Here is a 288,358-nt window from a genome sequence, read left to right as displayed (position 1 = left end):
GGCAGCCGGGTGCTCTGCAGATCCCTGGCCGGGTCCACAGAGCCTCATTCGCTTTGCATTTGCAAATGAGAGTAACACCAGTGGATGCCACCAGGATACAGCGGCGGGAGCATCAATCCTACCGCACAGTGAACCCCTCGGCAGCTCCAGAACAAAGCCATCAGTCACTGTGAGTAAAATAGTACTGAAGGCAAAACAGTAAGGAAATAAGGCAAAAGAGAGTTAATGGCCAGGGAAGTGCTGCCCGTCTTCACTCAGCCCATAAAGCCGGGGCAAGGCAGCAGCCTGGGGAAGCCGACGGCAGCGCGGGTTGGAGCAGGACTAGGTGGCGATGTTATTTCATCCCCGGGCTCGCCTGGGCTTCTTTGCCATCCTCGTGGTAGCTACAGCAACCGCCTCACATCCTATTATCTTTGGGAACAGCAGGACCTGCATATTAAAGTGGCATATTTATTTTTATTGGATTTGTACATTTAATTAGCTGCCTTTGTACAGGGGCCACATCCTTGACCTATTTGCGGCACCTCAATAAACAAGCTCTGTGCAGCGGTTCCCCGGGGAACCTGCCTCTTGCAGGCGCACGGTGTTGGCAGGTTCACCGTTGCAGGGCTGTTTTGAGCTAAGAAAGATTTCTGGCCAATAACTCGGTCGTTTGCCAGCCGGTGCGAGCCCCCAGCTGAACGCGGGCTGTGGAGCAGGCTCCGGCTGTGCGCTTGGAGCCTGAGAGGCACCAGCTAATTCAGAAGAGCTGGCACATGAAAATGCACACCTCCTCCTGGCTGCATTGCTGCTGAGATTTCTAAATTCACAAGATGTGCGAGCAGAACTGGAGGAAAGTTATCAGCCCCGTAATCCCGACCCAGGCAGCAGCAGACCACGTGTAGCCCTGGTGGGACTGGTGACAGTGGGGTGGCCACTGAGCACTGCTGGGCAACATCATTTGGGGCTGCGGTGTCCGGTAAGGCTTGCGGCTCATATCATAGGATCATAGAATCATCGAACCATAGAATCATAGAACGGTTTAGGTTGGAAAAGACCTTGAAGGTCATCAAGTTCCAACCCCCCTGCCATAGACAGGGACACCTCCCACCAGACCAGGTTGCCCAAGGCCACGTCCAGCCTGGCCTTGAACACCTCCAGGGATGGGGCCTCAACAACCTCTCTGGGCAGCCTGTTCCAGTGCCGCACCACCCTCACAGTGAAAACCTTTTCTTCCTAATGTTTAATCTAACCCTGCCCTCTTCCAGTTTGAAGCCATTCCCCCTCATCCTATCACTACATGCCCGAGTAAAAAGTCCTTCCCCAGCTCTCCTGTAGGCCCCCTATCGGACACAGATGGAATACTCTACACTGCGATTAACTTCCATGTGGGCTCGTTAGTGGCTTTAAATGTCAGACCTGTGTATTCTTATAGGCTCTCTGCTTCATGCTATGTTTTGTGGATGAACAATAAGTTAAATTCCAGCGTGAACCATAACCTTCATGTCCTGTATATCAGGAATAATAAGTTTCAGTTCTCATGCCCAGTTTAAAGATATCCCTCAACTTAATTAAAATGAATTATTTTTCCTAAAGATGAGCTATCTGCTAGAGGAAGGAGGAGGGAAGAGAGGCTTGTGTGGTACCAGTCTTCAGGTTTCTGATAAAGGCTTTTTCCTGTCACGTGGCAGCTGAGGCTTATTTATGGAAACAATGAAGTTTTGAATCAAGCTCTTAAATCTTGAAGTCGTGTGTAAAATGTCTAATGAAATCTCTTTCATCTCCCTGCAGATAAAGGCAATGCTTGTTCTTGACAAAGCAGCCTTTTCTGCTCCCCAGAGTTGGGGAAGTTTTAATCTAAAGTTCAAGCAGGTGATGGGAGCAACACGGGCTTGGGACGGTGGGTGGCGTGGGCTATGAGACACGTGACAAAGAAACTGGGCAGCAATTTAACCTTCCTCTTCGGTAGTGGAGGGGTATAGAGGTGACTGGTCAGAAATGAGGTTAGCAGTCAACCCAACTTCCCCCATACCTGCACCCAGCATCTAAGCGCAGGAGGTGACCAGAAGACAGGGAGGGGGAAAGCATGCAAGTTCCTAGGCAAAGCTCCACTGGCATCAAGGGTATTTTTAAAGGCTGACTAACTGAGAGAGATCAAAAAAACAATTTCCACAGAGTCATTTGATGATCATTATGTGATGGCAATGTGGCAGGTCTGGAAATCCTGGCACCAAGTGCAACTCCTTTCCAAGATCCTGATGAACGGACACTGTGACTTCCTGGCGAAGCAGGAAACTGTTAGTGTCCCGTGGCGTCTCGATGGCCAGTGCTCTAATAAACTCTTTAATTGCTGCCTCAGCAGCAGCCAGCACTGACTCATGGGCTGGATGCTTCAGAGCCGATTTGGACTGCAGTCATTGCAAGCCTTTTCCAGCAATGCAGATGTGGGCAAGGATGATACCTGCTGGATTTGCTCCTTCCAGTCCAGGGGTTTGCTGTGGGGACACAACCAACGTGCCTGCAATCCCGGTGGGGCAAACCACCCGGGAAATTAGCTCAAGCATCACGTGGAAGATACTGAGCTCTCCCCGCTGCTCCATGCTCACATACCGGTGCATTAAGGCTTATGCTTTAGGAAGGAGGCAGCGTCCAAGCTGTTCACCAGATGTATTGAAGCTCTCAAGAATTTGTTTGCACTGAGCGCTATTGCTCCAGCCTGCAGAGGGATCAGGACCTTCGTATGTCTGCAGGTACTGACAGCGCTCAGCACTTTATCACATAAGGCTTGGAAAGGCAAGGAAAAATGAGACCAAAAATGGTTTTCATAGCTTGGGAAAAATTATTGGATTACTTAAAGGGTACAGCATAAGCCCTAGACACAACCCAGAGGTGCGACAGACACGGAAACAGCAGCCTGTGAGCGTAGGTTTGTTGTCTGAAATGATTGAGAGATGCTGCCCTGGGAGCACATTTGATCCAGTAGCCTTAAGCTAAACAGCCCTGTAGGCACCACGGCATCCTTAGTTTTGGAGATTTGTTGAAAGTAACGTATATAGTTGGATTAAGGGTAAATCCAAAGAAACAGGTGACAGAAACGTAGTGCATTAGCTCTTGCACTTGGTAGCACATACTTTGAGGTGTGCTTCATTCATCTCACTGTAGCTGGTGTAAATAACCTCAAGCTTCTTTCCAGGCTTCTTGTGGTTTAACCCCAGTCAGCCACCAGGACCACGCAGCCACTCACTCGCTCCCCCCCAGTTGGGATGGGGGAGAGAATCAGAAGAGTAAAAGTGAGAAAAAACTCATGGGTTAAGATAAAAACAGTTTAATAAGTAGAGCAAAAGCCGTGCGTGCAAGCAAAGCAAACCAAGGAATTCATTCACTGCTTCCCAGGCCACCTCCAGGAAAGCAGGGCTCCATCACGCGTAATGGTGACTTGGGAAGACGAATGCTGTTGCTCCAAACTTCCCCCCCTTCGTTCTTCTGCCCCAGCTTTATACACAGAGCATGATGTGATATGGTGTGGAACATCCCTTTGGTCAGCTGGGGTCAGTTGTCCTGGCTGTGTCGCCTCCCAACTTTTTGTGCACTCCCAGCCTGGATGGGATGGTGAGAGGAACAGAAAAGACCCTGACTGCTTAGCGACAACCAAAACCGTCAGTATTTTACCAAAACTATTCTGACCCTGAATCCAAAACATAGCCCCGCACCAGCTGCTAGCAAGAAAGTTACCTTCTTCCCAGCTGAAAGCATGACAAGGCTGTAGCTCACCCTTGGGAACATCTGCCCAGGAACACTGGAATTACTGCAGCTCCTCTCTCCATGAAATGTATCCATGCTCTCAGTCTGACACGATGGTCAGTTTTTCTTAAAACTTATCTTTCTTCTTTGTTTTTAAAATAAAAATTAACTTGCTGTTCATCTTTTATTCCCTTTTCATGCTCTGAGCAGTGAATAATTAGAGCTGCATCACACTGGAGAAATTACAACAATATAATATTTCTACAGTTAAATCTGCATAAATATAATATCTTTGAAAAATAACAAGCTGCTCTAAGGGAAATTAATTATCCCATTGGGACAGCCATTATTCTGAAACAAAAGCTCCCCATTTTCTTTGCTCGCTTTCATTTTGAGAATTTCTTTCATTTTAAGTACTGGCCACACATTCCAGCTCTTTTCTCTGCGTCTGGAACGTAAATAACCATATGTTTAAAGCAATGTAAAGTCTGTCTTGGAACCTTTTACAGATATCATGAGGATAGTAAGCAACTTTAAAATTAAGTCAAAGTGCATTTTGCAAATCTGTTTTGGTGGCTATATATCATTACTGTTCACCAAGCCAGTTCAGCCCATCGAGTCTCATGCTCCTCGGCTATTTTTTCATGAGTTGCTGCCGCTTCTTTGAGGAACGTGACTCCATTGATCATAATAAGCATTTATTATCAGGGCTATCGTCATATTCTCTACCCAGGCTCAAGCCATTGTATCTAAGCTGAGATTTCTTTTCGCAAAAGGGGACGGCACTGCTGTACATGGTGTAGTCCAGTATTTAACAAGCGCAGACAAGCCTTGGAAGTCAGGGTCTGGAGCGACTAGCAAGAGGCTTGGAGTACAGCAACGCATAACCTCTGTGGCTTAAGTCACAAGCTAACTTCCACAGTCATATGAAGGTACCGACGGACAAGCAGTGACATTGTGGAGCTGACTTGGTAGGAGGAAAATCAGCGCGTTGTGAGCAGCATGTGTTGTACACGGTGGTCTCCCACACGGCTGGGTGAGGGCTTCACAGCCTGCACTCCTATAAGCCAAACATTTTGCAGGATACAGACTGACTCACATCAACTGCTTGAGGATTTTGTCAGCTTAATATCCAGTGGGAAGCCAGCCTCGAGCCGAGCAAACTCCGTGGCAACTGGCCTAAAGAGTCCCAATTTTTCATGGTGTTGAAAAGCTGCGGTGTTGTATTTGCACTTTCCCGGGCAAGTCAGGAGGCGTTTCTGCTTCAGCAGCAGCAACTCCGGGACACCAAACTTTGTGCCATTCTGCATCCCTGGCCAGGACCACGCTACTGTATTTTAAAGCAGGGCAAGGGCTTCTGTGCATCTGCCATCTCTCAGCCAGCTCTCTTTTTTTTTTTGGTCACTACTTGACACCAGCATGAGGTGACCTCCTGGCTTTGTATCGTGAGAGCGAACACCGAGTCCCTGGGCTCAGCAGTCAGCTGTGCCGCTGTACGGTGGGGAAAGCATCACAGTCCTCCAACAGCCTTTCCCTGGCGGATAACGGCTCTCTAGGTGACCCTGTGAGTTACAGGTATCACTTACACTGCTTTTGCTTTAGTGCACCGATGTCGGGCTGCTGTTATTTTTAGAAAGACGCTTTCATTTTACAGATCACAAACTTTGGGTGGGATTTTTCTGTATTTTTCTACAATAGACTAGGGAAAATCAAAAAAGGCTTTGTCACTACGCAGGTAAGTTTCCAGCAGTACAAATGTGGAGACTCGGAGAAACCCCCTCTCACCAAAACCTATTATCAAGTCTCACGTGCAGTTGTAAGAGCTTTTGCAGTCAAGGTGACTTACAAGGATTCTTGCTGAATCCCTGACAGATACAAATACTTTGTTATCCTTGGCTTTTCTGCTGAACCTAATCAAAGATATTGTTTATTAAAAGCCTCTTGTCTCTGCAGTGGAGAACAAGGACAAGCTTCTCCACAGTGATTTAATACTTCCGATAGTTCAGTGTAAAGATTTATTATGGCCAGCTGAAAGTGCAAACACGCAATGCCCAAGTCATTACTTTTAACTTACCACTTCTTTAAAAAAAAGTATACGCAAGGCTAAAACCTTCTTTACAGTTCAGTGTGATCTCTTCTCAGCCAGGAGAACAAAACAAAGAATAAACCCTCCCCCTTCCCTTCCAACAGAAGAAGGACATTAAGATCGAGCCTTGCGTTTAAAGGAAGACTGCCATGCTCCTGCAACATAAGACTAGAAATTGGTCTAAAAAAAAATTAAATTATTCAGACTTAATGGTTTAAATTACAGTTTAAATTATGCAGTTATATCTGCGGTCTTCTCTGAGAGACTCTGTCAGAGGAGAAAAGACAGGTCTGCTTCATCTAGAGGGGCTCAGCCCTGCAGAGTGCACAGACAGCTCCGAACCTCTGCGCCACACCTGGGTTACAGCAAGAGCCCTCCGTGCCGCGTCACATCAGCTGAACTAATTAAAAGAGAGATGTACCTTTTTTTTTTCAAGTGATGAGCTTTTCTTTGTGAATCAATTTTATTAAGGTTTCAGGGACTGTATTGTAATAAATAAAGCACAAAGATAAACGAAGGAGCACAATTAATAAATGCAACAATTCAGCTTTTTGAGCTTTTAAACAGCTTATCTAATAGCATGAAATCTTTATTCACAGTGTTGAAACTCTTACTTTACAACAGTTGTAAGTCAATTAGGAAAATGGCTCTAACAGTTTAAAGAAGGTAAAGGCAATGTGTGCTTTTCCAGACTATATGTGCTCGGGGGAACAGAGCTCTGTCTTAGCAGGTCTACTAAGCACTAACGTCCAAATATCAAAGATGACCCACAAAGGAAAGCTGCTGCCTTTCTTCTCTGGGGACAGGTGATCCCAAATCTGGGAGACTGATGGGAGCCGAGAGCACCATCACCATCTTCCATGGCTACTTTTTCTCCAGCCTGTTAAATCCCACCAGTCAGACACTTAAACCAAAACCTTGTTATTCTTAATTATCTCACAAGTCTGAGTTATAACAGCTTCTTGCTATGTGAAAGGAGTTTTCTCGCTCTTTGGTATTTTGATATTTCTAACCAGGGTTTCTAGCTACTTTCTTCCGCACTGCTAAACCCACAAAATTTACAATTTTGAAAAAAAAAAAAAAAAAGTAACCACATAATCAAACATGTCTTGGCAGGTTAGGTCACAGGCTCTGCTGAGGTGCAAAGGCGGGACAGTGGTTGCGTGACCTGAGAGCCAAGGGCAGCCTGGCAGCAGCGGCGCAGCCGTCCCGGCTCCGGCTGCGCCGCTCCATTCCTGAGGATGTCTCTTGACTTCAAGTACCAAGTTCCCTCGCTTTGCTAGCGTTTAATTTGCACATAAGTCTTACAGTGAGATACTTCTAGCTTCGATTTCGTGTGCATGCCGATTGGTTTTAACACAATGTTTCCCCAACTAATTTTCACTAGCAAGCTGTATAGGGCTGCCTTCTGCTTCCTTCATTTCCAGCTGCTAACCCCCCACTCCAGGCCTCCTGCAGTAAGCCATAAAAATGAGAGCAATAACCCCAAAGCCCATGCTTTCTCTGCCCTCCTGCTGCTTCTTTTTTCATTTAACAACTGCCAGGTTTCCCTCAGGACACGTGCATTAATTTGCCCCACACTTTCTGCTCCCAGAGAGGCCACATCTTGTTGCGTATTGTAGCAGGGAAAAACAGAAAGACAGGTCTAAATTTTTGTGGTGGCCCGTGACACCTATGCAGGATGGGCTCTCAGAGGGACTTCATTAAAAAAAAAATGTCCAAATGCAGCAAATAACACCCTCACTCTCCCGAGGCGCATCGCTCCGACCATGTAGGTGAAGAGTGAAGCCACGTGATGGCTGAGCTGTCACCGACAGCTGATGAGCGATGCTCTGCCTGGTCTAAGAGGTTGTGTCTCCCTCCATCCTTCTCAAGGCTGAAATTTTATGTGAAAATGTAAAAGGAAAAAAGTTGTTGTCTTTGATTATGTTTTATCTTTTTGTCTGGAAAAGTTGAAAGCAGCTTGAGCTATGGACACCTTTCTCCCGTAATTCTACTGTGACCTTTTCACCATCCTCCCAGAAGTAACTGAAAAAAAAAAAAGAAAAAAAAAACCCAAAGCCAAATAAAAAAGTTATAAACAGATATTTTCTTTCTTCTACCTTCAGACAGCATTTTTTTCCCCTGGCAAAAGCACGGGCCTGCTTTACAGGCTTCAAATCCAACTGCAGAATCAGAACAAAATGGTCAAAGCTGTTGGCAGCAGACAGCTTTGGACAGAGCATCGGGGAGGTACAGTCTCAAACCAGTTTACATTTTTGAGAAATAAGTTTTTTACCTGTGGAAAAGGTCACACTTGAATTTTTATTTGGAGTTAATACTTCCCTGGAGAAGTGATAGATATCTGTTGAAACAGGAATTGAAGGGAGAATCTGAATATGAAAAGGAAAAATGAAAAAAACCACCCCAACCCTGAAAATAAAGTGGAAGGTTTGGACAAATATGAGTGCATTAAAATCTTCAGTACTGACGAAATTTTGAACACAAGCTTGCGGGAGATCTAAGGACACTTTCCAGGTGTTATTGCACTATATACTGGGTTTTTTGGCCAGATCTGGAAACTTTGATATATCTTGGAAAAGGAAAGCTTTTGAATGGTATTTCATTCTCCTGAAAAAATGAAAAAGCTGTATAATAAAAGCTTCATAAGATCACCTGCTTTTATAACAACACTTTTTTCTCACAGGCTGTATTTTCATATGCCGTGTAAAAGCATTCCAGTTCTGAGGTTTTCTCTGAACCCTCGGCTGCTTTTTTTTTATCACTAGCTGAATCGCAGGGTCGGTTTCCATCGAAGTGCAGATGAAGGACTTCCCTGGCTACATTTCAGAGGACCCCGCCACATGCCAGCAGCTAGGAAGGAGCATCCCACCCAAACCAGCCCATTACGCGTGTCCCAACAGAGGCCACCATAGCACCCACAAGTCAGTTCAGCCACCGTCCCCTCCATTAACAAAGACATTGTCACAAAACCCACTGAGCCATGAAATACAATGAAACCACCACCTCCTTTGCAAGAGACCTTATGTTTGGTATTTTTTGTGCTTTTAGCCTTTTAACATGTTTCTTCAGATAAGCCACATGCCATCGAGTTTAAAATAGCTCCGTGGCTGTAGCTCGGTGAGTGACACTGAAGCGACTGACAGCGCTGCTGCTGCCTAACTACAAAGTTCAGATTAGGGTGGTGGTTTATTTTTCCCCTCCTCCCTCCAGATTTTGAGCCTATTCTGGAGGTCATGGAAAAGACAGCCAAGTTGGCAGAAATGCAAACCCGACCCCAATTCCACATTTTCTAGAAGTTCACTGTCCCAAATCTGTATCATGCCTCTAAGCCAGACTCCAAGCTCTGGTGATGACACAGTCACTGATACAGATAATTTGGCTCCTAAATGTTTTCTTTGTGCTTTGAAAAAACATCTTTGAGCAGTTTCTTAAATGTCATTCCCTGTAGTACACAGAACAGGCAATAAACAATAAAATTATTCACCTTGAAGAAACCATCTGCTGTCTTTAAGGACATCAGCAGTTTTTTTTTTGTTGCTTTGAATGGTCCTCTGGGATGCTGTAAGTGTCATTAAAACACCGTGTTTCCCATCGTCTGCGTGCCAGAATCATTTTGCTTTAGAAACAAAAATGATGATGGGAAAAATAAGCAGAAATTTCGTTCTCTATTAGTTTCTATATTTCATTTATTTTGTAAAGGTCTTATATAATGCTTGATATTTAGAATTATTCTTTGAAGGCTGCACCAGAGCGATTTAGCCCTTGGACGTGCGATGCTCCGGGAGCAGCAGCCTGACCTGCTTGTAGGCTCTGCTGCACCTTGATGATCACTCTCTGCCATCTCAGCGTCTCGCTCTGCATGCGATTGCTCCGCGCCGAGAGAGCTGACCCGCGCGACGTGCTCTGCAGAGAAGCCTGTGATGCTGAACTCCAGCAAAGCAAGGTTACACTTAACCCAGGGACATCTGTCTCCATTTTTCTCCCGTTTTTCTCATGTACTCAATCATGGATGGAAAGGACGTTGCCATTTTCAATGAAAGTTCAACTCCCTTCCTCCTACCCCTCCTCCTGTGCCTGCAATATATATGCTGCCTGCTTTTCTCTGCTTTGTTCCTTTATAATGTTGACATGCCCGACAATGGCGGTATGTTCCTGTGCATGGGGAGATCCATCATGGCCTAAAGAGGACTTGTCTCTTGCTCCCCAGGACATCAGTGCTGCGCTCCTCAGGAAAAGGCAGGCAGAGCAGTTCCCACTCCCCTCTGCGACACCCAAATAATCACTGGCTTCTTCCTTGCCTGCCCCCACTCTCCTCATGGCCTTCCTCGAGTCTTTTAATGAGTGTAAACCAAAAAGTCCCTAAATGCCCCTAAAACTCCATCCCTACTTCATTGGAAGAACCTGAGGCTCAAGACAAAATTACAGAAATTATTGCAGGAACGTCCATCTCAAACCTAGCTCTCCCTGTCCAAGACATCAGTTTACGGGCAACGAAAGCCACGTGCATCTGCCCCGAAAACTCAGCTGCAACAGAAACCCCTCCCAGCACGGTCCTTGGCATGGGCAGGCTCCGAATGTGGAGGTACTGCTGGGCTGAGGGAGGGAGCTGAATAAAAGGTCAAAGAGGCTGTTTTAGTGAAAGAACGAAGGTTGAGAGCTGCATTCAGAATGCGCTGTGAAAAGTAATGCATTTTAAAAATAAAGTTCTATTGTTTTAAATGCTGTATTGTTTGGGACACGTTAGCTTCCTCCTAATGAAAGCCTGCAAGAGCAGATCTTCGATGCAATAGTCTGTGCCTTGCAGGGTTCAGAAACATTAGTTTCAAGGTTGTGAGGTTTATTTCTGGAGGTTAAATTTAGTATAAAAACTTTCCAAAACCTAGCTTAATGTAATGAAAAAGCAATCAAACATTAAGAAAGAGCCATCTGCATCAGAGACAACCCACCATTCTTAATCTAGCTAAAACCAAAGGCTGAGGTCTGTCAGCCTTCAAAAATAAAATTAATTCTATTTTAGCTCTACAGCCTTTAATTGTTCCTTTCACCAATTGATGAGTTATAGAAATATAAAGAAAAATTTCAAGCTAAACCAAAACTGCTTTGGAAATGAAATGAAATAAAAGCACAATAAAGCAGCTCAAGATTCTAGTGACATCAGTTTTGCTGTTGTGGTTTCTGATGTCAGAGCAACCTTTGATGGGATTATTTCTGCATGCCTCACGATCCATTCATTATTGTACCGGTTTTGTAGATTTCATGTTACAGTCAACAATAAAAAATACCCTTGGCAACTTCCATTACATCCTGCAGTTAATTTGCGTTCTTGCAAAGTGCTTATATTTACTATGAGTGATAATCATACATATGCATGAGACCTTAAGTGAGGGAGAATGCGCTTAGGAGCTAATACAGCGGGAGGTTTGCCTAGAAGAGATGTCAAAATCAGTTCACTTTTGTTATATACGAGTAATTTAATTTCCTCTACAGTGTTATTAGGGCAAGAATGAAGTAACATTCTTTGGCATAATTAAAGCAAATCCTGGCAAGACGAGAGGATAGCAAAGTCTTCCCATCTTGTCATGTCAAATTCTTACCTACTATTCAGTGCACACAGATGCATTCTTGGTGTTGAATTAAATTATCCAGTTGAGTTTATTAACTTGTTATGTCCCATGACCTTCAGCATATTTACTGTTGGATCTTTAAACTTTCTTTAATTTACTCTTTCACAACTGACCTCATTTTTGTGTCAGACCAGATATACCGGTGGCATTCAATCCTTTTTCAGTTCTCAATTTTCATCAGCGGCTCCTCTCGTTAAACCCTGAAACATGCTCTCCATTTTCAACGCTCCCTAGCAAATTATAAACCAAACAGCCAAGGAGTCCTGGGACTGGGAAGGAGATGTGGGAGGCCAGGTCTTTCCTTTCCCCACACTCCCTGATGTGGCAGAAAACGATGCTCGAAAGCATCGTGGGTTGCAGCCCCACGGGATACAGGCCCGGCAGCCAGGGAGACCAAAGCCACTGAGAGCGGCTTCTGCGAGCTGTGGAACAACCTTGCCGCTGGTACCTCTCAGGGGTAGGTTACTCAGATCAAATTTAACTGATTTAAAGCTATAATATCCTCCAAAGGAGCAACTGGAGCTTTTTCAACGCTACATGCTAATCACAGGGAAATCGGTTATTTGTAGGTTAGCCAGGCCCTGATGGGTAAGCCACTTGGTACTTTTTTGTTACTTCCAACCCTGCGGCCTCTGCAATGAAACTCAGAGCAAAACTCTTGTTGACTCAGGAGCTTTGTTGTTTTGTAAAAGAGTCTGAGTTTCCCAGCTCTGTAGTGCAGGTACTGACAGATATCCACCCAGCAGGATTCTCGGTGAGCAAGCCCTTGTAAACCCCACAGGCCCAAGTTCACTTGGTAGCAACCCACAATCATTTACAGCTCTGAATTTACCATGTTTGGCCCAAATGGGAGCTGGAGTTGACCAATGACCAGCTCATGGCTGAATCCAGAAAAGGAAATTTTGTATATGAACAGTGATTCATTCTGGGCATGAGAGACAGACGAGTGCTCATGTTCACTGCTCCGGCTTGCTCTCTAAGCAAACCCCTCGGTAGGAGAGGGTGCGAGTTCCCATGCTGCGTGACTGTGTGCTCCCCAGATTTCAAGCCAGCAAGAAATGAGGGAAAAAACAGCACTGAGGAAAATGAGAGATTCTCCATCTCCCAACACCTTTCTGAACTCTCCCTTAGCTTCTTTATAGTGGGAGAGCAGCATAGGTAGGGAACAAAATTTCTCCCTTGCTCTCTAGCTCAAGGAATACTGCTGTTCTCTACATGCCTCTGGGTCAGTCCAAAGGCATGGATGTACTTGTCCAGACAGACAATCTGATGCAAGAACTGCCTTTGATATTTATTTGGTACTTACCAAACTCTAGGAAAGTACTACTTGGTGTGATCCAGCACGGCAAAGGCACATCTAGCTCGTTACCCCTGCCTGAGACTCAGCTGTGCTCTTCTGCTACTGCCATCCCTCTCACCTCATCTGTAAAATAGGAATAAATACTATTTATATACCTGTGTAAAGTATTTGAGAGCATCATAGGAAAGGTACTTTGCACGTGGATATATTATTAGGTCTATTCACACAAAGAAAAGTAAAATGACAACACATCAGCAAATTGCAACAACTCATTTTAGCACTGTTTAGCCTGGGAAGGTTATTACGCACAGCTGCTCCAGAGAGAGAAAGCTTCAATGTTCTGCGCAGAGCATGCCTGAAGGAAGAATACTCCATACGTGAGGCTCAGGGAAGCCTCAGCTTACAAATCAGCTTATCTTGGCCATGCACAAGTTAGCCTTTTTTTTTTTTACATGGTATTTAAACACTCTTCAACTTGTGGATTCCTGAATATGTGTGATAAAAACAAGTCATTGTAGGATGAACCTCAGCTCCCTAAAGCTGCTGAACGGGAATGGAATGGATAGAAGCAAAAAAGAGGGGATATTTCCCAGGTGTATCAGGTGGAACCACAGATTTCTTGCAGATGCTGGATGTCTCGTTTATCATATTCTTCCATTCTTGACTTGTTTTTAATTGTTCTCTTGAAATGTTACTCCTACATATCTGAATTGTGTGGCTGTTTAATTGAGAAAGGTGGTAAATAACAGTCATTTCTAGAAGACAGTAATAAATAAATAGCAGCAAAAAATAAAATAAAATTTAACAGCAGCAAGGGGAGTTTTGTTAAAATTTCTTACGGTGACAAATCAATGACAAAGTCCTCCATATCCAAAAAAGGGTAAGTCATGAGAATTGGTAGTAGCCTGTTACCCTTTCTCGGACTTAATGGATGCTGCACCTTCAGGGATTAGACATTATCCAGGTGTTCAGGATCATTCAATCCTTTAGCCTTTCGGCAGAGTCTGTCTGCTGGCCCCTCTCTGCCAAGCACAGCAAAAGGTACCACTTACTTACGGAATACTGAACCAAGCCAGGGAGCTCATTCCACATTTACCAAAGGACAGTCACGAGATGCTTGGAGCCATCTGGGTCCATCAATAACAACTCAGTTTGAAACATACTACTTGGCAAGTTAAAAAAAAAAAAAAAGACAAATTCTACCCACTCTGCTGTGCCCTCCATCATTGCCAGCACTGCTGTGCCCTTACCATGCTCCACACATCCAAACTCAAACACAGCTCCATCAAATTGAAGGCCATATGTTTACAGCACAGCCAGATCTTCTTGGTGGACTTAATCAAGATGGGGAAAACACTGCACTGTGCTTTTATTACTTGCATAGAAGTCGGTGCAGTGATTCTGGGATTTTTAAGGCTAGAAGAGAATATAATAAACTCACCTGACCTCCTGAATCACACGAGATCACCCACAGGTGATCTCACAGGTGCTGCCTGGTGTTGGAGGAATGCAGAAAAGGCATTAATCTGTGATTTTACCCTGTTGTATACCGGTGCTGGTGAAACTGAAATGGGAACTCTTGAACTCTCTCTCTGCCAGATACGGGATAGAAAATTGCTTTCTGACTGGTCTACGCAAAGCTGCATTAAGCTAAGCTGTAGATGAAATTATTGTTATATTCATTGCAAGGGCTGCTATGACAACAGATGAATGCTGCAGGTAATTTGATTACATTTCTGTCAGCCCCTGTGCCTTTCAGAAGACAATGCAGAAGCCAGCAGTGTTTTCTTTGAATCTTGCAGGTGGCACAGAAAATGTTAAATTCTCCTTCAGAGGGCCTAACGAGAGCATTTCACTTGAGTCACGAAACATTATTTAAGTATCTTGAAGGATCACTCTTGTATTTTTCCCAGCATCTCCAATTCTGTGCATGTTCCCCCATCATCTCAGGAACTGTGTTGCACAGCGGCACTTTCCGACCCTCTTGGTGCTCGCTGGCAGTACACAAACCTATAGGCTGAGTCCTAACAAAAGCTGCCTCCACTCCCTGCCCGCCGCACCGGGAGAGAAGGAGATAAGAAACAAGTGGAAGTTGGAGTTGTTGGTCTAGCAGGAGAGAGCTGCAGTGTCCCCCTCCTGCACTTGTCTGTCTTGGCTCAGGTGTGGTTTGGAAACCAGTGCTCCCTTGATCGTAGTAATGGGAAAAAGCATTGGGGGATGGAGGCGAGAAAAGTTCCTTTTCCCCCGCGATCATCAACTCTGCAGAAGGGAGAGGAAAACAACTGCTTTAAGGACAAAGTATTGACTGGTATAACAGAGAAAAGTTAATAGATATTGACTCCCACTTGCTTTAAGTAGGTCACACAGCACAAGAACACGTTGCACATCCTTCTCTGAGGCATGGGGGTATGCAATTCTTGCCACAATGAGCAAAATTGTAAATGTTTTTAGATATGTGTCCCTTCCTCATACTGAGGGAAAATATTTTCGTATGCAAAAGTCCTAATTTCTGTGCAGCTGGATGAAAGCCTGTACTGATGGACAGCACTGACTTTGGTGGGCACTGTAAGAGCTCAGCATGACTTGAGAAGTGATCTCTGCCTCACCAAGGCTGGACCCAAGATCATTCAAATAATCTTATAATTTACATTAATTAAAGCAGGAACATAGCAGTTATCTATTGTTTATCTGAGGAAACTGTCTGAGGAGCAATCCTTCCATACCAGGGTATAAATTCAGTTGCCATGTAATTAAGTCATAGTAACATAAGCACCGAACAAATGTGCAACAAGATTCAGATAATACATTAAGGCGATAAGAAATACCCAGGCATTTAGCTGGCATTGAGGAAATTAGCCACACCAAATTAGATATCAATGAACACATTTACTACCGTGTCAGTTATTATTCTGAGTATAAATTGAAACTTAATCAATTATTTCTACAGAGTTCTAACATAAACTCATATTAGGAATTAAAAAAAAAAAGGTTATTTTACAATGTTAGGTCTGCTATGTGTTTTATGACACTGATGAAGAAGATATGATGTCACTGCCCTCTCCCCGCTACCTCCCTAGGCTGAAGAGAGAAAGGTGGAATAACAGCAAAGACATAGGGTAAGGTCAGCAGCAAAGACAGTTGATAAAGCACTGAAAGGACATCTTGGGAGACCTGGATGCTTTTTCTCATGTCCTGAATAGCTTTGTGCCTTGATTTCTTCTTTGGTATATGGAGGTTATGATAATTCCATTGTGAGAAGCTTTGAAACGTCTCTGATGAAAAGCTCCACCAAATGACAAGTTATTACTCACGTTCATCCATCAGATTTGGTGGAGCCCTGTGCAGCTAGCAAGGCGGCTTTGTAACACGGATCTCAGACAAGCTGCAAAAGAAACACCTCCAGATATTCTGCCTGAACAAAAGAAGCAAGTTCTGATCACCAGATCAACATGAACCTGCAGAAAACAGTTAAACGTGTGAACACCTAGAGCATCCAGTCAGCATGGGAGACACTGATGGTTCACAAATTCAAAATCATGCTGGATTCCTCTCAAAGGAGTAACAAAATATAGGGTGATCTGATGAACAGACAAATAAAGGTTGAACGGTAATTTATGAACTCAATAAAGGAGACACTTCTGAGCTAATATCTGACAAAACTCATAAGGCGAGAAGCAAAGCATGAAGAACAAGGAGTTATTGCACCTTTTACATATACGTTCCCCAGAGCTCCAAGAGGGAATAAAAATTGGGATGGTGGAGCCCCCAGTTTAGGAGACAAAGGAACTGTGCTATTTTCTAAAAGGCAGCATTAACCAAGGATCAATTAATGTGTGTATAAACATATAGACAGATGTATATATACACCTAAAGGGAGAAAGAGAAGATAGGTATGCGATAAATCTGTGAGAACAATACAAGTTTTGAATGAAGGCACTGGGAGTTATGCAGGTTGTTCCAAGTGAATTCCAATAAAACTTGCATGTCCACCACATTGTCCTTCTATTCTGAATACTTTAGAAGTAAATTGGGGTTCAATGGCACTATTTTTCATATCTCTCCACTGATAGAGCCAAGTTCTCTTGGCAAGACAAGTAAAAATGCACAGACCTAGCAAAGGAAAAGATATAATTAATGCATTTAGGAGCTGCTAAAATTGACCTAAAATAGCTTTATTTTATGTTTGCAATTTGAGACTTTAACAACCTTGGACTTTTAGAAGCTGCAGCGAGTTCTCTACATCTCACTGAAAGGCTTAGCTTTGTTCTCGGTGGTATTCAATTCCAATTCATCTTCTGATGAAATAAAATGGTTTCACTCTATTGTCAGCAAATCTATGATTGGCATAAGCTCTTCCTATTGTTATAGATAACGAGGTTGATTGTACTTCTGACTCCAACTATGTCTTTAAATCTCCATTCTCTGCTAGCTACCTTGCCCGCCTGGCTCAGGCCTTGAGCTATCAGCTCTCTCCATGGGGAACCACAACATTCTGCCACTTGCAGCCATGCACAGGCTGAAAGTCCTTGTAGATCAACGATGACCACGTCAGGGTCTGACCAGCCTCTTGTGATCTCCCCCCACCTCAAGAAACAGCAGCAATCGTTACAAGAAAGCCACATATCAGGTATTGCAGCAAAATCAACCCAGGGACTGCTGTTCTGGGGCTGTGGGAAATCTTCACCTGTCTTGGATGGGCTTGGTGAATGTCTTTCTGCATGACTCTACACCTCCACAAAAGCTTCTGATCCCTGACCTGAGTCAGGGATGACAGAGACAATAACACATTGTGTACTGATTGACTAGTAGTGATTCATAACCTAAAGGACAGGCCTGATAAAAAATGGACGAAGCAAGAAGTCTTGAGACATTGCCAAGGACAGCTCCTGATAACAAATAAGAGTATGCCTTGAAAAGCGGCTGAAACCAACCCTGCGGTCTGGACAAAGACCAAAGAAGAGCTGAGTCTGTGCAGGGACAAAAAGTTACTTGCGGTGATGAAGAGGAATCATCAGCCTTCATCATCACGACCCTCAGCGAACACCACCAGGAGACATTGCGCATGCGCAGTTGGGAGGAGTTTATGAAAATGGCTTCTTAGAGCTAATTTTAATACGAAGCGGGGACAGGTTATGCATATATATAGGCATATTGGGAAATCTTATGATTATGTAATTAAGTACTATATATATTTGAAAAGGCCACTGCATTGGGTGTGCACGATTGTGGTGGGGTGACCCCCCCATGCTGCCCAGCGCTGAATAAACATACCTACTTTACAGCCTTCTCGGTTGTGGAGTCTCTGGAGTCTCATTTCCGCAGGTCAGACCACCCTACCACAGCGCATTTTTCCTTCTTCAGAATTAAAGATCCCCACAGTAGTGGATGTGGCAAAAAAGGATATATAAGTGGTGTTAGAAAGGCTACAAGAGCCTTCAAGCTAACAGGTTATCCCATTATCTTTCAAGGGTGTACCCAAACCTGTTCCCCAAGGTCTGCCTGGAGGCTTTCCTTGTTACCTTCCTCTCAAAATATTTAAGGGAGAATTTCCTGCAAATTCTAGTAGTTGCCCTTGTTGTCCAGTATCTCCCTTCCGCCTGAGACAAGGAGAGGACTTTCTTAAGGGATGTGCTTCAGTATCAGTAAATTAGTTTCTGTCTGTGTTTCGGTCCTTTACAATTACACACAGGCATCTAAAAAACCGAGATTTTTCCATGTGCGTTTTTCCCCAAACACAATATGCTCCATTACCCGATGAATGTCTCCTAGCATCCCTATGAGATCAGGACCCATTTTCAGACAAGTTTGTCAAAAATGCAAAAAATGCCTTTTAACGTCCTACCAGCACCTGCCTCTCTGTGAGCTCTGCGGAGGCAGGCACAGCCTGTCCCTCTGCCATCCCACCCGACTGTCAGTTCTTACATGATTATTCAGAGTGCTTTTGTTCATCCTTCAGAGCTAGTTGTCTGGCATCCTCCAACTACCACTTTCTCTTAGGGTCTGTCTTTTTCTCTGATGAAAAAGAAACATTTTGGTATGTGCATCCAGCCTCACTGTTTGGACAGTTTAATGAATCAATAAGGAGCAGACTGGAGAAGGAGAGGGAGGTACACAGTCATTAGGATCTGTTATTAGCATTTTGCACAACACCACAAGCTTTTGTACATGAGCAATTAATACAGCAATAAATACCACAATAAGCTGGAGAAACCTCATTGAGGCCAGGAAGTGTAAACACTGCCTTCCACTTGAAATAATTGGCAGAAGCATTTAAGCACCTTCACGAAATAGCTGAAGCTCCTGCCGCAGATGCAGAAGTCCATTCCCAGCCATGACAGAGAAACCTTCCACCATCTTAAAAAGAAGTCACCCGAGGGAGTCGGAACAAATGCTAGCCTAATCACGTTTCCGGATCCATATGCTACCAGCCCACCTAGACGTAAATACTAGGTTTAGAGAAGGGTAAGCACAGAGTTTACTCCTGTGGATTTAGCCAGTATGCATAATACAGGGCGTCAATCGGCTTTATTTTGGCTGCATAAAGGAGGACAGGCAATACCCGATCTGCTGGTACACAATTAACTCATCTAGCATTCTTGAGCATACTTGAATGATGGGTTGAGTTTATACAACAAAAATGTTTTTCTGTAGTTTTGAGTTGTCGTTACAAACCCTAGTGCACAATTTACTGTACTGTAAGACCATGGCTGGAGATAAGTGTTGATAGAAACATGGGAATGCCCTGTATGGCCAGAGGCAGAGCCTCGCTCTGCAGGCTCTGTCTGACATGGGGTCAGATTCCTTGCACCCATTTACAACCTTTGCCCTCAGGTACAATTCTTCACCCACCCGTTTAAAACATCTCACAAAGTCGAGTTTCCCCAAGGAAAGCACAGACAGAAAGAGTCTTCTCCCACAACTTGCTTGTACGTGCTAGTTACCAGCAACTTTGCTAATACCCCATTGCTCATGCAAATTAATTCAGCTTAGAGAAACAAGTCTTGATGATTATAAAATGCTGCAATCACAGTATTGCTTCCGGCCAGCTGAGAGTAAATTCATCAAGCATTTGATATTTAAAGCTGCTGTGGTGATAAATGCTTGCCTTCATTATGACTGTACACCAAGACAGAGAGAAAATGGAGTGCAGAAAAATGACTGCATGATGGGAATCCCAACAGAAACCACCAGAGACAAAGGCGGAGATAAGAAATCTCTTTCACTATCAGCTGAATGTATCTGATATGCAGCAACTCATCCTCTCGTATTTAACGAGGAGCTATTAGAACAAAAGCAACAACAAATACCGGTTTTACTCAGACAGAAACAGAGCGGTGTTCTTGTTGACTGTATCTGATAAAAGTCTTATGCCAAGGTCAAGGACAGCTGTACGGTAGTAGGTGTCTCTTCTGCCCGGCAGTGCACACACAGCCAACTGTTATGATTATGGATGCTCGGTCTGTGTGTGCAGAGCATATAAAGGGGAGGATAAACTCCTCTGAGGTTTTGATAAGGACCCTGCTGCTGCTGTGCACCTTTCGCTCTGTATATGACATTACAGTAAAAATAAAAGGAAAATTAATTCAATGATAAATATCCGTGATTACACTGCATTAATTGTTTTCATGGTTTTATGTGGAGTCAACGTTTCGGTCAATGCTGTCCAATACAGAGGAAATAATTAATTCCATTGGTATTCAGAGTAACGGCATTAATCACAATGAACTCCTTTACTAATGAACGTGACAAGAGTAGTGTAAGTCAGGGAGAGTTAGTTGGAATTTTTCATTCAACTGGAGCTCTGCCCAGCCACCCCATGGCAAACCGACAGGTCCTGAGACCATGGCAAGTCCCTGGCTAGCGCCAAGAGCACCTGAACATCTGATGGCAAGGGGATTTCAAACACCCCAAGATGGTCAGAGTGAAAACACTGGGCAGACTGAAGCATCTTTTTTTTCCCAATTGCTCTCACAACTCACTTTGTCCTTACGACAGTCACAGGATATCTTACTGGCACGACACTGATAGCAGTAGAGTTGACCTGTGGCTGATTTGCTCTGCCAGAGTCTTTCTAACGGATAAGACAGTAAACATGTCCTTCTGCAATGTATGGATGTACAGCACCCCGTAACAGATCCCCTGTGTAATGCTTTATTACTGCCACCTGCACCATCTGTGGACAGAGAGAAAACGCTGGTCTGGACTTGGCTGGCATGTCAGAAAGACCTGGTCCCAGATGGAGGAAAAAAGATCTAGGGAAAAGAGGAAGCTGAAAATCCTTGGACATAAACCTCTTGGCAACCCATGCCTGGCAGAGCTCTATTGTCATTTATCCTAGGATAACATCTTATAAAAAGGAGCTGAATTCCCATCTACTGCTCTATAGGCAATTATAAAGCAGCTATCTATTTTTTCATTAAAATTAAATAATTGAATCTGTCCGGATTCATGTACTTTTTCCCCACGAGATATCCAGGAGAATTAAGTTTCAATTGACTTGCCAGACCTTGGTTATCATAGGAAGCTTTTCAAAAATTGGGACATTTGGCAATTTGAAATTCAAATAGGTTGCAGTCAATATGTTTACTATTGCCAGACCGGCATCTTTGTCCCCTGGGTGTTTAATGCTTCAATAAGTAATTGGTCCTTTCATCTTTTATATGCACAGAGTGAAGAGTTTATGGCTCATACAGTGAATTGTCAATACAAAGGATCTTTGCACCAGTCTTAAATAACCCAGCTCCCAGCTCCATTAAATCCCATTAAAAATTCTCCCTCCCTCCCCCACAACTTGTCTCTGAAGATTTTTTTCCCCTCCCCTGATTTTCAATGGCATCCTTAAAAGGTAGCTCTGCTTTACTCACCAAGCCTGGATACAGACAAAGACGGAGAGATGAACACGAGGAACAAGAATACATGTCCAACAAACTGAAAACACCAAGGATTTCCAGGAAAACAATTATTATGCACTTATCCATTAGGTCTGAAATTCGAAGTACTCAATGCACCTTTTTCCAGAGATTCAGATCTTTGGAGACAGGAATGCAACAACATCAGTTTTGTGCGAGTATTTTTTTCATACAAAGATATCTCCTGAAGCTAACTACTCAGACACATGGGTAGTGCTGTCTGTAAAGCTGAACTGAAATCAGATTTTCTGTTTTACATGAAACTGCCACTTCTTCATCTTCTCCTGCTTTAGGATTTTTAAATATATTTGCCACAAGTTAAAATACTTGAGATTTATTTTCAGACAACTGAAACATTGTTTTTCAAAGAAGAAAAAATCAGTTGTCGAAATTAGAATACTCTTTTGTACATTGTGCACTATATACACACACATACTGCATAAGTACAAATATTAAAAACAAGAAAAATTTTTTTTCAAAGAAAAACCTGTAGTATTACTTTCCAAGTAGCTCAGAATTGAAAGTTATGGCCTTGCTTCTTCAAAATAGAGGCATTTTCATAATCTGCTTTACTTTGAATGAGTCAGAATTTTACCAGAGGCAGTGTTTGTCTCAGGCCAGTTTCTGATCAGCTCTAGCGATGTGCTAGTGCAGGCAGGACACCAGGAGCAGCTGGTCTGGCTTATTGAGCCGTGACTCCATGTCATCACACTGGCAGCACACACGTGAACCAAGTTTATGTCGGCTTATGCAAGTTGCAGGACAGATGCTTCCTGCAGTGCTGACAGAGCTGCACTCACCCCTTTGCAAGGAAAACTGAGCTCACAAAATCTTTGCTCAAATCGAGACTCTAAGAAGCACAGCTAACCTGTATTTTCCTTTCTGAATATGGCACTGCATGCCAGTTTAGGATGCGGGGGAAGGCCAGTATCAAAACCTGCATCTGGGTTTTAGGACGTGAAAACTTATGGGATGAGCAGAGTTTGATTTCACTTTCTGTAATGATGAGAATAATTTCTTTGTTTTCTTCTTTGTTTGTTTTTTGTTTTTTTTTTTTTTTCTTCTTTAAATTCACCATCACAAAATGTTTTTATTTTCAGGCTAAGTTTTTCATTTAATTAGATCTAGAAAGGTTTGTAAAGTCTAGTTTCTTGAGGACTCCAACACAAAGGGCTGCAACGTGATTCTGATCAGCCAACGTGGCTTCTGAACCACAGAGATTTTTCCCAGACTGAGTGCACAAGGAATTATTGAGCCTTTTCAGGATGGATCTACACTGTTACTCTCATCCTAGCATCACCAGAGATGATGATACAGCACCGAGAATCTGCAGTATCGAACGAGCACCGTTTTCCTCAGGTCAGCTCTCCATACCTGCAGCATTATTTATCACTCACCCCGTGGCTCGGAGGCTAGACATTTATGCTGAGGTCTATAGACAGAGGAGAAAGCAGTGTGTAATCAAGGACAAATGCAGATAAACTGAATTTACCCACTTGTAATATGGGCAACTGAAAGCTTTCTCTTTCTATATATATACATCAGAGTCGAGGTGACACCGTCTATTTATTTCTTACTATGTTATAGGGATGAAGAAAGTCTTCACAGATTCAGATCAGAATACTCCACTGCTGCTAATTGTTCATTTTTATTGCATATGTCTTTATTGAATTTAATTAAACTTGGCTCACAAACTTTGCATGCACAATAATGAGTAATACTTAATAGTCCATTTCTCATTACTTTTCAGTCAAAGGATGCCTTAATACTCTGCGAAACATATTGCAAACGTTTTAAGATTTTTTACCCAGCAGTGAAACCGCCATGTCTCATGATGCCCTGTAGCAAATCTTCAGCAGAGCAAAGAGACCCCCCACTCACCTCAGACTAGACTACACAGATACCAAGTGCAAATGAAATGGCCCTCAACTAGGGATTACTCAAGAGGCTGTACTGATTTATATCACAATCTGGCAAACTACTTGCAAAAACAGATTTGTGTTCTGTGAATGGAGAAATAACTTGGCATTACTTTTCCTTATCAGAATGGCAGCATGTCCTCTTGGCAATGAGAGATCAGATGTGTCTACAAGTAACAACTATCTTATCCTTTAGTCTGTAAAGTCAGTCAAAATCACAGCCCAAGCCGATCGGGATGAAAAAAGCGCTTTCTCCAGTCAGTCATGTTTTCAGTCCATGTTTGCCCAGCCCTGAGAGGAATAACTAGAATACGAAACAACTTCCAAAGAAAGAGTCCTTCTATCAGCTAAAGTATTAAGACAAGATGTTTAGAAACTTTGCTAAATATTTTGTTTATCCATGGGAAAACCTATGGCATGTGGCTTCCCCTGGGATCTCTCTATGAAGATTCACATTTCTGGGAGAGGGGGCCTTAGTCCTCAAATACACAGGTGAGCGTGCTGTGGGGCTGCGGCCGCTGTTATGCTCTGCTTTCTGAGTAGTTATACCACGCTTATCAGCATGGTCTCCAGGTGCTCATGGCCAACAACTCACAGGAATGGATGAGTCGCAAGATTTTCATGCAAAAGAGGCTTCTAACAGCAACCTGTCCAAAGGACATTGCGTGCAACTATGAGCTACAAACAACAGGCAAAGGAAGACTCTTACACCTCCCTCCGGCAGGTGCCAAGGATGAATCCCATAGCTAAAGAAGAAAAGCTGACGTGGTATTGCTCTGAGAGCCAGGAACACAGAGCTAGCGCTAGGTTTTGACCACCTTTGCGGATCCTGGACAATTCACCGCTGTCAGGACTGAACTAGGCAATTCACGCAAAGGGCAGCGCAGAATTCAAGCCCTTGCGGAGCAGACTAGAGGCATATCTTAAGCATGGACGGTGTGCTGCGATCTCATCAACCGCAAAGGTCAAACATTTCTCCTCTGCAAAAGTCTTGCAGGGCAGAAGAGATACAGCTACTCCTCTCACAAGATTAAACAGAGTGAGGAGAAAGGGTAAACTCAGCTGAAGATGAGCTGCACCCTCAAGACACGCAAAGGAAACACGTGGAGAAGATGCTGGGGTTTTGCCCAGAGCTGGTCACAAAAAGCCCGTTCGCCTCAGACTTTTGATAGCGTCCTGGTAACATCTGCTGCTATTGCAATTCAGCATCAACCGAATGTGGCTCAGCATGAGAAATATCTTCTCCTAGGATAAGAAGAGGAAAAAGTAATTAACAGATAAGGGTCTTCCCAGTGGAGGCTGATTTGCTTTCTGATCCACAAAGCATTGCAGATTGAAAACTGGAACTAAACAATTCATAGAAAACTGAAACTGCTGGAGAAGTGGGTGCTTTTTTCCTTCTCAGATTAGGGAGCCCATGACCCTCATCTGCAATCAGGACTGCAAAATTCCCCAGTCCAGCATGCCTGTTAATCGCTCCCTTTGCTTCATTAAAAGGAGGGCAAAATGAAATTTCCTGCACTGAGTAGAAATGTGGAGAAGGCAATCACTGGGGGAACAAACATCTGATTGAATGCAAATGACAGATAAAAGAGCATCAAGATTATTTGAAAAGCACCAAACAATTGCTATGCCATTTCACTAATTAAACCCACCCTTCTGCTCTAAAATTGATGAATAACGACTGAACTTGACTCATAATCCCTTTGTCTTCTATTATTTACTCTTTTTTAACAGTGATTTATGGTAAGGTAGTACTTTCATTATTCTTGTTAATTACCTCTGTTCTCTACTTCAGCTTGTAAAATGTAATTGCCTGAAACATAAATCTAGTCTTGCCACCTATGTTCACACATCATTAATATTTTTTCTGGCCATTCTTATAAAATCTTTATAAAACATAATTATACATGTGCCATTAAGTGCTATGTTGTGTTGAAGATGCACTAAGCCTTTTCTGAGGACTACGCTAATCTGTATAGTAAACCTTCCTGTTTGTGTTAACGTGTTTGTGTCCCCTTAAGGAAAAAAAAAAAAACAAACAAAACCCCAAAACCCCACATTAATTGGTCAGTGAATATTGTAGGTTTTACTGCCACACCTCCTCGAGCGTGCAAGCCCCGCTAAGTGGCCGCTGACACTGTTGCAACGGGGAAGCAGAGGCACTTTAATGAACTCTCCCTCACTCCCCACCCCTGGAAACAATAATTTCACTGAACTGAACAATGATCACTAGGCATGAGGGCAGCAAACAAATGCAGCAGCTACTCACTCCAGTGATTATCAAGTTTCTTTCTGCGTGTAGATAATCCCCAAACAAATTATTTTCATCCTCTCTGCCCCTGATACTTCAAATCAAAAGCTCTGCGTATCACAGAGAACAGACATCTTCCAGCAGCCTTTTTTTTCCCATTGTAATTTTTTAGTATTGCTTGTGATTATGTGTAAGGAAAAATCTATTAGAAGGAGAGGAAATGCATTATCCCCAGCTGATTGTTGACATGATATTAGCTCAGTATTTGTCAGATTTCTGGTAATGAACAAGTTTATACGCAGCACTTCATCTCTCCAACAAAACACTTGGCTATATGAACAGCAGTAATATCCCAGCTGAGCCTAGTAAGAAACATGTTTATTATTTCTCAAAAAAAAATCTCATTCCTCCCTGATTCATCTACTACATTATTACCTAAGTATGCATTTGGAGGCACTAGATCAGCTAATGTAAGCCCTTCAGCCAACAAGTATTATCAAGTGTATTTCCATTAACTTCCATTCTCCACAATCGTAGAAAGGACAGCCTATAAAATATTGCAATTGCACTTACAATTGTTAATTACTGTAAATTCAGCATTTGAGATAAGAGCATTTCCTCTCTCCAGGTCTTCTACTTGATGTATCGTGGCTATTATGGCTTTTAGTTGGATTCGCAGTGGCGAGGTCCCATCTGTGGGGTTTCTCCTGCCTTGCACCAGCCTGCCAGATCCGACTCAGACCTTTCCGGCACTACAGCCCCGTCAGGACTTCAATGGCTCAGACGGCAGATCTGAGCGGCACGGGCCAGACGGGGAGTGAGCAGGGTGTAGTCTGGCAGATCAAATCAAGACTCATTCTCCATCTTTTCCTATTCTTTAGATGACTGCAAGGAAAGATATTTCCTGCCTGACCCCACCTATGGTTCATTGAGTAATGGCATTCTGGATAATGCATTTTGCCTAAGGAAAGCATTGTAACTTGGTTATTTTGGGGGAGAGTATGGAAATGGGATGAGAAAGCCTAGTCTTTAAATCAATTTTGTAAATCTATGCCAGATTGGGGTGGGCAGCATGAAAGAGTCAGGTCAGAGGGCAAATTCACCACCAAGTACAGTTCCCAGAATTAGACAGATTCATTCTTTTTTTTTTTTTTTTTTTCAATGAAAGGTTTATTTCTTAAAATCAAATCTATCTGCTGTAAGCCATAAAGATAAACCAAGTTCTAGGACCTAGCTTCCTTTCTTCTGAACGCAGATCTGTTACAGAAGTGTATATGCCTCCTGGAGATTTCTTTCTCAAGAAAGGTGGATAAATCCCACTCCCGTCCTAATTTAAACTGCTGAAAGTGGCTCCCCAGCCTGAACTAGTCATTCAATAGGGTCAACCACGAGGCATTCCATCCTGTCTTAAGCTAGTTGTGTAGGAAAAGTTGACTCACTTGCTTCTTGGCAACCTGTTTTTCTCCATTTAGACTTCTTCTAGACCACCCTCCCTCACGGCCAGGGAAGGTGCCATGTGCGAGGCTACCTCACCTCCTGCACGCTGCTGTGAGATGGGCACCAGCAGTACACGTACAAATGCTCGCCGTGGTCCAGTTCCATTTCTGGATGGGTGTTTACATCTGAGATGTCTGCCAACACGGTTACAGAAAGCTAAAAGACTGGCTCGGTAGTTATAGCCCTGCATTTGGGGACTGCTGCTCTGTGCACACTGTCCTGGTGCCTCCCACCTCCCGACCTCTTCGTCAACACCAAGTTGAATTACAGGTGTCCAACGCGAATGGTCAGCAAGGAAGGCAGTATCACCGGGGACTCCTCACAGTCAGACGCAGAATATATTTTCACATCAGGTGGGTCCCTCTGAAAGCGATTTAATTAAAACTTCTGACTTAATAAGCCTATCCTTAACTAGTAGCCAGAGTAATAAAAGCAGCATGGAACTTCTCTTTAATGAAACAAAGCATACCTAAAAAGTGAAAAGGAATGTGAAAAAAGCAGTTGTACTCTGAAACCTGCTTTTGCTGCTGTTGGTGCATCATTATAATGACTATCAGGCAACTGCTGTGTGTGTTCTAGTGAAGGGAGAAAGGCTGAACAAAGGAGCGCGTACTAGAATTAACGGAATCAACTTTAGAAGTTAAAAATAGAGGTATGACAGGAAAAACCTGAGATCTGGTATTGCTGAGGTATTCTTACAGACCAGAACACCTCGTCTATTTAGAGCTGATTACTGTAAGACGTGTAACCATTTATCAGGATAGCAACAAAATAGATCACCCAAAACCTCTGCTGTGTTTATCTTTGTGACTCTGTGAAGCAAAGTCCTAGAAATGGGGATCCCTAAGCATGGCAGATACAGAGGCCCCGATCACAAAGGTACACATCAGGCTCATCTTCAATTCTGGATGCATCACACACTACTAAACACCTTTTTTTCTTTTCTTAAAATTTTCCATTGTTTTGTAGTTTTTCCCAAGTTTTACAATCTACTGTTACAAACCTAACACAATTGTATCTCCTGCACAGCTGGGGGTTCCCGAAGCTAGTTTTCTAAAGAAAATGTATTTTCCATCCACTGCCTCCATAAGCCTCCCCACTGAGAAGAGTTTATGGTTAGCTACACTAAGGACATAATAAATGCAAAAGAAAAGGAGGTAAACTGAAGATTTAAAGAGCTGTATCAAATTTTATCACTGGAAAGTCTGGTAATGAACACGATCTTATTTTCTTCTGTTTAGCACATTTTGGAGTTCATTTTTCACAGAAGCCTCTGCATCCACCCAAGGGACTTTTTTATTTTATTTTTTTTTAAGTACCTAAATGGGTGAACTGGTCAGGCTCTAATTGTGTCTGAAAAGCTACAGTTGACACACACTGGAGACTTAATTATGTAGCGTGTGGCTCCATCTGTCAGCTGCAATATCTTTTGTTACCAAGAATTAGACTTCCATAGAAGATGACGTGACAGATTCAATTTGCTTTCACAACGATAACTGTTATGTGGGTATTTGAATGATGCTGGAAATTACCACATCATTTACATTCCTTGTGTAGACACTGAAGTGCTACTTACAGAAAGGTTTGTCCAAAATACAAAACTAAGGTTGAACACTTGGCAGCCAATACAAGGATAAAAACCAGGAAACAATTAATTAAAATATCATTAAATGGAAGATAGCCTTAAACAACACTGTGTGAGTAAAGATACAACCATTTACATGTAGAAAAATTCTGAAAAATTTGGTTTTGTATGAAGTTAATGGAAACAGCAGCTGCAGTAAAATTTGAGAACTTTTATGGCAAATCTGATAGCAAACTCTAAAGACCATAAAATCCCAGTTTGGGAGGGCAAGGGTATTAAGTTTTCCCTTAAACTAGAGATTTTCGAACTTTTTCAACTTGTTTACTGTAAAGTTTTTTCAAGGCTGATGCAGATTGTTGTAAAACTATCTCGATGTGATTACTATAAGCTTACCTTTCTTTTCTGCCTTTGTAGATAGCTCACAGGTCACATCTCTAGGTTCATCGGAGGTAAACAATTATATGGGTAAAGCCAGCTCATAGTTCCTTTGGCCTTGCTGCTACCCAGCCACTCATTAGCTGAGATAATCTGATCACTTATTAACATGGGTCCAGAGCCTCCAAGGGACACTGGTACCCGTGTATCACATGTTAGCGTGAAAGGAGGAACAAATGTTATTTTCAGAACTTACATGTGAACTGTAAGTTTTCCTCCAAGTTTTTGCAATCATCTTTTCTTAATTGTTCTTACATGTCTCTGTCCCATTTCAGTTTGTGAAGCCCACACAGACTGCAAGGGAAGCAAAGCAATTGATGGCAACATGCTGGCATATTTACAAAGAGCAAAAACAAAAGAGGGAAAAATATACTATGAGGGATTTTGCTATTTGCTCTAAAATGAAGAGACTTGTTAATTAGAAAATGCTTTCCACGACTGACTTAATTTGAAATGGGGGGGTGTGGAGGGGAAATCCCTCTCATTTGCTTCCAGGCTGTGACTTACTTCAAGCGATGAACAACAACGTTATTTTTAGCAAGCTATACGTTCATCATATAGCTATGCATCTGGAAGTCTAACCTGCCATTATGTCAGCATGCAATATACAGTTTTGAAAAACTCCCTACATTTGTCAGCTTTTGAATTCAATGGTTGTCCAATTATCTCTAAAATTGTTATAATCTTAGTTTTAGCCGAAAAGCTTTTATTGAAAATCTACTAGTAACATTCTGTAAACATTAGTCATAAACAACACTGCTAAATCATAAAAATATAACTGCTCATGATTAATCTGGAGATAGACTTACATTAACATATTCAGTTCTAAATGGTCTCTCATCCCAGCATCCGATAAGTACTGATAAATTGAATTAGCTTACTTAGTGTGAGGTTTACTGGGAGCTGGCTTGTAAACTTCCCCTGAATTTCTATTTTAGCATCTTGGCAAAAGCGTGAAAAATCCAACCCCAGACCAGAGTTTTTGAAAATGGCACCAGGCTGTGAGGATCTAACAAAATGCCATATCCATGCTCTTCTGAATGTGTCTCTAACGCTCATTTACATTCAGTGCCTATGCAGGTTTTACTTCCCAAAGCACAGAGCAACCTGAGGCCATGCAAACGATGATTTCTCCATAATTGCCCCCCCGTTGCACGCCTACAGGCTCTGCTCAGACTGAGCCTCTGTGCCTGTTTGCTGCATTTACCCGACCCTGCACACTCTGTGCATTTCAATTTGCAATGGGACCTACAGCCATGAAACACACAGGAGACACAAGCAGGGGACACTGATGTGCCAACACCACCAAAGCCTACAGAGATCGTCACCAGGGGTACATACAGAAGCAGGAAGACATGGCTACGTGGGGTTGCTCAGGAACGTAGTAGTGGCTGTGTTCCCCATCTATATTTTGGTGGATAAGACTATCAGAGAAAACCTACGTGCTCGTTAATGGCTCCTCCGTAGCAGAGCCGTAGCTGAAAGGCAGGCATATGCAAAGGATGGGAACGATGGCAATGTTATGGGCTGGCGACATCTGTAGCTCTGAGCCCAGCCGAGCGAAACCATGACCCTGCGGACTCCACCAACCACCTGTGGATGCATTTTACATACTAATTTGTATACTCTGCAAATCCATAAAATACACCTCTTCCTCTTTTACAATTAATTCATATCTACTTCCAGTTTGACACAAACTATAATTGGAGCCGAAGCCGAACAAGAACTAATACTGGTCAATGAGAATTCACTAAGCACTGATTTGAATATTGCTCTCATTTGCAGCCTAACTAGAGCTTGAGAGCTGCAGAAGGAATGAAGCAAATCTAATGAACATAAAACCAGGACAGCAGTGCTGCTGGCTCAGAAAGGAGCGGCTGAATTATACTGCTGGAGCAGCTTGAGCGGCTGCAGAGATCTGTTCTCCAGAGGCCCTGCCAGGGAGATGCCTGCAGGGTCAGGGCTTGGGGATGCCCCGGTGCCAGGCTGTTCCCAGTTCCCTCCCGGCAGCCCCGGCTGAGCCACGCATGAGCACCATTCCCCTTAGAGATCTGACAGAGCTACCCTGCAAAACTCATACCTGCCAACAGACTGCAACACCGGGATGGAGGTGCATTTATTTTATCCTAATATTTATCTTCTCAGATGCCTCCCCTTCGCCTTGCCAGAAGAACCATGTGTGACAACCTCGGCGTGTTCCCCCCTGCGTGGGGCTGGCGGGGACAGAGAGGTGGGAGATGCCCGGGGATCGCTATGGGCGCCCAGCGCTGCCAGTTCAGCAGAGGGCTTTGTTGAGCAACCACATGAGCACCTTTTTAACTTTCCCATATAAATAATGTTCCTCGTTTCCCAAATGCACAAATCAAGCAGAAAAAACCTCTGAACAGCTCAATTAAATCCCATCTAACTGACACCGTGGGAGGCTTTTGACCAATGCAGAAAGCTGAGATGTTTTACTTCAGTAAAATGAATAAATAGCTTCTCCAGCACGCCAGAAAAATGTAGAAAACACACAAACTTTAAACCACTGTTTGTTGTTAAATACTTGTAAAAGCCTTTTTTCCTTAGATTAATATCTCACGTTTATCTGCTCTATACGTTTTGGAGACATAGTGAAAATTGCTTATTTCTAATAAAACGTAGCAACTGTGCCCTGAGGAAAAATTACCGTGTTATGAAATATTTTTCCCCTCTACCGCAGCCAATTTAGTTTTCATTTAAAATTCAATAACTGCATCATACTCAGAATCTTCCACGACTGTCATAATGACTTTGAACAAAAAGTGTGCTGTAAACAAGGAAGATTAGAAAGACATTATCGAGGTAATTTCTCCCCAAGTTTCTTTCACACAGAGATGCAGAAAATGGATGCAACAGTTAGCGTGAATATGATTTAGAAAGAAATGGGAAAAAAGAAGCACTTTGTTCCACAAATACTTTGGTAATAAAACGCATTACTTCCCTGTTTTATTTGAGGTATCTTTCACCGCTTTGGTGGAAGGAAACACTTTGTTGTTGCCTCACTGAAATATTGATGTAAGCGAAGAAGACAAACAACATAATATTGGTAGGAAAAGGCTGCCTACTTGCTGTAACATTTTCTTTCCTTGCATCTCGGGAAGGAGCTCTGGTGGCGGTGCGGGCAGAGATCGGCTGAGCAGGAGCTGCCGGTCCACGCTCCCCCAGCCCCGCATCGCGGTGCTTTGGCAGCAGCAGTCACTTCAGAAGGAAGAGCAGAAAGAGACGAGTCTTTCCCTTTTCTCTTCGCCCCGTCTCTGAAGACAAATTCTGCTCCTAGGACAGAGAAGGGGAAGGAATTTCAAAAAGCGCCTCTCTCACCTGCCTGTGGCTTTGCTCCTCGCTGAGCGCATGGCCAGGCGTCTCCCCTGGTAAAGCCCAGAGCCTCCATCTTGCAGAAGGCAGCTGAATTCCTGCAGACGTATCCGATAAGCAAAGCTCTGCACATCCAGCTACATCACTCGGCGTCATTCCCTATGTAAAGCATCTTCGCACTTGCAAGAATCATTCCTATCGTTTTTATTTTAACTCAAAACAATCCCATGCGCTGGAAGGAAGCCAGCGCTTTGTGGTGCGCAGAAGGATGGGTGCTGTGACGCTAACTTGCCTTGCACAGGAGCTGTGATTAATGGAAAACAGTGAGGAATTAAACAATTTTGAGGCTCCTTTTAGAGAAAACAACAAACGTGGATGTTTTTCTTCAGAGACCAATTCAAGAATATTCCCTTTACCAAGATTTCTGGTATTTTTTCCATCTGGCCGTACTGCAAGGTCAATCTTTGCCTGGATACAAATTCCCACCTTCCCTGATCTCATGGACTCCACAGCTGCAAGGAAATCCTCTCCTTTTCCATGGAAACTAGGCAAAAAAGCCACCAGAAACTTCTGCAAACCTCAAAAATCCTCTGAAAATTTTTAGTCCGAGTAAGTTCCATTAGTCTGTAATTGAAATAAGGCTGAGGCCCTGACCCTGCAGTTGCTCCAGGTGCTCTGCCTCCCAGCTCCGGTGTCCCAAGACCTCGTCATTTCTAGTTGCTACTAGCTGACCTTCCAGGTCTTAAAAGGGTTTGAGTTTACCAGGAAGATGATAGCACCTACAATTGTGGGGAAGAAAAAAAAAAGTGGGAAAACCACGTTTTCAGGGAAGCTGAAAATCATATTATCATCACAAAACAGCAAAGTTTATTTTATTGTTCTCTGTTTTTCCCACCCCAACAAATAAGAAAAACCTAGATGTATTTCCTATGGAAACGCAACTTAACGTGAAGATTTCCACTCTTTTTCCTGTTTAACCTCTAGGGTTAAAGTAGTTCATTATCAGTCTTCTGTCAAGTCCCATTCCCCATCTCAGCATCCCTGGGGAGGGATGCAGCCCAGCGCATCCTGATCCAATTATTTCCTCAAGACTTTTCTCAGCACACCTCAGACACCTGCAGCTACTGCCACATGGAACCCCACTCTGCTCCCCTTTCTCCCCCTCTGCTTTTCACCTGCCCTTGAGGTCACCTACACCGTAACACACCTGCACAACAGAAATGCCCATGGGTGCTCCTGCTTTGCAGTGGCAGACAAAGAGGAGAGAAGCACCCTGCGGCAGTCAGCTGTTCTCAGAGAGCTGGTCAGTCAAAAAACCTGTATTTTCCCCACTTATATTATCCTCTCCCTGTGAGAACCGTTAAAATGAAACATCAGAGTGGCCATTACAGTCAAATTCTAGCAAAACCCCCTGTTCTTCCCTTCTCTCTCCAGGGCTGCACAACAAAGCAGACGTGAGCAGCTGCCTTCTCCCTGAAGGACTACTGAATGCTCTTATTTAACAGAAGCATGCAAACTCAATTAAAAATAAAAAATCTGGTTTCATTCTTCTCCTCTTGTCTACTCTAATCAATGTACTTTAAAATGTTCATAGTGATTTTCTAGGGTTGTGCCAGGTGGTTAAGCCAGAGTAAATCTCTGTATGCCTAACCCTGATCATATTTATGCCAGGCAGTCTTAATAGTGCTCTATAGACACAAGATCATGTTAACAACATTGACTTTCTGCCCCTCTTAATTAATCTGAAATAAACATTTATATCCCAGGAATTGATAGACTATCTACAAGGAGAGGTAGCAGGGCATGCCCTTTTTACAAAGCTATGGCATAGGTGTCAGCAAAGAGTACGGGAATCTTTGGAAAAATGGACTATGAATAGCAAAACAGAGCTTTCAAGAGATAAATCAAACTCTTGTAAGTGAGCAAGAAAGTACCGGTCTGTTCTCTGACACATACAGGGTAAGAACCAGTCTCTCGCCTCAGAGGACTGTCCTCAAGAAGCAAATCTACTACATGGATTTTCCACCTCTATGTGGAGGGATGATCTCTACCATTTACAAAGAATTAAGTGTTCAGGTTCAGTGCTGTGTCCAAATCATTGATCAATTTGGGCTTCACAAGACTTTTTAACATCTTACCATAGGAAATCAACAAAAAAAATCCCTTGCATCCAGGTACTTTTAGATTTGATACCACCCATCTGATGGAGGGGTAAAGCCCACAGCTTACTCTATTATTTTATTGTAGGTCACAGAGCTGATCTCTAACTGCAGATTCCAAAAGATACCCCTCTGTTGGAGTGAACAATTCAGAAGATTTACTAGATTTCCTTCTCACAAAGTACTGATTCATATGAAAAGAAAGGCTTCTTGAATTTTCTGGTTACTGGAACCCCAATGTGGAATGGGGACATAAGGATTGTGAAAATCTTGGTGATTCCATCCCACATGTGCAAAGATTTGGCACCTGTTAGATTCGTGCACTTGACTCCACTACTGTTCAGCATTTGTCACAAGTCAGCTGCCAGTCTCTGAAAAATCTAGAAAAAAACTCCTGCTATCTCCTAGAGAACAACAATGTGTCAGTCACCAGTAAAAAAAGCTTCAAATTCATGACAGCCTTTTGCTATTTCCACACGGGATCTGCTATTTGCTATAAACACTTGTTCCTAGTCCTCAGTTTTGGGAAAGGCAAGAAACAAAAGGATGGATTCTGCTTCGCCTTAATGTCATGCTGTTGTGCAAGAGGAAAACAATCGTGAAAGTACTTTCTTAAAACCTGGCCACACCACGCTGAATCAATAGGCAGGTGGTATTATGCGCTGAAAGGATGCTGTTCAGTCTGATTAATCAACCCCCCTTATGCTTGCCAAAGCCTAATTATTCTTTGATCTACATTAATGACTTCGGAAAGCATAGTACACCTGGTGGGAGTTCTCAATGGGGAGCATTTTAGACTAAAAGGAAAACTCCTCCCTGTGTCACAAAAAACTAATTTGCTTATATCAGTAGAATCAATTGTTTTATACAGAACTGTGGTGTCCCACAGGTGCTGTTGGTTGCAACAAAAGATAATGTATGCAGTTTTTACCAGTATCAAAAAGCTATTGTTTGACAAATAGCAAACTCCATCTCAGGGTGACTTTAAAAAACGCATCGCTATTGCGTACTATTGCTGTACGTAGCTTTTTATTGAACGCTCTGGCTGTAACTTACATGAGCACAGAGACACATATCTCAGTTTTCTGATTCTCAGTGAGATGAATGAGCTGCTCATATCCCAGTTTAAAATTCAGCAAGAGATTAATTTACAATCCAGATCCAGAAACATTCACATGGATAAGGATGACACAGCATCACAAAAGAAAAAATAATCTATGAATAAAGCAATTCACCTCAGCTTTACTTGATTAAAAAAATCCTATCATTAAAGCAAAGCAGACTGTTGAAAGCATAAGGTCCGTGCTTGTGCAATGGGAACTCATATCAGGAATTAACTACATCAAACGGTACTTTATGGTCATCTAATGGTGGAGACATCCAGGGCCAACAGAAACACATAGAAATATAATAGAATTATATATATATATAACAGAATCTACCTGGAAATGCATCAATTTATAACAGAAATTTTAAGATTGGTGTAACTTATGAATGGAGACGTGTGTGGGAGCATCAGAGAAAACAGTAGAACAAAGATTTAAAGAATGGCCTGCATTTGTAACAAAATCAACCTATGGTAAAATAATAATGTCCACAGGGATCTTTTTTTTGTCTCCTCCATGCTGTTGAGGATAATCTTGGGAAGAAGGTCTCCTTTGCTTTACAAGGAATATTTGCTCAAATCCCAAAGCCAGGAAGACTATTCCTGTCCATTCATCGACGAGACCACATTGACAAACCTCTAAATTTTGAGCAGCTGATACTGTTTACCCAAGGATTTAACAAAAGAAATGAGGAACAAAGATTTTCTATAAGAAAGAACTGCATCTAAATAGCTGTTTTCTACAGACACCTCAGAAGAAGTAAAGAAACCAACATTCTGGGGTTTCCCTTGGGTACATGAATATTTCAAAGCCCTGCAATAAATTAGTGCTGGAGTTTTGCAACGAAATGACAGACATGATTTGTGTTTGCCAGAGAATCTTGGAATGCATCGACTTCACAGCCATAGATGGAGAAGAGGAGCAAGTCTGTATGGTACCAATTGCCATTCAAACCAGAATATATCATCAAAGGGTTCCTGGTGTCCAGCTTCATGGTATTGGCTTCCCTCAGTGGTTATTAAGCTTCATATTTAGAAGATCCAGTGAGAGAAGACCTGATGACTTTTTTAAAAAAAAAAAACCAAACAAAACCCAAACCCCAAACTGCTCCGATTTAAGAATATCTGAAAAAAAAACTAGTGGTTTTTATCTAGACTTATTATATAAATAATATAAATTTATCCTGACCACCGGTTCAGATCCAAAGAGCTCAAATGAGCTTCTGGGAAGTAATTCTCCCTATGGATTCATTGATATTATTACATACTATCACATATAGCTTTGCTTAAACTACAAGTTTAAGCTAGAACTACCAAACAAAGAATGTCTTTACAGCTAAAGTCCCAGAAGCAGTATGATGGTTGTTTGGGTAACCATATACAAGGTCAAGTTCTCAGAGAGAACTCAAGCCATTACAAGGATTTAGTCAGAGCTGTTTCTTCCTACTCTTCATTAGGCCTTTGAATACTCATATGCATTGCACCTTTCATGCTTTCATGGTCCTTACTGACGGGCTGGATCCTGATACCAGGAACTTCTACGGTGAGGTTAGAAGAGCAACACTGAGTGTTTCAGATCAGGATTGGAAAAAAAACCACTTTTTCACATCTATTTACATGATCTCATTGTTTTTTTCTGGGCTCTCAGCCCATTTACCTCTGCATGCAACACCAAGAAGGGTGCCAAGTGCTAAACTGTGGGAGTTTGTAGGTGCTGTCACAAGAAGCAGTAGTAGAAGACTTGGCGGAATGCAACTGGAGAGTCTCCTGCTATCAACTGCTTCCAGAACTCCAAAGCAGGAGAGGACAAGTCTTAAGCACAAGACAGAAATGATTAAGCAGTTTGACGGAAAGATCAATGATGACACCACTTTGCTTCTTTCTTCACCATATTATGAGCACATAGTATTTTCTCTTGCAGCAGAATTCATTAGTTTAATGTGAAATGCTGTGGGAAGGGACAGCAATCATAGAGTTATAAGAAAGATTACCTGTTTGTCTCAGATAATGTTGCCTAGAGCTCTTTTTTGCTTATTATTATCATTATTTCTTTCTCCATTTCAATACAATTCCTGCCTACATTTCATTCTTTTTTCCCCAGAGGACTTTAGTTTAGGCCCTTTGAATTTTAATGCCCTGAGCATAACCTGTTCAACATATCTATGGGTCAGACTCCGTGGCTGTATGGGAGCGTGTGGCCATGGGAAAGCACAGCACCTGGAAGAGACGTATGATCTTGCTGGTTATAAACCAACCTTTTCCATTCATAGCAGCGAGGCATCCAAGCACCTCCGTATGCCTGTAGTGCACATAACAGCCGTGAATCTTGTCCTGCCAGCCCACTGATAACCTCACCCAATTCAAGGGACCAAAGCTTTAGCTGACATCAATCTATGAATGGGACTTCACTTATTTATACCAGCAGACGTTCTTGCCCCTTTATGTTTGCTTTGTACTATCATTTCCTTCTCATCAAGAAACAAACTCAATTATACTTTTCTCTGCTCCAGGCGTAACTAATCAGCAGGCAACTCCCTCAGTAAGCCCAGCCATTTCAACTACCTCCTCTCACATGCAGATATCTCAAAAAAGAAGTGTTACTTCTATACCCCTCAAGGGGTGCATGCACAGTCATTAATCTTTCTTTCATCTCACAGAATGCTAATAAAACAATCACCTCCCTATCCCTGGATTGGGTAGGTCCTAATTAACATGCTAATTGGGCAGATCTTCCCTAATGAGTCCCAAACCTCAGCAGTAATATGTTATTTAGATAGAAAAGAGTTATCTAAAAGATAGGTAGAATTAAAAAACTGGCAAGCACAGTTTGAATGGGCAAAATACTGAAATGGACCTTTCTGCTGTGAAAATTAAAATTCTCACCTGCCTATGGTACAGATCATATATTTGCAGATTTAGCACCTTGCAAGGTTCAGAGCAAGAGGCATTTTGAAGGTAATATACAGCTGTAATAAAGAATACTATTCAAGCGGAGAGAAACAACATATGAGTAACAATGAAGTTTTTAAATATATTATTAAACCTGTTTATTTTAATATCTCTCTAAACAAAGCTGGCTTTTATTATCTGACACAAAAATGTACAAGTTGTTTTGCAAACCCAGCAATGCCAGAAGCTCTGGCAGTTTGTATTCATGAGCAACTTCAAGATGGATAGTTCAAGTCTTAATGGAATTAGTCCACTGGGGCTAGTATTGTGTTTATGCAGTTAGAGGCTCAATATAATCAAATTTCTGTGCATTTGCTCTCTTCAGCAAATAGAACTCAATAATAATTTAAAACCCCCGTTAAGCTAAAATGAAAATATTGGCAGATGCCATAAAAGTCATTGTTCTAAAGTTTTCTTTCATGCCCACCTCATAGATAAAAACAGAGTTTTGTTAGTAAGAAATTATAAGTTTTGAATCTTATAAAACAAAACTTTTGATGTGTCTCTCTTGAAACTCCTGCTGTAAACACGTCCCTGCAAACATGGCCTTACCCTACTACTGCTGCACGCTTAGTTGATGAGCACATGAGAACATGTTGGATCCAAAAAGCAACATTCCGGTAAATATCACACGTAGAGCCAGTCAGTACTGCCTCACACCCCAAGGTTGCATTAGGGTGGACAAATTCAGTGTCAGGACTACATAGAAGCAGCTCACCCCAGTCTAGGCAACTGAGACAAACGTAAGCTTATAAAATCATAGAATTGTTTAGATTGGAAGAGACCAAAGAAATCATTGAGTCCAACCGTTAACCTAGCACTGCTAAGTTACCACTAAACCGTGTCCCTCAGCGCCACGTCTACGCGTCTTTTAAATATCTCCAGGGATGGTGACTCAACTGCGTCCCTGGGCAGCCTGTTCTAATGCTCAAAGACCCTTTCAGTGAAGAAATATTTTTCCTAATATCCACTCCAAACCTTCCCTGGCACAACTTGAGGCCGTTTCCCCTTGTCCTATTGCTTGTTACCTGGAAGAAGAGAATGACCCCCACCTTGCTACACCCTCCTTTCAGGTAGCTGTAGAGAGCGATAAGGTCTCCCCTCAGCCTCCTTTTCTCCCGACCAAACCACCCAGGTTCCCTCAGCCACTCCCCATAAGACTTGTGCTCCAGACCCCTCACCAGCTTTGCTGCTCTTTGGACACGCTCCAGCACCTCAATGTCTTTCTTGTAGTGAGGGGCCCAAAACTGAACACAGTATTCGAGGCGGGGTCTCACCAGTCCGCCAAGTGTGGGGAACAATCACTGCCTTAGTCCTGCTGGCCACATTATTTCTGATATAAGCTTTGGTCCCAAGCTGGACAGCCAGATGGTTTTTTCTTTGCTATACTTTTGGAGCACACAAAAGGAGACATACTGGTATGGGGACACCATAGTATCATTTTGTATAACATTCTGGACTTTATTTAATTCCATTAAAAAAGCCACGAAAAGGAGTAAAAGCATTTCACTGCAATATTTTGTTTGCTGATGCAGAATGATTTTTCATTAAAAGTTTTTTTTTTTTTCCAAAATGCCAAAAGTTAAAATAAAATGTTTTCATCCTGATTTCCGCTATTCTTTTCAGTATTAATTTTTATGACCCTTGTTCACAAACCCAACATTCTTCCCTCTTGCTCCTCACCCCTCATTTTGCAACAGCTGCAAATAAAAAAAAAAAAACAACAAAACAATCTCCACCTATTCATATGACTTTCCCAGCACATGAAAGAGGGAGAAACAATGCAATAGTTATTATTTATGGCTGTAATGGACCAAGAAAAAATGAGTACAGCTAAGCTTTGGACAGTTTGGACCTTTTCTTTTCATCTTTGTATAACCAGGCAAAGCTCCTCTCACTTCTGAAGGCCCATTTGATAAAGAATCTGCTGGCTTCCTGTCCTGGCAACCGCAACACAAACACCAGTTTCAGACATACTATCAAAAGTCCTGTTAGGGGCTCACAACGTACTCCACTAAAGTCAATGAAGCATTGATTTAAGCAAAGCCCCTTAGCTCCTTTGGTGCCACATTGCTGCTCTTGCCTTCGTATGAGGCAGTTTATAACATACATTTAGATAAAATACAGACCAAGAAGCATCAGTCTGAACAGACAAGATAGAGTCTAAGTAACATAAAATACAGTCTAAAAGAAAGCTAGCCTTTTTTATATATGCAGCGCTGAAGTGTACAGGATCACAAAGACATCACTTTCCATATACTTTCTTTTGAACAATGTCAGTTTTTTCTCAGGAGTTACTGACAGAAAACACCATTGCAAAGAAATTACAGTAGCGTGTATCGGGCTGACCTGTGTTTCCTGTTGGTATTGTGTTACATAGCATAATGAAGCTAGAAAGCCCTTGGATTGAAACTGCTGTATTACAGACCAGGCTTCTATTTCATAGCAAGTTCTTATGGAGCATCCTCATCTCTGCCTTACAAATGGGTAATGACTTTTGAGCACATGGAACTTCTTTATAACGCCATTAAAAAGCACCTGTTTGTGGTGTCCTCATTCACCAACAGGTAAAGGATGTGCCAGTGATGGGAATCCTGGCTGGTATTTACAAAAAAATGGGTCTCCTCCCTGGTTGAATTTCAGATGGACCTTGTAAAGCTAACTGATGCTCCACCCACACAACAGATATTGCATATTTTGGCATTTGACTGGACAGGAATAAGGGACAGCAAAGCTACCTTTGACGTAACTGGGAAGTTCCTGAAGTCCTGATTTCTCACAGGGTCCCATCTCTAGCATGGAGCTGAGGAAAGCCCACAAATACCTCCTTCTTCCAAACATTCCATGTACAGGGGGTGGGGGGGATTGGGGGGGAGGGCAAGAGAAGCAATGATCAAAGATTTGAAGCTGCCAGTTTGAGACAAGGCTCAATATTTTAGACACGAGTGTGATAAAACACATTTTGGGGGAGCTGAGACACCACTTAGCATCAGGATATTTGTGCAAGCATTTTATATTTATTCACAAGCAGCATACAAATGTAATGTGATAAGGCCAGCAGTGGGATACCTTCAGCAGGACAATGATTAGTGGTCATTAAACTCTGGAGAAAGATGGAGGATGACCTGGTTCTAATTACTGTAATTCTAAAGATAAAGAATGAAGAGTAATTAAAAAAAAAAAAAAGAAAATAAAATTAATTTCCAATTTTCAGCTGGAAAATGAAAAAACACCATGCGAACTCATTTTACTTGTTACACACTAATCCAGAAGAGACACAGTCCCTTGTAGGGAAATCAGGAGCTGGGAAGGATGTTACTGCTTTACCACTTTAATCAAAGGCAAAAACTATGAAAATAAACCCCAAAGCATAAACCCTCCAGAATGTGTGTAACCAACTCCTTTTCACGCCACATAGACAGAAGAAACTCTCAAATGTGATCATAACAATGAGACATCGGGGCCATTTCAAAGCACTGCCAGTCATTATGGGTTTCCTCCAAACCTCCCAAAGTTGAGGCGTTCAGTCCTTCCACCGATTTCAGATCAAGTCCAGCTAACACAGACAACTGGCACGCAACTAAGCCGTCAAAACCAAAAACTCAATCCAAAGAAATGCTCTATGATATGGGTCCATCAAACTCACTGGTGTATTAAATCAAAGAGACACAGCAGGAGTCTTGGATGAATGTAACTGTGGTCCTACTCCGGACGGAGTTTGATAGCAAGTCAGCTGAGGTCTTAACAATGGTCCATCATGCAGACCCTAACAGGCTTGGCTGGGTCTCACTAAAATACAGGCTTTTTCTTAATACATACCTGATTTAGGCTTACAAAACTTGCTTTAGTATTATATGACACAAAGTAAAGATGCTGGTGATTTTGCTTATTAGTGCAAGTGCTACTCCCCAAATGGAAACTTGCTGGAAGATCCCACCTATAAACAAAATCTGGGGCTTCTGTATACACACAGACAACAGACTGGGCAAACAGCGAACTCCGTAGTCCTTTACCCCTAAATATAAGGAAGAGAAACAAACCGGACCTGATCAAAGGCACATCAAAGCAGTCATCTCCTGTGAGGATGCAAAGGTTCTGCCCGAGACACCTGCAGCAGGAAGCAGCACCCAGGAGAGGAGCACCCACCCAGACCCAGAGCAGCACACCGCCTTTCTGTACTCCAGCTCCTCCAACACCCCTGTGCAAAACAGGGTTTACACAGGCAAATCATTCAGGTACTTTCCTCCTGGTGGCACCTCTGGGGTGTCGCGGCGTGTGCAGGCTCAGGCAGGGCATTGGGAGGATGACAAGGGTTGTTTTTTTTTTTTGAGCAGTGCTGAATACCTCGGTCCATACCTGTACCTGTGAGGGACAGCAGAAAAGAGAATATCCCCTTGGAAGGACAGCCAGGATAACACAACAGCTGGATGTTGCTGGCACCATGTGGGCTATTGTGAAAGAATCCAGCACAGTTTTTTTATACAGCTTTGCACCTGTATTTATTTATCTATAAATACCTATATCTACATAGATTTACTGTTTTTTCTTGCTTTATAACCCTCTTTATAGAGAGCGCTAATATTTCTGTGCGCCACAGCATGGCGCTGTGCTGTGGCAGTTGGTCTTGAAGGAAAGACTATCATGGAAAAAGGCACTCAGATGCAGGCTTAAAAGCAATGTAGCCAGAGACAAACAGCTTCAGGGTGAGGTATCTTAAGGGCTGTGATTTTCTGGCAGAAATACAGTTCCCTGAGCTGTATTCAGATCTTTTGCACACTCACATCATGGTTCAATGATATAATAGATCCAACTTAGACAAAAACTACTGCAGCTGTGAGAGACAAAGCACTGATCCAGTATAAATTTGCTCTGTTGATTCAGATTTGTTAAAAAAAAAATAAATGTTGACAGGTTAACTTTTCACTGGCAGGCTTTATGCTGGATCACGCACCATCTGTCTGCAGCACTGTAACATTTTCTGAGATCATCTTCAGCTACCAGAAAATAAACATATGCTCCTTATCTTATATTTTGACTAATTCACTGGAGATGCAATTGCGTGTTCATACCTGATTTGGTTCAAATCTGTGCTGCTGGACAGTCCTCTAAGTGCATGGATCTGGTATAAAGACCAGAGAAACACCTTCAGCTGTTGCTGGAACCCAGAATGTATTGTCCCAGGGGAAAAACTCTGGGCGAAGCAGAGGGAGCAAGTGAGTGCTCACGGTGGCATAAAAAGTCATTCTGTGTGATCTGGAGCCAAAATCACCGTGATCCCCTTAAGAATGGACCTGGCCTGAAACCCAAAGCTGTTGCTGGCTTTGCTAAGGTTGGACTAGTTATGTATATATACTTTAGTTAATAGGGACTGCGAAGTACTTGAAAGGCTTAAAAACGATCACCTAGCTCTTCTTGAAAACATACCTTTTTGCTCATTGTTTCAGAATTGCTTTTCTCCTTTTTGTCTTTTTTTTTTTTTTTGGTGTTTTTTAGAAGCCACTTTTAACAGAAAGAACTTTTAGCTGCCTGCAAAGAACAAAATCAAGCAAGGAAACTTTTGATTCATAACCTTTTCTAAACAGGAAAAAAGCGTGTAGAACATCCCCTGATGAGACCTGGGTCATGATCCCCCCTACAAGCCACCTCTGCTCAACTAAAGGTGAAATGGTTCCAGGTGAGCTCAAAAAGAGCTCAAAAGAGACAAGACTGTTGTGCCCAGCTGAGGGTCTAACCTTGGTCTTTTTGAGACGACCTGTTTATGGAAGTTGCTATGTGGAGTGTAATAGATCAGTGGATTTTGAAAAGGCACAGAAGGATGTGTGGGCTAAAAGCATTAAGGATATGTAAATGGAAATTTTCTTTCTAAAGAGTGAAATATGCAGATTTTGCTCATTGCTTCCACATAAACGAGTGACCAAATGAAGAGAAAACTGATCAAGAAAAATGTATGCATAATAAAAATGTGTACATGCTTCAGCTAAAATTCATTGCCTCCAAAGGTTCATCAAATAATTACTTAATCTTGAACAGCTGCATGCACAATAAAATTTGCTTTTGCACTAGATCTGAATAGAATTAATTTTTCTTGAGAATTGTAACATAACCAATACTCTCCAAATGTTCAGCAAGTGGCAACTCCAACTGAAAATGGCACTAAAGTACCTTGTATTTAAAAGGATCTACACAAACGAGATTGATTCTAAGCTGACATTTGCTGGTTTTAATCATGTACTTCATTGTATAGTAGCAAAAGCCTGAAGAAATAACAGAGTTACAAAAGTTTATTAATGAGGCAAATCCAATCCATGCCTTGCTCTGCTCAACAAACATGAGCAGCTTTATGTCATAGCTGAAATATTTCATTCCTGCTGTGAAGTGAGGAGAGGATATCTGGGCACTGTGTGGAAGATTTTAGACACTGTGCGCATTGCTATGCCAGAATTCCCTTTGCTTCCCAAAACCTCTGCAGGTAGGTCAAAGGGCTGGGGTCTCCGGCAGGGTTTGAGGGTATTGGTCCTCAGCGTGGGAGGAAAGGGAGAGCCTCAGAAACCTTTTTGGAGCAGAACTTTAAAAGAAAGATTCACTCTACCCTGTTCTATTGGTAAAGTCACTTCTGCGTTGACAGCAGGATTTGTTCCAATGCACTTAAAATATCTGTTCCCATCAAATTTCCTTGAATAATGTTTATTACTGGGTCACCTATCTTGAAATGGGAGCTGCAGGCAATGTACTGACCAGACTGAATTCCTGTCCTGGGTCACTAATGTCCTGTAATTTCTGTCCTTCACTAGCCTTCCCTGCAACACTGTTGCTGTAAGAAATTCCCCGACCACCAGTAAATTATACTCCCCCCTCCACTTCGTGCTTGTACAACCCGTACAGCGGGAGACTTTCTCTGTTGCACTGAAGTTAGCAGAAAGGCTCCCACTGACTTTGCTTCAGTGACAATTGGATCAGATGCTGGGTAGGTGTATCAAAAATTCACAAAGCGCCAGTTTGGAAGCTCTTAACAAATGTCACCGTTTACTCTAGTAAGAGGAGCTGCATGCCAAAGATTCAGCTCCCGCCGTGAACAAAGGGATGAGGGATGTTCTCGATTTACCACGGATAGCTATCCCTCGCAGCACCAGGCTGCCCGTTTCCATGCTCAGCTACGAAATAAAAGAAGATTTACAATAATCACAGGACCAAAGACTGCCTTTCCTCTCCCCAAAGCTGAATGAGCTTAAAACGCTTGGGTTGACAGATGACGACATCCATAGTCAGACAAGATGGGTAGCGGCCCATGTAGTTTTGTAATTAAGCTAGGTTTGCAAGGTTTTTGTTTTGGAGAAAAAAACAACAGGATCTCTTATAATTGGAAATAAAACTAAATGAATGCCACTGCCTTTATTCTAGCAGCTGAATTCCAGTAATGGTTAGCAATTGCCGTGTTTGTAATGTAAATATACTACTGTCGCTGTGCTGAAACAGATTTCTTCTTTTTCCCTACTCAAAGTAAAAAATTTGCTCCAGCTGCTGCTGATCAAGAATTTGGAGAACATTACCCAGACTATTAGTATTCTGCACACACCGCCAGGTGCGCAAGTAACTCAGTAGCATCTCTCCCTCAATCCACTTAATTGAATCTTGGCTTGATTGGGTTCAACAGACAATAAAAAAAAAATATTTTCCTGGTTTGAAAAGTTTTGACCTACCTCAGTGAGTAAAAGAGCGATAAAGGACATCTCCGCAAGAAAAATCGGATTTGCTTGTCTCATCTGAATCGGTGTTCAATTTTGTGAGCGCTCAGCTTTTCTTTTGCTTCCTTACTCATATTTCTGTTAGTGCTGCAAGACAAATGAGCCAGCAGATACCACAAAAGGTCAAAAGACAGATAGCAACAGAAATTTTAGCATAACTAGATTTTCTCATCCATTGCATGGCCCTGCAGTGTACAAATGGAATTTCTGCTCCAGTTAGGTTCTCAAATGGGACCGCTACACCCGCACTTAATGGGGGAGGCATCGCCGAAGAAGAGCTGACCTGTGTTGCACCATGGCTCCATCCAGCTGGGTGTCCTGCCTCCCCCAGTGGCCAGAGAGCACTTCTCTTCTGAAGGCTGCAGTGTTTCAGTCTAAAAATCAGTGTTATGATTTAACATCAGGTGAAGCACAAGAACCTCCAAAGACAGGGAGAGCAGCTGGTTTTCCCATTGAATTCAGCTGCAAGGGAACTAACTGTAAGGGAAACTAAGGAATTTAACAGCTGAGAAAACCTTCCCTGATGTGCAGAGCTGCCAGACCATTTTTATGGAAACCCCCTGTTTTATGGAAATGTTGCGACAGAGCCCTTTCTGTGCTTTCCAATTGTGCAAAGGGTTTCTACATATGCCAGAGGAAGCACAGAAATCGGCTACAACAGCGGCTGTGCCAGACAAATCCTCTCTCCAGCTGTGTCTTCAGCTTATTCCTCTCTTTCCCCAGCTGACACTTCCTAAACTCCCACCCTGGGGTGACCTACAGCATCGCTCCCAGTCCAACTCTCAGGAGACAGTCCTGTCTCCGTCACAGCTGCAGCAACACCAAGCCAGCTAACGGAGAAGCACAGAAGGCTGAGACGCGAAGCCCTGCGATCTTAGCAAAATCTGGGCTGTTTGACAAGCGTTGCTTAGAAGAGAGCAGAAGGTACAAGAGGACAGAGCAGAACTACACTGTCAGCATCCGCAGCGCTAACAACTTTGCAATTTCTGAGTGACCTTGCACGTATCGGTCGGGATGAAGGTACCTGGAGGCCCATGTGAAGGTTGGCTTTGGGCCAACGAGAGGATTCGCTGCTCGGCTTTGTGATCAGATCTGAACCTTCAGCCCTACCATCGTTGCATACTTTCCCACCTATCATCCTCCCCTTTTCTTGATTGCAAAAGGACTAGATTCCCAGCTGATGTAAATCAGCACTCCTCTAGTAAAATTTGGAGATCTGCAGTGTTCTGCACAACCAATCTCTCATTTAGAAGGGTCCAGAGACCTTATTATTTTGTAAAATATTAGGCATTACACAGCAGGGATGAATTTGACTAATTCTGACACAGCTGAATTCCCATTCATAAGCATCTGTATAATATTTCCAATTTCCTTGTTTACTGAAAACTAGTGTTTCCTAAATACTCACTGAGGGTACTTTTTTAATAGACATCAGCCTCAAATAATTGTGAATCCACTCAAATTCTATTTAACAAGCTCTTGAGTCAGGCCTGCCCTTCCCAATTGGTCTTCTGTTTTGAGCAAACTTCAGTGGAGGACAGGCCGACTTCTAGCATCCAGCTTTGCTGTGTTAACTGGCTTGTGCTAAAAAAAAAAAAAAAAAAAAGCTCAACCCCCCAAAAACCTAAAATACAAGTCAAGAATTAAGAGCTTTCAGCTGCATTCAGTTGTCAAACAGGCTCTGGAGTATTAACAGATGCAAACAGTATGTATTTTGGTGCAATTAATATAGAGAAGGAAGATTGATGATGCAGAGTTAAGCATTGGATTCTGAATTAAAACCTGTTTTTATGTGTTTGACTGAGGTGTGCTTTATTACGGCATGACACCCACCCGCACAGATAAAGTTCAGGGTCTGTCAGCATTTTCCAGTCTAAGTCAGGTGTGTTTTCCAGAGCAGGAAGGAGGTCTGGGCTGTAACTCAGCTGTAACCATTCTCGAGTCAGTAGTTTGGCAGACAAGGTCTCCTCTGAGGACAGTAGTGTTTGTTCTGCTAATTATTGTTCCAACTGGTTTGCCCTTTTTAAAATTAAAGGACAGTTTGAAAGGAAAAGTATACATGGGTCAAGTTTTCCATGATTTCAGGTAATTTCTTATGCCTTGAGATACCATGTTTTGTAACTGTAAATATAATGCTTCTATCAGCAACATTATTTCTGCCAATTTTAGAAATGAATATGGTAATTGGAAATTGTTAAAAATTGATAAACACATGTGAATGAAAAGGAACTGCTGTGAGGCAATTTAAAAGGAGAACAAAGAAAAAGCAGCAAAAGAGTTTGTTGGCACGTAACCAAAGTTTTCCTTAAAAAGTGTATGCGCGTACAAAAAGAGAAAATACTTAGAAGAAAGAAAGTTGGAAAATATTTGCACCAAGGGACATATATAAGGTTCATCCAGCCATCTCTTCTGGAGTCAGAAGAGAAGAGGTGAGTATTAATTTAGCAGTAGCAGGGAACTGGTTTTGGCTGCATCAGTAACGCATATGCTGAACTCAGAAGTTGTTCTGATGGAAGACCTCAGCTGGAATTATCAGCATCCTCAGAACAGGAGGCCTGATCCTTCAGGGAGTTTACCTGAGTGAAAGCTGTACAAAACCATCCAGAATAAGGAGCTGCTCAGCAGAGCGTCTTTACATATGACAACTTGTCCTCACAAACAGAAACTGCAGAAAAAAAAGCTGGCATCTCAAAATTTAGAGTATCTAAAGAGAATAATAAAATAATAAGCAATAAATAATTAAGATAAGTAATACAATCTGCTTAACTTGTGAGGTTAAACGGAGTATAAGCATTTAAAGAAAATTCAACTGATTGCTATGCATAGAGATCTTAAAAAAATAATAATCAAGTCTGTCCTAATTATGGATTCAGAATACTAGTGAGAAACTGGCTTTAAGCTTTGTCACAAATTTGATATGTACAAACAAAAGGAAGAAACAGAGGACACAACTAAAATGAAAACTGAACCATCACTGTCACCTGCAGTTATAAAAGTCAGGCCAGAGTCTGATTTTCCCTCAGAAGTAAATACTTACGGCATAGTACCTACGACACCTGGGAAACGGCTTGGATGAACCTGAACCACCAGCAAATAATGTTGTACATAATGAAACGCTGTAGGGTCCTTCTCTCGATGCTGATACTGTGTGGGTAGATCTATTTCACCATGACTCTCCTTAGGGGGCTCTGGTCTAAGGACCCAAAACTGTAAGCAGATAGATATTCCTTCCTTCTTAAAAGCTGGAGGTTTACAAATACTTGCGTTGATGTCTTTTTTCATCTCCTCTGGCTGTCACGAGGTCCTACAATATTTACAGCAACTATGCAATGTCTCAGTAATTTATCCAAGATTCAGCAACTTTCTCCATCTGCCACACTTTATGTATCCTTAAGGAGTCTCCTAAAGAAAAGACACTCTTGAATTTCTATGCTCAAAACCTCAGTGCTATCCCTGACTTAAATACCAAACAGACCCTTCGGATAAGGCACCGTTTGATGTCATACTTTCACTGATCAAACCACGTAGCTTAAAAGTATTTTTTTTTTTCCAATAGTTTTTTTTTTTTTTTGTGTAGTATTTGTGACATTCACTTCAAGCAGGATGCTATTTCAAGAGCCATAACACCGAGGGATTTTGCTGTGATTTCTAGCCTCATTCTAGTCTCAAAGGAGACTGCTTGTGAAAGGTGTTTCACATGGGGAATCATGCAGTGTTTCACAAATAAATATTAATGTATCATAGTAAGGAAGCTGAGAGGTTCAGATGGTCAACTAAAGCACAAACGCCTGCTTAGCAATTCACTGCTTTATCTACTTCACTTCAGGCACGCGAGTGAAACTTACTGGCAACTTTCTGGCTTAATTTTATGAAAAAAATAACTGTTTAGAGACCACATTTGTAACGAGGAAGTGCGTGGTATTGCTATTTTAGTCTTTCAAAGTTATGGAAAATCTTCTGGTTTTATATTTAAAAAGTAAATATAAATTACTTCTGTAAATAAGAATTAAATTTATACTAAGAGATGAAAAATAGACATGTCTTAGTTGACTCAAACTTCCTCTTACCCTCTTAATTTTGCTTGTTTGAAAAAATAAGAAAATTCTGATTTTTTTCATGACAATTTTAAGATCTGGAAAATTCTCAGAGGATGAGAAACACTTCAGACAAACTCATTTATGAGTAAACAAAATCAAACCAAGAATTTGGCTTTTAACATCAGGAATATGTATACTAAATTAGACTATGTGAAACACAAGAGAAACAAAACTGCTTGTTCCCCTTGTAAGGTTGTATTTATGCCACAAGTTACTTCGGATACTGATTCCATATGTGATTGCGCTCATCTAACAATATTTTCATTTTTTTAATTGAATTTGCTTAATCTATTTAGAAGAGAGATTTATTCAGAAAAGGCATTCCTCTTCCAAATTGAGAGCAACCACCCACAGAGCCAATTAAGACCAGCTAAATGGCTTGACATTCAAACTTTGCAACTTATCCTATGCTTTCTTGAGTATAAATGTAAATCTTGGTTCACCTCTTTCTCCTTCCCTTACTGTTGTCGCTTATCCAAGGCCATTGGAGGCAGATAATTCAATGAGTGGGGAGATAACATTTGCCTGAATAAAGACGCTGCTCGAGCCTGCTGCAGACGCACACCGAGAGCCCTCATCCCACCCCCTCTCCTACAAGCGTCCTATGCTGTCACAGCTCCTCCCTGAGATGCTGTCACATTACTAAGGCACAAGAAGTTGGAGCCATCTGCTTGCTTCAATTAATTACAGCTTGCTCCCGAGATTTCTGCTGGGACTCTCCCTTTTCAGGCATGTTGAAATGAGACCCGCAAGCATTAGGGGAATTGACTACATTGTCCCACCTTTTAAACAGGAATGAAAAGATTTGCCCTTCCTAAATAAGAAAAATGATATTATTTCAGGTCCCTCAGAAGTGACTGGCGATGTCTTTCTCTGCAAATGACTGTTTACGACAGACACAAATAAGGCTGGGAGAGGTTGAAGTGTCAAGAACAGTTGAATTTTCAGCTACTTGCTCTTTAATAAATAATGACAGGCTGCACTTGGAGTTCAGCAAAGAAACTCTATTGCCTTTCTCCTGCCAGGACATCTTTATGCATTATGGGATTGGACAGAGAGCTTCCTGACACAGCAAGGTTAGTGCAGCCATGCACTTAAAAAGACGACCCAGTGATATTCAGGGTCGACAACTGGTAAGTATTACAACTCTTAAAGCTCTTGCTTTGTGAGCTCCTCCATTTGCTGGTTTCCTGGAGACGTGTCTTATGGGGAAATCGGCAATGAACACGGCGACTTCTGCGTCTCGTTGTGAAAGGACTGATCATAACTCTGATAGTGATATTTTTCTAAGTACCTAAAGTGAACACGTGGCAATATAATTTGCCAATTAGAAACAAAACTGCTGGCTCACAGCCTAAGAAATACCATGTTATATCTGATTTATCCTCTCCTCCAACACATATACGACTAACTAAGGTCACAAGGCAAAAAGCCCCCTCACCATTATGCGAATGTTCAAGTAAGCATATGATGTTACAGTTGCTGTCACAAAAATATCGAGTCATCTCCCTGATTATTTCCAAATCATTGAAGTAAAATTTCCATCGTCTTCCAGTTCCTCCACAGTTCATCTGACCTAGGTCTGTGGTTGGATCCTGGAGTATCGCTAACTTGCCACCAGCCTTACGACCTATTCCAAGCACAGCTTGACATTGCAGCATAAAGAACCAACCTGAATTTTGCTGGATTATTCCCAAACTCACTAAAACCTCCTTTTCATGAGCTGCAATGTGATACTAAATAGTAAAGATTAGGCTAAATCTACCTGTTTCAGTGTTGCTTGGAGTCAGCCAGCCAACTGTTCCTCAGGGTTCCAGACAAACAGATACACCCTTCCCTCCCAGAAGAATTCAATGCACTTGGTTATCTTAGCATCTGCTAGCTCATCCCAGCTACAAAGAGAAATATAAAAGGAAAGTTAAGTTGGTAAAGTGTTTCAGATTTGTGTCTTGCTCTGGTTTCTAGTCCCTGCCACAGATGCAATGAATTCCTATGCTGTGCTCACAGCGAGCACCAGGGTTGCACGGTGAAAGGAGAGCAAAACTCATTATAAAGTAGCTCTACTGCTGGCAGGGAAAGCACCAGTGTATCTTTCGGTTTAGCCTGCATGGGATAAGAAACAAGCCGGGAAATCAGGGTAACTTGCTTCCTTCACACTGCCTTCAGAAGAGCTGCAGCATCCTCCACCAACACAGCCTTGGAGCTATTGCTCAGAAATGAAAACAAACTTAGAGTTAGGAAGCTCAGAAACTTCCAAGGAGGACTGATGTAGCTTAATAATTTCCACCTTTTGTTCAAAACATGCACAGATGTCTAAAATCTGAGCTTCATAAAAGTCACTGAACAAGCGCCATGTTAAGAGATCAACTTCAAATAAGGAACATATATCCAACTGTTAAAATGATGCAGCCCATAAATGCCAAGAAACAGTGACTGCTTATGAGAGCTGTATATCTGCTATTTCTTTCTTTCCTTCCTATCCTTTCTGGGTAAGGACAGACGCCTGATGATTCCTTCTTGTAAAAAAAAAGGAAAGGTGGAGGAAAAAAGATGTGAATGAAGAGTTTTAAATCAGAAATACAGGTTCTGAACTCATTTTGACAGAGAACTTGGGATCTGACAGTTCACAAGCTTGAAACCTGACTTTTCTCCCCCATTCCCAGCAGAAAATGAAGGAGATGGTAGGATGCAGAGCTAGCATGTTAAAGTCTCTTCTTAATCCATTCCTGCCAAGAAGCTGATTTTGGATGAACATGCTGACAGCTCTGTAAACCTTTCTAGATTAATCTCAGCTGGTGAAGGACATTTGCAAGGGCTAGATGGCTCAGATTACAACCTTGGGCTGGAACTCCTTTAAAGATTGTCAAATTCAGTAACCTGGTATGAACAATTCAATTACAGAATTATCACCAGTCAGTTTAACTATAAACTTCTTCACACCAAGTTCTTATATTCCCTTTTCTTCAATAAATCAAGGCATTTATTCTCCCTGTCATCCATCATCTACTTGTTATTTGCTTGGCTTAAATATTTTAGCAAGTGCTTTAAAAATGTTTGCTGTTTAAAAATTTAGGTGGTGAATAAGTGTGCCAGTTTCCTATTTCTTAAGCCCCACTGATGCCAGGGACCAGATATTAATGGAAAGACTTTTCTGCTGAGCTCTCACCACAAGAATTATACATTCACATTGTTGTCAGAGGGCTTAGCGCTGGATTGAATCAGTTCAGTGCTCTTAGCACATCATTCCTTTAAACATCTGTAAATGAATAAAGCATATTTGATGAAAATCTGTCACGCACTAATCATCTGCATATTTTTAAATTTTCATGAGAATTATGTTAAACTTTAATAATAATAAACCCCCCAACCTTACTTGCATGGAACACATGCAGGGAGTAAGGGGACATTTTTTGCACACCGATTAAGGAGTTTTAAATGTATGAACTATGCAGCAGAGCTTACATCACTGATGGCAAAGAAAAACATACATGGTCTACAAACTATTCACAGGATACGAAGAACATAAGATTAAGGAAGGACGATTAATAAAAAGTATGTACAGGGAAATGTACTCGATTTATTCAGATTACAAAGAGGGGAAAAAAAAAAAATTTTCTTCAGGGAGACCAGCCCACACCTCATTTAAAGTGCCATAAAAATCCCATATCCCTAAAGCTAGGTCCCATATGCCTACGGCTGGGTCCAACTGGACATTTGGTTAGTGCTGGGTTCAGCTGAAATAGAAATTTAAGAATTACATTTCAGGAAAAAGCAACTCCCATCATGGCTAAGGGATTATACTGGCCTTAGAATTGGGTTTGTTGCATTGTTTCTGCAATCTCTCTGGTTTTGTTTCCTGATAATTGTGGGTCCCTGAAAAATATCCTTTACTAGTTAGTAACAGCTGAATGATCCTGGTTCTGGGGGAGAAAAACCCCCCACCAAAACAAAAATAAAAACAAAACCCCTAATGCCCTAGAGATTTAATCAAGAGCATAAGGTGAATATTAGTGATTTCTCCCCCCTTTACCCAATCACAAAATTATTCGTGGACCCAAACAATGGGTCAAAACAGAACCTCAAACATCTTTGAAGTCTGTCAAACAGTGGGATGGTTTTCATGTTCTTCTTTTTGCTGAGATCAGTCAGAAAGACAAACAGCAGCCCACTAGCGCTAGACAACAATCCTTTGATGGAGCTACACAGCCTGCAAGAGCTTTGCACAGCATGTGCCTCTGCAAAGTACGTGTTGGCTACCTTCTGAATTCATGCTTCCACGTATGAAAAAACGTACTGAAAGGTTTGCTTCACTACACAGCAGACAATGAACAGTAATTTAAGAACCTGTCTGGTTAAACAAGACCTGTTAGAAATGAAAAATGACATTCCTGATACAAGGCAATTACTGTAGTTCCAGCCATCCAGTCAGGAGCAAGGTATAAGGGAATGCTTCCTGCATTTAATTTCCTAGAAAATCACAGGTATTAATTAACTTGACTTTTCAAAAAGGTGCCGCCTTTGACATTTGAACACGTGCAGATTTTACAGAGGTTTGTAACCATCTGGTTTTTGAAAACTTATTCTGGTCTCTGTGACCTGACTGAAGAGCCATGCAGTGCAGCATTTAACTGCTGAGAGAGAGAATAATTTTTTTTCTTCCTTCATCCAAGAAATTTAACAGCGGTAGTCAGGGAACAAACCCTGGTTCAGATAAGTCTGCTGACTTTTCAACAGCAGTAACAATTTCTGTGGACATTAGCCAGGGGAAGTAAATAAGGAGCAGATTAAGAAGTTGTGACCATGCTGATTTTCTGATTAGAAAATAAAGGAGGTGGGTTAGATGATTAGATTTAGGTGGATCTGCAAGATTAGGAAGCACTATGGAGAGTCCGTCTGTCCCTGTCCCCCCCCAAAACTTAACGCTTTCCAAAAGGGAAGCCTTTCCTAGAAGGACAGTAAGACTACTAGGCCTGGCTGAAGGGTCTGCTCTTCCAAGTATTTGGAAGAAAATGTCTTTTTACTGGCCTAAATTTTCTTCTGGTGAAAAAATCAAGTCTCCAATTTCTGTTCATGTTATATCCCAAGCCAAGTTTTCATCTAGCTATTGTAACATAAAAGCAGTTTGATCATTCCCCTAACGTCAAAGCAATATGTCTATCACATCTCTGTAGGCAACACATTCTCCCTGCAACCCATCTCTGAACATGAGCACAACTCTGCACACATACTGGCACATAAAACCTTCATCAGCTGCTACGTGGCTGCTTAAATATTTTTCTTTTCTGTAAGGAGGAAAATGTCTTCATCAGTCCTGCCCTGAGCATCCTTAGATGAGAAGGCAAATTTAAAGTTGGTGGTGGGGTAGCCTCCTTGATCTATCACTGGCATGAGGCCTCCACAGATGCACTGTGAGGTGCTACAGCTGCTGCCAGATGTTAGTATCAGCAGCCAGGTACCCAGCCACTGAAGCCCTTGCTGCACCGAACTGAATATCCCCCTGTCTCTCATTAGTGCTCCTCACAATTCTCATTTATGATCTTTCCACTGTACTTACAAGTGCCTCGCTGTTAATAAGCCCTGTCACTCCAGTTATTACGTTTCAGATAAATACGTTGCAGTAATTAATAGAGAGTAACAATTTGATTTCAAAGATACTGGCTTGCCCCAGTATGAAAAATGACTTGACTGTCACTGCAAGCTCAGCTAGTTCTCCATTAGCTTATACGTGCAGTTCACATGGGGAATCATACAGAAATCCCTCATCAGTAAAATCATATTCATTAGCCCTCAGTTTAGAAACGAATCTGGTAAACCAACTTTATCTGCTGTCTGTGGGGTGAAGAGACTTTTGATAACAGCTTTTTAATTAGATGAGACTCCTTAGCATCAGCACGCAGATAAGTGAAACTGCATGAATTACCTATACTTTGCAGAAATAGATCCTTTGATTTGGAATACAACAACAACAAAAAGATTTTAACATCAAAAGTATTTGGGACAGGACTGCTTATGAATAATAGCATCTGTATAAATTATAGCAGAAACAGCTGCAGCAGAGATGAATGCCTATAAAAATGAGCCTGCTAGAAGAAGTCTGTTCACATCAAAATCCAGAGAAATCCAGTGCCAAGTGACTATTAAAACTTCCAGCCAGTTCCTACTCAGATGGATAAGAGCTGCCTCACACTCACATTTGCTTATGGGACCTTGATTATAAAACATTTATCACATTTTCATCCCTTGTTAAATGATTTCTTCCAGGGGATTTCTTTATTGGCAAGCATATCTAGTGCTTCCGTATGCCAAGCAAGCAGGAAAAACTGCAGGAAAATGCAAAGACTGAATATTTCATACAGTCCCCGGTTGCAAGATTGCATGTTTCTGGGGCACTCTGCAAAAGATATGAGGTTTAAATAAAGCTATTTCCAAGAAAATAGCTGCTTAGTTTCCCCTTTGGGCCTGCTAGTCACATAACTTCTCGGGTGGGAAGCAAGCAAGAACCCGATCTCAGTGCTTCCCACAGCAGCACTGTAACTGGACTCCTGAGAAAACCCAGCTTCCTCGCATCAAGTTGTATTCACGCACTAGACTTGAGCCTTCTACAGCCTTCGCGGATGCAACACATTCTTTCTTTGCTGCTCTTTCTGTAGAGAGAAGAGAAAAAGCAAGCTACGGGCCAGCAAGATGACTGCAAAAGCACCTATGGGAATAGGACAGGATCTTACTTTTTGCCTCTGAGTTTTGACAGAAGACTGCTTTGAATGCTGCCTTTGAACTTCCTGTTTGCTAACACATGGAGACATGGCACAGTCTGGGCAGCCACTAAAAGAACCAGGAAATTGCTGCGTTTGTTGTGTGCTTTTGAAGATTTTGATAGGCACTCGCACTGAATCATGAATCTGATCTACATTTTCCTTCAGCAGTTACTGTGTGCACCCCAAGCTTCCCTCTAAATCTTCTCTCATCATCCCCACGCTGTATGTGCGGATACAACTGTTTCTGGTACTCAAGGTCAGAGCTCTCGTTTCCATATTGAACGATCAAGGGCAGCGTTTCCAGGTCACTCATTTTTCACTACCGTTGCCTCTGTCAGCCTCTCCTAGCTGAAGGTAACCTTAACTATGCATTACGTACCAGCGCTGGTGTTCTGAAAACAAACTATAACGCTCCCGCTGCAAAGCTCAGAAACTGTAATCTGGCACAAAGCCTGTGCCAACAGAGACTGAAATCTTCTGGGGTAAAGAGCTGACCACAAGGTCCCAAGGCCCAGCTCTGAGGTCTTTTAGAGGGATAGAGCTTGCACAGTGGAAACATAACAGCAAAAGCTAACCCACAGACCCTCTTTCTCTTCCTATCCGCATACCAAACATCTTGCACCACCTTTCCTAGCCTGGGAAGGTGTCCCCAGGGTCCTAGACCTGATAATTGCACTGATTTATCATCAGTTCGGTGTAAGAGAGATTAATGCGGTGTGAGGAAAATGCAGAGCCAGGCAGTTTCTAGAGGCTCCAGGAACTGCATGATTTCTAAGGTCCAGGTGAGGATGTGACTGGTTCAAATTTCTTTAACATGAGTTAGGAAGAAAAAGCATCCTCCTGATCTGACATGAGGCCGCCCTTGCGGGGGCTGTACCATTCTGCAATCAAGTGACTCATTTTTAATGCTAGGATGCTCGATAGGAAAATATCAGAGCTGTCTACAAGTTGTCCCCACTCCCAAGAAGGGAGCTGATAAGTGGGATACCTCAGTCTGATCCTCCACTTGCTGTTCCAGAGCTATAGCATGGAGACCTGCTGCAGGAAAAGACAAGCATGCCAAATTCCCAGGAGCTCTTCGCCTTCTCCCTGCAGGCACATGGGGACAAGGACCCAGTGCAATACTGCCTGGCTTTGGCAGAGCTCTCCTCCTGCTGAGGTTCAGTTAACAGACTTCATTAACATGCTTCTTCCATATGATACCGCTCACGGAGCACAGTTTTAAGTTTTCTCTAGAGGCAGGTAAAGCTGGCTGCCACATAGCTCTTCATGGAGGCTGTTCGTGTTGTAACCAAGTTCCTTTGAAAATTCTCTAATACTCCCCTGTCTGCTCAATACTGAATTTTATGGGAAAAGATCTTGCCTGGGTTTGAAATAATTGCAGGGAGAGAGGAGGTAACCAGAGGAGCACACACCTTTCTGAACAAAGACAGTTATTTTACCTACCACACAGCATCATTGTAATTTAAATGATGTCAAGTGTAGCTCTTAGGATCTCTCTGCTCCAAGCAATAAACTTCCAGACAGTTTTAATACCATTCAGTTGTCAAACAAAGTAGTAATTTACATAATAGTCTACTACTACGTCTGTGAAAGTCCCAACTCTTTCATAAGGCTCCTTGGGATAATGCTTCTGCCTCCAGGAATATTTACATTATTTTATTCAGTACAATGCAGCTCTGTGGATCCCAGCGGATTGAGCTGTCCCAAATGCATTATCCTTGAAACTATGGAAGTCTTTTGTGCTTCTTCGACAAGAGAAATTCCACCATCTGGTCTCAAAAGACTTGCAGAAGCTCTGTACTGGCTCCAGCACATGACCTAGCTCTTGCCCGCAGGCTTAGTCATGGAAAGGGTTTGCATGTAGTCTCCTGCTTCTCAGCAAGCCAGAGGTAATATGCAGAAAAGGGAATAATGCAATCCTGAATTTGATTCCTATTCTGCACACTAATGCTATTTTTTAATCCACTTCCCCTTATGCCTCCAAATGCACCAAGTTTTTTGCTTCAGGCAGTCAATAGGGAGGTTCAACAGCACTGACCACATCTGGTCCCAGCTGGTAGAGGGCAACCACACCCCAGACAGCTGGCTTTCATTACAATGTCAAGTAATCTGACTAACATCTGCATGCCAAACATCCATAAATTCTGCTCAGGCTTTTTTCTTTTCCAGCATAAGCTGAAGAAATATTTAAAAAAAAAAAAAAAAAAAAGGAGTGCCTGCAAAAGAGCAGAATTCTCTCCAGTGTCAGGAATCAGGGTTTGCACTCACTCTGTTAGTGCTATTTCAAGGTTCAAGGGCAGCGTAGGGCCAGGTGCCATGTACACACACTGTGTGAGCCCCTCTCTTGCACTGAACTAGTATGACTGGGAAAGGTTTGTAACAGATGATGTTAAACCTGAGGAACTCAGTTCCCCTTACCTCTTATTTAGTACTCCAGACTTTTTAGTTAAGCTGCATATACCTCAAATATAACCTAAGAATAAAAAAGGGGAATCGCTCATCCTGGAAGAAGGAAAAATTGAAACAAAGCTTGAAGACTGAAAAACACAGCAAAAAACCAAGGATATGCCTGGAAGTCTTTGTATTTTGATCATTTTTTAAAAATCTTGGCTGCAAGGTCTGAATTGTGAGAACAACCAGCCATTCATGGTGTTTCTCCTTTCACTTGAACATTACCATTAGAACAACCCCCTCCCCATCCCCCCAAAAAGCTACATTTCAACCAGCGAAAAATCATCTACCCCACTTATGAAACACTGTGTGCACAGGATCCGCCAAGAACAGCTCTATTGTAGAACTACAGCTTAGCTATCTCTCTGTTTACTTTGATGAAAATCTAATCCTCGTTCTTCTCTCAGTAGGGCTGTCTTGGCTCAGTCTCTCTGCTCTGATAACCTTGCTCTGAATCCAAGTAGCTGCAGCTCGCCACTTTCCAGTATGTATGTTGTTTTCTTAGGTGTATGCTGAGCATTTTAAGAAGTACTGCAGTCGTTAATGAACAGAATTTCAATCTGCTGTCATCTAGTCATGTAAATGGGGAGGGGGGTTTTCACTTCTGTACCATTAAAACCCCCACCTCATGCTTCATATTGGCTTCCAGGTATTATAATTACTGGTCTTACACTTAGAATATTATTTTACAGTATACTATGTCTTGCTCAAGTCAGTCTCCAGTTAAAGACACTGAAGCTAAAGTCCTCAGTCTGAAATTAAATGAAGCCATATTTCACTTTCTTCATTGTATAGCATCACATGCACAAGTGGGTAACCAACTTTAGGAGAAAGACATCTTAAAATGCTCAAAGGTTTTAAAAAAACAGGATAAATAAAGCCACGAAGACAAAAGAAAAGACATCATGTACAAGACCCAAGCAACCCTAAACACTATGAATACTAAAACGGCTCAGCCTCTGTCCCTTTAATTTAGCCCTTACTACCAGAATAGTGCTTCAAGTAGTACGAATATTTTTTTTCTCATTTGGATATTTCTGACAGGTTCCTTTTTATTTAGCACTGAGCAGACACAGATTAAGAGAGACCATCCTTGGAAATAAATTGAACTTGTGTCTTTCAGGTTATAAATCTCTTCTAAATCCCAGCATGAGCTCCCCATACAAGTGGCAAGAATCCTCATCTAAGTAAAACCATCTAACTTTGGATGAATTCTCTCTTTGCCAGGGAAACCGGAGTATTTATTTAACTATGATGCAACTTCTTTACTTTCCATCCCTTCCATTATACTTTCCTTGGAAAGTTGGGACATCACAATGGCACTCTTTGACTCCACTTTCATGGATATGCATATGTATATAAAAGAAGCAGCAGCAATTCACAGTTCAGTCTTAGTACATCCAAATGTCAGTGTTGGAATACACTCTAGAAAAAAAACTTCCTTACATATCTACAATACATACTGCAGTAATGTTCTTTTTTTTTCTTCTTCTTTTTGTCTCACTGTTTGTGGAGATGGCAAAGGTGAAATGGATGCAATTATTAAATAAAGATTGTGTTTTAGATATTTTGCAAGGTCACCTAAACCTTGCAATACCCGATGATTTGGTACAGACGGAAATAGATGAAACAACACGTAGTCATTTTTCAGAATGTTCAACTATGAATTGGTGATTAACCTTTGAAACACATGATGAAGAAAAGCGACTGATTCTCTATCTCATTGCCTTCAAATCAAACCTGCTCGTCCTTCTATAACACATACTATAGCCAAGACCGAGCTATTGTGTTCAGCACAGGACTATCTGTCTGAAATTCTTCATCCCATTCTTCATAACAGGAGAGACCACATAAGCATATAATCTCTTTGAGCTGAAACTCTGTCAACCGGGGTGTACATTTCTAGTACCTAAAAGCCAATATTTTAGTGTCCAACTCACACCCTTCTGGCACATTTTAGGAAACAAATCAAACATCATTCTTTAATACTGTGTGGAAGAATTACAGTTTGTTGGTATTGCCACATTCTAGGCCTCTAGAAACTGTGCACTTGTCTCTAATTCTGAAATTTTCTAATGCTTCTTGTCAAATTAGATACATATCAACTTCACCTAGGTAGGAATCACTCCAATTGGCAGGCAAAGAGAAGCTGCACTTACAAAATCCCAGAAGCTGACAATTAGGCATTGAATGGAATAGTGGGAACACCACCAAACACTGGCAAAAAGCACTATCCATCCTTTGTAAGTGAAGAAAATATTATTCCATGAATGGTAAATTGACAATATTCCTCATTATTTTTTTGCTCTCCTTGGTTTTCATGGAAATACCACAAAAAGTCCAGATTTGTAATGAAGTATTAGGACTTGTCCTTTATATAGTGAATTTTATAAGAGGGAAAAGTGACTTTGGTGTCAAAACAATTCTTCAAAGTTGATGAAAATGACAAATTGTCACCACCATCTCAATTATGTTTGTTTACCACTTTCAACTGCTGTCCGAAAACCAGTGAAAAGCACCTTTCAGGTCCTATAAACCTGGGTTTCCACTCTATCAAGCTGCTTTCGATCTAAGCCTCCAGTTTGCGAAACTCAGCTAGTTGAAAAGAAAGATTTATGCAGCTGTGTAATATGAAAATAAGGAGGGGATCAGGTTTCTGGAAAATATGTATTTTTTTCAAACCGGGAATGTGTAGTACATCTAGAAGTTACTTGTAATTACTCAGAATTAAGAGTAGGATGTAAACTGCTTGAATGAAGGCAGCGTTGGGAATGGAGAAATCTCTGAAAGCATATTCTATCATGACAAAGAAAACAGATCCATGAAGCCCCCCAAAAACAAAACCAGGTTTGAAACCAAACTTACTCAAAATTGAAAATACCCAGATGCTAAAGTCCCACTCTAAGTGAAAATCAACCAGCTAGCAGTACCTGGCTCCGAAGATCCAATCAATAATCTTCCCCAGCTATGTGTGGCTATCAGTTTGACTGCTGTAGTTACCGATGAGTACAGGCAGATGCCTTTTATTGTGCATCAGACACCAAAGAAAATTGGTAGCCATTTCTTTTAGTCCATGCCTCCTTCTGAAACAATTTATATAGGGGCTTTAAAACTGTGGCAAATGCATTAAAGGATAAAACTGCAGAATTTTTTACTGGATGACTAACCCTAGTATGTGGTCATTAAGAGTAGTAGCGAGTCTGTCCATAGGTGTACTGACACAGTACTCTGGGTTTTGCTATTGTTTATTTTGGGAAAAAAAAAAACACCAAAACAACAGATCTGGCAAGTACCCTTGACATAACTGCTGTGTTAAACTCAGCCTTCTGGGACAGAGGCCAGAGCAAAGAATCTGCTTTCTACTTGACCTTGAAGAAGTCACTTGACCTTTGAGTAATCATACTAGAAAACCAGGTTAACAGAAGAACTTTAATGAGAACTTGATGCTGTATCTGAACTGAGTTTTCATGAGTTCATGAATTATAAAAACCCTAGCAGCAGAGGGGATATCAAACTTATAACTCAACTTCAGTTAATGTTTCAGAGTCCTGTTCCAGCATACAGAGATCCAGTGGGAATCTGAACAACTTTTGTGAGTTCTTTTTGTTACATTTGAATATCAAATAATTCACTGATTTGCTTCACACCTCAGATAAGAAATCTCTAGGTCTAATTCTTCTTCACCTATCCCAGTGGGTAGTCTCATATGCAAACATCCTTATTACGGCTAGGTACCACCAGTGCATACCTGGTTAAAGAAATTACCGGACAGTTGAAAATGAGTCTGTCTGAAATTATGCTTAGCCTTGCTTGAAGCTTCCCCCAACTTTGCTGGATGCTTTAAAAAATACAGCCAACCTACAAAATATTAAATAAAAGCAGCCACTAAACAGCCTTCCCATACATTTTGTGGAAGATCTTAAAAAACATCCCACCCCCATTATCTTTCAGCAGCTGTTAGTGACTACAGCAGGTAGAAAATGCTTTTTCTGTCTGTAAAACTTGTACTATGTAATTTTGCTGTCCTAAAATGAAAGAGTGCATGCGCACGTGGAAACCAAACACAAAGTTCTTAGCTTATTCATATTCCTTCTTGTCTGGCTAACTGATACTGAAAGCAACTGTTTGATTTTTGTTCACATGCAACACAGCGGCATTGAGCCCTTTTACTTAAGAGCCAGGCAGGTACTAGAGCAACCCAGGACCCTGTCTGATAGCACCATCTTTATTTGGCTCTTCTATTTTAAGTGCTGCTGGTTGAAAAAAAAAGGCAGCCGTGTGTAGCAGATGGCCCGACGTGCTTCACTACACTCACGTCACATGCAATGCTGTGCATCGGCACAAAGCCTGCAGTTCCAGACCTCGCAAGCCCAGCACTGTCTCCTAAATTATTTATTTCTCAGATCAGGCTTAATAATGATGTAAGGAAGAATTTGGTTTTGTGATGAAGAGCGATTTAACAGATCTAACAGTATGTCTACAAGCTTTGCCGGGGCTATTCAGCAGAGAGGTGAACACTCAGCTGCTATGTTAATGGTTCTGGGTAGTTAGTCATCAGGCATTAACCAGCTGTCATGAATAATATCTCTGCAATCCACCAATTTCTAGACATGTAGCAAAGTAGTCTGTGCTATGGACAAAAATACTACCTTCTGGACCAGGTGATAGGAGCACCAGATGTTGCAGTTTACTTTGTTTTTATTTAGTTGAGAAACTGGCATTCTTGTTTGGATCAACCCTAATGAAACACCTGCTAGGTTTTAATTAAAATAAAATGGAATGCAGTTGCATGAACAGGTGGAAGGAGAAGATGATATACCATACAGCTCAAATCCCTCCATGTGTTCGGAGACTTTACAAAGTCTCAGCTATCACATCCATAAAACAGCCATGGAGTGTGTCAAGAACATTTTGATTGTGCACACGAGTCTGGTTAAAAAGACTTCTCCTTAGTCAGGGAACAGCAGAAAGATAATATTCAAGCAGCCTCACATTACACTCAGGTAATGACTGGTGTAATGGTCTCTCACTTGTGATGTACTACATGGTGATATTTTCCAGTTGTGAGAAGCTGGCCTGTTCAAACCATTCACAATAAAATGTTAGACATCAAAACAACAGCCAGACATCAAAATATGTGAAGCATATAATGAGCATGATCGTAAAAAAAAAAAAAAAAATAAAAAAATCCAGATTACAATTCCTATCCTGCGTTTTCTCCCCATCCTTTGTTGTGAAAAGCTGTCCCCATGAGGCACCAGGCTGTGCACCTCTAGCCAACTGCCAAAGAGAGAAAGATTAGCCGCTTCATTTCAGATTTTATTTAGGTGTAGAAGAGAGGTGGTGCTCTTCAATATACCTCCACCTCTTGAGCTTGGCACAAGGTTAATTGCCATCTGTATGTGGCAAGAAAATAGAAAGTAATGAATAGTCAGAGTCATGCTCCACACAAACCCAGCCCTGGCATAAGGGAGAAAGGAGGTAATTGTGAAACGTGCACAGTGAACAGCTAGTTCCAGTGCTATCCTTTATGGACGATTTAAGTTTTGAATGACATAAGTGAATTTAGTGGGCTAGAAAATCTGGCCCTTTGCCAAAGAACTCTTAATACTCATTGCTTTAAATTAGGTCTGTCCTTTAAGCATTGGCTTTTTATGTGCTTACTGTCAGTGAGCCTGTAAGTATTTATTCATTATTACTTTGGTGGGTACTTTCTTCGAAAACTGTACTTTTAGAAAAAAATTAAAAAAGAAAAATCCCATATGAAATCTGAAAGGCCCTCTAATTTCCCTGAGGAGAAACTCATGCCATGAACTTTTCCAGTTGCAAATAAACTACTGCAGAAGCCCTTGGCATGTATTAAGTTCATCAGTAGACAGAAACATCTAGCACATGGGCTATTTATCTTTAACAAACTTTTCAGTCTATCAGGTTGAAGCATTTCAGTATTCTAAAATACTTACACAAGAGAGGCTTTCTGTACATAAACGTCCACTATTTTCTGCACAATGCCTTTCTGATTTTTGCTTTCAAGATAATAAACATCCTCTAAGGACTAATGATTTGTAAAATTTTAGTTTGATATCAAAGAATAGGGGAAAGCACATAGCATGCTGCATTCAAAGGAGCTCTTCATTTCAAGTAACTCTGAGGACTGCAATTGTGTACAGTAAAAGGTAACAGATGGAGCTGGAAGATTGACCTGCTGGCTGTCTGCTAGTTCTGTTTGCTGTATACTTTGTACAGTGGGTTGATTACTGGTTATCTCCTGTAAAACAAAGATTTTTTCTGACATGCTTGACTCTATAATTTGGAAAACGTCTGCAGTTTGTGCTTTGATTTAGAAAATGAAACAGCAATGTTATTACAAAAGAGAACTCCATAGGAGAATGAGTAGAACTTGGGGAAAGTTTTGCTTTCTGAGGGATGCAATCCAGGGCACTGCTCCCAAGCAATGGGTCGTGAAGCCTAATGAAGCAACAAGCCCAACAGAAGCTGGTAATTGAAACGGTTTCAGAACTATAAAAAATGGTTTGGAGACAGCAGTGTGTTAGGAAGGAAGGATGACCTTGGTATGAGCCACATCCTTACCTAACTCAAAACCACATGCTGTGCTCTCCAATCTGAGGGCAAGGAAGTCGCCAGATCTAATTACTTATAACAGATAATTCAGCATGTTTAAAAGCACCTGTCTGCATGATTTCAGTCCATGAGATAATCTAGAAACAAAGCACTACAGAAGGTGGGTTCCTTCTGACCTCCCATATTGAGGTCTATTGCCATAACTTCCCTTGTGACAGCTTCGCCTCGTTTTGGTTTGAGCCATGATTTTTGGTTACATCTCCCATGACAAAGCAGGCTGCACTAGCAAAATGTCTCTTTGCATAGTTTAAAGCCATGTTTTCTTTCACTCTCACTCTGCAGTCTACATTTGTAAATCACATCTTCCCTGGCAGCTACAGTGATTGATTTTCTACTAGTTCAGATGCAAAAAGTAATGTTTGATCTGGAAAATCCATTTAACAAGTTGTTTTTTTTTTGGTGGTTTTTGTGTTTTTTTGTTTTGTTTTGTGTTTTTTTTTTTTTTTTTAAATCAGTTTATGCTGTCACAATATGAGTAATACACATTTTTACATGACATTATTTGAATATGAATCACCTCTCACATTAAACGAGAAGTTTCTCTCTCAAGAAACCTTAAAAAAAAAAAAAGTTGCACACTCTGATAGGATTTATGTTCCTAGACAAGTATCTTCAATGATCTGGGCCGGTGTTATCCAGATTCTTTAATGTCATGACCTGGCTGCATTTGCTATACTCATGCATGCTTTTTATAACCACTGTGTTAAAACTCTGCAGCGCTCTTCGTCCACTGGTGTCGCAGTCATTTACAACAGAGAGGAAAGAGCAGCAAGACTTTTGTTCCTTTGTGGTTATTGGCCATGACGATATTTGAAGCTATACATTCAAGAACAGAAAGAATCAGGTAAAATAATAGTAAGAAAAAAAGGACAGGGAAGTCCAGCAGATAATTGCCCTTTTTGTGATGTGTTATACCTGACACCAACTCCGCATTTCCATAAAGCTGAAAGGATGTGAAGCAACAAAAACATCCCACATTGCACAGAAACAGATCTTGTTCATATTAGACAAGAAGGCAGCCAAGGTATACAAAAATATGAGTGGGCAGAGGTAGGAGCAAAGAAAATTGAATAAATTGAATATTGGGTCTGAACTCACTTTTATGGCATTTAGCCTACCAAAGTTCTTGTGGCAACACCTATAAAGCAGAATGAAGATCAGATGCTTTTCAAAGCAGCCTGAATTCTGGATTTTGTTATGTACCATTAAAGTGCATAAACTATTTAATCACAAAGCTACCCACTGTTCTGGTCTGAAAAAAAAGAAAAGCAATTGCCATCTCCTATTATACAAACATTCAAGCTAATCCTGTATGGGGTCTCAATCAAAAACCACAAACGTATGCTTCAAAGAAAACCAGAGAAACTCCACAGTAGACAATTATACAGTAGTCTAGTGTAGACAGAAGCACTTTTAAACACAATTAATATACAATTTTTTTTCCCAGAAGCCTGGTAATCTGTATTGCACCAAACAAGATTTCTACATAACTGAAGAAGGATTTGGCATTTAAATGACAGTGAAAACATGAGACAAGTTGTGCTGTCAATGCCACAGATAAAAGGGTTGTGCATTCACACAAGTTGCACCTATCCGAGCTCTGGAGTAGATCACCATTGGTTGCTAATCCAGTTCCCTCTGCTCTCAGTATAAGAATAAACTAATCTGGAAGACCACTAAGCATGCTTTTCTTCTCTGAGGACCACAGATAAATCCATAATTGCATCACAAGTTTATATTTATATTATTTATAACATCTGCAAGAAGATGCCTCTGGCTTCTTTGCCATGTGAACTCTGTCAAGCCAGCAACTTTTCAAGTACCTTCTGAAAGAGACGAATTTCTTTGCTTGTACACTCATTGAAAGCAGCAAGGAACACTGTGGGTTCTTCTAACAAATCCTTTAGTATGAACCAGAGTGGATTACAATAAGAACAATCTATTTTCATGTTTTGCTGAAACAAGCCAAATTCTTTCAGCAAAAAAACTTAACTATGAAGACACTTGGCTCATGCACAGCTGGGTATGACCTCATGTTGATTAGTCATGTGGTCTGCACAAAAAGGCAGTGACATTTCAACGTAAGTAATTCTGTACACATTTCTCTTGGCTAGGGCTGGTAGGCTACGAACTCCTCTATCTCATTTTCATCACTCTTTCTCTGGTCCTAAGGAGCAGAAAACTATTTTTGTTTCTTAGGAATGAAAAGCAATCCTGTGGAACAAGACAGCAGCATCAAATAGAGTCATATAATCATAGAACAGTTTGGGTTAGAAGGGATCTTTGAAGGTCATCTAGTCCAACCCCTCTGCGATGACAGGAGACATCTTCAACTAGATCAGGTTGCTCAGAGCCCCGTCCAACCTGACCCTGAAAGTTTCCAGGGATGGGGCATCAACAACCTCACTGGGCAACCTGTGCCAGTGTTTCACCACCCTCGTAAAACATTTCTTCCTTGTATCTAGTCTAAATCTACCATCTTTTAATTTAAAGCCATTAACCCATGTCCTAGCACAACAGGCCCTATTAAAAAGTCTGACCCCATCTTTCTTATAGCCCCTTTAAGTACTGGAAATCTGCTATAAGGTCTCCCTGGAACACTCTCTTCTGCAGACTGAACAACCCCAACTCTCTCGGCCTGTCCTCACAGCAGAGGTGCTCCAGCCCTCTGATCATTTTTGTGGCCTCCTCTGGACTCGCTCCAACAGGTCCACGTTTCTCTTGTGCTGAGGACTCCAGTTGCATGAATAGGTGCAGGACAAGTCCTCAATGTGTTTGCAAGATGTTGTTTTCCTGATACTACAGTTTTTACATCTGCACATAAGAACTCAAGCCAGATACATTAAAAATAAAAAATTCTGTTTAATTATTTTTTTATTAGCTCCTGAATGCACATTGCTTCCATTCTGTAATTTGGTCTCTTGAGTATCTTAAACTTAAGGTCTTACTAGGTTAAAAAACAAAAGGCACATATAACCTACTGGCTCTTTGATGTTGAGAAAGACCCCACTTTTGGACTGTGATCTGAACACACAGTGTTTCTTTGTAGGCCAATTCTGGGATTTGGGGAAGCGTGAAGGGCTGCAATTGTTTCACGGGTCAGAGATGAAGTCCACCTAGTGAGACTGAAGTGGTTTAGGATACTTTGCTGGTAAAGATTTTATTCCCTTCTTTTCACTGCTTTAATAACAACAGTGAAATAAGCCCCCATTGTGCCTTGTCACTGACCTATTAGGCAAGTTTAATAAGCTTTCCTCTTAAATACTACATTGCACAGGGCCTTGAGACATCTTACCTTCTTTATAACCTGTCTCAGTCTGGGCTAACACTTTCATACTTTGTCCATGTTCCTCTTCCAGTCCCACTCTTCTCTTCCCAGAGATACAAACTTGGAAGCTGGAACTCAGGAGTGCAGGTAGCTCCTGCCTTCCCTAGTGAGCTCAGTGTGAGCTTTACTTACACACTGCTTCCCAATTGCATAAAAAAAAAAATAAAAAAATCTCTTGAACACTTGTAATTCCCAAACCTAACACTTCATTTTACGATATGGGAATAGATCGCCCTACTTTTTACATCCTAGTAATTGTCCGTTAATAAATCCTACTCCTGCTCAGTCTTATCCTTCAGTTAACCAGCAGCATTGCTGGCACCAGCAAGATTCAATTCAAAATTGTTCCCAAGAGGGCAATAAGAAGTAAGCAAGTTTTTGCCCTTGGCAGGCATCAATGATAATAGTAAGTCGTAAGGTGCTGACCTACATCCATCTCAGAAACACATGAACTAAAGAAAGTCTTCAATGCCAGCACTTCAATCTGCCTTTCAGCCCCAGTCTCTCCACATGTATCAAAGTATCATGGTTTTGGAGAGCTAGAGGTTTTTTTTTTTTTTTTTTTCCTAGCACTGTTAGGTTTGGGACCCAAGGAAACTGTGCTGTGTAAGTAAAAAAGCCAATGGTTTCTGGGCTAATCAGTCACTGACCGTAGTTGGTTGGGAAGAGAGCAGGGCAAAGGAAGATCGTACATCTGAGGAAATCATTACAAATCTGCACCAGGAATGAAGGGAGGTGTGAAAGGGGAAAGGGGCCCGTTGTTGGAAAACACACACACACATCCTCCAGCAGTATCTGAGTGCATTTAGAGCACAGGGGAATACAGTTCCCTGGATGGTGGATTCCTGGAGCTCTGAAGCTGTTCAAGAGCTGAGGGAATTAGGACAGTTATAGTTTTCAACAGAGTTTTTCTATAGCTGCCTTAACGGTGGTACAGATGCATACTGCCTGTAGGGGTTGGAACTAGATGATCTTTAAGGTCCCGTCCAACTCTAACCACTCTATGATTCTATGAATCTGTAGCCGTACTATCTGCTTATCTAATTCTCTTCATGTTTATCAGTCAAAAGTGTTGGAGGTCCAGTGGCCTCAAGCAAGAACTGCTTCAAAATTAATTGGGTTTTGTTCCCTTTGTACCATCAAACACAAGAGGGGTCATGCTTCAAGGCCTACATTTTAACATTTGCTTAAGCTAAACTATTCTTCGTCCTACAGAAGTTACAACAGAGACAAAAAAGAAACTTCACATTAAGCCATGGCTTGAAGTTTTTCACAAGCCCTCTCGTGGTGCTCACTGTCACCTGCACTTCAGAAGCATCAGGTCACTGCAGAGATGCAGAATACAAGTTCTGCCTGTGAAACAGATGCACAGGGAAAAACAGCATTTAATTTCATGTAAGCCAGTGCCTCTGCGCCTCTCCCATCTATATTGTGTAGAAAGCAAAAGATACAGAGGTGGCAGATTCATTGCAACTCCTCGCCGCCATTCTAAACATGAGTACCCTGCCCTCCAAAGCATGAGCTTGTCCTTTTTAAAAATAGTTATTTATCAGTTTACTTTGCTTATAACCCTCTTCTGTGTTTTTTGTCCTACCTCGGGCAAATGATCCCCTTGCCTTCATTCTGTTTCAGCAGCTTTCAAAAGACAACCTTAAAAGCAATACCAAGACCTCCACATTTGGGCTGGCTTCTTCAAATCTATTTAGACAAACTGATGCCAGGTTATGCGAGGACAAATGGATTTTCATTACAACACAACTTCTTTTTGGACTGTATTTATCCAAAGGACTCAGAATAATCCTGATTTAAACCAATGTGATTCCGTGAAAACATTTTTCCCTGAGCTGTCTCTATCCCATTCTCAGCACCTCACTAGAATTTTTATCTAAATTGTTGAGAGTCCAGAAGAGAAGCTACACATCGAGAGCCAGCTGGGAAAGTTGAGTTCTTTTTTTAAAGCTGAGAGATGATAATAAAGGAATAATATTTGCTTCATGGAAAAAACATTGGAGCAAGTGTTGCCCATTTGATCAGTATGCTCTCTAACTTTGTCTGCCTCTCACTTTAAAAGGCTAATAGAAATAATTTCTGTAGAGACCGCACACAATGGTAAGTGCAACAGAGTTGTGAACCTCTAGTGAATGTGATTATCAACCACTTTCAAAAGGCATGGAAATGAACTAACTCCTTCCAACTTGATCAGCAGATTGGGAACAATTCAAGCACTTTGACCCTACAAGCATTAGGTTTGTACATCCATGGCAAAAGGAAGGGTACATGTATTTATATTTCCTTTCATATGGTCTCCACAAGGAGCGCAGCTTGTTGTTTATATGCTTTGAAGCACCTCACAGAGAGGATTTTTGAAAAAGTTATAGAAAACCCAACTGCTTGACCAATTCATTTGTCCAGATGGCTGGTGCTAAATTAGCACTTTCTATTTCAAATAAGGGTATTTAAGGGAAAATGACAGAAATAACCTATGAAAAGGAATTTATCAAAGGTTCTTAAGAATATGATCACATTTGCCATAGAAATGCCTTATCCCGGGATAAAACACATGGTCAGAACTCCATCTCATAAACTGAACATGACAGGTATTGCCATCAGTGGAGTTGAGTGTATGGCTGTAGGTTCCCATGAGCTACCACTACACAGCTAGTCCAAGTATAGACATGCAGTGCAGCAGCAACATTTGGTTTAGATGTTTAGTTTAATTCACTCCACCTCCAAACAGATCTCGCAGGTCCTACATACTTAGGTGAATGCATCCAGCAAAAGCAACCCACTCTTGGCTGTTGGTGAGAGGTTAACCCTTCTTGGGCAATACTCTTCTCTGGCCCACTGCTGCTTTTTGTTCACAACAGCTTAGCCCAGTTTCTCAGGAACAATTGTACCACATATTCCTCCAAAGGACTATGTTAAGATGATTGTGTGCATCCAGTGTCATTCCAGACAAGCTGGCTGTAATTATCTGGCTAATTTAATTTTTCCAGGCATTTTCTATTATTTTACCCCAGAGCATATATAATCATTCTGTCTCATATTTGTATCCAGAAAAGCAATAAAGAACCCATGAAAAATTGAAGTGTCTGATGCTCTCAAAGTTGATCTTAAATTGTGAAGCTTTCCCAGAGAAACTACTGTATTTGCTACATAGAAGCAAATAGAAGCTCACAAGACATTTCCCCTAGAAAGTATTACACTATATTCATTTAAACTAAAGGTCATGCTAGACTAAATAAGAAAAATGAGTAAAGATGATCAGTAAGAAAGTGGCAGAGACCAGCGTTCTGTCCACCAGGCAGGGCTCTTCCGCTGAAGACTGCTGTGCTTATGGCTTCTTTCCTCACCAGTGTACGTTACCATTCCTAAGCAGAGCAGCTTAGTGGCAAGCTCCAGGCATCGATTTCCATTTAATTGTTGGAAGAGGGAAGGAGAGCACAGAAAAAAAAAAAAAATAGAAAAGGAAAGTAGGAAGAGAGAATGTTTTTCAAAAATCAACAAGGTACAACAGGGTGATCAAACCACACAGAAACACAGTCGTGCTGCTGTCAGCCCTGCAGTTGTTCCTTTACCTCATGCTCTCAATCATTCCCTTCATGTATTCTCCAAAAGATGTAACTCTGCTTACTGCTTTTGTTTACTTCTCAAGCTCTGTTTGCCTTAAACAAGCCTTGGCAAGAATAATTAGCATAGCACTCAAAATAGGTTTATGATTTATTAACCAGTGATTGTGCCTCCTCAGCTTTGCTGCTAAGATGCCACTAGTCCAAGAATTTGGCTTGTATTCTGTGGTGTCAATCAGGACACTCCTGAAGGGCTCTTGGAAGAGCAATGTTTTGCATTTCAAAGTGTTAAAGAAGAACAAGTAGAAATGGTAGACTCAGCTGTTAGACACAGTCATTCATTAGCACAGTGTTCTGGTAAGAGTCTTCTCCATGCATTTTATTCCATGGAAAAGCTTGCAATGCTGTGGTTTTCCCTGGGCCCCAATGAAACTAGAAAGCCCAGCAAGCAGAAGCCATAGCCACACACCTCAGCAGCAAAACCAACCCCCTCTCCATTTAAATTCAGTATTAGTGAGTAAACTTCGCCCCCTTGTATGACTCAATGTTTAACCTGAAGTTGCCTGCATTTTGAAGGTTCTCACTGCCTCTCTTTGTATAAAATAAAATTGTCAGCCTTTTACCTCTCAGTTAATTGAAATGGGGTAGGCTATGCAGAGCGGCAGTGGAGGCAGCGTCAGCCATGCTCTAACCATCGCAGGGAGCTGTGCAAGTCTGGGAAATAATGCTTTATCTGTCAGTGCTAATTGATCACTACAGACCTTGCTGAGTCCAGTATTCCACAGCTGCTTGCAATATTACTATAAAGCAGCAACCTCGTAATAGCCACGTTACTGCTTTCAGCACTAGCTCACATATTCTGACACAGGACTGACTTTACTGAAAAATAAAACTGTCTGCTAATACAACGTGCCACCACATTCTCCCTTTGGGAAGCTACAGAGCTTTGGATTACTTTTTTTAAACTATCAGAAGGACATAGTGCATCAATAGACAATAATTCTGCATGCAACGGCTCTGAATGGAAACAATGCTGCTTTACAGATGTGGTTGTATAAATATGTCAGGGACTAACTATATTTATTAAACTTTGCCAGCCAGTTCTCCACTAATGAGTTACACCTGCTCCTGAAGTACCACCTTTCAGAACTGCTGCTTTATTACAGGGGCCTGATGAGGGTCTACTGAAACTAATGGGAAAGTTTCCAATGACAGCTTCTTTTTGCTGGGTCAGTTTCAAGTGTTTGAGCAACAAACCTGCCCATTTACGTAGCTTACTGTCTAATTTGGGAAGATCACATTTGAGACAAGCAATAATCAGCCAACCTCAATATTTCACAATATCCAGAGAGTAAACCTTGCAGTTAATGCCTTTACAAAAAGACCTTAGTGGCATTTAGTTCTTACAATGGGAAAATTGGTTCTTTCCTGGCAATGAAAAAAACAGAAGAGAAAGAGATTTTATAAGCCTATAATCAAAAATACAAAATACAACCTTGGAGGAGAGTTGCAAAGGAGACAGTTTTTCAGGCAATGAATATAAACACCGGTTCAGAACACAAGCAGCTACAGAAAATCAATGCAAGGGCTGAACACTTCTCTTGACACTTTTCCTTTTCTGAATGGCTCTCATAAATTAGTTTTTAAGCTTCTTGGAGTGCTTTGCTTCACAAAAGATTTAGAAGTGTCTGGATCCAGCATTCCAGTCACACCCCAGAAGATAATGTACTTGCTTATCCCAAAAGGAGTTATATAGAAAGCAAATTAAAAAATGCAAGATCATACCAAATCAAGAAGAGTCAGTCTCAAATATTAATGCCTCATGTCAAAGGTACAAAACGATAAAAACACTCCCTACAGCTGATTGAAAAAGCAGCAACTTGGCAAGCAATCAAGAAAACTGCAGCCCTGGTTAATAAGTCTGCTTAAGCTGGCTCAGCAGAGGCTCCTATTCCATGGAGCATGTAAACGCATGCATAAATCCCATGGCTTCTACCTGGATGCAGTCCTGTTCAAATGTTTTGTATCACAAGGGTGCCAGGGAGGTGAACAAGACTCTTCAGGTAGGGGTTCCAACTTTATAGATCATTAATCTGGCTTAGACCAAGCTCAATGCTTGGAAAAAAAAATTCACTGGCTGGTAGCCTTGGAAATGTCACATTATCAGTTTTACTTGTACTAAGTTCTGTTCCTTTGCTAACAACTGTAGGTCAGAACTAGAGAGGTCAAAGCTGATGTAAGAACTTTCCTTCTCAGATCATGAATTAATGAAGGAATCATACTGTTTCTAGGAAAGTGATGCTGCTGCACCACCACTTATACTTGACAATTGAGGAGGACATGTTCACCCACAGAAGGCACATCTACCAGTCCTCCACCAACTCTACATGGGCTGAGTGACAAAATTCCAATAATAATTTGTCAGCTTCTGTGAAAAATGGCATGATGGAAATAGAGTTTAATTCCAGAAGGTGGTTTTTTTTTTTCCAATTAACTGGTAGAACGCAGGCAAATAATTTTATTGTTACCCTTTTAGAGGCCAAATGACTTGTGTTCACTTAAAGCTAAACCAAAACTGTCCAGACAGGCTGCAGAGTCTCAAAGGCTTGAAAAGAGAGGAAGAAGTCCCCTATTATTTACCAACTTGTTCAACTTTTAAAGTAAAACTGTATACTCCCCTTTTTAAATTTATTTGGGATTTCTTCAACTCTTGGGCCTTTCAAGTTCACTCAAACTGAAGCATGTTCATCCAAAAGCTAGGAAAAGTTTCTGGAATCCACTCTTGGGAGATCATAATAGTGGGATGCTCCCGGAAAGTGAAAATGGTCTTGTTCACTTTTTTTTTTTTATAGTCACCAGCAGTTTGTTAAACTCATCAGGGACTACAAGTAACACATTTCCTTCGTAACACTCTTTAAAGTACCTTTGTCATGCTGGAGCCCTTCCAGGGCACATGTCGGTACAAGTCTGATAGTCAGTGCTGCACCACCATTGACTTCAAACTAAATTCACTTCTTCCCACCTCAGCCGATAGCTCTGGGTGAGCACAGACGACAGCAAGGGATTCTGGCTGGCACAGCCAGCTCTGGTTCTGTCCATCTCATTAATGCAAACTAGAAACTTCGTTTTACCCAGGGCTGAGCCGCCACTGCTCCTCCCTTCTTCTGTTTGTGCTTCATCATGGCTGAAGTTTTTTGTCTTGCCATGAATGAATCTCTTTTGCTTTCACAAGAATCTCTCATTATCAAAGGTTGTGGTTTTTCACCCCGCCCTTCAGGCATCTTCATTATGAGATACTTTAAAACAACAACAAAACCATAATACATTGTGCCAGTCAATAGTGAAATTATGAGAAGGGTAATCTACTCTCCCCACCCTAATGAGCTGATGAGTAAATAACTGTCAGTCTATTGCACTGAGCTATTGATTGGGGCTTCTCACAGAGCTGCATAGGTACCTGCTGCTAAACAGGAGGGATCAATAGGGGAAGCTTCTGAAAACAACAGAGAAAGGTTTCAGTTTTTTTAGATGCCTTCTGTCATACGCTGAGGCAGCACATCTTCATTGCTAGATCATACCTCCCACCCTGCTTCCTGCTTTTCACCTTGAAGAGGCTACACGTGTTCTGTAAACACATAGTCCCCTGGGCTAGAAAAGGCTGATTAGCGAGAAGTGTAGATTATAGCAGATATTAAAGCAGCTGGCTGAGATGAATTCACCTGCAATGAGTGCTCCAGAGAATTTCCTCAAGGATTTAAGCCTTATCTTCTTGCTCAACACAGCCACCACATCACACATATTGGCTTCCTGTTCTACCAAGAGCCAAAGCTTGAAATTGCTTTACTTCCAAAAGCTTTGCAGGGGCTTCTCCACCAAGTGTCATGCTGTGTCACCACTTCTCCATTTTCCACACTATCATCCTTCATTTAGTACCAAACTTTCAGGGCAATACTCTTATCTTCTGCTGCATGTTTTATTTTTTTAACCTTTCTTTTCAAGTCTCAGTTGAAAAGTTCTCTCCCCTTCAAGACCTCAAAGTATTAAATTTTCTGTCCTCTCATCCTATTATTTACTTGGATGTAAGATTTTCTCAAGACTTCTCATAGCTTTTGCTTTTGTCCTCACCTCTTCTTGTTGAAGCTAGGTACAGACACAGACATCAGCCTTGAATGCCAATTTTGAAGTTTCCAGCACAGAACCTTCTTATCTTTTTATGAAATTACTTTTCATTTGAAGTCTTACAATATTTTTTAAAGCCCACTTACAATCTCTAAAATGAGAACGAAACATTTGCTTTTTAAATGAAAAATTTCAATTGACATTCATGATTTCATCTTTTAAAAAAAAAAATCCAGGGTATGAACAACTGCAAAGATATTATTTCATTTGGTGATCTAAAAAGAATTCTAATTCAGGGAAGTTCTTATGAAACATTAAACCCTGTCATACTATAAAAATAAAGAGACTTGAATAGCATGTGATTGTCATTTGATGAACTCACAAGCAGCTATACCTGGAACTTCAAGTTGATAGCACATATCTCCAGATAAATAGTGACTTAAGTCCCTAGTAGATATCATGTCTAAATCAACAACATATGGAAGCATGCAGTTCTCCTTCCTACAGAGCTGAGACTCTGTAAACACGAACCATAAGCTTTGTCTTATATTTGTCTCTCACTCAAAGGAATCTGAAATAAAACACACTATATTATCAATATGCTCAAATATTAAGTTGACCACAAATAAAATTAAAAATTATTACAGACTAGATGGGAAAACTTAAAGGATAGAATTTTTCATATGGGAAAATTCAATAAAGTGTTCGGGTCTTGTCAAACAAACAATATGGTCATTTTGAAACATGGAAAAACTTTTGCTTGCATAAAGCCCTGACGAAAAACACATTTTCAAAAAAAATGGTTTCAAAGTTTTCAAAATCAGCACAAGTTTCCATTGTGACATCTTGATCTGTGATAGAAAAAAGTTTCAGAACATCAGAGTTTTCTGCAGGATCAAAGTTGTATTTGGTGATTTGTTGTAACAATTCTCTAAGTCGTATACATAGCTTCACCACTACTGCTCCCCCCCCTCCCCCTTTCCCCCCCCCCCAGTTTGTTGTACGTTCTGGATACTTGGCTTCCTCACATACCCTAGAAGGCTGTCATTGCAACAGTTATCTTAAGTAATATCAACCTTTTCTTGCTCAAACTCAATAATGAAAGATAAAAAAGGGAAGTGGATTAGACAAGACATTCTATCTCTTCTTCTTACACTGCCCCAAATCATTTTATCACAGGGAAGATATTTTCAGCAGATAGGTACTAGTCTGCATTAAAATGCAGCAGAGGAAATTTTAAAAGTGATCAAGGGGACACGCTGAGGTCTTGATGCTGAACAAACAAGAGAACTTGATATACTATTCAGAAAACAGGGAATAAAAAGACTGCTTAGACAAGATAAAAGGGATAACGGCATACAGAGGATAAGTTATCAAACAGAAGACCTTGAAGCAGAGCATATTTTGTTCATTGCAATAAAGAACATGAGATTCTACACAAGAAGATGGAAGAAGATTATTATTTTCTCCTCTGACAGATTTATGTCTGTAGCTTTTTAAAATTTATTTTTATATAGCTGCTCTACAATCAATCCCCTCCTTCAGTCTCCACTCCCGACCTATAGATCTCATCCCTGGAAGCTAGCGTGCAGTTGAAGTTACTCGGTTAGGAGATCCTGTCAGTTATGAAATTAAAAAAAAAAAAAAAAAAGAAAATAGGAAACCTGGAAACTGCAAGGTATCTTTAAAATGAACAATGGACAACCCAGCAGAATGCACTGAAAGCTATTTCACAGAGCTAGCATCTAGACCGTTAAACTTGATATAAATAATTGGGTTGCAAAAAGAAAAAAACCTAATTTTTTCTTAAGAAACAATTTATTGCAATCTCGACTCCCAACCAATCATTTGAGCCATGGGTCAAAAAGCAGAAAACGCTACAGTCTCTAAAGCCTAATAACATTCAGCACTTGTTGTAAGGGCTCATTTTTAAGATTTTAGTGCATGGCTTAGGTGGATAGATTTAATCATGCAGAGCATGATCTCAACATCTACTAATTGAGGAGAAACACACTCACATTTTCTCAGTGAACATGAAAATTATATGTTATCACAGAGAATGGGAGGGACCATGAAAAATGCCAATCTCTCCTTTGATATATTAAGAAGTAAAAACAAAAAGGAAAAAGCAGCTGGTGACCAACCAGGGCCTCACTCAGCATTAGAATCTCACCAGGTTTTTCTTCACATTTCTTTGTGAGGGTCACCTTCCACGCAAGGCAAATCTCAGAGAACGCCTATAAAAATGATAATCAACAACACTAGAAGAAAAGATGAAAGAACTGATACAGTTCTCCTCCCACCACCCTGGGACACAGTACTAATAGACAAGGAAGAGCTATGATAAGTCTACAATCACAAAAGGATAATCCTCCTGTCAAACAGAATGCCAGCAGACATCAGAATATTAATCAAGGAAAAGCTTTTCTAGTGATCCTGGATGTGATTTGCATTACACTGTTAATGTCTAGGGTACAAAGGTTTTGCTGCCATAAATCTGAAGGTGCCGTGTGTTTTCCCTGCAGTTAAGATCCAAGACAGGTTGGCTTTTGCCTGAGAACCCACGGATAGTATAATCATAACCATATTCCCAAAAACTGGATATGCTGGGGAGAACAAAAGACTCCTCTGTACTTAAGACTTCAGCTGGCGTACATCAATCCTATGGCTAGTGGTGGGAGCCAACATTAATCAGAGCTGCAAGATGGCAGATTCACAAAAATTTTAAAACACATACATGCAGGCACTTTGTCTGACAGCATATAATTATGCTTAGAAATTCATTGGTCACTGGATGCTCATTAATGCCAAAACCATCAAAGTTGAAGAAGGAGTGGACAGACAGTTATGTAATAGTGCAGATGACCTTAACGCTTCAAAGGGCCACTAAATCTCCTCTTTCTGGTCTTAAGCCAATTTTTTTTTGTGACTAGACATTAAGACAAAAGCTTTAAGGCAAGGACGAGGCAGAACAGGTTACTCCTTATCCTAGCACGTGAAGGAATTTTCTTCTGGAGTACTGTGTTACAGGGCAGGATACTACCAGGACGTACTAACTAGCTGGAGGCACAAGCTGGCAATTTCCACGTCCACAAATAATTCCCACAGGTTCTTGTTAATGCTCTGACATTGTTCCTGGTATGTATTTGCTGTTCGAATAGGCAAAGAAACAGCCCATATTCTGCATCTCCTTGTGTGGTAAGCAGGTATTTAAGTACAGTTGCTGCCTTACCATACGCAGTAGAACCCCCCCCCTCCCCCTCCCCCCCCCCCCCCCCCCCCGGATGTCTTTTGCAGCCTTCCATGACACTGCTCAGGCAGGGCAAGTTCTAATGGCTTGTGAGAAAGTGAAGCTGTGAATCATGGTAATGAGGTCTCTTCCCTCTTTTCCCCCCAGGCACTCTTGTAGACTCTTTTCCAATTGGAAAGATCACAGGAAAGGAAAGGTTGGTGGGCTTTTTTCTTGCAGGCCTGGCCACAATCCAGACCCAAGCATCTGTTAGAGCACTCACTATTGCTCTTTTCATAACAGATTTGGCTGGTAAACCTGGTAACAGCTGCACAAACTATGCTTGTGATCCATACAATTAATTTGCAACCGGCAAACCCGTCATTGTTCATCACTAGATGACAGCAATGCACTTCTGTGCGTGCCTTGAACTGTTACTAAGGGCATGACTCCAAGCAGCCTTGTGTGGTTCTGTGGCCCATTTCCCCGTCATAATCACAGCTACATCAGAAAACGATGGGAAGAGGATGCACTTGGGGAAGTAACTCTGCATGGATGATGTACCACAGTCCCAAAGGAAGAGAAAACACCAGTCGAGTAAAACACAAAGTAAAAATAGCAGCAGAGGTCAGGATGTATCCCAAAGCAAAGACTGAAATATTAGCTCCCTTCCTTCCATTACCATGGAGGCACACTCAGAGAAACTTAAGGCAACTGCACTTTAATGTGTCATACATCTGACTTCCCTACATCTATGGCACAAGTGCTGATGCTATTGTAATATAAGGCAGAGACATGAAAAGTAAGAGCAACTTCTAACCATGTTATGCCATATATAATTCTCAGGACCAGGAATAAACATGCTGTACTGCAGGAGAAACAAAGGCTGGCATAGCAACTCCTGCCTCCCCCTCCTGCTCCTGGATGCAGCACAGTGACTATCAGTTGTGCCAGCAAGACCATTTGAGTGAACAAGTTGGTCAGAAAACATCATGTCCTACAGCAAGCAACTTGGCCAATTTGTGTTTTCTCAAGACATGACTATTTAAACTAAAGGGTGGATACAGTGAGCTCATTGATGGAGATGGGGGTGAAGAAGGAAGGGAATCAACCCCAACCAAAGCAAACAGACTGGATGCATGACCAATTCACAGTCAAGCACTACTTCAACAGGAACAACTATCATTTAATCCTCCAATTTCCACAGGAAGGCGGTCTATAAATTTAGCTGCATGTATACATATGTATATCCACATTCACATAAATCCTTAGGTGAGGACAAAGAACATGAATATCTGCAGCTTCAGTGATTCCTCACCAAAAGAATAATTCCTTCTTATTTATATCTATGACAAGCCATTTATTCTTACACAATTTTTTCATACTGCCCTTTTTTCCTTCTGGCCTGATATTTTGCCTTTGTTCCATAGTTCTTCATTTATAATTATTTTAATTCTGAAGTTAGCTTTGGGGTAAGCAGTCTTACAGAATATAAATCAAGCCCTTCAACATGTGAGGTCATTAGAGACTCCATGGCAAGAAAATTATTTGGGATCAAGAAAACTTTGTTTTCTCTACCTACAAGGAATGGTTGTATCTCTGATAAGGCAAAACAGCTACAGAAGCATGGAGAAAGATTCAGCTGACAAAAAGAAAAGATTTGGTTTTATTACTTCTGAAATGTTGTGTTCTCTGGGTTATCCACCCACAGGTTTAAGGGAACCATGCATTGTTCCTCCCCCACTTCAGTGTAATCAGCTGTGGCTGTTTCTTTCTGGAATGGGATCACCCACTAACAAGCTGGTCATTTTGTTCTAGTGGAAACCATCAGCCAGAGGCACTCATCCTACCTAAAGAACAAAATCTTCTGAAAAGAGCTTATAAAGGAAGATGCCATATTCACCTTCATGACAATTACTCTTATAAAAGCCACTTGTTTCAGAAATTAGGAGAACAGTGAAAGTCATAGATACAAGTTTAGCATGGCAGCCATCCTATGGATGCTTAGACTAGCAATATTAATTTATAGGGCTTTTTTCCTTCTCAGTCAGTCATCAATCCTCAAGTCCATAGCAACTTCTCAGATAACCCCCCAGTGCCTTGGAAGGTCTAACAGGGCCCACTCTGACTTCCTACTAGCAAGATTTGTATGTACAGCTGTAGGAAGGCACAGTGGAAAACAGTGCTGGGCTGCTCAAGGAGCTAAACTTCCTACAAATTGCATCTGGGCTACCCTCTACAACAGAGGTACAAGAGGTTACTAGGAGTTGAATCCTTGATTATTTTTTTTGCAAAACAGTAAGAATTATTTTAGACTTTCTTGTTCTACCGAAGATGATCATCATCCTGGGATAGCCTCAACCCTCTTCAACATAAACTTAATCAGTTCTTCACTAAGTGAACCCAGATGACTCTGACAAACTCCATTCTTACCCTGAGCATCTGTCTTCTGGTTTTACAGTTGTGCACAACTTGCATTGTTTTATTGATCAGTGCAGAGCAGTGTGTGATCCAGAAGACCTATACCAAATCGTAGAGGTCCTTCCTGCTTCTTCTACGTTTCCATTCTCTCTCCCACGGCAGACTTCCCTGCTCTGTGCTCTCTCCCCTCCCCACCTGCATTTAAACTTGCCTCTCACCCCAGCTTCTGGTCTGCAGGAAATCTCTTTTCCAGCAATAGTGGCACTCATTCCCACAGCCCATTCAGTATCCGGTATCTTGGAAAATAAAGTTTCTTAAGAAAACATGAGACAATGTCATTGTGCTTAAAGGATGCTAATGATTGGTAGGGGACTGTCTACTCCCTATAATGAAAGGCAATGCGGAACCAACTTCAACATTTGCAGCTCATTGGGGAAGTGTTGTTGTTTTCCCTCTTTAAATAAATTTTGAAAAGACGACAGGTGAACTCCAACTGCAACTCCCTCTGTAGGCAATAAAGCATCTGATGGAATCGCTGCACATCTGTGAGCGAAGTGATATGGATTAATCAACATACAAAATCATCTATATGGAAAGTATTAAAGCCTCCCTTGGATTGCTTTGCAAGAACATCCTCTTGACATTATTTTGATAGTCATATCTCAGACTTTATTTGTTCCTTGTCTTTTGGGGTGATGGATGAAGGTCAGAAAAACAAATCTCAGTGAAGAATTTTCCTTTGGAAAATACTTGCCCTAACCTTGCACACTGTACATAAGGGTTGATAAAACCAGGTTAATTTTCTCCATTGGTTTTAATTCATGGGACAGTAGAGAGAACTGGGTGGCAGTTTCTTGACATTTTCCATCTCTACATCCCCAAGTGGAAAACAATTATTTTTTTTTTCCAGAGAGAAGGTTTGCTTTACCATAAAAGTCTCCAGTTGGAGCTCCGTAATTACTAGAAAGCCCACTTTAACGTACACTGGAAATTTGGAAAGACAGGATATCACATTAGTTTTGACAATATGAAAGTGAAAAACTGAGATACTTTGAAACAGTTGAAATTAATAAGTGCTTTTTTTTTGGACTGTGAAGGAAGTTCAGCAAATATCAGGTTTTGATTTATAAGTTTAAAGAGATTTAATTTAAAGAAATCTTAAAGATCTCAGAACTGTAGAGGAAGTAATGTTTGTCTCAAACATCATTTAGTCAAATTATAGGGTTTACATGGTGATTTCTGTGTTGATGTCATCAGTTCTCTCAACTGTTTTTCTTTAAAATTTTGGTTTTAACAGCATCTTCCACTGAGTTTTGAGACAGTCCTGCAAGTTGCAGAGGGCTTCCTGGAAAGAACAGCAGCCTATTTTTGGTGTGTCACATAGGACTGATTTCAGCCATCTTTCTCTAAAATTCAGTTTTGTCAAAAAGCCTGCTAAACAAACATTCAATTTAAACCATGATATAATAGATTAGAATTTGAAGACTTGCTAAGTTTATCCAGAGCCACTTTATACAATGATTTAGTTTTGTGCCAACATTGTTCTCCAGCTCAAATAGGCATTTCTCTTACATTTGTAGTTCCTTTTTCTAGATGGATCTTTGGCACCTTAAAACTACTTTTCAGCCTACCTGGCTCAACAAATAGGCCTATTCATCAACTTAGCCTCTGAAATTTTCCTAATTCTGAATGCGGTTCAAATGCCAGATCAAATCTTTCTAAATAAACCTACTCATAAATCTTTGTAGGTAAACATCTGTCATGCACCTAAGTAAACTGAAGGGAAAAGGAGATTCATGGCCAGTCAGTTACTTGCTTTACTCGATTTCTCTTTGCTGCTTCGTCTCTCTGGTTGCCTACAGCTTGGCAGAGACAGAAAGCACATTTCTAGCAGCCAGCTCTGACTGCATTTGGAAAGGTTTGCTAACATGACCTTTTTATGCCTGTATGAGGACACAGAACAAAGCCAAAAGGGAGATGTTTGCGAGACAGAGACAAGTACTTCATCAAATACTACTAGCAGCGGGACATGGTCAATAACAAGGATATGCCAGTGAGAAGAATGCCCAAGTCCAAATCTAGCAGTGATTAGAACAACTAAAAACTGGCAAAGATGTTTAATCCTGATACAGACCAGCAACCAACCCCTAACAAACACAGCCCAGAGAAGTTTAATTTCTGCAGTCGCTGCACTGCTGCAAGGGCTGCAGGTACCAAAGCAGCTGATACTCCCAGTGCTGGAGAGAAGCCACTGGACGTAGAAAACTGATTCAGTTTTTACACATATTCCTCAGCTAATTCTCACATGCACTCTTCTGTTTAAATCAACGGGATGATTAGGAATGACTTGCTTGTGGCAGGGCTGCAGGAGTTTATTAATATCACATAACAGAAAAGAAGAAATAAAGGGGCACTAGGGAACCTTACAGGCCACCAGAAACATGCTGCTCTGTCTTAGGGGCTTGCTTCCATTATACTAATAAATTATGTCTCTATTGCTTGTCAGCTACAGGATAAAACAGTGCGTCTTTATTAGCAACAATGTACTCTAATTGGAATTTTAAAAGAAGTTCCTTGCTTAAGGTCTCACTCAATATGATTAGGAATATGCATTACTTCGTGTTATAGAATAGAAGGGAGCATTTTACTACCAACAGCCTATTTTGACTAAATTTATCTCTGTATCCTGACAGTATAATGTTGTTTTAGCACTATGCATGTCAGTTATCTTAGAATGGTAATTCTGTCTTCCAGCTGTGGAACAAAGCTTTAACAAAAATATTTATGGAACATACAATTTTTCTAAATGATGCCCGAGTTGGGAAGACTCAACTTATAGTAGCAAAGCCCAAACAACTACCCAAAACAATTACAATCAATTATTTTCAATCTATCACATTAACAAGTGACAAACCAGGAACGCTTACAGCAAAGTCACTGGAATTAAACCAGCAAAAGTTAAAAGATGTACTATTCAGAAACCTGAAAGGACTATGCTGCAACTGCTTGGACTACGCATCCTTAACACCTTATCCTGCTTCGGTCATGTCTTTTTGACTCAAATGCTCAAAAAGTCACTGCTTGACAATTCCAAGAAAGTGACATTTAAAAGTGCAGTCAGGGGAACTAAAGTAAAAACAACAGACAAGATTCAGCAAAGAGACCATTCATCTTTCACAAATGAGCAGGTGGAGAAACCAGTGCAGAATTACAAAAACAGACAAAAGAAGAACCAATTGAGCACACAAAGACCATATGGTGCAGAGATACCATTGCACCATCTGCCTCCATTTGCAATGGAAATGGCAGAGTTGGGAGTAAATCTATCTTTCGAGCAGTGGCTGGACACTTCCTCATCCCATAGGGAATATTGCTCTCTGAAACAAGACGTTCTAGGAAGAACTATCTTCATTTACTTAAAAAAGAGCTTAAGTTGCAGCTTTTGGCTGCTGTCATCTAAAGCCTTGCTATCTTGCTTCCATCCAAATCATGCGTCTCAAAATATAACTGGCAGTCCTAAATCAGGAATAACTTGCTGTGACAATTAAAGTAACCTTTGCAGTTGGCTGACAGTCAACAGATATGGCTATAAGATTCACAGAAGTGTCAACTGAAAAAAAAAAAAAAAAAAATCAGTTTCATCAGTAACATGTTTACAACTTAAATGAAGGTTTATATTTATCCAGGAAACAGCAAAGAAAATGAATGAAAGCATGAAGTGAATGCTGTTCCCCCAGGGCTGAGGCTATTTTAGAAGTAGATTATCTCTAGCTTTCTCCCTAGGAAAAGCTGAAGATGATAGCCAAGCCTGATTCCATAAGCCTATTTTGTGAAGTGTAAATACTCATCAAAAGCCTTTGGAAAAGAGCAGTGTTTTCTTGACAGCTAATCAACCAAGGACTATTGTTTATCTCTAGGAATGACCAATTTGTTGTTGCAGTGTCAGCTTTTATTTGAGGAATACACAACAGTACATCAATGCAGATGTGCAGGCATGCAAACTATTCTATTTGACAACTGTCATCTTCAATTATTCTTTTCCTACCTACCTCAGTCATCTTGTCTTAACCTGTTGTAATGAATTCTAAAAATTTCCCCCTGGGATCTTGGCATCTTGTAAGAGTCCCTGGCAAAAAGGGATTCCAGCCTGTCTCAAATATATCTGTGACCTGGTGCACAATTACACAGGAACAGCTTGAAAGAGAGAAAGGAGCATAACACACACATGCACAAGTATAGCCCAGAGACCTGTTTATGTGCATTTGTGAGCTGTATTGCTCTAAGTTAAAAATGATATTTAAAGTTACTCTTGATTTTTTTCCCCAGCTTTTGTCTCCGGCAAGCAAGTTAGGCATAATCTCACCCACGGACTTTAAAAGAGGGGTAGCAGCAGTTCCATTGGTATTCTTTCTTTTTCTAAAACCATATGAAGACTAAGCTCTGATGCAATAGGAGCACACATGGACCAGAATCAGAGACCAGACAGCTACTATAGCACTGAGTTGAACTTATCTCAGGAATTCCTGTGAAAAACCCACTGGGAGTTGAAATAACATTAATCCATTTTCAACCACTTGGAAATCAATCAATAGATTTGTACCATTGGCAGGGAAGATTCAGTCCACCTGTCTTCTGCCAGAGCTTCTGATTTGGAGAATAGCAGTTTTTGCCTTTTCAGGAGAAAATTTTGTTTGAATATAAGTTCAGGAAATTATCTTTGAGAAAACAGATCAGCCTGAAATGCAGCTAAAAATCTGCCATTAAAAGAAAAGCATGCAATTCCTTAATCTTGAGGTCATTGTTATTCTAAGTGGCTTTGAAGGGTTCTCCATAGTAAGGTAGTTCAGGTTTTAGTTCTGCCAGGTAATACAATTCATGTGCATCTTGTATCACAGCCAGAACCACACAGGCTTTGAGGAGAGAGAGCACTTGTGTTAGAAGAATTTTAAGTACCCTTAGAGTTATCCCAGGTATGATCTAGAAAGCTCGCTGCATAAACATCCTCCAATGCCAGTGGGAGAACTACAATATACTGAACTGTCTTGAATCCCAGAACACAGGAAATTGCAATTTTTTAAGCAGCATTTAATTCTCTTCCCTTCACACCAGAACTACCTATTCTGTTTAGGATCAGGTTATTACTTTCCCAGTTTCTTCACATTCAATCTTCATTATAATCTGATCAATGCATGACCCTTTCTCCCCTTGCAATCAGCTTCGCAATAGTTCCAGTTGCATGATCGATGCCTGCATTTCTTAAGCCTTTAACGTTTTGCTGCTAGTTACATAGTTTAGCACACCAGATCACCTACTGATGCGATCAAACTTCATCCCTAGAGGACCTCAGTTTTCCCTGGGAAAGAGGACTTTATAACTGAGAAATCTTGAAAATACTTTCTGATCTTCATACCTATAAAAGCAAGTTGATTCCAAGAAGTAACTGCTCCGTGATTTTATTTCAGAATTAAATCAGTTGGCAAATATGGATGGATATTTACCAAATACATAAAGTATGCAGAAACCAAGTATTACTGAAAAAAACAAGTGAGGGAGGGAAGCACTTCTCTTAAAGATAAAAAAATAAATGAAATTATTTTGACATGTCTAATTGTTTCTGTACTCTGGCTTGATTTGAATATTAAATAACTTAATTAGATGAATGTTGTAAGCATAAGACACTAGAATGGAATTCTGCAAAGACTCTCAAGCAGCTATTATTATGCTTATTTATGCTTCTTTACCCCTTGCCCTAACTGCACTAATAACTGAAGAAATAAGTACTGCTATTGTCTTCCTATATCTGCTCTGCTTTCAGAACAATTTTATTTTTCCCTCCTTCCTCTAAGATATAGCTTCATTTCTAATTACTGTTTTCTCTTCCATTTCATTTCCATTAGTTTTTTTAAGAATAGGAAAAAGATTAACTCTATGCTGTTTTGACTCTGTATGATCAACCTTAATCATGTGAAGTTCCCGGCGGGTCCACGTTTCTTGGGACCCAACTGATATAACATACTTTATTTATTCCCTTTTCAGGGTTCTCCGACTTTCTTCATTAAGATGCTTTTTAAAAAAATATTGTTTGCATTAAACAATGAGGTTGTCAGACAATGAAAGAAGTCAGCTTTTTGTGTACATACGGCTATATGACAAAACACGGTCCCTGTAGCAGAGAAGTAGTATGTCTGCATTAACAAAGCATTACATCCAGGCCTGATAACTGCACTACAGGATGCCTCAGTACTGGCAGAATAGCACATTAACACAGCTACGCTGTTTTTGAGGTCCAAAAAAATGCTCATATCTGAGTATCACAGCACTGTGCCAGGGAGAACAACAACAATACAGGAAAAAAACCTCAGACTTCCAGTTGTACTTTCTAGAGAGATAATAATAGCTCAAGCATACAATTAAGCAAATTAGCAATTGTTTTAAATCTGAACTACATCAGCAACAGAGAGTCTTTGAGACTGTACGCTAATCAGAGAGATGAAAAGCTTTTAAAGAATAATTCTTATTTCTACATTTTCATAGCTTGCCTTGATTACCAGAAAGTTGTAGTTACTCTGCTTTGAGTGCCACCTTTCAGTGTTCATCTATATCCACACACTGCCCACCACTTCTTGCACTCTAAATTTACAGGAGCGAGTATTCTCTGCCTCTATTGACTGCCTTTTTGGGACTAGGAAAACCCAACAACAAATTGACCTATTTTGTCTTAGTTAAGGCAATTCTTCTGCTTTAGAGTTACCACAGGCAGCAACATTTAATCACCTACTTGAATTTATTCATTTCATTTAGGCACACTGCACCTCCATCATGCTGTAACTGATGTGGTCCAGGAAGTCATTTGCTCTAAATAGGGGTAAGCGTCCTTGGCAGTTGTAAGGCAGTTATCACCATCAGGTGCTTTCACTGAAATCACAGGGCAAACTGCTCATTACAACTACAATTCATATCAAGCTTAATTTCCAACATGATGTAAATTGAATGTATCATGTTGGGCCATAGAACAATACATTTACCTGCCTGATTTCAAGGTTCATCTTCATTAGAACTTGTATTCCACAGTTAGCTACAATAAATCAGCTCTACCAAAAAAAGGCTCCAGTAGCAGCATGTTTCCAGTCTTTGTTTCAACTCATTTCTACCTGTAATTAATGCTTCATCATTGTCCTTGAGGGAGAACATCTGTTTTCACAGATCATGCTAATGCTTAGTTAAATACAACTGTCTTTACTGTTCCCAAAAACATATTTGGCAGATCCTAAACATATTGTATCAGATTTTTCAGGAGGTTTTTACAACTGTTTTCCTAGACTCTTTACCATTCCCTTTGCAGATCCCAAACAACTTCTTTTCTTCATTAACTGACAAGGAATTACCATCCTACTTCCACTGCCTAGAGACATAGCTGCAGTATGAGACCACCATCATTATTATGTTATTGTTATTCTCAATTACACTAAGCTACAGTCACAAATAGTGCATGATATCACCATTAACATCATACCTATTATTACTGAGGAAAGTAAAGCGTGAAGATAATTAGCAGAGGGATACTAAAATTGCAACAAGCATGCATTTCTCAGTGTAAGAGTTTCAAACCTCTTCTGTCCTTGAATAGAGACTTTTGCCTACAGACACGATGCAGAAAGGGCAGTAAACTCTGACCTCAGTTTGCTTACCAACTTCCTTCCAAATTGCACTGAACTCCAGCAGCTTGCCTTTTACTCTGGGGAGCAGTGTCTCACAAGATGCCAGTGGTGCCAGGAGTATGCCTCTTCATGGATAGTGCCAACACTTCCAATTTGCAGAGATGGTGATGTCACTGAAATGAAAAGAAATGTCACTGAGGGGCTTCAGAGACCAAAACTAACCTAGCTGAGCATAAAGGGAAACAGCCAAACAGCTCGCCCATAACCTATAATCTTCAGCTGAAAGATAACAATGAAGAGTGAGAGACAGCAGTTTCCTAAATCATTCTGGCTTGATCAGCATGAGGTTGCAGTTTTGATTTTGCATTTGTTTTTTTAAGAAAATCTGCCCACAGTTCAGGCTACCTAAGTGACAAAAAACTACTTCAGGGACATTGGCGATAAAGTAACAGTGAAACATCCGCTGCAGAACAGGCTGTAGTACTCGAAGCTATCAAGTCCCTCCACTCCAAAAGAGTTTGATTTTTTTGCATTAACAAGGATGAAAAGGATGGTTGTTTATCAGCCTAGCTCAACTGCAGAGACAAAACTCATGGTGAATGATCATGTGTGATAAGAGACTTGAGTAATTTCTTTCTTTTTGTTGTTGCTTTTCTTTCAGTGCTCTAAAACACTGATGCTTTCCCTCATCTCTACCATTTTGCCATAAAGCATGAAAGACATATGAAACGACAAGACACACCATGGTCTAACAGGGCAATCCCATGCAACACCAGGAAAAAAACCACAGACTATTTTCCCACTCCTGTACAGGAAAACAGCAGCTGGGACACCCCAAAATTATGGCACCTGGCTAAGCTCTCATGAGCCTGAGGGTGGAGCACAAACATCAGGTCAGGCTCTCATTTACCCTCCTCGGTAAGAGCTGCCTGGGCTTCACTGACTCCCTTCACCTTTCTGCTTGCCTCACAGGGTAGATAGAATGGGGCTAAACAAGAGGGATGGAACAGTTTACTGAGGCAGCCTCCTGAATCAAGTCTAAGCCCATGCTACTGTTGCAAACACAACATCTTACTCATTAGCCCAGCTTACAAGTACTTAGTTTGTTTGCCCCACTGCAAGTATTATAAGGCTGGTTGAGAACCTCATTCCTTTAATGGTTTAAAATGTACCTTTCTGCTGTATCTTACTAACAGAAAATTCCCAGCGCTACAGCACATTTATCTTCACTACGTTACAGTTGTGCTGAAGCAATAGAAGAAAATATTTTACAACTAATATCCCACATTTCTGGGAGTTGCTTAACACCCACTTCCCATCATCCCTCTCCACAAGTTGCTGGTACTTTCAAGTAAGGCCACAGCACTAGCATCTTCAAAAAATTCCCAGCTTAGAGAGATCACAGGAATATATTTGAGATATTTTTTCATTCCCATATAGGATAAAAAAGAGCATGCATTCAAGGAATTGTTGGTTAGGGCATTCTGGGCTAAGCCAACACATATCCATTGTCAAGACAGAAATTATATTTTAACTGCAAAGTGAAATCCACTGACAAGAGGATAATTCTAATGATCAGAGATTGCAAAGGCAACGGTCTTAGAATCAAATAATCGTATTGCCAGCAGAACCATTTTAAAGAAAGTATAGCTCATTGTAGAGTTTGATAAATAGTATCTCATTAGCAGAAACTCAAGGAGCCAGAGGTTAGTGAGAGTTAGAGTCCAGCCAGATTTGTAACGTTTTCAAATTAAACCCTTCATTTAGAATATCCAGGCGAAGGAGAAGAGAGTTTTACAGCTCCTGCACATTTGTTACCCTAATCAGGTGTCAGCCATCATTTTCTCTCCAGCATATTGCAAAAAGAAAGATTTCCCCTCTTTCCCTTTTATATGCATCCAATTGTCTGGTGTTTCCAGGTAAAAGCTTTAATTGTTAGTACGTGGCAAGCATAACAACAGGAGGATTTGCACATCTGATGTTTCTTAAACAGGAAACAAGCCCTGCAATCCAATTAGCTGCCTTGGAAGGTAACCTTAATTTCTAACCTTGGGTAAAACTCTTTCAAGTAAGCCACTTTGTGCTCCGAGCTCCCACTGTGCTTGGTATTTATTTGTCACTGTTAAAAAAATGCCAGAAACTAACATATTTTAACTCTGAAAGTTAAAAAGTAAGGCTATTATAAATGCAGCTAATAACTGTGGAAACATTCACAATCCCATTCCAAGCTTCTATTGGATTAGTCATTGTAGACTTTGTACAGACAAGTATAACTGAGCAATTGTATGGCTGAGATTTTTGTTAGGGAAGAATCTGTTATGAATTCAGACACTGAAGAAAGAGCAGGAGCAAGCTAAGAAGATTCTGAGTCATCCCAGCAAGGAAGCACCATATGATCTCACACCAGTGCTCCACCTCCACCAGCCAGCCAACTGGCAGACTGATGGGTTTGTGCTCTAGAGCCTCAAGTTGTTGTGTCCAAGCCACTTAGCAGAAAGTTACATGTAACTATAGGAGTATAAAGGAAGGAAGATGTTAAGCTATAGTCTCCTAACAAGGAAAAACAACTGAATATTATTCCAGAAATACTAAAAGCAATTTCTGCTTAATTCTTTTCAAAATTCAGATCTGGCTCCTCTTAGTTACACCAACCTGCAGGAAAGCTTTTGTGAAGCCTGTAAGGTAGTGAAAATAAGACACTACACAGACAACAGACCTTGGGATTTACAAAGCTTCTTACTATTTTTTTTTTTCTGAAAGGCTCCGTATGACAACAATCACATACAATACCCACGCATCAAAGTGTACCCCATAACCAGACATAACTTTTAGAGCGTACTACAGCACACAAATACCACGTACCTCCCATCCCGGTATCTTAACTTTGACCTGAGGCTTTGAATTCTCATCAGAAGTTACCTATTACTTTGATTCAAACAAAACATTAAGAGCATCTGTACTTTGCTATCATAATTGAAAATAAGCCTTAGCTTTCTATCAAGTTAGACTTGTTTTATCATAAGACTTAGTGATCCTTAGAGGGTGGATCAGGTTTTATTCCCTCCTCATGTGTCTATAGATAAATACCCCATAATCAAACACAGAGTAGTATTTGCATATTAATATAAACTGCAGAAGCAAACCAATAAAAAGCAAAACAAAGCAAAAGACTAGGCAAAACAATTATAAGAGAAAATAAAATGGTTGTAACCCTTACGAACTTGTTTATGAACATAACTTTCCCTATATTAGAACTATAATTCACCCCTCTGAGTAGCTGACAAAGTTCCCTCAAAAGCAGTCAACAATCTTCAATTTTCTTCATTCTAAGAAGTACTTCATATTATGTTGTTTTACTTCTGTGAGACAAAGTCAAGAGCACTCTTAAGTACAAGAGCTGAACAAAAATAAATTACCTTTCCCTACAATTTCAGAAAGCTTCTCTACCCTCTCAACAGTCCTAAAAACCAAGCAGCAGCAAAAGCATCAACCCTCCACCACTGCTTTTTATATAGCTAAGGGCACCTGTTTACCAAATGTTGAGTGCGGTTAATTAGCTATCAATTATGAGAAGCTACATTTTCACCTGTTTCAGATTAACATCCCTGATACTCCTCGCTTGTTCAATTACCTTGTTCTAACTAGCAAAGAAGTTGACCTTCTGTTTGAAGTTAACTCCTGCCTTACTGACTTTTTACATTCACGACAGAGCGTTTGCTATGTGCAATTGTTGACTTGTCTACATACAGTTTCTCCAGTAAATTCTTCCTGGTTAGTATTTTAGAAGTGAAATAAACATATTTTTCAAGCAGCACACAAGTTTTCTAAAATACTCTGTTAAATCATAAGTAGTTTTTCTAATTAAAATAACATCTTATTGAGGACAATTCCTCTTTGTAGGCAAGTCCATTTGAAAGGAGTTCTTAATAGACTGTATGCTTTGATAGGGGCTCTTATTTTCCTTCTCAGATATTTAGCAATGTTCTTGTTGTCACAGTTCGCTTGTTTTCACTTTATTAAAACTGCAGTGGAAGCTGGCCTGCTGCTACAATCTGTATCCTTCCTGGATTCTCTTTCTTTGTCTGATTATTTTTAGATTAAAAAAAGAAAAGAAAACAAAGTAGAGAGTTTATTTTTACGAAGCCATCCAAGTTGTTAATTTTCAACTTTCACAAATAAAAAGACATCCAGTTCTGGAATAAATAAAAATTAGCTCAATTATTATGAAGATAAATTAACTGCAAGTGAATAATGTTGATATCATGCGTACCTGATTTGCAATAATTTACTCATTGAAGAACTATAAGCCAGTCAATTTGCATTAGAATGGTTAAGTACTTTAATTCAATTATGGAATTACTATTGGGTGATTAAAGACTGAGAACAAATAACAAATAAGTCTGCATTAATTTTATTTATCTACTAGCTACTAACTACATGACTTAGCAAGATTGTCAGTTTAATTAAATTTGTCCCTATGGGAATTTATCTGGTATTGCTAAAAGCAAATGTGTACATTAAGTCACTAAGGAATGACCCTGCCTTTCTAGGAATGTTTTGGAATTGGGAAGCGAGACCTTATATAAGCTCTTTTTTTCAAAATCATTGAGACAAAAATCTTTCATGAAGTCAGGTTGTAAAACCAAGCAGAAATACCTCCTCAGTCTCACTTGGGACTTTTATAAATAAATTCATACAGAGCTGGATGAAACATAGAACAGAACAAAAATTGGACCATAAATCTGTGGCTGGCTCCTCACTCAACACGTGATTACAAATGAGGAAGTGATGCCTTGTTCGTGCGTAAGGTTTTAGATCAAAGTGAAAAGTCTTCAGGTAGCTACTTCATGCTATCTGTTGTGAACCTGCCTTAGTCAAATAGGTATTTAGTGATACATGATTACAGGTCTCTCTTCTGGCACAAAAGGATTTCCTTGTAGTCAGACACTCAGCATCATGAGTAAGCAACTCGTGCTCCTTTGGGCTGCTCTCAGGCCTGAGACATTACTTGGCTGTGCTCGCTCTTGGAGAAATATAAGTTGGAAGTTACTATATTCTACATTCAGAAGGACAAATTGTAAAACTCTCTTTATTTAATGTGCTCGTCCTGTGATTTGTCCCTTTTAGCACTCCAAGGTGATTGTTAATGGAAACCTCAGTTCTGCAAAGCATTATTAAGTCTGGTTAATGGACAACAACTTGCATTGAATATGCATGTGTGATAGGCGCAGTCATAAAAATCCTCCAACACCACTAAGTTATTGTTCAAATCTTGGCTTACAGTTGTTCTTTTTGGCACGCTGAAGACCACTTGGCAATGGTTAGGAAGCTGGTCACCAATTATAACTCTGCCACAATTGCATTACTGGGCTATTGACATCTCCTCACCCCATCTCTTTAACTGACTCTGTCATTACATTCCGTATGGATTTTAACAGTTTTTTGGGGGCAGCTGCCTTTCTATAAATGCTCTGTACAGCACAAGCTATGATGGGCCCAAATCTTCTAGGCACACAACAGACCAAATAATAAAAAGCAGAATTATTAATTACAATAACCATTAGCATGCAGTTGCGTCCCAAGGATAAACCATGGGACAGTGTATACGTGCATTCAAACCTGGCATTCACAGTGTTTTCCATTAAAAGACATTGGCAATTTAAATATTTCTGGTCATTTGCTCTTATTGTACCGATCACATTTCTAATTTCTTCTAGGCTCTTCCAAGAAAATGATTTAACATGCAGTGCAGATCTTCCATGTAAAAAGGACCAGCATTCTTAATTACAGTCGTTTCACAGAATCTAATAGCAATAAGGTTCCCATAAATGTTCAGAATCTAACAAGCTTCAGAGCACTTTGCAAAGAGTAGCCATCATTCAGCAGAAATGTTAGAATGCCCTTTATCCCCTTTCTCTATTTCCCAGCAAGCATCCCAGGAGAATCATGAGTTTTAAATTTGCTCATGCATGAAGGGATTGTGTGCCCCTTGAGCCTTTGTATTATTATAATGCATACATAAAGGTAAGTTTTATTAATTGGAGCTCTATCCACAGGGGTTACTACAATGAAGGAGGCAGAGGAAAGGGAACTGAATGGAAGAAGGAGTGACCCTACTGAGTAGTGATTCCAAGATCCAAAATTCAATCCCAATATACTCCCCCTTGAACCTGCCCCTCTTTACCTGTGCACTGATTTAATGTGAACTGTTCCAGGCAGCACTAATTTTTAACAACTCACACCAATTTATTGTCTTTAAAAAAAAATCAATACTCCAAACTCTCCTTTGTACTTATCTTAAAAATTGCTTTCAGGCAAGATTGGAATCCATTAATGTAGCCTTTCCACAAAAGTACACTGAGTTCATGTTCTCTGCCTCCCTAACACCGCAAGCACAGATGTGATAGATTTCTCATTGCTGTCAAATTACACTATATTTCACTCCTTCTTATTTGAGTTCTTTTATATCTGCGACTCCTATCATTATTGCTTTCTTCTTATATCTTTCCTCATTTTAATAGCTGAGGGATATACAAAAATATTTTGAGGGTGCCAAATCCCTTCTTCCAATCTTGCTACAAGCGCAAGCATGACTCAACTGTTGCAGAACCTTCTCCCCGTCCCTACCTCCCCAAAAGGTTTTGAGCAAGTGTAGAGGTGAGTTGCTTCATTTTGGGAAACAGAAGCCTACATGACAAATGCCCTCTTGCTTTCTTATCAGCTAACCAGGCTGTTGAGGGAAGGAAGAAAATAAAATGTGGTGGCAGGCTACTCTCCTGCTTCATTACTCATCTGTTCAGGCAGCCAGCAAACACACACTTTGAAGACAATTTGTAAACTCTGATTTGTCAGAGGGAGCGTCATCATGAAAACGGTCCATATTCACAACAAGAAACTAAAAAGGCACCTGCATTGAGCAGATTGATCTAATTACGCTTTCACACATTTCTAGTGGTTTCCAGTGAGACGCCAAGAGAGCCCCTCAGGACAGAGGCCAGTCTAAAAATAATAACTACTGGAAAGAGCCCCGTCATGTGTCATGTAGCAGCACACGTGAAGAGGGAGAAAGGAAATAGCTGGCGTTGGTTGGGGACATACAAATGAGCCTTCAGACATACGATATGATAGCATCTCAATGCAAACATGAAGAATTCAGAAGTGTATTTTTAGACTCCTCCCTTATCCCCTCAATTTCCCCAAATACAATAAGATTCATTTCCTAACTTATATTCACTGAAAAAAAAAATGTCACCAGATTTGAACAGGTTAAAGTTATTCTGTAGGTAGCAGGAAAAAATTGCACTTTAGGGAAAAATAAGCAGGCTTTGTAATTTTTAATAAGAAATCACAACAATAACAAAATTTCTTCTAAACCAAGACTACTCGCCTCCAACTCCATTTTGGTATGAAAAACTGAAATCTGGCATCCAGGCAAATCTGAAATAAAATTTGTTTCCAATTTCAGCCACCAAACATATAAAAGTTATTTGTATGGATCTTATGTTATACTAGAGAAAACAATATACCAAATATTCTACAAAGATCTCTTTATACCTTCTTTCATACTAGTCCAATGGAATAACAAAGAGCAGGACCAATAAAAACCAAATTTCTTAAACTTTCGGCAACTTCTTGAGTTGTTGCTTCAGTCTCTGAAGCTCAAGCAGAGGCTTCTCTCAGTCAAAAATGAAAACATTTAAGAGTTTTTTTCTGCCTTTTTCTGACCAAGACTCATTTTCTTTTGAGCTAAAGGGCACAAGTGGAGTGTAGCTAAAATAGACTTCTTAAGATCTGAGGGCTGACAGTTGTCGTTTTTAAGATGTGGTTTGACAGGGACAGGGAAAAGCATCAAGTGGCTTCAGGAAATTCAAGCAAAATCAAAGAAGGCATGAAAGGGGCCTCTCTCTCCCATCCCGCTGTGTGGCTGGCCTATATGATCTGGGTATCACCAAAGCTGGCTCTGAGCAGAGAATACTCTGAGCAGCCAACAATTTTTATTGCTACAGAAAAGGAAATTGGGTACTTTTCAGATCCCCGTGTTTTGCAAGGGTTGACCAGGCTTGGTCCCTTCCCTCCGTTAATTTTTTAGGGCATTATGTTTTTGGAAACAGACTTCATGTTCTACAGCATATAAGGGCTGGTAAATTAATCTGAGAGCACCAAAGCAGAGCTTAAATGAGGGCTGTCAGTCTCATTCCACTAATTGTTCTGGCAAAGATGCTGTTTTTCATATCGTGCTCACATATACACACCTCAACAGCATTTGAGCATTCTGATAATTTGTATATTCACCCAGTTACAAAGCAAAGGCTGCGTATTTAACTGTATGTCCCTGTCTAGCAAATACCTTCACAGAATCACAGAATCACAGAATTATCAGAGTTGGAAGGGACCTCTAGAGATCATCTAGTCCAACTCTCCTGCTAAAGCAGGATTGCCCAGAGCACATCACTCAGGACTGCATCCAGGCGGGTCTTGAAAATCTCCAGGGAAGGGGACTCCACAACCTCCCTGGGCAGCCTGTGCCAGTGCTCTGTCACCCTCACCGTAAAGAACTGTTTCCGTGTATTCGAACGGAACTTCCTGTGTTCTAACTTGTGCCCATTGCCCCTCGTCCTGTCACTTGGAACCAATGAAAAGAGCCTGGCTCCATCCTCCTTCAACCCACCCTTAAGATACTTGTATGCCATAATAAGGTCTCCCCTCAGCCTTCTCTTCTCCAGGCTAAAGAGTCCCAGCTCTCTCAGCCTTTCCTTACCAATCCAGTTGGAATGCAAGCATTCCTAAGCCATCGCTGAGCCTTCCCACACCTGCCCCGTATTAGAAAAAGAATAGTTTATTAACAAAAAGGCGTGAAGAGTTGATATCTCCTTAGGTAGCTCCAATCCTGCTGGCCCCCCCTAGCTACCTCACTGCTTCAGTAGAAAGCAATAAACAACATTCTATTTCCTAATCTGACAAGTAAGGGCAAATTGACTTAGAGAGTTTAATTACTTTAAAAAAAAAATACTAATGCCATTGGTTGCCATGGCAATACATTCTCACTAGATGGAACAGCATTGGCAGTATTGGAGAAACAGTCTGTCTTTGTAACTGCTAGTGTTACAATAAGATACAATTATTAACTAAAAATGCTTCTTGCTGTTTAGAACTGCAAATGCAACAGGCAACACAATAGTCAAGGACTGCTTTTGATGTACTGCTACAGAAATGTGTGTGTTTATGGTCAGATGTGCTGCTGGTATGGCAATGGGAAAGGACACAGCCCAAACGCTACTATTTGAGTAGCGTATGACAACAATGACGCATGGGTTTGGAGAACTGGGAACAGCTCTCCATTGGAACAAGTGTGCAAAGTTTGATTACTCAGAGAAATAATCATACATATATCCTGGTCTTAGTCTTTCCTAAACGCTTGCTTAAAACAATTTAAACAAACCAACCAGTGACTGCAAATGCTTTATTGATGGAAGTAGTAAATAAAGGTAGCCAACCAGTAAATAGGAAGTTTGGAGCCTAACCAGTTATTGCCAAAGGTGAAGGCAAGGTCCAAGCTTTTGCTCTCATGAACATGGAATCCTGATCTTTTTCTCTGAGTTTTTCTCTGCTTCCAGCTCTTCGTATTCCTTCTATCCTTTTCTCTTAGGAGTAGAGCTTAGGTAAAAAACCACAATGTCCTGGAATAACCATCTTGGGAATGTCTGATAAGCTGACAGACTGTCTGAATATAATCACTTCCACATATTTTGGTTAAATATGATGATATACCATTTAATTAATACAACTCCTTAGAGTGGGAAAATACTAGATTTATCCCTCCATCACTTCAGCTCTGCCCTTCAACACACTGTTGATAGGTATACGTGAACCATAGCTCAGTTTATTACCTTTTTTTTTCTTCTTTTTTCCAAAGTGCTACTGAGAGCAGAGATATTCAACTGGTATATTCTCGCTGGTTTAAGGCAGGTTTTCATTTATGCCCGTTAATGCCTGTTTACTCCAGAACCTTTAATTGTACGGAAACAGAAGAATGTTTCAGGGGATAATATTCTCTGCATTTCTTTTATTAGTTTTAAACTGATGTCAATGACATTCAAAGCCACAACTTAAAGAATCTCTTCTCAAACTAAGGTGTATTTATGCATAAATAGTATGCCAGAAAAATATTGAAGACTTTGAAGTTACAGACAAATTCTTACTTAATAATCAGGTCCTCTGTCTCACACACATCTTGTACATTAAGTGATTATGCTGAATTTTGGCAAGGGTCTGTATGACAAGCATTGGATGCATTAATTTAAATTAAATAATCCAATTTTTCTCCTAAAGAAAATTTTGCAGTGATTCAAGCCTTTTGGCACCAGTACCTCTTCAGCATTTTATGAGGCAGATTTATTCCATTATTTACTGGATACCACAAGGACTGCAAACAAAATGGAATGAAACACTCGAAGCACCCCAAAAAGAAGCACCAAAAGAAAAAAAATCCTCTAATTCTTTCAGTTGAACCTTCATAGTTTAATAATTATAAAAGTAATGATTAAAATAGAGTTGCATAATAAACCTCAGACCTTGAAAGAAAAATACCAATCCTAAGTTGAGCAATGAGTTCTTTAATAGCACATATGCTACTTTTTTTTTTTAGAAAAATTCCAAAACAAAACGAAGAACAGATCAGAGCTGCAAAAACCAGAACAGAGGTTTTGCTCAGTAATGCTACACTCTGCAAAACAGTTTCAGGAGAAAAGAAATATTTATCTTAGTGAAATAAAATTTATTTTTAAGCTTCTCAATTATGTATTTTTCCATGGCATAAAAGGGAAGCACAATATTTCCTTCCTTACAAACTCTCAACAAGATAAGAATATACAACTAACCCAAGATTAATATTGCAGCCCTCTCTTTCAACTCACATTTCCCAAAATGATAGTTTGCTGTTAGAAATTCATCTGGTAATGCTGAGTCCTTGTCCTTATCAAACAACACATTGGGATTTAACACAGCTGAAATACTTCCCTTGCTATTATGTCTGGATATTTGTATTCTAATTACTGAATGAAAGAACATATGTATAATGAATATATGGCATAAGGTTCCCCCCAGCCTCCAGAAGTGCATAACACAGCTTTTTATGTGTTTGGTTTTTTTTTTTTTTTTAGCTTTTACATTTTTATTCAAAAGTCTTGAAATTGGTTAACAAAGTATGCACATTACCCCACTTTACTCTTGACATATACTGGGGAAAAACGTAGCAGGACAAAGGTTACAGAGTAGTTTTCTACAGGAGCTCAGACTGGATCCAGTAACTTCTAGCCCCAGTCTCATGGCATAAACAGAAGCCAATGAGTGGACATGAAATTAGAACACAGCGTGCAGTTGCCATAAAACAGGTCAATGTATGTACCAGTGCAATGTATGCTTAGCTTCTATCAACTGCTGTATTTCACGAAGAAGGGACTGCAGTCACAGCTGCAGTAAATCAGTACCTCCAAAGCAGCCAATTTATAACAGTTGGGAAAGGGACTCTGAATATTTCTGTTTTATTAAAATTCTGCTATAATGAGGTGCATAAAGGAAGATTGATGCATCAAATACATTTTGGGCTCTTTACTCCTTGGGCTGATTTGCAAGAAATAAATCAGCTGTCATCAGCTGGACCAGTGCAAACAGACCACGGTGAAGTACAGTGGGCTCTGGGTGAGTAACTATCTGCCATACGTGGATATAAACTGTACCACCTCCCCATGACTCCTCAGTAGCCTTCCATCAACCAACACTGATTTCATGGTATTTAAACTCTCTTTAAGTTCTTTTTATAGGGTTTGTTCATTCACATGCATTCATTTTTCTATCCTAGGGAAAGAACAGGCCACAGAAACTGTGTGCTGCTGTCACGCTCTTCCCCAGCTCTGTTAGGAGAGTCTGTTGTTCACCCATGCTAACCAGCAAGTGGAGAAGTGCTGGATCCCACTGACATACGGACCACGTCTGACATTCAGTTCCTAGAGATCAATATGGATCGTATTAAGGACCTAGCCAGAATGGTTTAATAACATGTGGCACAACTCAGGAGATGGGAGAATAAAAGGAAAATATATGACGGTCACAGCTGGATGTCAGAGCACGGCCACCCAGAGGTCAAACAGGTCCCTTCTTCAAAGGAGCCTACTAGAGAAAATTTACAAGCCCAGTTCAAACACAACATAATAAGCAGTGAAATCCTGAGAGGGTGGGTTTCAACAAAAACCTGTCAGCGCCCTATTTATTTTCAGTTGTTTTATTTCTATACCTTGAAGCTCATTGAGAAATTTTAAGGCATATTATTAAAGCGTAAAATCTGGATTGTTAATACCAATCTGTGGAATTACAGAGGGACTTTTTGAAAGAAATAAATATTTGGTTTAAGATTGACTAGCTGGCCTATATGCTGGCGGAAAAAACCCAACTTTAATTGTATTGATTTTGCCCATTAAGATAATCGGGATCCTTAAGATTTTTCTAAAGGAAAAAAGCCTGCTTGCAGCTTAGAACTGGGGTCTGGAAGTATGAGTTTTGCTTTTGTTCTGTCAATATATTTCTGAAAAGCTCTAAGAGATCGTGTCTGCAGGTGAGGATTTTTGCAGCTTTGCTTACAAATGTGCAAGCAGACAAAATGAACATTTCCAAGTGTTCACAGCTCACATTTTTCAGGAGCTGGGGATCCTAATGGTGAGGACACATTCAAGGTATAAAATTATGCCTTACTTTAATAGCTTTAAAAGGTTCTCCACTATCAAATTAAAAAGAAAATCATAGGAGTATATACAACAGCCAAACACAAGAGATTTGCTGTGGAAGGCATTACTCTATTATTTGTCATCCAGCATTCAGAATAAACCTCTCTGGATTTTGCTTTTTGTGAAGACTAGGAAAGAGCTTGTCATACTGGCACACAGTGTAGAAAACCAAAATGGATATTGGATTGTTCCTTTAATTGAAAGGATGAGCAGATAGCCATGCAATATTTATCACCGTGGGGCAGAGGAAGCAATCAATAACGTTTTCCCATGTGGGCCATTTTTCTCATTACTTTATAGGACAAATCCAGGTCTACAAATATATGAACTATGGATAAAATTCACCCCCGCACATAAGGCCAGTGTTAAGACCCATCTGCTTCTACTGCCCTGCTTTGAAGGTCTGAACTCTTGCATTATTTCCTCTGCACAGGATCACGTTTCATCCAACAGATATTGTTTGCCCCTAAGCAAGAGCAGGGTACAGGCTTCTAAATTTCACTGTTAAGACTGCTTATGTAGGAAAAGATAACAATGTTGAATAGCTAGTGTTAAAAAAGAAACATCTAAACCATGACTTGTGAGTTAGGAATAGTCAGTCTTTCTTAGATACATTAATCTGCTTACCAACTATTTCTCATTCTTTCCCTACTTCCCTTCTTCCTCAAATCCAGATAGATTTATTCCTGGTGCTAACAAAATTCACCAGCTTCAGCTAATTATTCCAAATTAAAAACAGAGGGAAGGAAGATCTAGGAAAGGAGGTGAAAACACCTGAACAGAGTTTTTTATAAGAGGTAAATATCGTTCATATTCCATTAATAATGCCTGGGATCCTTAAAGAACTGGCATTGATTTGCATGGGTTTCATAGCATGCTCTGTACTTTTCAAAAGAAATCAATCAAACAAGCTATGTCAGATTTTGAATTCAAGTCTTAATGATGATTCATTAATAAAAATGCCATCCAGGAGCAGTTCATTATTTGACAGCTACAGGAAAGGAGAAATATGTCCAAGCTGCATGCAGTTCAACAAACAAACACTCCCTCTCTTCCCCAAAATCTGTATCAAACCAAACCCCTGGGTTTCAGAGTTTAGCAAAACCTCTAGATTTCGTTTACTCATGAAAAATAACATCTGGCAAAACGTCATAACTTCTTTTTATGCTGCTTTGAGGATTGCAACAATATAGGTATTTTCTTGAAGTGTCAATTTAATAGATTTCACAGTTCTTTTCATACTTTCCCTTATTGCCAGCAGCCCTTGTACTTGAGCAAAACAAACACAGACCTCCTAGAATGGAAAAACTGCTACTTTTTCTACTTTTAGAAAGAAGCAAGGAAACAAATTCTCATTTCAAATGCTTTTAAAAAAAAAAAAAAAAACAAAGCGAGAAAAAAAAAGTGATGCAGAGAAAATTCTAGTTTCTGCACACACAGAGAGCCAGCTGGGCCACACTGATCACACCACGGTCCCTCAGGCTCGCACTTCCACAATTCTGACTGCTTTCAGCCTTTTGCCTCTGGGCCCGAGGAGAAGCACATCACGTTTACACACAAAGCACAAATAATCTCATGTAACTCTTAGTGGCCTGAATAGAATCCCATACAGAAGGGCTTTTTATTTTGAAAGCTGTAAGAAATATAGTGAGGGCTAGACTTCAGTCTCTTAATTAAACTAAAAAGAAAAATTATTTTCATGAGTGGCTGTTCCACTCGTATCAGTATGGAGAAACACTATACTTTGAAGTTGAAATAAGGAGACTACATTGTCATGCAAGAGATGGAAGCCATTTAGATACATCATGTACTCATCTCAGTACAGCTAAGGCAACAAAATCCTTGGCTGCATAAATTATCCTACAGAAACAACCATTCCAGATAAGGGTGGAGATTCAGTAATGGGTTAATCCATGGAAACCTGGGCTTTCTAGATGAAGAACAGTTGCGTTACGCAGTGCAGGTGCCCCAGGTAATGCATTTTGCCCCTGTGGAAATATTTTACTGCTGGACAAACTAAGGCATCTTCCCCTCAGTCTTCAGGCAAGCAACTAAATGCAGTCTATTCATTTAAGCGCAGCAGTCACAACATGATGTGCTTGAGGTTTATGCCTTCAAGCTTCACTTCTGACAGCTTATCTGTCTCCTGTGTTGGAGGCCTAAGAACTGCTGAAAACAAGAAGGTAGTCACATCTTGCTGTTTTCTCAGCTAAAGAGCAAAAAAGAATGCACTTCAAGTCTCTCTGGCTCATTCCTTGCTTATCTTCCATGCATGTAAAATTAAGGCTACATCTTCTCTTCTTTGCAATCCCTGCCTACCAGCTGCTTTGGCCACAGCTTTCTGGTACAGAGGAATGCAATGGCACTTTGCTTGTCATTAGCATTCTTGTCCTTAATACCAGGTAGAAGATGTACATCCCAGCTGAACTAATAGCTCCCCCCCCCCAGCTTTCACTCAAATTTCCTATCTTTGAATGTATGCCACCATCAATAAGATTCTGACTGAGGTAAAGGGACCTTCTCTGACAGAAGCCAAAGGCCACCATCACTGACAGGCACCAGTAGTACCAACATTACCAATACAGACCGTTCAGCTGAGCTTTAACATCATTAGAGTCACACAAGGGCACAGGGCAGCACAGGGTGTGCTTAGAGTTCAAAGAGAAAGGTGCGGCAGGTCTTGCGTAAAATATTTTTCAAAACATGTAAGTTGTAACTTCTTCACACATCAAACTGTTCAATCATTAAGTTTCCTATCCAAATATAAACCATGTATTTACACAACTAGTAGCTCGTTTTGGAAGTACTGCCAAGATCATTTTGTTGAAGAAAAAAAGTCTCTACATACCCAACAAATAAATGAATTTTGCTGATGCTTTCTCCTGACAGACAAAGGAAAAAAAAAAAGCAGATTCAAGGGTCGTTTAGTTTTTTTTTTCTCCTATTTTTTCTAAGTTAAAAGCTTGTAAGTTTTTCAATTTTAAAAAACTTTGATCCAAATCTATTTTTAATGACGTGCTAAACACTTAGACCAATTCTTATAAAGAGAAACATTAAGGAAAAAAAAATATCAATCTCAGCCTCCCCACAAAGCTATAACAACATAACTACTGTACCCACCCCCTTCTCAAATTCTTTGTAAACAAATCTCCATTTAAAGCTAAAGAGACAATGAGAGACTAAATTCATCTCACCTGAGACATCTCAATTATTTAATTAGAAATCATCTTTGGACATGCTAATCCTGACTTAGGTTTAGTTTTCAGTCTCAGAAGAAGAAAGTGATTTCTAACACAATCAAATCAACATTCTGCAGCAATATGCTACCTCAAGTGTATTTGTAAACAGGAAGGTATTATTAAAAAATAAAAAGCTCCCAAGCTCAGACTGAGTATGCAATTAGAGTTGAATATGAAGCTGCCATCAACTCACCAAGAGATATTGCTGAGCCAGTACCAAGAACTGTTCTGGTCCCCAGGAGCGAGGGGATAACGCCGCTGTTCCCTTCCCCCAGGCCTCCAAGGACAAGGCTTACTGCACAGACTGCAAAGGGTCGGGATTAATTTCATGTGGGCCCACACATCCATTCTGGGATTTAACCTTTGTCTTTGACTGGTGGAAGGTGCCAGCTAATGAGATCTGTTTCAGGGTTTCACAAGGGAACACGGGAGGGTAGCACAGTTTATTAATGCAGTGGGAATAACTAGGCAAGGAATCCAGGCTGTGTGTCTTCCTCTTCACTGTGCAAGTAGCGTGCCAGCCACTTCCCAGATGACTTCACTGCTTTCTAGGCACAGAGCACTGACTTTATTTGATGGAGGAGAATGGCAATTAAAAATAGTATTTTTACAACTTAAAAAAAAAAAACCTTTTTAAAACCATTTTTACCATGTTTACCATTGAAAATGGTATTTTAATGGAAAATGGAATTACTATTAAAAATTGCAATAGCCATACCAATGAGGGTCAGCTAGGTTTAACAAGGGAAGAGTCTCTTATTTCCTCTAGGTATTATTGCAATGGACGAAAAAGGCTATACGAGATGCCGGTGTCACGGGTAGTAAAAACTGAGCACACTTGAAGGATATAGGGTCAAAGCCTCTTCTCAGAAATGAAAGCTCTTTGGAGACAAAATGTCTGGATTTTTTTTTTTCTATGGACCATTGCTCTAGGGCGCTCTGAGGGATAAATCCATCCATTTTAGAACATTTTCTGGCATTCTGTGCCCAGAGAAGCTGTGGCTGCCCCATCCCTGGAGGTGTTCAAGGCCTGGTTGGACAGAGCTTTGAACAACCTGGTGTAGTGGGAGGTGTCCCTGCCCATGGCAGGGGGGTTGGAAATAGATGGTCTTTAAGGTCCCTTCCAACTTAAACCATTCTATGATTCTATGATTATTTTTCACTTACGTGCATTAGCATAATCTAGTTTGATCACAACTCCAGAAATTTACAGCTCTGAACAATACTTCTAACACCTTGACTCAAAAAGGATCTTCTTGTCAGCATTTTCCTTAGTTTGCAAGGACAAGGTGAGGACAAAGCCTGTGCCCCTAAAACTGTTCTCCTTTCCTGGGATTAAACACAGTGCTATGCAGCAAGAAAGCACTCTTGAAAAGAGCAGATATCTGGCCACACATCATCACACAGCCCTTTAGGGAGGTAGGTGATGACCAAGAGTCACCCCCTCCGAGGTGACCACCTCAAGCTTTGACGCCGTGGGACTCAAAGCCCACCCAGTCACTTCTGAACAAAAACTCTGTTAATTATTGCACCTCCAACGCATCACGAAAAAATCTGCAGCCTGCAAACTTGTTACAACTGGAATTCTCTTTAGCACAGTAAACTGAAGTCATTAGTTATTTATTCCCTGGCAGTGTAGGTGGATAATTAGCGCATAATTTGAGGTTTTCTAGGCATGACAGCCTGCTCTGATAGCTGCCCCTAGTCCTGATTAAATCTCTCCCTCAGATCTCGCAGCAGAGAAAATTGCAGGCTCTGCCAATATCAGGTTGCTGTCTTGCAGTTTGAAACCATCATGGATGTTTTGGGTTTTTATTTTTGAGGAAGACCTTTTATTTTTTTTTTCTGTTCTCCTGAAGCTTTGACTAAATGTTGCTTTGCATCTAAAGCACCTGTGAGAACAGGATGTGACTGCAGGGGAATGAAAGGGATATTACACACAAGGCGTAAAATAGCATCATGAACAGAGACACACACGGGCTTCGGAAAGGAAGAAAAATATATCTGCGTGCTAGAAAAGCTAATTCAATGTATGAAGTGTATTAAGACGGCTCTAGCCCCCACACCATGGAGAATACACAGGAGCCGTGATGAGGCACCCACTGTGTGTGTGCCCAGATTTTCTGCCTCCTACACCCACAGCGTCCGGCACTCCACAAGAAAGCGTTCTGGGCTGTGTAAAAGCAGTTGCCTGGCCATTGCTGTGCCCGCTCTGTATCCCGAGGAGGGAAAGGCCGTGCAGGCTGCCTGCAGCTCCTCCCTGAGGAGCGGCTCTGGGGATCCCATTTCTCCACAGCGTGGCTCACCTCAGAGACATGGCTGGGGCAGCACTGTCGATCAGCTCCGTGCCGAAACCCTGCCCCTTGTGGGGTGTTTACGTGAGAATTCTCTTCCAGCCTCTCAGCAAAAAAAAAATCCCTTTCTTTCCATTTCCCCTGAGGCCTGAGGGCAGCCTGGCCCCTCCGCTTCCCCGGTGGGGCCTGCTCCAGGCCTCCTTCCCCCTCAGGCGGACAGGGCCGCCATGACGTACCGAGTCAGGCCCTCACAGAGACACGGTCACCAGGCGGCCGGCTCTACCCCTGCTCTGGGAACAGGACAGGGGGTGGAGAGGCTGCACAGCACCCCACTGTCCACGCAGAGGGCCCCTCCATTGTGAGGAGAAAGCCCTCAGCTGCCTCTTGCTGGAGGCCTGTTTTCTTGAGCGCTCATGCTCCCTCAAGCGGGGTTCAAGCTATGGCTTCCCCAACTTGAGGGACCCCCTGGTTCTTCGGCCTCGCCCGCAGTCCCAGGGCAGGCGGGCGGCAGCATCTGGGTTTAACGAGGTATTGATTTTGCAGATGGCGGCAGCGGTGGGGTTGCTGGTTTTTGCCTGTGGCACCCAGATTCGGCCGCTTGTGGTAAGCGAGATCAGCAGATTTTGTACGTTGTGCTTGGAAAGGTCACCGCACTCTGAAGTCTGCAAGCTGTACTGTGTCCCCTTCGTCCCTCGGTTCACTAAATGCCAGTTAGCTGAGTGGCCTCTGGCAATGAATTAAAACCAGTGGGACAAAATGGACTATAATCTCTGTTTCACAGACTGGAGATTCTGTACGGATATTTGTTTAAGAAGATTTTTCCACTCCCATAAAATACCTAAGTTGTGACTGATTCTCTCTCCATGCTGCTTCTCCTCTCTTGTTCCTGTTTTCTCACTGTTTCCACCCTGCCTGAGAGCTCAGGAATAAGGGGGCAGAGCCTGGCCCAGGGGCTGCCCGAGACCCCATGTTTCTGTGGCTCTCCCGGTGTCAGCACTCCCTGAGCGCCAGGACCAGCGTCCTGAGCACCCGGGGGGCATTACAGGAGGGAGAATCTGACCCCCTTTCATGGTCAAAACAGGAAAGAAAGGAGTTGTCTAACCACCGCTCATAGATTTTGTTAGTTTTATTTTTAAATTCACAGTCCTGTCAGAGTGGTTTTTGGACACATCCAGAAGTCATAGCAGAAGGTAGCTTCATTATTTATCTGAAAACTGCGTGAAAACACACAGGCGTCTCCTTTTGCTGCCCCACCTGAGCGGTTCAGTGGGCAGGCAGCCTCGCAGCACAGGAGGTGCAGGGCAGCGGTTCCCAGCTTCTCTACCTCCCAGCCTTGCTCCTACATGAGCTGAGGAGCCTCCCTTGGGTACCACCAAGGGACAGAGGGACTTCTGGCAATTACACTGCTTAAATCCCTCTGTGGATATAGATTTGTTACAGGCATCCATGACAGAGCTTTGCTCCCAGAGTCCAGTCCAACACCTCAATCCATAGCTATTCCACTGATGTTGAATAGATGTCACCCCAAACTCCCATCACAAAATATTACCTCTCAGCATCTTAATAAATACACTTCTTTCTTTCCGTGGACTGATCCCTTATTACGTTTCAGGGGCTAGCTTGCAGAGGACAGGTTCATTTGCTAATACATGAATCATTATTGCTTTGAGCCTCTGAGCTAGCATTTTTATGAGCACGTTTCAAAATGTATTTGATTGCTGTTAGAAATCATTTTGGTTCACACTCGACAACCAGGCCAACCTAAGCCAATATGCTCTGCCTGGCACTGTGAAAGGATGTTGTGAGAATTTAATTACTAACTGCAAGTTACTGTGCATATGGTGAATTTTAAATGTACTATTCCTTTTATTTTTTTTGCCTCCAAGATAAAAACACCCAGTTGTTTAGCTCCAGCTTATTAAGATTTCTATCTAGCAGTTCTGATAAAATTGTTTCAGATCGTATACCCTACAGAGAACAGCATGCTGCCTTTTCCTATCCATGAGCTGCTTGCAGACCATAAATGCCATCCAAGCCAAAGTGAGTCCTCTTTGCCCTTCTGTAAGCCTGGGCTACACGTTAGAGATTAGAGTTACTTCATTGCCTTCATGTAAGAAAGCTTTTGGAAAAATATTTGTTTTATGTGATAAGGTACAACAAAACATCACTAGAACAGAACTTCTTAGTTCTGGCAGTAAGATTCTCACCTTGGGGAAGGGAGGGAGGAATGGTGGAGGTGTAGACTATAAAAATATATTTTAAATAGTTTAAAATCCGCTCACTCTTTACTGTTCCTTTTCCACTATTATGATGGTGCTGACGCTCTTCTGCTGTTTGGCTCCTATACACTTTTGTGACACGAAAGCTCCGTGATGTATGTCACACTGATATATACAGACAGAGTAAATCAGAATCTTATATTGGAATCAGATTTCATCAGCACATTAATAAGAGGAGAAGGAGGATTTTTCAGAATGTCTCTTAGTAATACATGCAGTACAGCATCAAGCCCATGGAAAATTCAGCCCTTATATGCCTCTGCTTCTACATTGTGCTCATACCCAGGATTCTTTCCAATGACATTGACTAAAACGCCTCGGGCCCCACTCTATGTGTATTCCCTTGAGCCTTTACCCTGTGGAATATATAGTGTGCATCATACACCCCACTGTCTACCAGCTCACTTTCACCTCCAGGAAAGCTTGGTGATGCAGCCTGGATTGCCCTTGTTAGGAACCTGGTGCCATACCTTTTACTAGAACCAGACACACAGAGAAGCAGGACACCGAGCCAAGCTCAGCATGCAGTAAAAACAGGAAAAGCATGAAGAGAAAGCAGAAGGAGAATTTGAGGTGGGAAAAGTACCTTTCTCCAGACGGTAAAATATCATATGTGTTTACAGTTCAGCTCCTTCCCCATGTCTCTCCATAAAACAGACATCTCGGTGCACATTGCCTCTTTTAGGACAACCTTTTTCCATGTTCAACAGCATGGACTGTCTTAAATACATCTTCTTACCTGTAAAAGCTGCATGCTTACAGGCATGGAAAAAGAAATCATTAAGCAGATCTGGAAAACTCCCTCTTTTTGGCGGATTTTTTTCTCTCATTGGTTTCAATTCCAGTGCTAATGTGCTTTCTTTGTGAAGTTTTTATCGTGAGCAATGCAGATTGGAGGGCTGGATATAAAGGATGTGATTTGAATTCACTGTAGAACAGAGAAAGTGCTGTGGATGGTGAAAAGCAAGACTGGAAATTTGGAGCAACGTTGCCAGAAATACAATCATAAAAACTGATTTAGAACCAGCATCCAAAGAAGCATCTGCTGACTTCCATCTCAAGATAAAATTGAAGCTGCTCCTGAAAACCCCACTCTCCATAGATGACACTTCTCTTTGGAAGAGGATTTGAAGGGATTTGATAAAGTGCTATTCGAAGGAGAGCACCACTGAAGCAGAAGCGATCCGAGATAAATAAACTGTGTAAATGTGGACTAGCTGTCCTGGAGGCCAGCAAGTTACCATTATGCTTAATTGTGGGTCTGAGGGCGCACATTCTCACCCCCCGTGTTGCATTCAATAATATCTAATTTCCTCATAGCTGAACTGTATCTGCTCAGCATTACATCCAACAACTCCACTGAAGATCACGAGCACTTTTGCCTGCACATATGAATAAAGGAGGAAGCACGTCTTGTTGCTTCTTTCAAGAAATCTGATATTCACCCCCCTGTTTTGTTCCAGACTTCCACTGGTGAACCACTTCAGCCAGGCCTTGTGCCTTGGTGGTTTTAGACCCTGGACTCAAATTTTGGAGAGAAAGATAGAAGGAAACAGAAAAAAGAAAAGAACTATTTGCTCATGGGGCCTCTTTTCCCTCCAGACAGAGCCATGGGTGATGAAAAGCCTGACATACTCCTCAGTTAAGTGTTTAAAATGAGCCAGGATAAATTCAGTCCTTATTCTTCCTGTAGTGCAATTCCTCTTCTTTGTGACGTGGAAGATACCTTACAAGGAAATTGCAGGAACAGGTCCATTAGTGTTTGTGACACATTCAGATACATAACAATAAGGGTCACATCACTACAAAGAAATTTCTGCAGATTCTGTGATAGGCTTCCGATAGTGTACTTTTGTGTCTCTTTCTTTAGATTTTAATTCTGACTATGAAATGCTCAAAGGAACTGGAGTGTACATTTCAAAACAGAAATTATGAGCACCAGCTTACTTTCTATGCTTGCCACTTCAACAGTGCTTTGATTCTCATGCTTACAAAACCAAACCAAATCTGAAAACCTCTATTTTTCCCTTTCCTTGGTGCTGTGAGTTGCCAAGTTTGCTTGGTGTCTTCTGGTCCTTGTGAGTGCAACAAGTACATTAAACCTGCAAAAAATCATGAAGTCCTCAGGCCTGGCACATATTAACTAATTAGGAGCCTTGTTTTTCTAAGCACCCAGCATTTTTCTACTTGTTTGGGGTGAATCCTCTGCAGGCGTACAAAAGAACATTTCTGTGAGACAAGATGAAGACGTGCACATTTCCCTCAGACTAAATTTTTGGCTACCTTTATCAACACAGTTCGAAAGGAAAAGAAAGAAAAAAACCTCCTAAAAGTCTTTTGCTTTGTGCTCAGGCAAAGAAGTTAAGAAAGTGCTTCAAAAACCTTAGAATTGTAAGGTCTATTATAGGTTTAATAGTTACGGAGAGTCCCCTTCTCCTAAACCCAGTGAAGCACTGGTATAAAGAAGAATAGCCTTATGTCACTCTGGCCTGATGGATAGCCAAAAGGGTCTCCGTAATCATTTCAGACTTAAGAAAGGAGCTTTGGCTTCAGGATCAAAATGTAAAGCAGGCTCCTAAGAGATGAAAAGTGTCCTGACTTTTTTCTGATAAGGCTGAGCACAACAGAAATCCCTCTCTGCCCCTCAGGAGCCCACTGAAGCTTTGAACTTCATTTCTGTTCAGAAAAAGGAGGTGGCACAATGCAGTATCCTGGGCCTCAGTGTTATGATAGCTTGAGACTGTGAGGGAAACACACGGCTTGGACATCCTAGGATGTATTGCGAATATTTTAAACAAAAACTCCAACAGAATCATTTAAAATGTACCTTTCCAAAGAACAAGGAAAGACATTTTCAAAATACCCGTGCCACTTAGTGAGCCCACACTCTGCTCTCAAGAGTGACCCAAAATGCCCTATACCGTGTAAAAAGAGAATAGCTGGATCCAAAGTTATTTAGGTTCAGACTCACAAAAATATTTAACTACTTACCTTTAGTGACCCTAAATGCAGATTCTCTTCTCCTAACTCTCTGCCCTTTGCTCAGCGAGATGAGAACATCCAGTGTTTGTCTAGCCTAGACCTCCTCTCTCAGCGCGAGAGTGGCCAGCCGGGTCAGCACCTCACCCAGAATCATCCTGAACAGGCTGAACATCTTGCTAATTTCTTTTTAATACAAAGCCATCAGCCTTGCAATGAAAATAGCAGTTTCTTCAGTTTAAACAAATCATTTTGCTGTTTAATTTCCTCCTTCTTGCTGATAGGTGGCACCATTTTCTGCACAGAATGCCAACACTTGAAGTACATTGAGAATTTCAATAGCTTTTGGCAAATGTTTCACTGCTAACACACCACAGCACCAACCCGTGTGTGTTTTGGAGGTCTGTCAACAGATTAGACAGATTTCACTGTAATAAACTGAAAAGCAGAAAAATATTTCCTGAATCCTGATTAAAATCTTTTCTTGAAACTCAGTTATTCATGTAAAGAACCAAGGGCCTGATCCCTTAGTGAGTTGTATGTCAGCTCAGGCTTTCCAGATTGGTCGGTGCACCTCAGCCTCTCACATTTAACTCCCACTTTTCCAGTTCAAGGAAATCCTGACACGCCTTACCCTTCCCTTATCATCCCATTTCCCTAACTCCAAGTTACAACAATAAACCACAACCTTTTTTCTTCAAGAACTTTTTGTGCCAGCTGGGCCCGCCTGAGGGGAGTGGTACTTTGCTCTGTTGTCAGCCAGATAAGGGCCATTAGGAAGTTGTGCTTGGCTTTTCTAAAACAAATAATAGAATCTTAAAAGTTGTACACCTGGTCTAATGAATGTCACAGGACTTTGGTGGTTGCACCTTTACCCCAAAGTTCTGTAAATGGCAGAATTATTTTTGTTAATTAGAAAGGCTCCTTTTTGCAATGCAGGTCATCTATATTAGTAACACATCTGAAAAAAACTAAGTTATACAGTTACATTAGGGAAATAAGATGAGAGAAGGAGGTGGGAACCGCCTAAAGGTAAAGTCAGAGAATAAGATTAAGCAGTAAAGGTGAGCTTATGATAAGAACACCATCCAGAAAAATGTTGTGTTACATTGGCATGAAAAGGGTGGAGTTTTGTTTGCTGGTGCTTAGGCTTATAGTTGATTTTAGGCATTGAAATTTGGATTTTTTTTTTCTCAGGTTAGGAATGTTGCATAGATTCCAGCATAAAGAGGTTTTGTTTGTTTGTTTGCTTTTACTTCAAAATTACAGACAGGACAATACCTCAGTCCTTATTTTCTTGTTTTAAATTCCAGATAACCAGTCAGGATGCAAAGGCAAGTTTAACTAATGCAGGCGCTCAGCTGCGTTACAGTACCCACAGACAGCCAAAACAAACCAACAGCCAAACAATGTATAGGCTGAAGAATCATTATTACTGCTATTTAGTGCTCAGTTACAGGCGCATATACACGATTCACAGTTGAGTCATGAAGATTTATTGATCAAAAAAAGAAGAGAGGTGGCTACATTCAATATATACATTCTTCACAGTGAAAAATCTGAGATTTAAGATAACTTCTGTAGTACAAATGTTGTCAGATGGAGAACTCCTGACAAAATATTTACATGAACCTAATTTTGTTGGATATTATTCACAGAACATTCATTTTAGCAAGCATATGGTACCTTTAAAGGTGATGTTTCTCCTTCCAAGAAATGCTGGCTTGATTATAATAGGAAATTAAGTCCACAGAATACCTCAGCTAGCAACAGAGCCGCTTTTCTACAGGGTCCTCAGTGTGGATTTACAAAGAAATGCTTCACCCTAAAAGAGACTGATCCTGGAGATGGAGCTAAATTATCCAAGGCTGTGTCAGGCTGTTCCTTCTGAGGCCGATTGTATTGTTGCCCACCTGAAGACTACAGCTGACGCAGCTTTCTCTGGGTAAACCAGGGAATCGCTGAACAGCTGCTCTTCAACTTGGGAAGTCGCTGTCCTTTAGAAATCAGGCAGGAGAAAGCTTGTGCACTCAGGTGTCGCCCAGTTAATCCAACTGAAGCAGAGGTGTGCAAGAGAGCCAGGAGCACGGAAGCACGTCCCAGCCCGGTCACACAGCTGTAACCCATGGGTGGGACCTACGGCCTCCTCCTCGCAGGAGGAGCAGGGCAGGCAGTTCCTTCTAGCAGAATGAGAGAAGGCGTCAGATCCTTTCTCAGATGCTCTGTGCTCTTTGATCACAAATTGCAAACTTTGTGCATAACAGAGGAGAAACAGTCTGGCTGAGATCCAAAATCAATGTTAAAACCAGTAATGCATTTTTTATACTGCTGAGCAGTTCAAGAACTCGACCAGTTCTCGCCGTGCTATCACCCAATCCAATATATGACACACAGCATCTGCTTGCGTTTTTACAAAGTCGTTTGCTAGTGATACCAAAAAAGCATGACACTCAATCAGTTCTGAAATATATTTTAAAAGAAGATGACAGAGGTCAAACTAAGAAGGGTGTTAAAAAAGAGTTGGCAGCAGTTATTCGCATTTTCTCACCATGAGAGGACTACAGGGCATCCTATGGAATGAAAGGCAGAGACACTGCCTCGCAGCAATTGTGCTATTTATTACAACAGGATGTTGTGACATCCAGAGGTGTAAGTGGATTAGATACACACAGGCCCAGAGTAGTTATTAAATCTAATGGTTGGGTTGTCGTGTATAGCCTCTGGCTTGGGAAGTCCTTACCTTTTGAAATTAGGGGGAGATATACGATGAAAGGATCATTCTGCGTTTTCCCTGTCTCCTATTTCATTCTTCTAAACGTCAATTATTGACTGTTTTCAATGATGAGGTGCTGGGTTGTGTAGACTTCTGGTAGAAGCATGACAGTATAGAAGGGAGTTCATAAGCACCTTCATATCCCCTTTCTATTGCCTCTGGGCAGATAAAAGTGACTTTGGAGGCAGAAAAAAGATCAAGTCAATAGCAGTATCATCAGTTGCAACAGAGCAGGTCTATAGATGGTATAAATTACTATAGTTCCCACAACTTCCCTGCCTGCAGCAGAGAAGCAACATTTTAGATCACCTGCAAATGTGGCCTCGCTGTTGATCTAGGTCAGGTCACAGGGTGTGGGCTATCCTTCAGTCCTTTGTATTAACTAGGCAATTGGGGAAGTATAAGTTGTTTTGTTTCTTTGGTTGTGTTCTTCAGAACAGTAACACGTCAATGACAGATCAGCAGAGCTCTTACACAGTTGAATTACTAAAACATAGCTCCGATGCAAAACTCCCAGAAAGAGAACACTTTCATCAGCAGCTGCTTGGCTGTGGTGCGATCACATATTTTTTCCCCATGATTCAATGATTCCAGGAATGGTCAGAATTTTTTCATGGGGATTTTTTAAATCTACGTTTGAATGCTTCTTGTGGAGCACTTACTAGTCCCGTGGGACCACAGAAGAACAGAGCTCGTATTGCTGTGTGGATTGGTACCTGCAAGCATTACGCAAGTATGTCTTTGTACTGGGATGGCAAGACAAGCCTCCCCTCCGGTCTGACCGTCACAATTCAGCAGTAGTCTGTGCTGTTACCAGCCTAGCTTTGGATGTGCGCGTTCAGGGGCCAAGTCTCTAATGAGTGCATGGTGGTGCGTCCCTGACATGTGCAGAGCTCGTCCGCTTTAGCTCACAACCTGCTGCCAAGTGTGCTGTGCTCATCTCAAAAATTGGATGACTACCCTTCAGAACAGATTACATGCAATTTATATTTTAAAATACATGTATACTTTGCTTTTCTACTTTTACTTCGCGTGACAACTTTGAATTTTAAATGCAAAGTGTCTAAGTGTACAATAATAAAAATGCAGCTCATGTCAGCAGTAAAATGCATAGTAATTTATTAACTTTTCAAGTGTAAATACAAATTGATTTGATGATGCGCCACATAATGAAAAATTATTTGCAGTCACAACTTGCCTTCCAATTGCTCCATTATTTTTTGGAATTAAACTTATTACAAAGAGTCTGTAAACTCAGCAATACTTGCTGATGGCCAAGAGAAAATGGTAACCCTATGAAAAGTAATAAATGCTTCTATACATCTTTGAAGAATGCTCTTCAGAACATTCAGAAATTATGTTCTTCAACATCAGGTTGCCATATATTGCTTCACTGGGGTATTTATAAGTAAGTATTCTTGGCCAAAGTAAACGTTGTTTTTACTTTAGGGCAACCGGTGAACTCAATACCTTTAGTTACATATCATTAACACTTTTGTAGTAAGTCAATGTATTTTGTGAAACCATTCTAAAATCCTCTACAATGTACTAAAGAGGTCACTGTAAATCTCTTTTTCTAATGCCCTTGATGGCTGGGGCATTGTAAAGACACAGCTGAAGTCTTCACATGGCATAAGCATCCCAGATCTTTATAGGGACAAGGTATTTTCATCAGTTATCAGACAAAAATCGGGAGCTTATTAAGAGAGAACCTGAAGCTAATTCATTAAATTTCTTAGAAGATGTAAATATTGATGTGCTTTGTGCCAAATTCACTGAGAATTAACAACTGTATAATTTCAGTATTTACTCCTTGAGTTCCCTCAGTTCACTGGGTAAGCAGACTCCATCTCTAGCAGAATGCACTCAGTGCATTAGTGTTTCAAGAATATCCTAGTTACCGCACAGGAAGCTATAAATGCATGATGCACATACTTCAGTAGACCATGGTGCCAATTAATGTATTTTCCATGCATTCAGTAATTACAGCTGTCACCTTAAGTCCACTGATGTCACACACACACAAAAAAAAACCCCAACTGTATCAGCAAAAATAAGATTTAGAGGTACACACCACAGTGGTCTCTTGAATAGGTATTCCTGATGAAGCAGTACAAAAATGTGTTAAGTTTGGGATTCCTTCCAGAGAGAACATAATATTAAGTTTACTTTGATGGCATCCAGATCTAGAGACACATGAAGACCTGATCATTCCTTGATTTCTATCCAGCTTGTTAGCTCGTTCCTCTAATTTGCAATACCATCTTTTATCTGTGGCATGACCTCATGGTCGCCTTTGATTAGCAGTAAGCAGCAGGCTGTCAAAATAGCAGTCAAAAACGGAACACCATTGCTAGATACATTTTCAGTTAAGCAAATTCTGAGAGTTGTTGTTCTTCGCAAAGCCTTTAATGAAAAAAACAAAGGTATTTGTGTCCTAACTGAATTATAATATGCCAAACTCCCTCTGAACTCCAGTTCTATTAAAATTCTTCTTACGACCCAAGTCATTGGGTCCCAAAACAGGCCATAATGTACTTTAGTATGGCTGTTAATGAACCATTTCAAATGAATACTGGATACTGAAGGAATTACATGCTGTGTAATTGATCTAAAGAACAGATTAGGACTGGTGCTATTTCATTAAATCTTATTAGCTCTGGCTTAAGTACTTAAAATTTCAGCTGTCCAATGTCAGATAGATTACACCCCTTGTCACACGGCAAGTGAGGTTTTCATCTACTAGACCACAGTTTTTAAAAAGGAGAAGGCTGATGAAAGGAAACGTAAACAATTTCCAAAGGACTGTGAGGCCTGATCTTCTGACACACCAAGCCTCAAAACATTCATTGAAATGAGACAGATCATTCAGCACTTTGAGAACACGTATGAAGAACTGTTGTTTGTTTCTGTATTTTTGTCTTAGATCTCTTCTATGGAACCAGAGGTTAGCTTTCTGGTTGTGGAACAGTCCTGAAGAGTTCTCGGGAGAAGAACAATATAAATCCTTATGTAACTGCAGTGGAATCCATTGGGTCATTTGACAACACCTTTCTTAGCTTTTCTTCCTGAGTTGCTTTCCACTAGAGGTTAGCGTGCCTCGGGAACCAGTAAGCCAATAAAACTAGGGGACAATTTTGGCTGAAGAACAAATGGCTTTAATCAAGCCAAGAATAAATCCAGCTTGGAAAATAGTTTATAGCTCTCAAAGGAGATAGGGCTTTTTTTCCCCACAGGACTCAAACTAATTTTTAGGGATCCTGACATGCTTTTTTTTACTGGTTTGCCTTTGACAGCAGTGTACTAGACTTGATGTTCCTTCTCACCTTCTATTATTCTGTCCTGGGACCTAGTATTTAACTCCATAATCTCCTAAATCAAGCAAAATAGCAATTGAAGATTCTGATCTGAATTTTCTCTACACGACGTATTACACTATATTAAATACTTTTCATAATATCTGGACTGTTGCACTGTGAGAAACAAGACAAAATTTGAAACAACATTAAGCAGACTTCAGATTATACTAAGGCATGAAATACTGGTAAGAGACCCATAGACTTTGGTTAAAACAGATAATACTCAAGACTTCTTAAATTATTTCTTTTATGAGAGAATATTTAAGACCTCCTCTCACATGCAGAGTCACTGTTAATACCACAGCCAAAGCAGTGGTTCAGACAGATAAAGACTAATGTAAAAACAATCCAACAGAGTCACTATGTTAATACCACAGCCAAAGCAGTGGTTCAGACAGATAAAGACTAATGTAAAAACAATCCAACAGATGTATTTTTCAAATGTAAGAAATCGTTTCAGTAAATCTTAAAAAACCCATCACAATTACAGAAAATAACAACTCTACCTTTAAGAGTTATTTGGATTCTTTTATCCTATTCTGTAAATCTCAGAGCTGTTTAACTATTACAAAAATCTGCTGGCTTTCTTATACTGCAAGTCTGATTCTTGCAAGCCTTCTGCAGCCTGTGGTCTCCGCGCTCAAAGCTTGCCAGGAGCGACCACTCTCAGTCAGACGGTGCGGCCATGTTCCAATGCCTTGCACGGGGCACCGAAAACCTGCAACAGCAAAATTCGGAGCACAACCAATTCACATTCATTACGGTGGCGTCATAGCGAAGGGCTGCCCTGCTTGCTCGAAATCTTTGCCAGTAAACACATCTATCTGCTCTTCTCAGCTGCAAAGCTCCTAAACCACAAATGCAACACTCCTTTTAGGACAGGAAATTTAAAACCTGGTATTCCTCCATATATTCAGCCTTCCTTTTTCATTTACCCAGGCTGTGAAAGGCTTGCTGCCCCGTTGCTCACCAAGTCAAGTGTAGGTTGGCAATTCAAGACAAAGGGGGAAAAAAAAAAAAAAAAAGGAGGCAAAAAAGCAGCATGTGGCATATTAGCTTCTGTTGAGTACAGGAACTCCATACTCTTAGCAGTTAGGCATTTAGTAGTCACACTGGTCTATAATTACTTTCAACTTCCAGCCAACTTCACATAAAATAGTTCACACTTATTAATTGGAAAGACTACAAATGGTGTGAATGACCTGTGACTTTACTCCCCGAAAAGCTCACCTGGTAAAACTGTCTTTCCCTTCTTTCTTTCGCCTTCTCTCCTCCCTCGGCCAAATATTACATGGAGTAAAACTCCAGCAGAGTAAACAAAAGAAGAATACAGCTTTGATAGAATTTCTCCCTTTTAAATTCTATCTGGAGAGAAGATGAAAAGTCAATTACAAATAGAACTCCGGTACAAAGCGTTCAACACCTGCTCCATAGATGGTAACTATCTTTTTAAATTGCCTAGCAGGTTAACATAAGGAGGTTAAATGCAGGGTGACTGCTCCCAATCTATAGTTAGCCTGAAGCTTCCTACCTGTTTAAGACCTGCAGGAAGGACTGAATACTGAGCTTGTTCATGATTTTTTACCGTATTGCTTGCTTTATTAGAGATGCTGCCTCTCCCTGCAGGTCTTATTACACCGTTCAAGAGGTCGTGTTCAGCTAACCATAAACATGGAATTTTTAGCATTTTAATATTTAGAATCTCGCCCACAATAATTCTCTTGTATATATTCATGCATAACCTGATCCACGTGACATAAAAAAAGATCAGCTATGAGCCACAAATAAACTCCAGGAGAATTTGCTTTGTATAACACATCTTGCACACTCGGTTTCAAAATAAAATTGGGGCAAAATATAGTGATATGCTCTCTGGATACCAACCAACATTTGACAAGAACTGATGGATTTTGCATGTTAAAAGTAAATATTTTATTACATATCATGCCCTTGAAAAATTAATTTTATTTCCATTTCATTTTGTTCAGCATGCCTTGAAATAGGAATGGCAAAAGCTCTTCAAGAAACAGATCACCAAGATTCATGGTGCCGCAGTGTCTGCAATTACCTATTTCCCTGGCTCAGGAAAACAAAACTTTTTTTAAAAAATTACTATAAAATATTAAACAGTGAAGTTAACAGATACCATCTGTGTCTCTCCTTCAGCATGACTGAATCTTCTGTAATGAAAAGCTGTCTGCCATGGACCCACATCCAAAGCCTGCCGACGTTGACAGTGGCCATCAACTCTGACAGCCTTTTGGATACAGCCTTGTCATTGCTCTGGCTCCCTGCGCACAGGTACTGCACCAACCACCAGATACATTATTAAATTCAGGTCCACAAAGATGCTGTCAACAGGTCAACTAGAGTGAAATATTTGTATTTCAGAGAAACAGTACTTCTATATGCAGCCTAGTTCTTTCTTGCTCTAATTTGCCCTCTTATAACCAGGTTTTTGTTTTTCAAATACTGAAAAGACTTTGTTGGTTTGTTCAGGAAATTTGTCTAGACAGTGCTCACAAAGTGTGTTTGCTCACATTTGACATTTTCACAGGATGGGTAACAAAATGGAGGGTTCGAGTTGTTAAATTCCACAGATGGCACCTAACTCGGTCACCTTAGTTTCAGAAGTAAGGAGTATCCAGCTTCCAGGCAGTTTCAGGAACAACCCAACAGCGCACCCGCACGCTCAGCGCTGCAGGACGGGAGCCTTGCACTTACGTACTCGGGGCTTGTGGGCCAACTGAGACCTCTAGAACCTCATCCATCTACTAGGACATTTACTGCCTCGAAAGAGTTAAATATGCAAGTGCTATATTGTGATGCCTTTACAGCCAAGAAATGTAAAATGTGGCAATATAATGGAGCATGTGGCTATTTTACCTATTCAACATTTACCTGTGTCTAACTAGAAGAGGTCTCCAAAATGCTGCTTTTTAGCAGCTTGAAGGTTGAGAACCACCTGTAAACATTTGCGGAACAGTCTCTTTCTAGAAACAGAGACTCCTACACAATCAACCTTGAAATTTATCATATATTATATTATATTTCCAGTGTTATTTACAGATCTTGTTTAGTACAATGAACCAGACATGCTGAAAAGGTAGGATTTTTCCAGTCCCCTTTTATATGAAGTACAATAAAAAAGGCACATGATTATTCACCATAGGAGTTGTGCACCAGTCAATAACTTAAAGCTAAAAAGCTACCCATCAGAGAACTCTCTTTATGAGGCAGTATTGAGATCTCTCCTTTCAACTCATCATAGAAACATCCATCTATTAATTCCTCTAGGACAGCTTAAGGAACCCACTTTTCTGTCGTGTTCTGATCTTCACAAGACTTACAGATCAACAGAAAACCCTCGTTAAGCTTCTCAGGTCGTCTACTGGAGCGAGGAGGAGTCAAAAAGGGGCATGTATGCCTCTGCTTTTCTTTTTCTTCTTTTCGCCTTTGAATGCCCAACTGTGGAGGACGCTTGAGAGCCAAGTCCTGGTCAAACTAATTTGCTTTAAGACAAATGCCTTGCAAGATATGGCACACCGAGCAATGGACAACGGCAGGAGAGGCACCTTCCCAGCCCCAGCAGTCAGTGTCGGCCATGTTTTATCCAGTTTCTAATCATCCATTTTTGCCCCGAGCACCTTTGTACGACCAATCTGAGCCCAAAATTTGCATCCTTTGACATTTCCACTTCTAGACAACGGCCAGTGTCTCTGCTGATGATTGGGCCATTCTGAGGAAAGAAAAAGAAAGAAACAAAAAGGAAGGATTAGAAGGAGGAATAGAAAAGGTAAAAAGACTAGAAGAAAAATAATTCTGGATCTGTAAATCCCTAGAAAACATTATAAGATGCCTGAAAAGTTCTGTATATATCAAGTGATGAAAGTCCCTAAAAAGTGTTAGAGGTTCCTAGAAGAAGCTAGATAATCCATACAAAGTGCCAAAACAATTCCTTGATAATTACGCGTTTAGGAATTGCTAGAAAATTCCCCAGAAATCACTACAAAATCTCTAAAAATCACTAGAGAATCCCTATAGACCCCAAGATATAGGAAATCCCAGAAACTGTAAGAATGCCTTCTACAGTCCTAAAAATTATTTGAAAGCCCCAGATCTAAAAATTCCTAGAAAGGTGCTAGAAAAACCCTAGAAGTTCTAGAAACAAAAATTCCTAGGCACTCAAAAAAAAAAATAATATTACAAATATGTCCTTGGCAATCACCACAGAAATTGAGAATATTCCAAGAAAGGAAAAGTAAAAATTCCTAGAAAGCACTCCCCAAAATTCCTAGTAATAATATAAGAAAATTCCTGGATAGCACGTGACCTATGGAAAACATAGCTGACTACTTCTAGAAGGCATAAGGGGAGATTCCTAGAATAGTCCTCTAAAGACCTCCTTGTTTTTCATCAAACATCCTCTAGAGAAGCATTCCTCTCCAATTTATCTCTACAAGGCTCCCTGAGCTCTTCCATACCTGTGTGAAATCCCAGAACCTCTGTGCTGGCCTCAGGACGTCTTCACACTTCTTCAGAGTCGGTGTCCTGCCCTTCCCATCGTCGACGAGGCATTTGGAGTCAGGCAGAAAGGCGGTGGAGCCCAGCGGCCCCAGCTGCAGGACGCCTTCCGAGCTGTACCGGACAAGCTGGGGAAGAAGGGAAAGGGAAATCTTTATCCGCAGCCTCAGGGACTCCAGTGATGGGACACAAAGCCGACCTGCAGCTGCCTCCTGTCCTGGCTTCTGCCCTAAGTCCTGGCGAGGAACCCTTTGTCCTGCTGTGCGTTGGGACCTTCCCGGTGCGGCACACGCTGCTCAAGGGCAAAGCTTAGGAAACTTGCTTTACCAACGCGGGGTTTTTCATAGGACACAATATTCCCTCCTTTCACACCTCTGCTCCCCACCGTTCTCTACTCACTATTTCACTGCAAAAGGGCAATCAAGAAAGTGAAGGAATCAATATGTAAATCATACTCGCTCAGCAGGAATTGATTTAACAAGGACACGATGTCAATTTGCCGTGCAGTTTGTTCTTAAGAGCTCTGTTAGAGGCTATTGATAGCAACAAGTCTAATTAGCTTTTGTAAATACATGTTACTGAAAAAATCCAACCATGCAACCAGTATCCAAAAATATATTAAAAAAACACAAAATCATGAGGGTAATAACAGCAAATTTGCTAACATATGCTTCAGGCCTACATAATAAAGAATCACACTCTGATATTTCAGTTTTGTGTGAGGCTTAACTGCTCTGCAATTTAGCGATGTGGTAAGTGCTACCGGCTGTAATTAGAGGCTTCAGGTGAGGGCCATTTATTATTTTAGAGTTTGGTTTTTTTTTTATAAAAAAAAACTTCAGCAGGCACAATCATTCAAGTTAATTTTTACAGGACTGTAATTTTTATTTTTAACCTTTCTTCTATTTTAAGTGATGATTTCACTTGCCTCAAGTCATTCACAGTAAAATGGCCCTCAAGAAAAAAAAATCCCTGTGTAGAAGATGAGGTAAAAAAAATTGGTCTTTTGTAACCTCAGCGCGCCAGAATATATTTTATTACATTAATATTGGACCAAGGGAAAATATATAAGGACATAGAGAATATCTGTAGATGGTTCTTGTGGATCAGGACGAATTGTCACAATACAGATTTGCGATGGAAGAGAACTGTTTTGCTCAGCTCACGGCAGCCTTCTCCTGTGAGCAGAGGGTGGCTGCCCCTTTGCCTTCTCGCGCTGCTACGGTTTGGGTCAGACACTGCTCCTTCTCCGAGCGTGGGTGGGAAGGGACGCAGCCGGCGCAGAGCCTGCAGACCCCGGGCAGCGGGGTCCCCGTATCTCGGAGGCACTGGAGGAAAAAACCCTCTTCCTAGGGACACATGGGGGACCTTGAAAAGTTTCTTGCAACCCAAGAAGCCACTAAAGAATGGCTGGATGACGGCGGGCCTGAAGAACACAACCTTGATGAAAGAAGGTTGATTTCAACCCCTTTATTCTGCCTCTTCCAGATCTCATTTTTCTCTACTACAATTTGTTTCCGTCTGTGTTCTAATAGAGCCTCAAAGCCTTAAGGGTGGTTTTAGGATGCTCATTTAGAGGGAAAAGGGGCTCTGTCAGCTCACTCTATCGTATTGCACTGAGATTACTATAATAGCGATAGAGTCCTCATTTATAAGTTGCAAAAATTAGTAAGTAATCCCCTTAATTACTGTGACTTTCTAGACAGTCGGGGGAGAGTCCATTGAGGGAAATTTCATAGCGCATTAAAGTGAAAATGCACAATGTTAATTTGGCAACAGACCAACAAGTCAGATCAGACATATCTACCTCTCACCACTTCTGTGTTTAAAACCAGAGTCATACACCAGGAGAATATTTTGCCTTTCTTACCCTCGACGTAAAGTGTGGCACCCAGGTGCCAAAAGACTGGGAAGTGGAGTCAGCTACATGACTTGTATGCCGTGAGGCGGGATGCTGCAGGGCGAAGGTCTGAGCCACCGAAGAAATGCAATTATCACCCAGGAAAGTCACTGCCTGTCTGGTCTTATTGCTGTTATATGGCTGAAATTACTTAACAAGAAAGGGACGGAAGGTCAGAAGTGCCTGCCATTTATTGGGTGCTACTGACCAGTGCGTGAGATATCATTAAGAGTCAATCAAAAAACCTCGAATTAGAGTCTAGCTTTCTACAGCTATCCTTATTAACCTCAGAAGAATCATGCGGTGTATAATCATATCTTGCTGGTGGTAAAGAAAGCGTGGTCTACTCGCTCCCAGACCAGATGCCCTTTGACAAACTATGTGTTCATTTCCCCACCTGCCACTTCTGTTCAGAGCAACCATGTGAAGCGCAGAGTTAGAGCAGAGCCTCCATCAGAGAGGCAGAGGGATAACCACAGGAGGATTCTCCTTGGTATGAACAACGTCAATGTCGAGGCTCTGTCTATACACCCTAAACTGAGAGACTTTTTTTTTTTTTTTTTTTTTTTGTCTTTCACTATAAGGGTACAGGGGGCATATGTAAAAGAAGCTCAAGCGAAGTGATTCAAAATATGAATGGACTGCCAGCTTGGACAAATTAACTTCCTTTTTTCCCCTATATAAAGGATGGGGGGGAAAAAAACCCACAAACTTTTTTTTTTTTTTTAAAAAGTAAAACCTGTCTGTGTATTTCATACTTCTCGTATCTCCTGGGTAATCAGCAGAGGTCAAATGAACTGCAGGCATGGCTGAAACTTCCACTGACTGGGAAATGTGCTCATCTTGCAGTCTCTATTATACCTCTCCCGATCCCCAAATACCACCTAGGAACCCGCTTGGCTTTGCCTTATCTAGATAATCAGAACCACTGTTTATAATGGGCTACCTTCTCTGTAGTGCAGGAACAATTTTCCCTGTGGTTTAAGATAAGCAGCATCTTCTGTACCGATATTAAAATGGTCCAAAACATTCTTTGTCTTTAGAATCTCAATAGCCAGAATTGCACGTGCTCCGCATCGCAGTAGCCATGTGTTTGGGAAAGACATTGTTATACAGAAGCCTGTCAAAGCAGAAAGTACCATTTCTGCTTAGGCCTTAGAAGTAGAAGATACGCTAACTCTATTATCAACTACCTCCAATATTGAAAGTGGCAGTTGGGTGACAGCTCAACAGAGTCAGAGATGGCTCAGTGCAGGAAACTGCTATCTGTACAATGATGACACAAATGGAACATCATGGGCTTAATTTTCCTGAATCGGTACTTTCTGTCAAGAGTCCCGACAGTCATAAAAAACTTAGGCTTATCCTAAAATAAAATAAAATTCTAAAAAAAAACCCACAAACAATTATCTTGGTTCAGACCACATTACCTAGTAACGCTTTAGTGCCTGCTTCTGCAAAATCAGACCAGAAATTAAGGTTCAAGAAACTACCATATGATTAATAACATCTCCCTCCAAAGACTTCATATCATAACTTCCTAGAGACAATATAAACTGTGAAAATAAAATAAACACCAAAATAACTTGCTTATTACTGTGGCTAGAAAACAGGAACTGGGATACAGAGTGAATAAAATAGTGAAAATTACACCTGCTGTGTTCAAATTTGATCTTGAGTGCCACTGCCATGCCAAAAAAAAAGAAATAATCTCTGAATCTGCATTACAACTGTGGGCATGATACATCACACCAAATCCATTCTCAGTGCCAGCCAGCCAAAATCAAATGACAAAGTCCCCTTTCCTAAGGAATATTCAATCCCATTCACTAAAAAAAAAAAAAAAATAAGCCTGTGCAGGTCTTGCTGGGCGGAGAGCCTTAGGTATCCACATACTCCCATTGCAAGCTGCAGAACAGAAACAGAGTTTTATATATCACATGAGGGTGGACCTTCACTCGGTTTGTCTCTTTTATCTGAGAAGACCTAGCTGAAGGATCCATATAAACGACACTGAAGCTGAGCGCTCTATTAAATTCTCCAAGATCTAATCCTGATCCTATCTGCTGCACCTATGATAACACAGGATGTTTTTCCCTTCAACATTCAGAAATCTGAGCAGAATGGAAAAGATGTCAAAGGTTGTTTATCCAAGTCACCATATCTGGTTCAAAAATAGCAAGCGGTGCTGCCTATGGAAGGTGATCCTCCAGGAACATCGATGCGATAAGTAAACGTCAGCTTTTAACGGAAGGGTTTGACTTCAGAAAACCCATTCCTGCTATTTTCCGGGCAAGTGAAAAAAAGCACAAAATAACAATAGGTAATTGTTTGTAGGAAACAGTTACAGGGGTGCATCTGGTAGCTTTCCACACTAAATTTAACCTCCCTCTCTCACTCCTGTTCTCCAAGCAAAGGAAATCTTTAATGATCCTTCAGCCCTGCGGGTTCAGGTAAGCTGCAAGCTGACACAGAGACAGAAACGGCGAGCTACGCAGGGATCCGAAATACCTTAAATCTCCAGAATACTTGTCACCACCAGACAAACAGATCACAGGTTACCAAACTTCCAGGTTTGTTACAGATTCTCACCCACGGCTGTGCAGAAACTACCTTTTCATCCGCCCTGCTCTGAGCACTCAGACCAGCGCGCAGCTCTGGGAAGCCACGGCTCCACCAAGCAAAACGTTAAATATCTGCCCTCAAGCAACAGTTTAAGTAAAGCCTTTCATCTCCTCTTATTCCATCTGTTTGCGTAGCTGCGAGCTCCAGGAACCCGAATGGCGAGATCTCCCTTCTCTCTGCTTGATCTCAAAGCCGAGGGAGTTCTCGCTCTCGCAGCTGCAGTGCCTCCTCTTTCTCTGGCTGTGAACAGGGAGGAGAGGAGGGCGGCGGAGGCGGCTGTTTGCCGGGGCCCTTCTATCCCAGGGTGCCATTTTATTAACTTCTCCTCTTCTTTCACATGCCGCGTAATCAGCTCCACGTCACAGCGTTCAAGGCAGACTGGGAGGCAGTGAATATTTCCACTGAGGCTGTATAAGCGCTCTCAGATGGTTCAAAACCTGTGCGTCCTATAACCATTCTAAGCAGCTTCCAGAACAACACATTCAACTTTTGGGAGGGGTTGTGTTGTCCGTTTCCCACCTCTCCCTCCGCTCCCCCCCCCCCCCCCCCCATTATTTTTTAGATTTGTTTTACAACAAAAGGGTATTATGCAGAGCTGTAGAATCAATGGGCTTTACAGGTGATTGTACGAGACACGCTGCATGCAGAGGCCGGGCAGTTCAACACCCCCAATATACTGCTTTGTTTCTGAATTTTCTCTAGCCAGAGACTGTCTCCTATTGCTCTCCCAGCAGTATTTGCAAACCTTTTTTTGCCTGAAAGGGATTAGATTCAAACTGCAGATCTAATGAACACGTATAAAATTGACACTACTTTTCCGTAAAGCGAGTTTTGAAATCAGCTTAGACCGCTGCAAAACCTTGTCTGGATATTCCTAACTGGTCGCTTGCACTGACTTAGCTCGAGTCAAATTCATTAAGCTAAACTGATGTAAACTCAGGCTAAATGCATTCCAGAGCATCCATAAAAGATTTTGTCCCTGTTTGAGTAAAGAAATTTAAAAACTGATGTCATCAAAAAGATGTGATTTATCATGGTAAAAACTGATCTTGAGAATACACATCGGGAAAGGTATTTTGTTCACGGAGCGGTAATGGCAGAATGGTTTTATTTTTCACTGGTAATACAGGACACCACCATTCAGAGGTGTGCAATATGCAAGGGAATTAGAAGTAGAAGAAAACAACATTTTATCACAGATGAACAGTCATCTTATTCCTACCTCAGCTTTCTTTAAACACTTGACTGGCTTCCGTTGGTTCCAGAGGAACCAGGTGTATACTAAAATCACTGGTAATTTGCTTGTCAGAACTGAAGAGTATGAAAACCAAACAAGACTGTAGCTGAATAGCAAGAGGCTTCCACACCAGTAGCACTCACCAAGCACCAGCGATAACCTAACTGGTGAAAATGAGTTCCACGTTTATATTCATTTGTATTCAGCAGGCCTGTACCATTAACCCAAATCTCAACTCGGAAGGGGTATGTTATGCCCTATGCTCGAGATGAAAAACGCCAGAAACTGAAAGCTAAACACAACAGACAACTATGCTCACCCAGGCCAATTAGAAGAGGGGCTTTAAAAATGTTTATTTAATATATTAAAACGCTTGCTGTCAACACCTTTCATGCTATGTGCTTGAATATCCTCGATTAGGGTTTGTGCAGCTGTGGTTCTCATACTGAATTAATTTTGTAAATTGTGGTGAGATGATAGAATTTTTCCAGCTGTGTAATCGTTAATTAACTTGGCTGCATTTGAGTGGCTCCAACCCATGCTTATCTGTGAAATACTCAACTTAGATAAAACATCACCTCTGCCTTCTGCTTGCTGTTTCTTACAGAATGAAAACTTTTTTCCTTTTTCTTAGGGAAAAAAAAAAAAAAGGAAAGTGCTGCAGGCTGATTTGGCAGATTAACTGTTTGCCTTTCCCGTACTTTTACAATTCTCACAGACCGGGGATGCTTTGGATTTTAAGGGTTTGGGAAGAGTGCCTTTCCCTCGCTACGTGTTTATACGATAGTAGAAACAAAAGAGCTCTAGCTTGTGGCTGTAGTGTCAAGTCTAAAAACAGCTTTTCAGGCTTTTCCAGAAAATTCACGTAGACAGGATACTGAAGACCTGTCACAGAAGTGAACCAGAGGAGATTAAACTGGTCGCTACCCAACTTCTACTTCTTGGGCAGTGCATACTGTGTGCGTTGTTATTTGCACCTGAGAAGAGCTGCCCAGTGTCTTGTCTAGGGCCCACAATTCTAAAGGCATCATCTCCTCGGCAACGTATTTACATCTTACTAACACAAAAATGACCTGTTCCTTAATGGAAAAAAATTAGTCAGAGCTGGATGCTGAGAGGTGTGCTACCTTATGCCCTCAAATTTATGAGAGTTAGTCAGGAGAAGCTGGGCACGTCGTACTTCCTTTCAAATAAATTCGCAGTAACTTATGCCCTCATCTATTTTCTTCTTCTGGAAGTCAAAGCATATTCTATGAAACAGGATCCATGGAGGCAAACAAGTAGGTTAAGGACTTAAATTGCAAAATAAATTGCAGTCAGAACCATTTATTTCATTATTCTTCTCAATGGTAGCGTGATGATAGGAGATTAGATGTTGCAAAGGGATTTTCTGGAAGTACTCACATTTGCAACTTTCTGGTCAGAATTAGAATGGAGCAAGAGACTGAACTCTCTCCGAGTGCCTTGACACCTCTAACTACAGTCTTCTTGAAAAGCTCATTTACATCTAATTAAGCATCACTGTTTTGTTACCTTACTCATAGACAGTTCCTTCCGCCTCTACTAGGAAAGTGTCAGTCAAACGTTCCATAACGATCCTGCCAAAGGTGGACATTTTGTCAGCAGCAATTACTGTCTGTCTCACTTTCCTCTAATAAGGTATGACTCTTCACCAGCTTGCAATTAAGCGCAATAGGCAATATTTATATTTTGTGACTGTTGTTAAGCCACGGTGATGTACGAGCCAGGACTCCAAATCAATATATGTATGACTGAACTTCAGATAATTGTTAAGTCCGTGATAAGGTCAGGGTTTATTTATGCATGAGAATGTTCATTAACATAGTTTTGATTCAGATGGTACTTCCAAAGAAACTGGAATTACATTTCAGAGGAAGCTTAAGTCCTGGATTTAAATAGTATCCAACTTGTATTTAAAAAAAAAAAAAAAAAAAGCAACATCACTACGACCATGGAAAGAAGAAATGTAATTTTTGTAATTTTAAAATCTTCAGACATCTGTAAGAAAGTAATAATATGCATAAGGACTGGCAAAAAAGAAATCTTCTAGTTTAGAAAAGTATTAACTTAAAAGATATTTTTAATTCCCTTTGAAGATGATGTTAAGAATGTGCTTAACTTTTTGCCTACTTGGGGAATCACGTCAGCAGGTTGCTAAATCATTTCTGCATAGGAACCTATTGGAGCGACGAACAGTTAATTTAAAGAAGTATGATTCCTAGAATAAGTCAAGTCACAATGAGAAGAGCTGCTCGCTCACACAAACTATCTAAATTCATTAATCTTCAGTGGATCTCTGTTATTAAAACAAGCTGTCATGATTCTTCCGTTTCCCTTGCTAGCACCTTCAATGTATAGATTCACATGCTGAACAACCTTGCAAAGGGTACCCAAAAAGACCAGAGATATTTTCCAGATATTTTCCTTTGCAACTCAGGAATATACTGCCAAATTCAACTCAAATGCGCCAAATTTCTTTTTATTTCTTCTGAAAATTCTTTAAGTTAAAGGTTTCTCATTAATTATGGGATTTTAAGCCTTTACCTGAGAGGACATTCCATGGCATGGATAAAGGATTGCTTTGTCATCCTCTTCGGCTCCCTGATCCAAGCAGTAGCCACTGGCTTTGCTGTTACGCACCTACAACCGGATCAGAGAGAAAACAGTTGTGTTAGAATTAATCTGTCCTAAGCAAGTCTAATCTGGCTAAATTTTAGCCGCACTACAGCTATTGAAACAACTAGTATGTAAAACTGTTCTCCTCTGAGAAACACATGCTTATGCTCCAGAGGCAGGATGCCAACAGTGAATTTGCTCCAGGAAAAGGCATTATTTGGACAACCTGCTGCCTTTTCCAGACCTTGGGTCAGAGTTATGTTTTCAGCAATTACTCAAGGACCAAAACCCCATAAAATTCACTCTAAGACACCTAGGCCAAATTTTGCTCCAAATTACCCTTGTGTAAATATAAATTTCGACCTTGTATGTTGAGAATGTGACTTCACCAAATGGCCTAGGGACTACCCAGGATTGGGGTTGGATGTGGCACCCTTTTGTTTGCTCTTATTGCTTACATAAAAACACAAAAAGCACGTGAAAAAAATTTATTTGAATTGAGAATATAGTATATGGTTATGTACAGAAGTGACATAAAGCACATCTCCGCAAAAGGATACAGCAACGATGAGCAGCGTTGGAAGGCTTTCAATATATTTAGAGTGTGGGTTCAGAGATCCAATGACATAAAAAATTCATGTTCCTCCCCAGACAAGAAGAATTTACAAGTCTATAGAACTGGGCTGGAGCCCTTGTGAAATTTTAGGCTTTTCTTTCTGTTCGGGCTGCAAGTATTACATGCATATTTTGGACATAGAAAAATGTCACAGGTTTCTTAAACAAGAAGTTATTTAGACGGACATCTTGAAACAGTCAACGGGTCAGTTTTGGTTTGGACTGTGAAGAAGTTATATGGCCACCCCTATAATACAGAGATAGCCGCTGCATGTGGTGTCGGAAAAATCAGTAAATAATCCTTCATATTATAGTGTAGGAGTGCAAGAGGGAATCTGATTGGGTAAGGGGGCTCACCAACAGTTAAATTTCAGGTGGTTTATTTTATGATTCGGGTACTATAAAGGCTAAAGAAGATGAAGACAGTTTTATGACACGGCTTTAAAAAATGTGAATTGAGTCACTAGGAAATATATTTTTACTACTGTTTCAATCTGTTTCACATCTACTCAATACATTTATTTTCCTTTAAACTCACTAAAATGCAGACATCTTTTCCTCCAGGAAAATAACCAGAAGAGAAAGTATTTAATAACAAGCTTGATGTCATTTAGGATGAAGCCTCTAGTTTTCTTCATTATGGGTGTGTAAGATTGAAAGGGATCTATGCCAGTTTATACTTGCTAAATAGCTTGTGTGGCTCCACTTTATTATACATGTTAATGAATTAGATACTTGCATCACTAAACTTCCCGTTCGACTCAAGAACCCTCTATGCGACCACTCAACAGAAACAAACTTCTTTTTAGAGCGCAGCTTGCTAACCGTCTGCTATAATTGACACAACATTGGCAGCACTGCCAATGTTCTTCGCAGTTAACAGCCTTCTCGGAGCTGACAGTTACTAATAGCTCCTGTTGAATTTACTAAATGTCTTTCCTCAGTTACTGCCAGCGATAGTTATATTAGGATGCAAAGTGATATTACGCAATAAAACTTGCACTTTGTATCAATATCCGAAGCGCCTGACTTATTTTTATATGAAGCCAATCAAATGGAACAAAAAGGAAGAACGTCCATTTAGCTGTCTCGTGTGAAAATATATTGCCTTTGGAATTAATTGTAGTTCAAGTAGACAATTAGAACAGAAACTTAAAGACATTATGCGGCAGGAGAGCTCCTAGAACTTCGCCCCAGTTCACAGTCCTAAGCAACAGCAGTCATTGTGTATTACAGACATGTGATATAGATTTAAAGAGGTACAGAAGGCACGTCTGACTTGTTTAAAGATTGGGGTCGAGCGTATGCGGGAGTTTTGATTGTTCACAGAAGAGAAAGAAATGATGCAGACAGCTGAGGTGAACCGAAACGTCTCCACATTCTAACACGTTTGAATCCAGCATTTTATTAGGGTTAAGTAACCTATCCACTCAGCTACCTCCGAGTAGGTGTTCCAAGGTCTTACTCAATACTGGTACACAAGTGAAAATGAAAATAGAGAATCCGAGCGCAAAGCAGCAGAATTGTTTTTCCTCGAATGACTTTTTCACCATGAGATGAAGACCTGCCAAACGGTAGCCTCATCTCATAACCTGAACGAGGCTATGTTGCTTTTTATCCTGAACACGGAGGATGGCAAAAATGAATAAATAAAGCGAACTTAATCCTTCAAATAGTTTGGCGAAACCCAAAAAAGGGGTGGTTCTTTACATAAAAATGATTCCGCAAACTCAACTGTTCTCATTAACTGTAATTATTTTAGCTCTCTTGACTGCTGATGTTTTCTTGATGACGTCTGTGGCATCCCATTTGGCAAAACGATTACCTCAAATTTATGTTCTGAGAGATGCTCTTTTTTAAAATGAATGCCAAGGAGGTTGCGCATCCTCGTTAGTGATAATGATTTCATCTGATATACTCCAATGAGAGGGACAATGATCGTCAAAGCCACGCATCTTAGTGTTGATTAAAAGCAGGGGAGAGCATTTCTGTCACTACTACTGTGCTGACTTGAAATTGCTCTGTACCTCCTGGTACCCACCACTAAGATGAAAGGGCTGCTCTAATGCAGCCGTGATGTATTTTCAAAGACATACAGTACCTCTCCATAAGTGACTGTATTATTATAAACCCTCATTTCAGGGTAGACATTCTCCAAGTACCACTTAAAACTCCGGCACTGCAGTCGCTGTCGTAGAGCTATTCTTTCAGAAACGTCTCCAAAGTCAACTCCAGGGTTCTACAAAGCAGAAAAATAAAGAAATCTCACTGCATTGACTTTACGGTTGTTTTCTTTACTGAAACCAAATTGGAGTTCATTTTGTACACCAAGCTGTATTTCCCCTCTCTTCTTTCTCTTTTGTAAGTAGCAGCTCATCAAACAGCTGTTGTTGAGAGCAGACAATAAATATTAATGGCAGTCAGCGGAAAAAGAAGGATAACGAACAGGCAGAAAACAAACATAAATCAAAATAATAAGAATACAATAAGAATGTTGTTACTTACAGCAATTCTAAATGTTTGCAATCAAACCTGAACTTTCAGATTCGTTAGGAATTTAGGCGGTAATTCTGATCTAAGATATGGCAGCTTGATCATGGTTTACTCTAGTAACAGCCTTGGGTATTCACTAATGTAAATGAGATCAGAACAGACTTGTTAAAACTTCAAAGCAGAGCTGCTCAAAAAGTCATTAAGCTCCATTAAACATTTGCATAGAGCAGCATTCAGTTTTTACTGGAACTGGAGCTCATTTGCAGACCTGAGCCATAAAATGCAGTTAAACTCAAAACCTTCTTTATAATTCTACTTCAGAATTGAATCCGCGTTTGAATACAAATCTCATGAAAAACACGGGCTGGAAGAGTCACATCAATACGATCAAACCCAGCCATTTAAAAAAATGCCAGATCCTGAGTTAGCGTCTGTTGATTTAAACCATTGTAAATCATCGCAGTTTGACATTAAGACAGCAAGAGTTACCTCATCTAAAAATCTTTCCCGACGCTGTATGAATCAAGTGGACTGAAACTGGGGAGTTTTGCATGGATCTGTCTTAAGTGTCTTGTACATTTCCTCCAGAAAGATTTCTGTACGTTCTACAAATTATGCCTAACGCAGGGTTACAAGACAGCAGCAAATCTTAGCTCCGGGTTTATTAGAACCCCCAACAGATGCCTAGTTTTCGGGAGAGAATACCACTGTAATACTGAACAGGTTTTTCTATTTGCCACATAAAGAGTTAGCCGTGCTCACTGCTGCTTGCTGATGCGCACTTTGTCATGAGCTCTCTAGGCAGCATCCATTCAAATGAATGTTAATTTACGTACTACTTCAGGCTACATGGAAGGAGAGCAATTCTTGGAGGCACTCGCTACAATAAATCATTCAATGTAAGATTCCTTTCTCATGAAAATTGTCGAGGAACAGATCATAAGCAAGGGCGTACCAAATATTTCGTTAATGAAAATAAAGCTATGCTGATGACCTGCCGCTGAAGGTTATGGGAAGTCGACCTTGCAGATGTGCCCAAAGCTCATCTGCTAATCAAGATACGCATTATGCAGAGATGCTCAATGACTTGAGAGCGAGTTGTGAAAGAGATGGTGTGAGTTACAAAAGGGTTAATTTGGATGGGTTCTCATATGGGAGACAACAGGTATTTTACTTTCCTCGTTTTCGCCCTGTTCTGAAATGAGGCCGTCCAGAGCCCTGTTTGCAGCGCCCTTTCTACAGAACCCAAGAGCAGCAAATTAGGCAGCTATGAAAATCCTGTGCTGACTTCTGCATTACCTGCAGTCGTCGTGTGTGGGTTACAGTGTGATGGTACGAGAATGAGGTCTCCACAGAATTTAGTACATGGACATACTCTTCTTTAATCACACAGTAAGGTTTCTAGTTCTGCAGAAGGTTTTTCTTACGGCTTATAACAGCACGGTACTTCTTAGTCAGCTAGAGCGAATACTACAGCGGAATAACGCTCTGAACACTATCACTAGCTTCCTTTTCCTGAGAGCTAATGGGGTTATTTTTATGATGCACATTTTATCAATCAATTTATTTTATAGAAAGAAAATTTTTATGTTCAGTACTTCTGCTGATTTTATGTCTCTTAATGTAGATGTGCCTCTTTTTTTTTTTTTTTAAAGCACTGCTGTATAGCTCAGTGCAGAAAACTACCTCAATAAGTAATCTCAGAGAGATTAAAGGAAATTATGTTTTGGTGTAAATGCTTATTTAAATATCTTGTCTTTTCTTAGAATTCATTTGCAGATGGCATAGAGCAAACAAATTTACCAAGGTTAGTTTTTCATCTCCTATTTGAAACTGGCCATTTTATCAAATGGATGCAGTCAGGGCCAAAAGGCCCCTAAAAGCTTCGATGGACACTGCTTTGTCTTCCTCCTACTACCTTGGAAATCTGGTATGGGAAAGAAGTTATGCAGTATTGCCTTTCGTTAAGGCAAGATGATTCTCTGCAATTACCTCTTGTGCCAAAAGAAGTCACCAAAACACATCTTCATAGAGACCTTGCTTAGAGAGCCTGATCCTGAAGAGCAGTAAGTGAAATTTGGACACGTGAGAACATCTGACATATTCAGACATCACATGGAGAAGAATAAAACGTTGCTCCTTTAGGTATATGTGTTTTCAAAACTCCAACAGGAATGAACAAAAATGGGTTTTGATATATTACCTAGGTACCAAGGTACCAGTAGACATTTAGGACAAAGACTAAATCCGATGGAGTCTTAGACAAGACTCCCGTGACCTCGACAGACTCTAGGTCATAGCTGAGTATTCACAAAGACACTGCTGAGTTGGCATATTTTCCTGTTCAACTAGGAACATCCCTGTTTCCATTTACTTCGATCAGCTTTGAACAAACCCCTCCTATAAGGGTTAACTGACCCACCATTACCTACAGAACAGAGTCCGCCTCTCCTAGCTGCTCGCCTTGTGCCTCTTCACATGAATAATTTGGATGCAAATACACTAAAGGATACAGCAGCAGTCAGCTTCCACCTGACTGGGATATAACATATATGTCTTCTCTCCAAGAATTATGCTCAGTGGAGATGTAGCGTGTGATATACTTACAGAATAAAGTGATAAATTGAACCTACGGTTTATCTAATATTTATATTACAGGGATTCCTAGAGGCCCCCACACGCCATCTACAATTTGTATGCACAGTAAGAAACAGAATGTGGCCACACTGCAGCCCTCAGCCTGTAGACAAAGCTGGTTAATGTGTGATTCTTTTATTGCGTACTTTGTTTTTCATGCTGGTGAGGTCTACTGAGTCTCACGAAGAATGATGATATTTATGGACATTTCTGTAGTCCTCACTACTGTAGCATATGAGCACCTCAAAGTTTAATGGCAACTCAAATTAACGACGACTTCTGAGGAAGCGCATAAACCTGAAACGTCGGGCTCTAGTTAGATTATAAATCTGTGTCACCGCTCCTGAGCACACACCAAAACTTACACCGAGGAAGCAAGTTTATATGGCAGAACTCTGCGTATGGAGCACATAGCAGCATGAAAGCACTCTTCCTCCTGAGCTGACCCCACTATATACGATTGTACTGATTTCCCTCACCTCCAAGAGCTAATGAGGGACAGCCATCCACATTTCTGCCTCTGCTCAGGAGAGAGTGTGACCCATACTTACTGCCATGGGGATGTTCCACGCCATGTAAACGTGCGACTTGAAGTCATCCATCCAGACCTCCGCGGCCCGCAGGGCGTTGCGCTTTGCATAGTAATCGATGTCGTTGTTGTAGGGTTTCTTCGTGCGTTCAATATGTGCCACGCGAGAACAGGGTAACACCTCCATGCTTCCCCCGCACTGCCAGACCTGTGAGAGTTGGAAGAAAAACAATGACATGATTTTTTTTTTTTTTTTCTCTTTTTAAGGTGCTTTTCAGATGCTGTATGTAGAGTGTTCCCTAGGTGGAGACGGGCACTATCAAACCATTCACAACGATCACCTGATTTACCTGCTCTGGGGGTGACCCCCCTCTCTCTCCACACTGACTGCTGGTGAGTTGGAGGTGAATGCAGCTGACTCTGTCGGGTACATAAGTTTAGGTGCCAGAAATACCCAAGTCCTTCCCCTTAATGTCACTGTTCTTGGAACCATTAGGCAAAAAACAAATTATAAGGTGGTAACCTCTATCATAGGGACTAATTTAACCTAGTGCTTGTTACTGAAACCTCAACAAAATTCAGTTGTATCATCTGGCTGCATTTGGCACTGTATATGTGGGGGCTGCTGTATCAGCTCTCCAAATCAACTAACAAACTTTTAATAGTTTAAATGTGACTGCCAGAAAAATCTGATACACGTTTAGCATATATAAGCTTGATAGGGGGTTTGAACATTACCTTTGGGAAACGGAAGGAAACAAATTACCCACATGCACAATACCAACAGGAAAAAAAAAAAAAAAAAGCATGGAAACACACATATTTTCTCATTACGTAAACTTAGACTTTGATTGTGTCAATTATTCCTTTCTTTTTCTAATCGAGCCCCTGCAGGTTCCACTGATTTTCAGCGCAGCGATTCTCCCTTCACAACCACGCTTTGCCCGACCTACAGTGAGAAGCAAAAGCGCTGACTGACCTGGGACGGGGCGTCCCATGGAAATTTTAGCCATGAATACGACACACGTCTTCGCGCAGGATACCTTGGTAAATCCGGCCATTGACCAAAATGTGCGTTTATTTAGCAACAGAGGTTACTGCTGCACTTGGCAGTGGATGTGAACACCGCAAATGCCTTTCTCACCCAGTGCTCCCACAGCCGCTCACCTGCCAGGCAGAGAGCAAAGGAGGAACCTCTGGCGCAACTGTTCCGTATACCTTTACCTGCAGCCCGGTCGCACAAGAAGGGATAAATGACCACTTATCTGGCTACCCCTCAGTTGATGAAGATGGATAAAAGGGGCTGAGTGGAGACTGCATCACCCAACCTTCCCAGGCACCACCGTACCCATACCGGGCAATTTTTTCCTGTTGATTATTTAGTCTGAACTCCATGGTGGGGAACGAAGAGGACTTGTCTCTTCGAATCAGGGAGATTAGGAATGACGTGGAGTGAGCAAAATTCACGCATTTCAGTTCCCTCAGGTCTGCACCGAGTACTATAATCTAGCCAAAATAAATAAAGATATTAAAATATAAGCAATACCCCATTGCTTTCCGAGGTTGCCTTTTACTGAGCATAACAGCTCATTTCCAGACAAGATGTGCTCCAGAACAATACTGGGGCAGTTCTCCACCTAACTTGCCTTCTCAGGGACAAAGATAAATTGCTTGGGAAGTAGCAGAAAAAAAATCTTCTCCCTCTGGTTTAGCTTTTTTTTTTTTTTAATAAAAAAATACTTTGTTAGGTGATATTTATTTGCTGCTTTCCAAAGAGTTCTGTAGTAAATCACTGGCCACTGGAATTTGCATTTGATAAATAAAATACACTGAGAAACCCACTGCTCGTAAATTTGGACCGGCATATGCTGAAGGTTTCCAGTGCAAAGGGGAAGTGCTAGAAAAAAGAAATTAATTAACTGATTTTCCCGATCAAAAGGGGAAATGAGCAGTACACTTTATTACCCTGCTATTTGCCCAGCCCACCCTGGAAATCAGCTATTTAATGCACGGCACGTTTTTCTTTCTATTGATACGGCTAATGACCTTGTAATTTTTATTTCTATATTTTGGTACCAAGGGCAAATACATTATCTGAGCGACAGATTTATTTTCTTCAAACGCCAGTGCTCATGCAAACCTGAAAAGAAAAAGGTACTAAACTGCAACATTAACGGAAACCGTTTAGCTCATCTGTAAATTCAACACAAACAGTTGTTTATCAGCGATAAATTCTCCCCAGATGAAATCCACAGGGGACTCAGACACCTGGCTTTGAAGAAAACACAAGGAATAAAGGCAGCAGCAGCCGCGGGCCAGGTAACGCTCTCCCCGGCAGGCAGGATCTCGTGCTCAGCAGCCAGCGTGAATTCCCACTGTGGTGCCATCGCCCCATCTGCAGCCCTCTAGATCGCTTTACATTTACATTCGCTCACTCCCTTCCCCTACCCCTCGGCCTCATTTTGCTCTTTAAAGTGAAAATCCGCTGAAGAGTAAGAAGGAAGGAAACAGCCAGGAAATCATAAAGGAAATTTTCCTTCCTAGGAAGATGCTAATTTACCCCAGATGACTTGTTTTTCCTGGGAATACGTAACTTCCAACACCAGTGGGGGATGTTTCCCAGGGTAAGGATGGGATTTCCAATCCCAGAGAAGGAGAACTGGATGTCCAGCACGTGGGGCGAGGAGGCAATTAGATCGCTGTGTATCACCAGGTGTACGTCATCGCGCCCCCATTTCTCCATATCCCAGATAAATGCCATGGCTGCTCAACTATGGGTCGTTTCTTCTCAGGCCAGACAAGGGGTCCTGTTTCACTTCATAGGATTAGTTGCTGTTCAACGGAGTGTGGATGTGACTCCGTGTCCCCACCTCTTCCACTGCACTGCTAAGTACAGAGTGAAGCTCGTCCTCTCCCTTTCCAGCCCAATGATTACTTAATCTTACACAAAATGAAGGAGTTTCAGTAGACAACCAAGCATATGCACCCAAAACCAGCCAGGATCCCAGTGGTTAAGAGCAGCCATGTGAGATTTAGATGAAGACTCAAGACTTGTGTCTGAATCAAGAGGATGGGAGGTTTAGCAGGACCTTCTCCTGGCTGGATACGGAACTGAAAGACACGCGTGACTCAGAAAACCATTGCCTGTCTGCCTCTAACTGCAAGAAGAGTCTGAAATACAATGAAGGATGACAGACCGAGGAAAATTTTACTCCGTGAAACAGAAAAGAGAGAGTGTGCAGTCAGTGGCTGCCCCCCAAACTGGTTGATTCTTCTCCTCTTTTAATCCTCAAAACTGTATTTAATGACCCATCTTAACAGTTGTGAATAACTAATTTCTTTCCGCATCTAACTATGAAATTATTTCAGAAAAATAATTACATGCATCTATATAGCATTTATCAAGCAGACTTCTTAAACTGCCTTACTATGGGAAGCAAAGTATTTCTACCTGAGCATGAAGTGATGCCCAAGTCCCTCTAATTGACACGTTTCAAGCAATCAGAGGAAACCAACTTCCTTATCTATGACTCATCTTCTGGGATAACATCACATTTCCAACCCAAGTAAGTCCTCTCACACTGAGCTGCCAACATTAACTGTGTGTTTCAAGGTTCATTTACTGAGAACGTGGAATTTGAAGGGTCTCTCTGAGCTCCCTACAAGGGTGGGCATCATGAAAAGCCCACTCAGCTTTCCGTTCCCCCCATGGAGAGGCAAATCCCCAGCAGTAAATGTTGTTTCTGGCATCACAGCCTGCACTCATCAAACCTGTATGGTGGGGCAACAGCCCAGGCTCCACTGAAGGGAAGGGAGACGGAGGCTCCAAAGATGCCCTGGGCAGGCGCAGAGGTGGCTCCAGCTGAGCAGCAGCAAGGAGAAGCAAACGGGCTTCTGCTTCGCGTGCTCCTCGGCTCAGCGCAGCTGCTACGGCCCAGGGACTCGGCTTTGCCTCCGCGAGCGTCACACTGCGCAACGCTTTAAGACATGATCAAGTAATTCCAAGAGACACTCAATTTATTTGCTAATTGTAGTTAATTTCTAATTTCAGTATTGCTCTTTAGGCTGCTATAAACAAAATTGATAGCAATATAAATGTTACCATAGCCGCCTTACCTTAGCATTTTCACTGCTAATTATCTCAATCAACTTTTCTATAAACAGACGTATTAAGTATTAAGAACAAGTACCCACATCAGGGGTAAATTACAAACGGAATGATAATGTTTCATGGTTTGCGCTACAATGATTTACTGGCACTAATTATTAGCTATTCCTGTACACCTGAGATATGGCTGTCCTACCGAAAAACATTTACCATTTTTTGTACAGTACTCAGTCGGACATCATATTCTACGCATCAAAGAAAAACTGAGATGAGACAGTGTCTTGTCCACCATGACCTAAACTGGGCATCACCAAAGTTCTCTGAATAAAGGTTGGGCACGTGACTTAAAAAGGCTAATAAATTGCTATGCTTTAACTCTTACCAAAAAAGAAGATTTCTGAGGAAATAAATTTTTCCCCACAAACGCTTGTTGCTGAAGGTCCAACCTATCATTTTTAATAGGACTTTTAAAAAATATTGGTTTCCTAAAACAAAAAAAACATTGGTTTCCTAAAAAAAACCCAACTTTAAATCCAGAAAATATCTTAAAACAACTGTTGTTTGGCATTTTTTTGGATGAAATTATTAGCATCCTAAAAAGGAAGTAGAATTTCAAACAACAACAACAAGAAAATAAAAAAAGAAACATAAAAGAAACCCAACACTTTTGACCAAAAATCCAAGTATTTTGGGAAGGAAGAAAAGAGGCGAGGCAAAGTAAAACGTAAAATTCCATCAACCGAAGAGGTCAAACCAGAAGGCTGGTCACCGCTGAAGCAGGACGCAGAGCTGGCTGCGCTGCTGGGCTAATCAATCCCTAAGTTATGGCAATATATGCACAGAACATTGCTGACGTGGCCTCCAGCTCTGCAGGCGAGACCTCTTTCCCGACAGCATCACGCCCTGCTGAGTGAATGTCAGAGCTCAAAAACGTCACGGGATGTAACACTCGGGTGTTTGCGCCAGGGCAGCCGCAGCTCCCGCGCTCGCGCTCATCACAGGGAGGGCTCCTCACGCTCCGCGGGCTCCGTGCTCTGTAAAAGGAACGGCACCTCGCGTTACCTTCAGCTGCCCCGATTTCTGAAAATTCAAGTTTACTGACTAATGAGTGAAATGATTCATGCCAAAAAGGGCGACGAAATCCCGGTATTTTGTGGCCATTCTTACGCATGCTTTTAGGAACGTCAGGAGGAGGAGGTGCCTGCAATCTACAAGTAACTAATACTAGAGATTATTCATTGTTTCGGTCAAAAACCACAAACATATAGCTTCAGGAGTTTCTGTATGACATTATTTTGTACGCTAAGCCGACTGTACGTGGTATTTAATTTGGTACAAATTATCTCAGTAAAAGGAAAATCAGTAGGTAAAAATAAAACGGCAGTTTGTGGAGGCACAGCTGAGACGACAGTTAACTCTCTTAACTTAGAAACTTAGAAAACTTAGACTGGAAAGAAAGATCATGATCCTTAAGAACTTTGTGTCCTGCTGTGAACTCTGCAGTTTAAACACCCTTGTGCTGAGTGAGAGAGAAAAAGAAAAGCTTCAAACTCTCTGTTGCAACTGTTTCTTCCATCAAATACACCTTTGATTCAAGCAGCTGGAGGGACGAGGTATCCGAGAACATGTAATAGTAGAAAGAGGACTTCAGGGTGTGCGGGGGGATTTATTTCCAAGCAATTACCCTTTGCTAACAATTTCGCAGCCTCTTTTAATTAATGGACACCCTGGTTGCATCCGTTGGTGTGGACACTGCAAGTTTACAGACGCCAAGGCAGCTCCAGCACAGAGGGAACCAGGCATGTGCACCACACCGTCTCCACCTCCTTTACAACTGCCTGAGTAAACATTGGCTCACTTTCCCAAGCGAGTTGGGATTAGTCCTGCTCTCTAATAATACAGAAAATCAAGCAATTAATGAAATTTGCAATAATTTGAGACTTTGAGCCCATTTTTCATAGTGAGCGAGGTCACCGGAGGTGGCGCCAGAAGAGACTTGCAATTGTGTTGTAGCAGCTTTGTTCTTTATCTGCTTCCAAGAACTTCTGGCCCTTTCAGTGGTCCTTTGCTGAAAGGAATAATCACTGTCTACGTCTTCCAGCAGTAAGAAAACGGAAAGAATCAGCTTTAAAACATGCACGTGGCAGCCGGGTCCCCCCATTTCTAACGTGCACGTTACCTGGCGTTTCTGCAATGGTTCCTGCCAGAGGCAGCGCTTCAGAGGGGGATGTTCAGCACACCCTGAAACGAAACCCTTACGGTAGAACTGGACTCTGAAGTTTTATAAAAACCAGTTCTGAACTCCACCTGAGCAGCACTTCATAGAAGTAGCCTTTCAGCTCTTCTTTTTCTGTGTGAAGGCAACAGAAGAGACGGAGGAGTTTTTAAATCTCTGTTTTATGATATCCCAGCGTGGGAATTCTTAAAAGTCAGGGATCTCAGCTCTTCTTCAATTTTCAAAGCAAAGCCTACCAAAGACGGATGTCTTCTAGACTACCCACGCACACCTACAGCCAGACCGGAAAAGATTTTCCCATCATGAAAGAACTTCCAAGTTTCAGAAATTCTGCTGACCTAAATTGTCAAGAATAACATCGATCTTGAATGTTTTCACTAGTTGAAACACGGGCTCTTTGTCACCTCCCTCTTCCTTCCCCCCCAAAAATACCCTCAAAATGTTTTTCTTAAACTGAACCACTAATGATTTTCACAAGATCTGTTTGGTGTTAAAGGCTTTTAAAATGTGAGCATATTTTGATCTGAAAGGTCAGTTTTAAACCGAAAACCCCAAACTTTGCTGCAAAAATAGCAAACCACAATCTATCGACAACATTAAAAAGAGGCCTTTGTTCTCATTTAGAAACGTTGTCAAAGCACAGCCCTTTCCACATAATTATTTTTGGTTTAATTTATCAGCTGGAAAAACCTCAAGAACCTGCCCATCACACTTGAAGGAGGCCAGTGGGCTCCCAGCCCTTCTCAGAGTGCATGTGGCCTGGAGATAAAGACGCCTTAAATCACTGTGACAGACCATCCAAATGAGGGGATCTGACAGAATGATTAAGTTGTGGTTCCTCAAGGTGAAAAAAGCCTGGCGAAAGTCGTAATATCTGAAGGGCAGGAGGACACCCAACCCAGGTAGTAAATTCACAACAGCAGGTACCGCTGGGCCCAGCTCAGCTCCTTTAACGGCGCTGCGTCAATTAAATCCGTGCGTACAGCAGGGTCACAGTAAAATTCCTACTCTGAGGAATTCAAACAGAACACTAAACACTAAAAACATGCACAGGAAGAGGATGCTGTAGTTTTGGCCTTTCTGTCCAGTCAGCCACGGACTGACAAGGTCTTCAAAGTAAATTCGAACCATACCAATAAGATGTTTTTCCACCTGAAACATGGGAGCTCTCTAGTTATCCTCCAGTCCTTAACGGATGCGGCAACTCTTCTAGTGCCCACTCTAGAAACAAAGATTAGCATGAACACAGCACACTTACGGTTCTCGCGTCTCTGATATTGACAATTCACATAGCTCACCGAAAACTGATTCTTCAAAGTAATTTACAGCCTGGCATTTTCTTTTTTTTCTAATGGGTTTTTATGGATATTCTTTCTTCCATGTATTCTCAGTGCTGACTAGAGAGTCATATTTAATCAGACGGGATAGATAAAGTGCTCTCTCTTTCTGTTTTTCACCTCAGATAGGAAGCTGTTAGAAACGAGGGAGCTGTCATAATCAAACGCGTCACACGCAAAAATTAATCATGTGGTCTCGTTTTGTTCATCAACTACATTTTTATCATCATCATTAAAGACAGCCATAATTATGGTTTAAAAAAGTTCCAACTCTCATTTCTCAAAATAGGCTGTGCTATTTAATGGTGCGTTTATAGAGCAAAAATCTTTCTACAGTGGGACAAAACAGCTTACACTAGAGAGACTTGTAGCTGCCAAAAAAAGAATTGAAAAAAGGAGGAAATCGCATCTCAAGATCCACAGATTGTTTTGTCAAAGATTTCAGGGTAAACTTCTGACCAGTGCTTGCAAATTACAGGACCCAAAAGGGTCCCTCCTTGACTGGTCATGACATTGTCTCTATCACAATCTCTGCCTTTTTGGTTTCAACTCCTGCCAACAGCCGTTTATAGATAATCTGCTAAAAGCAGATATTTAGGGAGTGTGACAAAATCTCACACATAAAAGCTAATTCTGTCACTAGGATAGTCTTATTAACACGTGTAAATACCGAGCCCCTCGCTGCTCTCGCTGCCTGGTAAGGCTGGGAACACGAAGAAGCATTTGTGGACTATTGATTTTGAAAGGTTGAATTTCACTTGGGGTCTCCTCATATTGTTTTTTTCCTGCCTCACACAGCATGGACTTCATTTGAAGACAGAAGCATAGATATGGAGGACAGAGCAGATGCACTCATAAGAGTCTTTAGTATATGTTTGGAACTAGTATTACCTCTTTATGTTTATTATTATTATTTCAGTTGTCCCAATGATGAATACTTGGAAGGCAGCTGCTTTTCCAAAAACTATTACTATACAGTTCAAGGGTGCGTTATTAGATCCTCTTGCAGAGTCATCTACTGTGAGGTTTCATGGCAGATTCAAAAAGGGCATCTTTTCTTTATAGGAAAGGAAAAAAAAAAATATTTCATACATACTTGATTAGCCTTTAAAATTTGTTAGAATTGATTGGAGTTTGACCTCTTAAGTTTTGTTCCCTTGGGGTTTTCTAATATTTACAGATGAATTGCTTTCCGAGGAAAAAAAGGCAGTGGGACTGTAATGTTATTGCAATGAGACACTTAACTGATGCATATTTTTTAAATTTCTCTGGTAGCAAATTTAGAGGTTCATATATTTCTCAGAGGGTACACAGAACCTCAAGCCAGCTAAGATCCCAGATGTGACAACAGGGAGAAGATAAAACCCTTCTGTTAACCCTCTCGCAGAAGAAAATAGATAAGGGTGAAGAAATTGAAACATGGTCTAGAGAAACTCTCACTCAGCAACTGCCATCATGCTGTAAAGATAAACGTTGTGTGTAAAGAACTAAGTCCGATAAATTAATAGACTAGCTGCTTATGGGAGGGAGAAGATAGGACTTAAAATGATATTAAAAATGTCCCATATACTTTAACCACTAATCTGATCTCCATAAACCCATAGTTTGCACAGTTTTTTTACAAAGGATATCGCAACTTTGAAAAAAACCACACATCTAGGGAAGAAGCTGATGATTGTACGTGTGAAGTAGAATTCCCTTCTGCAAGGAAAATTCCAGACTCTCTGAAATGTCTTGCTGATGGGGGATGGAAATTGCAAAAAACCTTTAGAGAAACAACAGCAGACTGCTACTGCACAGGCTAGCTGCATATGCAACGTCGCGTAGGCCACGCTTTATATACGGATTTAAAAATATGCGTTAAATAGGATGGCAAAGACTAAAATATCACCCCAAACCAAGGTGGTTCAGCAATTCCTGTTTGCCACCGGGAAAGTGCATCTATAACTGCAGTGATACTGGTCAAAGGCCACCTGCTGTGGTAGGACTGTTTCCTGAGGAGCTGGTGAGGCGGCTTCACAATCAAGCAGAGCGTGGCAGGAGTCAAGGACGAAGCCAAAACGATGGCAAAATGCAGCCAGGTCTGTACTCAAAGAAACGTTAGGGGAGTTTAATGAAGATACCAGACTACCATCACTGGGCTCTGGAGCCTGCTCCTCATTCCCGGCCCCAAGCTCCTAGGACTCACATGGCTGCCAAGCAGGGCCTGCTTCTGGCAATCGTGGTATCTACGCTTGCCGGCACAAGTTCCCCGGATGCCTGCCTGCTCTGGGGTAGCTGCCTGAGAGAGGCACCGGGAGAATTATCCAGAGACTCCACCGATCCCGACGGATGCAGCTGCAGCAGTGTACCACGTGCCATGCAAGGGACAGTGGCTCACCCTTCTGCTGGAGGCATGATCTCTGTCAGCATGTCCCTCAGGTAGAAAAGGATGGGGGACATCATCTACGAGTCCCAGAAAGCACTTAGGGAGCAGAATTTTGGGAGATGGCAACTTAACAGGTAATAACAAAGCAGGCAACCTCGCAGGCATGGTCTACAGCAAACGTTGGTATGTTCTGTATTGCTGACCTTAGGTGCAGATAAGCACTGTTTATCTACATCGTTGACATCATTGCTTCAGGATGGCATTAGGGTCTGACAGGAGAGGAAGCACTGAGGAATAGGAATAGGGAGAATGGACAGCCTATCTAAGGGCAAGTTTTTAATTTCCAAAGACATGTTTTTCTTAGCAAATGGATGAATGTTGGCACCTCAAAACGCTCCAGGAGATGTTAACAGCTCCTATCACGTAAATGGCAGGAATAGAAAAAAGATTGCTTTGAGGCATACCCTCAAACTTCATAGACTAGAGATAACAACTCTACTTCCCCTGAATTCCCCTCAAGTTTGAAAGAGGCTGCAGATATCTTCTCCTGGTAAAGTACCAGATATGTTGGGTTTTGCAAGCCCCAATCATTTTTCCTTGTATAAAGTAAACGCAATTTCGTATCTCTAATTTAGTTGGGTAATTGTCCCAGGCAGATGCTCCTCATAACATATTCTTTAAGAACACATTTGATGAGAATAATTTTCTGCCTTCTTACAAATTTACTCCACTTTTTGCCAAATCAATATAACCGCTGTCAGTCATTTCTGCAAATCTGTCAGCACAGACACTGTTTGTACTGTAACTGTTAAAATTCTACAAATTGGCCTTGGAAAAATATGATCCACATGGGATACATGAAACGGCATTATAGACCAGCCCGTCATCCTTGTTCCTCACTTCTCAGTCATGTGATCGCTTTAGGTTGTTTCTTCTCACTTATCCCAAAAGACCATAAAGAAAATCTCCCTCTAAATTCAAGTGTCAGCAAGGGATAAAGATATGCGTACATTAAGCTTACATCAGAAAATCTGCAGCTAAGCTCCTGCAGCATTTAAGTTCTTAGGCAAATACCTGTTTGGCCAGACTCTGAGCTTTGCTAATCTGCACCAGACCACCAAATAATGCTGACTAGCCAATTCAGAAGCTTCTCCTGAAACACAAGAACCAGTACACTAACTGCCATAGTCCAGTGCTCATTGGACACTACTTAAAAGAGGCTCAAGACTAGATCAGCAGAGCACAGGAGCAGTCCAAACCACGTTGAAGCACAGCGTCAGATGCCAGCAGAAGATCAGCAAGAATACTGAAGGTCAGAGTAGGGATGCCTTGCTTGACATGTGTAGGTGTTCACATGGCACTTCCGTGAAAGTCCCTTGAAGAGTACAAAACTAATGCACAGAGAACAGGATTGCGGCACTTTCTAAAAACCATCACTTATAAAATAACTTCATTGACTGCACTTGTCACTGCTGTCTCACTTTCCCCTAATATGTCAAGATCAGGATATTCCTCAATCATTCAGCTACTCGATCACTGCCTGAAGAAGCTGAGAAGCACTCAATCTATTAACCATGTCGATATTTGTAGTATGGCTTTCTAAACCTTTGACTTCTTATTGGAAAGTCTTACCTAAAAATAGTATACAGCACTTAGTCGTTATATGCCTTTGGCCCACGAGTAGTTTCATTCCACTGAGGTTGACAAGGCTCTCTATTAACAAAAATCAGCCCTTCAGATAACGTAGCGGGGCACTGTGCTTTTGATCTGAAGCCAATTCCACCCTTGCCCCAGCCAGAGCTGTCACCTATGGACACTGTTCATAACGATACAGTTCCTTCAGAAATCAACTTCTCTTCGAGAAACTCATCTCCTCAGTGAGAAAAAAAGTGGTGAGTACAGAGGACCAGATTTGGTTAATACCCATCACATGAACTAGTTAAAAAACATCGCTGAGGTAGAGCTAAAGCCAAAGATTGTCATATTTCGACGGGGTTTGTGTTTACCTAGTCTAGGTTCAGGTTTGGGCTTTGGATCTGTGGTCAAACGAGGACAGTATTTGAGCTTTTGAGAGGAAGAACTGTTTTATGTTTCAAACCTCTTCCCATTTTAATCTGGTATCTCAGGTGAACAGGGGTTATTTCCTCTGAGTATATTAAAGGAAAAATTGGACCTCCAACCCAGCAGCAAAGTTAAAAGCCAAAGCCTTTGTCAAAGCTGTGTCCTAGAATTAAACACCCATGCCAGAAACCTCTGGGGTTGGTCTACTTATAACACCAAATTTCACGTTTAAAGTTTTTGAATTCAGAAAGAAAACAAGAGAAATAAAAATACACGGCATGTGGCAGCTGAATTACAGAATCACAGAACAGCTGAAGTTGGAAGGGACCTCTGGAGGTCATCTGGTCCACCCCTCCTGCTTAAGCAGGGCCACCTAGAGCCAGTTGCCCAGGACCACATCCCAGCGGTTTTCGAATGTCTCCAATGATGGAGACTCCGCAACCTCTCAACATTGTCTCAACAGTTTGATTACAATTAACCGTCTTCAAAACGGTAAATGAGATGGTTTTCACAGTATTTAGGGTGCCTATCCTAGTCTGCCTGGCAGATAAACTACTTCTAACTTTGCAGAAAGGGCAGGCAGCAAGCCTGTAGCTCAAAGGCACCTTTTGTAACAGGCAGGCAAACACATTAGCCTAAAACTACGCAGAACCTCTAATAGCATCTCCCTTCAATTGTTACTTCAGCTAAGCCAGGATGAAAGTAAAAGGCAAAAGTTGTTTTATTTTTCCCCAGAGTGAGTTATCAGCTTTCTTGTGTAATACCATTAGTTCACACTTTCTGCCTTTTGCTAAAAAAATACTTACTGCGTGTTCAACCTTCAGTAAGAAGGCTGAAAAGTGATAAAATGCTTCCTGGCATTTTAGCTGAGACCAGAGGGAGGAAGGAGAGAGTGGAATTTACTGATGCTGCCATTAGAATAAAGTCATTCTTGAATAAGAAAACATTGAAAGAGACTGTCTAATGAAGTGATCACAAAGGGTCTTTTCAAAGGACCCTAAGTGGAGTCATCCTCATTTGTTTTCTCTTTCCACAACAGCCCCTTAAATGATCTCTGCATATTGTCTGCACTAAATCCTGCAGGGTTGCTATTTCATTTTAAAGAAAAAAGCTTTTAGGCTGCAAGGGATTCATTCAGTGAGAGCTATTATGCTTATTGTGACTCTGCTGCAGAGCCAAGGGATTTACTATATGCTCATTAGATCCTGCTTTGTTCCAAAACAATCTTTTACAATGCAAATTTTAGCTTGCCGATCTACTTAGAGTAACACTTTCAAAAAAAGGCTATTAAAGTAAAAGCTTCTTCTAATGCAGAAACACTACAAACTCAGATTAATTACTAATATTTTAGACCACGAAGACATCTGGTGTCTCAGCATACATTCAGCTCTGAACATGGTACGGAGAAGTCGCAAGGACTCGGTGTTGTGGGTCCGAAGCACTACCATGGGACAGGCCCAGAGCCACATTATAAAGCCACCATAGATGAGGCACACCTGTCAGTTGGCTTCTTGGCGGCCGACGTACAAAAGACTCGATTTGCTCAAGCGCTAGCACCTCAAGCATCTAGGCAGCAGAGCAGCCTCACCAGCAAAGATGTCCATTCACCAGGACCTCTAAGGAAGCTACATGAGAGGAGAGGTGTGAGTTCTCCACAGCCCTGCTACATAACCATCTCGGCGGCGGTACCGACAAAAAAAGGAAAGCAAGCGAGGCAAACGGAGCTGGAAAAAATGGCAGAAGCGAGCAGAAACTATTCACTGAGTTCTGGCGCTGGGTGCGCAGCACTCGGGGAGCTGCGACGGTTTCCATCTCTCGGGAATGCTTTTTAAATTCACGTTTGGCGGCTGTGACCTGCAGAGGTATTGATGGTGCGGGGTGCGCTCTCGTTTTTAAAGCATCAATTCTGTCTTGTTCCTCCTCTATGACCTTCCCAAGGGAGCGGTTGTACCAACACAGAACGATGAATATTATCATCCAGGAGATATACCTGATAGCTCATTCTTAATAGTTCTATAAATCTCACTAAGTCTTAGTGCTTTAAGCGTACAGCAGAGATAATACTGCTGTAAGGAATAGCGGGAACCCATCTCTCATAAGTACAGAAACCAGCCAGTCTAGTGACACTCTATTAAAGCGTTCTCTCTTGTACTCTGATTAGCTGGCTGGAGGTAGAATTTATACCGAAAAACGATCTCTAGGAGGATAATTAATAAAACATCAGAGGTGAGCAATATGAAAAAAAATAGTTTGCCAGCAGAAGTACTAACAAATCATTATAGTAATTCCAGACATCCTTTCCCACACACCCGTTCTAAATCAGATCAGCAAACTAAACAAACAATTTATATTAAAAACCCCACAAATCATCACCTGCTTATACTGGACAAGTTCACCTGGTGGGAACAAGCACCTGCTCGCTAAACCAACACATGATTATTGAATTCAGACGACCTCCCGTTTCACACAATGAGTGCCAAATCTTTAATAAACAGAAGATGCAGATGCGTGTGAGCATGGCTTTCACCGGGAATGCTTATTTACTTCAGATGACAAACCCATTATTAAGATTCTCCTCTTGGGAAAACAAAACCAGTGCTATAGGAAGGTGCTGAAGGTTGTGCAAACAACTGGAATAAGCTACGTGAAACATCTCTCTGAAGTCTGAAAAACACACCGCTGACTACGCTGCCCTCTCGCCCAGGCACCGCTACCCGGGGCAGCTACCGGAGCTGCGAGAAGAACGTGGAAAAAATGAAAAAAAGAAAAACCTCCAGTGAGTCTGTTACAGCATGTTTTGACTTCACCTTTCTGACTAAAGGACAGTACACGTCTGGAAAGATTTTTGGATACCTTAGAGGAAACGCACAAAGGCAGAGAAGAGGAACTTTAACAGAAGAAAGTGCTATTATGTCCCAGTCATTCACTCTGCTTAAATGCTTTATTGCTACTATTAATGGACAGATAATAACATTAATCACAGGCTGTGACATGACTGACAAACTAAGCGATTTTATATGAACAGAGCGCTTAGTACATCACCTAAAGAGCTGGTAAAGGGATGCGAGTTGGGTAAAACACAAAAGAAAAAGGCTGTTTGTGATTTTGATAGACAGCTCCCTAAAGCCTCTCCAAATCCTCAGACTGCAAAGTAGGCTGTCACATTTGTAGATTTGTTGCTTCTCCAGGGAAATTTGAAGCGAGGTGTATCACCAGACACAGCCTTGCACTGGCTCTTTGCATTGCATTTTTTTCAGGACCAGTTATTCCCAGTTACAGAGATTCAGACTAAGGTCTGCTTTAGTTGACAAATGCTTTTGTTTGGAGCATTTTTTAAAAAAAAATTTTGTTATTATTCTGTTGTATAATGAAACTAAGAGAAACGTATTGATGGTGACATATAAAAGAACTTGCTAGGCACGTTTTTATTCTTTAAACTGGATAGGACACATTCCATCTAGGATAAGAATGTGAAAATACACATACGCATTTGGCAGTATTTTTCCCAAGAGCTAAAAGTGTCTTCACAGTTGAACACTGTAAATATTAGCTTCAGCTTATTGGGAAGATAGTGTCCTGTATTATTGAAGTGCTGAGCAAATAAGGGATGTTCTTTGTTTGCAACAGATTTATAGAAGTTAAATATATATAGATACAGATATGGTTTCCAGTTGAACCAAAAATGTGCACGGCATGTCAAGGTGTTTGACAAAGAAAGTTCATTTCAGATCAAGCAAAATATTTTGTTTCAACATCATCTGAAAGTGTCCCTTTTTGAGAACGTAATTTAATGGATTCTCCTTTCTCAATAGATGAATTTAGATAATTTTTTTTTTTTGGCCAAATCTTTATTCTCTTTTCAAACAAATATTTGGAAAATTACTGTCCCATTATAGACAAAAAGATCGTTAGTTGATTAAAAGAAAACATAAACTTTTGCCTTTTTATGGCCTCCTTAATTAAGTCACGCATCATCATTCTTCACGCCTAGGCTGGGAACATACACACCAAATTTCTGCTGTGAGCAGATTTTTGAAAACCCTTCCATTAGAGAGAGTCCGGAAAATAAACTATGTAGAAAAAGCCCCGTGCTCCGAGCCAAGTCCATGTTCTCCACCTTGGACTTACCACTTCCTGCTAAGCCAAAGAGAAAGGTAACCTGCCACTAACAGAATTTCACCTAAATTCATCTCTTGTTCTGCTTCCCCGTGTCAGACAGCCGCGTGCTGAACCCCGTGGTGACATCTATCACGCTGGGCATCAGTAGCAGCTCTGTCCCTGCCCTTGGAGAGAACTGTAAGGCAGAGCTCAGCAGAGGTTAGAAATGGTTTTGTATCATCCTTCCTCGCTCTTATCCAAGGACTTTCGTCCTGACACCTGAGAGTGATTTGCAGACACCCACTGTGAGCAGGGAGCACAGTATCCCAATTTCATAAGCTAGGAAATGAAAAGGGGTGTTTTTCATGACACCTCTCGATGACTCCGTTCTTATAAAACTCGTTGCCTCTGTGAGTTTCGTAGCATAGAAAGGGTTAGAGCAACTAGGGTGTGTCAGGTGAGGACTTCAGAGAATACTTAGACAGCGTGCTCATCCCTCCCCCTCAATCCCGCCCTTACTTACCCTTCCCTGGCCCACCACGGAATTCGGCCCCTCCGTGTTTCACGTGCTGCTAGGCATTGAAAAGGATCACAGTGCAAACAGGTACTCTCAAACACGGCACCGCTTGGCTTGTGTCTAACGGAGCAAGCCAGAGCCAGTTCTATCTAGTACAGCCAGGAAACACAGGTATCGGCACAAAACTGACCTCAAAAGGATGTCAGACATAACCAGAAAAGTACTGCATTAGAAAAAATACAGAGTTTACTTAATGACCTATGGCATTTTATGTTCCCAAACAGTTGCTGTAGCTTTACTTCAAAAGATACACTTCAACTACAGCTTCCTAAAATAAATAAGGAAAAACAACCCCTCTGTTACTCCAGTAATTTTGTATTTCTGGAGAATGGTAGTAGTCATTAAATACTACTTTGCTTCATTAAAGTCTGAATTTTCAAGAACTGAAAGGGACAGTGCCACAGGATTAAGCAATTCTTTCACCACACGGCTGATGTGTTTTATCCCTGCTGGGTCACAAGTGCTCTTCATTTACAGAGCTCCAGGTTTTATCTAACTATTTATTGGTGGAGCCTTTGTTGTAAACATTGCGGGCTGCCAAAAGAAATAAGTCTTTCCTACTTTTCTTTTTCAATCTGAATACAATTCTCTGGTAAAAAAACCTTTTCTGGTAAAATGGGATGGATGGTAAAAAAACAATTACAGGGGCTGCATTGCTTTGCCTATCATCCATAAGGAAATTTGAAAAAAAAAAATATAGCTCTACATCACTTTTATGAAGGCACTTTTCTGGACTTTCAGTTCATTTAATTTTGCCCTGGAGCATCTTTGCTGTGAGTAACACGGAACGCAATCCACTTGTCTGTCCCATTGCCTCTAAATAATCTCTTTCCATCTTCTCTCAGAGCCGGGCTGTCACAGGCAGCACAATACCTCTACAGAGATGAAATAAGACAAAAGCAATAACCACAGTGAAGGCCCCCAGCGATTTCTTCACTACCTCTAACTACAGCGTCCACTGTATCAAAATCCTGCCTTGTTGCCCTGTGTCAATGTTTACATGCTCTGCTGCCTCCGCCACTCTCATTTCCCGAGGAATTCCGGCCTTATCATCTGCTTTGTCAGGTGACGGCAACAACTATTTCCTTTCCCCGCTTCTCCTGTCACTGTCACCTTCTGCCAACCAACTCTGGTCACAGCCTCAGCTCTACAACTGAATTTTGCTGAGCAATTCCGTTGTCATATATGAAGGACGCTCTGCTTAGAAACTGATTCAAACACCCTGTACCACTGGAGGAGAGAGGGCTTTGTGGCTGCTCGTGTCCCATGGCTGGGACCGAACTGCAGGGTAGGCGGCTTATTTCGGCTGGGCCAGGTGAAGACCTTATCCCAGAGGGGTTTGTGCCAGTCCTGGGTCATTCCCTCTGTCCCCCATATTCCCCCTGTGCCCCAAAGATTACCACTGCTTGAGCTGGTCATGCAAATGCCCTGCAATCTGGAGAAATTACGTTTCAAAGCGAGAGAGTCTAGTTTAAGCACTTAATAATAGGAGCTGCAGCCCTGTATCATCTTGGGAGATTTGGGAAGACTAAGTATGCAGCAGGGGTTTTAAAGGAATGGTAATCTCAGTTTCAGGATGAAGACAAAGAGAAGGCAGTACATTTTTACCTAGCTTTGCTGGATATAAAGTGCCTGACTGTAATTTATGTTGGCAGAGACCTGTTAAAGGGTGAATTTCAGTTTTTTGAAAGAGTACCGTGGCTGTCAATGTGCCAGCAGTTAGGGAAGCTTCAATCACATCCACACGCTCCACATGCACATGCACATATTAAAATACCAGAAGCATTTTAGAGACCCTCTGAAAGATGGACATGGACAGAAAGAAATATTTCCTCCCGTCTGCCCTAGAACAAAAATTGAATATAGGGAAATAAAATGTCTTATTCAAAGTCACACCGGAACCTATAGCAGAGGCAGAAACGCACTCACGTTTTCCAAATTTTTGGGCTAGTGCCGTAGCTGAAAGATTATCCTAATGCAACCAGCTGTGGTCAGTCTATGGGCTCTGCACAGAACAGGCAGAGAGTTTTTACTCATTAGCAGATCTCTGCAGGATTTCTGGCCAGGAAACATCAGTTCCGCTCAGTATTTCAAGATTTGAGCTCAATCCATTTTTTTTTCACCTTTATTATTTTGAAGAGAGACCCCCCCCTTGGTGCTCTGACAGGACCGAGGAGCAGAGGAACGCTGGCAGCCCCGGGTGGAGCAGGACGCGTGAGCAAGGACAGTGCCCCGGCGGGGACACAGCATCTCCACCAGCTGTCCCGGGGGGGCCCTGGGCTCCCCAGAGCCGCACACAGGCGGGCTGCCGGGGAACGGGGTCTAGCGAGGGACCAGGCAAATTCAGAGAAGCCAAATCAAATAAATCGCCTGTGTGGAATAAGATGAATTTAATGAATCGTTGCCTTCCAATTAAGAAATACCCTCTTATTTTTTTTTCCCCAGTGTAGTTTAACTGGGATCCTCCTTCCTGATTAGAGTCAGTGATTACTGATGGTCCCCAGAAAACAGACTAATAAATGCACATTCATACAAGTTAGGAGAATATAAAGACACTGTTCTTAAAGATGTCTAAATACTGTCTCCCACTATCTGCAACGACTCATGTCAAAACGCCTTGGGGAGGGCTCGGCAGCACCATCTGCTCCCGTGAGAGAACGTGTCACACACATTCAATGTCCACCTGCGCTCATGCGCGCAGACAGGGGACACAGCCGAGGGCAGCCTCGAAAGGGGCAGCCAGAGAGCACCAGAAGCTCCGCAGGTGAGCCCGTCCCATCCCTGCACTTGTCAGAGTGTTCGAACTTCAGGTGGAGCAAAGTTTGTGCAAAGGGACCAAGCAAAAGTACTTCTCTTCCTCTGACAAATCAAGTGGATTCCAGTATTGTTCCTTCTAAATAGCATAAGTGTGTTTTTCAATCTCAAAAATATGCCATACAGTGAGACTTAAGAAGCCCAAGCGATTTTATGAGAGAAGTCCAAGAGACGGTTTGATAACTACCTGCACGGGAAGAAATTCCTGATCCTAGTTCTTTAATGTAGCAGAAAAAGACCTAATGAAAGCTAATAATTGGTAGCTAATGCTACTCTGACTTCAGAGTAAATTGGGTTTTTTTAAACAACAAAGATAATTAAACACTGAAAAGCTTACTGGCTTACTGTGGCAAATTCTCTAATACTTTCGTTTGTTTTTTTTTTTTTTGCAGCGAGGCTGGGCATCTGCTAAAACCTAGCAAAAAAACTCAAACAGAAATTATGGGTCTGTCTGTGTAAGGTGCTGGGTCGGGATCTTATTCCTCCATTAGCCAGTTTAATGAAAGAAGCTGCTAGAAGTTGGGGGATCTAACCTTGCATATCAAATTTACAAAGTATCGTGGAGGAAGAAAATACCATGGCTCAAAAGAAAGTCTGACAATCAGTAAACTCTACTTCTCCAATTTTTATAAAACTCCTCTGTATTAAAAATTAATCAGGCAAACTTCCTGGACTGGGCGCAATCCAGCCTAATGATCCTTTGATGCAGAATTAGAATTTCTTCACACAATATTTTTTTCCTTAAGTTTCTCACGCTATGATTATTTTAACCACAGGGTAGGAGATACAGGTGGAGATTAATAACTCCTTCACAAGGGGAAGAACAATGCACACGTAGTGCATCACTTTCTGGCAACCCAATACACAACAGAACAACATCTTCCTCTGCTCATAATCATTAAGGATGTGCAGTAAACCAGAAGTCATCAAGTGGAACAACCTTAATGCTCTTGAGAGCGGTACAGTCACGGTTTTATATTAATAAACTCAAGAGTAGGCAGCAAGCAACAGCTACTGCTAAATAGACGCTGTGGCCAGAACCGAGCACGCTATGGGACACCGCCTCGGAAGCAAATGTTCTGTAAATGCCTTCCTCGAATAGAAAGGGAAAACTTTATTTTTAAGCTAGCCCTTGAGGGCAGGCATCATAGGATGCTAAGTTGGGGCCGGGGGGTCCAGTGCAGCAGAGTTGCTGGGGAGAGGCAAAGGGGAGCGAGTCTCTCCCAGATGCCGTCTCTCTAACGAGCAGAGCAAAGCCATGGCCCAGCCCCGGCAGGGTGACCGCACAGGACTGCCCGCGGCTCTGCGGCGGGGCTGCCCTGCGGACACGAGGCATCCTCTGCACACGCTTGCTTCAGGCGCTCTCTTGAGCTCTGAACGCAGCTTCTGGAGCAGCTGCACAGCGGCCGCGGGGACACCGCGGGGCTGGGGACACCGCGGGGCTGGGGACACCGCGTCCCGGCGGATCTGTACGCCTCAGCAGTAACTGTTCGCAGGCAGCTCCCTGTCTGCCGCAGCGGCAGACCTACGGACTTTCCTCATACCCCTGGGTGGATTATCTCAACTTGGACCCTACTTCCAAACTACTTTCCATTTTTAACCATTAGATTGCATTTTGCCTTTGCTGACACAAAGAAAACTCCACAACTAGAAATCTTCCCTTTTATATCCTTTGAGATCATTAGGAAACGACTTCTCGCCTTTGCTGCTGGTGCAGAATGGCATTACTGAGGGCAGAAATGCAATTTGCAATTGCCTGTAGTTTCAGATCCAGCCAAGCACTTGACTGCTTGCTGAACTACACAGCTCTGTGTTATTCCACAGACTATAGCAGGACCACTCACGCAGCCAAAATTAAGTGCCTATTTAAGCGCCTCGTAGGTTTTTGGCTTGTTAACAAGTCACGGCCAATACCTCAACCTGCTTAGACTGTCGCTCTCTCACTTGTGGTGGTTCTCCGGTGTTAACCAGAGTTTAAAAACTCCTTTTAACTCCAGGTTAAACGAGTAAACGGTGTAAAACACCCATGAGAAGACCTACTGAAGAACCTGCTATCTTTCCCACTTACGCAATTTTCATATCAGAACCGTACATCACACTTGTCTCATTAGCAGTTGTCACCTCAGGCAGTACCTACAATGTGGGTGGGTTTTCGTTTCTCTGATTACCTAGGAAGTCTTGCTGTCTCTAATTTTCCATGAATCTCATGAAGTGCCACTGAAATCTTTATAGCTACAGTAGCCCGGAATGTAATGCTCTAAACCAATTTTATACCCAATAAAACAATTTAATACCTAATAAACTTTATGAAGAAAGTGGCACATTTCTAAGCAGCGTCTCTTGGTAATGAAATCAAAGCCAAAGATGCTTGAGGGAGTAGAGCTCCACATCTGCGAGTAGCAGCCTTGGGTACCTGCTGACACCTAGGGTGGACACCAGAGACCTCACAAACCCAACCAGCACAAGCTGGTTGCCCAGCCAGGTTTGGCAAAACTGTAGGAAAGGGTCCATCAATGAAGAATTACTAATCCTCTTCACAACAGCCACAATGCACTGACATGTTCTAATGCGGGTAAGGAAGGAAAGTCAAAATGCACTGAACCAAAGCGGAGAGGCAAGCAGAGCTCCTGTAACTGTCCGACTGACAGCTTTGGTTTGGATGAACTTCCCAAAGGCAGAGACTGCTCCTCCTCAGAACAGCGAGGCTGGAAAAAGCACAGAAACAATTCTCTCACCTTTCTAGTTCAGCTGAAGCCTGAAAATGCTGCTGCGTGAAAACAGGAGTTAATTTTGCAAGAACTTTCCGGAGCACTCAGACGGTGACTTCCGAAATTCTGCAAAGAGATGATTTTTGGATTTCATTTTAACTGAGACTATTGTAAGCCACCCCCCCGCCCCCCCGATGAAATCGGCATTCTTGAAAACATGACTTCAGCTCGGAGAACAGTCCCATCCTTTCACTCCTCAGAGCAGCTTGTAACAGATCTAATCAAATAATCACAATATGCTTTAGCTAGAAGAGTAAGGAAGAAAAACTGCGGACGTGAATGAAAAGAGGATGGGTCACAATAGTAGCGATGACTTATGAGGGTTATTTCTCACATCTGAAAGCCCAATAACTCACAAGTACCCCAGCCATAAGTGAATTATACGAGTCTTTTGTGCAAGTAAAATTTTCCATTATGCACCTAGTCTGGTGCACTGTAACAATTTGTCTCTCTTCACAAAACCGTAACGAATGTTTCCAAGAGAACTTCAAGAGCCATAGAGGGTAAAAGGCTTCCTCGCCTGCAAAAATGCCCATGCTTCAATCATCAATGCCTCTCTACGTTTCAAGCTGCCAAAGTGCTTAACGCGCCCCTTCTGATGCTTTGTAGGAAGCGTGCCCTACGAGGCGTCATTGGCATACAGTCTATATCCCCTGTTTCCTTCTCTTTTTTCCTCTGGTACCTTTCATACAACAAGACTAAATTGTACTTTCAGCTTGGCTGTTGTAAATTTACAATAAAGTCATTGACTCGAGTGATACCAGCCTAAAGAGTGATACCAGCCTAAAGGCAGCAGCTGGCCACAAGACCAGCTTTGGGGCCTTACAGATGCGCTCCTCTCACCTGGTTTCTTATCACAACTGGACCCACTAATCCTCTGTGTTTTCAGCATATGCAAAAAAGAAAACCCCGTTGCTAACACAAGTAGTAGTATATTTCCGCAGTTTGTCTTACGGACCTCTTAGAGTAGTTTAGATGTTCTCAGCTTTTTAGTGAGAGGCTTCACATTTCTAAAGTTTTCTGAAACAAAATGCGCTTCAGAATGAAATTTTACACTATTTTTTTTCTGATGGAGAAGTTGTATTGTAGAGGATGATCCTGTACCGTCAGAGAAACAGTACAGATAACAGTACAGACTTTAACTCCATTTCACAGTTTCTCCACTTAACTGGCACCTTCAGGTTCTGAAGAGAAATCTCTCCTTGACGTAATGACCATATAAGTAGGAGCCTCCGAGTGACCTAGGTATTCTGGATAGAAAACTGCTTCAATGCTAACCTCTGACCAGCTTCAAAAGACAAATGCAAACAGCAGTCCATGAGATATGTTATCTGAAACAAAGTGGAACATGCCAGCCCTGGTTCTTCACTCCAGCTCTGGATTCGACAACTGGAAGAAGCCAATTTATGTCCCCGAGATACTCAGTCTTGGCTGAGTATCAGAAGTCTGTGGTTTATACTATGGTAACAAAGCTTGCACATTTCCCCTCCTGCCCATATCCTGCTCCATCACCCATTTTTCCGTTTGCAAAAGAGAAACGAAGGAAAAGATGCGTGAACCTTTGCACAGCCTTTGTACCCATGGAGAACCGCGCGTGCCACAGAGAATTTTTTTAGTTCTACTCGTTTCAGGGCTACTGTGCATATTGTCATGAATGTGCAGTGTGGAAAATCGTGCTAATGATGACTGTGGTATAACAAGTTCGGTGAGTCAACCATGTGCCCGTGGCCCTATGACTGAAATGGGAAGGTCTGTCTCAACACAAAATATCAGTCTACTGACTCGATTCTGCCAGTAGCACAGGAGCTGTGAGTGCTCCTTCAGGCAATAATCTGTAACATCCTTAAATGCATACACAGTTTTAAGCATTTCCTCCAACATGGGTGGGAACTTAACAACTGTGCTCAAAAAGCCTTTGTTATATTGGGAAAGAATTAAATCTGCGCTCGCCCTGGGTGCTATTGCATCTTTGCCCGATGGATCTCTGTAATCATCTTCTACTTAATCAAAACACAACTCAGCATAGCTGTGATTACACAATTTCAAATGACTAGTAACAGTCTTCATCTTTTGTTTTGATGAATTCCAAGTTCTCTACATAGACAGCACGGTTAATTTGTTATTCAGAAATGGCATTTAATCAGTGAAGGACAATCTGCATCTGACCAAAAAAAACCCCAAAACATCCCAACAACAAAAGAAAAAATAATCAAACAATATTGGATAAATGTGATATGTTTCGAACAATTTTGTACAAAGTGTTGAGCTTAGCAAAAGTAGGCTAAGTTAGCAAAAACTGTACTAATCAACAAATGGAAAAAAAACCCACCCGTCTTGTTTCACTTCTCTGATATTTCACATCTACAAGTTGCTATACAGGAGGCAGTTTTTAAAAGCATTTACAGTCGTTTTGGTATTCTGAACAAATTAACTTGCTCAGCAAGAGAAATGACATTAAACTGCTGACAAAATACACAAAGCCAAGCTGGTTTCAGATATTCATACCTTAGACTGTGTCAAAAGCACTGCAAACATTAATACCAAACCATGACTACTTCTAACAGAAACTATGAGAGAAGTCAAAATAAAACGTGTTTTCTAAAGCAAGAAGCCGAAAAAAACTTGTCTCGGGATGATAAAGAGACTGTAGAAAATTCAGGTACTGATTTCATGGGTATTAACTGTGCATAATATACATATGTAAGAAGACAGCATAACCTTGTGGGTAGGGCATTTTTATAAGTCTGAGAAGTCGAGCCGGCCTGAATCCTTGGTTCTGCCAAAAGCAGAGTATTCGAGTAAGACACCCCACACCTCAGTGTACTCATACGTAAAGGGCAGATGATAAAATTCTGTTAAAAACACAGGAGGCTCAGAAGCTGAAAAAATACACAGACATTAAATCCCTTGCTTTTTTGTTTTTCAAACAGCAGCGCAGATGTTTCAAAACACCGGTAATCTTCTTCCAGTTAAGTAGGCAGAACTTGGTGTTGACCTAGAGTGAGGGTCCTCCAGATATCACTGATTATTGGGGTGCCTCCGTTTGCAGATGGCCAGTTTGGGACTCCTTAAAGAGAGTCAATGAATGCATCTCCTTTTAGCCACCTGCAGTTATTTCCCAGTTCAGTAACAGCAAGACGATGACGGCCAAGCAGGGTACCCCCTTTCTGCTACCGCACACTTCACCGGGCTTTGCAGCATGTCATGTAGGAACCACTGCCTTTTGTTAGATGGATCATCACAAGTATAAGGGCACATGCCATTAAATATAATTCTGCCTTAACTGAAGTGCCATTCTGTGAAATGGTGACTACTCCTAGCAATTTGAACAAAATACGTATTAGGACAAACTAGTATTTTATGTCAGCAATGGATGGTATCTACCCCAAGAATGAAGTAGACTGTATTTCTTCAAGTCTCAGATTTTCCAGGACTACAATTTAAACCTTTTATACACAGTGAACATTACAGCGTACAGAGTTTTCATCGTTTTCAGCCATCCTCGGCCACAGAACAAGCCTTGCCCACACCAGGTTAGCATCAGGGCGATCCTCCCTGGACCTCCCCTTTGGGTAATGTTGTTGTTCCACAGCACCGTTTTCTCAGTGTTTCCCTTTATTCAGATGAAAAGTGGCATCAAGTTCTGGGAGAGCAAGATTTGACCCTCAAGTAGGTACAAAAGAGGCAATTCACTGAAATCATTTAGCTGTCAGCTTCCCTTGCCTCTTTGCAACCCTGGAGAGAACCAAAGCATTTAACTCCCCAGCTGCCAGCTGGTCCCCTGGGTAGCATCAGTACCTGGGGCAGTTGTGAGCACTCACAGTTTGCTCCAAGTTATGCTATTCTGGCCCATCTGTCGGTGCGGGAAGATGTACCTACAAACCTAAAAGCACTGGAAGTGCTCGGTTGTCCCATTAGTGAGGTGATTGGTAGCACTGGCACACTTTAGGCAACTATTGCACTCAGACAGAAAGAAACAAAATACATTTTCATCAGCTGATATACAGAAACTGAATCTATAAACATAAAGCATCTGCTTTGTGAAAGTGAAAGAAAAGAGGAAAAAAAGAGAGAAACACCAAAGCTTTAAAATGATAAAAGCCCTTCTAAGAACATTATACTGTATTTGCTCAAAATGCGCGCAGCATCATTTGTCAGTTATGAAATTCTAAAGTGAGGATCAAAAGGTACTGAAGATGGAGTGCTTACATGACGCTGCTCTATTTTTCTTGTTCTGAAAGCCTTACAGTGCTTTTAACACAAGAAAACATCAATGTGGCAATCACATTTCTGCCAAACAAATTTTCGGCACTGACAGGCAGTGGTTAGTAAGCCTGTTGAGTGGAATTAGCAGTTGCAGGGATGACAGCATCGGACATCAGACCATACGTCACTGCTTGCTGCTGAGAAAGAAACCACCCTGCTCAAACCCACTGTCACGGGGACACTGGTGCTTCTTACCGAGTGCCTTCTCCTCTGGTCACCACATTCTGTACTTCAGTCATGCCACACCACGGTCCTGGTGTTCCTACAACCTGCTCTTCAAAACTCAAATAAATATGCAACGGATTCAGAAGAACAAGACCTGATATTTCTATTTGCATTCTTTAAAAGCAGCCCTAGGCTGTAGAATTTCATAGAAAATGTCTTTTTAATTTTCTTTAGCTGAATGATATAAACCAAATTCCACCTCTGCTATAAAATTATGCCATAGTGATGTTGTAACCATGATGGGTTTGGGATAAAAAAATTGACGAACGGTCTCTGAGCTCAAAAACTTCATACTTTTTCTATGTACGTATGTCAACTAATAAAACACACACTTTCTGTGGCTTCAGCTATCGAATACATGATTCCCCATCTACTCTATTATTACGATTTCCTTCTTCCATTGCAGTACTTTGGAAATCCAGTCATGGACCCGCACACCTTTGTACCCGGCACGTGCAAGCAAAGAACAGATACCGTCTCTTCTCACCCAATCACACATCTTGGCATCACTGTGGGACGTTACAGTGCAAATGTAGACACAGAAGACGTGGACGAGAAGCCAGTCTCCAGGCTCGGCCTAGTGCCCAATGAAGACAACACATAGGAATTTTAGACAAAAAACGTGGCTGAAAAACCTAGGAACAACCCGAACTTCTCATTGTTCTGATATAACCTGCAGAATGCTTCAAAAGAGAAAAAGTGACAATCTCCACAGGGAACGGCTGTAGCAATGCGGGTGAAGTACTTTGACGCCTCAAAGAACTTTATCTTTTAAAGAAAACAGAGCAAGAAAATGCTACTTGGAGATAAGTGCCGCAAACCGACAAGAGGTTTGCCTGACAGAAATCAAAACACAGCCCTGCTCAGCCCATTGACCGAAAGATAATGTCGCAGCTGAAGAAAAAAATAAAAAATCCAGCTGCTGTGAAATTCTTCAGAGGGCAAACGTGATTGACTTGTCAGCATCCTCCTTACTGTTTGGCAGTTCCAACAGCATAAGATATGAGAATCAAATATTAATAACCCTGTTTCTCAGGCGTGCCTCCGTAACATAAGGCAATGTCTCTCACAAACCTGTTCCTTAAAACGATTGTGACCTTTCTCATCTTAGGCGGACTCCAAAAAAGCCAGCACCACTAACTAAGTCCGAGGGTGGGTAGCACGACCCACCCAGCTTAACAAAGTCCATCAGTGTTTGGGCAAGGCTCTTTCATCTCTTCCCAGTCAGTCAGCAGGAACAAGCCAGAGGCAGCATTTGGTGATTTGAGTCATCTTGAAGAACGCAAGCTCTAATTGTTCTGCTTCTCAGAAGGCACGTGGCTGTTCACACCGTCACTCCCGGCAGTACGACATCACACGAGGGCATCATTGCGCTGCAAACACGCTGAAAGAAAACCAACTCCTACCTCGAAGTCCTCACTGTCCTCACAGACAAACGGAGAAAACGGATGAACCAAAGGCAGGAATTTCCCTGAAAGCTCAATTTTTGCCTAAGGAAAAATTCTGTGTAAGGACAGCAGTGGAGCTGGTGTTCCTATTTAAAAATCACTTCCTAACTGGAAGACTGGATTTGGTATTTCTTCCTCCCCCCAATCAGCATCCCCTTCCTTACTTTTATACCTTTGTAGTCACTATAGCCTTCATTTTCAGCGGAGAACCACGCTGGTCTGACCACTTCCCTGCCGTTTTCACACAAACTTCTTTGTGGTGTCTTTGTGAAGAACAATGCTACAACATTTTTCAAATGTCACTTACTATTTGTTTTTAGGCATTCATTCTGCAAGCTAAGACAGGATGCTTCACAGCACACATGCATTCATCTCCAGGCAGCAAAGTTCATAAGCAGGTGCTTAATTTTAATCTGGCACCCACCTCCCGTTGACGTCAAAGGGACTTATATGACTACTTCCCATTAAGGAGGTACTTCAGGACTTTGCTGAATTGGGGCCTGAATTTTGATTGAAGGCTTTGATGTGAGGAGATGCAATTTACATTTTCAGTGGTTTTCATAATCTCATTCGTCTTCCTAAACACAGTAATCCCCACTTGCTTTTTTTTTTAACCACAGATACAACATCAAAGTTATCACCTCTAAGGACCGAATACAACTTTGTAAGTTGTACGCAACTTAGAGCAAGTTATGCTGATGGCAAATCCCCAAAGATTCGGCAAAACTTTGGGTCTACTCAAATGTCTGTCTGACATCTAGGGAATACGGTTTGGTGCACTTTCCAAAGTGTCTCTGAGCTATTTAAAGAAAAACCAACGTACACACAAAGCGCTGTGTTCTGCTACCCAGCAAATCTGGTTAGGAAACTTTAATATAAAGGATTTTTTTTTTTTTAATATATTTTTTTCCTGTGTTATTTTTGTATGTGAATACTGTTACTGCTGTGTGTGAATCATCAAGAAGGCATGCAGGCTGCAGGTGCTGTGACAGACTATTTAAATTTTGGGAGCATGTTTTGCTGTCACTCATTAAAATGATGTATGGCTATACATATTTGGAAACAAAACATTAAAATTACATATACACATGTATAATTTTAGGGTATATTTATGTATAGGCAACTCTCAGCATCCTTCCACAAAGTTTTTGTTTGAGGGAGAAGTGCCACTTCCAGATTATTTCAGTTGAACAAACACCTTGCCAAAAGCAACGCCACAAATACGAAATTAAGTTTGAGGTGCGCTATAGTACTTCACGCTCCCCCCAGGGAGGATCTGGCAGAACTGCAGTCAGAGTTTTACCAGTGAAATTTTTGAGCGGAAATTCAACGGGACTCGTAAATCCAGGTCCCTAAGCAACACCTGGAATACTTCACCCCTTTTATTGCTGTTTCCTTAAATCAGATGCGCGCCTAGCATTGTACAGAAAGATGCGTGTGCCTGCACGTGTGCTTGGGAAGGAGGCGAGAAGGGGATGGGCACTGAATCGCAGGCCAGGACGGCACCTGATATTAAAATTACTTTATTGCTTCCACTCCACTTGATTTTTTGGGCCAGCAATCAACCCAGATGCATTTCCATTGGCAGAGGACCTGGCCTTCGCGTTTCCTCTGAAACGCCTCTACGGGCCACACATCAAAATACATCTTGGGCATTCCACAGGGCAAGAAGCCAAGATTGCAGGTTCAGCTTCATGGATGTTTTTTTGTTTGTGGCTTGTTTGGGTTTTTTTTTTTTGTTTTGGTTTTTTTTTTAAGCTTCTTTTGGAAAGGTTTAGTGGTGTTTTATCTACTGCAGGCAAGTGGGCAGGGCTTACCAGAGCAGCTTTGTTCAGCAGGCTTTGGTGTCATGCAGGCGTGCGGCCTTATTTGAGTACCTCACTTTTGTGTAAGGGATTTGTTATTTGTTTGTTGTCAAGACGCCTCTGGGTATTAGTCCCCACTTCTTTTAAAGAGATTATTTTTCTCTTATTTTTCACGCTGTTCCCCTCCAGCAGTTTCAGCCGCTGTAATACTTAAGGATGTTCCAAAAGGCAGAGGCATAACGCAGGGACACCGAAATAATTTAACGTTGTGGCTTCAGATTCTCCTTCCTGAAGTCATTTTCCTTTGAAGTGGCTTCTCAGTCCCCAAATACCAACTCCTCTTTCCTTGCCCTCTCTTAATTCCTCCTTGAGATCTACTTTAATACAAGTTTTTAACTTCCGTGGCTTTACCCGTATCCACATGGTCCCATACTGCTATTCCTAGACCCTGCAAAGTAAAACAGGATCAAGAAGCCTGCCCCTTCTGGCAAAGTTGACACTGGAAAATAGAAAGCCTGTTGGCATTTTGATGGAAGTCGTAAGGACTTTATTTTCTCCAGAACAGCTAATTTTTTCCCTGAGTCACAGACCTGGGAAGTGACCCGGTTCCAGTGCGCTGACCCAGCTCCTGCCCTGGACCACACAGCCCTTCACAACACCTCGTGTGTATCCGGTCTTGGAAAAGGGAAAGAGAGGTCACTCTGAATAGGAGGATTAATTTGAAAATAAAACCCATAAGGTGCCATTAGGGTAAGAATACGAGGAAGATAGGCAGACGGAGGAAAAAATTAGTATTACAAAGCCCTATTTCTTATCTCAGGAGGCACAAGGTATGAACTGGGCAAGTTTGTCCTCTGAGCAGGTGAAGGAGTGAAGCATGTGCATGAAGCATGGGTTCCAAGGGCATGAAGCATTTCCAAGCTGTCTAAAAGAGCCAGCACTAAATTCAAGCTGTTCTGATTCACTGGTACATGAATACAGAAATAGCTAGTCTGGCACCTTTCAGCTTGCTTCGGGATTACACTTCTGAAAGGACTATGCCTGGTAAAACGTCAACAGCTTTCAACTTGCTAAGGCAGAAACGCTCGACACAAAGCTTTTTAACACATATGAAAAATAAACAAAATTTAAGTGGAACATGAATCTGGGTCCAGTACGGTTTCCTGGTGTATCCTTCGAACTGGTGTGGATTGGTATCTCATCACCAATTTCAAGGATACCACGCTCACGTCTCAACTGAGAATCAGCCATAACGCCTTTATCACTGGCTATAACTGACTTTTAGGACCTCTCTATGGAATAAAAAGATGCAATACCAGCAGGTTTATACAGGGCAGAGAAATAAAAGCCTAATGGGAGCGATGGGTAACATGTTGCACAAAGGGGTAGGTGAGGTGCACGAAAAGGAAACATTAGATTGCTTCACAAAAATCAGAGCGCAACACCATTCAAAAAAAAAAAAAGTTAGCTTGAGATACTACACTAAATCTAGTGATGAATGTGCTGATAACTCAATACTTAGTTTGGTGTCACCACTGTAAATCAGAGGTCATTTTTCAAAAGTCTGAATGTTATTCTTTCTTGGTTCATCTTCAGCTGAGGGTTCTCAGCTTTAATGGCAAGAATAAAATTTATAGTCCAGAACTTTGGGTTGAGTCTCATGCTAGACGGAAGCTTGTCTCCAGAGGTTAGGCTAACATATTTCTTATTCTCACAGATGCTTGGATGTTTTTAAGGAAGTCTGAGGTTGCCAAAAAGCAGGATGAGAAGAAATAGCATAGGACACGGGGGAGAAAGAGATAGGAATCAAATTTTTTAATTTTAAGTTTTTAAGTCTTTGGTATGCAAAGTCTTCATTCTGGAAAAGCTGTCTTGTTCTTCACTACCAGATCAATACTCTAGAGCTCTCGGATGCCCTTGTGATGTCTGGTATATAAATTTACCTGTGGACGAAAGTCCCTGACCCCAATTCACTCCCCCCAGCCCAGCACGTGGCCCTGGCACAACAGAAACGCCACTTCAGGGTTTTAGTGGTGCAGGACACAGGCTACTGTGCTTCGCTTTGATCCAGATATTTTAGGGCTTGTCAACACGAAGATAATTGAGATTGGTTAATAAAAAGAAAACCAAAGCGAACGCATGCAATTAAATAAACATACTGGACTACTATGAAAGCTCTAATTCAGGTGTAAGTGGCTTTACCCTGAAGACCTCGGTTTAGCAATCTAAGGCCACTTTGCACACACACGCTAACTTCACACTTTGAATTGATTCACTCCTGAATCAAATCAGCAAGACATTATTTTCTTTAACATCTTCGCTGAAAGGATGTGTCAAATTCTGAAAACACTTTGAAATTTGTCACAGACATGTAACTGAGAGGAGCGATTTAGTCTTTAGTGGTGACATGAGTAAATAGTTTACTGCTGCCTTTTTGAAACACTGAAGTGAAACACTGTGAACAGTGAAATGCATTTATGTCGGTTGGGGAAGCAAGCCAAAACGGGAGTTGGTAAACATATCCAGGCAAAAGATAAGAAAGAAAACAACTTCAGTGAGAACACTTGGAGCAACTGCATATAAAACCCTTTTGCACTTTGCCAACCTACTGCATCCCATCCAGAATTCATTAAAAAAATAAAATAAAAAACCCCACAACTCTGCAAACGTGACTGCAACGCTGATCATTGCTGCCCAGATGTCCTGAAAGCGGCTCACGCGCCCGACCAGACCAACTAGGCTGGGATTGTTGTCCACAACACCTGCTTACAAGATGCGTATAATGTGTTAAGGAAAAATTAACCTGTAAACTAACACACCATTAGGTTTCTGATTTAGATCTTGTCATTGAAACTAATGTCATAGATCTATTTAATAAGCTTATCACCTGTATAGCTGTCTTCTCCCATTTGCATATGACAAGGAAGCACAAGACACTCATGATTACCAGCTCTGTTCACATATCTGAATTAGTCAATTAGGTGTTTTTCCCCTTTGTGAGAAAAAAATAGCGCAGATCACAGAGCACGTGCTGAGAAAACCCATCTAATGGCTTTATGGGTATCTCACAGTAAAAGATACAGCGGATTGAGCCCAAGGTTTATGTTATATGCTAACATCGATGTTCTGAACAGCCTTTTCCAACTCCCCCATAGCCTTACTGACCCTCTCTAAACCGGCTGAGTTACGGTAACAAAGGCTGCCACTGTGTGGTCAGTTTTTTTAGCATTCAGGTAAACACAATATACTGTTCCTTCTTTATTCCCTCGCTTCAAATGGGAAGCCGAAAAGCAAGTTGCTTCATCTTGTTCCAGTGATGACCTGGATGCAAGAACACATCAAGGCTTTACATACACAGTAGAACAAAACAAATACACAATGCTCTGTGCCAAATACTGTCCTCAGATATGTCTCTGCGGCACTGCTGCCATCAGCGGGAACAGGCTGAAGGGAAACGAGATGCATTTTGCTTCTGCCAGAGAGGAAAGGTAGCTGGGAGAATGGACTGATGGATGCCAACAGGTAGGAAGAGGATCCTACCTCAGCTTCCTCTGGTTTCAAGCTTAAGATGCTGCATTGCACAGGCAGTATTTTGTAAATGTTTGGGGACTGATTACTAATGTTAAGTAATGCTTTTCTGGTCATTCTTAAGCGAACCTTTCACTTCGGCCTTTAACTGCATTCATCCCAGCTACTGACACAGGTTCTGGTTGGCTTGCCTTGCCCAGTAAAAACCTCCCCTTCCAGTCTATGCTATTAGTGGGAACAAAACCCTGTGACAGAGTCAGTCCATGCGCGCAGTGAACACAGATGGCTGCTGTTAGTTACTCTGATTTATAGAAAGCTTTGTTATAGGGACTTGTGTCTTACATGACATTTTGCCTACAACGTCAATGTGTTTCCTCCAATACCAGCATATGTCACACTACCTTTGAACAAACAAACCCTAACGACCTGCAACACACAAACCAAGATGTGATGGAAACATGGGTACAAGTGAATGAAACAGAAGAGAGAGAAGGATTGGAAAAAAACAGATTTTTTTTTTTTGTTGCTATATCATAGTGATTACTGGGATGCACTTTTCTGTAGAGAAAACCCAAATTATAGAATGATGAATTGATGCTTCAAATCTGTCCCATTTCAGAAGAAAAAAACAAATACGTATTTTAAATTACACTAGCAATGTTTTCTTCCTTCTCTTCAAATTGATTTGCACAGTATAAAATATCTAATTAAAATGACCGCTAAATTGTTTCTCACTGGAATCTTTCAGTACTGAGGAAAAGAAAACTTCTCACCAAACTCAAGGGAAAGCTGCGCTGGGACTCAGGCCTGGAGAGCCAGAGAATTGCTGTTGTAAGGAGAGGTTGTTGAGAGGCTCATTTCTGATGCTGAGTTACTGACACCGGGCTATCAAATACAATTCTGTCAGTTTAACTGTGAGGAGAGGAAGGGATGCAGCAGAAAGATATCACAGGACAAATCTATCAAGAATGGCTTCCCAAAGCTACTGGAAGGCACGCGCAATGTAAGCCGGGGCACTTACGGGGATTCCAGTCAGGTAAGAAGAGAACATCATCCGTAATCACCCACAGTGCTCCGTGTCCTTACATTCCCCGTTACACAGCAATTCCAGATTTTATGTTACGTTCTGGTACCAGAGAGTTTAGCCGTAAATAACACGCCTTTGTGAAAATTCGTTCTGCAAGAATAGCACTAACGGCCCGAGCCCTTGCCACAAGTAGATAGTCTACCTCTAGTGAAGACAGCAGCAGCTCCTGCAGTTCACCATTTACAAGAATGAATAACTTCTCAAATGCAGAAAAATAGCGTCAAATACATTTTAAACAACAAATTAGAAACAAAACAGAAGCTAAACAGTGTAAAATGGGTGAATGCTAAGAACTTAATGGTGGGGCGGGTAAAGCCAAAACATGATATCCGCTCCAAATTTAAGCCTCAGTTGGGGGCTCTGTGTTGGTTGTACAACCAAGATGAGGAGCTTGTGGTCTAACACATCTGGACACCCAGATCTGCCAACAAACCTTAGGAAGTGAAAAGCCTCCCATCAATTTCATGGGCTCTTGCTGCCACGGGATGTTCCTGTGTGGTTGTGACACAGAACATCCCGCTTGCTGGCCAACAGGGAGTTGTGCTGGAGGGCTTTCTGCTGGGTGGAGTGGGAATCAGCTGGGACAACAGGAGGGCAGAACTGAGAACAGCTGCTGCCCTGCACCTTCGCATCTGGCCTTAATCCAAATCAGCTTTCACAGTGTGAATAATTGCGATATTCTGCCCATGGAGGGGACAGCTCAAATTTGCCCCTCTGTGTTTCTTCAAATAATTTCTCTCCTGGTCCAAGCCCACAAGGCCAACAGACATAGTGCAATAAACAAATGTTAATGTGGCTCATTCTTGCCAGTTAATTAATAGTTCTTCTCATAAACCATTTAGTAAATTATTTGGATGATGAATAGTGCTTTGAAAGGGTTTTGCAGTTACTAATAACACCATTCTGTCTTCCTGTTCTACAGCTGGTTTTATTAATAGAATCTTTTCATAGATGAGGGCTGATCTGCAAGAACATTCGCTAAAATAACATCCAGAAAAATATTACATGTAGGCTGTTCCGAATCCCTAACCTCTGAGAAGTGCAGCTCTGTTTTAGGGAACCATCAGTATGCCGGCTGAAACTAAGGGAGACGGACTGCTTTCAGGAACGCAGAGCCTGACGTCCTTGTGTGAGAAGCTGCTGGGAGTTTTTGAACTTTCCACAGAACACCAGCGTTTCTAACAAGGAAAAAATTCACCTGCTCCATCTCTCGTTGAACTTTATCAAGTCTAATGGGCTCTACTGATTCATTTTCATTTAATTGGCTCTAAGATGTTACCTCATTATTAGTTGAGCTGCAGGCATTCATACCATCTTGGAAAGGTAAATTGGCCCTAAAACCAGAGAATTACTCCTTTAATTAGGTTGGATTGATCAGAAAGGCTACAAAGATCACCTGCATTAACTACAAATCAGTACACGTACCCCGCCTAGAGTCAGGGAGTGACAAACGACCACGGAGGCCTCGTCTTGTAGCACCCACTAGCATGAGACCGAGCTACGAGGTGCTCCAGTAAGGCCATCCATCGAACAGGCCACAAACTGCAATCGCGCTTAGTTGAAATTTGTTATTGTAATGAACTGAACCTTCTCAAAGTAGCAAATGCCAGGAGGAAAGGCTGTTATATGGATTTCCAATACCAGCCAAACAGCCTCAAGCTTGGAGCCAAAATTCTGTCACTCTGCTGCTCCGTGGAGTGTCTTGTTTATGGACTTTCATTACTTACCCAGCTTTGTAAACCACTCATTCCAGAGCTCCCAGTGGTATAAGCAACTTATCATCACTTGCCATCAGCTGTTGTATATTATGTACATTAGTAAGGTTCCCCATGGAAACATAGCGTAATAGAAGCAGTTCGGTTTATTTTCCCCAGTAAGAAAGAAAGAAATAGTAAAAATCAAGATTTCTGCAGAAATAGGCTTCTGAATATATAAAAATTAATAACAAGGCACTAAATGTTTCCGTGCCAAATGACAGAGTAAGGCAATGAAAAGCTATTCAAGATGTTGGTGCCTGGCTAACTTAATATACATTCTGGGAGGGATTTTAAAAATTGCTTAAAGTGCTCCTATAAGAGTCTTATCTTCCAATGACATTTCTGCTTCAAAGCTACTCAGGTCATCTTGAGGATTGTCCCTTTTCAGTGCCCAAATTATGCGGTCACGCAGCTCTCGAGGAGCTGAAACACACGTAGTGGGGTACATAGAAGACGCTGCCATTCGGAAGGTGCCAAAATGTGTTTTAAAAAGTTTCCTGTTGCTTTATGCATTTTGAGTTCCATTGAAAAACAGTCCTTAGTTAGAATACAGATCCCCCTGCTTGCAAAAGCTCATAAACCAATTTTGGTTATATGCAAAACATCTGTACTCTGTACTCAGTTAAGGCTATAAATCTGTATTATGCTCCTCCACACACCAGTATTTATCTTTGTTGTTTAGTGCACCTCTGCACACTGGAGAATTAATTAGGAAAACGACACAGTCATGCAGCGTGGCTATAAATTAGTGTTCTGCCTGAAGAAATGCTATCGATTTTGCATGGCACTCCTAGATTTGCATGTTTGCCAGTTAGCTTAGCCATAATACTATAATGTACATCAAAGAGTATCCTCCAGAGTTGAGTCTGCAGCCTAGCCAAGGCTGCGTTTGGGCGGTATGTTAAGCCTTCACAGAATGCTGGGGAGAAAAAAAATTCCCCAAACCAATTGATTAAGTGGCTTAGATTTAACCAAGCATAAAAAGAAAAAAAAAAAAAAAAAGTAAATTTTGTATTTTCCTGTCCTTAACATATAATTAGAGCAATGGTGAAGAGCGAACTCTTTAGCTGATACGCTGAAGTAGTTCCTCTCTTTCCAGCAATTTGAGGGATGACCTTGGCATGCTACATCCAACCAGCTCACAACTCAGAGAACGCTCCTTCTGAAACAGTTAATGCAGAATGGGGTAAATCTAAACCATCCCTGGAGGTGTTCAAGGCCAGGCTGGATGGGGCCTTGGGCAACCTGGACTGGTGGGAAGTGTCCCCGCCCATGGCAGGGGGGTTGGAAGTAGATGGTCTTTAAGGTCCCTTCCAACCTGAGCCATTCTATGATTCTATGAAATGAGTCTATGCTACCAGGTAACAAAATAATAGGTTAAAGGACAGAGCCAAGGCTGCTGCGAACACATTCCACTACCTTATCCATTTTCATAACATAGCTTGAAAACACAGATTCCTAGAAGAGAAAGGAGGGTGGCAAAAAAACCCCAAAAAACCAAAAAAACCACCACCCCTGGCTTTGGCAGAACCCTGACAGGACACCAGCGACACCCCGGTAAATGCAACAGGGGAATAACGGACCCTGTGGGGAGCTCCTGCAGGACCTGAAATGAGGGATGCAAGTCAGAGGGAAACTGGAAAAATGTTACATTGGGAGAAGGAAGACAAGAAAATACAAGGAGCACCTCCTACTTGCAAACCTTTGTACACGCTATCCGTGAGCGGCAGGTGCCTTGGCATTTACGAGCATCACAGGGACACCCCGTCTTTCGTCACTCAGCTATAAAATCCTAAAACTCTGAGTTGGCTTTAACTAGCCAACAATCAATTATTGCAGGAGAACCAATTGATCACATATCATGATTAGCCAGGTAATTTGCTTCATATTTCCATTAACGAGCCCAACGGGCATGATTAATTGCCGCAGGGGGTAGAATTTCAGCATGGCTAGTGGTGAACTTGCCTTATAATACTGTGAATCCCATTACTGTTAATGGAAATTTAACAGCCAAATCCCCCATGGATCACTTAGAAAAAATTACCCCTTAAGGTTAAAGGGGATTTCATTAATAGTATTCTAGGATGCTCTGATTTAATAGTACTCTAAGCTTCCAGTGTCACGTAGAAATATGCATCCTACTGGTTTTTGCACATCCCTCATTATTATATCTATGACATTACCCTTCTCAAATGGAATCTCAAAACACAGCTCAGTCTATTGAAATGTAAGGCACATTAAGGGTAAATTTTCTAAAAGTCATTCAAGGAGATTTATCTGCTAAATTCCTATTAATATTAATGGGAATTGCCCAGCTACATTGCCAGACACTACTCTGAAAATGAACCCCAACAGCAATTAATCAGGCTCCTTGATTCCCGATGCCCACATTTAGCAGAACGTACGCTATATATAGAAGTCTAAAATTTGGGCTGGAAATCTAGATACAATGTTGTCACGGTTAATGACATCTAACACTTTATCTTGCACTAGTCTGAGATGTAGACACAGTCTTATAAATGACTTTCTGGAGTGTTTGGCATCAAAAGCCAATACATGGATGTCACTCGAACTTATCTAAAGGATACGTAAAAAAATATTAAGTTGTCACTCTAGAGCGCCTCACTGACTGTCAATCACTAAGAAACACTGGGGACAGTGTGCTCCTATTGTTGGGCAGCCAAGTTGAAAAAGAGTTAAATTCCCCCATAGATGCAAGGTTTATGTTTGCTGGAAACCAAGGTCCATTAAGACAGACACTCGAAAGAGTCACCTTTTAAATACACATGAAACAAAAGGATAGCTGCAAATATTAGACAGTGCGTCTCAGACCGATGGTACCAATCATCTAGATTTGGCTATTTTCCAATTTACAAGTAATTCCCAGCATTTTCACAAATTCATGCATTGCTGATAATTAAGTTTCTACCTATTTATTGTTAACATGTGACTGTGACTAATCATTAAGCAGTTGATATGGGCCAAAGTCATACAGAACTGCATCTACTCCCTGGATAAAACTGAATCAACTCTTCACACAGGGAAATGAGAACTATTGAATGTCAGCAGTATCACAATGTGCGCACAGACTCACTCATTTAACCACAAACATGACCACTCGGGGGGGAAAAAACCCCCGCTTTACAAACATGCAATCAGTCTGTGCACATCTATTTGTTACGGTGTTCGAACCCCATTATCATGAACGCTCACAGGAACTGGTCCCTAAGACGCCCTTCTGTAAGATTTTACTGATGCAAACCAATACAAACTCATAAGTGATTGCTTAAAAAAAAAAACCCAAAAAACAAACCAACAACAAAATCCTTTGATATTTCAATTCAAAGTTACGGAAAAGACTGACTGGATCAAAAAACCTAAGTTGGCAGCGTTAGTGTCAGCCACAGTTTGCTGCCACCACAGCCAAGTTGTTGCAAAAAACCCCGACTAGTTTGGGAATACGCATGCACATAAGCTGAACCATCCACATTAATCAACCAAATCAACCTGTCTATAACATCAGGCAGTTATTAGCATTAAGACCATCCCTAAACAATGTGGCTGTAATGGATATGAAGAAGGACCCACGTAGCCCATCTCTGACAACACCCAGGATTTATGGACATGTATAAGGGCACTGTATGAATTTTAAATATTGTTTTCTGTTCCACTTCTGCACCCTACAATTGTTTTTACACTACAACTGTGTCCACATTAGGCAATCTGATCCTCGCGTAGTGTGGTGCCTCAAGGTCTTTTTTCATCAGGCTGGTGAAAGGCAACATCGAATTCCCATTAGCACGACATAATTTCTAGCTGCTTTGTCCAAATACCTAGGGGGATGAATGGATGAAAAGAAAGAAGGCAGCATTGAAAACAAGTGACCACACAGAGAAAAAGAGACCAAAGAAGTAGAAGAGTCAATCAGGCAAGAAATAACAGAGGAGTAAGGGATGGATGTGGTAGGCAAACCTCAGAACAGCAGGATTAGATCTCAAGGCCTTGAGGATTTCAGAGACTTCTCCATATGCGTCCAACTCTGGCCCTCCTTTGACCCATTAATCCGATTTTATTTGCGTCCACCTCTGGGTTCAATTCCTGAGGTCGCTGTTGCGCCCTTCAATTTTTTCTTTCAAATGCATAGCATCTCTAGAAGTCTTTACTCCATCATCTTTCTGCAGTCAGAGATGAAGTCAAAAGAAAGCTCTAAGATCAACAAAGGCTAATTTCCCTACAAAACATAAGCCTCTTCTACTTTTCCTCTGAATTAATTTCTGCTCAGACTAAAACGTTTCCTCTCACAGAGGGGACCCCTGCTAATTGTTCTTGCTATTAAAAAGGCCTTTTATTTTTTTCCCCTACCATGAGTAAAAGGTTTTCTCCTTCTCATCCAGCCTAGGCTTCTCTTAAGCAACAAACTCCTCAAACCTCTAATGCCTCCCTTACTTTGAACATCCATTGTGAAAGACATTTATGAGCTTTCCTGGGAGTTGCTTAGGTACTTAAGAGGTCTGGTGTCCACAGCAGCGCTGAGCTCATGAGTCACTGGCGCAGCTAGATGAGAGCGTGGAACATTAAGGCCTGGTGGAGCTGAGCCAGGAAAGGTGGAGGGATGGGAGAGTGATGAAAAAGAATAAGACATATTGGCAAGAGCAGGAAACAGACGGTGGAGAAAAGGTCTAAAGACTTGCCAGAAAGAGAGGAATTAGGAAGAAAAGCTGAACCAAGGCGGGAAAATAATCTGAATTTTCAATCTCCTCCCTGCGCAGCTCAAGATGACTTGGTCCTGTCAATTTGTCTCATGCACTTGAGTAGCAGCTCATCTCCACTGTCCCCATAAAACACTTCCTCTGCTGCCAGCTCCATGTGCAGAATGCAAAAGATGTCCAAACCCCGAAAAGGGCCCTTTTCTTAGAGAGGATGCAATGAGTGCTGCTTGCATACCAAACCTGCCTTCCAGGGTGGAAAACTGAGCACCAAGGTCAAACACGTGCCTCCCTCTGCATCTTGTTCACATCGTTCTCGCCCTGGGACCTGACATACAGCCAGTGCGGTTACATTTACACCTGCCGTACTCCTGGTTTGGTTCCGTACATTGGAAAACTATAAGGTAGAACTGACAGTGGATCTGTTCTTTAGCCTGGAGACTGTTGCGAAAGCATCTAGAGATAAATAGGGACGTGGTTAACAGTCAGCCTTTCACATCTAGACTCTTCACACCCAGCACCAACAGCAAAAAAATTGGATGGAAATAGTCTTTATTGAAGACCTAATGAGTCTACGTTAATGCGGAAATATTGCATGAAGCCCTCACAGTGACAGAAGCGGAAACAGTGCAGAAATTAAGGCATGAAAGGGAGCGAGTTTGTAAGTCAGATTTGTAATAATGTGGTAGCAAGTGCCAAACAGCACCGGATTTACCAGAGTCGTTTTGAAAAGAGGTGCCATTCAGATCTATGGTAAATTAAAATCAGTGGCTACTGTGCCTCTGCACTTAGAGAAGAACTCCATCCCACCCTCACCCCGTGCAGCAGAAAGGCATAAACATCTTTCAATCTGGGTCGGGTACTCCATTTTGCTGTACATCACAATTTAAGGAGGTCGATATGCAGCAGGTTGAAAGATTTGTCATTCCATCTCCATCAGGCTCATGGATCCCAGTTTGTTATCTAAGGGTTTTCTGTTTTGCTAAATCACAGCATTTTCTCGATATCTAAGAGGGTGCGGACACTCAAGTAGTGCCCCCGAAGGAGGGTCTCTCCCTGCCTTGACTTATCAAAGGGCTAAGGAAAAGATTACGGGATCTTTAAACTACCTGTTGAGATGCTATTCACTCAGGTCACCATAGCATCACTCCTCCTTTCTCTTGCTGTCGCATTCACTTCAATTTCTTACTTTATCTGTGTCTTGACTCATTGCTAAATTTTAAACTTAAAACGCTAGATTGCGCTATCCTTCCCTACTTGCTTTCTTTGCTACAAGAAAAAAAGAAAAAGGATCAGTCCCCCACAAGGTATGCAGAATGAAAAAGTTTTGTGTGAAGGTCTAAGAAACATCTTAATAAGTGCTAGAATTTGCTATTTTTTCATGTAAAAACTGCCTTTGACATTTGACATGACAGGTAATGCTTCAGTAAGATGGACAACAGGCTATGCCTAATTAAAACAGGCAGAGGGAATGGAAAGAGAGAGAAAGTAACTTATACCGCATTTGCACATCACTATATCCTCCTGAAGAGATACTGAATACGGATTAACGAGGAACAAGAAAAATGAATCACATTTCCCTTAGCAATTATTTATGCTGTGCTTCCTGCTGAAGACAACCACGAGTAACCCGTGTAAAAGAAAGCGCGTACAATGCAAAGAGCTGCTGCTGCTGGGCACAGGGCGACGCAAACCTGGGTCCAAACTCTGCTTTCTGTAACTCACTTCCTACTCCTGCTGCAACCCCGAGGAGAATACCTCAGCATGACTCTGGAAGCAAAACGCAGTGACCCTCAACTTAAAAAACATCCTGGGAAGGAGCCAGCAGAACGCCTACGGTGCCTGCACGGCAAGGTAGGGAAGTTAAGGCACCGATTCAGTTTATACCAGGTCTGGCCTAACATTTTGGGTGCTCAGTGCAGAAGACTCAGGGCTTGGGTCCATGATCTATTATCCATACCTCCTTCCCCTCCAGGGACGGATCAGGTTCATTTGAAGCAACTGGTACGATCACAGGTGGTTTCAAAACTGACTCTACCGAGACCTGTCCTCTTCTTTCAGGAGATTCCTGTTGAAGTTTGGTTCAACATGTCCCTTTCTCCACCTCCTCCCCCAAAAAGCTATTAATTACAGTGCCCTGGACACCATTAAATCACCTTCTGGCCCTTTGTGAAACACCCAGATTTCAGTTGCTCTCAATCCACAGCTGCCTGTGTTAATCGCTACCCCCATAAGGCTTCTTCGCTTTGCCTCACTTGCTTCTCTAGTTTCTCATCTAGAGCCATTTTGAAGATTTCTATCAGCCATTTTATTTTCTCCTTTTTACAGGTCAAGCCTGACCATGCTTCGTTTCCCCCCTCATAATTCCTATCTCACGGACATCCAGGGAGGCGACACAAGGGAAAGCAGCACACTCAGTGAACTGAGTAATCAGCTAAAAAAATTGCCGAGATGATGGAGGCACCTCAAATAATATTGAGCTATTAGTTCAATGCACAACAGTTTATTACAGTTGACTGAGAAAATAGATGCATTATTGGCAAGTTGCTGGACACACCGAATCCCAAAGACAGAACTCCAGGCACCGGGTAAGGCTTCAGTCTGCCAAAGAAAGATGTTGAAGACCTGTAGCCTGTTCCCAATGGGATGACTTTGGAGGTGGGTGCTACATCCACCTCTACGCACAGCAGATCTTAAAGCAACTGCACCTCTTTGCAAACAAACCTGGATTCATGATAAAACTTAGGGCGGTGATGCCTTCAACAAGTAGCCGAGTATAAACCAACCTGATTTCCCTTCTGAATTTCCATTCCCAGATGTTGTTTTCTGGGGGTGTTGGCCCTACTTAAGGACATTTTGCCTCAGGAATCTGGAGTCTAATTTTAACTAAAATTTCAAGACATACTATATGAGAACCAATCGCTAATTGCTAGGTCAAAGTAGATCTTTAAGAATAAACCGCTGACAGAGATTTTGCATATGTCTATTAGAGAGCTGACACCTGACCGCATAAACTGTATTTAATAGCTGATACAATTAGATCCAGGTCTTTGGAGGAATTAGTTAGTGAAGGTGATATTTTAATAAAAATCCATAGACGATCATCACGTACTTAACAGACATGCACGAACTGCCAACGTCTCTGTTGTATGGGAGGACAAAGTTTCAGCAATCGAGTTTCTGTACCAGGCAGATAATATGCAAGCTGAGGGAAAAATTCGGTTGTCTTTCCTGGCTGGTTGTTCATTTGATGGAGGTAACGCTTTTTCAGACTGATGTGCCTTTTTTGAAGTAATAAATTCTGATGACTTTATATTTACTATAAAGGAGTAAAAAAAAAAAAAAAAAAAAGCCTCAGCAACGAGGATAGGGATATATTATTTTTGTGGACGCTTTAAAGAATTCATCACAGTTCTAAAAGGGCAAGTTATTAGTTTTGTATTGAAGTAAAGTTTGCAAAAAGTCCCGCCTCCTCCCAGTGCCACAGAACAACAACTGGCAAAATGTTTTAGAAGGCAAAAATTAAATGCAAGTGAAATTTAAATTCACGGAGAAAGTGGCATTTTGGTTGGACAGGTGGATTACTGAGGAGGGAGCAGAGCAGTGCAATATATGCAAATCACACAGCTGTAATTTATCACGTGAATCCATTCTCACAATAGGATATTGTATGGCACAAAGTAAAGCCCCCGAGGCTTCATCTTTTGGCTTACTCTGAAGCTTTAACGGTTTACCATTTGAGAATTAACATTTACAAGATCTGAAAACAACAGACATTGTGAGCGGAAATACTAAGAAGCACTTTTGTAGGCATGCAAAAAAATATCCTTAATAATCCGTGAAGCTTTTTAGGCTGAAGATGCTTTGACCCTTACGAGCAAACCCCTCCTCACCTCATCTGGCCTGTGTTCACGCAGCCCCAATTCTAGAAATACTAACACTTTTCTCTTATCTATTTAACAGCTTCTTTGCCTGATTCCTAAGTCTAGCATAATACTTCCCTGGCCCTCAAAATATAATCTTTGTCCTCTTCCCAGCCACTTTGTAAACATTTCCCCCCCCCCTTCCCGTAATACCAGTAATCAGAAAAGCACATATTTTGAGGCTTGGAGCCACCTGCCTGCACTGGCTAATCTTTCAAGAGCTTCTATACCATTCTCAAAATCCTTCTTATTAGGCAATTTACTTCTTAGCGCTCAGCACTGTGGCTGACCCTTCTTTCCCTCAACCCACCCCATTTTACCTTCTTTTTCTCATCGCTGTTCTTAACACCCGATCACACGCACGGTGTGTGTTGGATGCCATCCATCTGGTGAGGCACTTGTAATAGGAAAAGCCCTTTCTCTTTCCCAGCCTTCTCCCTCAGCCTCTGTCTACATTACCATATTTCTACATACATAAAGGCATTTCTCTATAAGTAAAAATCCTTTTCTGTAACCCCTTCGATTCCCACACTACACATATATTGAGGATGTATCAGTTCATCGCAGCACTCAGTTTGGTCTACAAACATCAGATTTATAATAGTCCCTTTTAAATTATACATATGCATATATTAATGGGACAATTTATGTGAAAAAGTGATAGTCGTATATTTATAGTTAAGACAATTGGACCTATGCAGAATGCTCACAATGAAAATTTAAAATTCACTCAATTCAAAGACTGTTCTGCTTTCATGTTGCAAAATTGACTGAAGCCAAACCAAAGTCTTTCCCTTTAATTCTTTTGCTACAGAATATAGCGCTCCCATACACTTCTGCTTTTGGAGAAAAAAAGATGCCTGTGTGTTTGAAATTGTGCATTTTTGATTAACTGTATTATGAAGCTCAGTGTTTCGGCATAAATCCAACTACTATTTCACAGAAGCCCCGAGAGGAGAAATAGCCCAAAATGAGCACTAGTCCATGACCTCTACATACATATAAATATGTCTACACAGACTTATAAACACAAACACACAGATGAGTTATCAAGATATCAAGATGGTGAGACAGAACGTGTGCATGATGTTGCCGAAAGAGGCCATGCTTAATTAAGGGGATAACAGCGCATAGAAAAGAACAACTCTACATGTTTGTGACAAAAAGTCTGGCTTTCTGGTATGTCTTATTTCGGAGAGCATTGTAATATTTGATTCTAGATTTAAGAAAACTGGGAGTTCTTAGAGACACACGAAGTAGTATCAGGAAGAAACACCCTATCCTCAAATTCTTTTCACATGCTTATTTAGCAATCAACAAAAGATAACAATTCATTATTTAAAAAAAAAAAAAATGAGCAGTGATGGACATTGCTAAAGTTTATGCACAGGAGGAAAATTAAGAATCTCAGTTATGTTATACGGGAAATCACAGAGAAGAAAACACGAACTATAAGTCACGTGAGTTTCTTTGAATTTCTGCATTGGTTTCCAAGTAAAACGCCGCTGCATAGCACAGCACAGCTCTGCGAGGCAAACGAATCAGGGCTTGATGGTGTTCAGTACGGCGTTACAGCGTACGAAGAGCAACTTCCAACGTCCTCTGCTTTTGTTTTATTTTAGTTAGAGACCTGTTGGCCCATGTCCACTCTTGGAAACCAGAAGAGCAGAGCCCGAGCCGTTCGAAAGCCACCCCGGATGGGGAGGGCAGCTGGTGAAAAGGCGGCTGAAGCTCTCGCGCTTCACAGCGCGCGGGAACCCAAACTCCTTCTGACAAAGGAAATCAATACTTCAGTAGGAGACGTGCCCCAGCTTGGCACAGAATCTCAAATGAACAAAAGGCCTCCTTCTCCTGCCCCAAGAACACCCCTGGAGCACTGTATCAAAACTCACCTCATTTAATACAAGCATCTGCAGAGGGTATTTTCCCCTCCACGCCGCCCACGTCCTTCTTTAACATTTACTGTTGGAGATCAGTAGCCTATACAATTTATCGCACCTGTCAAGGCTAATTTATTCATGCGATCTGGCAGTAATCAAAAAGACTGAGATCGATGTGCCGGCAAACCCTGACATTTATTCATATTTTAAAGTCCCGTTTGACCTTGAACTACAGCTAACTGGGGCTGAACTTGTCAGCAGCTCTCTGAGGCTCACCACGTCTGGCAGATCAGCGCCTGGGGGCTAAAGGCACCACGTCAGGGCTACAAACGCTCGGACCACGTGCGCAAAAGGCTGAGCCACAGGGAGAGGGGTGGGGAAGCAGGGAAAATGGCACCGTTGACACCACAGAGGTCACAGGCCCACCCGTCGATCCAGCACAGGCACCGGCGCAGCTTGTACCTGCCTGTTCCCACGGTGCAACTCTTCAGGAGTGGATGGATTTCCCGCCGAGGGGTAAAAAGGGCGAGGAAAGGAGTGAAGAAGGAATATGACATACGTCTGGCCGCCGCAGCAGAAGCAGGACACCCGGGGTTGTCCTCAGCAGACCGCTGCCAGGCTGGCCGCTCACGGCGAGCCAAGGGGAGGCAAAGGAAGAGACCGAAAATAAAGCCACCTTCCCTCCCGGGGGTGGTGGTGGGGGGAACACAAAGAGTGGCTGGTCAGCCACAGAGGGCAATGCAGAAGATCTACCAGAAACTCTGCAGCCCAGCAGGTACCCGCCAGCACAACGCGGCGAGATCAGCTGGAAACAGGAACAGAAAAACCAGATCTCAAGAGAATTGCTTTGAATGGGCTCTCACACTCCTACTCGGGAATAGGCTTTAGAATTTTCTTATTGTTTTTGATCCCCCTTGTCCTCTCCTCACTGAATCACGCCCCAAAGAACACAGGAATTTTAAGTACAGTTCCACCAAAGCAAGCATGTGCTGTAACCTCCAGGAACCACTTCAGGCTTTGAATTCAGAACAATACGCAGGGAAATACAATAAAGCCTATTTAAAATAGTTTCAACTTAGGTTCCGCCATCAAATGACTCTCAAACATCCCATGAAGACATTTTTAGAGCCTTCTGCCTCAGTTTCCCCTTGGTTAAACAGGGGCATACGTATTTACCTGCTCCCACAGAATGTGCTTGGAATTACGGGTGTGACATGCTTTGAAGTTATTGAATTGTTTGTTTTTCTGCTGATAGGAAGATATTTGTATAAATGACATGCTATTAGAGACGCAGAGAAAATCTAAGTGGCATTTACGTAGAAATATGCAGATAGAGCTTTACTGAAACATGCAAATAGATTATTTTATTACAGTCACAACACTTGAATACGCAATACACAGTTGCACCTAACATAGATTTTGCAAACCCAGATGCTTCTCTGGGTTCTCCTTGGCTGCCTTTCTCCTGCTATAAATTCCGCGTGTCATATTAAATACGCTTTTTCAGTGAGATCTGCCTTTTCTAAGCCTAGAACACAAACAGAAATGACAGATATGCCATTTTGTGTTTGGCTTTCCTTCCTTTTAAATAGCTAACACCTTTCCATTACGTTGGAAGAAAGTTACCAATGGAAAGCAATTGCCATTTTGACCAATCCGTTTGCGCACGTTATATGTACGTCCTACCGTTGCCACGCAATCTAATCTGATGTTCATGGAAGAGAAACAGTGACCCATGAGGATGCAAAGGTAATTTGGCTGTGTAGATCTAGGCTAGCTGCAGTATGCGAGCAGTGAAACTACGTATGGAACTGCCTAAGTTACAACCACCGTGCTATCCAAGCGTTTCAGCTCTTTCCTTATTCTTCCTATGTAGGAAACAAAATTTGAGAGAGAGAATCTTTGGAATCTTTAAGGGAGACTTTAAATATTTTATTGGATTTGATTTCCCCTCCCCCCCCCCCCCCCCCCATTTCCTTCCTTCCATACTGAAATTACTTAATTTATTTGTGCAGGAACAAAGCAGGAATTCAGCTCCACAGTAATAACGAAAAGTAGTACAGAACAGCTTTGGAAATGGGTGTCATCAAGTTCCCAACCCCTGGCAGCCAATATGATCTAAACATTACTGCACACATCATGTCCCAAAAATATTGTCATGAAACATTCCCCCAAAGCTTTCAAAGGACACTGAAAGGAAGGAAATGATGTACCTCTGCAGAATGAGCAATTTTTGTCTTCTTTTCAGGACAATTGATGACCGGTGTTCTCCTTCAACATCACACAAACAAATGCTTGTGTCCACCAGTACCAAAAAGAAAGAGATCATAAAACTGAAGCAGTCTTGGGAAAATATTTTAGGGTTTACTTTCCAGAGGAAGATTAGGTGGCAACACACGAACTTCTCATCTGCTCGCTGTTTAGAGTCTGTGCCCGGGACTGCCCATGGATGCTCACACCTGTGTCTTTTCTGTCTGTGCTCAGCTGAGCAGGGATCTGTTTCTCTGCTCCGTGCCCCATTCCAGCCCCTCTATGCCGAGTCTCGTTCTGTTGTGAGCTCTCGGGGGCAGAAACTGCCTCTCCCTGCCACCTTCCTGCGAGACGCCCGGCCGACAGCGCCTTTCTGAAATGTGAACTGCAAAACAAGTAATAAGAGCTCATCTGCACTCCTTTCAGAGGACATTTTCTGCCACTCTAGAGAGGACAACTTTACCATTCCCTGTATTCTTCTGCCCGCTATACAGTGAATATTACCATTGCCATTTGCGGATGGGCAAACCGAAGAGGAAGGGTGGGAAACGGACTGCTCAACATCATGCAGCCGGCGAGTATTCCCCAGCCAAGTGCTTGACCTGCTATACAACACAGCCGCCCCGTCCAGGGGCTCCTTTCTTGTGAGTATTCCCATGGCACTACGCAGGCCATTAAAAGCAAACTTAGAGAAGACTTGCATTAGAAATTTCACATTGGTGGCTAATCTTCCGCTGCCTTCAACAGAAAATAGTTTGTCTCTTTCAGCATTTCTTTACAGTGTTAAGTTGCTTTTTTCTGTGTATTACACACAACGCAGATAACGATATAATTTTTTGGCACCAAGGCGTGAACCTTTATTCCACGACACAGGTACATGTATTATTCCTTCCCTGCTCCTGCTCCTCAGCTCGGAGGTATCTGTCGCACAGGTCAGCTCAACATGCTTTGCTCTATTCAGGCAACACTACTGCAGGGATAATTACTAGTCAGGTAGACATTGCTTTAGCAGACTGCCAAAGATACAGTAGAAAAATGTCACGTTACCTCCCGAAGTTTTCCAGGCAGAATTAAAACAAAACCAAAGAAACGTAAACCCCACAGCACTTCCCCGCTCCAAACCCACGGCTCCTCAAAGATCAGCTCAGTCTTCTTCACGCTCACGTGAGAAGAGTGCTTCTGCTCACCAGCAGTAAGGATTTATGTGCCTCTGTTTAACATCATAAATAAGGGTGACTTGGATTTTCCTACAAGGGTAACACCTCAGCAACAGATGACTAGTTATGCATTTCACTGCCCTCGAGACTGGAGGGTCCTGTAAATCTGACAGCTCACCTCTAAGGCTGAAGCACGCGTTCCCAAGTGAGATGGTTTGCCTGGAGGACAGTGCCTGGGAAAACCCTTCCAGCAACACAACCACCCACAGGAGCCCTGGCCGCAGCCAGAGCTGTTTGTGCTGCGGGTCTCGCAGCCCGTGGCTGCTCTTCCAGGACTTACCCCGGCTGCTGATCTGGGTCTGGGTCCTCCACACAGGACACTAGCCCAAACCAAGGCTTTGCTCCAACTGCAGAAGCTCAGGCTGAAAGGTCTCCCACCCTCCTCAGAGCCCTCCGTGCTTCCTGGAGGCTCAGATTAAACCTCTCATGCCTGGAAAAACAAGAACCACCTGGGGAGCTAATCAAAAGGTCAATTAGAAAATGGGCATCTCCCTGCCCTGGGAACAGCTGGCATCCTGAAACACTTCTGCATTTCTTTTTTTTTTTGACTGGAAAGATGTTTTCCACAGCACTGATATATCTCTATGTTTTTAAGAGTTCGGAAAGAGATTCAAAATGGTTCCAAAAAACTCAGAGAAACCTTTTGCCAGGTGTACTGGGCACGTGGCTAAGGACTGACAGCTGGGCACCTCTGGGTACACAACAGCCCAAGCCAGGCTTTCAGTAATCACTGTCAAAATTTAGAGTTCTACAGAGCATTTGGAGTTCTGGCTGAGTAGTTATTTTGCAATAGAAAATATGTTGTATCAGAAAGTTTCTGACCAGCTGTAGCTCATCTCTACGCTTTTGGTTCAGTCTCATCATTAGGCAAGCGAAAGCTATTTCAATCTCAACACAATTAGCATGCTCAACTTCTCTGCGTTTTTCCTCTCTCATCCAGTTCACACTTGCCACTGCCGAGGAACCTGTGTTAGATTTAGATTAAACCGGCAGGAAAGCGGCGGAGACGCAAGCAGCAAAGCCTAAGGAAGCATTTTCTTTCCTCAGTTCTTTCACTGTTGATCTCTCTCTGAAATTTCCAGCCCTGTGCTTTTATAATGTCCTAGTACATGAAAGAGTTTGTAACATAAAATGTTACACTCGATGGAGCATGATGTGATATTGAAGCCAAATGGCCAGATGCTCTTTTCTGAGCTATTTCCAATGCTCCCACTTTAGAGAGTGTTTTTAACGGTATTCACAAGCTCTAGCCCTGTCGTTTGCTGGCAATTTCATGCTAGAGCACCACTGCGCTATGTCCTGATGAAAACACTGTTTTCCATTCAAGGTTACAGTTATCTTCAATTTAATAAAAAGAAAAAAAGAAAGAAAAAAACACCAAAAAGAAAAAAAAGGACACTGTGGTCAAAGAAATTGCAGACAGGTAGGGAGTTGGATTCTCTCCCCAGAAACAAGATTGTGCGTCCCATTTAGAGTACAATTAAGACTATACAAATGATCTAGTAGGAGAAAACCCCAAGTACTCTAACTTAGTTGGAACAAGCCAAGGGCCATCTTTTAGCTGTTTGGCTTTGCTTTATGCCCTTCTTGCATGCCGCTCCTTCTTGCGTGGGAAGACCCTTTACATGGAAAATCCTCTGGTTTGAAAGGTGGTTGATGTCAGACAGTCGAGACCTGGCTCCAGGCGCTGGTTGTCACACTGGCACTCAGCTTGTCCTCTTCACCCGCTCTTTCATGGTTTTCTCGTTTGCTGCATCTCAGTGGATCACCGCACGGAGGCACGAGCACCAGTTCCCGGGAGGATACAACCACAGCGCCAGGACCGGAGTAACCATGGCAGCGAACATCTTTCTCCGAGCTGTGAATAGAGCTATCGCCCCGCGTAGCCCATCGGGACGGGCAGTTGTGCACTTTGGCAATGGGGGGGAGCCGGGGTGACTTCAGGTATCGCAGGGCTCGGCAGCCTGGGATTGAATGCCTGCGGAGGGTCTTCACTTACAACTAAGTCTGTCTCCTTTTCCAGACAGAACGTGTTATTGCTATATACAAATGTCAAGCCTAATCTCATCCCGTTCGAATCAATGGAACTCCGCCGGCATTAAAAGATGCTGAACATTTAGACGGGCTGAGGACCCGGCTCGTCATTGACGCACATCACCATAGAATAGACTATTCCAATCCTTATTTTGAAGAGGGAAAGGAGCTGCGATTTAGTGTAATCCAGGCACCATGAATTCAATCCTTTCATGACTTCTTAATGCTTGACTTTAGAAGCTTAACATTCTTTTACTCTAGGAAATGCCTATAAAAATGCTAAATTAAACTGGAGACGGAAAAGAGGACACCTTTACTTACACAGCTTATCTGGAAGGGGAGACCTAGGAAATTTATCACCGAGATCTTTGCAATCTGTGCAACTGAGTAACTTCCAATAACAGTAGATTACATCACTTAATAGGATTTTGCTTAGACGGTGCGGAGTTCAGCATAGAACTGGTCAGAAACATTTTAATAGCATTTAACTTCATGCTGAAAATGCTGATTTATCACAATCCAATGTGAATGGGCATGTCTAAGGACAGCGTGCACTACATTTGCAGATGCCAGCAATTGTGAATTTTTGTTAACATCATTTAAATGATTAAATGTCTTCAAACTGAAAGGCTTTTTTTTTTTAAACTTTTCATTTGAAACTGAATTAATTCCTACTAAAAATTACAGCTTGGGAAAGGTCAAAACAAAAATGAAGTTTTTTTGGATTCACCGAGATAAGACATTTTGATTAACCTGTATTTTTGTCCAATTTTCCCTTGTATTTTACCACAGCATGTAAATTGCTGAAATTTTGAGAAACGTTACTGAATGGGGTTCCTACTTATCTCTTAGCTTTAAGACTGGGGGCCTGGGCTCATGAATCACACAGGGTAAAAAGCATTGCCCAGAATTCAGAATTAAAGTTTGCCATACATAAACCTTGTGGCATTTTTATTACAGCGTACCAGCCTAGAATCTGCGTTTAAAACACTGACTGCTCAAAGGAATCTAAATCTCCTTAGCTGAAGGTAATAAAATCAGGTCAAGAATTCACTACTCAACAATCTGCCATTAGCACTTCTGTTCAGAGAAAATGTAGTTCATCCGTTTTTGAAAAAAGTAAAGCTGGGCCATATAGCATAAGTTTGCAAAGTATAACAATTTGCTTGTGTATGAAAGTCTGTTAGGCAAGCGGTTTTATTTCCTCGTAAAGAGATTTCAGTGAATCTGCATCATGATTTTTTTTACAGTACACACAGTATTTCTGCAACGCCCCAAGGTGGGACTGCATTTCGTTATACAGAACCCAGGCTCGATTCCAGTAGGCAGCTTGACCACCACTAGCAATGCAATCACAACAGCAGAGAGCGCAAATGATCTCAGCTTTTATTCTGCTTTCAGAAAATTCTTTTTGATCCTGATGAACCGTATTGTTCCCTGGGCTATGCCATTGCCAGTAGCCAAAACTGGCCAAAGTTACCTGTCACACATCTGCACGAGCCGAGGTCACTACCTTAAGCATCCAGCTAAGCTCTGCTAGAGAACTAAGCCATCACTTGAAGCCACCACAGAGTTAATTTGTCACACTGGTACCTAGGGACATCTCTAATTGATTTCTCTGGCCAGAACCTCCTAAACAGTAGGTTTCTTTAAGATATTTCAAATTGGGTGAGTCATTAGTTTGGGGAGGGGCAATGTTTGTTGGATTTTGGTTTGGTTTTTTTTTCAAATCTCTGAGTTAGCACCTCTAAGAATTAATCAACTGATGCAGATTCCCTCCTTTCAGGTACACAGTACTACTGAGAATAAAGTACGGCCAGTTGATGCTGGCCATAAAAGAGAAAAAGTTTTGCTTTCAGTTGTCAATGTGGCAACATATTTTTTATTTAATTTGTTTGGATTCTTAATGGTGGAAGCAGAATTTAATTTGTACTAGAGAATCCTTGAAAAGAAATGCTTGATCTCTTCCCACCCACTATTACAGTTGATGGGTACAAAATAAAAAGAACAGCAATTCATTCACCTTATCACCGGGGCACCAGAGGAAGAGAGAGATCCTTAGTGCAATGATTAATGACTCGCTATAAAAAGATGCATCATAAACTGCTTGTATTAGGTCAAATCATAAACTAGGCTTTTAACATTTATATGATCCCTTTCTAAATAATTAAGTGTGTCTGTAGCTCCCACTAGGAAGGGAACTTACAATGCTTGCAAACCATGCAGTTTCTTGCAGGGTCATAACTGGGGACCCTCCGTTACAGGGATCCCTGTCCCTCTACATTTAAACATTCCTTGAATTTCTTTTACTGTTGGGACATCCCTCTGTACATCAGGTCAGAGAGACCATTTGATGTGCAGCAAAGATGAACGTGATCTACCCTGAGTTCAGGGTGTCTTCTTCAGGCACAGACACACCCACAGCTTTGCTGCAGGAGAAAGTACCATTATTTTTCTTTACGTCTGCCTCCAGGTTGGGAAAAGGACAGCTGAACCCCAGCTGAAATGAAAACAGGGCTATCTACTGCTCCCTGGATCCACATGGATAGAAGGAGGCAGAGCAGTGGTGCGGTGCTTGCCTGAATGCGGCTAACGAGCCAAGCTGCCCGTGCTTGTGAAGGGCACCTCATCCACATAGGAGTCAGCCACGATTTGACTTTGTAAATTCCTGGCCAAGGTCTGGTTTTAGGTGCTCATAGACAATTCCCATCAGCTTCACTAGCTGGTTGGTGAACAATGAGAGAATAACACCATTTGTCCATAACGGAATTCAGTCCTGTATTTATCCATCTTGCGGTGAAACTGTACTCTTTGAAAAATATAGTACAAGACGACATTATATGTGTCGATCCATTTTCTTACTATCACAAACAAGCAATCGTGTCCATCTCCCTTTTATTTCCCAGAACAGCTGGTGCTTTTTCTCAACCAAACAAAAACGTCCCTCGCTTGGCCAACAGACATTGGCTTCACTGCAGAGCTGACCCGTTAGGAGAGTGTCGCAGCTCTAACCAATTTAAAGTTTACACAAAAAATAACAGGAGTTAAAAAAAGAGCTGCAGAGCCCTAAGTATTTTCAATAGATGTGGTAGCCCCCATCACTTTATGCACTGCTTACTCAATGCAGAAAATCACTTAGGTTAATTATTTTAATATTTCCGCCTATGGAATTCAGAAAAGGGAAAAGCCAATAGTGGAACACCCAAGATGATGATTTTTTAATAAACAATAGATTTAAGGGGGATTAGCTGGGTTATCAAACAGTATCCTCCCAAATCAGCTCATTAGCTTCACTGACTTTCCTTATTTCACTTTAATAAAACAATTTAAATGAGGGTTCATTAGATGCAATGTAATCTAATTCAGACACTCCAAGCCTAATCCCTTTTCTTTTAGCAGTAACATGATAATAGTTTGCAAAAAAGTTTAAAGGATTATTGTTACAGCTATTTCAAATAAGGGCTGTTTTCAGCCAAACACGTGCCACCACTTCCCCACCATTTTATTATTTATTAATATATTATTTCTTGCTCTTTCCTCATTCAATCATTTATCCCTTCCCTTTTCCGTCTTTCATTGCTCCATACAAGCAGAGTCACACGTGGGCAACAGGCTTTGGGCACGGTTCCCCACAGCCTCCTCCTGGAGAAGCGGATGCGTTAGGGCCTAGCCAAATGGTGTGTGCGGTGGGTGGGAACTGGCTGACCAGGCCCACCCAGAGGGTGGTGGTCAATCACTCCTTTTCAAACTGGCAACTTGTCACAAGCGGGGTCCCCCAGGGATCGATACTGGGCCCAACGCTGTTTAATATCTTCATAAGTGATATGGATGATGGGATGAGCTGTACCCTGAGGAAGTTTGCTGATGAAACCCAACTGAGTGGGGAAGTGGACACTTTGGAAGGGAGAGCAACCCAGCAGGAAGACCTGGATAGACTGGAAGAGTGGGCTAATAAGAACCTTATGAAATTCAACAAGGACAAGCGTGAGGTCTTGCACCCGGGCAAACATAATCCAGGAGCGCAGCACAGGCTGGGATCTGCCTGGCTAGGGAGCAGCTCTGCAAGGACAACAAGCTCAATATGAATGAGCAGTGTGCTGCTGCAGCAAAGAAAGCCAGCAGGATGCTGGGTTGCATCAACAAGGGCATCACCAGCAGAGATACAGAAGACGTTATGCTGCTCTACTCAGCGCTTGTCAGGCCACACCTGGAATCCTGTGCTCAGTTTTGGTCCCTGCTATGCAAAAAAGATGTGGACAGGCTGGAGAGGGTCCACAGAAGGGCCACAAAGATGATCAAAGGACTGGGAAGCCTGCCATATGGGGAAAGGCTGAGACAATTGGGTTTGTCCAGCCTTGAGAAAAGAAGGCTTAGAGGAGACCTTATCACCACATTCCAGTATTTAAAGGGTGGCTACAAAGAAGACGGAGACTCCCTTTTTACAAGAAGTCACATGGAAAAGACGAGGGGTAGTGGGTACAAGTTACTCCTGGGGATATTCCAATTGGACACGAGGAAGATTTTTCGCAGTGAGAACAATCAGCCATTGGAATAATCTCCCCACGTAAGTGGTGGTTACCCCAACACTGGACACTTTTAAGATTCAGCTGGGCAGGGTGCTGGGCCATCTTGTCTAGGCCGCGCTTTTGCCAAGAAAGGTTGGACCAGATGATCCTTGAGGTCCCTTCCAACCTGGTATTCTATGACTCTATGGTCCCCCTGTGCAGCCATAGGGATACGTCAAATATCGCCGCATGGGTCAGTGCACCAGGACTTGGGAAAGGAATGATTTTTGCAACTTACTTTGGGATTCTGGAGTCAAAAAAAAACCCAAACCCAAACCAACCAACTTTGTAAATTCACGGTGATTTTATAAATAACCTAGAGGGAAGGGAGAAAGTTCCTGTGCATTTTCATGCTGCTAGTTTCTGACAGCTCTGAAAGACACGCAGGAGGGGATCACACGTAGGACTTGCAAATTAGGAGGCAGACACTGTATATTACTTACCGTGCTAGATCCAGGCTGAAAACATAGAGTAACAGATCCATGCTATGGACATACAGCTTACTTCAGAATGAACTCACTCGTACTCACTCCTTTATAAAGGCTTTTTTCAAACAGTAGGGTTAATTATTCTTTATACGTCAAAAAACCCCAAAGTAAAAAAAAATACCCAACCCAAAGAATGAGAGCTGGTTTCTAGATCTCAGGTTTCCACAGACTTTAACAGGTTCCCTACCCCCGAAAACCTGTCCTTGCTCACTTCAAATCCTCGTCTCTTCAAGCAAGGGCCATTTCATAATCCTATTAAAACCTTTGCCTCTGTTTACCAGAAGCCCTAATCGTACTCAGCAAGTTCTTCTCGTCTAAGGAACAGTGACAGCTTTCAGATTTCTTAGGAGGCTTATTCATCAGCTACGCCAGAGTTTTGCCAGAGCGTTCAATCTATTCTGGGAGCAGCCATGTGGAAAAAGTTTCAAACAGCTCAAAGCTCTGCACAATGATAAAGGAAAGCTCACACAATCCTGGTAATAGCCTGACCCTCTTAAGGAAAATTGGATGATTTGTGGTAGCAGTTTTTCTGTCCCCTATGTGAATTCTAAACCTTAAAGTATAAGCAGTGTAGTCACACAGTCCCATTACAAACCCTATCCCCCTTGCAATGCTGGAATAATAAATACACACCCACATGTGAAAATCAACTCTTGCTGCAATGACCTTCTTCCTCAGCCCACTGGTGTGAAGGAGTTTGCAGCCGTTTTAGAAAAAGGAGTCGGATAAAGAATGGACTAATTTGATGTTCAGTGTTTCACCATGAGCAGAATATATGCTTTAATGAGCACATTACATGCACCAGGGACGTGTTACTGTGAAGCAGGGAATAAAGAGTAAGGGGAAAATAATTAAACAGTCAGCTTTATAACGAGGGAACTGTGTTCATGCAACATTAAGTGGCCTAATTTTCAAGTGCTAAGCAAAGACACGTTCCTTGGACTTCAGAAGGACTTGCTGGCCAGTACCACCTTGAAAACAAGGGCGAAGGATCACAGGTATCAAACCTCCTATAGGTCTAGAAGCGCTAGAACACCGATGCCGTCCCAAAGTCATCCGTCCACACTTTGCACTGACCTGTCCGACGGGATGGAATACCTGTACCCTGTAGTTCATATTCTATAAGGAGGACCCTTAAAGTTGTAAAATGCCACATCATGTGTGTTACGTAGCATACCACAACTGACTTCTAGCAGCCCGGCCTTAGTGTTCTGCTGGTACTGCATCTGCTGGGCCACAGGCAAACAATATCATCTATGAGCCGTGAGCACATGAAGACTTCGTGTAGCTGTTTGCACAAGCAGAGCTACTGGGAAAGGGGGAAATCTGTCTCGTCGGGTTCAGACACTGACAGAACGAACCAATAAACCATATTTCTGACTGTTATCAGTTCTCTCAAGGCCAGTAAGGCCAGGAACGTTCATGTACTGGGACCGTCAGTTCCAGATAGTGTGGCAATATCAATTACTTCAGCATAATAGCCCTTCAGTCAGACAGCAATTCCGCCGGGCCACAGCCTCCCTGTCTCTGCAAATGGACATGGCACAGTCTCTTCTTTGTTACTCACCCTCATGCCTAATTCAATGTTTTCTCCTCCATAGACCTCCATACCAGGGTCAAGCAAGCCAATCTCGCCAAAATACTCTCGGTCCACTACAAACGAGCATCCAATCATGGCTGGTGTCCTGCGCAGAGAGATTAAAGCAAAAAATTAAGTCATTTATTATCTACTACAGAACCCACCTCAAAACAAATTTACACAGACAAAACAGTTCTTCATCTTCAAACGTACATTTTAAATTTATCTATTAGTGTGCAATCACATTGCACTTCATCCCCCGATTGACAGAGGACTTTGTGTGACCACAGCCACCCACATAACTAGCAGACTGCCAGACACACCTGGACCAGCTGTCTGTGAGACAGACACAAGATGTGAAGTCACGTACTCCACGCATCTAAGTGAAGCATCAGGATGTGTCTCCGTTGTATCATAGACACAATCTCCTCTCTGGTGCTGAAGTTCACCGCCATACAGAGTAGCACAAGAACCAGACAACACTTTATTTGAAGATTAATACCCAAAGAAATCCCATATGCTTTTTCAGAAATGGGGAGTCCCCTTATCCACGTATTAAAAGGAAGCGCACGTCAAGAGCCACAGGTCAGTCAAGGTGTGAAGTTTGGCAAGGGACTTCCTGGAGTCAACTCTAGTAGAAAATTTCAGCCTTTGTGAAGCCGTTCCATGATTAACATGTCTATGTTTGCTGAGGTCAGTCTTTAGAAAAGGACAAATTTTCAGAGGAAGAGACTCTGCCCTCAGATGTTCTGCTGACCGACCGGGTGATTTCAGATAAATCATTTCCCTTCTCTGAGCATCAATTTCTTGCTTTGTAAAACTACGGTTCTGCTCTCCTTTACAAAGCAATCTGAACCCTGTCACCCAGCAGCACGACATGACAACAAATGTTGAGATCATTTACCACATGAGCACCAGCGTTACTTCAATGCAATACAAGCTAGTGACATTTGCTAGCTTCATTTGTCCATACTTCCTCTGCGTCTCTGTACTGGTCACAACACCTGCTTCTTTAAAATTCAAGGTAGGAGCTAAGTTTTGCTACTATAGCCCACAATTTAAAAACGCAAACTTGACTAACTTTAAGGTGGAAAACCAACAAGAGTCTGCAGCTCCATGTTTGACTCGCAATTCAGCTGCAGGTTGCATAGTGCCCACTGCAAGGTCATGGGTGGTCATCCTGCAGTCTGGCCTACAGGGTGTGCCCAGGCCCTGGGGACAGACCCCGCCATTTGAGTGGGATCCCCACAGACCAGACTGCTGAATCAGGAAAACTGTAAAATCATTTGAGAAACTGAACGCTTTTGGAGCTGACCTAGAAGAATGAGCTGTGCTCCCTCTTCCATTGAAAGGGAGGCAATTTTGGACCATCTGGCAGATATGACATCATTCCTAACAGTGCTATTGTAAAAAAAAAAAAATCAGGAAAATTCTACTTTATGCCAATTTTCTATTTTCTAGTAGAATAGAGGATGCTCTGTCTATTGCCCAAGCTTATATATACACCATGAAAACACCCTATAGAAACAAACATGATGGAAAAGGTCTAAAACCTATTTTAGGGAGTCTCCTTTGTAAGGCATTAATGTTATACTGTCACCATGAAGTCTCTCTTGTCCCAGATACCTGCACGTTTCTTCAATGTGTACAGAAAGTTATTCACAGGGTATTTGCCCGTGACATCTGAGAAACATATTCACGAGGCTGTTTTTTATCCATGTGAAAAACTGCCCTGGCTGGGAAAATGAGCACGTTTTTTACCCGTGTATTGGTGGATCCCACCGGTAGCAGCAGGTGGCTGCTGCGATGGTGTTATCACATCAGGTCCTTTTTCTCATCAGCAGTTTGCCATTTCTGCAGCGGGAGGTTAAAAAGGCTTCAAACAAACAGCCAAGATATGGTTAGATAAAACAATTCTGTGCTCCTGGGCCTAATGCACATCCCAACATTGCAGAACACAGTCCAACCTATGGCAGGAACTATTTGGTACCCTTGAAAAGGTTCATTTGCTGAAGCGCTGCTGTCACTTATCCGTAATGGACTCTGCCGTAGCACTCACATTACTGGTACTGCTTCAGCATCTCTCCCTTGCACTTTTTCTCAGTTTGAAAGCCATCGCAACCTCTCAGATCATTACCAGCCCGTACTGCAGTGCACGCTATCCCTCTCATGTTTTCTCTGCATAATTGAAAAAGGCAGCTGTTGATAGAAACACATTTGATCGGCACGGTTTCTGACAAAGAAGTTGAAATGGCTTGATTAACTCCCACGTTCCACCCTTGCAGAGTGAGACGCATTCCCCGGATCATGAGCTGGGGGGACAGGATTCAGTGGCGGTTACGAAGGCAAGCGTCTGGCTTTCACAGATGACTTTGGACTGACACGAGGCTCTCGGCCAGATCCCTGCACCCATTCCGCCCAGAAGGCTGGGGGAAACTGAGGCCAGATGTCACAAACCTTACAAAGAAGCTGCAGCAGGGTGACCAGCAACACCCTCAGCGCTTGGAGCTCTCCCGCGCCCCACAGTCCCCCTCTTGCCTGTGCAAAAAATTCCAGCACTTCTCTGTTTGGTGCCGTTGTTTGTGAAGACTTTCTGTTGAATCAATCTCTAGTCAGAAGTGATCTCAAAGCTCTACGAAAACCACATGTGGTCTTGGGTACTCCTGGTTGGACACATCCATCTTCTGTTGATGCTTATGCACCAGGATCTTTGCAAGATGGCATTTATAAATTCAAGTTATTTGGTGAAATGCATCTTCCTGCTTATAGTTCCTAGAGCGATGCCTGAAGACAGACTTGCCTAAAAAGGCTGAGAGCACTCCTGTACACAGGACCAGATATATCCCATATATGCCCCACTGTCACATCCTGTATCACTGAAAGCCATATTTTAGGCTGCCGAGGAATAAATTTGGTCTAGAAACTGAAATAAAGGAAGGTCGTGACCAAAGGAACGGAGTTCAGTAGCTCTGAAATGAAATAAGCCTTTGAGGAAATATTTAGGTATTTCTTAAGTATTAACCATGATAAAAAAGCAAAGGAGGTGGGGGGAAGAAACACACGCCACCTTCTTCATTTGCCTTTATATGTATTTAAAGCTAAATATAGGCATAACTGGACGAAGGCTAGAGCATCACTGCTTTGCAAAACTGTGCTGCTAGTTTGGGCTTAGACTCATTCTCTTTCCAGCTCCCCCCAAATCCTCTGGAGGCAGCTCCTTACAGCGGTAGGATGCTCCCATGAGGACATTTTTCCTTCCTTCTTTCCTTCCTAATGAGGAACAGTACCGCTCGGCTTTGCAGACTGCTCTCAGGTGCTGGAATCTCTCTCTCCGGGGGATGGATTTTTGCAGCTGTCGGCTCCGTCCATTAAAACAGCGACTTGTTAATTGAATGGGGGTGGGAAATACATTTTAGATGCAACTTCATAATCATCACTCACAGATGAATGCCAGAGCGATGCCTTTGCAACTCCCTCTCTCTCTTATAGGCTTTGTTTCCTCTCATTACATATATTCAAACACAGACTCCACAAGCCTTCATGGCTTATTCAGGGAAAAAAAAAAATGTTTTCAGGAACGAGCAACAACAGCAGTGCAATGGCAGAGGGAACCACATCCAGCTTTTCAGAGAAGCCAGTCAAAAATCACCGCTGTCAGTGCCCTTCTGTGCCTGAATTTGGCTGCCTGCAGCCACCGCTCTCCCGCACAGCAGCACGGCCACAACCCCGCAGGCTGAGCTGAACCGAGCAGCCTGTGGCTCTGCCCTGGCCGCATCCTGACGCGATGGAAGAACTTGCCTATGATGCACAACGTTGAATTTCCTGCATCCTGCACGTTCCACGCTTCCATCAGGTTCAACCAGAGTTCTGGGCATTCGGTCCTCATCGAGCCCAGGGCCCTTAACTTCCCTGTGCTCGGACCGACCCAACTGTAAACCGAGTGTAATGCGATTGCACAGCCCAGCGAGCTGGTAACAGCGCTGCGAGCCGGGGGGCCCCCGCTCTTCCCAGCTCTGTCATTCATCTGGTCTTCAGTGAGTCACTTCCCTCTGCCTCTCTTTCTCCATCTGTGAAGCACACGTAAAATACCGGGGACAAGTCTGAGAACTGCTTCAGCAGCTCGAAAGCCTAAGATTCGCTTCTTAAATTGCTTTAAGCATCTAGGTGGATAATTTTATACGGGACTACAGCGTTACATTGACGTATCGCAAAAATTTATAAAAAAACCTGCCCCCTCCAAAGCACGAGACCCCCACTCGGCTGTAATCCCTGGGTTTTTCCAATACCTGAAAAACTCCAGCACATCTACCATTTTTGAGTACAGTGCATTAAAGACTTCCCTTGAAAGTCAGAAATGGATATATGAGCAAAAGCAACTGTGTGAGCACGTCTTAAACACTGCTCGCTAGCCACAGGGCAGCAAATGGGAAGGTGCATGCCCTTAGCACTTCACAGCTTCAGAGTAAAATATGTTAACCTAAACCACACCCGCTTTATTTAAATGGATGTTTTTCCTTAAGTCACGGACTTTCTAGTAAAACTGTGACATTTTTAGAGGGAAGGTATCACAAAATAGCAATTAGAGGTGTACTATTTTTTACCAACACCTCAAAGGTATTGGGAAACTTAATTATCTGGGGAATATTCTTTGACACAACTGAGGATGTTATAAGCATTAATTATAATCAACAGCAGCGCTCAAAGGATAATGTGGGAAACACAGCAAAACGGCTCTTGCAGCTAAAACCTTAAAACGCAGCATAGAATAGCATCGATTCTGCGCTGGAGAAAGATACAGCACAGTCAATTTGTGGAAATTAGGTGATGGCATGGCTGCAGCGAGGGAGAGGTGAGAGAGACGTTACTCGGGGTAATACCTTGGGGAAAGGGTGGAGGCAGAGAGCAGCGCTTCATGGTGGCAAACCCTCCCTCCCTCCCTCTCTCCTTCCCTCCCTCCCTCCCTCCCTCCCTCCCTGCCTGCTGCCGCCGCAGGTACAGCGCGGGTGGCTACGGGGGAAGAGAGGCACTGTACGGAGAAAGCAGTGCCCCGCTGTGGGATGGGGTACCAGAAACAGAGGACACGTTGGCCAGAGATAAAAGCCACTTGCTGTAGGTCTGAGTCATGACTATTTCATTCCAGCGAGATCTCCAGGAGCACGGCTCCGTCGGCAAAACTCCAGCAGGCGCCGATACCCATCTCTCCAACCAAGTGCATCCCCCTCCTTCCCTTTACAGACAACTGAAGGATGCTGCCTGGGGGCTTCATCGGGAACAAGTGAAGGAGAAAGGGATGAGCACTAGCCTGACATACTGCACGTGGTACGGTAAGCCTTCCTTTCCCTTATGTACCTTTCTCCCCCTGCCCTAAGATCAGTGTACATGCAATCAGGTCACATTTGAAACAGTTTTCAGAGCATACAACAAGTCTGATTTCCAGGACAACTGACCTACGAACGATCACACACAACTACATAAATACAAATATAACTACAAATAAATATATAAAGAGAAATGTACATACACGGGGATAAGGAGAGAGAGAACGAGGTTCGAATGACACATTGTACACCGCATCTGAGTTTTCCATCTTTCCCGGCAAAATGTTTCTTTAATTTGGGTTCCCAAGCAGCACCTCACCCCGGCCTGAGAGATAAGCGGGGAATCCTGCCTGGTACCTGCATAAGCATTTCTTTTATCTTACAACTCGTGTCTTCTGCAAGAAAGAGTCACACCAGGCTGTGAGAACAGAACTCAAGGACAGATTTGCTGCTCAGGAGCTACAGGAAAAAAACTGACAAGCTTAATGATGGGAAGGTTTGTTAACCCCTTTGGAGAGCTATAGCACGTGAAAAAAAGCAACCCAGAATGCTTGGCTAGGAAAAGCAGGGCAATAGCGGTGTAGAATAACTCTCTGATGCCCCACAGAAGTGTATTTTTTGGACCAGGCAGGATACCCGTCAGAACCTGGACAAATGAAAAAGGAACTGCTCTGTTATAGGCACCTGTGAACCTGCCATTGGAAAGATGGCCATAATCAATCAATAATCACTCACCAGTTTTATTATCGCATGACAGCACGGTTTACCCTGAAAGGCTTCACAGATGAGCCCCTCCCTAAGCTCAGGCACACAGAAGGATTTCTCCCCCAAGCAGCAGAGACCCAACACGTCTGCATCGCCATCACCGCGACAGACCAGCGCGGGGCCTGACTTGCACGTGGGACGGGCGCCCACGCTCCCAGCTAAAGCAGGCAGCGCAAACCACTTCGCTGGGGGCACATCAGATGCTAATTTCTATACATGGGCGAGACACAAGTGCTCTCTGGAGTGGCTGACTCAGCGCGTGTACATACACATTCCTACTGGTCCCGGGCTATGGCATATTAAAGCAGTAACTGCGAACATATGCACCAATGAAATGCACCACTGCTGCTGGAGGAAGATAAAACGGAAAGCTGTGCAGCGCTTGGCTGAGTGAGGCTGACTAATGACTCTAGTGTTAGCGGCTGCTGATCAAGAAATCAAACACAGAACAGTCCATCGTAATCCTGGCAGGTGAGAGAAGACGAGCCAGAGCCAAAGCTCAGGATACCAGGGACCTTCCTTGCTGTTCCCAAACCCAGTAGTATCTTCTGCGTATAGAAAAATAACCCAGCTTGTTTCAATGCACAGTCAAATTCATTAGAAACCCTCTGAAATAGGATCCTTTGTTACACAGTTTGTTGCCAGATGATAAGGACGTTTTTGGGCAGTGTGTTCTCAGGAACACAAATGGAAAATGATGTGATGGACACAGCATGTCAAAATAACAATCCTCATTTAAATCTTCACGTTAGAGACATCTTACATCTCAAATGTCAAACATGCAAAATGGATTGCCTGCAGAAGCCGATTCGGGGAACATCAGTTGTTCTGAATTTCAGAATATTAACGCAGGAAAAAACAAAAAAGAACCAACTTTAAACTGTATCAGAAATCTTTACAGAATCTGACACTTTGTTCTTGCTCTTTCCTTACCTTTGTCTGCACTTCAAGGCCACATCCCCTTTGTCACTCGGACCACAACAGCCAATCTGACATTTTATGGTGTGCACTGGACATGACTGCCGATAAAGTGCCCCACTGACTTGAGGGACAGTTCCTGCTCCTTCCCAGCAAGGCTCTGGGTAGGATCACACCACTGTTAGTGCTCAAGAAAGCAGAGGATCAGGCTTCAAGTAAAACACTTCTAAGAAAAGAAGTAAGCACATCTGTTGTATAATCCCAGAAGAAAACAGGAATTGGACTCTACTTTCTAAATGTCTCACCCAACTCTGCAGATCGACGATATTTATTCATACAACGCAAACATCAGAAATGCCTGGGCTCTGATACTCACTGATACCAGGGCACGCGTTTTATTTTTAAAACTGAAAATCTTTAATCCCTTTGGAGATCTGGGAGGAAGTATTCAGCAACACCAGCCACAAAACCAGTCATGGGGTTATTAGTTATTAGCCTCTTCTCTTACAAAACACACAGAGACACACAACAAACCCACTGTTTGCTGAAGGCAGTGTCAAAGGAAGCCTCAAGAGGGACAGTGTCAGCAAAGACGAAATGAACTTGCAGTTTTCATGCTCGTGAACAGTCCTGCAGTCTTACGGATGCACTGAACAGACGCATGGATCCAAACACCATCAGCGTGGACCAGTCTGCACGCCTTGCAAACTGGACTGCATGGTTGCAGTACATGGTTTGGAAAGCTGGTTACAAAACCAAAATCTGTAGCAAACCAACAGATTTTTGAAAAATTTTGCTCACTAGTCTGACTTCCCCTTCCTTTTGAAAATACACCTTACATTTTCTAGAGCTACTAAGTTCCCATCACGGGTGCTTTCAAGTCTCAATTCCGAGTACAGACTTCCTGATCCTTTTCATCAATAACACTTGTACATTCACTCTTTCCATTACCATAATTACGCTGCCGTATCACTTACAAGCCACAAAATGGCATTGTCTTTTCTATAGGCAGGCGTAACACAACAGCACAGCCAAACGCTTTAGCAAATCCATCCAGGCGCTGCTGCTTCAGAGACCCATGAGAAATCAGCGCAGCGTGGCTATAAAGTGGATGCTCCGCTCTCCCAGACCACTGCCTGCAAAGCACATGTTCCCAGGGAGACAGGTAAGTGTTCACGGTTCGACGTCGATGTCTCTGCATTTTTAGGGCATGTAATTCATAATTTGCAGGAGAGAGACTTATGCAATCGCAACGCCTTGGTGCTCCTGATATTTGTCAGCAAGGGTTGGGTGCTCTCCTCCTCGTGCTGCTTGTCTCATCTGTCTCTGGGCAGTTTATGCTCTGTTGAATTGGAGGGCTTCTTCACTCAGGTTCAGAATAAAATCGCTGTTCTCAGGAGCCAGCTACTTACGTGCACCAGATTTCAACACTACTCAGTGCTTACGTTTGGCCCTTATTCACTTCTGTATCAGTCCAGCTCAGCACCAGAGTACCAGTATAACTCCAGCAAGAGCTTGAACATCAACCTGAGGAAAGCCCGTGGTAAGTCAGGCCCTGTATTGCTAAAAAAACCCCTCTTATCCCAGCATTACAGGGATGAGATTCCCTATTCTCTCTCAAAAAGATCTGTAGTTGAATTTCCAGAAGCGTTTTGCAGATGCAGCTTCCATACTTTAGGGAGGTGCACGAGCTACCACTACTGAAAATCACGTCTAAGAACTTGCTGAGGTTTAGCATCTCAGCTCAGTCTTACCTGATATGTGATCATTGCCTCCAGAACAGAAGATACTCAAATACTAGAACAACTCATGTGAAAATTAATACAGTGATTTCACACATAAGCTGGAAGTAATGAAGTGTGCAAAACCTTTCAGGAATAAAAGACTGAAACCCCGATTTCAGGAGTGAAAGCTTTGGCTGATTAATTTTCCTTCATCAATAAACTATTTCTCAGGGCCGAGTGAAATAGATATAAAACATCTGCACTTTTAAAACAATGTGAGGAGAGCAGGGCCCGTTACCCAGGAAAACTGATTTCCTAAGTAATTACTTTCCTGCTTATTGAGGTTTCAAGCTGAGCAAAGGGTCAGTGATGAAGGACTGTGCTGTTTCGTAGTAAATAAGGTTAATGTTACTGTACAGCTCTGTTTTGCAGTCACAGGGCATGAGAATGAACCCGAGTGCAACTTGCAACGCTTGCTCCAATATGGATTGAGCTCTCTGTATGAAGGATGGATCCTGTGAGACAGCCCCATCCAACCCATCACCTAGAAACGGGATCAGTTCGTCTGTGTCCTTTCACTTCCAAAAGACCACTTGGATCCTTACAGTTGGGTATGTTGTTTGAAGTGCTTGGATGGATTTCTCAGGACCTGATAACTCAAGCTCCACACTGGAAGGGAAGAACACCAGCTTCTCAGCCAGAGCCTACGTTGGGACCATACAACAGAGTTTTCGCTTTAGGATGAAGCTGATATACATCAAAATGAAGATGACTCTAAGGTGGTAATTTGTGTCCTTCCTAAGAAATCTCAAAAATAGTGCAGAGCAACCTAAAGTGCATACCCGGGCTTCATTTGTTTTAGCACCTCTTTCAACAGTGGCTAACAATAGTACCCTTCACCCAGCACAGTACCCCTCAGAGGAGCTGTCAGACAAGCATCTGTGCTGGAGACGAAGGGCCAGGAGATGTGAATTTTCAAAGGAAGGGGAAAGAAAGCCCCTTTCTTCTCACTTTGTTTTATCTGATTGTTTTCCACTGTAACAATTCTCAAAAACACTATCACATTTCCTGAAACAGTATTTCCTGAGAAAACTCCACTTCTGTAAGGTAAAACGTTCCCTTGTAGAGAAAAATAAATTGACACGCTGACTATGTGGTCCAGCTCAATTTTAAAATTCATCCGGTAGGAAAACTCAGAACATGCGCAAAGTTCTCAAAAAAAAAAAAAAGAGCAACTCTCGAGCAAGACAAGGCTAACACATCTCCTACTAGCGCTGCTGGGAAGCTCTGGTTTGGGCTGATGGCCAAGAGTGCTGCCTACAGACCAAAAGCAAAGCCAGCCTCTTTGCAATCACACACGACATACCTTTGTTTCCCGTGTACATAACATTTCACTGGCTTATTACTCGTGCCAGAGTCCACTGGAAAATAAAAGCAGAGATGAAAAAGATCCTGCTATCCTACTAAAGGCTACAATGTGAACTTGAACCACGCATTCACAAGCAGAGCACATACCTTCCCGTGTACGCTGTGGTGCGGCTCTGAGATGCGACATGTGCATCCACAGCTTTGCAGAGCCATCTGCTTTCCCCGGTTTCATTTTGCGATCCCTGTACAAAGCCTCTAGCCTTGCTTCGCTTAGATTCCCCCTCGGCAGACAGCTGAGATGGAAACATTGCTAGTACCAAAATGACAGCACATGGGAGATTTACCTGATGGGAGCTGACTCATCCCCTTTATCGAGCCAGTCCTGCGGTGGGATTATGTACATGCACCAGAGGCCCCAGTTATAGCCGTGGGCGGCGTTGGCGTATTGCTGCACTTCAAAAGTGTTGTACTTGATATTGTCAATCGCTGGTAAGATGATCCGCTTTCGATCTTCTTTGATCCGGGTAAGTGCAGGTTCCACCCTGAGAACAATAAAAACAGCAAAATGCTTTACAGCCATCCGGTAATCCCAGGTCCTGCTCTGCAGGCTGATAAAACCGAGTTCTCTAATAGCGAGCAGTAACCCAGGGAGACGGCAGCCCCTGACACAGCGTGGCGGGATCCCGTGCAGGTCACCGTCACACACGGACGGGGCTGGGGCGTGCGTGGTGTGGAAGACTTCCCATAGCAACAGCACACGAATTAGTACCTTTATGAAGCTGTACCAGCGCTTAACACCACCAAATTTTACCAAACGCTTTTTCCTGAGGCCTGGAGGCTGTCATTTCATTTTGCAACGGGCAAGCGTTGAGGGGCACGATCACCAAGAGTGACTAAATGGTCCCCTAACGGCCACCCCACCGGGCCGCCTGGTAGCGATGAAATACCTGCTTTCGCTGACAGGGCCTAAAGAACAAAGCACACGCCAGGGGACGAACGAACCTGAAGGTTACCCAAAGGTTTTAATCTTGTTTCCTAAGGACTGACCCCATCGGATCTCGTTTGAATGACAAGTCCGGCTGCATTATGCCTTCTAAAACCTCTTTGGTGATGAGAAGATTTCAATCGCCAGATGGTGCGAAAGCAGCGAGCTGCAGGAAATGTGCCATCGTTTCAAAAGGCTTTAAAAGGGCTTTCAAACATCAATGCGCTTTCAACAGAAGCTACATCCCAAAGCGTTCCAGTAAAGTAAAAAGCTTCAGTGCAAACATTCGTTTCTGACCACGGTAGCCTGAAGTTGCTGGGAATTTAGAGAGAAACTGCTCCAAAGAGGCAGCAGACCTACACGAGGGTGGAAAGCACTTCTCAAAGCGCTATAAGAAACAGCCACCGGTCCACTCCTTTGTAACTGTGTTTCCCCTTGAAATAAACTTTGAGGTTTTCGCAGAGCTCTCACATGTGTCTTTAAGGGAATGGTGGTTTGCTGCAATTCACAGAGGTAGTAGGATGTGAACATTGATCTTTTCTCATTATTCTTTTGTTGGTGGTTAAAAGGCAACAAGGGTTCCTTTATGGTTGCAAGTTTGTTACCTTTTATTTTGTTTGTTGCCTTATACTTAGTTTGCTACCATGTATTTTCTCGTGTAGGCCAACAGAAATGGACAAGTTATGAAATTAATTCAACTGCCATTTTCAATCTTCGCTGCCTCAATCTGAACTATCATAAATTTTTCGGATCTCTTCTGCAAGAAAACAGCCTTTTCTCTGGACTCGAATACGGCCAATACGGTCTTTTATGTACACAGACTGCATATTGCTTACATGAGGGCATGTACTGCTTCCTTTCTCTTCTTTTTACTCCTCCCACATCAGTAAAAAGAGACATAGATTCAGTGAAACCCTTGAGTATTGATGATGAGCTACTTACTGCAAATAAACCATCACGAAACAACGTAAAATAAGAGCATAAGTGACAAAAAGACAAGGTGTCAAAGCATTTCATTTGGAGAGAATTCAAAGAGAGTTAAACTAGTTTTATTTGGATTCCTCTAGAAAAATGACGTGTGAATTTATCAGTTGGATGCCAGTAACACAGAGCGTGGAAGTTTTAATAAAAAGGGTGATCTCAAGCACGGTGGGAAGGGAAGAACGACACTGCAAGTTGCAGAAACTCCCCCTGGCCGGGAAGGTTATGAAAGAGATGTTCATCTCATGTACAACATGTATTGTTTTGTTACTCTACTTGATGCATTCTGGGAATAAATCTGGGATGCATTGATATATTCTGGGAATAAATCAATGCATCCCCCATGACTGGAATGGCGTGAGGTCTCTCTCACTACCGCCTGTCATCTGCTGTTTTTGGTGCAGCCCTATTGTCAAAGGCCAGTCCTGCGAGGTACCAAAGACCTCCACAGAAGCACAAGAGTGCATCAGTCCAGAGATGTTAAGTACATCGTAGGCTTTAAAATATTTCCTTAGTCAGCAGAATCATATGTTGTTTCTTTCCCCCCTTTTTTTTTGCACGGCATTTAAAGAACTGTACCCCAGACTCAAAGGAGATGTTTTCTTTTTTTCTGTGGGAGAGACAAGAACCAACTGAGACTCAGGACAGGGCAGTACATGATTCAGAATGCGAATCTGTACGGTCTTTAGGCCACGCTCATGATGCACCCACATAAAGAGCCAATGTGACCTACCAAATCAGGATAAGCCACTTCAGTTATTAATACAAGATGATATTTATGAGATTAACTGTTTTAAAAACCAGCGGGTGAGTGGCAGAAAAACTCTTGCAACTCCAATAAAGCAGTTGCACCCAGTGACTCCCATAGCATCCACAAATTTATTACGTTTGGGTTTGATTTGCAGAGCTGCCCTGCAAGGCAGGAAAACTGACCGCACACCTTCCGAAGCAGATATCGGTAAACGCGTTTCCTTTGAAAGAATCGTATTCTGTCATTCTTATTCACTACCGTCTGATCCTGGAAACAGGTCTTTGACAAGCAAGGAAAGACTGGGAGATTTTAAAACTATTTTGCTCTCTCTTGGTTAGACTTCTTTGGTCAACAAATTGTCAAGTCCTCAATTATTGGGATGTTTATATTGATTCAAAGTAAGACCATTTAACCATCATACTTAAAAATATCCCGAAGTTTCCATGTTGCGTCTACAGTTCTTCCTTGTGTGCTCATTTTGCAAGTATTTTACTTTGAAGGGTAGACTGAGATCGAGTAAAGAAAAAGCTAAAAGAGAGAAGGAATCCTTCTCCCTTAATGTCAGATATCTGCAACAGACCCCTCTGCACCCAAGGTAATTGCCTCAAACTTTCATTCTCAGCAGAGAGAGGCAGAGGCCGGCACTTTTAGTAAGATGCTTCTCATAATAACGTAGACACCGAAAACAGGTGAGATTAATAATGTTAATAATGTTCCAGAGCAGCCTATTTTGAATATAAAGGGAATTTAGCCTGCTACTTTGCAAGACCAGCCGTCACCAAACTACTCCCGACACTCTACAGTTGACTGAATTCCTGTGTTTTTCCAGTTGTATGGTTTACGTTTATTACCACCCGACTTGGTGCTTTGCATCTGAATGGCACAAGGAAGGATCTCTGGAGCGTAATACAATGGTTGTATCAAAATACACGATGAAATTTCATTAATCTCTACCAATGTGTTAGTTTGAAATCTCAGATTTTGAACTTTCATGAAATCTGAGGTGCCTGAAAGCTGCCCATGCGATGGAAGTTCTGTTTCTGTCCCCTGCCGTCAAGAAATGTAAATGTTGAAGATATTATTACTTCCACACGCGTTGATAGCTCTGCCCCCAGGGTACGGACGAAGCAAAACGCCGTGCCAAGGTTATGGAGTGAATTGGTATGAAAGCGACTGCCGGAACTTCATTTTCGCAACCTCCCACCCCCCCCAGAGGAGTTGATGTTCTTCCTCTCTCTGTATCCACATATGTGGGAGTCACACCCCTGCAGGCTTTAGGAACAGGAAAGGTTCAGTATCTGGACAGACCGTGCATTTATCTAACTTCCAAAATACGTTCACACCCACAAGAGAGCAGGCTCTGAGTCACGCATGGAAAGAGAAAATCCAGTGCAGAGTTGTCCTCTGTTACTTAGCAAAACTCAGGATGGAGAGCCTTTTAATTAAACATTGTACACCTGTGAGGTTCCACAGCTTGTCTCGCCCGATCAGGGACAGCAGAAACAGCGCTGGGGGACTGAGAGGCCAAACCCTCGCTCAGCTCAGGGAGATCTACGGCTACATTCGAATCCCGGATTCTGCCAATGCCCACTGCACCACCGACGCTGTTGTGCTCCGTTCTCCTGCCTGCCAAGACCCTTTGGTAATGGCCAGTGAAGGACTATAAGCTTCAACAGGACTGGGTAATGGACTGTGTTTACACTGCTTATCCCAGGCTAGGGAAGTCCAGCCTCTAGTGGCTCTAGTAGGCTCCACGGACTTACGCAGTGCCTTTGTCTCCCTAAGCTGAGCTGCACATTCATCAAATCCTTTGTCAACTTTGCTGGTAATTCTGGCTTTGTCTAATTGCTGCGGGTTTTTGAAAGGATTGTGATTAAATCTTTCCTAGTAATTTTTTTTTTTTTCTAATTTTAAGCTGCTACATTATTGGGTAGATTTACTTATCCTTTTTACAGACACCACTGTTCTTTCCCTGTTTTTTTTCCCTCCGTTGTCCTTTTTTGTTTTTTCCACTGTGCACCTGCAGCAGTCGGGTGCTCCTGGCAGCTCCCAGGACTAAAAGGACAGAGTGGAAGAGGTCGCTGAACTCCAAGTCTGTTTAACACTCTGTGCTGATGAGCTGCAGTATGTTGTTTGAGTATTCCCTTTCCACGTGGCCCCTGCTGGCGGTGAGGCAGGATTCAGCCCTGCTGATTAGGACCATAAGCCAGACGTGAATTTTGAGATTCATCTCTCTTTCACAGATGCAAAACTATTAGGTTTCTAGTTTGTATCTGAGTCAACGTACTTTATGGGCACAGAGTAGCATATATTGTTAACAAGTTATTTACTGGAGCAAGAGGAAAAATTCTCGCAGGCATTTTCACAGATGTGACGGATTTCAGTAAACTAAATATAATCAAAAGATTCAGCTTTAAAGGTGGTGCTTCACATCATCCAGTTCTTTTTTCCTCCTAATAAAAACAAAGCAGACAATTTGGACTGGAATTTGAGTGACATAAGAAGTTCCTCCCTCTTACCCTCTGTAAAAATATGTATTTGTCAGTGTCCTCCTCTCACTCTGAGCAGATTGCTGGTGAATGGTTCAAGCCAGAAGAGAAAGGACATTAAATTTAGTTCTCTTATGGACTCCACTAGGCTAAAGGGTATTTTGATTTGGGTTTTATTTCTCTGAAGCAATTCCAGAAATACGATAACCCACTGCTGAAGTCTCATTCCCAGGACTCAGCCCTGCCATTGACAGTGCTTGGTTGAAATTCCACACAGCACATGGCTGCCCCATGATTTTGGTGGGCTTCCCACGGGCACAAGGACGTGCTGGGAAGGAACACCCACTGCAGGTGCCTTGGTAAGTGACGCCTCCTTACAGAAACTCTCCGAGGGAATTTGTGGAAGGAATCTCTGATTAGGAGCAAATTCACAATAAAAGGATTTGTCAAAAACTGGTGAGCATATCACTAAACATAGCACGTGAATTTCATGCATTTAATGCTTTTGCCTCCCAGTGGGTCAATTTCTGGATTAACACTGGATTTCTCCAAGGTGTTGAGCACCCGCGATGGCTTCAGTGGGAGCTCCAGCAATGCCAGTAGTGTGGGCAAAGAGTAAGTGCTCCCAAGATAAACACGAGCGAGGAAAAGAGTTGGAAGGCAGGATCTAACCCAGAGTACAGAATTAGCCTGTAAGAAGATTGAGAGCCAAGGCAGGGGTCATACTGCGATCACACGGGCTTCTCTAATCCCATTGTAAGCCCACCTCTGAACATATATGCATTCTGTATTTAATATTGGGCCAATTCAGAGCAGCGCAAACTCCATGGGGAACCACAGCAAACAAAACTTGTGTGCTGTCTCACATCCTTATCAGATTGATGGAGAGTTCATGCCAATGGGGAAGTCTGATTTTTCACAACGCTAAAAAGAACAGCTTCTTCCAGATAAAAGCAGATAAAAACAAGTTAGTAATGAGCTCCTCGGCACACGTGCTTATGTAATTCACCTTTTTAAATATGTAAAAACACCTGCTGACTTCAAGCAGACTTTTAAAAAGGTACAACATGGGACTAAATGCATGTGATCTAAGAGAAACCACACGCATGCCGCAGGCCAGGTCCTCTGCTGCCCAACTCCTCTACTTCAATGGACTTCACAACTTCAAGGGTGCTTTGCTAACGTACATCAGCTGAGGAGCGAACCCAGAATACTTTGCAGTTCTTAATTAGAGTGATTGTACAAAGCATTTGTCATTAATTCCCTTGTTCTCCCCACCCCACCCACCCACCCCCCAAATGTCACTTTTTCTCAATTTGTCCAAAAGTAAATTCTTTCCTAAATGACAGGAATTGTGCTGGGAAATGCCTCTCTCAAATTCTGCCATGTCCCAAGTAGATACCCAAATACCCTCATCTCTGGGCTCCTTTGAGATAAACAAACATGTCTTTTTTTCCTCTCCACCATCAGTACTAATTTGTACTCCAATAAAAAATGAAGAATTAACATTAAAAGATCCAACCTTCCCCCCTGCTTCACAGATCAGAATTTCTTTCATTTTTTTTCCTTGCAAGGACTTAAGGAAGAGTTCTTATAAGACATAAATGCAAGACAACATGGTCTCAACTGCTAGATTTTTTGGCTCAGTGGGTTTAACACTGTATTTTACTTTGGCTGTACCACTGTCAGGTACCATGAAGTAAAAACTTAACACAGAAATGTAAGAAGAAAAATCTGTGTAAACTGAAAGCTTATTTTGCATGTGATTTTATACGCTCCCTCACATTTCACTGACAATATACATTTATCAGATGCAGACAAGCAGATCTACTGACATACATAATTCTTCACTGAGGCCAACCAAGGAATATTTCATGCAGAATGCCTTTCCTTAAGTGTTCAGAGAACTAAAAAAAAAAATAAATTTCATACCCCCTTCCTTGATCTCTAAGAGGAGAGAGAAATTCCCCTTCTGTTCTATCTGACATCTCTATCAGCATCCCTGCGTGCCCGGGGCGGTTTCAGACCTGCAGCCCCCAGCCGGAATGGAACGAACGCAGCATCACCGCTTGCTGGAGAGTTGAAGATCAGCTCTTTGGCTGCCAACTCTGAACAGCACTTTTCTGCACCACTGAAAAGCAATGAGGATGCTTCTGTGAACGCTCTAGGTTGTTTAGGTAGATGAATAGTTGAAGTTGCTTTTCTGGCATGTCCTCTGCGTGTAAGCTGGCACTGTCCCACGAATCTGAAAGGCCCACGTGGCTTATGTCGCACGCTTCCCTCTTCGCTCACACACTATTAGTTCACTTTTGCTATCCAAAACACGTATTCCATTAAGTTACCAAATTGATCCTAAGTGAAAAACACATGTCCTTTCCTTTGCATTTGCATAAATAAAACTTCCCAGGTCAAACTCCGCATGGTACCAGCGATGCTGCCACGAACGGTGTCCTGAGCGGGAGTGATGGGTGTGAACCCTCCAGAGGGGAGGGACCGCACGGGAGAAGGACTGCAAACGTAATTTCACCTTCAGCACTCCTCTCTCTAGAAGGACAGAACCGCCTGGACCTTGCCAGGTCCCCGAAGAGCCACCTGAGCTTGAACAGGGGGATGGGGAGTTTAACTGCCGGTAGAGATTGGCTTCCAGTACACTGCATGAAAATATTAACAAGGGAGCTTTCAGGGGGGCAAAGACAGACTCTGTTACAGAGTACTTGCAATAACCAAAGCCAATAGAAGATTAGGAGGAAATCAGCTTCATTTTTCTGTTACACACTTCCTCAAGAACCCATTGCTTACGGCCGCTGCGGCAAATTGCACTACATATTACAGTATAAGACAGCATCTGCAAAGTATCATCTGTAGACCTAGGGATCTTTAGCTCTTCTTCTTAGTTCATTAAAACACCAGTTTTCTGTATTTTTAAGACACCGCCAAATTCAGGGATAATCCATAACGATGGGATGTGTGTGGCAGAACCCGATGGATACTCGGCTTATATTTCAGATCCTCTTTCTCATGTCGGGCTGTCTCTGTCTCTCCGGTATATTGAAATCTTTTGATTAAATCCTCTTACTCCACTGCTTCCTTATTGATACTCCCCCTTTGTCTGGCAAAATTTTAATTACTACAGTACTGCATAACTCCATTCAGTGCTCTGATACTACCCCTGTGACAGGAGCAAAAGCAATTCCTAAGATAGAACGCAAGTATAATATTCTATCATTATGTCTTCTTTTATGGCTCCTAGCACCCTTTTTATTGCTGTTAATATATTGTGGTCTCTGCCTTTCACTTACTGATTTCTGCTCTCCTTCACTCAACGTGTCCTTTTTCTTACCCAGAGAATTAACACCCCATCTCTGCTATCTCTCTTTCCTGCTCCCAGATATAATGTAGTGAAGTTCTTTTCTCCTTGTCATGCTATTCTTTCCCATCTCTCAAAGACAGGAGTCTACATAATGCTCTACATCTTCTGCACCACAATTAGCAGCCAGGATGCCACGGTCTGTACTCAGTGCTACTGCCTGTTGCTTAACGCAGTGGGCGGACCCAATACAAAGGTCAGAGCAGGAATGCTGAAATCTTTGGCGGACTGAAGGGGAAACCGAACTGTACAAGCCAAAATATACCCTCAGAGAGGATCGTACAAGAGCTTTTCACACCTATCGATTCTGCTGGGTAGCTGACTCTAGATGCCGAGTCCTAATGACATTAACAACCATTAAACACAGACAAGGTTCTACTGCAGGACAGATAGAATTTTACAGATGAACCGTACACATACTTTATCATATAATTTTAATTTAAAATTCCATTTGAGAATTAATAGTAAGGGCCTCCCTTTCAGCTAGTCCTCTCCACTTCAGCTCTCACAGCAGCAATATTGGCTCACACTATCAAAAGCCTTAAGGGGAACAGGTCCATAGAAAAATCTCTGCTCTGCACTAATACATTTCAACACCTGAGAAGCAGAAAAGTAGCAATTAAGCACAGCAAAATAAATAATTCAATAGTTAATTTGACCTGCCAGGTTGTAGAGGTGTTTTTTTTTTTTTTATATCCTACCAGATTGTACTTTAGTTTAGAAGAAGTGTCCCTGGAGAGTAATGCTGTGAGAGCCCGTAAAATGCTATAGTGTGATATAAAGCAAAAGCTCACCCATAAATGGGGCAACTATTGTTTAAATAAAAGTTTTTTTTGTTGTCAGAGTGCTGCATATTTCATGAGAAAGTGATGAAGTCCTCCTCTGATTCTTTATGAATTAATCTGCCAACTGATTAGGCAGGTAAAGCAGCCATAGATTGGAAGACTAAAATTGCACTGCAGGTACTTGACTTTTAGAGGGAACACAAACCAAACAGAAAGCTAATGCTCTTTTCTGTGGTAAAGGAATTGGCTTCTTTTTAATTGCCTCACAAATAATCCATAGACAGCTTTGAGTGGGAGCAATCCATGTGGCCTCTGAATACATGAATATACGCTGAAAATGGGGGGGAGAGGGGGGAATATTCATGCAAGACAAGACTTAGTAGGAGAACAGAACAGCAATACTTTAACAAGACACTCCCTGGTGACTACCAAGTTTACACGGTTACGAACTAGGGGTAAAGTTAACCTAGTGGGAAAAAAATAAAGCAGTCCAGATGGAAGGACTTCTAGTCCTTCCTAGTAAAAGAAGATGAGATGAAAACGGAGATGACAGGCAATCGCACGTGCGCAGGTGGAGAGAATTAAAACTAGGAGGGAACAGGTAGAACAAGGCTTGAGATGACTGTCAGCAGCCCCAAAGGTTGAGGGGAACAACACGGGAAGCACCAGAAGGGAACACTCTGAGCCTCCACGCGAGGCTCTGACACAACGGGATACGTGATGCTTCTGGAGCACGTTTGCTATTCTCAGCCATCCTCTGCGGCTACTCCAGAAGCCAAGTGGTCTCAAAGCAGCTGCACAGACGGGCTCAGCAGTATTACTGAGACTTAAGCACACTTATTGAAAGGAGAGTACACCAGGGAGGATGCGGTAAACGCAAACACTTTTTATCTTGGTTATACACACACTCTCATTTACTGAGTAGTCCAGCTTCTCGCTATGCTGATTTCAACCCTTTCTGACATTAATGCAAAGCAGTAAGGTTAGGAAAAAAAAAACCACCACAAAACCAAACCCAAAAGCAACCACAAATCCCTCTGCTGCTTACTGACACCATTGCTTAGCTTCTCTGGGTAGAGTATGTCAGTATGATCTCAATGTCTTTTGGAGAAGTGATAACAAAATTCTCCGCAAGGCTTAGAAAACTGCAGCTTGGGCAGGACAAGCACTGGGAACAGCCCCCAGGGCACGCTCTCCCCAGTACCTGATTCTGCCCAGTAGCTGATACTACCCTACAGGAGCATTTGCAATGATTTGAAAGATCGAGTTGTTTTAAAGGTAAATAAATAAATTAAACCAGCTCTTAAGCTTCTAGAAAATTACTGCAACTGCTATTACAGTCTTTCACGGTCCTAGGGAAAAAAAGTCGGTGAGAACATAGGCCAGGTGCACTACAAGACTTCTTTTATTGCATCTTCCATTTAATAAAGATATTCATGAACATATAAAAATAAACACTCCACTCCTTTGCAATTAAATTTCTCTCTGGTTGTAAGTACAGCTATTTTTAGTTTTAATTTGGGGATATCTCCCAGAACTGCAGAGCATAATCAGCTCCACCATAACCCTGCATCATCATTATCAAATACCAGCCTATTTTTGGAAAATACACATTTTACATACTGAAGATCCCAGCAGCCCTTTTTCAGCTGACTGTGCATATCAGTTCTTTCAGTCATGACTTCCAATAGTGTCAAATATTGGCCACTAAGTGGTGCTACAAAGTTTTACTCCAACTGCAGATCTGGCCCATTAAGCCCCAAACTGTGCTCGCCAGTCAATACTGCTCCCTCGCAACACAAACGTGATGAAGAAAGGCGTGCTAATTTCAAGCCCCATTAAAAATGCAGGAAATAATTCAATGTTTCCCTCAAATGTAAATGCAAGAAAATTTATGAGGAAATCAGATTGGTATTCAAGTTTCTAAGAAGAAAGAATAGAAATTGGCAAGGAGATTAAAAAAAGTACTTGAAAGCATGCATCTGCCTCCAGCCCAGAGCCCCCTTAATGGTGTCTCCCCATTTGACTGCTTTGGAGGTTTTGTGTTCATTGTGGTTTAAATTACTTCTCTCTCCACTGAGCTCTACTAGAGCAGGCACGGCAGCTTTTTTGTGGATCTTGCAGCCATTGCAGAACATTATCGGTAATGCTGCAATAATCAAGAATATTATTCAAAAGTAATTGCTAATGTGATACCAGCAGCCTACAGCCATCTCATCCCTACAGGTTTTCAGCTCCCCCGTTGCTGAGCAAATCTGGTTCGCAGCCTTTGAGACATAGGGCAGGGCGTGACAGTACGGCTCTCCCTCTGGGAAGAGCCAACGACTTACCAGCCAATGTTGAACTCAACGTGAGCATCAAAGAACCCGACGACAGGAGAGGTTGCCGCTTTCCAGCCTTGGATTCTGGCTCGAATCAGTCCTTCTCGTTTGTTATTGCGCACTATTTTCACCAGACCTGGGTATCTTTTATTGACATACTGGTCCAGATTAAATTTTAGCTCAACTGCAGGACAAAAAAAACCCACAGAAATATTCAGAATGAGAAAAGCCCTGCAACATTATGTTTTACTTTGATTTATTCTGCAATAGGAAGGGAAAGAAATCCTTAAATATTCCTAAACCTTTAGTCAGTCTCACAGATACGAACCAAAGTACCACAGTTGTGGCATCGACCAGTTCCAGGGGCATCAGCTCAGAGAAATTCTCTGCGCATCAGAGATTTGCACACACTTAATATGGCCCGATGGATTCAAACATTGTTTTGAAGAGGTAGCTTGTCTAAATATTTTTGAATAATTACTATTCTAATTCCCTGATGATTTTCATTAGGTTAAAACTGGCCTACGGAGGACCAATTCTGACCTTACAGCAGCATAACATGGGAGTCTGGTGGTTTTTTTTTTTTTTTCTGATTTATGCTTTTCGGTAAGAGTTTGAAAAATAACCTCAATGGATTTTGGGTCAAGACCTAATTCAGATCACAATTAACTTCCCTTAATTTTAAGGCTTTTCTCTTAAATATAATTAAGACTCCTCAATACCAGGCTTCTTCCCCATTGAACTAAACGGATATTGAAGATTTCAAATAGACTGCTTCTCTTTTGTTGAGCTTCAGGCATTCAACCACAGACAGAGCAGAACTCATTCACTCCTTTATCCAGTTTCATTTCAACAGGCGTATAAACAAGCAAATTACCAAAATGGTCTCTCTATTTTTTTAAATCAATCTAGTTTGGTAATTCATTTACACCGCAACTTATTCATAATGAGGCTTTTACTCAAATATATTTATTAGGAAAACTAGTAGGAGCTTCCAGGACATTAGAAGCCTCATTCTTCTGATCTACGTTACACAGTAGAATCATTATCATCAGAACCAAAGACCTGATAAATCTCCAGTTATCTAGAAGAATGACAGAGAAAAGCCATATAAGAGTTCACTGAGAAACACTGAGTCTAATTCTCTCTGTATTACATTGACTCAAACACTTTGCAGTCTCACATAATTACTCCATACGTTACACTGCCGTAATTGAAAGCAGAATTGGACAAAAGCTTTCTTAAATCTATAGGTTTGCAAACTTATTTTTGTTTTAGTGATTTGTTCTCCCAACCATCCCTTCTCTTTGAGGACCTTGAAGAGGAACAGCAACTTAAACCGGAATGATTTAAAGCTGTTGAAATGTGAAGGAAATGCTAAACTTGAGCCTTATTTTAACAAATATGATTTAAGAAGATGCAACAGTTCTAGAAGTCTAAGGTATAACAACTTAAAACACCACAACACTGCTAGTCATCTGTATCCTAAACGTTCTCCAAACCCAACCGTCCTGTGAAACATGTTGATCAACAACACCCTATATGCTCACCCAATATTTCGAGTTTTGATTGCTGTAATAGAAGTGTAATTTTTACATTCAAGAACTAGATGACCTGGAAGTTGCATGTGCTTTGTGCCCATTCTCTTTCATTCTCATGATCTAATTTACTCCCTGCCTAAAAGAAAAAGAATCAGATTCAAAATCTGATATTATCAGCAGCTGTTTAAAGCATGAAGAAGCAGAGTGTGCTGCCACGTAAAAGAGTAGAAATTATCTTTAAGGAGAATTTGTAGCCCCAGTTTTCCTTGGAAGCAGAGTTTAAACTTTTAGTCTATTAATGATTATATTCCTCTGGATCTGAAAGTGTGGAGAAAAGTGTAATTTCTATGTTAAGATTGCCTGTGCCAATGTCATTCATCCTGTGAGGGTTTCAATGAAATCAGCAGCGTTTATCCACATACTGTTTATTTATTATACAAACAGTTAATATTTACTCACAGCTTTGTGCAAGTGGCTCAATCAACCCTCTCATCGACAAACACAAACTCTTGTCAATTCTACTGACTTCAATAGGAGTACATTAATTTACACCAACTTATGATCTAGCTTATTAGCCATAAATCAGTGGTTGCATGTATGACCTTCCTTCCCCGACTATTTAAATGCAGAATGACTCAATGCTGCCTCATCCCAACATTGAAAAAAAAAAAAAAAGCATTTCAGCTCGTAGTGATCAAACTCCCTTTGATTCTTTGATTTACATTTCATGTCCCTTAACCACACAGGATACAGTACTTAGGGGAAAAGCTACGTATGTTCACCATTGTCACTGTTGTCATCCACCAGAATGATCTCCTTGAGCAAGTGCGACGGGGTGTGATTCACCACGCTGTGCACAGAGCGCAGGATGACGGAGAGCGCCTCGTTTACAAATATAAAGACCACAGAGATCTGGGGCAGGTCATCTGGGTAGGTCATCTGTTTGCACCTGGAAGGAAGAAAGCAAGAATTAAAACCCAAGCAGCCACTGGGAGGTAAAATACGCTGAAGAGTGTTCTCTCCTCACTGCCCTCCAGCATATAGGGACTTGCAGGTTTTGCTCTTTCTAACCCCAAAGACGTGGCAAAAGCTCAAAAGAAGCAACACAGCTGGGAGCAGCAAACTTTCCATCAACTCGGGGAACGCCAAAGCGTATCTGCATGCATACAGACTTGTAGCAACCCTCAGACTCTGGAAGGTTAAAAGCATCTCTCGAAAACCAAAGCAACATCAGTGACTTTGCTGAAAAACAACCTGGAGAAGGCCCACAAGACTATAGCCTGTCTGTGCTCCCAGCGGAACCATCAGAAGGTCTCCTGTCAACCCATAATTAGATCTCATACTTTTAAAACCAGGACCCACTCAAGCAAATTTTGCATTTGCCCACACAAAGGGCACTTGCCAGCCTTTCCGATTTTGCAGTTTGTGCAGCAATACCCAATGCACGACGTTTGTGGTACAGGCATGCCCTCGCTGAAATATTTGCAAAACAGATCTGCTCCATCTGAGACGTCACCTTGCCAGGCAGCTACATCCTGAGGTTCACCATTTCCTTTTGCGCTTGCTCACTGATGCGTATATGTTACCATAGACCATCTTGAGAAGAAAAACCGAGGCCTGGAGAGAGCAGACCTTCTGCTTCCCAAGCCCCCAGCCCGTGCCCCTCTCTAACACCACACTGCTTTATTTTAGTGGAATTCTCTCCCGCTAGCAAAGATGCTAACTTTAAAAAATTACCTATGTGTTCTCACAGTCAAAAGCCATTCAGAATTACCGTAGCAATTACTGAACCTGCTCTCTAAAATACGGCTAATGATATCACAGGAAATGACTTTTCCTGCTCTTATCAAACTTTCTGACCTCTCTGCTCATTACTTTGACATAACAATCACTTCTTTTCCCCACTAATCAGCAGCTATGGGGATGGGAAGGGCGACAAATGCTTGACTGTTGGGTAACCTCTGGAGATCAGGTATGAATTCTAGCAAAGTGCAATTATTCATAATTCCTACTCATCCCAGCACTATTTGCTCAGAGATCTGAGCACTTGTCATTGATTACGGTGTTACCATAGCTATTACTGGCAGCCTGCTGGTGGCCTGAAGCATACCGAGGACCACGGTGTAAAACTTCTGGCTAAGCAGCATTCTTGTACGGTCTAAAAATAAACTTGGAAGAAGGACAGAGATTTATAGGAGGTGTGAGTGCTCTGACACAGCCTCCTTTTTGAATTTCTTTTTGAACGTGATTTTCCTTTTGACCACACCAACATATCAAAGAAGTCCTTCAGGAATACTTCGCTAACCGGAAAAAGCCGTCAGCTAAATACGTGGACATTGCAAGGTTTCCCCTGCTGAGGGACATCTTTGATCTGAAGCAATTTGCTTCAGAGCTTCACTTGTATCAGCAGGACATAGCAAATGGGACTGGTACCCAGGCAGTGGGTGGTTGCTGGTGGGAGTCAGGCAGAGGAGGGAGCCCAGCCCAGGCCACGCACCGTGGCGGGGTCCTGCACCAGCCGCCAGAGCTAGCAGGAAAGAAGGGAAGCAAAGAAACAGTGCGGCCAAAGTCTGGAGACAACAAGGAGGCTGTGGCAGAGGAGGAGGAAGTACAGCGAGAATGAGAGGGCAGTCAAAGCAGCGCTTGCAACGCAGAGCGACAAGCAATCAAAGGAAAGGTAGGATGAACACAAACGTCAGAAGCAGAGAGGCATGTGTTGGAGGACCAAAGTATTTTGCCCAGGAAAAGACAGGGAGCGGCTGAAATAGTACAAGACCTCAGTGGATTAGGCGGCTTTATCTTCTGATTACGAAATTTTGCTGAACTTTTGTGGCGTAAAAAGTATTTGGTTTCCTGGTAAGCGGACTTTCTTGGCACGCGGCCACGTGTTTCTGTCCAGATGGAAAAGCTGAGAAGGATTAATCTTCAGCGCTTTTCCTCCATTGTCCCATTTATGTTCTGAGAAAATCAGTATTTCTAATTCAAGATTTAAAACCAGCACACCTAAACCATAGCCTCCACTTTTGATTTCTTTGTTCTTCATCATACAAAATTGATGCATTACTATCCTAAGTGTGACTCCGTGGTTCACAAGACCGTTCATGCCTTGGTTCTCTAAGATTACTTACATTGTGGGGCATCATGGGCCACTTTCGATAAAAGGCTGTTTTGAATTTGTTATCCTGCCTGGGTTAAGTCATTCCGATCACTTCTCACTGTAACCTTCCTTCTGTCAGTTCTCCCCTTTCTCTGTTAGCAAGACGTATGCATGTCTGCATTTGAAAAGAACACTCCAACCATTACGTATGAGAATATCTTTGGTAACCCCACTAACTGGAACATCTAGATGGACTCCGGCAAACATCAGAATTTAGCAGTGGTTTAAAAGCTGTCATAATTTTATTTCTTACAGCAAGGATGAGGAACAGCAAAAGAAGCTGTCCAGCTGAATACTTTTCAAAGTACAGCAGTGATTTAGGAGTTTATTTCCTGCAGACTTCCAGTCAACCTTGAACTCCCAACTCCTTAAGTCACTTCAGAAAATGAGATGGATGTGCTGAGGTAGTCAGGAGAAAGTACCGGTCCACTAACAAACGCTTCTGACGATGTCTGAGAGCACAAGCAATCCCAGTCAAGGGGCCTTTCCTTAAAAATCAGTGGGTGCTTAAGTGCTTTGTTGGATTGTCGCCCAAGTGCTTCCCAATGTATTCTGTAATTAGATACCAGCCGCAGCAATTTACAGTTAATACTTCCCTTCATTCCAAGAAACTCTAACCAGCAATTGACACTCTGAGCCAGAGAGTGACATTAGCAAGTCACACACACTACCATCAAAGCGCAACCGTGCCCACTGCCACCTTACGACGCCTTCGTAGCTCTGGTCTTGGCTGGATGCTGACAGCAGACCGAGCGTGTTGCCATGAAACACTCAGTCACTTGTGCCTGTAGGCAAGGTTGAGAAGTCAGAGGGTCAGGAAGACACGTGAAGTCCTCCTTGGTGCAGCCCTTGATTTTGGCCCTGGAGCACGGCAGCAGGAGAGAGTTCATTCCAGAGAAGTCCCAGGAAAACACAGTAAGGCTCTAAGAAGCCTACTGACTTTCAGTAAGGCATAGGGCATCCTCTCAGAAAACGGTTGGGGCAGCAGTCTGGAGACAGAGGGAGAGCATCAGGCAAGAAACCGAGGAGCTAACGATAGAGGAGCTTAACACGAGATTAGTCACTTTTATTCTTCCTTTTGAGAAGAAAAGTAACAGAAGGTGAAGACATCAAACCGTATGAAGGTGTCCTAGCAAGGCACACCCTTATTTATATGCTTCAACCTTACCACCACAAGGACTTTGGTTAGAAATTAAGAAATCCCCCGTTCCCGGCAGCCCTGATACCGTGCCGTGAAGTGCCCGGCCGTGTCCGGCGGCCCTGCCCCCGCACCAGCACTACGCCCAGCGCTCTGCCGGGGGGGGACCCGGGTACCACCCCCCCCCCCCCCATCTCCGCACTAGGTCTCATCGCACTATGAACTGCGGCAACCCGGTGAGGGAGGACGATTACAGTAATTAATAGCTGAAACTTGGCCTCATTAACATCTGTCTAACACTACTGGGTTGGGGGAGAATTTAGAGCACACGTTTGACCTCTGTGGTAGCTAACGATGGTCTAAGCTGGCCAGGCATAGCTCACATTTAATATTACTGTGATTCTAAATTAGTATTATGAACTGTCATCAGGTCTAACAGTGCCCAACCAGCAAAAGACTTCAGGTCCACGTGGGAAGCAGCGCCCCTCTCCAGGGCAGGCAGGTATGCTGTAGAGAAACACGCTGCTGGATGCACTTAGGACTGGCGATTCCAAGGGAAGGCTGACGATGCCATGGCTAATCATTTCCATGGACCGGCTGAGGACGGATTAGATCTGATATGTGAAACGGCCCTTCAGGCACCTTTCATACAACATGCCAAGCATCAAACCTGAGGCATCCTGCCGTTGTCCTGGGAAGAGCCTTTGAGTGGTCTTGCTCTGTGTTTGCTACCGCAGAGCTTGGCTGGCAACCCAGAGGTATTTCGTTTGTACGTGACAGAGAACTTGATGTCAGATCATTTTTCTTTATTCCAGAGATGATTTTCACTCATTCCTTCCCTTGCATTGAACCGCTTCCTTAAATGAACGTTTCCCAGCCAGCCCCCTGAGCCCAACTGTGAGCACTGCCTACGCAGGCAGAAGAAAACAGGAAAGGCTCTCCGGTTGGCAGACCAGAACCTTGGAAAAAAAATCATGTACTAACACAAAAAAGGTCACAGATTAGAAACTGGGACAATGAGAAAACAAAAGCTTCTCAGCTGCACATGAGCCTGCTCATGGCAGCCCTCTGAGCTTGGAGGCATTAAAGCGAAGGAAATTCTCTTTTGTCTGAACCTTCATTCCTTGATAGCTGCATTTACTCTGTTTGTACCTGATCCAACAGAAACATGTGAAATCCTCTATTTATCGGAGCTGGTCTTACGATCCATTTGAGTTGCACAATTTTTCGTGAAGGACTGACACTACAGCCATGAGCGTCGTTCAGTGCTTCACCAAGGCAAGAAAAATCTTTCCTGCTCTTTTTCTCCTGCCTTCTCTCCTGTCTGCATACTTGCAAACTCCAAAAATGCGTTTTGCTTGCAGACCTTAATATACTGAGTTTGGAAATGGATTAGGCAATGCATTTAGAGATTTCTGACAGCTTTACCCTTCAGGAAGAAATGCAAACAAAATTAAAGCTGCTTCATGAATCTTTAAAGTATTTAATACAAGATATGTTTTTCCAATGAACCACTGGGATGGAGATGACTGTGGGTTTCTCTCCTTCACAAATTTGATGAAATTGCTGGGCATGAAGAAACCTCCTCTGCAGTTTTAGCACAAAAAAACCCACTCCAACATGCTCCATACCTTGAAAGCTGCAGAATGGTCTGTGTTCGGGTTTTATAGCCACAGCGGGGGAAAGAGGCAGAACAGCACTTCGTTGGGTACATGATCGATGAAAACACAAAGATAAATATTGAAAAGATCATTGAACCCTTGCTCATTAATACTAACAAATACTAGTTTTAATCACCAGGTCAATGTGTATTTTGAACCCAGTTAAACCAAAGGCTCAGAGTAACCTCACAGACACGGGTACCCTTTAGCACCTAAATGCTGTCGTGACTTCTGTAGACACAGACGATTTACAACAGCTAAATCACTAGATTTAGTGGCTAGTTCGATGCCCAATTTCTTTCTCCAGAGAACCACTGAGGCTTTGCAGCTAGTGCTAGACGTGATAGTAACTTTTCAGATGCAGAAATAAACTAGCATTACGTTCTTGTTCTGCATCGGCACAACAGTGAAAATGTGACAAGCTGCGAACATCTCCTTCCCCAGCACGGGATTCATCTGCTGACCAGTCCGCGGCAAAAGCAATGACAGGCTACAAAACTGATTAGCTTCATGGATCGTGAATCTGTCAGGCAGAGGGCTCCAACTCCTTCCTAATTAATTCTCCTTCTCAATAACTGCATTATGCCATAACATTCTCTTCCTGTTGAGGACGGATTTTTCTTCCCTATCCAAAAAGAAAAAAAACCAACCAACCAACATCAAAACAGTAAATTTTTAAGTTCAAGACTTGCTCTTACTTTGTCCTCCTGTTTTGCAGCTCAAGGACAGCATTCACTAAGAATCACGTAATATAAATACAACCGTGAACAAGGGAGGGGTGGTACAAAACACTGATGCTCTACATATCTTGAGAGAAGCAGCTCAACGTATTTACAACTAAGGTAAAAAGAGAGGCAATAGTTGCTTTCAGATAAAGCCTAGAAACTATGGTGATACCAGAAGATACCTTTTTACCGTGGCTATTTCCATGCAGACCGTGTTGCCTTATAGAACAGCCTCCGCTTTGATTTATCATAGAGAAGAAAAATCAACACCACCTCCTTTTTCGTGAGTTTATCTGGGGAAGTGCAGATAGAAGACACAGCGCAATTTTTGTTGGTGCTGTAAGCACCAAGGTCTAGGCAGCTCCAAAAAATCATCAACACTGATGAAGAAAGGATTTGGTGGGTCAAATTCCTCCCCTGAGCGACAGCTGAAGAAATTTGGATAGTTTTCCCTCCACCTCTGCAAGTACTATAACACTCCTGTCGGTGTTTGGACGTTCAGCATTGACAGTGACTGTCTGTACCCATCCATTTTTGGGGTCTCAGCAAAGAAAATACTTGCCAAAGCAACAAAAGCAAATTTTGCGCTCTACTGCCGGATTCTTCTTGAAAGAACAAACCGAATGAGAGCCTTGCAAGAACTAAATGTAATGCCGAAGAAACAACTGCCCCTTCTGTTGCTCGAGAGATCATCTTCATAGCGAGCACTATTTAAAACACTCCTCTGTCAGGACTTTGCAGTCCGTAACTGGTCAGGTCCCCTGGCTAACTTCTACCTGAGTTCAGCCTCGAAGCCAGGCCTTGGCCACACTCCACACGGCACGTCCTCCTCAGCAGTTATCCCCGAAGAAGAAATTCCTTGAAATAAAGACAGCTCCTCAACTGTTCCTCAGTACAAACTGTGTCTGTTCCTCCTCCCACAGCGTCTCACTGCTTCATATTAAAGGGGAGTCAGGGGAAGTCAACTAAAATAATCCGTCCTCCAGCTTTTCTGGTACGTAGTGATGTTGATGGGGAAAGAAATCACCCACATTCAACAAGAAAGAAATCAGGGCAAAGCCTTGTTTCTGTGCTAATCTCAAACACTTCCTGTATGAAGGAAAAGTGTCCTTTAATATCAACCAGAAACAAACAATTGCAATACGCCATGAGTTTACCAGCACACATCTGCTCCTGGGAATTTCCCACATTCCCAGGCTGAACAATTGGTCTTCATGCCCGTGGGATTTGCAGAATGAAGGAGAGCAGCAGCCTTTTTAAAATAACTGTCTTTTATACCTTAGAACTCTCTCTCCTCTGTCCTATTTCCTACAGAAAAGACCAAATTTACAGGAATTTCTGTCCCGTAATACTTCCAGGAAGGAGAGCGCCCTTTCAAGCTGGGACCCAGGCAGGTCCACAGGCAGGTTAAAGCTCCCCATGAGGTGCAATCCATGGGACAAGCGTTTCTTAAGAATCAGACATTCATTTTTGTCCTTTTTCCTTTCTTTTTAAATTCCAGGCTGGTACAACTAACTGGGATTAATATCTCTGCACAAAAAACCCCACACGTTTGTATCTTTTTTTTTTTTTTTTTTTTTTAACACACTTGCTGCTGTATTTGGCTTATTTCCTCCCTTCTCTTTGACAAATTATCTTACGTATACGGTAGAAAGCCCTGAGAACTGGCAATCAGTGACTGATAGCACAATATATATGCATAGTTAACAGACGCAGCATGAAGATGGCACCACTTGTAAAGAATATTAACCCTCGCATTTAGGATTATTAGACTCTTCAAAAGTAGCTGCCACGCGCCTAAAATAACAGGCCTTGTATTTCAGTGAGCTATTTCTGCCCTTCCTCCAGGCAAACAATACCAGAAACACGCCATCATGTCTAATACTCATATTGATTTATACACATAAAAATGCTAAAACTAGTTCCAATCACTTTTAAGACAAGCCCCTTTATTAACATGAAAAATGGCTAAGAGCTCACGCTCAGATCCTTCTGCAGTAAAAAGTATTTGCCTTTTTTTGGTAACTTAACTTGAGTCACTAATATGTTTTGAAATACCATCTGTAAGAAATTTCCACTGTATCCCCCAGTGTGCCCATTCGGATCTGCCTGTGGCTGTATGCATGCTGCATCACAAAGCATTAGGCTGATTGGAAATTAATGGAGAAGCTGAAATCTGCTTTCAAATGCTTTTCAAAAACCCCCAAAGAAAATGTATCCCCCATGCGATTTTATTTTTAACGGCGCTGCACTTAAATTTAAGGAAGAGCCCAACTAAATTCCAAGTGACATGTATTCTGCCTATTTTTAGGCGACTAAACGCTAATGGCTTATTTAGATTTGTCAAGAGATTCTTGAGATTTCGGAAAGATCCTGGTCCCTGGTTCCAAGTGGATTTTTAGCTCGCATCCTTTAAAAGCAAAAAGTAGACAAGAGTTGTTTTTAAAAAATAAACATAAAGGTGGTCTTGAAAAATTCTGCTTTGCGATTGGAAACCTCTTTGAACTTGAAGTGAAGCGAAATATAAACATCAGTGAAACCAATGAAGTGACACTAAATAAAGGCAAAACTGAAGGCATTTTGCCAATTCACTCTAGCAGTGCTTTGCTTCAAAGTTCTTACTACCAAAATATATTCAGAAAACACTACCTTTTGCGCAACTTATTGAAACTTAATTCTGGGAACTATGCTGTCTGTGGAGGAGAGAGAATATTCTCTCATCTCAAAGCTTCACCAAAACTAAGACCTCATATTTCAAATCGGGAAGGTTCACGAAAAGCCATTCAAGAAGCCGGAAAACCTTTTCTAGGGAGCGTTCACAAAATTGGCTGCTACCCTGTGGCACCACTTCTTGTTCCTGCCACCGAGGGTCATTACTCTCCAGCCAGCAATGTGAAGTCAGCTGCTTGGCTGCATTTCCAACAGAGATTTCTAGCAGATTTCCCATTAAGAAGTACTCTTCTACTCAAGCTGACGCATCAAGATCCCAAAAAGGATATTTATGGCAAAGGAAGAATTAATCCCAGCATGCCTGCAGGGAGTGAGAAGGTAACAGCCCAGATACCCAAAAGTGGACTATGTATCTTAAGCTACCACCTTCTCTGAAACATCTCTCCCACTGCCCTCCAAGTCCACGCCAGAGGTGAGGGGAAAACAGTGAAGTGGACGAAATCAAAGGAATCATTTCCCATAAATAACATATAAGAGTAAACTCACCATTTTCCATTTGTACAGAACAGTTTGCTGTACCCTTGAAGCTATTTGTTATTCAGATAATAATATGTAAATACAAAAAGTTTTCCTTGGCTATTAAAAATTTTACTGCAAGTATTTAATATTAAAAATTCAAGGTACTTTTGTTTGATTTTGTCTATCTCAATCCCTCAGCTGCTGCTGGTGGTGCTGGACAGAGTCTGCGGATCACAGTGTTACCTAGAAATGTAGGGCAATAACAAAGTTTTCAAGGTAACTGCCGCAGAGCTCTTCATGGATTTCATTACAGGTTTGCTGTCACGTCGCAGCGTGGTGGTAAGGAGACGGATAGACGAATGCAATCACTTTCTACTATTACTTCAGCTAACAATGTTTTTTATGATCTCGGGAGGACATACAACAATGTTTGGCAAACAATCCTCTCTTTAATGGGCTCCAGTGTATTTCACAGGAGACCAGCTTTAATCTCTGGTCAAATCCAGTTGCGCAGCAAAATGTTTCTTTCTGCCTATGCAGAAATACAGGATGGTTGGAGGAGTAAACAACCAAACGGGAGGTCAGTCGTAAACCGAGTAAACCCATCCCCTCGCTGCCTGCCAAAACCGTAGTGAGAAGCTCTTAACGTTGCTCCATCCCAGCAGGTGTGAGGCTGGTTGTAGCCCGGGAAGGTAAAGCTTCCCTGGCAATCGCAGCACCCGGCGTGCTGAGGTGATGCAGAAGCCGAGTTGACTAACCAGCACTGGCCTTGAAATGTTTAAACAGTAGTTCACAGGGCTTTTCCTCTTGCTTTAAATGTTCGATTTCTATCAGAGTGAAAACAGACCAAGTTGATGGTATGTGGGAAGAATTATGGTTCAAATAGAGCAGTGTTCCAAGAACAAACGCATAAAGAACATTGATTTAGCACTGAAAATGGGAGTATTAAATCCATGATGTTTAGATGCTTTATACAGGATCGAGCGGAGTGCCTGGTGGTCGTAGCAGCGTGTTTATAAAAAGGCACGTCTCCAAGTCAAGCAGAGAGGACAAACGAAGGCGCACGTGCCGCATGTACTGCCCTTGCTAGACAGGGGTAGGAAACTGCCCGACAAACCAAGCCTCTTCAACAAGCAGTGATGGAGCGCATCCAAAGATCTCAACGGACTTGGGATCAGGACCCTGCAGGACAAATCACCGGGCAAAACCAGCTTTGTGAAAACCTAAGAGTTACTGCTCTTAGATCCTGAAGTGCAGATGGGACTTTACTCCTCTTTACATCTTTCCCAATGATACTTGCAGAATTGTTCTTTGTGTATTATAACTACTTTATGAAGTGTCCTATTCAAGTAAAGCAGTTAAGCACATCTTAACTTCACTGGGGTTACTCATACACTTAAAACTGGGAACATATTTAAGTGCTTCATTGGACTGAAGCCTAATTGCACTTTTATAGCTTTTGTTTAAACTAAAGGCTAGCTAGACGTGAACAGCACAATTTTCAACAATTTCATACGTTTAGAAGTTAAATGTTAACAACAGTTTCTTACCTTCTCATTATTTTGAGCACTTCAGAAAACTCTTGCATTTTAATTTAATTTTGGTTATGTTTAGAAGTAAAAAAGTTTTTTTCAAATCCAGACACATTTAATGTCTAGCACAAAGCCAATATCTAGGGCACACACTTCACAGTAGCAAAACACTTCGATGTATGGGGATTTTTTTATATTTATGAGCTCTTACCCTAATTCAGAAAAGCAGGTCAGCATATGCTTACTCTTCACTCAGGTTGACAGAAATTAGGCACACGTCCTAGACCAGGCAGCGCGCTGAAGTATGGTTGTGAATTTGAGCGAGCCAAGGGCGCAGCCAGTCTTTTCCTGCCTCTCAGAAGCTACGGCCACTGCAGCACTTCAACATTCACGCAAAAAGCGCGTGCCCAAATCTGCCTGCTGAGAACCATCTCCTCCTTCACTCTGTGTTGTTTGGTGTTTTTTCCTACTTGCCCACAGACATTTTGAAGTCACATCCTCAGTGTTTGCAGATTTAAATTAATCTGCCATCAGAAAGAAACCTGGAAGCGAGTGCTCTGCACTGGGGGAACAGGTTATTCCCATTAACTGTCTGCCCAGCGGACTGAAGCTGTGAACACGACCATGCCCTTCTTCATCCCTCATCTACAGCCAGACACATTCAACCTGTTTCATCCAGACTATTTGCTCAAACCTCTACGTAGGGAAACTTCTGCCCCCCACTGCTTCCAGAGACTCCCAGATCTGTCAGGCAAAGGAATCGAGGGCTCCTCCAGGAGCCAACAGATCACAAATTCCCCACCTCTCGGGTACACGTGGGTTAATAACACCAAGGCAACAAGCTGATGAACTCGCTGCGGGGCAAGCATTTGTTTTCAGGCAGTGCAGAAAATACAGGAGCAAAGCTTCAATGTCATTTTTATCTTGAGTTTAATGTAAACTGCACCATGACCCTCTGGGAGAACTGTGTCCTAATGAAACATCCACGGAGGGGATGAAAGCTTACTGTAGCTGCTGAATGAGACAACTGTTCACTTTGGGCATGGAAATAACTAAAATTTATGCCTTTCCTCTGGAATTTTAGGGGTACAGTCTAACTTCGCAACAGCACCCACGGGTATTTTAGTGCACTGTTTTAATTATTATTGCTGCTATTAATATTCTACCATTAGTCAAGTCTGAACTACCGCCTCTGCCAGGGAGGTGTGTTTCATCCTACCCCAGAGGCTAGCCCAGTGCTAGGTCATTCTGAAGACAAAATGCATAAATGCAGACTAACAAAAGTCTGGGAGCGTAGAATAAATAATATACTCATCCCTTGGAGCAAAGAAGAAAATAAACTAATTAAGAAACTGTTCGACAACCTGAAGGTACCTCACACAGGTAAGATACAGCTCCAGAGGGCTTCGTTTCCAGAAGCTGAGAAACAGGGAGCGTTGCGCATAGGCAATACAGAGAGATGAAATCCCCTGCCTAATGCCTCACTGCTAAATCCTGCCACACCACCACCACCAAAAACTGTAGGCGCACTTCTCAGACCAAGGGGATTGGGATTTTTCCTGATGTCTGCCTAACAATCATGGAATCGCGGAGTTTCAGAGTTGGAAGGGACCTCTAGACATCATCCAGCCCACTCCCCTGCTAAAGCAGGATTGCCCGGAGCACATCATTCGGGACTGCATCCAGGCGGGTCTCGAAAATCTCCAGAGAAGGGGACTCCACCCCCTCCCTGGGCAGCCTGTGCCAGTGCTCTGTCACCCTCACCGTAAAGAAGTTTTTCCGGAACTTCCTGTGTTCTAACAATTGTCCTCATTTTCTCTGTTTAATTCAGGCATATAAGGAGAGATGTGTCTCTGTGCTCTGCCCTTCTCCTCCATTGAATGGCTTCTTGTCGTTGCTTAAGTGATCCCAACACAAGGTATCAGCTATATTATACATCTTTACAGAAAACAGAGAATAATGTTGGCTCCTCTTCTGTCACTGCTATTAACCTTCTGCTGAGCAAGGGCCTTCCGGCTTTCTTTCTGGGGAGGGGAGATAAGAAACACCGATTTGGAGTATTTTCCAAGTGTTATTTTCATGTATGCGCTAATCTACACACCAGAGGCGGTCACAATAATGTATAGAGGATTCTTAACCTAATACATTGCAGCCCATACCAAGTTTCTTTGCAAAGAGTAACTTTACCTCAAATATTCATTAATTATGGACTTAGGCTACTCATCTAAGACAGGCCATTCACTTGCACACTGAATGAAAAAAGATATACTGGAAACGCGGAGCGTGCCGCGTGTTTCCTCAGTGGCCCTGCCTTTACAATACGTCAGCTAGTTAAAAGCCCCATGACATGTTTTGTGTGAAAAATGAAATTTCCCAGTTGATTTTCCCCAGCGCTCACAAGACTATTCCTCTCAACGCACAGAATCACCAGGAACCACAGAGATCGGGAATCTGATTTTACACCACATTTGACACCCTGATCTCCTTCTGCTATACACAGAGCGGGTTTTTCACCACCTTGCGGTCCTGAGGCTTAGTAACACGTCCTGCCTGACGCTCGCTTCACAAGGGTTATTTAAATGCGTCTGGACGGCCAAGAAATAGAGACAACACGGGAGGCATCAAGGCACAGGCCTGGAGCTCCTGCTCCTCAGGGCTTGCACCATATTTCAAGAGAAGTCTCCAGGTGGGAACATTCAGCTCCTGCAGGATTTCCTGTGGCCAAAAGGATACAGGCCAAAATCGCACATACTCAGCTCCACAACTATTTCTTAGTAAGTCAGCCAGCCAGTTTGGTAGAAATTTAGAGAAAAGAGTGCACAGACTGCATGGGAAGCAACTGCCCCTGGACCTCCTTTGAAGCTGCATCCAGCAAGGTGACCTGCTTTGACTACGGTTTGGTTTTGAGACCACAGCAGAAGGTTTGGAAGCAATACAACAGGAGCCAAGAAGCCTCCAGAAAGCTGGAGGACCAGAAAATACAGGCCCCGTACTTCAACATCGTAAAACTATCAAACGACTTAACTGGCAGGTGCTGTTTCAGAGAAACAAAACCTTGGGAAGCATCTAGATCAAGCTAACCAGGACAGGGAGCTGACATTTGCCAGCCTGCAACTGTCAGGTGCTTCTGGCTCTGGCTAGTTTAAAGAGTCTCTCACTTTTATTAGCACTAAATTCACTCAAAACAGGAGACATGGGCAAAACAAGCAAGAACTGACACTATTAAAATGAAACACTGCATCAACCTGGAGTTCACAATTCAGTTTTATTTCAGACAGAAGAGTAAATTGTCTGACATTTTGGCCTGTTCATGTTTTTATCACAAAGACACAAACAACAACAACTAAAAAACCTTTATGTTACTTGACCTGAAACCTTGACTTTCTTATACTACGAAACCTATCCAAATAAAATAGGAACCAAAACTAGCTTATTTTTAAAGTTACAGCGGGAAGGCGTTCGGAGATAATAACATATCTCACATTGTTAGCAGAACTAAATTTGCGTGCACATTTTATGAAAGAAAAGGGGAACATCACCTCAAACCATTAGAAGACCTCCTTCAAACCAGGACAGCTGTAAGAAGGATTTCAAGTGTAGTGTACCAGAGATACATGTAAGGAAACATAAAAGGAAATGAAATACCACCCTGAATTCATTGCCTGACTTGTTCTGTTATTTCTTTTTATCCTGTAATGTGATATCATGGAGTGTAACATAACATGACAGTTCAGAAATTTACAGGAATACCCTTTTCTCCCTGGAAGCGATAGCGGGCAACAATCAGCCATGGGCCCAGGGGAGGGAAATGAAAGAAACGTTAAAATGCCACCACACAGCTGCAGCCAGCGGCAAGTCCCGGCCGCCTCTCAGCACTGCTTCCCCACTGCAGGTATATATTTACCTGTGAAAGAATAGCATACGCAATTTGAAGACAGCACCCCACCACCGCTCTTCTTAAGGAGGAAATACTCCTTCTGCTGTGAAAATAAGCAGCCAAGTTGATCACCTCAAATTAGACGTCTAATTTTCAGTCAACGGCATGCAACCCACCTTAGGTAAACTATTCATGCATTCCAGAGCACATTCTGGTGCAGACAAACCGCGGGGAACGGCTTCCAGTCTTACTGCATTTAAACACAACATTGCAATCAGTTATTTTTCATGCTCCCTAGTTAATCAAATTCAGCCTTCACTAAATCTACATTTATTAGTGCTGACACTCCTGCAGAACTTGTCTTCAACAATTAGTATACACAAAGACACTGCAAAAACGTAACAAGAGGAAAATTGCTGCATTTGAACACAAGGTGGGTTTTTGGAAAAGGTTGCTCATTTTTACGATTCTGTTTAATTTAACCTTGCTGGTCCTCCTTTTCTTATCCCATGAGCCAATGTTAATAATCAAGATCTATGTTATATGCTTTGTGGTATAATTAAAGTCACTACTTAATTGGAAAGCCTAGCTAGCACTAAACAAAAGGGAATCAATAACTTATCTAATGGGAAAAGCCAGAGAAAACTATCGAATATCAGAAGTAACTGCAAAATATTGCCACGTGTCCAGCTACTGTGGAGACAGCACGGAGTACGGCTCATGGGGCGTCTCTGCTTAGGAGCCATGTCCTGCAAAAAACTCTGGTACTTTCTCCCCGAAGCCTACGGGGTCACCAACCCCCAGGTACAACCGGGCAGAAGGCACAGTATTACCGCAGTGCAACCTGGGCAGTCTCACGGTCCCACCTCACGGTCATACCCTACTGCTGTTGATCAAGCAAGAGCAGTCTGAGAACCTTCCTGATGACCAGACGGCGTTAAAAACTGGTTGGAAAGTTTCTCAGTAATTTTTCTTATTATTATTGGGAAACACGATCACAGTGTTAATTTATTCCTTAGTCAGTTTTCTCATTGGAGCAATTTAACATTATATAACTAATTAAATATTCAAAGACCTAGTGGTGACCTGGGATTTTTGGAGACAAAGGTTTGAGCCCACATTCCAATTAATATCTCATTATTTATGCGCAGCGAGCAGAGCTCCAGCAGAGGCTACGGAGAAGACCTACAGAACCTTCATAAACAGGGTCGAGTCACGACTACAAGTCTCGGTGACAACTACAGAGGTACAGCGCAAACACTGAGCACTGGCTGTAGAGCACGGGGGTTGGCTGGCGGTACCTACCATCCACGGGGAGTTTCCCTTCCTAGACAGAGGAGCAGGTGATTTTTCCCTTCCTTTGTGGGCTTTTCACAGTTCCAGTCCGAGCCCTTTACAGGCAAATGGGGAACGCTTCCCAAAATGTAGTGATAAGCCTTCGGCATATACAGGAATACACAAATAAGCCCAACTGGCCCAGAGGTATGAGCCCATTTAGCTTGTCAACGAGGATCCCAACTGAGCTGAGTCAGAATGACAACACAAACCACTGTGCAGTAGCTGGGCAGAGCCCAGCTCTCCGCAGAGCAAGCAGCACAGGGACCTACCCAGTCCACACCAGTTCCTTCTGCTCCCGGGCAAGATGGAAAGTTGGCTCAAACTGGAGTACGTCTCTGTGAAGCCGTATGGCCAACGGTGCATACACAGCGTGCGCGCAAAGGCGCCTCTGCTCTTTGTAGGGAACTCACACCCGAGGAAAATGTCCAGCCTGAGCAACGGGGCAGAGCTGGCCGAGAACTATGCACGTCCCAGGGCACGTGCACGCACACACCCCCCCTTTGCACTCTTCAACATCCTCATCCGGATATTGATTTGGGGTTTAATTGAAACCCTTCAGTTAGTTTCATCTCTTACTTACTTTCCCTCCAATAAACCATCCCAGTCTGTTGCCCAGAGGTAGTTCCGTCTGCTCCATTTTCCATCTCTGCTTTTCCTTCTCCCTGCTTTAACTTACGTCATATGTGCAATCAGAGTGGCGCAAACGGGTTTTTCAGAATTTTAGCATGGATTTTTAGATTTATTGAGAGTGGGTGCAACTACAAAAAAAAGTGCCAGAAAGTATCCTACCAAAAAAGAAGCCTTAATTGAAATCAAAATATTGTGCCCGTAGTGTGACTGTGAAACACTGTCAGCTGAAAAATGAAACGCTTAATTTCAACTAATGTTTCACTTTACCATGACCTGATATTAATCTGAAAGTCTCGGTAGAAGCTAGTGATAGAAAATTCATTATTTTAAAATGAAACTTTTTCATGGGAAATTAAATGTTTTGTTGGTCTAAATACTTTGTTTAAATAATCATTTCACAGAAGATGTTCAGCCTGACATAAAATATTTTTAGGTTTGTTTTTTTTTTTTTTGGTTTCCATTTTCTGCTCATCAGAAATTCTGGTTCCTGAACAGCACTGGATCTGTTCCAGTTCAAATGTTCCTTGCAAAAGGGCCCATTATGTCGCACTCTGGTTACCCTGGGAAGAATCCCAAGGGTCCGTTTCAATTTGGAGACTCTTGTGCCATTTTTCTAAGCGGTGCAAAGAATACCCAGCGTCCCCAGAGGATTTGAGAAGCGGGTCAGGAGGCAGAGCAAGCTGCAGAGGTGGAGAAAATCAAATAACTCCAGGTCTAGCCCTCTTCAACCCACTGATCCAAAAGCTGATGCTCTTTGAAAGCCATCTGCCTTCCTGCCCCGCTCCCGCAGGGATGTCCACCACTCTGCCCGCTCCAACAGCCTCGGGCAGGGGCCGCTGGACCGGACCGCTGATCCTCCTCTCCCGACAGAGAACTTGCAAACACACATATGATTCAGCTCGAGAGAGCTGCTGTCTGATGCCTCAAAAAAATTAAAAAAAAAAAATTAAAAAAAAAAAATCACAATGAGTCCACAGAGCTCTACTGCCAAAAGAAAGGGTCAAAATGAAAGGTGAGCTCCCCGCGTTCTCCGAAGGTTTGAGCTCACCGGCCACTGAAGGACAGAAAGGCAGTTTTCTAGCCGCTGGCCTCATACTAGCTACTGTTATTAAACCCTTGAATGAACAAATCAGAGGTCTATTTACCAAGTCTGCCCCCTTGATAGCACTATTTGATCAATTCCAGAATCCTTTTTGATAGGTAATTAAAAAAGCTTTTCCTTAGGTATAGAGCGGAGTGAACCATTAATTACACTTCAGAGCCCTAGAGATGCAATTCCTTTGCTATTGTGAAATGTCTATAGCAAGCAACGAAAATGCTCGCCTCTATAAAAGACCTGAATAAATGAAAGTAATTTCCTCGAGACCTTGATTCCTCTGCTTTTTATGGCTAAAGACTTCAGTTGCCTCAGCATTAATAAGTTTGTTCTTTAGGGCTGAATTTTCTCAATACAAACATCCATGACCATAACACAAAGAAATATCTTCTTTGGCTGATAGAGCCGGCAGACCGAATCCATATATTAGTATTATTGTTATCACTGAACTGCCACAATGCACTCGGCATCAAGTTGCACAAAAAAGATCGGTTAAATTAAAGATCCTCACCAAGCGGTGACAATTTCTTGTAAAAGCCAATTTAGCCCTCATGGAAGCTCCGGGATCATATTAACTTTTCTCAAAAGTATGCATAATGCATCACAGCAAGTGGTTTTGACAAGCGCATGTGTGCGTATGTGTGGACGTGTCCTGCATGCAAAGAAACCCCAGAAGTTATTTAAGTTGCAAAGTCAAGTGATAGAAAGTTAGAAAATGCCAGATTTACAGGTGTTCAACCTGTTTAATTCAACCCCTTGCCATCCAGCCTGTGCACCAGAAAGAACAGGGGAATTGATGTTATCCTGAGAGACGACGCTTATGTTTGTAAGCATCTGGTTAGTCGACACTTCCCAATTTTCCAGGATGCCACACTGTAAAACAAACAGCTTTTGTTAAGTTTGGGAGCCTTTCCCCCCGCCTTTGAATGAAATTCCCCAAAGCTTTGACTTTTTCTGCATTCTTCATCTTCGATAAAGTCAAAATCTACTGTCAGACGGGACTGTAGCACCTCTGGCTTCACGTACAGTTGGGAAAAGATTTGAGTCTGATCCTTTGTTCCCCTGAGTTATATTTTGTGCTACAGCTGGCAGCAGCGAAGGCTGTTATTGCCCCAAAAGGGCAGACGGATGGCTGCTGCCGTGCCCGAAGCGTGTCCCAGCTTCACCTGCTCTCCTTCTCTACTTTCAGTACCCCGAACAAATTCAGCCACTTGAAGACAAATGACTATTTGACTAAATGAGGGGTTTAGGCGGCTGACTCTGGGCACTTCCGTTCCAAAGCGTGGGATCTCTATCAGACTCCTCGCTGTGCTGCTCCAGAACCATTTTTGACTATTCAGTCAAACATTGGCCCCCTGACATTACAGTACGCACACAGCCCAGCAGATTTCACAGCATTCCCGTGGGCAGGATTCAAGGCTGCTCTACATCTACACCTATTGGTGGAGATAACTGATAGAAATACACGTGCTTTTGCTTTCCCGCGCTTATACATAAGGGTCATTGGCCAGCACTGGATTTATCTCCACTAAGCACTGGAGTTCATGTGATCACAACCCTCATTTTGAATATAGAGCATCATAAATGGAAATTAATCCAATAATACTTCACCATTAAATAACACTTTCCCCAGAGGACCACAGAGCAGGTTCCAGCTTAGCCGCGTGCTTCCAAGGGAAAAGTAACCTGTTCCTTACAAGAGAAGCTTCTCTTTCTTCCGCTGCAGAGAAGGAATAGCGTGTGTTAGTGAGGGCTAGACAGTCCTGCTAATACTAATGTCCTGCGAGATCAGGACATTAAACATCCCGAGCTCTCTGCAACATATTTCCCACGGTGGTACAGCCCTTGAAAAACTTCAGCACGCCGGGGAGCAAAGATGGGGCTGCAGCAGGGACGTGCAGAGACCCGTGCTACTTTCCTTGCCCCTTCCTTCTTGCGGCTCGCCCTTAACTTGAGAAACGTTTTTCAAGCTTGATAGGCGCCTGTATGACAGGGGATGAAAATAATTCCATCGCAAGCATTATGAACTCCCTTGTAACAAAAATAATCCAGCAAAATTCTTTCGGCGTTAATGTAGATTTCGTAAGTGCTGAAAAATGTCCTCTAGAATTCAGACAGTTAACAAGAGTACTATCCAGACCACTATTTTAGAGTTATTTTCATGTATTTTAACAGACAACAAGATATCGACCACTTTCCACTGAGTATGTGAAGCAAAGTCTCAGGTCGCTCCAATACTAGGATGATCAGCTGAACATTTCTCATCAATCAATCATAATAAATCCTGAATATTCTGCTTGACGTTGAACTCAAACACATTTCATTCCCACTACTCGGTCCTCGCATCTTCTCAGAGCACTCAGCTGCACTGTACTCAGCCGCTTCAAGGCAAAAGTCACCATTAAGACAGAATACGTTATGAAAAGATCATCAACACAACTCTAAAATCAGCCTGTTTGATTTAGGTGAAATCCAACAAGAAATGAAAACAGTGTCCAAGGTCACACGGAATAAAGTTACAAACTGCTGGGGAGGCTTTGCATTGTTTTATAAAACAAAATTGCAACTTCTCTGTATGACTTGTCTCTTGAAACTAAACACAGCTTGAGATATCAATTCACAGTATGTTTTTGAACTGTTTCCCCAGGGTCGTCTGCTTTCTACACAGAGACAGGGCAGGCATTCAAGCTGTGGGAGGTGCAATATCAGAAAAGAAAAAGCGGAGACGTATTTATTACACCACGCTAGGATCAAACTGTAATTTTGTAATTATTGTGTGAATTGTAATCGCAAGCAAGCTATTTACTGTCATCGCTTCCATTTGGCACACAAACACAACATGCATAAAATCTGCTGTTGTCTCCTGCACCGACTTAGTGATTCCTATCTTAAAGAAAAGGCTTCTGAGTGAAAAGGACTATCTGCACTGGCAGCAGCAGGCAGGAAAGCAGAACACAGTGCGAGTATACGGGAAAACCATCGCGAGAGCCGGACGAGCCACCCAGGCTTGCAGACTTTACCGCAGTGAAAGGACACGGAGGTGACTCCGATTTAGGAGCCTTCACAGTCACGCCGTCTGACTGTACACCTCTTTAGTGTAACTTTTTTTTTTTTTTTTATTTGCTGCGTGGGGATAAAAATGCCTCCTGAAAAGCAATTAAACTGCTGAATGTTTACTGAAGCTATGCTAGTAGACGGAACAAGAGGCTCATTCTACCAGAATAAAATACTGGACATCAGTATGGGGGGAGTTCAAAGATAAAATGAGCTAAAAGATAATAACTCTGATCAAATTTCTTTTAAAAGAAGACTAAGCCTGGAACAGATAAGTCCCACATTTGCGTAGTGAAATCATGTTTACTTTCATAAATTTTGTCTATGCAATGCAGACTTGAGAGTAAATTCTCCAGGTTCATATCTTTAATACCTACCGGCGTGTGCAAATATGTAGATCTGAACATTTTAAATGGAAGCCAGAATGGGGAGAAAGTGTGGTTTAATACTTTGGGAATGCAAATCCAGATGAATGGTTTTATTCACAGACTGGCCGTAGACTTTGCACGTGGCCTTGGACATTGATTCTACCGTGCTTCTCAATTTAAAAACGAGAAGTCGTCCCTCTTTAAAAATCAAAAGTTCTGGCAATGACCTGAATATAAATCACAAGCAGACTGAGAAGGGCTCGGCGATGAGAGATATTGTCAAGAGACAGAGAGATGAGATCATTGAGCAAGTCAGCATACAAAGCTGGACAAAACAAGAGCGGTTTTCCCAAAGACTATCTCCAAGATTCAGTGGTTTAGTTCTCTCCAACGTATAATTAGAGCAGAGTGTCTAAACCAAACAAAATTCAAGCTCAGCTCCGCCTTATGGCCACGATGCACAACTATCACCTGTGAGGTAAGCATTCAGATGTGGTACCATGTGGTGGGGACAAAGAGGTTGACAGGATCAGGAGTGAAAAGTGCCTCTCAGCGTTAGAGTGAGCGCTCCCAAGAGAGCCCGTACATAAGTAGCTGTGCATTTGAAGAGGTCAGAGACAAAATATACCGCTCGTGCGGACAGCAGAAATTTCTGATAGAAAATGGCAACTAAATGGCTGCCAAAAGCTCCTTTGATACAAGCGGCTAAAACTCTTCATATAGGAAGAGCTCCTACCTTCTCCAAACTTTCACTCATTTTTCACAGCAAATTCAGTCTGAAGAGTTTTCCTGTGACTCATAAGTATCTAGAGACAAGTGCTTCAATTCCAGCATCTAGACCTAACCAGAACCACCGCAAAAGTGTCAAAACAGCACAAGGGAGACAGTTCTCCCAGTAACTCAGACAGTTAATCATGCAGCATGGCCTTATGAGATTCCCAAAATGAGCATGTCAAAAAGCTTATCTGAGTGACTCATCAAAGACGCCGAGTAAAACTGGAAGAGTTTAATCTGAAGTGAAACATCACTGCATTGCAAATGCTCTCATGCTTCTGACAGCTGCTGAGCTCAATTCCAGCTCAGCCACCTTCGCTTTTGTATTTCCTCGTAGAGCCTTCTCATTTATTGTCCAGGTGACCACAGCAGCTAACAACGGCCCAGGTCAATCTTCACTGTCTTTCATTTGAAAAACTTCATGCTGATTTTAAGAGTCTTTGGACCAAATCTGAAGCACAACTCAAATACTTGCGTAACTACAGACCACTTTTTTCCCCGAATAATTCCATGACGGATTTTTATGATAAATCAAGAGAGATGGAGAGATGAAACCATTGGATAAGTCAGTATACTTGCACCAAACGTGATATCAAAGCAGTAGATTTTTTTCCCTTTGCCACTTCTTTTATCTAGGTTTTCTTTTGTATAGCAAGTGTCTGAGAAAACAAATGCTGAGTCAATACTTCAGAGATTAGATTAATATGTAACACAGCTAATGAAATTTGTAGTTAAGCTGAAGTTTTGTTTTGCTGGATTTTGTTTTTGGCAGCTTGAACTGCCTAAAAACCTAATTCAATTGCAATCTACTCACATAGCACAGCTGTTTTGCCTGGCTAAACTTTTCTCACCACTTAATATGATACTTTTTTATTTAACTTTCAGTTCTGCCTAGGAGTCCCAGTGGGTCTTTTAAAACAGAAGATTATTATTAGAAATTAATTAAGTATTCTTTTCAATTCTGCCTCCTGAGAGTAACTAGGCATTGCTGCTGATCTCCTCTGCATTAAGACATTACTGATTGTCATTCGAAGGATGACAGTGTGGATGTCTCATCCGGAAGATACATAACTCCATAAATATGAAAGATTTGAAAGGTGTTTAATACAAAATACAATAAATCAGTACAAATATTAAACATATAATTGCAACGTCACACATAGAGGAGGCATGTGAAGACTATACCACTAGAATAAAAATAAACACACACTCCAAAGAAAAAAAAAAATCTTCTTGCAATTATAGGACCCTGATGGATTACACTTAGTCCATGTTTCAGCACATTGCAAACCCCGACTACACAATTCTAAGAACATCAAATGCAATTAAAGAAAAGGCAGTTGATTTGATGTTTTTTTTTTTAAGTGACCAGTGTCTACAAAGGGTTTATTGTCACTGCCCCACCTTCCATTGCATGTGACCATGAGGAGCACAGACTAAGGCTCCCACCTCTGACGGTGGGCTTGGCTTGCGCTACCTGGCTTTTTCTAAGTGAACCAAACCCACCTGAACCATCACCAACATCCTGATGTCCTTTTTGATCTGAGGCCTTGAATGTGTAATGCATTACTCACAGAATTAGCTCGGCATTTAACATGACACTCCATGCTTGAGAGGGCAGTTGGTCTTTTTAATTTTCATTAAACTCAGGGGTGTATGTACGACTAACTGCTGTCATACTCTAACCAGGAAGGGATGTGAAAATAAGAACGCCACCACGGGTCAACAGCACAACAATCAATCACTTGCAATAATAATGTGGAATTCAACTTACTTTTTTGGTCTGTAGTCAGGGATGGACCTGTCCAGTGATATTCTGTCACTGAGTTGGGCGTTGTAACCATATTCTTCATACTTAGTCTCTGATTCATGGCTATCGTCTCTCAGGGTCGCAGCCATTCCCCCCTGGCCCAAGCCTCCTGGACCTTCAACTAATCCCATAGGCTTTGCCAGACCTAAATGAAAAAGACGAAAACCAAAATCAAATTATTAATATAAATGAAATGGATCTGACCTCTTCTGTGACCACAGAATGTTTTTAGACAAACAAGATCTGAACTCCCATGAAACTCGGCTCCGGAACCCTCATGGCTCTGTGGAAATTATCCTCAGCTTTTCAGCCAGAGCCCATCTTGTAGTATCAGTGTGTAATTATTAATAAGCAAACTATAAAGAATCAATTAGCATCTTTCACGGCTTCTCCCTTTTCCTATATAAATCCCTGGAAACAGGAAACGTGATTCCAAACATTCCAAAATGCCTCATTGTCCTTAAGAGATTTAATTTCAACTCACTATGTCTGCATTTGAAAAGTACAAAATCAGAACACATTCAGATTAAGAGGTCTTAGGGACCTCTTACTAAAATTTACCACTTCCCATAATAGCCCGCCATGTGGGTTAGGTGCCCTCAACTGCTAACGGTGTTCAACTGAAAGATACCATCACTAAACACTGTACATACTAAATCCCCTCGTGAAGTCCAACGGAAGCTCAAATACTCAGGAGAGATGGAAAAGGAGTATGAGGAGAAAAGGTAAACTTTCCTCATACAAACTGGAGACCAGGCCCTTTCCCAACATAGCCCATTACAGCTCCATTCAAGGGAGATAATGTTGAATTTCTACCACATGGAGATCTGCCAGTTTAACCCCATATTAATGGCAGTTCTGGAATAAGTGTTGGAGCAGAGGCACGTGCTCTGTGGCTCTGAGGTCACCTGCAGCTCTTGAATGGTTCAGGTTTGGTTCCCATGCTGGGAATACAGCTATGCGACTGGTCACCAGCTGCTCCTGGCTGGGAAGTACAGGGTAAACCTACCACCACTATGTGAGTCAATAGATGGGTCATTTGGACTCAGCTGTACACCTTGCCCGGCCTGTTCCCACAAAGATGTGCTAAAACTATTAAGGAGCTGACACCATCTCTCTCACCTGGGAATTACTCTGGATATCCTCTGCCCTTCAGATCTCTGACAAACGAAATATGTATATTACGTAGGATACTCAGCTCTATACAGTTTATAGGATCAGAAAGTCTGGACACACTTAGGGATGAGATATTAGCCCGTCAACAATGTGTTTCAAAGGTTTCATTCACTGGTATAGCACTGCTCAACTCAAAACTACATGTAAAACAAAACTAAACTAGCATAAAAAATGCCCATATGATCACATCGCCCAGAACTTCTTCCATGGCAACAGGCATTTAACTTGGTGCTGAATTCTCATAAATAAGCTCTTCAAATATCCTGTGTTTAATGTCAAAGCTTTCCTTTCCAAAAGGCCTACTATCAACAAGTCATTATAAGCAAAAAAGTTATTTATAATAGTCGTGGGGATACCATACAGAAATGTGCAAATATCCTCCAAATCATTTTCAACACCGAGCAAAACAATTAGAGTTTGACCTGCTCAACATTTTTCAAATTAAGAATTTTTCAAGAGGAAAATGTCATTATTTCAACTATATAATTAAAGAGAAAGACAGAAAGAAACTGTCAACATTTGCTAGGAACAAACACGCAAGGCAGTACAAAGCTGGGACTGGCTTCTCTGAGCCACAATAAGGTCTGGGACAGTTTAGTCCCTCACGAAGGAATGTCTCTTGCACCTCACTGCCAACACTGTCCTCGCTTGTTATTGCTTCGTCATCGTCATCTCTGCTTAATTACAGGACAGAACAGAGAGACAGTGGTTCGTTAGTGGTCTGAAAGAGTAAAGTTAGCATTTTCTGCTGTAGGTGCTTATGAGAAAACCCTGCGCTAAGGTTAAGAGCAACACTACAAATCGTCTGAATATAGAAGGACTGAGTACCCGCAGTACTTGCAAAATTTGGTACTGAATTTCAGACGTTGCCTACAGAAATTCATCCTTCATACTGCAATCAGTGATCCCAAGTCAGGACGGAACTTGTTTGTGTTTGTGTCTTTGTCTTTGATGTCTTCTTCGTGTTCCTCATCATCATGCACTGAAACGCTCAACTGCCTCAGAGTGAATCATGACTCTTAGCAGGGGGAGGGAGGGCAGAAGAGGGAAAAAAGGACGCCCTACAGAAAAACATTCTTGGCATGGCCAAGCTTTTGAAAAATTCAGACAGCTCCGAGCGTCCAAGCCTAGCGAGTTGTTGAAAAGAAGGGAAAACAAGAGGCTCGTGCAGCCATGGTCTCATTATAGGCGTGGGGGGGAGGTGAGCTCCAGGTCTCACTAGCAAGGGAGATCGAAGAGAGGCACAAGCAGAAACCCCACAGGCCGTGCACCCGTGAGGAGAAAGCAGAGATGAAGCTTCAAAACAGCATCTTTTTCTAAGGTATTGTATTACGGGTACACAGAGAGAAAAGACGAAAGCACCAAGCTACTGGGACTGATACTGATGCTTCATCAATAATGAACTTCTTCAAAGCTGTAAGCGAAACAAAATGCCAGGAAAAATGAAAGGTATGCTCAAGGCAAGGGAACGTGGTATCGGTACCCAGCTCTCTTCTTCAGTCAGTCACACTGCCAAACTAGGATCTCGGACCACCTTGGATGACTTATCCCCCAACATTTGGCAAAACAGAGCCCTCCCGCTGTTTAATGACTTCTCTTCCTTCCAGGCCAGCTGTGTTGTCTTCCTCTCCCAAACACGTTTTCCTCTAGTAAGGTATGGAACAAACCCAGAGGACAAACAGGAAAGTGCACTTGTCCTGTCTCAAAACGTACAAGGAGAATGAAAGAAATCAGTTCAGCTGGACCGAGTTGAGCCCCAGCAGGACGGCAGAGCACCTATTCCTGCTAACCACCTTCCCACTTACAAAAAAAAATAAATCACAAGGAGTCACCAGCACAAGCCACTAAATCCCAAAGAATTTGGACCTAACGCAACAACTGCAAAAAAGTAAGCTAAAGCTTTCCAAAGATTATTATAACAGTTTCAAATACCTATATAGTTTTCATTCATGTCTCATGTTATTCCTGAATTCATGAAACTCTCTTGAGGTATGCGCAGAAGTATTTAGAAAGCCTTTGCATCCCTGGCTCAGCCACGCTCCTCCTCTGTGCAGAGGTAGAGGGGGTAAGAGTCTGTCTTGTGACCTTTGGCTGGCCACACGAATCTCTGCCCAGCTGAAAACCTGACTTCTCTTTTTTCAGGTAAGTGTCTCTGCTGTCCAGACTTTTGGCCAAACGGAGCTAGCTCATGAGTCAAAACTTCCCGCTGACTTATATCGGTAGCAATTCACTCGGAGACAAATCCAAAACACAGCACTGTGTGTTCAATTGCTGCTTACTAAGAATCACAACTGAGCGCGCTGAGTCTGGATAGGACTTATGACACTGGTTGCTACCCCTCAGTGCAGTCCTGACAGGTTCTGTTATAATTATTACAAATATTGTGATGCCTACAGTTTGTTTTTAATGCACAAACACACCAATGATTCCTACTCTCAATGATTAATCTTAGCCTGTGATCTCTTGAAAACCAGTATTTCCCCCCCCGCCAACTAACAGATTTACTGTATACATCACAAAGTACTCTTCTTTATTGCTCACATTTCTTTGTAGAAATGTACCTTATGAATCTTTCTTCCACTAAAACCGGTTCAAAAATGTCTGAGAACCTTCCATTCTTGCTCGCAGCAATCATCATAAAGCAACTGGGTTAGCATCAGTGATCAACCTGAAGCTGGGTACTATACTCCTGCATTCGGCAGGGACAAGGGGAAACTAGCACAAGGGAGGGTCACAATTAGGAACTGATATAATCATGTCTCCAATTGGGTCATGGCAAAGGAGCAAGCTGCAAGGAAAAAATGTGATATCGTGATATTTGGCGTATTTAAGAAGGACTACTTGAATTTTCTAATGAAACAATTTTCTATAAGAAAAGTGGAGAACGAGAGAGTCATAGTTTCAGTTGAAACACGACTAAAACTCTTCCAGAGTTGTGTTGCAGCTAGTGGTTTCAAACAAGAGAAATTCTTTTACCTGACTAAGTGAAGCACTTTTAATATTTCTGAAAATATTTTAGGGAGCTTCATTTTGACGGAAATTGTAACATTTGTCCCTTTTGTTCCAATTCAGGATGAGGGCTCTTTGGCACTTTGACCAGCTTTAGTATTTAATACTACATCCTTTAGGAAAAATAGAACATAAGGGCCTAATGTTGCCATCCCTGGCGTGACAACTAGTCCTTGCTCAATTAATTACAGAAATTACGTGTCTGAGACTCTAAATCTCTCCCCACCCAAAAGGAAATACACAGCAGCCTAATCTTCCTGCATGATACAGTCTTAGACTTAAAAGACACTAATAGCAAGCAGTGGTGCTGCGTGCCTCTGCTTTACTTGCCCAATATACAGCGTCTTAAAGGGGGCTCAGTTTCAGAGAAAAGTCAGCAGTTCCCTCAAAAAAAAAAAACCAACCAAGCCCAAAAAGCACAAGCAGGCCTTATTAAAAGGAAGTCAAATTAGGTACTTTAGAAGTTAAAGAATCCAGACAACTAGACGCTTCATAAAGTCTATGCCCTTGAATGACTCCACTGTCGAAAATTATTTGCTGATCATCTGGAATCATCTGGGCTGATGTTACATCAAAGCAAACTGAAGATGACTGTAATAAAGTTAACTGACCTGCTTTGATGAAAGGGACTCCAAGATGTGGCATGCTCGTTTGACTTTAAGCAACAATTTAATCCCAGTAGTTGAAAACTTCAGTCTTTATACTATGTGTTCTTGTAGTTTACAGAACAAAACACTTGTATCTTTATGGCACAAGTAACAGGAGAATAAAACGGTCAAGCCGCAGGAAGCTTCAAGCACTTTGTTTGCTGCTTTTCTTACGAAAGAATAAGTTAGATAGCCTTCCAAATAATGCATAACGACAATTATTTCATATACTTTTTTCCTAAATCTGATATTCTGCCTCTTCCTGCTGATAATCTTATCTTGCTCTAGGAAAGAGTCATCATACGTCTGACTTACTCTCAGAACATATTGCTGTGACGTTTTTTCCCCATTCATTACCCAAATTGTAGCCTAGTCTGACTGACAGTTATTATAGCAATGTAGTAACGTTGACCAATATGCAGCAGCAATTAAATGAATGCTATCACATTGCTTCATTCTGCAAGAAAAGCACTAAATTGTCTCTAGAAGTTCTTAGGAACAATGAATACAGTATATTTTATATGTGTGTGTGTTAAATTCAGCAATTACAGGCAATGTTCTTCAACGCTCGGTTGGTTAGCTAGACACAATATTTCTCACATGGGACAACATTTGCATGGCATTTTTCATCTCAAAGGATTACCTGTCACTTTAGCAAATGTCTCCTCAACAGAATGCTTTGCCCCAAGACTACCTAAGTCAAGATCGTAACTCGCTAACACCCAAATCCACACATATCTGTGTCAGCCTTTTGTGGAAAAAAACCAAACCAAACCAAACCAAACCAAACCACCAAAACCAAACAACAAAACAAAACAACCAAAAAACAAACCAGAAAAGGGATGCCAGTTCAGCAGTATCTTCTCAAAATGGTCAGAGTTAAGAGATGGGACCGGGAGGCAGGCAATGGGAGACAGCATCCCCAGATTTGGCTGAAGCAGAAGCTGCTGGTGAACAAGACACACCTTCCAGCACATCCTCCGGGCCCTCATCCAAGGGGTGTCCCACAGGCTGGAACCACTGAGCAGAATCATCTCCTCAGAGGCCTTCCAGCATGCCAAACATGGGAACAACACCTGGGAGGACATGGAGGAGAAGAATACTCCACAGCAGTGTTCCCACAGGATGCGTAGGTAGGCTGCCAAAGATAGGGAGTCAGCAAAGAACAAGTTATCTGTGCCTTACCGCTCGGGTGTCTGCTCAGCAAAAACCAGGGACAGCCCATAGGAGCATTCATTCCCGCAGGTCTCACCTACTGGAACAGGGAAAGGGATACATTTCTGGAAATACTGCTGCTCGGCAGAGAGACAATTGCTATCAATTTTATCTGCTGGGTGTTCAGGTCCTACAGTGATGGGGAGCAGTGTAAAACCTGAAAGAGACAGATGGAGAAGTGCTTCTGGTTCAACTTCCAGCATATATCTGGGTTTTAACCAAGGCTGATCAGATGAGAGGGCCTTTCCATTTTCTTCTTATTTTAAAACCCGCAGCAGACTTCTCGGTCCTCATCTTATATATGCGTTCCCTACCAATGTCTCTAACTAGCACCCGTTTCACCCATTTTTCCCTGGCTTGTGAAAGCACTGGGGGCAGGGTACCGCAGCGTTGCTGATAGCGTAACCCTGTGACTCGTCTCAGGGCAAAGGACTGCAAACAGGCTGCCAGCTCTGAGACAGTGACGGGCACAGAGGGGAGAGAGGGAACAGCAGTGGCAACGCCCGGTGAGCTGCTATTTTTAAAGCTGTCTTTATTTTACATTTTGAGACTAAAAAGATCTACAGTCCATACACTGGGATCAGTTATACCCAGTTCAACGCCGCAGATGACAATGAGGTCACAAATAATTAGTGTCTGTCATTCATTTCAAATTTATTGCTCTCACTGCAGAGATTTCTGTGTAAGACAGAAATTGCTGGGAGAACGGAGCGCAGAATGAACCAGTCTTAGTTTCTTAACCAGATTAATTACGCTGCAGGATGCATAATTTTCGACGGAGATGAGAGACCTTCTATTTTTCACCATAAACCCTGTCACAATGGGAAAATTACTGAAGAGATTTATGTGAGAAACTGTGACAAAAGCAAGATCAAACTACATCCATCGTTATTTTAGTGGGTTTTTTCTCTCTTTTTTTTTTTTTTTTATTTGCAACACAATTACAGGCAGCTGTAAATCAGGTTCAGCCAAGGTTCTCAAGCCATAATTAACCTTTTGACAATTCAAAATAAAAATAAGCAATTGAGAATAATTATACACCCACATTCACAATAGCACAGGTCTGTTCTTAGCCTTTTCCTGGCCTTCCTGCCACTTCTGGCAAGGCCACCCCCCCTTCAGTGGCCGCGGCTCTGCTCCCACACCTCATCCCTCTGTCATCAAAGGTCTGCTCAGGTGGTACCAGGGATGCTGGGCGCAACCACAAGGCCATCTCCATCACCAGCGCCACCAGACTGGGTAAGCACTGTGAGAACTGCTGAGAAATCTCTGAAACACCCGTGCTGCCCTGTCTCAGTCTTCGGTTGGGAAAGGCTCCAAAGCCAAACTTCCGAGCTTTATCTACACTTGGGCCATTCGCACTCTTGAATAACTACACAAAAGTATTCCCATTCCTAGCACCTTAAAAGGAGGAAATAAACCACTTCGCCCTAAAAAAACCCTGGCATAGTCCCCCCAGCAGTTTTACCTGCGACCCCTGAAACACTTCTCTCTCTTTTAAACAGGAAACATAAAACTCATCAGCAAAACAGTTGTTTCCTTCCTTTTCCAATTCTGATTTCTTAGTTGAAAACATCCCTGCATACCTTGTAAGGCAATAAAAACCTTTAGATCCTAGTTTAACCAAGAAAAAAAAGAATTCAGGGGCAACAGCAACTCTACACAGATTGACAAGGCCGACTTTCAGCGTTTCCAGCGATGCATTTTGAAAGAAAAGAAAAAGGTTCATAGACTCTAGAATAGGTTCAGTAGCACAGCGGAAACAATCCTCAGCTTACAACATTTTTTTAAGTTAGCTCTGCATAAAACCACCCTTCTGGAAGCAGGTATTAAACTATTTGCATCTAATGAATCAGCCTTAATGCTCGCATCTTGAATTACTGTATTGTGCTAATTTTGTAGCCTTGTTCTGTTGCAACTAGAAACTTCAGATGAAGGTTACAGCCGCACTGACTGGCATATCTGTAGGCATGGAGGGAAAAAACTGGTCTTCCTCCTTCAGGAGTTAACGGTACATGTTAGAGTGAAGCAGATGTACAAGAGAAGCAGCTGGTTGGAGGAGGAGGAAGAAAGAGCAATACGAGTGAGCTGTTCAACACTAAGCAAAAGGTCTCAGCTCACCAGTTGTCTTGCTGTTCACAGCTCCATTTTAGTGATCCCTAAAAATAACCAAGAGGAACAAGTTTTCCAAAATAACATGTTTACATCAGGGGAAGGCTCAATCGCATAAACAGTGCTTTGACTCTCATACACACCTCACGCAGCCCGGGGACGCTCTGGTCGCTGCTCAGTTGAGTCCATCATCCAGAGCGGCCGGCAGAGGAGACACCCTGGGGAGGCCAAGCAAGTCCCCACAGGGCACAGTTGCTTCAGCTGAGAGAAAAGGTGATGTGAGCTTTGTCTCAATATCAGATCGAGCTGATGACTCCTACCAGGCAGAGTGTTTGACAAAGAAGGGACAGAGAGAGGCTACAAAATGGTGGCAGAAACTACTTTTACGAAACGCTTTGAAATCGCTCGATAAAAACCACCCAAGTTATTTATCACATTCCAAAAGAAGCAGATTTGGGGCTTGACATTCAGTATCAGAAAAAGATCTCTTTCAGAAATAAACAAAACCCTTCTACCTTGGATACTTTAGCCATTGAGGTGCCCCAGCATGATGTTTCTGTACTAGCTGGTATTGGTTCACGTGTCCTCTCATTAGGCTACTGGATACAAAGCAGCCCCCACTGTACAGAAAGTTATGGTACTTGGAGCTCTTTTGCAACTGCCACTGAAATATCGCCGTGCCTCCCAAACACCAGTGAAGCTGGACTCCCGTTGCCCCTTGAGGTTGGAAGGAGTCATCCTACCCACCTTTGGGCAGAAATGACCTGCTGGGAGGTTAAGGAACTCCCCAGGATTGCACAAGATATGGGAGTGGAGCCAGAAATCAAACGCAGTGACTGCCTGAATACTCCCGTAAATACCGCACCAACTGTGGTTAATGAAGAAATGACCACAGCTAAAGAGTGGCTCCCTGCATTTGTTGCCTTGGAGAATATAAAAAAAAAATGTTTTGTCCCACAGGCATACATTTGCTGAATGCATTAGCAGCTCAGTGCACCAAAACTAAACCTGGAAAAGTAAAAGCATTTTGCAGTTGCAAGCACAAGGATCAACAATATCCAGAAAAAAAAAAAAAAAAAAAGCTTATTTGGAGCTATTTCACTATTCGACACTATTTTCAGTCAACTTTGTGAACAGTAGTATGCAGCACGAGGAGTCAGTGCTGTCTGGTTCATGATTCAATCTAAATGTTAAACAGAGCCTAGCCCTTAATTTCTGCATATCCCAACTTCCCATATCCCAAATCAGTTTCTCCTGCCACCACCCTGCAGTAAGCCTACATAACAGATAAGATTTGCTGCCCAGGGAACCGATCTGAATTTTGTCCATATCAAAGGTGCTTACTTTCTGGGCTAGAGGCAATGCTGTATGTGGAGATTTAGCTTTACATACAGAAGCGTTCACCAAATCGCACTCCCCAGGGACACAGGCTCCAACTTTCTGCAGAGGAAAGCAACAAACAAAATCCCATCCAATTTAAATGACTCCAGCACTTCCATTTATCTGAAATCCAAAATACAGTCCTCTTTTTTATAGTTGTAATCAAGTTTGCTACATCCTTGCTTGAAAGATTTATATCCCCTAGTATCCAGTATCAGCCCCGAGTATCTCTAAAGATATACCAGGGAGAAGACAAACAGCACCCTGTGGCTGATGGTTCCTAAAGGAAAAAAGTACAATAACTTGTAAAGCTGAAGCACTTCATGTGCAACTTTTTGGCTGCAGAAACTAGGCGATGCACTGTGGTTTTTACCTTGACCTCATCTCCAGACCCTTCCCTCTGTTCAAGTGGGAGACTGAGACAGCGTTTCCCAACCTTCAGCCACAGATGACTGACAATCCTGTAAGACGTATCTGTGAGAAGACTGCTCGACGGCGGGGAAGGGACGAAGTGACTTGGCAGCTCTGCCTGTAGGAGGGCTGGTCCTTTTCTGCCCACAGAAGCCAGTCAGGCTGAGAGAGCGCAGAATCAGAAGCCTTGGAAATGATGGAGATTGGGACAAATTATCTGGCAAGAGGACTAATATCCAACACCTTATGTGCTTTGCCCTGTGTTCTTCTTTTTTAAAATGGGGACAATTCCTGGTTGCAGAGAGCACTCTGAGGCACAGCCTGTGAATATATGTCAAGTGCTCAACGTACATTCAATGGAAAATGCCATAAAAATGCCCAAGGCTGTTATTGGCATGTGGACTAGAAGCCGACCCTTATTCTATCCTACACACTCTGCCCCTACCACGTCGATGTATTAAGGTTTAAACCCTTTCTAGTAAGCTGTACTAGGACAGGATTTAGCCAGAACAGCTTTTTTTCCTTAGTGTTTTCACAGCACGGAGTCTAGATTCAGATGCTACACGAGCCCAGAAAAACAGTTCCTACCCCAAAGAGCTCGCTATCGATGTGGAAGACAAGAAACAGATACAGAAGGATAATCAGGGAAGAAGGCAACACGGATCAGTGAGAGAGGCAGAGCTTGCAGAGCAACAGTGGCCTGTGGATTCCTCCTTGCCATAACAGCAAGAAAACATGTTGTTTCATAGGCCACTGGAGGATCTTCTGTTCTACCCCATTGAACAGTTCCATTTCAATTTGTCCCCCCCCCCCCAGATGGCTTCTTGGGAATGAAAAGGAGAGGACTCCTACGGGAAAGTAACTGAGGGATAGGATTTATAGTATTTTCCAAAATAACATGATCAAGATGTTTCTGAAACGATTCCTTTTGTAGGAAAGCTTGTGATAAAGGCTCCCTGCTCATTCAGGTTCTTTTGAGATGATGAAAGATGGCAGTTCTGATATATGTAAGACAGGTTTCCAGCTAGAGAAAGCTCAGCACAACTTTTCCTGTGTCTGTAGAGGGAAGGAGTCCATGGAGATCTCTGGTAAAGCTGCTCCATGCCAAATACAAGATTCCTAGTGCATGACTTAAGACTTGGAGGAAGAGGAGAGTAATATCTGAGTAAATACAAAGAAAAATGTGTAACGGAGGGCCAGGTGTGGGAGACAAGCGTAGTAGGAAAAACTGTGCCAGTCATCTTGGCACAATGTGGAGCATGATCAAGTCCACCAATGTATACAATAGGTCTGCTGGGGAAAAAAAAGGAACATACGTCCTTGCTGAGCCATCTTCTCTCCCTGACCTGCCATGCAAAGGTGTGGCACACCATTGCTGGCTTCATCAGCCTTCGTACAGGCCAAATTTTTGGTTCATTGGCTTAGCAGAAGGAGTAGCACTGCATAGGCTACTCCCTCTCTAGACACAAAATTCATTAGTGCTTTTTAATTGGAAGAAATACTGTGTTTTTATGTACAGATATCTAATATCAAAAGTAATTGCTTTTATAGAACACTCATTTGGAGCTGGTTTCCCCTTGAGATGAGAAAACGTATTCTAATTACAATAGACAATTCAGGAGGAGATAAACAGATTGACGACTGGAAGGACCAAGAAATAGGTGCTACACAGCCCACTGGAGATGAAGACAAAAGCTCATTTGTGAGGTAGGACACTGATCCCAAGCCTATAGACAGTAAGAGATGCCAGAGTTTTGTCAGAGCCTTGATATAAACAAAATCAATTTCCTAAAGAGCAGGGATCCTTAAACAGGGGAGATCCACGTGATATATTTTTAAAACTTAAATTTTGACTAACAAAAAAAAAGAGCCTACCCCACATGCATAATCTTAAATTATACACGTGCGATTCCGATTTGTCTTTAATTTTCATTTTAATGATCAAAAAAGATCATTTACAGAGAGAGATCCATTTGTTTTCTTTAAATAAATAACAGATGCCAAGATTCTTCTAGAAGTTTTAAAATCCCAGATGACTTGTGGTTTGTGCTGTTGAAACATATAAAAAAGATTTTTCTCTTCAGGGCTTTGGAGGAAAGCCAGAAAACTCCTCCTCTGGTGATGGCATAAATCTGGAGCTGGGGGGGTGGGGAGGGGGAGCTGAAATGTTGGTGTATCTGCCCGGCAGCCCACTGATATTAAAAGGAGACAAAATCTGAGTGTCATCAGTTTGGTTTCTGCCCTCTGGCAGCAGCCAATACCTGAGGCTTCAGAGGAAACGAAACACAAGTCATAAAGCACTGGGCCAATTAAACTCTGCACAGTCCCTGGAAGCAGAGTTCCCTTCTGAACCCCATGGGCGGGTAACTAAAGCCCTGAAGCACAATATTAGATTACCCTCATTATCTTTACTCAGACGGGTAGAAATAGGGCTTGAAACTACCCAGTGCCCTTTAAAAGCCCAGCCACTAATATTGGATTCACTGGCCTCCTGCAGCAGCCAATTCTCTGGTACTGTCACGGTCAAAGTGTCACTGCCTCACATGAAATGGATCACCTGTATCAATATATTAGATTTGCTTTAATTTTTCCAGGGAAACAGAGGTGAGAACTCCTGGGGAAGGTGATCATTAAAAAGATAACAGAACCATTCTAGAGAAAGGGAAAGGGAGTTCTCTTTGAAAAGCTCCCAGGTGCAAGAGCTAGAACTTTGGGGCTGTTTAATTAGATTCAGGAACAAGCTCCTCCAAGCCAAGTTAAAGGGCTTTCACTTCGTAAATGAGGAAAAGATCTTTTGGGAAACAAGGGGTTTGCTCGTGTGAATCAGAGATAGGGAAGGGGAGGGAAGTGGCGGACCGCTGCGGGACGGGAGTTCTGACCCGAGGCCTGACAGGACGGAGCCCGCAGCTGAAAATATGCTGTTGGACACAGTGATGTTTTCTTGCACCTACAGAGCTGACTGCACACCTTTAACCGTTAAAACACCCCTGTGATTTCTGACGCAATTCTGGATGAGAAATCCCTGACTGGCCTATTCTCAGACCAGCTCAACTACAGCTGTAAATCCCACCGGGACAGGTTCCATAAGGAAGACATTACCTTTAAATACAAGGATCTGAAAAAAGCATCTCTCTCTAACTTCAGGCCCTACGCAGGCTTGCACTACTCTAGACGCTACTGTGCTGATACTAAAGTCCAAACTACGCAAGGGCTGTATCACATCTGACATTGCCAAGCCTGCCTAACTACGTCCTTGCAGCCCAGGTTTCAGTCAGGCACCCTTGGGACTGCACTCCGTCTCCGGGGATAGTGTCCGAGACTGAGCAGGACTCTTCTCTCCCTGCTCAGGGGTGTCTGGTGAGCTCTCAACAAGGGCCAGCCAAGCCCATCTCCTGCAGCATCAATTTGCAATCACGCTCCGCACTATTTGCAGACATTCATATGCCTCCCTGCTCATTTACCTAAACAGTCTGCTATTAAATTAAACTAACATAATCACACAGGCAGCTTTCCCAATAATAAGTCGCGTACAACACTTGCCATTTGTGTGACTGAAAGGCTCCCGGTTGTTCAACCCGTTTCACACAGCAGAGGATGACAGCGTTAAACCCCCCTGCGGGAGCTGCTGGATCTCAAAATCACATCGTGCTTGAAAGCAGGATCTCGATTTCCCACGGCTGTGAGATTAGTCACCGAGTTCACCTCTGGCAATGCAACTACGGTAAAGAGACAACATAACACCTACAGACCTGCTGGCTATGTCCACTCTTTTCCCTTCCGTGCTCCAAGAGTCACTGTCCGGTGTTTTTCGTTGGCCATGAGAGGATCAAATGATCTGAAAAGGTCCCCAGTTTTGTTGGAGCAGTGCTGGTTCTCTATCTGGTGCCTCTCAATCTTATCATCAGGCATTTCTCCTTGGGAATAGATGGTAGAAGAGATCAGCTGCCGCTGAGGACATGAGATTTCAAATATTTCCATCACATCTCTTCAAGGGCCCACACTCGAAAACCAGTTAATTTGGATATCGGTTTTGACAGGAGCAGAAAGAGCCCCGGTTCCTCCATTTCCCTTTCAGTGTGATATTGCCTTATAGGCTCTTTAAAGGTGACATACTTTTCTTTTGCATCACTACACAGCAATATCGATGGCTGGCTTCAAAACTTACTCATTTTCCTGACAGACTGCCTATTTTACATCTGTAGATATGTGTGTTTTTCCTGAACTGTGTTTGTGTGCTTCTTTCTCAGGCGCATCCTTGACACCTCTCAGGGATGTTGGCTTGGAAATTTGGTTTCAGATAGAACTTGCATCTCTGCTTTTCCTCCCTTCGCTTTATTTTCATATCTCATGTCAACATACACTACAGCTGTGCCTTACTTGTCAACGCCAGGCTGCAGTGCCTCCCTTCCATCAACTTCTTAATACACATATGATTTAATTTTCTACCAGCAGGACAAGTCAAAAATTGTCTCAAAACCAAACACAGAACACTTGAAACAGCAAAAATACAGCCCAGAATCCAGCATCTCAACCAAAATGCTTACAAGTCAACAATTTATGGCAGTTTTGAAGCTACAGTGGGTCCTAACTGGCGAGATAAACTGGCAGCCACTTTTATAACAGATCTATTGGAGGACGTGCCACAACGAAAGGTCTGATTCTCTCCTGCTCATAGAGGAGGAGTAGAAGTAGAAGGAGTCCACAGCGCTAAGAATAATACTTGAAGTGCCTTGCTATTGTCTAAGGAAATGTTGAGCTCGGATTTGGTTTTGGCTCTAGAGAGGAAAGTGTTCCCTCTTGAAATTCATAACAGAAAGCCTATTTAGAAATGAAAGACACAATGTCATAGGGGTAGCATTGTATAACATACAATTAATCAGGGATTTATCAGGGAAAAATATAAAGAATTAGGTACCCTTTTCTCTGGAGGAAGTAAATCAAAGGATGAGATAGTTTTGCAAAAGAAAGGAGAAATGAGAATAAATAGCAATTGTCAATAAATTTGAGAAAATAAAGATGTAATGTTAGGGAAAAAATATTGGCACAATGTTTTATTTAAAAGCGGTAATAAAAACATTGCTTACTTTGATTTCTGCCCTTTCTGGTTTATTGTTGATATAAAGATAAATTGACTCAGACTTCCAGGAGCAGGAAAGCTACAATCCACCGTTACAGGCACTTTAAAAAATAGCGCTGTTATAATACCTGATTCATTATTAACATGATTGGCTTCATTGCATGTTGGTATTTTTAGGAATTGACTGTGACCTAGGGCTAGTTTAGGCCTTGACAAACTCACTGCAAGACAAAGTGGGCTGTGTTTGACAACGGAGGGGTGCGTTTGGTAACAGCGCACTACTTTGATCCACCTACAGAGCGCGTTTAAAGCTATCACACGCATACAGAACTCAGACCGTGTATAAAGACAATGGCCAAGCTTTTGAAATTGTGGATCAGACTTCTCCAATTTACCTTCCTAATGCCACTGACCACCACAGTGCTTATCCGGTTTCCACCAAGGCAATGTAAAAAGAAATTCTGTTTTTCAGAGACTCAATTTTTCTTCGAGCTTTCCTTTATTTTATGCAGAAATTCCATAAAAGAATGAATGTTCCCGTCCCCTGATGTGTCTCGGGTTTGTACTTATGACAGCATTATGAGACGTTAAATTACACAGTAAGAGAGAAATGAAGACAGTGATAGAAGGTGCCTTTGTACAGGAGAAGAAGACGCTTCAGAGAAGAGACAGGCACAAATCGGGATTTGAATTTCAGAAAACCAAGATCTGAGTTTACAGCTTGGACTCATCCCTCCTCAAGGACACAAAGCAGACGTGCCATCCGGTCGCGCTTAAACTTCAGGTCAGACCCACACTTCCCGTAAGCAGAAAGAGCTTTCCAGCAGCCAACCGTCCCGGTGAAAGCCAACGCTGAGCCCCCTGGGCCACGAAGGGTGTCTGACGAGCTGAGCAGCAGAGCGTGCTTCACGCTGCCTAGCAAAGAGCCGCACAGGATCATTGCTCTGCTCCTCGCATAATTTAATTATTCAGTCACTACTGGAAGGCAACGAGACAAGCTGGTGGGACCCAAGTCTGCCATTTTAGGAAGCTGAAATAAAGGAGGGTATCCTGCAGTACTGGTGTAGCGTCAGGAAATTTCATGTTGCTCTAGTTATCAACTGAAGTAAGCAGGAGAGCAGAGACAAAAATGCTCGCATTAACATCTTGCCAATTAACAGAACAAGCAGAGGAATTCAATGTGAAGATCCGAGTCTGGTGCCTTTAAAAGCTAAGAACTTGATTTTAATGTTTGTGTTTAAACGAGTGAAAATCCCATTTGTCACCAACACGATTTTTAGCCTTGATTGCTAAGCAGAAACAGTTCGCGGGATCACGCTGTCTGCATTCGTCTCTCAGTCTGCTTCCCTCCCTCATACCCTCGCCTCACCTCTGCTCGTTAGATTTTGAGGACTGTGTCTAATTTCTGCCAAAGCTTGGCAGACAGTCAGAGGTCTCCAAAAATTACATTTCTGCAAGTGTCACAAAAGTCGACATCTGGGAAGAAAGTGGCACTAAAATGCTCCTGCTGAGAGAAGAGGTTCAGCGAAAGATTAAATATAAGAGACCCGCTGGAGCTATGCGAGACCGCCCAAGAACTCACCTTTGGGATACCAACCCACAAGAAAGTCAGCTTTCTTGCTTTACCTGCTCAAGGATCTAAACACTTATTTTTAGGATTAATTATGGTAATTACTGGATGTCTAGGTCTGTTGGATGTCTGGCCGCTATTCATATCGTTAATTAATAATATCACGAGATAAGATGCCGCACAGACTAGTCCGGACTTGGACCTCCTCAGTTAAATAGAGGACACGGAGAAGGGGAGGGGATGAGAAGAGCAGCGAGATGGGCTGGCACCACAGCTAAAGAGCAAAGGAAAGACACACCTGGAAATGAAGCCCAGGTCTTGTATTTCAGCAGCTCTAAATATTTTCTCTAAATCTAGCACTGAAGCTGCTCCTTTCGCCCCCGGCTCCTGTTTCTGTGAGCCTACACACGCTTCTTGTCAGGTGTTAGCGGCAATGATGAGAACCAGGTTAAGTGATAAAACAGCATGCTTTTTGGTCACAGATTAGGGGATTCCTAATGAAATAATGAGGTATGTCCGTGACCCCATTTAAAACTATTTTCCCTGTAAAGACACCATGTTAAAGAAAATTCACATGGAAACGTCTGACTCACTAAATTAGCACTTCGTCCCTTAGGAAAGGAGAGACACAGACTTAGAGGTGAGGCACCATGACAGCAGGACACACCACTCCATGCAACTCTGCCTGCTTCCCCTAGCATTTATTAAGAGATTAATCCTTCTGATTGTTTATAAGAGGGGTGCTTTTCCCTCCCTCCCTTTGAAAGGAATATAAAGCAAGGTATGATCCCAAATCCACACAGCCTCATCAGCAGAGTATCAAACAAAACCTTTTTGTTGGTTTGGGCTTTTTTTTTTAACAGTATCTGCCAAAATAGTTTTGAAAGCAATCAACCTCTAGTTTCACAACCATATGCTGAGACACTCGTACCTAGCACAGAAACGCCACAGGCATGCAATATCACCCATCAAACAGATTAGAGGCATCTTCTTCCAGTTCAGGGACAAAGCCAGAAGATCACACGCTGACTTCTTTTTCTAAAATAATTTTCTATCCAGAAATATCCAGCTTTGTTTTCCAATAGTACAGTGTACAGAGGATATCTCAGCTTACCATCACACAGAGCATCGCCTTGTCACGCCTAATTGGTGTTGATCCCACATTAGCGGTCCTGTCCATTGGGCCCGATTCTGACCTTGCTACTACAGTGCCATTAAGTAGGCTGTGTAAGAGACAGCTTTCATCACTTGAAATTCTGGTCCAGAACAGCTGTCAACAATCTACGTTAAAACGAATGGTCACTGTGTTACGGGCTTTACCAGAATAACCTGTTGTACACAGTGCTGCGATGGGGAACTCCACCCCTCCTTAGGGCCAGAGCAGTCCTAGCGTGGCTCATGCACGGACCCTGACTCCAATTCACTAATCCTGTGCTTACTTCATCAACTATAAGCAACTTTAATAAGAAAAACTTTACAAAGTATTTCACTGGTCTCATTCTTCCACCATCTCCACCATCTCTCTAAAAAAGCAGTATGTTTTCTTCAGCTTCTTGTCAGTGTGATTAAAGGCTGAGAGATGCCTAAACAAGTCCTGTAACATATGCAAAAATGCCCTCTGCGATCATCAACGCCTTCTCTGAGGGCTGCATCACTCAGCCTGTGCCTGTTGGCATGCCGGGCTGCACCATCCCAGCTTCAAAGACAGGCCATGTCTTTGTTCTCTCATGAATATTTCTCCTCCCTTTCCACATATCTTCTGTTCGCTCTTCTCACTGTGCAAAGAAGACTTAAAAATCTCACTTGGTGCACTTTGTCATGTGCAACAGAAAGAGGGAGACAAAGAATCGAGTTATTAGGCAGATGAGGTTCAGAATGAATCAGAGAAGAAACTCTTAATTCCCTGCCCTCATCTAGGAGGGCTCTCTGCAGCCCGGCTTAGGGTGTTGTAGGCTTGAAATGGGAAGGTGGCTGTGAATGTGGGAGCCATACCAATCTGACTCTTTCAGAAAACAGACTTACATATAACCCCACTGGATACTAGCATTGTAAAAGCTACTTCCCTTCCAGAATTAATTTTCTGTTGAATGAAAACGCATTGAGCCAGATGGATCTATTTCAGGAGGAGGATCAGGCTGGCACAGGTCTATAATCAAAGATTATTGGGTTTGTGTATTCAGAGCTGGAGTAGCTGAGAGAAAAGCGTACAGTGCAGGTACTGACATGTTTAGGTCTACTCCTAAAGTAGTATCCCAGGAAGGATATACAGAGTGAGTTTGCCAAATATTAAATTGGAGAAAGATGGAAAATTTCTAATTAATACCTGTAAGCGTTTTCACTGCTCCCTACAGTACTGGCAGTGAATAAACAAAGGACATTCTTCAGGTGTTGAGAGAGCCGCAAACTCTAGCAGTTGCAGAAGATCATTAAGAAGTGGGAGAAAAGACTGGTCACCAGGAAGAAATACACAAGCAGGCTCCAGTGGAGCATTTGGCCGCCCACGTCCCTGAGATGGTGCTGGAAGTCAGAAGCCTGAATCTGCAGACCTGAATTCTGGGGATTCTCCATGTGATGCAGAAATTATGTAACAGAACTACCGAAAAAATGTGGTTTCCAAACCCAAGGTTAACACAGGCTAACACCTAAACCACGCAGCCACCCATTTTTCCAAGCCAAACCCACTCATAGCTTGTGTAAGGTGTAAGCACCAACTATTTCAGCAGCTCGGCAGCTTAGTATTAGGTTGTTTAATAACTTGAACATGATCAGCTCCCTCTTACCTCATACTCCACTCCCATCTGTTACATGGAGCCACCTGCAATCTATCACCATGTTTTAGGATTAACAGCTCTGGGCAGCAAAATCTGTTTTTCCTATTAGAGGTGTGAAGAGTACCGAGTCCCCGCTCAGCACCTCCCATACGGAGCCTGTAACACAACCACCGCAGGAACACGGAAGCCCCTTTGGCCAGATGACACCAGCACGACGGGTACCCGCATCTCTCACCAGCAGGTTTGTGCTTGTGGTAGTCACCAATGGGATTGAACTTTGCAGATGCAAAATCGCGCAGCTATCTGTAGCCTCATTTTACACAGGGCTGCACGACTAGAAATCTGCCTTACAAGGAATCTATAAAACAACTGCAAATTTTAATCCTGAGGAAGACTAACCTTTGGGTTACACGATGCTGTTTCAATTGGGGATATTTTTAGTCTTATCACTGCCTTCCGTTCAGTATGCACAGGAAAGAACACCACCAATCTTTTCTACAACACAAGGCTTGCTTGAAAATGGGTTAATATAACAAAAAATGCATTTTTATTTACAAAAGCTTCACATCCTAGAGGCATATGAGAGCTGTAGAAAAAATAAATTCAATTTCCAAAAGGGCAGTAAGGCCCCATTGCCAAATAAAATACAAAACCAGCATAAAGAATCCAAATGAAAAACAACCAATTAACCCTATCACCCCACCAAAAATGCCACAGAGACAAAATGAAAAGCAAACTTCTCCAGCATTGCAGGAGAGGGCTTTCCAGCTGTCATGGTGGATACCTTCCAAGAAAAATGAGCCCCTGTGCAACAAAGTCCCTTGAGCTTTGCCAATGGTACGGCAGCCCCTTGGCTAGGACGCTAGTCTGGGCTGTGGGAACCGGGCATTAGAGACCGAGTGTGACCTTGCACACGTTCCAATTTTTGATGCATTCCAAAGTGCTTTAACGCACTGAGGATAACTTCTAGGTCCCAGCACGTGGGTTCCAATCTCAGTGCTTTCAGGGACCTGCTCTCCCTCCAGGGAGAGTCCAAACCTTTGGCTGAGGCTCAGGATGAGGTAGTCAACAGAGGAGGCTGAAAAGGCAGGAATGAAAAGTCCCATCCTTCCTTTGAAGTCTGAAAATATTTGCCCATATAAGACCCGCAGCTCTAAAGAGTGCACCAGTGGTCTTGTTCTTCACCTGAAGGAAAGGGAAAGTTATATGATCCTTGCTTTTGTTTTTATTTTTCGAACAACATACTAGCAGGTGAAGCATTCAGCCAGGATGCAGATAACCCATACGCATTTACTTGCAGATGCACGCTAAAAATACTTATATAATCAAATCTTGAGGAAAAGTCTAGTTTGGGATCTGTTAGACCCTCTCAGTTGGGCACCAATTTGCCCAGCGATGTCAAACTGAGACAAAAATGACCGCAAGCAGAAGCAGATCTCCAAGATCCAAAGTGAAGGGCTTCTACCCCACGGGCAGTGGCTGAGGGATGGGGGAGCTACGTCCATGGGAGCACAGGCAGTAGCTGAGGCACGGGGGGTTGTGTCCAGCAGCACACGTAACAGGGTGTGAGAAGAGGATTCAGTTTTGCTCCGTGGTAGGTAGATAGTACTGTGCAGTGTTGTGGAAACAGATAAATCAATTTCTGAACAAAGCTTGCTCAGATACCAGGAGCAAGGCAGCCACGATAAGGCTGCTAATCTGACCTCCTGGTCTGTGTACTTCTTTTTGCAAAATGCAAACTGGAGTCAAACAGTGCAAACACAGAAGCAATCAAAGACTCCTGTAGTAGGGGTCAGAGGCAGAAACACAAAGCTCATAAGATCTACACTAGAGAGGGGAATCACTCCAAAACCTTCAGCAACGAAGGATCCTGTTCCTGACCATACTAAAGTAGTACATGGACACAGCATGAATTCATCCTTTATATTACATATACATCATAACTAGCCAATATACTGTTCATCCTGTGGCAGAAGTACTTTCGTTTCACCAGATTTCCTACTGGAGTTACTATGCCGACAAATACTGGCTGTGCCGATGCTTCTGGATCAATAGCACAGATGAATTTAGGCAACTGACTTAACAGAACTAAGTGCATGGGTGAGCCGAGGAGAACTTGGATCCTTGCTGCAGGCATAAAAACCTATCTGAGCAAGTTACCCTGTCCGAGCAGCGCATCCGTCACTGTCCACACAACGCACCGCTGACAGCGGAACAGGGGTTGGCGGGGTCTGCGGTCTGCTCAGAAAGCAGTGTCGGATTTGTACCAGACGTCGATTCCCTACTAAACACGGCTGCTGACTCTATCACAGACGTGGTTTTTATCAGTTCACCCCAGGAACAAAAACTAGTACCACGCTGGTAATCCCCCAGCGACCGGCCCTGTGCCTCCCCAGCCTATGAAGTCTACGACAGAGGATACCCCTCACAGGAGCCTCTGTGCAGCTGAACACAGCCCTGTGTGAACCTCTGTAGGCAGGTACTTGTGTTTCACAGTATCTGAATATTTAAAGAGCTTCACAGAAGAGAGAGACCTGGCAGGATCCATTTTCTTCCCTGATCAGTTTATCAGACATTAAAGCCCAGTCGGGAGATCTTTTATGCTGCTTGGACCAAGGGGTGATTCAAATGCAACTCTAGCAAACCTGCTTTGAGTCGTGCCTTATAAAGCACGTGAGACCCTTACACTAGCGAGCATTTATTCTCATGACTACTCCGGTAAAGGCGACGGGATTGCCCGTATAAGTAGCTCTGAAATGTAAGTAGAAGGCAGATAATTGAGTTCCACGGCTGCCTTCTGCCTACACAGGCTCAGATTTTCTCCTCTCCCTCCTGCCACAGCTAATTGCCTGGAGAGGGGAAAGCTGTGGTTTGTAGAGCCAAGGAACTGTCCTCCTGGAGCGGAGTTTGGTGGCACACAGATAACGAAGGCGTTTACATCAGCAGCTTCTTTTCACAGACGTGTCTTGGCCTTGCAGAGAGGAAGGGGGCATCGGGGACCTGCTGGGGGACAGCATGGCTTTTGCCAGTGTTATACCATTTTGCAGTGGGTATTCAACCCAAGGGAGAGACTGGCATTAGAGCAGCCTCTTAGGCATTCGCTCTAACATTTAGCCCACCAGGTTGAGATTGAAGCAAATGCACTAAAGAACCCAGAGGCCCAATATGTTCCTTTATATTTTAGGCATATTTCATCCACTGAGTTTGGGTTATTTAGCTGTGATTTCCAAATGATGCTGTGACACAGGTAACCCTCTCCCGTAGCATTCTGACACCAAGTACCTCGGCCTGACAGTTGCAGTGCTTACAGAAGCTGTTTCAAAAACCTTTTCCTTGGTTTAGTTTTCTCAATCATTGCCCATTCTCCCAGGATGACATGCAAATTACAGCTCAAGTATTAAAAGTATAAATCAGACTGTGGTGGCAAGCGAAAGGGCTTCAAAAGAATGGCTCCATAGGAGGTGGTGCAAGGCTTAAAATATTCAGAAATCTATATTCTCGCCTTTTCTAAAAGTGTTTTGCTCATTTACTTAGACAACTCTTCAGCACCTGCGAAAACTATGCGTCCACACTGCTCATGATGACAAAGCAGAATCAGTCTATTGTCTCCTCAGCTATCTACCCTGCAGCTGCCCTTGGACTCTCCTCCACAGCCAGTAATCAAGGACAAACTTGAAAAAAAAAAAACCCAAATCAACAAACCAACGAACCTGTATTAGGCCTTTTGCCATTTGTCAGAGATTTCCAGAACCGGCCCTTTTCTACTGCATTGTTTCACTAAGGACTCCCCTCAATGAGGATACAAAACAATTCATGGTCCCAGGCTCATCCTTGGCTTGAGAGAGCCCTCAGAACAAGTCATCCAAATAAAACGGAGGGAGAGTCAGGTAGCCATATCTGCTTCACAAGATGGCTTTGCAAGACCGGGCAGAATGCACACAGAGTAGCTTAGCCTTCCAGCGAACAGCAAGTGGGTTTACTCTATCCTGAAGACATCCATTTCTTTCTCTCACTAGAAGACCAACAAACTTGTCTAGAGACATTGAAGCGAGTCCTCTGAACACACATTTCCGTAAGAGGCATAAACAAACGAACACGCACAATTATTCAGAAGTGAAATGGCCTCACAAATGTAGTAAGAGGGGTAGGAAACTGTTGTGAGAGCTCCTCTGGATGCTCCACTAGATTTCCCACAGAAAGTGCTGCTGCACTGTCTTTCCATGCATAGCAATGAGTCCAAGTTAGCGAAACCAGGGGAAATAAAAAGCTAGAGCAAAGAACCACAGAGGCGCAAGCCCACCTCCCTCACCGTGGGAGGAGAATGTCAAACAGAGGGATAAGAAAACAGAGCTCAGCCCCAAAATAACACTTCCCTGGACATCTACACACTTAGATATACACACACAGCTCACTCCATTTAGATGTACAGCAGATCACAGGTGGGACATCAGTTCAGCAAGCCAGCTGGTGAAACTCAATTTGAAGAAAGGACCGTTTTGCCACAAATAGTAAACCCATCCTCAGTTCTCTCTGTTTTAGAGGACCTCTTGTTGATGTAAATTAAGGCCCTTTCCTATTCCTTCGGAGTTCAAAAAACAAGGCCAGAGAAGTCATACAGATTATCCATGCCACGCTCTTGTACGCTACCAGTGTGGATACTGTGGGCAATGAGAGCATACAGGACAGAAATTAGAGGTAAGCCAACACTGAAGAGATGAAGCCTACCAAGCTTTGAAGCTATCCTCACCAGGTGCAATTCCATACACTTCAGTGTACTGGAGAGTTTGCAATTAAGAACTCAAAAGCCTAGTAGATTAGACCGAGAAATAAATTACAGAACCAAGATTGTCACCTTCTTCCCCAGCAGCACTACCATGCATTTAAACTCAAAGTAGCCCCAGCTAAATGAGAGGACCCGAGACCAAGTTGCATCACGCTGCTCCCTGATTACTCCCTTCTGTTCCACAAGTCAAGCAGATCTTGGCTCAGGAGGTAGCCTTGCGACCGGTAATTTTTATGCTCTTTTTACAGCCTACAGGACTTGACGAGTAACCAGCCATTGTCAGTTGCACTGTAGCTTGTCTCCAAAACTATCTGGGAAACCTGGATATTCCAAAACACCGGAAAGAATAAAAACTATGGGGCAGGAAGACAATTTCTAATCTGTTTGCAACTGCCATGCTGTCCTTGAAAGGGGTTTTGCCTCCACCTAACAAGGCTTTCAGATATTTACAGCCATTTCCATGGCACCATAGCTGCGAGTTTTAGGAAAAGCAGACACAAGTCACATATACATCCAATTAGCACTTGGCTGCTTTAGCTCTGTGCTCTCAGGAGAAGATGACTTTGGGTCAGTGGGAGGATCTCTATCTGGTTTGCATTCTCAGAAGCTAAAGTTCTCTTATTTCAGAGGACAGTTTTGATCAATAGGACTACAACAAGGTTGGAAGCCGCTCTGCTGTCATTGGCTTTCTTCCTTCCTGTTATCCAGAACATCGCAGGCTCTTCTTCTTTTCTTTTCCCCTTTCAGTTTGTTAGTTTAAAATAAGTGATGGAATTGACTACCAAGTGAAACCCCACAAATAATAACAATAATTAAAAAGTATGCCAAGTATACTGAGAAAGAGAGACTGAGTACTCGTTAGTAAGGTTAGAGAGGGGCATTAATAAAAGGAAGATTTGTTAAACATGACTCATTTCTTTCCCTTCCTTTCATAAATCTTATTATTTCCTTGGAGAACAGCCATGCACTCAGTGGCTGGAACTGCATTCTTAAATGATGCTCTTGGTTTAACTACTACCTGCTTTTATTTACTTAAAAAATCAAATAAATAAAACCGCCCATAACTCATAAAACAACCCCCACCTCCCACCATCAAGGGTATTAAGTTAAAGCCAGGTTTTGTAATCCTCTAAACCCATATGGTGGTTATAGATGTGCAACCACCACACTGCAGCCCTGCACTAGAAAGATGACAGACCCATATTTGCTTTTCCACCTCCAGCCACATCTAAAAAGAAATGGAAAGAAACTGAACTGGAATGAAACTGAACCTGAATGCCTTTTAAGAGGCAACAAAAACAACACCAGTCAAAGATTTTCTTTCCACCTCTGTAATCATTGCTTTTAATCCGATATAGTACCAATGATTCAAGTTCTACACAAAAAAAATGAATCAATGATAAAATTACCACATGTTTTTTTTCTGTCAAAATAAGCTTTCTTCCCAGCTACAAACGCAAAAAGCAGAAACATTACATAAAAAAATAGTTACCAGTATATGAAACACAGAGCACAGGGAGAGACTTTAAAATCACTGATGCGTTGCTGGAATGGAGATATATTTTTTGTATTTGCCAATATTTTGAAAAGTTGAATGTAATTTTGCCCATTTTACAGAAGACATTTACCTTCTTTTTCTACCAAACCCTTAGATCTTTTCTTCCTAAAACGCTTAAATAGAGTAATACTATTTCGAATATTATGTTATATTTTTATAGGGGCTATCCAAATATCAACTCATGATGTTTTCTTCCCCTATTTGAGGGAATAAAGTCTTGGCCTTCCTGAAATCATTGATTATGAGTTTCCTCAGGTACGTAAATCAAGACTAATATAGCTAAAGTCAACGTGAGGTGGAAATCAGTCTTTTGGACTTGCCCATCACTTTGCGATACAGGTCAGGCCTGTACCAACGTTCACTCACCTCAGCTAGAGTAACTGATCCAGAACAATTAAAAAAAAATACTTCTTATATGCTGTGTGGTAAACAGATAAACTGCAGCCTAACTTAGAAAAAAAAGGAAAGGTAGTTAACATTTTGCACTCCTGCCTTCACTAGGCCCAACCCTGCATTTCTTTAAAAAAACCCTCAAAATGAGGCCGCACGAAGAAGCCTCTCACCAGTAGGAGGAAAGCACGCGGCTGAGAGCAGGCCCAGCAAATAAGTTGATACTTTTGGAGATAATTATGTGCTAATTTTGTCAGATGCACGTTAGCATCAGACCATAACCAAATAAAATAGAAATCGTTATAACGTGAGAATCTGGGTATGAGACGGTGCAGTTGCATTAACGTAAGGCTGGCAGTCACACCTCATCTTCCCCCGTGCACACCGGGCTTTGCCTCTCTTCTCTGCAAAGGAATTACGCTTCAACTGAAAGTTGCCAGCTGTAAAACCTTCTTTTTGACAGATCTGATGTGGATGTTGGCGTGATTCATTTGCAGCCTGTTCCCAACCCTTACTTTCGGTATGGAAATGTGGAACCATTTCCAACCAGCCCCAAAGCCCATGAAGAATAAACCGTCCTTTTAAAAATACTACTGTACCTTTTAAGTATGCAGATTGCCAGGCTGAATTTTAAATGCAATCACTTTGCTTCCAGTAGACTCTCAAAATCAGGAGTCACAGTCTGCATGAATCAGTCCTCTGCACCTAGGACCTGCTATTTCCATCATCTTAAGCCTGTGTGCTGCAATTACGTGAATTGTCCACTTTTCTCCCCAGCCTCCTCCATGAAATGCAGATGCGACATAAAACCCATTTATCATGCTGGAAATTGCTATTGTATTTAATCTTCCCAAAGAGAGCAAAATCAAATTATAATGTGTAAAGAATGATAATCTGCCAAATTCAAGGGAATACTCCAAACTTATCCCTCCACGTCTGCAATAGAACAGGTCAAAGAGGTCTAATGTAGAAGACATGGGTAGGAAGACATGATGTGAGCATACATAATGAGAAGATGAAAACTCTCTTAATCTTTGCAGATTGAATAAAATCTAATTACATGCTGTATTGATTGTTGTGTATTACTGGAAAGAGACAGTGAAAAGGGAAAAAGGCAATTACAGTGAAATTGTAGTCTGACCCTTCAATTGCTTTTGGCATGAAAGGTTATGCTCTATTCGGGGCATCAAATGTTCTTTATCCTCTATGGTAAATCATTAGCAAAAGACTGAGATGCAAAAGTGATTAGGGGAAAAATTCAGTCAATTAAATCTTTTTTATTTTTTCTCTTTTACAAAAAATAGAGGCAAAGGAAGAAAATACCAAAGTACTATCATTATGCTGTTTCATTAATTGCTACTAAGTCTATCTGCATTAGTTCTGTGTTGACTGACAATAAATCATATTCATCAATAGAAATACCCCAGTAAAAATGAAAAAAAAAATTATATAGACTGATAAACTAGATCTAGAATAACTCAGGTTTTCAAAATAAGTGTTATACCCAAAGTCAAATATTAAGAGGTAATATCAAGTTTCACCGAGGAAATTCCACAGACACATTTCATTGCTTTCCTTTCCCTTTGCCACTCCACCCGTTTACTTCCACCAAAAAAAGCAGCAGCTGAGCAAAAATAAAGCTTTCAAAAATACTATTTTTCTAAGTTGATAGAAAACCAAAGCGTGAGCCAACTGAAAACTATTGTTTGGGTGTGTGTGTGCACGACTCTGCAGGGAATCATGGCAATTCTCATTCATTCTATTCCAAAAATTCTTGTTCTGCCACAGATAATTGCAAGGACCAGCTTTCTGCTGACTTTCACGCATGGTCCTCTGCGTCCTACACACACCTCCACGGGCATTGTATGCGCAGTTTTTATTCAGGCTGAAAAGTTAATGAGTTCTCTAGTGATCAGGTTTAGGCTGCCTCTTGATACACTTGCAATGTTACTGCTTCTGTTTATTTTTCCTTGCAGAATGTACACTTTCCAATAATTTCTTTGACTCCATGAAAACAAATAAGTGTGACAAACAAAATTCTGCATGGCTGCAGCTGCAGGACAGGTCTCCCACTGAAATGTCTTTCTATTGCACTGGATCTTCTATAGAGTCCCCAGAAAATCCAGGTAAGGGCTCGTCAGTTTAGGACTAATACGAATAGAAGAGAAAAAATGAAATAAAAGAAAACTGAGACTTTATTACCAACAATATAAGGCACTTAATAGCTGGCTCTAAATTTGCTGATCTCAAAATAGAAAGAACCCAGAGCAGAAGACTGAAATACTGATCTGGACAGACCTACTGCAACAGTAACACTGAGCTGAACTCAAACTCCTGGTGCTTGCAGGAGTTCTGGGTATGCAAGGAATTCATATTCTTTATGAATAAAACCCATCTACCCACGTCTGTCTCTCCCTGTAAAACTGACCTTGACCCACCTCATTAAAAAGCAACATCCAAGAAGGCCTCAGATGGCTCTCTGACCTTGTGAGAAAGCAGTATACAGGATAACGTCTGAGAAACCTTGCTCGACATTAGGATGAAACTGCACAGCCCCAGAGCAGAGAGAGTGCTTCTGTAACACCAGTCTTTCCGTGAGGCACGGTAGAGCACTGTCACAGATAGGCTCCCTTGAATCTCAATGCTGCCAGAGCAGCATTATGCCCATTAATGGCATAAGTAATGAGTCATGATATTAAAAACGGAATACCAGTGAGCTAAACCCAAACACAGATGCTTGATCCTGATTTCACTTACAGTCATGCACCCCTGATGATTTCAGTGGAGCGCTTCCTAATTTTTTAGGACTTGTCAGCTCTGTTGCCACAGGATGGGGAACAAAAAAAAAAAAAGAAGAAAATGACAAAGTATCTTTTCACAATGATGATGAACTCAGTAATCTGCGTTGATGTAATAAAAAAACCCAACCGAATCAGAGAGAAACTAAAGGGAAATGAATAGGAAATTTGAATAGCTCAGCTTGAAAAACTTTCTGTATTTTCCCATGTAAGAACTTTCAAGAAGAAGAAACTGCCTGCAGTGTTTATTGTGACCTGAAGAAGTAACATAACATTTAAGTTCAAGTGATTTCACTGTTAAGTTCCATGTCCAACAAATCAAATTAAAGAAGAAGAAGAAGAAAGTCTCCAAAACAGAGGCGTACTTTACAGAGAACTTCCTGTTTACTGTGAAGCCACAGTCATTACGTGCCACAGTGCTTGCCCAGGACATCAAGGACTGCTGCTGATTCTCCAGGGGATGCTACACTGAGCAGGTAAATGCTACCCAAAGTCTCACCCATGAACAACACCAAGAACAAATCAATTTGGGCCAAAAGACCCGTTCAGTTGAGCTATGATGGATATAGCTCGGGGACTGATTTAATTTATTTTGGGAACTCTATGGTTTTGTTAAATTTGGGAGGAGGATTTCCCTCTTAAATCCTACATTCTTCAAAACTCCAAAATATGGTTAGGAAACACAGCTGTTGACACTTTTCCTTCTAATTCATGAACGTGTATTTTTGTGAGTAACACCCACACTCCACATTCCCCTTCTCTCTTCCCCGTTTATACAGATGAGTGCGTAAGGGGACGCCTGTTCTATAACGTTTGCTGGCATCGACTGCGTATTACCATAACAGTCTAACCTACTTAGATTTATACAGTCATTCAGAAAGTAGTAATAGGATATATACTTTATCCTAAACCTCCTATTTGTCTGCATTTTGAGACTACAGCAGTCTTTGTTAAATCAATGTTACGAGTAAGATTTTCACAAGCAGCCTAGAAGCACATTTGGTATACTTAAATATATTTACACTGGAAGGTTTATTTGGTGCTAGATGCTAAATGTTATATTTATATTAGAATTTCATGTAAAAGTTTGCTCCTTCAGCCTCTTCTTGTCGAAAGCACTGATGTATTTAATCACATACTTATTTCTTTGATGTTCCATGTTTAGAACTTCATGAATCTATGCAAATACAAACACACTTGTTTTGAAGAATTAGTTTCTTTGTGAAATGTTAGTTGTCTTATAACAACTTTTAGGGCTCAGCCTGTTCTAACTACCATAGAAAGGTTCTTTGCTTACCTGCCAAGATTTTTCAAGGCTGATGAATTTGAACATAATGTCAAAGAAGTGATGGATGCTTCCCCTTGTCACCAAACATAATATCAAATTTTAAAAGCAAAGTCATTAAGGAAACATACGGGTGCTATGTTTAAAAAGACCCTTAAAAAGTACACAGCATAAGAACTCAGTAGAATGTTTTAAAGTGGTTATGAGACCCAGGATATGACTTCCAGCTATAACCTAACAGCGTATTTGCTATACAAATGCCTACCCATGCAGAATTAACATATTCATGCAAACCATAAAACCTGGTACAGTTCATAGGGACTTCTACCAACCACTAAACCCACAAACTCTGCAGCCTCCTTAACTTTGCATCTATTGAGGAAGTCCTGACTTTGAACCAAGAGTTGGTGGGGAAGGGGCTCAACAAATCCCTCCAGCAAAACCCTGCGGCTACCTCTTTCCCTTCGTGTTCAGCACTTCAGCAGTGGGGTCAGTGCATGTCATGCCCGGGCTTCCCTCCCCAGCGGGCGGGCACTTGGGGTGCTCTTCCCCACTCTGCAGCACCCTCCCAGGACACAGGGCACCAGGGGACCGGTGCCGCGTCCCCTCCCAGCCCTCCGTACCATTTAGCTGGTTGTAGACCACTTCCTCCAGGTGATCCAGGCGCTGCAGGATGGACTCCCTGTCGGCCAGGCTGCCCACCTTGGCGCCGCGGCTCCTGGCCCGGCGGTCCGCGCTCCGGACGATCTGCACCAGCTCCTGGGAGCGGTCCTGGATCCTGCAGTAGACGGAGAAGAGGATGATGCCCACGAAGACCAAGATGTTCACCGTCAACAAAGTTTTGATTTTCCGTGCCACCGCCATGGGAGCCGCCGGCGCGGTGGCGGGGGGCGCATCAAGGCGCGGCGGCCGGCGGCCTGGCGGCCAACCGGCGGGGGGGGGACGCGCCCGGGGCGCGGAGCGGCGCGGAGGGGCGCGCAGCGGAGCTGTCCTTCAGCACCACCGCGCCGCTGCCCGCCCGGCGCCCGCCTTCGCCCCGCTGGGCGGCATGGAGCGGAGCGGAGCGGAGCGGAGAGGGGCGGGAGGGCCGCGCAAGGAGCGCGGGGCGCGGAGCCCGGCCGCTGCTGGCTGCGGAGCCGCCGCCACCGCCGCCTCCTCCTCCTCCTCCTCTCCCCTCGTCCGGCGGCTCCCGCTCGCCCGCCCTCGCTCTCCGCCGCCCCAAACGCAGAGCGCCGGTGCGGAGTGACGTGCTCCGGGGGAATCTCATCTACATGCACACGGTGGAGCCGCCGTGCCGCGCCGCCCCGCCTCGCCTCGCCCGCGGCTCCCCGCCCCGCATCCCAGCACTGCCGGGGGCCGCCGCCGCCGCCCCCGCCTCCCCCCCGGGCTCCCCGGTGCAGCCCCGGCCCTCGCCGCTGGATTTCAGCCCGACAGATGGGTGAACGAGGCAGGGGAGTTGCGTGCTTCTCTCCCACGGAAGACACCAGGGGCCATTTTCTCCCCCTTGCCCACCTAGAGGGTCCTTATCCTGCCCAAGCATTGCTACAAGCAGCTCCTCAGAACGGGCAGGACGAAGATTGTCCTTGTCTGGGGGTGCAGCCCCTGGAGGTGAGATGATGCCCCACCCGCCTCACCACTGGAAGTAAGCTGAAACAAGTTGACATGCTCCCAGCAAAAGAGAGAGCTGGTGACACACAAGGCTCCGTGGGTTTCCCAGCAGCCAAAGTACAACATTGGCTAGTGATTCTACCTGGAAATGACGTGGATGGGTCCACGTCCACATGCAAGAGAAGTTCTTGCCAAGCATACCTGGAATCATAGAATAGTTTGGGTTGGAAGGGACCTTTAAAGGTCACCTAGTCCAACCCCCCTGTAATGAGCAGGGACATCTTCAACTAGATCAGGTTGCTCAGAGCCCCGTCCAACCTGACCTTAAATGTTTCCAGGGATGGGGCATCAACCACCTCTCTGGGCAACCTGTGCCAGTGTCTCATCACCCTCATTGTAAAAAAATTCTTCCTCATATTTAGTCTAAATCTACCCTCTTTTAGTTTAAAGCCATTGCCCCTTGTCCTAGCGCAACAGGCCCTGCTATAAAAAGTTTGTCCCCATCTTTCTTATAGGCCCCCTTTAAGTGCTGAAAGGCCACAATAAGGTCTCCCTGGAGCCTGCTCTTCCCCAGGCTGAACAACCTCAACTCTCTCAGCCTGTCTGATCATTTTTGTGTCCCTCCTCTGGACCTACTCCAACAGGTCCATGTCTTTCCTATGACAGAGTCATACACAGGTGGAGAAAAGCAGCCTAGACCCTTACTCTCAACCATACATCCAGTGACGGCTGAAGAATTACTAAGATCTCAAAGCTTGATACCTATGGACATTAAATAAGCCCTTACAGCTGGCAGCTTCTCCATTCATGTTCACAGTGGTCCTCCTTTGTATACCATCTCAGTTAGAGGGTTGCATGCAATAATATAATCCTGGTTATAGGAAATTTTTTTCCTTTCATCCTTCCTTCCTGATTTCAGGAGCTGCCAAGCTCAAAATCTAGCAGAAGTTACAACCTCCCTGAGTTTACTGTAGCTTGGCAAGGTTTGCTCAGGGTTTCCTGAGGTATAAACTCTCTACTGCTGGCCACCTTCCGACCCTCCTGTTGTCCGCCTTCTGCAAGGCCCCTGAGGGTGCAGTTTGTTTGAGAAGACATATTTCTGTCTCAGAGGAATTCTCCCCTTGTCTTTTGGGGATCACCAATGAAACCTGCGTTGGAGGGATCAGCAGCGCAGAACAAACCTAGACTATGGTTTCACCATAATATAATCTTATCCCTAACAAAAGATGCCACAGGTTTCTGCAGTGTCATCTCTTGCAAATAGGTACGTATAGAGAAATAGGTACAGGATTTGGTCACTTCCTACAATACTGTATTCTTAAACACAAGTAATACCTAAATGCAGGGTCAGATGTTCTTCACTGAAGCAGTAGTAAAACTCTCAGTCAGCTCAGCAGAAGCAGCTCAGAACCTGCAATTTTCCAGTGTTTTGATTATTTTAGTAGTATTCTTATTGCAAGTCTGTCATAGCATTACATTATCCTAGAAAATACCGATTTGGTTTCAGAAAACGTATTGAACTAATGCTCAAGTGCAGCTTATTAGATGTCTCCACAGCATTTAATATATTATAGCAACACCTGCTGGTCTTGATATGGTTAAGAATCTGTTAGATCACTACTTCCATTACAAACTCCAAGTTCACAAGCTGGCTGTAAGAATTCAGTTTGGATTCTGACACGAGTGTATAGTTTGTCCCAAGAGTTGTAAAACACCTTCGACTGTCTCAGAGATTTTATCAAGTTTTGATGATGTTGGTGTTTTTTTTATCATTGCGGTATTAAATGGTCTTTTTCAAAGATGTTATTTCATCCATGATTGACTTAAGTCAAACAGTTGTTTCCTTCTGCTAAGTAAATGTTCTTAAATGGTCAGCTGAAAATAGTTTACAGTGTGTACAGAAGAACATAAGAATATGCTTATATGGTAAAACCTTACCTAACACCTTGCAAATAATAGCTAGCTCTTATAGACCACTGTTCATTTGGAGATCTCAAAGCAAGTTACAAAAGATACAGTATTACAGCTGACTGAAGGATGGCAGTAGTATTTTTGGAAAAAAAAGTCAAGGTCAAAAAATGTATTTTCTTTTTGCATTGGAACAAACCCAAAGAGCTTTGAAATATTTTCACACAAACAGCATTGAGCTGAAGCCACTGTTTCCTGCCCCAAAGGGTCAGGTTCCAACTTTTCTTCCCTCAGAAAGGCTTATATTGCCAAAAGAAAACTAGATCAAAATCAATATATGCAACACCTGGATGCCAGTGAAAATGCTTTTATTGAAACCATACCAATCAGCTCTGATTGCTGACCCATCGCGCAAATGGGAAACATGGGAAGGCATTGGTTACTTGTTCCAAAAGCAACAGAACAAGCCAGAGGCAATGCCGGGATCCCATTCCAAATCACAAATCCAGTTCCACTCTCTCTCGCTCGCTATTACTCGCTCTTATTGATTTTTACTCCTACTTGTCTCCATAGGGCTCATGTTTTCACTAATATCATCCAAGGTGGATTAGGAAGCTGCTATAACGAAACACCCAGATATCCTGTATTCAAATGACTGTCTATAGTTGATCATACTCTTTATACCTTTCTTCTATCACGGTACTTAGCCAGAATAAACACCTGGATGAAGGACAGCTGGCTGAAGATGAAGATGGTGTTAAGTAGCCAGAGGTAAAGACTCTAAAAAAAACCTGTCAGCACTCTAAAATAACCATCTGTTATAGGGTATATATATACCCTAATGTGGTAAAGATGTTTTATTGCCTTGAGGCACTTCTGGGCTGCTACTGGGCTGTCAAATAGCTCAGGCTGCAATGGTAACAACAGCATAAAAACCCAAACCTTGCCACTGTCTGTGGCTCTCCTTGAAACTGTGCTTGGTCTTGTACAATGTTGATCTTGCAACAGTTATCTTTGTTTATGTTCACTCTTGGTTACTGCAGAACACTCCATCTTGGCACAAAGTTGTTGATATAGAGGAAAACTTCAGTTGCTTCTGCATTTACAATCCTGTTCTGCTCAGCTGCTGAGGTCAGAGACAGTAGATTTCACTTTTCACAATTTCACAGTAAATTTCCTGATGAAACAAAGTAAGTAGGATTTTATTTTTGGGGAGGGTGATTGAAAAGTTGCTTGAAAGTTTTTTGAATTTTAAAAAGCTTAGGTTGAAAAAAAAAAAACCCACATTGAATCCAAGTTAATAACCATAAAATCATTCCCAACCACTTTTCCAAAAGGACACAAGATTGATTTACCATATCTAAAGAGTCATACCTTTCTGATCATTCTACTGCATGATATGAGACGTTTGCAAGAATGAATAATGTGTAGAAGGGAACACTTTGATGTTTAAAGTATTTGAACACTAGCTTTAAAGAAAAAAAAAAAAACGGCACAGACAAAATATTATGCCAGTGATGATCTGCAATTGTATATTTCAGCTGCAGTTATTCACACACACTAACATCATCTACCATTTTCCTAATGAAATCCCAACTGCATGTACTAGCCCATCACTTAGAGTTTTAATATAGCCTAATATTTTCTACTTTTAGTACTTATTTAGAAGAAAACAGCAACAAAACCAGACAACAAAGTCTAAGATCGCTGTTAAATTACCCAGACATACAGAAATGAGGCCCTCATCCTGTTGCAAAGAGGTATTGCAGCCCATCAAGTAACTGTGCAATTTAGTACTTGTGCAGACCCCTTCTTACCGCAGTTCCAGCACTCTGTAAGAAGAGATTTGAACAGCCACGATGCTTGCGTGAAGCTGCATGGAGTTTTTTTTTGCAAAAGCAGCCAGCAGTTAGGAGAGAAATAAATAAGGAAGCCTCAACTGTCTCATCCTTGAGACATTTCCAACCAACCTCTTATCTTTTCTGCTGCAGCTTCGGAGACAATGGCAAGCTGGTGTTATAGTGGCACGAGAAGGCCAATGTCAAATAGACACTGCCAGGTCCCTAAGGCTTCAAACTGCCACTCTGCTCGCGTTGATGTAGAGGCTTTGGAGCGCGTTCACAGCTGACCAAATGCCTGGTGGTGTTAGCAGAAGTGCTGCGGCCAGGTAAGGCAGAGAGAGGAATCCCCAACCCGGTACCCATCTCACTGCATTAAAAAGGTTGGAAGCCCAAAGGCCGGGAGGGATTTCCATGCAGGGAACACTAAGTGCTGATTCCGAAAGTAAAGGTGGCTGGATAGCACTGAATGTAACCAATGTCTACTCTACTTAGAGCAGAATGACAACACAATGTGCTGTGCTGTGGTTTCAACCAAGACAAATGTGTTTACTTTAGTAAGATGACCTCTCTGCCACGCTTATTACAGACCCGATGCCATAAGCGTTTATTAGTGGGGTCACAATTAAGTGTGCAAAGGCTCTCATTCATAACAAGCAGACCTACTCAAACCGGTACGCACGACACAGGGATTAAGTATTCACAAGATTAGCCTGAAGGTGCTGAATTTTAAGTTCATCTTGAGGATGGTTCTAAATCAAATGAGCTGCCTTAAAATCTGAACACATATTTCAGAAATTATATAGAGATATATATCCTTTTAATTTTGGCAGTATTAGTCTCATCATTATTTCACTTATTAAGGTTACACAGAAGGTTCCTAAACGGAATTTGGGGCTGCTTCCTTCTAAAACTGCAGCAATTCCCATTTGCGCATGGGACAGTTCTTCAAATGCACAGACTCCACTGTGTCCCAGCACCCGTTGCTGTGACACAAAGATGCACTACCCTCATATATATATATATTCCTCATACTGTATTAAAACTGCAGGTTGACTCTGCAGCGAGAATTTGTAATACACAGCACAATTGCAGGCAAATCTGCTGCTTTCACGCTTGTGATATTGTGCTGATGACCACATTGTAGTAAATAGCATACAGATAAAACCCAACAATTATCCAAACACGCATTAAAAACCCCAATAAACCTGCCATTGTAAAAACAGAACACAAATAACTGCCAAGACTAAAATATTCAACCCACATGCTTACATTTTACAAAGCTCTAATTTATAAACATTACAACTCTCACCAATTTTAATAAGAATGAGTTGAGCTCCTGCCTTTTTAAAATCCAACTGCATAGTCCTCTATCCATTTGCTGTTATTATCTCCTACTGTAATTTCAGAATAGGTGCTTGTTTGCTAAGAGAGGATTATCACCATTCACCACGATCAAAGATTATTTGCATGGACTTAGATTTACTCCATGCAACAACAGAAAAAAAAAAAATACTTGAGGACCCTGTCTCCCACAAACAGCAGAGGGGCTCAGTCCACCTGTGCCTCCAAAGGGGAAGGTGGTGGGAACCTGCCTGACAGCTGCTGCACTGGGATCCTCGGCTGCAGACTGATGTTTTAGATAACCATCAGAACTGGCTGTAAGGAATTTCAGAGGTATTGTGATAAGACGGAGATAGAGACTCATACACTGGAAATAAATCTGGGAAGTTTTCAAGGACAGCTTCTATGTTTATGAGAGTTCTATTAAAGAAAATATATGCGCAAGAGATATATAACTGTAATTTAATATCCAGCTATTACAGATACAGAAATTACCTCATTATGCTCCTTGAAATCCATCTTTACTTATTCCTGCTGCCAGAAAACTTACAAAAACCTAAACAATGGCAATGCATGCTGAGACTTCTGCTTTTCATACTGACTAATAGAGTCTTCTGGTTCCCTGTGTTCCCTCTTTTGCTGCAATCACTGTCTCTGCTCTCATACTCTGTATACCTTTAAAGCAGAGACTGCTTTTTGATAGTACTGCACTGTTTTAAAAAAAAATGTTTCAAGAATGGTGTTCCTAATTCCAGGAATAAATCAATCTTTGGCTCTATCTGTCAGTTGACATCTATGGACGATGGCCCCAAGTTCCTCCATAGAATCCGGTTGTCTGTCTCATTTCCTCTTTTACTCTTAAACCTTTACTATGCTAACTTCTGGTAACAGAATTTGAAGTCAGCTCTCTAATCAGTATTTAATCAAATATTATCTCAGCAGAAAATACTGTCGAGATCAAGTTTTATATTAAGGCATGTTTTTAGTATAGCTGTGCTTTCAGGTTGAAGTTAGTTTACTGAAAGGACTAGCAGAAAGAAGTGAGCTTTCTCAGATAGATGTTGAACATAACAGTTCTTTACTGGCACTAAAATAGCCGGTAGACCCCAAGAGGTCTTTTTTTCTCTTTTCCCAGAGGGGCAAATACAGCTGGAAGAATCCTGCTCCCTGTCTGATCTAGCCAAAAGCCTATGAAGAAGCTGAACATTATCACTGGCTTAGAATAGTGAAAAATATTTCGCTAATGGAATTGCACTGAATTCATTAGGGTACATTAATCTTTGGCTATCATTGTCTCAGTCCCAATTCTGCCATGAGGTACAGGCTCAGGGACTTCTGCAGGTATTTGCCCAGGCTGATCCACTTGTAGGAAAAGAGCCTCATACAATATTCATTACTTACTGTCTCTGTCTTGATGCACATTATTAAGAGATGCACGGCCCTCCAGCAAAATCTTCACAACAAAATTAAGAAACACAGCCAGTCATCATGTCAAAGTCATAAGAGATTAAATATTCTAAGTGCAGCAGCACAGGGGTAAATTAGTATTGTTACCTTCTGACCCCCGGAGCTGCACCCAATGCTGGCTTTAAACAATAAAAATAATGAGATTTTTAGATTCCATTTATTTTGAAACAACAACTGGCAGCTTGAAAGAAGAAAACATGTTTTGGCAAATAAAGTTGACATTGACATTTTTAGCAAAGACTAGCTATACGGTGGCTTGTCAGTGGGCAAATCTGAAGAATCACTGCTGCCTCTGATGTATGATGTTTTTCACAGGGACAGTGCATGTGTGCGTAATAAAGAACATTTAGTACAGTTTGTATCTGCCTTTAACAGAGATGTTCAGAATATTTAAATAGAAACCAAACCATTTCTAGCATTAAAGCCTTCATGTATTTTTTTAAAAAAATACCATCTTAAAAAAAAAAAAAGAAGATAAAAGCTGATGTATGGTAAAATTCCATCCTAAAAGCTATGCCAGTGAGAAACCTTAACAGATGGAAGTAGGATGACAAAACTCATCTAGTTGAGTTGAATTCCCAAATATTCCCAGTAAAGGACAAAGTCCCATTTAACAGTTTTGGAGGCTTTTTTTTTTTTTTAAACGCACTTGAAAATGAGCCAGTCAGTAGGAAAAGAACACTTAAGACTATATTGGACTATGCAAATGCTTAAAAGAACTGTTATGCTGTTTCTTGTTCCAGATGACAAAACTTCCCTAGTTTTAAATTTCTCCGTCTGAAAATTGGGGACAGCTTGCCATAAGGCAAATGGCAGAATTCGCTTTTATTGATCTTCATCTCAATTGATTTAGAGGCCATATGCAGCTTAAAACAAATAAAAGTCCAAAACAAGGAAAACACGGAAAACCAAGGGATCTGTGACAGGGCACTAAAAGAGCAACATGGCGAGGGGAGCTGCGGGTAGAGAGAGCCACGCAGGTTTGCCCCACACAGATATTCATAACCCTTATTAGCTGTAGATGCTGGGAAGACATTCTCTATTATTCATTAATTCTATGGTGAGCAGATAGATTAAGCATTTCCCCCTCTTAATTAATCTTGCTCCGGGCTAGGAAGAGCTTCGTTTATTTATATATTTACTTATTTTGAGGGAAAAGTATTTCTCACCAAAACCCTCCACAGTGAAACCGCAGTGTCAAAGCCTCTGGCCAACTTCACAAGCATTTCAGACTGCGTATGCCTTTAGCTGCTACATCACGATAGAGAATTGCAGATACAGAACAGTTATTGCTTTTGAAACTAAATACAGGGGGATATTTTATGCTGGTGGCTTGCGTTTCCCAAGCACAGACATTAATACCAGCCGCAAAGGGCAGATCATATTCCACCTACATAAAGAAAACATGAAATGGAAAGGATCCGGTCTGTAGTTTTCTTTATGCTATTTATTATTATATATTATATCCAACATGTGTCCAATTGTATCAGCTCACCAAGATTTCCATCCTTTCACATCTATTGAGCTGCTTTTGATTTACATAAACCGAAGCTCAGCAACAAGCAGTGAATAGGCTGCCTGGTGCTGAGCACAGCTTTTGTCGGTGCTGGTTACTGCCTTCCACCCCGCGGGAAGAGGCCCCTGGGAGGACTCGCCTTGACGGAGGTTCGCGTGGACCTACGGTGGCTGAGAACACAGGGCTTTCGATTGCTATTTAACAGAGACAATGCTGGACTGAGCGAGCGCTGGTGCTCGTTAGCATGCTTTGCTCAATACAATTAGTAGGGTACCCTGCCAGAGGAAATACTAAAGGAGAGCTCAGGTGATAGACTGAGGTTATTTAACTTTTGACAAAAGGTTAGGGGAATTCTCTTGGAACAGTAATTGTCTGTCACATGAAATAGTGCAACTTCTTGAACACATGAATTGGATTAGGGCAAGAGGATACTAGAGGCGGGCAGGCGAACACAGCGGAATCTAATGGACTTACCAATAGAGCCTGGGGGAGACTGGACAGAAAATCGAGAATAAAAGAAAGTTAATAAAAATCTCAAATTCATCTGATGCGTCTGTAACCAAAATAACTGAGATTGGCTTCCTCCTAGGACTTAATGTTTGGGGTCAGCACGTGGATACGGAACTCCTGCGGTGCCACAAAGAAGGGACTCAGAGGATCTGGCATGGGATGCCTTCCCACGTGAGCCAAAAAGACAGAATGGCACAGGAAGAATAATGTATTTCTAGGGGTGACAACATTCACTACACTATAAAACCAAACCCCCAAGTAATACATCATCTTAAAGATCCAGAGCCCAATCCAGACATAATGCCAATGTTTCCTGGCTAACCGGGGGCAAATGAAGTTAATCGTCTGTGCAGGCAAATGTTCTGCAGGTTTGGTTTGAGGAACTAGTATTTAGGAAGCCTTCAGAACAGGCATACCTTTTCCAGAGGTATCATTTCAAACACATGGGTGCACAGGTCGGTTTTGGAACAGAGGGTAAAAAAAGGCTTAAGGTAAAAACTTGTAAATTAATCTGGTGGTAGAGCTAGAAGCAATACTCACAGAACGGGTCTTACCACTGGCTTTAACTGGGCACAGACGCAACTACCGATTACTGTCAAATTCATTCTGTTGACAAATCCTTCAGTCTGTATCCTACAGTCCCCTTTCCCCCTCGTGGCACTTATCTAAACTTTTTGTTCTTAATGCTTGAATGGAGCATTTATCCACAACGGGACGCTGATTTTGACTGGGACAGTGAGATGCCGCCATCTGACAAACAATACGTAGACAAGACAAATAATAATGGGCAGCAGCGATAAGAGTAGCGCATCTTTATAACATCCACTCTATGTATGACATAAATGAATACATCAGATTACTCATAAAATAGCCTACCCTAAAATTAGATAAGTGAATACTGCCACGTAACACTGTAATACAAATGTAATTGGAAAAGCTGGATATAAAGACGAGATTTAGTGCTGAGAAAATCCTCTGCCTTGAAAATGTAAATTCATGCAGTTGCCACTAATTGTGCATAGCATCAGTGTAAATTCAAACGTGAAAACCAAACAGGCAGTGCCAAGTCTGACCTTTGTCAGACAAACCCTTCATTTTAGGGAAAATCTGTATCAGAATCAGTGAAGGTTCACTCTCTTACGCCCACCCAGCCTTTCAGAGCGTGCTGCAGACAACTACAAGGACAATACTAAGATAAACATACCCCAAATTCATCTCAAATACAGTGCAATTTCTGTGGCACGCACAACCATTCTAAGCCACATCTTCCATCACTTTGTCCCTCAATTGCACAATTGTCTGAACTTGCAGCATAAAGGGCAACCAGAAAGAAAAATTGTTCTATAAATGCAGCCGACAAGGGAGCACCTGTGCAGAGAGTGCTCACGTGAGGGTTTTCCGAGCTGATGT

The 288,358-nt window shown here is 42.2% G+C and overlaps 1 protein-coding gene across 1 annotated transcript; it reads right to left on the bottom strand.

The window, feature by feature from the left end:
* Positions 1-124,183: 124,183 nt before the first annotated feature.
* GALNT9 (polypeptide N-acetylgalactosaminyltransferase 9) lies at positions 124,184-277,621 on the bottom strand (the record flags this gene model as incomplete). Its single annotated transcript, XM_082491448.1, has 11 exons — positions 124,184-124,330; positions 125,076-125,243; positions 133,443-133,538; positions 136,231-136,368; positions 139,811-139,996; positions 198,902-199,019; positions 209,351-209,548; positions 220,695-220,869; positions 223,009-223,175; positions 246,540-246,720; positions 277,381-277,621. The coding sequence occupies 11 exons, from the start codon at positions 277,619-277,621 to the stop codon at positions 124,184-124,186; spliced, it is 1,815 nt and encodes a 604-aa protein (XP_082347574.1).
* Between the last annotated feature and the right edge of the window lie 10,737 nt (positions 277,622-288,358).

The sequence above is a fragment of the Vanellus vanellus genome, assembly GCF_965231255.1.
Source record: "Vanellus vanellus genome assembly, chromosome: 16".
NCBI lineage: Eukaryota > Metazoa > Chordata > Aves > Charadriiformes > Charadriidae > Vanellus > Vanellus vanellus.
Note: the sequence above shows the minus strand (reverse complement) of the source record. Positions and strands in the feature narration are given on the sequence as shown.